Raw genomic sequence first — 288,358 nt, 5'->3', positions numbered from 1 at the left:
ATGAATTACCCAACAATGTTCGGGAATCACACACAGTCGATCAATTTAGAGTCTAAACTAAAGACATTTCTCTTCAACAAAGCTTTCACATAATAAGTCTAGTAAAATATAAATATGCTTATGCCGCAATAGTTCGCTTGTCCGGAACCGAGCACACTTTCATCCATTATACTGTATGACACTTGCATTAAATGCCAGCAACCCCTACGCTATTAGGATTTGTTTCTCTCTCCCTGTATCGTCCTTGAACTCAAGGACAATGAGACTAACAGAGCCAGTTCCTGTTGCCATGAAGTTCATCACACCACTGATCAACTGACCGTCCTTCAACGTGATGCCCAGATGATGTCTGACCTACGATCACAGACGCTTCCCGTTAATTTCTAAATTTTTACATTTTTATTAAATGATATAGTATTTTTTATATATAGTAATTTTGCATAAGTCTGCCCAGCATAACAAACCACTTCCTTTTAATTAATTTTTTTAAATTCCCATAAAATTTTATAATATGGTATTTAATATGTCTATAGGATCAGCTATGTCTGTCTCTCCCTCAAAGTTTTTTTCCTAGGAGTTTTTTCAACCCTTAGGCAGTCATCTGACTTAACTTAGAACTCTCTTCTATACGTTGCAATATTACTATACTTACCTGTACTTTGCTACTTTTGTTGTCCTCTGATTTTTGTCTGTTTTCACTTGTTTTTATTAATGTAAAACTTTTTTGGCACTTTTATCAGAAGGAAAGCATAATAGAAGTGTATAAAATAATAATAAAGACTCTAATCTCAGGCATTTAAAAGCTTTTATTTCAATTTAATTTCTAAAATATGGTTAGATTTGTAATGTAAAGCATTTGTACGCAGTCTTTTCCAACTATTTAACACAGAAATAGCTAAAATCTGTATAAATAAATGAAAAAAAAATTAAGAACTTTACTGGCTCATTTTTTATTAGAGCGTTTGATAAAGAAATGACTGCCAAAATGTATTCGCACCATACTGAATAAATAATTTTGTGTGCTTGAATGTACCCTGTACTTGGCCCCTGAATGTAACATGTGGCCCCTTAATGGTAGCCTGGCTCCGCCCTCCTACGTGCTTCCGCTTAATTTTCATTTAGCTTCAGCAGTACGTCTGGGACTTCTCTGTAGAGTTTCGTTTTCTCCTGCAAAAATCTGCAGGACCAATCAGCGAACAGATGGGGGTAGCTAAGAACGATGACGTTGAGGTCGTGCGTCAGTTTGAGTTGTAGTTCAGTAATGGCAGCGGAGAAAGACGTGAAAAAGCTATTTGGTCCGTTGTTGCAAAACTGCCGAATATACAGAAGTTGAAGCCGGAGCAAAAACCAGGTTTGCTAAGTTTTGTTTGTCTGATTATTCTGACTTGTTGTTTCCATCCGGTTTCGGTGCATGATATACGTCACGACCACACGTTAGCGATTGGCTTTGGCAGATCCTGAGTGACTCTGGGAAGATCCAACAGTTTTAAACTTCAACAATGGACCCTCCTTAACGGAAGTAACGCTTTGCAATGGAGCGTGGCCAGACTCTCGGTACAAATGAAATGAATGTACGAGAGCCTGGTTGGACCAGGCTACCTTAATTGCCCCTGTCACAAAAAAATCCTAGAACCGCCACTGTATAAAAATAAAATTGAATTGAATTAAAATGAATGTATAAAATGTTAGCTACAGATTCTTGAATTCTTGCCCGGCTGCTAAACATCTCCGCACAGCAGTGATCCATGCTCGCCGTCTCTCCTCATCTAAAGGAAACCCAAATATTTTTATTTTCGACAAGGTATTTGTACCGGAGGTCAGTTTAGACAGAGTGGTAAACAAACACAGACCGGATGTTAATTTTGGGCCAGGTGCGGTGCGTATCTGTGGCAAAGAGCTTGTTTCTGATGAAAACGTCTATAAGAGAACATGCAGGGCTGCCAGACCTGCCAAACAAAACCACCCCAACGGTCAATAAAAACTAGCCCAATGATCATACCACAAATACCAAAATGTTGCTTCCATAAATCAAATCATCTTACCCTTAGATTGCTTATGAACAGCGGACTATTCCACCTTCAAGGTATCAACATATATATTACAGTATATAATACTACAGGCAGTGCATTGTAACTAGCATATGAATATCAAAACAAAACTGAACCAACCCAAGTTAAATAACATAACACACAGTATAAAAACAAAAGTCATTTTATCTGCTTTAACAAATCAATAAACTTAACACTGCTAGATTAAAGGGATAGTTCACCCAAAGATGAAAATAATGTCTTTAATGACTCACCCTCATGTCGTTTCAAACTCGTAAGACCTCCGTTCATCTTTGGAAACACAGTTTAAGATATTTTAAATTTAGTCCGAGAGCTTGTTGACCCTTCATTGAAAATCTATGTACGGTATACTGTCCATGTCCAGAAAGGTAATAAAAACATCATCAAATTAGTCCATGTGGCATCAGTGGGTCAGTTACAATGTGTTGAAGCATCGAAAATACATTTTGGTCCAAAAATTACGACTCTATTCAGCATTGTCTTCTCTTCCGCATCTGTTGTGAAGCGCATATGCAAGACTAAAGTCAACTAACTGCAGTGAAGCGAATGACGTACGACACGGCTGACGTGTTATCTGGTGCGCCCCAACAGTTTTTTTGTTCATTTACAGTCTGACGGAGACGCATGCTGTAAGTTTGAAAAAAAAAACACTTTTTACAACATGTCTGAGGATAACACGTCATCTGCATCACTGCAGTCACGCTTAGAAAATGTAGACAGGACTGCATTTAGTTACGATTGGGCTATTTATAAATTTACTAGCAGTGCAGCTAGTAATTTCCAAACTGAATGCTGTGCACAGAAGAAGAAATGCAGCATTTTTGATGCAGGCACTAACAGCAAGACGACATCAAGCCACATATATAGGAAAGACAACCCCAGCGAAAACAGATTGGGGGTTTAATGTTCGCTAGATCAGAATTTATTCTGCAAATATATTTCCATCGCCCATTATTCACATTATCTTGCATAAATCTAAAACCACCCCAAGCAAGTGTATAAACTTTTTTGCAAATCAAGGGATTTCCATCACTCATTTCTTATGCGATACTTCAAAATCCACATTTAATCAGTGTAATGGAAACCCAGCTATTAATGGTAACAGATGGTATTGCCATGGCACTTTACTTTGGAATTGTAATAGGGCTGGGTATACCTAAAATTTGATGATACTAGATATTATGTTTCTCAATATTTTTTGCTCTAGAAGATACAATTTTTTATCTTCTTCTACCCCAATTAAATAAAGACAGAAAAAAACATATTCTGTAATTTCATCTCAATGATACGTACTGCACATTTATCCCAATAATATGTACTATGTAACATTCAATATAATGCCCACCCTAGGCACGAAATACTAAATAATTGCCAGATTTAGTACTCGAGTAACCTCAAAGACAGGTAGCACAGGTACAAAAAGTACATTTTGTTTATACACTTAAAAAAAAGGTACAAAGGTTGTCACTGAGACTGTACCTTTAAAAAGGTCCTAGTATGTACCATTTTGATATGGATATGTACCTTTGAGGAACCAGTAAGGTACAAATGTGTACTTCAATGCCTTGTTTACCCTTTTTTTCTGAAAGTGTACTGACAGAATTAGAGGTGGATTCTTCTTCAAGGCACTGTGCACATTAAGTGGATAACACTTGGCCAAACACTAAGAGTTAATTTTATAGTCGACATTTCCATAAATGCTTAATCACATTTGCATATTCCCACGACTGAAATCCAGAGAAAGCCCTGATAAGTCTCTCTGAAGCCAGGCATCCACTTCTCTTAATATGAGCACAGGTCTGCTTAACTATTGATGAGAGTGTAAGTGGACCACTTAAAAATCTCCTTTCCTCTTCCTCTTTCATCTCATTCCACGAAACCGTTCTCTTATACATAATTAACAAACAGAAAACAAGCATACGTACAGTATATACTGTACCTCAAGAGAGCTGCTCTCTTTAGTACAGGAATGAACCAGAAGTCCGTAAACACGTAAGACGACGCGAAACAAAACTAAGACTATTTGCTCTATTGTCAAATGTTAAAGAAAGCATTACACATGAAACTCTAAAACAAACTGCAAAACATACTCGAGATGAGATCAGTATGGTAACTTCATAACATTTAAGGAAAGCATGTATAGTCTTAAAGGCATAGTGCAGTAAAATGACAACTGGTAGTCACCTTTACGGGATTTGAAACCCCAATATCTTTCTTTGTCCTTCACAACCCAAAAACAGTTTTTGGGGGGGTTTCTGGTTATTATGGGAGTTGAATGGTGACTGAGATGGATGTTCTCATGTTGTTACAAATCTGTATAAATTTCTTTGTTCTCTGATGAAAACAAAGGAAGATATTTTGAGTAATGTTTGTAACCAAACCGATCCCGAGCCCCTTAGACTTCCACAGTATTCTTTTTCATACTATTGAAGTCAATTGGGCCTCGGATTGGTTTGGTTACACACATTCCTCAAAATATCTTCTTTCGTGTTTATAAGAACAAAAAAAGTTAAGGGATAGTTTGGAAATTAGGAGATATTTTGATAGAAGATGGTGAGCACACAGCTGATTGTAACTTTTGACTTCCATAGTAGGAAAAACAAATACGATGACGATTCAATGGGTGTCATCAACTGTGTATTTTTTTTTTTAAATATCTTCTTCATCATTTATCACAATACTTCCATAATATTTGTTTTCCTACAATGGAAGTCGATGGTTACAATCAGCTGTGTGCTATTTCATTTATCAAAATATCTTCTTTTGTGTTCATCAGAAAAAAGAAATTCATACAGGTTTAAAACAACATGAGGATGAGTAAATGATGAAAGAATTTTCATTTTTGGGTGAACTATCCCTTTAAGGATAGGCATAGGTCACGACTTTTATCAAATAATGGATTATACTTTAGTCGTTTTTTACCAAACCCTTTTGTATGCCTTCCGGACAGTTATAATATATATGGCACGATACTATTATTAATTTTAGTAATTTAAGGCTTTCATGTCCTTTTGATACTTGAAGAGGCGGTCATCATCTACTCCTATAGTAACATGAAAACCCCAAACCTTTTTTGTTTTTTGGGCCAAAAACAAAGAAAGACATTTGAGAATCCAATGACATTTAAGAGCACCTATGACCCGATTCACGATTTTACATTCCCTTTGGTGTGTAAGTGTGTATTAGTACATGTTAAAGATATACAAAAGGTACAAACCCGAAAGTAAATGATAACGTAAACGATAAACATTTTATACATCTTTTGTTTCTATTAGTTCCTTGTGTTTGACCTGTCTCTTGTTTTATGCATAGAGTCTCTGTAGCATCAATGTCTGTATCTCACAGTCAGCATCTGCCGTTTCAGCAACATCTTTTTGACTGGCCAGTAAAGCTTGTGTAAACCATGCAGTTGAGAAATAAAACAGCCTGACTTGACTTTTATTAGTCTGATCTTTGTTACGAAAAAAAAAAAATGATTGTGAGAAGTTCTCAGTAACAATAGCACCTTTTTTAACTAAATGGATCAAAACTAATTTAAGCCTTTATTAAACCTTAAATCTTGTCTCTTTCACAATCCATTCTTCTGAACCAAAGCCACAATATATGGCCACTTCAGTGTACAATGCTTTTATCTGATGCTTTGCAAGCGTTTCTGGATTGTCCATGGACCAATGGATAAACTTGCTGCAGTGGTTGTGAGTCACTGTAGTGATGCAGTAATACGTCGCCTACCTTGCATGGTTACGCTGGAGGGTTCAGGGAAGAGGGGGATGAGCAGCAGGTACAGGAGGTAGATGAAGGACAGACCGTTGTATCTGAACAGACATGCTGCAGAGAGAAGACAACGCAAAAACATATTATCATACATACATTATCATTAAACATACAGCAAATAAATAAAGTTTTTGAACAATTTGCATAACAATACAAACAATGAAAATTGCACCTATAGCTGGCACTTGGGTAATACCCTTTAAAAAGTACACTATGCATCTAAAGCAGCAGAGGTGCCCAAACTAGGGCCCACAGGCCAAATGGCCTTTAATTTGGCCAATCATGCTATGTGAGATAAGGAAAATATAAACGTAATTGACCCAGATGTTCATATTTCCAATTAAACATTTTCTAAAATGTATCATTTTTTGTTTACAATTACAAGGAAATTTAAAAATGATTGGCAAAATGATTTATTTTTTACATTTACCTTTGAAAATAAAACAGCATTTGTTATGCATAAACAGAGTAATGTTTGCTTATTTGTTGTTTAAATATTTAAAAAAATGATCAATTATGAGAATCATGAATACTTTTGGCCCACGGCCCTCAGTCAAGTTGGCCCTTGGTAGGAAAAACTTTGGCCAGCCCTGATCTAAAGAGTTTATATTAGTACCACAGAGGTGCATCCCAGCTAAGAGAAAAGTGCATAGAAAAGTTCTAAGAACGTTCCCTGAATCTTTCCAACGTTCCCAAAAACGTTCTGCCAACATTAAAAGTGTCCAGTTTCTTTTATGTTTTAAGAACGTTTCTTGGTTGTCTGAACTTTAGAGAAATGTTACATTCTGTCATTTTCAAATGTTATGACAATGTCATGTTTTTATGTTCACACAATGTTTAAAACAACTGTTTTCTATATTTACGTTTTTTGCTTGTTATGTAAATGATAGAGAAACATAGCATTTTATTATTTTAAAACTGTTATAAAACAATATTTTTGAATGTTCTGTAAAAATATTGCGCTAGAAAACACTTTTCACTTATTTTGTTTAGATGTTGATGATAACAACCATTGTACCAGCTTATTTTTGCCTATAAGCTATAAGTCAGAAGTCCAACTAAAACAAACACTGATCACCATAACTGAACTATTTGTTTCATTTAAAGTCACAATTATGGTGATCCGTGTTTGTTTTAGCTGGACTCCTGACTTATAGCTTATAAGCAAAAATAAGCTGGTAATTTAGTATGATGGTTGTGGTTAGTATCTGATGGTTACATCTAGGGATTTGAGTTATTAATTCATTGCTTACTCACTGATCAAAAGTTTTTTTCTATTAATAATGTGATACTGCACTACAATATTTAGTATCAAATTTTTGTAGTAATTGTTTGATAGCCTGTTGCGTTTCAGAGGAGGATTTGAAAAAGCATGAATCAATGCACGTGATCTCTGACTTTAGAGACACATTAAAACGCTTTGGTGCATCACACAGAACTTGTGTGTCATTTTAAGTATTTGCACACAGCTGTTAAGATCACGCTTTGCTGTGTAGCGCTGTGATAACGGCTGCAGGGAGACTGATATAGTAAGACTAAATGTTATTCTTACACTCCATTTGCTGCAAACCCAGTGAGGCTTTGTGTCAGGTTGGGATCTGTGTTTTTATGCATACTGTAACTTAGGAGTTTCGACATGCTTACGGTTTTTATTATTTTTACATTCATATTATTTATTAGTATGCTGTCATTTAAACATACTCTATAGTTTAGACCATATTTAAACCATAGTCAAACCATTCTGGGTGTCTCATCTTTTCAGAAATGATTTAAGCACCAAATGAGAGCAAAACTATAACTACCATTTATAAATGTAAAACAGCCATCAGAAAGTACCTTGCTGTACAGTTTAAGATTATTGCCTGGCTATCCTGTAAAACACAACAATGGCCAACATTATTTAGACATCCCCTTTCTAAATAATGAGTTTAGCTATTGTAGTAAATGTTTGTGCAACAATCTGGGACCATTTGCATAAACAAAGCCACTATCTTAAGTTGAGTGTGGCCAACTAGCAATTAGTTAGGGCTAATTGGTCTTTCTTGTCGGATTCAAATTAGACCAATCTACCTTTTCATGTAACTAAATTTGAAAAAAAAAGTTATGACCAGACCAGAAGAAAAACCTTTATGTGATTAACTAGTCTAAACAGTTGATACAAACAGCAAATTGTGTGCTCCTGTCTAGCTCAGTGGTAGAGCATTGTGATAACAGTACAAAAGTCATGGGGTCAAACCCAGAAAGCACATTATAAAAAATGTACATTATTGCTTGTACGTTGTAAGTTGCTCTGGATAAAAGTGTCTGCAAAATGCATAAAAGCAATGTAAAAGTAGGACATGATGCTGTCAGAACACAAATAGAGTCACCAAAACATCAGCACCTGACCTTTAATGTGCTTTAGTCTAAATATCTCTAAAATGCTGCCTCCACTTTAAAAAAATAAAGTGAACAACCTTCTCAAAAGAGTAGAAGCTGTTACAGAAACAAAAGCAGCATTAGAGCTTTAACTAATGTTCCAAATAAAATAAACAAGAGTTTCTTCTCTGTATAATAAAAACAAGATCTCTTTTCATGATTATGAAGAATTCAACTCAGTTAACTCTTTCACCGCCAGCGTTTTTAAAAAAAGTTGCCAGCCAGCGCCAGCGTTTTTCATGATTTTCGCCAAAGTTTAATGGCTTCCAGAAAATGTTCTTCTTTAAATATATAAACATACAATATATCAAATGAAAGAACAGACCCTCTGCTTTCAAGCGTTTTCTCTTAATTGACGAGATATGTTCCCAGTACTAACATCTCAAAAAATGTATGAGATGTAAGTACTGGGAACTTATTTAATTGGAATCCACTAAAAAACAATATTTCTTAATATAAAACTAAACGGAAAACACTTCATGCATAATGGTGATATAATCACTTTCACACAAATCTTATACAGGTCACCATGAGCAAACTACACAGTTACTGCTTTTAAATAAAGCAATAGGCAGCATAACAAGAAAGATTTACTGTCTCATTGACTTTAACAGAGGCTGTACTCTTCAACACAATGGTAACCCACAAAAGACAAATCATATACAATAACAAAATATTAAACATTAACAGATCTCTCATTTTATCATCAAACCTGATCAATTATTAAGGTCACATAACGTTGTAACACACAGTATCTGTGCGAAATTAACTTTTTTCTGTAAGTAAATTTGACTTATTATTTGTTAATCTTTTAACTGTAATCTATCGGTAGCTGTGGTTGCCAGCATAATGCTGTTTTTCTACAGTATCCTACCGTAATTCATTTACAGCTTATTGCTGTGAAAATACATCTTACTTTGTGAAAGTTAAACTGTATTTCTCTATTTTTACTTTGAAAACATGTTGGAAAGGCCTATTGCTCAGTTTGCTTACACAAACAAACACACAGCACAGCACAGGAAGATGCACATACTGAAACAGATAAAATAATTTAGAGAGAGCTGTTAAAATTGAAATGAGAGAGACACAGAGAGAGAGAGAGAGAGAGAGAGAGAGAGAGAGAGAGAGAGAGAGAGAGAGAGAGAGAGAGAGAGAGAGAGAGAGAGAGAGAGAAGCCATTAAACCAAGCCTCACAGATTTCAGCACAGACATTTATCCTGTTAATAAAAGCAGCAGGCAGAGGAAAAAGCTGAATTAAAAAGGACTTTAAAAAAATATCTGACATCAAAGCGCTCAAACCCTTTCACAGGTTTAAGGTAAAAAGTGCCAGTAATATTCTTTAAAATACCTCATGTAGCTCAGTTGATAGAGAATTGTGTTAGCAGTTCAAAGGTTGTGGGAAGGGCTGCCATGATTATGAAATTTGGCTGACGGTTAATTTTCTAATAAATTGTGACTGTTATGACGATTAATTTCTTGTTTTAGGACTTTGATTGCATTTTTTTGGTTTATTCAAGAAATAATTTTCACACAAATATATCTTTCAAAAAATGAAAATTCTTCATAAGAAATAGACACAGTAAAGTCTTTGCATTTTTATTTTTAAATATTTTTATTTAGGAAAAAATTGTTGCGCTCTCAATTAACTATATATTTCTTCAGGTGCGTAGAACCAAAAAGGGTATGTAGAATGAGGTAGAAAAATGGCTGACCGCACACTGAATCCAGAAAGACTCAAAAGGTCTAGAAAGTACAAAATTTATTTATTAAAGTGCATAGTGCAAAAATGTGACTTAAAAGCAGCAAAACCTGAGCAAACGTTTCAGCAGCTTGCTATCCTCAGTGCACTTAATGTCATGTAAACACATAATCTGCTTTTTCAGATAATTAAAAAAATGTTTTTAACCATTGCATAAACTGTTTAAGCAGCTCTCACAATACATTTCTGAACATCTTCTAGTCTCCAGGTAAAGAGTTAAAGTTTCTTATTCTGCACCTCAACTATGGTGGGGAGTAAAATCGAAATACAGTCAGTACTTTTCAAGAAGATAATACTAACTTTATCCTTTTTTATTGGTAAATGAAATGTTTATAAATGTATTTTTATTGTGATTACGTTTTATTCTAAGTTCTTAGATATTTTCAATTGAGGTAAACTGTATTACAGCACATGTAATGTTATTAATAAAAAAGTAAAGGGTGGTTGGAATGTGTTTTTAATGTGGTGTATTTGACATCTGTAAAAAAAAAAATTAATATTAAATAAAAAACAATATTAACCAATTTATAAAGTAAAATGAACCCAATATTTAAATAACAATGAAACCATCCTTTGGGTTAAAAAGCAGCCCATTTGCTGGGTTAAAATTAACAACCCAACTTGATGGCTAAATTTAGCCCAGCGCATGTTCTGTCCTATATTTAGCCAGCCGTTACCCAATATTTTTCAGTGTGTACATGTAGATATTATCTATCAGATATCATCTTTCCTTCTGACATGGACAATTAACTTGACACGATAATAAAATGTGGCCATATCAAAATCCAGCTTAATTCCTTCACAGAGCTTCAGCTGTCTTCCCTTCAGAGACAGTAGCTGAAACCACACCGACCACACTAAAACCACCACCCATCTCACGAATAATTAATGTTTCTAAAGAGTCCATTAAATCAAAACTGTCACTTTTAGCCCATGTCTATTACCGTTTGAGGTCATCTAAATGCAAGTGTACTTTGAAAAGTTGACAAAATGATCAAAATGAACACACCTGATCTCACAGGAATTCATACGTATTTTATGAGTTGGCTAATTTGTATGAACTAGTTTCAACCCGTCGCAATTACCATTTTCACGTTTAGAGTACAATATTTGTAAATTATTTGTTAAGATTACACTGATCTTGTAGGCTTTCCATTTACAATAAAGCCTGCTATTTTTTTTACTTCCATGACTGAAAGAAAACGACTTTTAAAGGTTTTAATACATAAAAAAATCAATACAAATGAAAACAACGCAATTTTTTAACATTCATCTTACATTCATCATTGTTTAGTTTACAAATTCTGTCATCTAAATAGGAAATTGGCATGGCAGGAGCACAACTGGATTTTAAAGGGGAACAGAGCTAAGACTCTCATTGGTTTACTGCAAGTTGCGCACAAAACACACCCATTACTCATTATGAGAATAGGAACAACCCTTTTAGACTGTGTGCTTGGCGCATAAACCATTTTCCTGTCATTAAATTAGCAAAAGTGGATTTGGACAAGCCCATTTAGACAATGCGCTTAAATCGTTAAAATAGGGTCCTTTGTCTTTACAGAATAAACTCTAAAATAACAGCCTCATGCAAAGCATGCTGGGACCCAAAAATTCTCATCAACCTTTTTCTATTTTTTCCTTCAGATTTTGGTTCCCAGAATGTTTTGCATGAGGCTGTTATTTTAGTTTAATTCTGTAAAGATAAGACTTTTTAATGTTTAAAGGGACTGTAAGTAGGATTTTAAGTGTTTTATTAATCAAAATGAATGTCTTTATTCATAAATATGTCCTCATTGGTGTCAAATGACCTCTGGCAATGATCTGACTTTTCTTTGTAAGCTTAGAATTTCTTCTCTTTACTTACATTGAACGGGGAAGTCCAAGGAGGCTTCCTATGTCGTTTCGCCGTATTGAGAAACTATAATAGCAGAGAGGGACAAAAAGCACTTGCCTACCAACGCTTTTCCACAACGCGTTTTCATTCAGAACATGTGAACCAGCTGAAACGGACAAAGGAGATCAGTGATTACATAACGGCTACTGTAAGGCGAGTCGCTAGAGAGCACTGTTTGTTTGAATGCAAAATACAATTTCACCACTAGATGGGGGTAAATCCTACTTACAGTCCCTTTAATGTCTATTTACCTTTAAACAAATTGTTGCCAGTAAATAAAATACATTTTAATCTAAAGTAAGTTACTGCCAAATAGCTGCCAGTAATACTGTAATTTTTAACAGTAAACATCACAGGGGCGAAAGTAAATTGTACAAAAATGTACAAATTTGATCAGACAAATTCGGATTCGCAGCCTTGCAAAATACGTAAAAAAACCTGCATTGAAATTAACAGATGCAGACGTTTGTGTTCTGCATTTTGCAGAAACTTTGATCCAAAGCGACTTGCAGTCCATTACAAGGTACTACAGCATTTTTTATCAGTAAATGGTTCGAACCCACGACCTTTTGCGCTGCCAATGCAATGTTCTACCACTGAACTATACAGGAGGACGGATGCATTTTCCCAGGAAAACAGATGAAAAATTAATTTGCAAATCAGTATTTTGTCCAATGAAGGAGTTCCTGTAGCTCAGTGTGTTAGCATGCAGCATAAAAATGAACACACATTCTGATAAAACGTACACCTTGTAATGCACTTGAATTTATGTGTCTGCCAAATGCATAAATGTAAATGGCTCTCTGTAGCCCCCCTTTATACGCCCTACTTGAGCGCCAATAGCAAAGACATTTGAATTTACTGTCGTGAAGTAAACTGAAACCAAATGACGAATTACCCGATAAGAAATGATAAAGCGAAAACAGCATTCATAAAATAATATCATGGGGTCTTTAACTGTTTATATTACAAGAGTTAGTTTTCCTGTCATTTCTCTATTATTTTTTTGCTGTATGACCTTTGCTCAGTACTACTTCAACCGAAAAAATAAAATCATCAAATATTAAAGACATGTTTACGATAATGGGCAGCCAATTCTTCCCCCTCTGATGCCACATTATTAATTCATGCGGTTAAAACGACTTTCCACCGATTAATGGAGATGCTCCGCAGCTTGGCAGTTGTGTTTGGATGAAAAGAAAGAACTTAGGCTGTCAAGAGACACATTACCATCTTATAGAGTGGATCTTATCTACCTATAGGAAGCACCCCGCTTGCTAAGAGAGAGAGAGAGAGAGTCCGCAATGTATGCACCATTATATTTGTATCCACATACAAAAACTGGGGAATTGTAAATAAGCGTTAATTATGGGCACAGATCCTATTAAACAGACTGTGAACCGTCATGGAGATTATTTTTGAGATGGGAAAAGTAAGGTAAAGTAATAGTATTTATTCAATTCATCACAAAGACCTCAATTATCGTTGAATGGAGTTAAAATGGATGGATCAATTACAAGTGTTTCTGAGTGAATGTAGGTGACCTACGCTAATGTTCACGTTTAAAAATGTTGTTCCTTTTAAAAAAAACAACACACTTTACCATTTAATCATGCCGTTTATGGCTGAATGGTTTTTTATTAGTTTCCATTATGTTATTGTCTGTAGTGTTCAACTTTATCATTAATTGAAGTTATTGTTGTGTTACCTATTAAAAGCTAAATGCTTTCTCATTTCTAAGTCACTTGGATGAAAGCGTCTGCTTAATGAATAAGCGTGAATGTATTAAATAGAGGGTACTGGTACTAGATTGATAGACAGACAGACAGACAGATAAGTCACGTTAGGATATGTATGATAAGACACAATTTTAAAAGATTGGGGACATTAAAAATCTTCTAAAAATAATCTAAAAATCAGGGTTATTCCCTCAAAAAGTATATACCCCAAATACAGCAATGTTTAAATGTACATCCCGCACAGGGCTACAGATAAACTAAACGTTATTAATTAGACAACCCAGAAATTTTGATTTTATGTAATAGTCAATGGTGTTAAATGTCTTTTAAAGACTCTGAGGAGGTTTGGCGCATCCTTTCATCAATAATCTGTGACATCAAATCTTCCCCAATGACCAAAGACTCATCAAGTACACCCTACAGTACAATAAAACCGTCAACACGAGGACTGATATGCTGCTGCGAAGTAAAACATATAATGACATCAGTTAATAAACCTTTCGGTCTGACAAGGTTTATATTACCCAAGCATTGTGCAAGCATCTAGTAAAAACTGTGAGCTCTCTTGAAACCAAATTTATGCAAGATACCAATATCAGACAAGATAGGAAACCAGATATGCCTTATAGAAAATTATAGTACAGTAATACTGTATATTTACGGTATAGTATAGTATTATATTAGTAGGCAATAAGGGTCTATCATTATAATATTTGACATGATTATTGTCGGTCAAGGCTTAATGTTTGTCATAAAATGGAACAATGCAAAAAAAAAAAAAAATGTTGTCAAAAGAGTTACATCTCATTGACAATAAGCGTTACAGCTGTCATGTTACTGTAGTTCAAAACACCATCATCCCCTTTATCAAAACTGTTACAATTTAATATTTTGTAATTTTTCCACTCGTTTACCTCACCAAACTTAAACATTGAAATATATTTTAAATATTTTTTAATAGATGTTGGGCAAACAAGTTATGCATCCAAGCTTTACCGTATAAAGTGTGTTTTAGTATTTCTCAACAATAAATGTAATTACAATTTCTGTTAGCCAAAACAATGATTTGATATCTTTGCTACATTTTGATCATTTTCCCACTTATGATGTATAACAAACAGTTTTACTGTATGCTTTAATTTTGTTTTACAGTTAAACATTTGCCTGAAAAGCAATTGAATAGACATAGATATGTTTAGGAAAATAGTTTTTTTTCTATTATTCAATCAATAAACATCAGGTTCCTACTAGAACAACTTAGTGTGACAACATGCCCCATTATGCGGTCAATTTGTCTTAAACTATACAACAATTCTGCTACACTTCTCTGACAGGACAGTAAATGTGGAAATTATCAAAAGACTTCTGTAAAGTTTGCATCTATATGGAGATATCTTTCAAATAAAACTTGAAAAAAATATGCCAACATAGAGAGTTATATATTGACAGTGTGACAACAAGCCCCGGTCTCACCTACTGGTAGCACACCTTTGTATAAAACACTTAAGCAAGAAAGTAGCATCACATTTTAAGGATTATGAAGGCTTTACTATGTTATAATAAACCACATTTGGGAAGATTGGTTCACTTTTTGACATTGAGATAACATTGAAATATTTATATAAAAACATTGACATTGAACTCACTCAACCTTGTACTAACCAAATGTTAAAATGTGACTAAAATCAGATTTTTCCTTCCATGTCAAACTTATTGTGAGTTTATAAATGGGACAATAAGATAAAAACTAAAACACAGGCCTGTCATTGGGAGATGCTGCACTGCCATTCCCGCGTCTTTACTGTAGTCCTACTTTAGCCTATAAATAAACCTTTTATTCACGAATTAGCCTATAACGTCCGCCCTTTTCATGAACTTTTGTCCTCTTGGGCAGCGTTTTCCCCAGTCGCTATCTTGGAATAAACTCTATTATATCCAGTGAGAACTGTTCGTGGTCGCCTACACCTGCTGCGCAAAAGCAAACATTGCGGATATCCGTACGTTTAACTTAAAGCCTAAAATCTTCAGTAACACACTAAACGAGATCAAATAATAAAGCACGTGTGTGGGGTCCGAGACTTACCTGCCGCCAGACACACAGGCAACAGCAGTCTGAAGATCAATCCACACACAACCTCAGAAGCCATCGCTCCGTCACATCCAGACGAGGTTTAAAGAACAAACTGCAGTTTCCTGCATCCAGATGTCAAATCACGCTCTCTTCTCGACCCATCATTCAATGGTCCTAAAAATTCACCGCACACCCGTCCCGTTAAACGGGTAACTGCGTGCGTCCTGCATGAGTCCAAAGAGTGCCAATGAGATCTAAAACTCCCAATCAGTGTTCCCCGGTCCGCATCAGTGCGTGAAATGGCTTTAAGTCTATCTCGAGTGAGGTGACGGTGAATCATCTAACTCATAGTGGCATTTAGCTCGCCGTTTTGTAGTTTTCTCCTGCGCTTTTTGGACACGGCGGCGGCGGCGAGTTCCCGGTGTGCGCCAAAGCGCACAGGATGCGTCCGAAACGGCGCGTTTATCCAGGAAAACTTGGTGTCCCGCGGAAGAACAAAGTAGTAAATGTATTGCTGTTTCTCAAGAGAAACTAAACGGTCCCTGTCTCACTTTTACGCGTTGGCTAGATGACTTTCCGACACTAAAGTGTGTATGCACTCAACGCTGTTCAGAAAGGCGCACAGATTCCGGTCAATGACAAACACAGCCTTCCATAAGTGATGCAGCGCGTATCCAATGAGAGCCGACGGGAGGAGGGCCATTTGGCCCCTAAGGGACGCTCCATTTTTCTGCTGTTTTACTAGGAACTCATCATGATAACGAGGCTTCTAGAAAAGATTTTATCACAATATGTGTTGCACTCGTTTATAGCTGCCTATCAATTTATTCGGTTAACGCACTTGCATTGTAAAATATTTTTTTTAAGGAGATAAATGTTATTTAAACAAGGAATAAAGCAAGTGGAAACCTGAAATGCTGATAGGAATGTAAATAAATAACTAAAAGGAACTAAAACTTAAATCAAACATTAAAAGACTCTATGCCACAAACCAACGGTGTTGACTACATCAAAAATAAAGTTTTTAAAAATATTAGTGTGTACCTGACAGATATTAAATAAATAATCAACCTGGAAAATCACACCTGAGGAATAACCTGTGGCAAATCATACAATACATAAGTCAGGGCCCATTTCTGCCTGTCAATCATTGTGTGCATTGCTGACATAAGATTTGTTGACATGTTTTTAAAGGAGGGGCGGTTTAGAGAGAGCTTGTTGAACTGATCAGAACCCCAGAGGTAGTTGTTTCAAATATATGTAGGAATTTGCATTGTGCAAAAATGTAAGCTACCCTGTACTGTAAGAAAAACAAGTAAAGCATAAGAAATTTTAGGGAAACACTAACATTTAAAAGATCTTAATAGTCATAACAACATGGCTTCATTAAATATTTTTGTAGCATTTCTAATCTGGCCCTAAAATCAGTATTAAGTCAGTAAAATCACTTTGGGGTCCTATGCAGACCACATTCATCATGACACGTGCACTTTTTTCAATCATAAAGCAGCTGACAATGCTTAAAGGACCTGTAAAGTATTACTTATTTATCAGTGCGCTGGATAAAGTGGTTTTGTAACCCTAAGAACTCCCACCCATAGTATCCTTTAAAATGACTTTCATTTTCAAGTGCCGTCACACTTCCATACTGGAATATTTATTATTTTAAACAGTTTAATATAGATGCTACCACATGAAGTAAATTTTCATTAGGTTACATTAGGTTGAAATACATTTTGTACAGTAGCCTATGTTCAAGCAGATCACATTTCAAGTTTAATCAATAGAGTATCTGCTTATAAACATTGAGTTGGTCCAACATTGCATTCAGAAGGTTAAATTCAGGGATCCAATTGTCATTTAAAATTAAAACGTATTCACCCATGAGGAGTTCTAAACGCCACTTCAGTCAAAATGAGATTCCTATTTGAACACACAGTGAACCCATTGATCAAAACGTGTGTTTGTGTTCATAAATACAGTGGCGTTCACTGAAAATCTGAAATTCAAATACCTGTAAATAAAGTTTTGGTCAGATTTTCTTTAATTGAAGCATGCGTCAAAACCGCCGCCATCTTGAAACAGGGTTTGCCATAGGAAGTAGCTATAATGCTGCTATCTCCGCCTGTACTTTGAATTCATGGACAATGCCGGACTTTTGTGCTGCGTCGGGATGTTAGACATATTATGACTATTCATTGTAGTTAGAAAAAGTAGATTTTCATAATATCAAAACTTAAATTTTTTCTCTACTCAATGCTAAATAAATGTCTGACTGTTGGAACGAAAAGAAAAAAAAAACTAGAAAATCGCAGTAATGATGATTTATTAGGGATCGACCGATATGGATTTTTCAGTGCCGATACCGATTTTTACATCAGCCTTAGCCGATGACCGTTACAGGCTGCCGATTTTCTTGAGCCGATATTTGGAGCCGATACTGCTTTTGCTCACTCAATTTACATCATATTACAAATGTTATGCAATCGCTTGCGGCTTTCAGCACTCTGTCTGTAAATAATGCCGGAAAAAAATCGGCAAACACAGCAGCCACATATCGGCCAATGCCGATACACATAAAATATTTGCGAGTTTTATGTGTATCGGCATTGGCCGATATGTGGCTGCCGTGTTTGCCGATATATCGGTCTATCACTACGATTTATGGTGATTTTATATCCGTTACACCATTGCCTACAATGACGCTAACGCAGGGCTCCCCTGGGTCATCAGATACTGTGGAGTCTGTGGAAGCATCTCAATAAGCACCCTTGTTCAGAAGTCAGGGTACTGATCAAAGAGTCGGCCATTTTAAGGGCTTTCTCAATTGTAAAATTCTTCCAGTGTACTGGAACGTTCATTCCCTAAAATTTCTTACAATGCAAAAACCAGTGAGCTTCGATGGTCCCCATGTTCCCTTACAAGAGATCACATGCCCTTTTCTAAAGCTATTCAGCCGAAATCAAGCGAGCCAACTTAATAAACTTCATATTATGCGACAGAACTTTTGAACAGACAGATGTTTGTTTTAGTTTGACTATAAACACGCATTGCTAAACAGGAAGGGACCACAACAGATATGTAAGAGAATAATGAAAGTTTTTTTTTCATAATATACTTTAACACGTGTTTAAAAATTAAGTCAGAGATGTTGGTTTTGTCGATTGATGATGAATAACAGCTGTGAATTATAACAACTAATTTAAAGGGGTCATATTATGAGATATTTTTAAGATGTGAAATAAGTCTTTGGTGTCTCCAGAGTGCGTATGTGAACCCTGCTGAAAAAAAACAATAAAACCATTCGAGAAAATTCTAATGGTTTCCATTAAAATACCAATAGGACCATTAGCTTTTACCATTAAAACCACTAGTGTGTTTTAGGCCATATTCCATTAGAACCAATAAAATTCCCAATAAAACCAATAGAATTTCTGTGATGGTGTCTATTGTTTTTTAGCAGGGAAGTTTTAGCTCAAAATACCCCAGAGATAATTTATTATAGCATGTTAAAATTGCCACTTTGTAGGTGCGAGCAAAAAAGTGCCGTTTTTGGGTGTGTCCTTTAAAATGCAAATGAGCTGATGAAATGCAAACACTGATCGCCATAATGGTGGTTTGTTGAAATTGAAAACTCAATTGTGTTTTCAATTATTTCCTCTCTCTTTCTCTCTGGACTAAATGGCAGTGCCATGGTTGGACAGTTCAGATTAAGGGGTGGTGTTATTGTAAAAAGACTTACTGCCTACTTCACAAAACAGGCGATATCTGAATGCTTGTAGAGAATAGTTTACCAAAACAAAGTTACTGGGTTGATCTTTTTCACATTTTTTAGGTTGATAGAAGCACTGGGGACCCAATTATAGCACTGAAACATGGAAAAAAGTCAGATTTTTATGATATGACCCCTTTAAGCAGCCACATCACAGGAAAATAAGTGAACAGTGTCCCAATGTGAAGTGAGCTAGGGTCCTTAGTGCCTGAACTTATGTACACAATTTACTGATTCACGACCTCGGGAGCTGATTGAGACACAGCCACATATGCGGTTCAAACATCAATGAGTGCAAAGGTTTGATGTCAACCGGGGTGCTGTAAAGGGGGGGGGGGGGGGTAAACAATGACGATTCTCTGGGCCCACGAGTAAGAGGGGGCCCAGAGAAGCCCCCAAAATTGTGGTGCTAAAAAAATAATAATAGTAAAAATTATTAACTTTAAATTATTCTACTTGCTGTTTCCTGGTATCAAAAATATTTTATTTGTTTAGGAAACATAAATGTCCGTGGGCCCCTTTCCCCCCTCTCAATTATCATAAAATGGTTCAGTCCGCCCAAATTGTATAATCCAGGCAACACAGCTTGACTTCACTTATAGCGCCGGCAGAATATCAACTTGGCAAAACTCAATTTAAACAGCGCAAAATGACTGCCTGTGGATGTTATATATAGAAATGATTATATTTCTGTTTTTATTCACACAATAAATATTTAAACTAGTTTTAATGAAAATGCATGTAGTTTTAGGAAAAGTCATGGAGCAGCAAGGCTTTATGATTTATTTAGACAAAGTTATTGACTATGCAAATTTCAAAACGGTCAAAATGACGCCCTGTTTGTTCTAGTGTTAAAGATAATTACCACACTGCAAAAAATTATTTTCAGGAAAAAAATTCTTAGTAGTTTTTTCTTGTTTTCAGTAAAAATATCTAACTTTTCTTAAATAAAGATGCTTTTTCATGATGAGCAAAACGACCCAAGAAAATTGATCTAGTTTTTAGACCAAAAATATCAAATTTAAGTGATTTTGTGTATAAAACAAGCAAAAAAATCTGCCAATCGGGTAAGCAAAAAAATCTTGAACATTTTTCTTAAACACTAAATTCAAGAAAAATTCAAGAAAAATTTGCTTACCCCATTAGCAGATTTTTTGCTTGTTTTATGCACAAAATCTCTTAAAGGGCCCATGTCACAGGACTTTTTTAAGATGTCAAATACATCTTTGGTGTCCCCAGAGCACATGTGTGAAGTTTTAGCTCAAAATACCATATAAATAAATTATTATAGCATGTTAAAATTGCCACTTTGTAGGTTTGTGCAAAAATGTGCCGTTTTGGGTGTGTCCTCTAAAATGCACAATGTGCAGATCAAGTGCAAACACTGATCACAATGATGGTGGTTTGTTGAAATTGAAACTCAATTGTTCTGTGAATTATTTTCTCTCTGCACTAAATGGCAGTGCTGTGGTTGGATTAAGGGGTTGGATTATTATAATAAGAGCTCCTTATGACATCATAAGGAGAGCCAAATTTCAACGACCTATTCTTTCATGTGCTTGTAGAGAATGGTTTACCAAAACTAAGTTACTGGGTTGATCTTTTTCAAATTTTCTAGGTTGATAGCATCATTAGGGACCCAATCATAGCACTTAAACATGGAAAAAGTCAGATTTTCATGTCATTGCCCCTTTAAATGTAATATTTTTGGTCTAAAAACTAGACTTATTTTCTTGGGTCGTTTTGCTCATCAAGAAAAACCATCTTAATTTAAGAATTTTTAGATATTTCTAAATTTTTTTCTTGAAAATAATTTTTTGCAATGCATAAGTTTAAATACGGTTAAAATGACTGCTGGTGGCCGTTCTAGTGTAAAACTGCATGATAAGGGAACTCAATTTTCTCCCCATGTTAGGTCAAGAAAACGCTGGAAAAAATAACAATACACAGTTTTAGTTAAACGTTCAATTGTTTTAAGACAAATGAATATACAATTTAAGTGAAATTGTCCTAAAAACAAACAAAATGATCTGCCAATGGGTTGAAAAAAAATTGTGAAATAAGATTTCTTTTTTCTTAAACACTCAATTCAAGTAAAATTTTCTCACCCCATTGGTATTCAAAATACAATAAAAGCGCATGATTTTATCTAAATTAATATGAAAAAAGTCTCAGCTGTGTTGGGGGCCCTGTCAAGATTCTTTTCATGGGGCCCAAAATCCTTAGCAGCGCCCCTGGATGTCAAAGTTACACAGGTTAGTAAATCTAAATACTAGAAGTCAGTTCTTAAACGGTGTTGATTATAGAAGGACTGTGAGCATGGATCCACAGCTCTTTCAACTCATAGCCTGATGATGACATCAAAATTTTAACACAAAGCACTTACACCAGATTAAACTTCCATGACTCTCATAATAACTACCTAAGAATAGAATAATGTCTATAATCCATATACTTTGCGGTCTGTGTCCACATTTAATACCCATACCCACATAAACGTTCACTTTTGGATTTAATATATAATGCATAAATATTTAAACAATCTTAATAAGCTGTACAGCCACACCGTATGATAGACCACACACACCATGCAGGTTATGCATGGCACAGTCGGGTTTAAAAAAAAAATGTTTTCTTTATGGAAACTTCACATTGACACCGTGTCCAGACTGGATTATGTGTTACTATGTGCTTCTTGATCGAGTTTGGCACTGCGAATGTCTTTACTGCGGAATGAAAGATGGAATTAATCTTTATGTAGTCCAGAGCAAACTATAACCTTGTTTACTGGCTAATTTAGAAGTGCTTTCTTGTACAAGGTCTTCCATATAGCTCCATGTGATTTGTCAGCCAATTTTGTAATTGTAAACCTATAAAACGACTCATAAAACACCGTAACAAGGCAAACAATATGCCCGCAGCACAAACAATGTAGGACAAGTTTACTGCCTACGTTTGCCCCATAGGTAATCAGCATAGGTTTTTTTTAATGGCTACTGTTGATACAAACTGCACTATAATACAATATAAATACAGTAATACAGTTTTATAACTGTTTTAACCCTATATGTAACTATTTTCTAATGAGAAAGTTTTCCTAAAACTACATCACAAACATTGCTTAACAAAGTTATTAAATCACCACCCATTGTAAAGTTTGTGCTACAGTCACTAAACTAAATTATTGGTGATTACCAAAATCATTTCTTTATGTTTCTTTAATGGTTAATCCAACACTATTTGTAAGCTTTTTAATCACTGTAGTATTTATCATGCTAAAATATTATTGGTTTTATCCATACATTTCCTAATTTACTGTTTGCCAAGAACAAAAATAGTTAAGCACATTTTATTCAATTACTGTAGTTATATTATACTTATGTACTTGCAGTCCTTAATAGAAAAATAGGTTTCAATGGTTGAATCTTATGTTTAGTGCAGATTAAGGGGTGGTATTATTATAATAAGTTACCTTTCTGACATCACAAGGGGAGCCAAAATTTAATGACCTAATTTTTCACATGCTTGCACAGAATGGTTTACCAAGACTAAGTTACTGGGTTGATCTTTTACACATTTTCTAGGTTAATAGAAGCACTGAGATCCAATTATTGCACTTTAAGTCAGATTTATTTCATGATATTTCCCCTTTTAAACAATTTTGTACCAGTCAAATTTTAAAACTGTACCTTTTAAGGTACACAATAGATCCTTAAGGTACAGTAATGTACCAGAAAAGGTACAATATTGAATTATGTTTTGAATATCTGTAAAGTAAAACAGAACTTTAGGGTACCACCTCAGCAACAGAAAAGTTATAATTTTAAGTCTTTTTTTTTATATTGCACTGACACAGCTGTTCACTTCTGTTCATCAGCCAGTTGGAAATCGTCTAAAAATTAAAAAAAATAGCCACCACTGTAAAATAATGAAGTGTTGGATTTACTAAAAAAGCATGTGGCATTTTCATTTCATTATTTACACAAATATTAGAGTTTACTCAACTTTATTTTACTTAAAAAATATGCAATGCCAGTTCACTTAACCTATAATTCTCATCTGAACTGTATTCAAATTGTTAAATTAATTTAACTTGGTGATAGGGTACTAATGCATATTATAAGAAAGAGTACATCGTGACTGCTTATTGAATGGGCATCACCACAGAAATACACAGCAAAGTGCATTTTAAATGTGTGTCTTTATTATTGTGGAGAGAAATATAACTGTTGAATGGGTTCATGTTTACTTAAGCAAACACTAATCACCTGTATACAGTGACAAATAAAACAAAAATTTACTGTTACAACATCAGTAAAACTAAACAGAGCTTCTGCCTCTTATTAACAACTGTTTTAATCAAAATATTCAGGCGCAAGGGATTATGGGTATTCCTCACAACATTTATATTCATAATTGTAAGTTCATTGCACTTTAAATATGTTTTCTTTACTGTAATTATAGCTGAAACAACTATTTTAATTCAAGCATCCTAATTAATACATCCTCTCAAGTTTATCTTGTAATAAAAGAAATTGTGTTGCATAAACAATGCATCTTCAGCAATGCTAAAAAAGTTATAAATAAAAATGTGTTTTTAAAGAGATAGTTCACCCAAAAATGAAAATCCTGTAATCATTTTCTCATCCTCATGTTGTTACAAATCTACATAAATTTCTATTTTCTGATGAACACATACGAAGTTTATGCTTCTTTATCTTATTATTAAAGGGACACAAGGCAGCATTTTTATGTTAATAAATCATCTTCGTAAGTCGGTATATGGTTAAATGACTCATTACATGACGAATGAAGACTCTCTCGCCCGCCCCTACCGTCTGTAGGAAGAATACCCCACTTGCAAGTTCGCTGTATCCGACCCGGTGTCCTTCAGTCTCGTATAGTCTTAGATATAGAACGCATTTACTCCCAGACACTAGGGGGAGCTAGTAGAGAAATAATACTCAGACTTGCCTTGTGTGCCTTTAAGATAAAGCATTACTTTAATTTAGTAGTTTTTTTCTGTATTATTTAAAATGTTATGTTTATCTTGTTCGATTGTGAATTGTTTTAGGTAGTTACTGGGGGTAGATCTTGATAAGCCTATGGCTTCTATCTATCCCTTTTCGAACAGGGTGTTCATTATGCAAAATTTGTTTGATTTAATTGTATGTATATTTCATACGCATTGCTGTCTTTTTAATTGTTCGAAATAAAGATTTCATTCATTCATTCAGATATTTTGATAAATGATGGGAAGCACACAGCTGATTGTAACCATTGACTTCCATAGCAGGAAAAATAAATACGATGGAATTCAATGGGTACTGTCAACTGTGTGCTTACCGTCATTTATCAAAATATCTTCTTCTTCATTTATCACAATACTTCAATTATATTTGTTTCCTAATATGGAAGTTAATGGTTACAGCAGCTGTGTGCTTACCATTATTTATTAAAATATATTTTTTGTGTTCATCAGATAAATAAAATTCATACAGATTTAGAACATCACGAGGATGAGAAAATGATGACAGTATTTATTTTTGGGTGAAACGAGATGCGGGCAGAAACCGTGGGATCATCGGGGTGAAACGACAAGTGGAGTTGAGGGTCGTCTGCATAGCAGTGGTAGGAAAAGCCATGTTTTCAAATGACAGAGCCCAGGGATGTCATGTATATCGAAAAGAGCAGCGGTCTAAGCACAGAACCTTGAGGCACCCCAGTATCGAGACGTTGGGGTTCGGAGACATCACCTCTCCAGGATAACCGAATTGACCTGCCTGAGAGGTACGACTTGGACCATAGAAGCGCTGTGTCAGAGACACCCATAGACATGAGGTCAGGGTCGACAGGAGGATGCGGTGATTGATCGTTTCAAAAGCGGCAGATAGATCCAGTAAAATCAGCACAGATGATTTGGAGGCTGCCCTTGCCTACCTTAGGGCTTCAATGACTGAGAGCAGCGCAGTCTCAGTGGAGTGACCGCTGATTGCTATCCAGGAGGTTATTTTGTGTAAAGAAAGAGGAGAGCTGGTTGAACACCACGCGTTCAAGAGTCTTGGCAATGAAGGGAAGAAGAGAAATGGGTCTGTAGTTCTCAAGCATAGCAGGATTAAGTGTGGGTTTCTTCAGCAGCGGGGTTATCTGAGCCTCTTTAAATGCTTTCATTTGATATATTTGTATGCTAATATATTTTTAGAAGATAATTTTCCTGGAAGGCATTTTGTGAAACTTTTGTGAAAATCACAAGACTGGCAGACAACTTTTCAAAAAATGGCTGGTGGGGAATGAGTTAAGTAAAATATAGCCTATCATAATACGCTATGGTTGTTGAGACAACAAATCACTTTTACTGTGAAATACTGTAAAACAAATCGTTTAGACAACAGTAATGATGCAAACACCACAAATCAAGTTAGCTAATGAGAAAGTTCTTATAAAGCGTTATAAGAGGTTTCATATAGGAATCTCAAGATTGCATTCAGGTCAGCATTTCTTTGCTCTCTCTCGAGAGTTATAAAGAGATCGCCTTTCATTGTTTTAACACACAGATTTGACAAAAGCGCCCGTCCTCCTTCATAGTCAACCAAACAAAGTGCTATCTTGCCTAAGTGGCTTCCAACTGATCAATACAAAGCAAAAAGGAAGCCGTTGATCAATATCTACAGGTTTTACGATTGTTCTTTAAGGGCTGAGACTCTATGACAAACAAATGTCAGGAAACATTCACCCTTTTATCCATAATTCATCAGAGAGGAGGAAAATTCCCGTCTGATTTGCATCCAGCCCTATACATCATAGATAAAGATCATCTTGACTGTCATTTCAATTAGACATAAATACGATTGATCACACAGACCTCAATTATCGCTCTGCAAATATTGTTCTGACTGTCATGTTTCCATTGCCTGCATCTATGTAAAATGCATCCTGATTGATGGTCAGACCATAAAACGACGCCAGGGGAGGTTGCTTTCTTTTGCTCAGTATCGACCGTAACCAAAATTTTTATGGAATATATAAAATTTAAATAAGTAAAACAAAGTATTTGTCACCTGGCATGGCTCCACATGCTATGTCTTGCCCCCAATGCATTTGGCAGATGTGTTTGTTCAAAGCGACTTTCAATAACTACATACAAATATGTATAGTAACATTGTATAGCACTTCTCATATTATTGTCTAGGATGAATCGCTTTGTGGTTTTCTTCACTTTTGTAAATTACTTTGGATAAAAGCGTCTGCTAAATGCCTAAATGTAAATGCTAGCACCATGCATTACTTGTAGCTGTAAGAACAATGTCTAAGAATTTATTCGATCTGTATTAGACAACGGTATTTACATTCCAGCATTTAGCCAAAGCTTTTATCCAAAGTGACTTACAAAACATCAAAGTACATCGTACATCATAACCAAAGCAATTCGTCCTAATATTACTTGAACAAACTAGTATCTAGTATCATGAACAAACTAAACCTATGGGAACTGAACTATAAGTTTACTCATAGTACAGTAGTTCAAGGCATTATATTGCTCATACAGTACTAAGAAGACCCATAATCCTTAATCATTTAATTTGGCATGAGAGTAAAGATTCAGAGCTGGGCTTTATCTACACAACAAAATCCCCAGAATTAAATGAACACTGCCGGGTGTATATATTGTCCCAATTTTACAGAGTGTTAAAAAGTAACACTGAAGCTGCAATCTGTAACTTTATCCTCTCTATCACCATCTCTGTTTGAAACGTAAAATTGCATTTAAGTTGTAGGGAGTTATTTTCTTAACTTAGATTTAGATATTTAATTTAAAGTCGTCATTATGGTGAACAGTGTTTGTTTAAGTTGGACTTGACTCTTAGCTTGCTAGTTTTTTTCTAACTGCTATAACTTTGTGTGTTTAAAAGATGACCAAAAACTATTTACGTTTCCATGACATTTTCCTTATACTTAATAAACGTCTGACAGTAACGCCTCATAATAATCGGAATATCAATAATGGATTCCTATACACAAAAGTAATATCATTGTATGATTAAACAATCACTGCATCTGTTGTGCAACATCTTACATTTTAATCTCAAGTGCTCTTGTTTGTCTGCAAAGCTTTACCTGGGTGTGGTGTTCCAGGTATTACTTGCTTCATAGCATCCTCATCCTCATTATAGCCCTAAAACATTGATGATAACCTCTTAACCGCGAATGACCATTCTACCCTTAAAGCTTTGCATTATTAAACGCTCTTCGGCCATCTATACAATTAGAATTTGCATTGGAGAGCTGGCTAAAGCTTTTAAGCCTCAACTTTTAAAGTTTGTCTGTCACATACTCAACAGAGATAGCAGTCAAATGTTCTTTAAGCTACTATTACTGGGAAAAAATAAACATCATACACTGTAAAAATATCTATATCTTAAAAAAAATTGGTAACAATATTACACACAATATTTTAAAGTACTTTTTAAGGATTTTTTTTTTAATGGAATCTCTCTGATTTAACCATGTAACATTAACTTAACTGTTAAATTAGTTCAATCTACACCGTAAGAAAGATTACCCTATAGCTACTAAATAAAATTATGGGAACAGATCACAAGCTGTACAAAAATAAGGACAAAATAAGAAAGCAGAATACAGCCGCTAAGATTAAACCGTACTAGCGAGCGTAATAATGTAATGTATAGAAGAGGGTGCAAAGTTAAGCCAATGTCAGCCGACTCCCTAGGGGTTGAAAAAAACTCCTAGGAGAAAAACCCAATGGGATAAATCATGTCCCTAGCTTAATTTTTCATGTCGTTTTTTTCTATTTTTAAATAATTTTTGCTTGGGTTTGGGGTTAGATTTGGGGTTTAGGGGGTTTATCATACACCCGACACAATGCAGCGCAATGCAGTGCAATGCATTACGCAAGTGTCTTTTGCTAGTTTCAACCTGGCGCAATGATCATTTTCACGTATAGCGCCACGTTGTTTAAATATCAAATGCATTTGCTATTTTGAGGCAACTAAAATAGACTACGCCATTGACAAACAAAAACCTGATCTAAAGTCTAAAGTCAATGGCGCAATATTGTTTTTGTTATTTAATGAGCGTGTTAGAAATATGCGCCTATAAACAGGACGTGGGTTTGCTTATCACACACATGGATGCGCAGCAGCACAAAAAAGCTTTTAAATATGAAAAAGTAAAGCATTCAAATGTTAAAGATTATTATTGAGTCTCATAAATGAGGACTGATTATGAGACGTTAGAAGGCGTAAAAAGCTGCTTTACCTGTTGCATGGTAAGTAAATAAATGCTTTGCTTTAAACAAATGCATCGGTTTTTAAATGTTTTTTTTTTTTTAAATGCTACCCTGCAGATTTATTGTATATGATGAATTTGTACCTGTGGATATGGTGAGATGAGAAACATTTTAAGTAATGCTTTTTAAAAATCCCATGCCGCTGTCCAAGTGCTGAAACGCTTCGGCTCTCCGCACGTTTGTAAATTCTTTATCTCTTGTTTGTTACAAATAAAGTATTTTAGAGTACAAACCTTTTCTTGCATATTTGCTAATTATTTTATGAGATTACAATGATTATATGGGATTTCAATACACTTTCAGCAATTAAAAGCCTGCTATTTGTACCTCTATGACTGAAAAAAAGGCTTTAAAAGGTTTTAATACAAAAAATTTAAGTTCCAATAAAAATGAAAACAACACAATTATTTAACATTAATCTTAAACTGGGGGTCTTCTCCCTCCGCTTAGTTTTTCAGTTTACAAAGTCCGTCATCTAAATAGGGATTAGACATAGCGCCAGCGCAACTGACTTTTAAAGGGGATGAGAGCTAAGACTCTCATTGGTTTATTGCACGTTACGCCCAAAACACACCCATCACTCATTAGGAGAGTAGGAACAACCCTTTTCGACCTTGCACTCGGCACACAAACCATTTTTCACATCGTTAAATTAGCAAAAGCGGGCACCAGACACGCCCATTTAGACCGTGTGCTTTAGACAATGCGCTTAGATCGTTAAAATAGGGCGTTTGATGTCTTTTTATGTATTGGTTTCTACATGTTTTTCTTGTGATTTTTAAACTTTTTCACTTGGGGTTGGGATAAGAGTTGAGGTGAGGATGTCTGAAATGCAGCTAACAAAAAGTTGTTCTGTATAAACCCAACCCCAAGCGAAAATGGTAAAAAAAAGAGAAAACAATACATAAATTGACAAAACAATTGAGTGACACAAAAAAGACATTTGTACTCAATCAAATAGTTTGTGACTATACCACGACTTGCCTTGAAATTGGGTTGGTCCAAAATAGCCTCCTATTCCCTCATTCACTATTCCCTACATAAGTCCACTAATATAGTTCACTCAAATAAGTGAATGAAAACAAATAAGTGAATTTGGACACTTGAGCTCACCGGAAGCTCAGGAGTGTGGGCAGAAGACACGAGAATTCATTAGGCGCGAGCGTCTGTGGACGAGTAATGCATGGCTAGTTTCGAGTACATCAGTTGTACTCTCATTATTGCGGTGCATTGCTGAATGAGTGCACTTAATAATATCCACTATGATTTCGGACACCAAAAATGGATGTTCCCTTGAATAGTGCACTATTTAAGGGTATAGGGGGCTATTTCGGATATAGCCTACGTCTATCAAAATCACAGTTTCTACACAAACTTTTTCCATTTTCATGTGGTTAAACCTTTCCTGAAAAGATACAGTTTTCACAGTATGTTGTAGTTGTTGTTTCAGTTATAAGTTATAAGGTATGTTATGGACCAACAAATGAAAAGGAAACCAGGTTTAACTCTGAAATAAATGTGTTGCTTTTACTCCTAATGGTCACCGTTATCTATCTTGAAAAATGTTGTGGAAAAACAAAACAAATAAATTTATTATTTCTGAATATGTATTTTTATATTTTAATACACAGCCAGCAAAATATCATTTCAGTACTTTTTATGTTGTGGAAAATTAACAGTTACATTTGTGTTACTGGGCAAAAAACAATGAAAATAAAAGTTCCAATTTAACATCTACAGTCACCCAGTGCTCGATTGAATCAAGTCTTATGGGGGGTCCCCACCATGCAACATGACATAACAGCAAACTCAAAATGGCAACACATTACTACCTATAAACACAAATGTATGATTTATGTAATACTTCCCAAAATATTTTTGTATAAAAGCTAGAAACTAATTTATTAATCATTTCAAAATATAAAGTTTGATTAGATAGGACCAAAATGTGTTGGCCTATAAGTGGTGTTTAAGTTGAGTGCAGGATAGCCTACATTAGGTGGGGCAAGTTTCTTTCTTTATTAGTCACTTAGATACATTTAACCATTTTACTCAAAACATCATTCATCAAAAAAGCTGTTCAAATTATTTGAGCTGAAATCAATTTCATGCACAAAATGTACTTCTAACGGGTTTGTCAGCATTATCTTTACTAAAATAAAAAATCTGATTCCCTATTCCTCCTCTTACCCCATTAGCAGATTTTTGTTGCTTGTTTTAAGCATAAATTCGCTTAAATTTGATATTTTTGGTCTAAAAACTAGACTTATTTTCTTTACTTATCAATCAAATGCATCTTGATTTTGCAAATGTTAGATATTTGTACAAAAAAAGCTAAGTAAGAAAGTCATTTTTTTGTAGTGTAACCTACAGTTCCAACTGAACTATACTGTATAACCACATACTGATGAGGAATACATCAGTATGTGTTTATACATTGAATGCACTATACAGTAAGTTGCTGTGGATAAAAGCATCTCCCATATAAAGGCTTATTGTGTTGGTTGTTCACTTAATAATTTTCTGACTACAGAGCTTATGGTTAGGTATATTTAGTCTACTTCAACAGTTTACTCAAATTGGTGGTGCATGTAAAATAAATATATTATTTGATTTTACAATTAAGATAATTAATTACTATAGCACAATAAATATAAAACATTTCACCTTGTTTAATCCCTAAGATGATGGAGTGCAAGAGCAGTCATTTTGGTAATGAATTAATGTATACACTGAAAAAAATGATTCATTGAATTTAATCAATTTTTTTAAGGTAAGTGGTTGCAATCAATTTATTTAAGCTACATTTAAACAAAAAAGATTAGTAACGTAAAGTAAAATATAAAACTTTTGTTTAAATGTAGCTTAAATAAATTGATTGCAACCACTTACCTTAAAAAAATTTATTAAATTCAATGAATCATTTTTTTCAGTGTACCTTCAATTTCTGTTCTCCCAGCCCTTGCAAAATCTATTATCAAAATCTGTGAATCAATTTAACAAAGTGCCTGTTGTGTCACGAAACTACCTCATAATTTACTTTCAAAAAGTACATAACAAAGTGGAAAAACTCTCATCTCTTTGACTGAGTTAGGAGATACGGTAGATGCACTAAATACTTAATTGAACAGGGAGGATATTATGAACTGCTTTTAAAAGCAACACAACTCTGTCAAATTGAATCACATGGCAATCTCAATGTATGCACTCTGCTGACTGGACAAACACAAGTCATTAAATAACTTCCGACTGTTAAGAGTACTTACAATAATTTCATTACATAAAAGTTTGATCAAGAAATTACACGCATAGGCTTCCTGGCCTATCACTAAGCTCTTATGTACAAAGTTGAACAACAAAAAACAGCATTGACTTCTGTTCTTAAATTAAACTTTTTATAATTATTGTATAGACTAATCCATAGACACTAGACAATTATAAAACATTTTTTAGATTAAAAAAAGATTTCCTATATTATATGACATTATTTGTACTACAAAGGACCATCTTTTCCAATCGATTTTAATATTGTTTTTTATTTATTTATGTATTTTACCAGTTTTACAGAACTTCATTCCTTAGCTACCAGTAAGTTAGATACTTAAAATAAATACAAAGCGTTTTAATGCCACCTTGTGGTAAAAATGAATTATTACAGATCACTTTATCAGACCTTCAAATATCTAAATCATGTATTTTACAAAACAAAACAAACTGTTATTGCTTGGAGGAATTACTGTGTAGAAAAGGCTTAATTGTCCTCAAATTTCTCAAATGTATGATTCATTTGTTATTATATACTGTTTATCAGTATTAAAGAATAATTAAGTTAAACATTTAAATTCATTTTAATCTTTCCAGTTTTACATTTTTGGTCATACTTGTGACATATTGCCTAAACAGACCGGTATTCAATAGTCAAAAACAAAATTATTGTAAATTAAAAGACACTATTAATTATATGAATGTCATAAGCTGGACAAATCGTTCTGAAAGTGATCCAAAGAAATTATATCATTCATGTAGTATTTTTTATAATAATATAATAAAAACATGTATTGCTCTTTTCCATATTTATGTGGTGTAGACGCCGATATTATCTTAAATCATAACGATTTTAAAAAGTTAAAATTGTGGCGTGTACGTATTTTTTTAAATCACTAAATTGCTTGAGAACGCCAGAGCCTACAATTTGGATTTTTCTACTATTAATATAAAAATTAACATTGGTCTTTTCATTGCCTTAGTGGTTTTATTCTGTATTATCCGTTTTATTTCTTTCCAGTGCTGTAGAGGGCGATAAATGCATGTTTTTAAGGGATGCGATCGAAGTAACGCAAAAGCTGTGCTCTCGCGGTGCTTTGACGTCATAAGTCGATCTGTCTGCGCAGCGCCAGATGATGTCGAGCGCAACTAAATATTTCCGCATTGTTTACACGCCAAAGTAAAGACTGAACATGGCAAGCGGTTTGTTTTGGTTGTCAATAATGTTTAGTTTAGCTGTAAATATATCTGCAGGGGGAAATAATGATGATCAGGAGATATCAAACGCATGTTTTAAACCTATCGAGGACAGCAGACCATCATTTATAAGGTATGGATATTTTTGTGTGTTAAATTGTGTAACTTACTTTGCATTAACTTATTAACGTAAACATATATAGCACAAATTGGAGTTGTTTAATAGACTACCCTTACAAAAAGTTTTGGTGCTATAATTGATATTATTAGATATATGGTATACTTTTATATTTACCATAGTACTACCATAGTGCATACAAAACCATGGCAGTACCAGTGTGTTTTTTGTGTATTTTAAAGTACTCTGAAGTCTCAGGTAAATGCCATGATACATAAATTTGGTAATAATTTATATCAACATACAGTACCATTGTATTACCCTTTAATAACATTAATGCACCATGGTATTTTACCGGTACAAGGAAGTACTTTAAAGGAAGTGTTTTCATTAAGTTTGTTAGATAGATACAGTTAAGAAATATAAGCACAAAGGTATATGAATGTGTCTTAGGTAGCCAAAACTGTAATGGTTCAAAAGTGGCAGGCCAGAAAAAATAACCTGGCCTAGATGTGGATGAACAGAAACATAACATTCTATACTTTTCGTTATGTTTAAATGTTCACACGATGTTTAAAATGACTGTTTTCTATATTTACTTATTAGCTTGTTATGTAAATGATAGTGACACATTGTTTTTTTTTTAAAACTGTTATAAAACATTATTTCTGAATGTTCAGTCAAATATTGCTTAAGAGAACACAAATAATTTATGAGGCATCTTAGATGTTGATGTTTTGTTTCATTTAAAGTCACAATTGTTATGATCAGTGTTTGTTTTAGTTGGACTCTTGACCCTTGACTTATAGCTTACACATTTTTCCTTGGCTGGTATAATTTTGTGTGATAAAATCATGTTTATGGCGGCATAAAGAAACTTGTAATTTAGTATTACTGTTGTTGTGGTTAGTATCTGATAGTAGTGCTCAACATCTAGTGATTAAAGTTAGTGATGGGGAAAATGAAGCCTCGACTGATACGTCCCTTGACTGTTGATTCAAACAATGATTCAAAGCTTCGAGGGTGTCGAAAACCGCGCCATCTTTTGGTTAATAAAACATATAGCAGTCACTTCTGGAAGAAGCTCCATCAATGAAACAACAAGCTGATCAAATTCAGATGAATTTTGAAGTTAGACAACATGTATGTGAATGGTCAATATAATAAATGTATTTACTCATTCAAGTGGCAATAAATTCCAGTATGAGTTAACATTCATATGATTCGATACTGTATTTTACTGAATAATGTTCACATGCACAGGTATATGTACATACTATACTTTCTATACAGTATTATGAGGGATATAAAAAAACATCTGGGTTTCGAATGTTTTCACACGCAAAGCAAGGCGCGCACCCCTGACTGAGGAAAAAGTGAAGCTTCGTTTGTCATTGTCATGCGATTTCTACGTTAACAACACAATCTTGGAATCAAGGCTTCATCTGGCACGCCCATTTTTGCTCGACACAAGCTCAGAAGCCTCTGTTCAAATGTAACATCACTAATTTGAATAAATTAATTTATTGCTTACTAACTCGTCGAAAGTATTTTTCAACCCAAAACTGTTATTTCTGAATGTTTGGTTAAAATATTTGCTGTAGATAAAACAATTAATTTATTAGGCTTAGATGTTGATGTTTTGTTTTATTTAAAGTTGACATTATAGTGATTAGTGTTCGCTTTAGTTTTACTCTTGTCCTTTGACTTATGGGTTACTAATTTTTCCCTGGCTGCTATAACTTGAATCAAAGCTTCATCTGGCATGCCCATTTTTCCTCGACACAAGCTCTGAAGCCTCGGTTCAAATGTAACATCAGTAATTTGAATAAATTAATTTATTGCTTACTAACTCGTCGAAAGTGTTTTTCAACACAAAACTGTTATTTCTGAATGTTTGGTTAAAATATTTGCTGTAGATAAAACAATTAATTTATTAGGCTTAGATGTTGATGTTTTGTTTTATTTAAAGTTGACATTATGGTGATTAGTGTTTGCTTTAGTTTGACTCTTGTCCCTTGACTTATGGGTTACTAATTTTTCCCTGGCTGCTATAACTTGAATCAAAGCTTCATCTGGCATGCCCATTTTTCCTCGACACAAGCTCTGAAGCCTCGGTTCAAATGTAACATCACTAATTTGAATAAATTAATTTATTGCTTACTAACTCGTCGAAAGTATTTTTCAACCCAAAACTGTTATTTCTGAATGTTTGGTTAAAATATTTGCTGTAGATAAAACAATTAATTTATTAGGCTTAGATGTTGATGTTTTGTTTTATTTAAAGTTGACATTATGGTGATTAGTGTTCGCTTTAGTTTTACTCTTGTCCTTTGACTTATGGGTTACTAATTTTTCCCTGGCTGCTATAACTTGAATCAAAGCTTCATCTGGCATGCCCATTTTTCCTCGACACAAGCTCTGAAGCCTCGTTTCAAATGTAACATCAGTAATTTGAGTTATTAATGAATTGCTTACTCTTCTAAAGTATTTTTTCCATCAATAATGTGATACCAAATATTATTTTATGGGTTATGTTTGATTTTGTAATTTACTTGATTGATATAGCACAAATTGTGTAATAATATTTAACACATGTGTTTTTAGGACATATCCCAGACCTCATGAACATATATATGCTTCTGATCTCCCGGCATCCTGGGATTGGCGCAACATTGATGGCAAAAACTATGTGAGCATCACACGCAACCAGCACATTCCTCAGTACTGTGGCTCGTGCTGGGCCATGGGCGCCACCAGCGCGCTCGCAGGTAATAGTGAGGAACAAGTGCAGTGCACTAAAGAGAAATATACTGTAACCATAAGTATGTACTGTAGTTTGAACACAGAAGACATGTTCACGAGTCCCACCCTGGGGTGAAGACCAAGTCTACAAAGTCAACCCAAATAAAATCCCAAGACCTTTTTTAACAATTTTGTACAAAGCCATTTGTTTTGCAGAGTTTTATTTATTCATTCATTATACATAAAAAAATAAAGGTTGATCTATAAACCATCACCTTAGTGTTTGCTTTGGATGAAAGTCTACTACTAGTATGTTAACTCTGTCAGTAAAGTCAGTAACTCTAATCTTATGTTTTTCTCCCTCCTTTAAAGATCGCATTAACATCAAGAGAAAAGGGGCTTGGCCGTCTGCTTACCTGCCTGTACAGAATGTGATTGACTGTGGAGATGCGGGGTCATGCTATGGCGGAAATGATCTGGGTGTATATGCATATGCACATCAGCAGGGCATTCCTGATGAGACCTGCAATAATTACCAAGCCCGCAATCAAAGTAAGACAATAACTTTAAAACTGCACAAACCTTTAGTATTAAACTTTGGCATGTAACTGGTTCTCCATTGTTGGTCCTACAGAGATGAATAATGAGGTGTGCTTTTTCAAGCAGTCAGAATTAAGATTATAGATTAGCAACCTCCTTTAATATTCTAGCATTATGGAATGAGACATTTGGCATAACTGACAAAACATCAAGTGTAAATAACATCACTGTATTAAAGTCTTGATCTGTATTTGCAGAATGTAATTTATTTAACCAATGTGGCACGTGTTCGTTCTTTGGTTCCTGCTCCGTTATTAAAAACTACACATTGTGGAAGGTTGGAGACTATGGGACTGTCTATGGACGGGAAAAAATGAAAGCTGAGATTTACAAAAATGGACCAATCAGGCAAGTTTTAAACCCCAACATATAATATAAAGTAACAATAGGGTCATTGTAGCTATTAGACATGTTTAAACTAGAAAAGCTTTTTTGTTACTTTATAAAAATCTATGTTTTTGTTGTATGCTGTTTGTATGCTATGTGATTGATCCAATAGTTCATTTTGAGTTTTCAGACGCAGCATAGGTTGTAGAAGCACTGGGGACCCAATTGTAGCACTTAAACATGGATAAAGTCAGACTTTATGATACGTCCCCTTTAAATGAGGCTGCTATGGCCCATAAATGTGACCTCTTGAGGTTGCAACCTCTGAAATGAGCCACAGATTATATTATAAAAATCGTCACATGCGCGTTTGTAATTTGCAAACAACAAAAACATTTCAAACATAAAAATTTGCAAATAAACTTCCTATGGTTGTCTGGCAACCCATGTAAGCATTGAGTCTAACTGTACGTTCACACCAGACGCGAATGAAGCAGAAAAATCTCTGTCTCAAATTGAGTAAAGACTGTTTTTTTACAACTATCCAAATTGTCCAACCCCCTTCCTTTCTTCTGAGGAGGGGGCAGGGAATAAACGATCTCCAATATTTTGAATATAATCTGTGGTATAAAGTTCAACCAGTAGATTTCAATAATACACACAGCATCTTTTAATTAAAGAGAAGGTCAACTTTTACAGAATAAAACTTCAGAAGTAGAAGGCGATATATTTCAATCCGTGTTACCCCCTATACTGTAAATACATTTCTCATGCATAATGTCAGTGTGTAAGCCCCAGATCATGTTTTGCACATAGACTTGTGCACAAATCTCAAAGCCCTGGCACATTGTATAGTTATTATATCCTTTGTATTTTATTTCTGTGTCGCAGCTGTGCAATAAAAGCCACTAAAGGCCTGGATGCATATAATGGAGGGATTTTTGCTGAATTTCACATAATGCCTATTTCAAACCACATCATCTCAGTGGCAGGCTGGGGCGTATCAGAGGATGGAACTGAGTATTGGATCGTCCGCAACTCCTGGGGCCAGTTTTGGGTTAGTAACGTAACAGGGTTTGGGTCTCAGATCTGTTTGATAAAATAAGTAGTACAATTTTGAGTCTTAAAGATTTGAAAATGTGAGATGAGATTTAAAAAACTTATTTTATAACAAAGTGTATAAATTATGGATTTTTGTGACATTGTCAAAGGGCCCATGAGACCACTTTTCCCCTGGTTAATGGCCCTGATAATTGCTATGCTTTTCTCAGAATGGATTTAAAGCTATTCGAAATCCATAGAAAAGATTCACAACATATTTTTACATCTTTGTAATCTTGTGTAAAATATCAGATTCTGCCATTTAAATAGTTTAGTTGTTCACATAATAAAAGAGGGTGTCTTTCTTGATCTCTTATAGGGTGAGTCAGGCTGGGCCAAAATTGTCACCAGTGCATATAAGGGTGGGAAAGGCAACTGGTACAACCTCGGCATCGAAAAGAGGTGTGCGTATGGAGACCCAATAGTGACGTAAAACAGGAGGGGAAAATCTGAGACAAATCTCATTTGACTCCATGTTCTTCATAGGGGAAGTGGAATCATCAACACCTTGCCAAGCACAAACAGATGGGAGAGGCTGTGAACCTGTTATTTATAATTGTGATGAAATGTGCTGTTTTTTATGGTTTTAAATCATTATTGAAATATTAAGATGGGAGATTTGTCATATTAGGCTCTTTCCTCAGATGTATTGAAGTGATTTCATCATGCACTATTATTTTATTGCAAGCCAATTTTTTTAGTGTTTTTAACTCTTAAATATGTAACATAATTAATTCTTTATTTTTTAGCCTGTTTTATTATTTATCATAAATTAAAACAATAAAAAAGTAGTAGTCCTTATAGTTTTCTTAATACAAAATATAATTTCTTATACACTCTAGAAAGCTGTGTTGTTTTAACCTCTGATTGGGGAAAATATGGACGAACCCAACCGTTGTTTTTGGTAAGGGATAATGTACACACAGCTGGTTGTTATCGCAGAAATCACACTGAAGGGGCTTATTTGGCAATAACCAATGGCTGCCGGTTATCCTGCATATTACACGACTATTTGCCTCAAAAGTAAAGTAGAGAACATTAAATATTTATTTTAAATACTTAATTTTCTCATTTTAGGTAAGACACGCCGTTCAAATTTCACAAACACACTATTTGGTTTAATCATTTGCAAATATGTTATATATGTAATTAAAACGTAATGACACATTTATATGATTTTTTTGTGTAATAAAACTGCACCTGTCAAATTGATTTGCAGCATGTGTATTTATTTGTGTAGTGCTTTTTGTTTCAAGAATTATGAAGAAAAAACCCAGAAAAACAGAGAAATAATTAATATAGTATATACATCATATCATAAACTAATCAGCATACTGTAAGTTAACTTAAACACAACAGTTGGGTTAATATATATTTAATATAGGCCTATAAAACCCACATTTCAAAAAATGCTGGGTTATTTTAAACCCAGCATTGGGTCAAAAAGGGATTAACCTAGCTGTTGGGTCAAAATAACCCTGAAATTGTTTTGATTTGACCCAATAATGGGTTAAAACAACCCAGCATAATGTATGTTAAATTATGACTTATTATTATGAACAAAAGTCCCTTTTTGACCAAACACTGAATAACCCTAACATTTTTTTGTAGTGCAGCATTGCTAGTATAGTTTAATATATTCAATAAAATAACTTGGTTTTAGAAATCACATTTATTTTAGAAAATATCACTTTCTGTGACAAAACATAAACTTACAATCCAGAACGCTACTAAAGGCACATATATGTTTGTGTGCCATGCATGAAAAACAATCTGCTGTTCTTGCTTTCTATCTCATCTGGGCTTAGCAACAGCGCCAGGAGACATTGTATTGGTCAGCATCCAGTGACGGAAGCTTCGCTGTTTGTTATACGACCTGTCAATCAAACAGAAAACGAACCGAGATATGCTTACAGACTACAGGAGAAAACAAGGGCACTGGTGTGGATAACTGCCCGCCCGTCAGGATGCGAAGGGGAGATGCAGCCCTTCCTTTTGGTGCGCCATGCCAAAAACACGGATCGGTCGTTTAATCGGCGTGCATTTGCTTTAATGAAATTTTAATATCATACATGTAGAATGAGGAAGCGTTGTGACACATCTCATCTGCTTTGCAGAATCAGATTAAACTGCTAAACGCAACAGATTAGAGATAGCCTATCATAATTGACTTGATTTTAATGCATCATTGCTGCATCGTGGACTTCAGTGCGAATCCTTTTCTTCACAAAAATCATCGGTTCAGGTAAGGTAATATGGTTTTGGTTATATGTCAAATTAATGTTTACAATAATAACAAATACGCATGCTTTATAACTATTTATGCATATTGTATGATGCGACGATGTTTTGCAGCCCTGCATCCCTGATACACGCGTTGCGCAGCAACCGATTCGTCAATGACATTTGATGTGTTGAAATGTTACAATGTATCGCATGCAGAACAAACCATGGCAACCCCATCAGTGGATTGCAACCAAACAATAGTTAACATTAACAAAGTAGCTTTAAAAAATAACAAATATTTTAGAGGGGTTTAGCCTACTTATGCTTTTTGTAGCATGCATCACATCATTTTATTGGACAAGCATTATATATTAACTTGCACAATTTAAATAAAAGCATGCTTTTGTGCATAATGGCCCGGCTTCAATGAGACTGTACGTACTGTTCTTGATGTGGGTTACTATAGCAGTGTACTGTATACAGCAGTCTGCCTACACACTCCATTTCTGCAATGCAGACCAAGTGATGACACACCAAAACACACTCCCACTCGGCAAATGTGGGGCAATGCATGCATGGAAGTGTTTGCTGTGTATTTCATGTAGGATTGGATTTATAAAGCAGTTTCCATTTCAAAACAGCTCTGTCATCATCATGCAATAGTAAAATGATAATAATAACACCATATGGTGTATTAAACCCTAACTCACACTATTAGAGATAAAACACGACACAGTTTATATATAAATGACTGATTGGAACTTTTATTGAAAGATGGAATATTTTAATGTTGTAAATCTTTTTTATGGATTTTGAAGGTTTTAGTGACCTCAATATATCAGAAATGTACAAAGTCAGTAACTTTGGTTTAACCGGATCACTTTATTTTTGTAATTAATTATTAGTAATAAGAGTTTTGATTATTGGGGTATATAAGGACAGAAGATATAGTTTCTGGGGGAAATGGGGGGGCAGGGGTAAACAAACTAGCAATTGCAAACCCCCAAAATGTATGCAATTGTTAATAAAAAAACATGCACAGATTTTTACTTCAACCCCTCCAATGTTCAAACCAAATTTATGCCCTTGCTAAGGACTGTTTTTAAAGTTGTTTTGGAACAATATTCTTTAAATAAACTTAATCGATCTATTAGGTCATTTACATCAGACAGACACACATTTAAATGTAAAGATTATCATCATTTTGTCCTTCTGTTTCTCTCTATACATGTGCATCTATCTAGTCTGGAACATTCTATGAGTTTCCTTGTGAATATGCGGTAAACCTCACCTGATCCAGGAGATTCATTTAGCTAGTTTGCACGATCGATGCCTCCTTCCCCATATCACTGTTGCACCTATTGGATGCTGAACTCTCATCAGTCTTTTTCTTGATGGTCTAGGATCATTCAACAAGCAACATTCAGGAAAACAAGCATCCACTTCATTTCAGACATTTTGCTGCCCACATCTCATTTGCTTTGATTATATTGTATTATGAGTGTATACAGTACACTCTAAAAATGCTGGGTTATTTTCAAACCAGCATTGGGTCAAGCTGTAGGGTTAAATTACCCCCCCCCCCAAAACATTTATGTATCTGACCCAGCAGAACAACCCAGCATTTTGGGGTTAAAAAAGTGTCTTTTTGACAAATGCTGGGTTGAAAATAACCCAGTATTTTTTAGAGCGTATCTGAATGACCCAAATCGTCCACCTTTCTAAATATCAGATTAGTAAAATATCGGTGGGTTTCTAATCACAGGTCCTAGCCTAAAGATTTCTTTTGGCTGCCTTATTTGTGAAAAAGATACTATCAACCTCATTGCATATGACTCCGAGTCAGCGCGGGCATTGATTTTTTTTTACGTAGGTGCTGAAGTCGACACATTTTACAGCTGCAGTGGCTGCCAACAGGGCAAGAGTAGCTTTTTAGCAAAAACAGCAATTTCTTGAGGATGCCGGAAAGTCTACAAATGCAGAAAGTTGTTGGTACGGCAGTCCCCCCCCCAAAAAAAAATGTAAGACACTTTTTAACATGGTAACATATTGTCTAAACATGAACCCAAGGCAGGATTAATGTGCAGATAAAAGTCTTATATCACAACATGTAACATATACAATGACCATGAACATATAGAACTACAATACAGATCGTTTCAAAATAAAAGACTACAAAACACAAGACAGCTACAAGAAAGTACAACACTTAAGTCATGGTTTTATTAAATGAAAGGGTAAACAACATTCAAAACAATTTCATGTTGTTCTCACAAGTTAATGTAACGTGATTTAATATTTTTAAATTCATTGTTTAATTTATTTAATATATGAGTTAATAAGTGTCTAACACTTTTAAAAGAAAGGTCCTTAAAAGGTTCTTCACAGCGATGCTTTGTTTTTAAGAGTGAAATATTTTTGTTGCACTACAGCATATTGCAGATTATTAATATTTATAATCACAATTTATAGTATTAGCATTTCACAATTTAAAAAGAAAACAATTCGACTGAATGACTGAAATCTATCAACGCAAGACAACGAGACGAGACGAGATGTTTGGCAGCAGCTCTACATTTGATTATTAATAATACATAACTGCTAAAAACCTTCCTTTGCTCAGTCTGAATAATGTATAGCACCTGAGAGATGAATCTGGGTAAAACAGAGCACGATAAAAGGTGAAAGGAGAAACGAACAAAGACAGTATAGACATATAATGAGAGAGTGGGAGTAAATATTGTGTTTTTGTTTACTGGTGTCTCATCAAAAGTGTCTGTTCATAATGTTAAACTCAAACAAGAAAGAGTTGCATTACAAAATAAACCACAAGGCACATTTTAAATTATATCTATGATTTTAGTAACAATATTAAAGATATCAAGGTTATATTTTCACAGAATGATCTTTATTTCTGTTCATTTGTAAGGCAGGTATTACTACTGTATATACTCATGTGATATAATGGATATTCTCCATTAGGACAAAAAGGAAAGCCCGCTGGAGGAGCCCGGGGTATTTTTAGATCTCTGTCTAGGTCACAATGTGAATCACTGCATCTTCTCTGCTTGCTAGGATATCAGTGTCAGGACTCAAAGTAACATGAAGCACATTCTGTTACAGTTATAATATCACTTGAGTACTCTATGAGTGTTGCATTGAAGGATTTCTCCCAAACATATGACAATAAAACCAACCATAAGGGTTTTTTTCTTATCATCTGAAAGTTGAATAAATAAGTGCATGGATTAGGTTGAGGACAACTATTTGACAATATGGAATATGGGGGTACAAAAAATGTAGATAACTGATTAAACATATTATTTTTATTTAAATGTCTTTAAAAGCGAAAGGGTTTTGTGCATGTAAATAGTACAGGCTATCTGGATCTTTCTCTCTCTCTGCTATGTTTTTTATGGTATCTTTGCTAATGCGCTGACAGCAGCTGTCATACGCCACTCACAGTAACAGCAATGCAGCACTTCTATTGTGCAAAACAGCAAAGCTGAACTTCACACAAAGACTGCAGGGGGTTTGGCAATACCCATCATAATGAAATAACACATCATTACCCAGCTGGGTCTGCAGTGATGTTAGCTAGATTTAAACTCAATGCATATGGTAATAATTCACTTAGATGATCACGGATTCATTTCTTTATCTAGGACCAAGTGATGAACTTTTATTCTAGCATCTACTTTGGTAAAGGATTAACCTCTGATTTTAAAGAGGTTCATTTCTGGGGTGAGTTAAGGCCTAGTTAAGAGTACAACTGTTGCAGGATGCCACCTAGGCCCTGTTTACACCTGGTATTAAAATGCGTTTTGGTCGAAGATCGGATCACAAGTAGGCGAGAGAGAAACATTCACATTCACACCTGGGATGCGTCCAAAATCTCTAAAATGATACCTTCGGAGGCAGCATTTGAAGGCATGTCCGAATCGATTGTTGGTTTACTTCCTGTTTTCTGAGATACCTTCATTGTCTTGTCCCACAATTCTATGCATGGGCGTGCGCGGGGAATGTGATTCCTGGTCAAGTTCGGAAAAATAAAATGGCGACCAAGAAAGCACAAATTTAGTGTAAATGAAGTTTTATTTTCACTTTTTACACCTTCTGATTGCATTTCTAGCGAGAAATTAGTATTGTAGGTTTGGGATTAGTTATCACAAAGGCACTCTGTTCAAACAGAATTCCGTTACGCTGCATATAAAGGCTGTCTGAATGCATTTCCCACTGCTGCCTTCATGCCGCCGAAGTCATTGCTTCATAAGGCAGCGAAGCAAAAAGTCAGCCGGTCGGAGTACGGTTCGTTTGGGTGTGAACACAACAGCCGCACTCTGGTGCGCATTAAACGCCCGCTCCGAGATCGCTCTAAACAGGTGGTCTCGGAGCGGCTGAACTCTGGTGTGACCCATCCCTGGTGTGAACGCTGCTCGACCTCGGGCCGAACCAAAAACAGGAAGTTCTCCACATGTTTGATCCACTGGGCTTCTGTCGTGACGTGAGCCGGGTGTTATATTGTGGGTTAACAACAAACAAGGCAATCTTGGTCCGTTGCAGAGAAACACTGTCATCTGGATGTTTGAGCTGATGTTTTTATAAATGCAAAGCGCTCCTCCACACATAAAAATTAGTGCTGTCTCCGTGAGAAGGGCTTTTAATAGAACAGTTGCGCAATTTCGCGTTAAAGCAAAGAAACTTCGCAAAGACGTGCATCGTTTATCTCCATATCTTGCTAGCCTCGCTTTTCCTGTCAGGCTGGTTGTCGTGGAAACATGAGGGGTGGTCATGAGATGGTAAGAGCTGTCAGAGACCAATGACAGCGCTGACCGTTGTCACATGGTGTACAGTGCAGCATTTCGAGTACGGTAAAAACAACATATGTGAACAAAAATGATACAATGTATTTTGGTGTGGTCCGAGGCCGCACCACTGTGCGCACCAACATATGTGAAAACACCCTTAGATGTAACCAACTGAGCAGACTTTAACTATGTTTTCAGGTAAACCAGAAAGATGTTGACCAGCATTACAGAGAGCATCTTCTGTTGTCTGATGGGAAAGACCGGCGTTGTACTGCCGGTCGAGTCGTCTGACGGTAAGCCGGCCGACGCATTCGAGTTTGTGGAGGTCAAGCCGGGTCGAGTGCTGCGTGTGCGTCACATCCTCCCAGAACGACCCGCTACGACAGATGAGCAGCCAGACACTGACATCAGCGTCCACTGCAAACGCAAAATAACTGTGTACCGCAACGGGCAACTAGTGATCGAGAACCTGGGTGATGTTCTCCACTCCGAGATCCTGCAGTGCCAGAATGGAGACGTGGAACAATGTACAACCGTTGAGGTGGAGCTGTCCGACTACACCACTGCACCCTCGTCCCCGGATCCCAAACCCGTTCCACCTCTTCCCACCTCTGACCAACAGAAACCCGCCCCTCCACCCAGGCGTCGTCGACGGAAACCCAAGCGTACCGTGCTGATTGATACGGAGCGTTGCATCAGCAGCTGTAAGGGGACGCACTCGGATGTGGCGCTGTTCTTCATTCACGGTGTTGGCGGTTCGTTGGATATCTGGGGCAGTCAGTTGGATTTCTTCTCACGGCTGGGTTACGAGGTCATCGCTCCTGATCTGGCAGGTCATGGTGCCAGTACCGCCCCACAGATTGCAGCGGCATACACCTTCTACGCCCTGGCAGAGGATCTGCGTGCCATATTTAAGAGATATGCAAGAAAACGGAACATCCTCATTGGTCACTCCTATGGGTAAGCAATTCAATGCAATGTATTCTAAAAATGTCAAAAATACTACAAATGAAAATATGATAACTTCACAGTGAGCCAAAAAAAAAACTTTTTTTACCCACTTTAATTCATCGGTTTCATATTGGCATATTGGCAGCCAAATATGCCCACATTTTTATGGATATTTTACAGAAAAACTTTCTTATTTATAATGATACATTGTTTTAATGTTAAGAATTCTTCTGTTTGTCTGAAGGGTTTCGTTCTGTACATTCCTGGCTCATGAGTACCCCGAACAGGTGCATAAGGTGGTTATGATTAATGGAGGAGGACCCACAGCACTTGAACCCAGCCTGTGCTCCATCTTTCAGCTGCCCTCCTGTGTCCTGCACTGTCTCTCTCCATGTCTGGCCTGGAGCTTTCTCAAGTAAGACATTACCTATTAAATGATACATTTCATCCCAGCTAACAGAGAAAAATTCTACGAATGTTCCTTGAACATTTTCAACTTTGTGCTTTGAGGTTTTATACACACAACGTTAATGATACCAGGGAAAAACTAGCAACAAAAAATCAAGGGTCAAGAGCCCAACTAAAACAAACACTGATCACCATAATGGTGGCTTTAAATGAAACAAAACATCAACATCTAAACATAATAAGTGAATTGTGTTTTATACAGCAATATTTTTACAGAAAATTCAGAAATAATGTTTTATAACAGTTTAAAAATTATAAAATGCCAATTGTTTTTTTTTCTATCATTTACATAACAAGCAAAAAAGTTAGAAAACAGACACATTAGAAAACAGCGTTCAAACCTACTCAAATATATATGTATTTAAAAGTTTGTAAAATGTCTCAAAATCTTGTTCTTAATCATCTTACATTTCATGTGTTTCTTCTCCTGATCTTTCACATAGAGCCGGCTTTGCCAGGCAGGGTGCGAAAGAGAAACAACTGCTGAAAGAGGGAAATGCGTTTAACGTTTCTCCATTTGTGCTCCGAGCGATGATGAGTGGTCAGTACTGGCCCGAAGGGGATGAAGTTTATCACGCAGAGCTGACCGTACCCATACTGCTGGTCCATGGCATGTACGACAAATTTGTGCCAATTGAGGAGGACCAGAGAATGGCAGAGGTCAGTTAGCACCCATCAAATCTAAACCCCAAATGCATTTTACTGCACTATGAATGATTCTTGTGTGAGCCCTGTTAACAATGTCAGCATAAGCATGCAGCCAAATGCATTATTATAAAATGTATTATTTCTTCAAGGTATGGTACACCATAAGTGGCTCTCAGTCACTATTCACTTTCATTGCATTGTCAAATCAACATTTATTTTTATGTTACTTTAACTTAACACATTAAGGGGCAGTTTGCCGGACAGGCAAACTGAAAACAACTTTCACTAAAATATCTTAAAATACATCAATGCCCTTTGTTTTGCCTCAAAATGCACACAAGTAATGTTTTTAGTAAGGCATGTTTGTTAAAACTTATATTTCCTAATTAAACTAAGGCCTAGTCCTGGCTTAAGCTTATCCCTGTCTGGGAAACCACCCCTAAGTTATTCAACTTGTTTGTATAAGTTAAGTCAATTTATCACAAGTCAAAACTTAAAAAGTAGGTTGAATTGACTTGCATAACCAAGTTGTTTTAACTTATGTTTTAGCTGCTTTTTTACAATATTTGAAGTGGATTAGAAAAGTTGATCCAAAGTTGTCCAAAGACAAGAATGGGTATTGGAAGTTGAACTTTTATAAGAGGTTTTGATCCACTTCAAATGTTGACTAGTATATTTGGATAAAAATAAGTAAATAAAAACCAAAATATAAATTTTTGGCTGAACTAGTTTTAGGTTCACAGACAAAGTCTGTGTTTGTACCTTTAACTTCGCATTTGTACTGTTTACAACTAAACAGGTCAAATTAGAACAGTTACAGGTGTCTTCCACAGCACAAGGAATTCTGGGTAATGTTACCCCAAAAAGCATGCACAGATCTAGTGATGCGCGTGTTAATCCAAAATGAATGGGTGCCTGCGGTCACCCGCAGTCACCCGCGGTTACGAGTCATCCAAAGCCAAAAATATTTTAAATGATATTCGGGTCGTGGGCTGTCGGGTCGTTTGAACTCCATGACCTGTTGGAACCCTGATACTATGAATAGTATGTGGACTGGGACGCAGCCTTTCATGTAAATCTGTCTGAACAAAGTGAGAGGAGAAACACTAGGATGTTGTCTCACCCAAAACTCCAAATCTCTCTTACGATTCATCTTTTGCACACAAGAGTGTCTCTGTACTGTAATGGGCTGTTCATGAGCAGAAAAGCATTACGCATGTCCACACGCAGATGTGCGCTGAATGAAAGACTGGTGTCTCATTGTACTGCTTTAACTCTTGTGAAGACCTCTTTTGGTTAGATCAGAGGGTCTCAATGTTTACCATACATAATTTCATCAATAACAAATTAATTTTTTAACGATTTAAAGTTACTAAAAGCAGTTTTAAGTTTTAATGCAAAAGGATTAAAGAAATACTAAAGAAGATTTGATAGCTTTGGCGCAATTTCTTACATTAAATAATTGTATTCTTTCATAGTACATAGACAAGAGACGTGGACCCTTTGAAAATCCTAATCTTCACTTTTGTTTAATGCATAATAACAAAAAAAAATTTTTATTGTGCTTTATCTTTTTTTTAGATCCTCTTGTTTGCGTTTCTGAAAGTGATCGAGGAAGGCAGTCACATGGTGATGATGGAATGCCCCGAGACAGTCAACACGCTCCTGCATGAGTTTTTCCTTTGGGAACCTGACATTTCCAAAAAAGATACGGTTGCCACGGTAACAGCTGATCAGACCGCGACTGACAACGCGACACCCGTCCAGATGCTTAACTTGGCCATCAGCAACGGGACTCTCAAGGTCAACAAGCCCCTTAACAAGTAACCACAGATTGACGTTTTTGGGGCAAACCAATCAGAAGGCTGTTGATGACAGGTGCTGCGTATGGCGAGACCGTCGACTTGGCTGAGAGCTGATTTTTGGTCAGAAAGTCCAAGCGGGTGCCATGAAGAGGGTAAGAAAGATTGGGACTCTTTCAGAGAGATCCAGCGAAGTGAAAAAAGCAGCTGATTTTTAGACCAATAATGGCGATTTATAACATCGTGATGCCTTTGTATCTCTCTGTGCTACCTTTGGACAATATATCTTTCCTTCTTGTGCTGTTTAAACACAAGGACTGGGTGTCCACTAGAGGACGAAATCAAGTGTGTCTAAGCATTTGTGTCCGGATTGGACGAGATAAGATGGCAGTCGGCAAGGTTGTTTTGGAAGGATGTTCGATTGTGATGGGGAGTGTTTAAAGTCAACATGAAACGGCATTCGTATTTAACTACGTAAATTGAATGGAGCTAAATGGGATGGTAAAGAATGAAGAATGAATGAAGCCAGGTGTTTGGAGGGGAGGAGTATAAGAAAAATTAAGGGGATTTGGTGATATCAACCAAAAATACAAGTCAAATGGGAGGCATGGCACGTTGTTATGTCACATATTATTGTTCACAAATATGTGCTCAAAAAAAAGGGTCGGTTTCACGTTGACTTTATAAGGAAGTTTGTACAGAACTTGTGTTCACATCACACACTGGTAAATGTTCTGAATAACTCGATCATACTGTACTAGTACTAATATTCAGATCAACACATTTTAATGTCTTCCCTCATGAAACAAATCCATCACTTAAGAGTTAAGATCTCATAAAATATTGAATCCTGTATCTAACTCCTTGAGCCATATGAGGTGGAACAAAGATAATGTACTGTAAACAACACACGCTAGCTTCGCATCATGATTTTACTTGAAACAAATTGTATGAATTGAACAGATGTTGCTTCACATGAAGGACAATAATATGACAAGCAAATACTATCAAATGGAAATCAACCATCGCGTTGGGAGATTTCATGCCAGCCAGGCGCACCATTTCGTCTCCTAGCAACCATGCAGTCAGACATTAGAGCGGATTCAGGGAGTGCGGAGAGCTATAATGATGCTGATGGTCACAATTTGATATGGTGCTGTGGGAAAAACAAGCTATAAGCTACAACAGTGCATTGCAGCAACTGCGGCACACGCACGGTATACATACTGTTACGTTATGTAAAGAATTGCAAATGTTCAGGTCTGGGTTGCAGATTTATTCAAATTATGTTATGAATATTTAACCATCAGGTTGATCCATTCACATGTAATGTGAGGAGAGCATACAGTAATTATGTTGTACTGTATGATTAAGCTTAAGTGGGACAGACCGGCTGTCTATGCAAGAATAAAATGTGGCTTCTGGAAAGCCTTACAACGGTTACCATGACAACAAAGTCAAATGCAAAATGGATTAAGAACCGGAGGTCTGGCCATTGGGAGATAATTACACACATGTTGAACAAAAGAGTGGAGATATCTGCTGTCTGACATATAAAGCATCGAGCAGAGTGTATAGTTGAAGAAAACTGTTTATATTTGACCAAATAAAAGCAACGAGATAAAACTCAAATTATTTATGATAACTGAACAAACATATGCAAACAGTGGCTTATATCAAAGTAAAAAATTTTGAAGTTTATTCTGCCTTTAGTTCATTTCGGAAACTAAATCTCTCAGCATTCTCTGAGGCAGCACAAGAAAGATAAAATACATGGATAAAACATTAAACACAAAGCTAATCTTTATCTTCATATTGTGTTTTTCTACATCACAATATTTCATCTTGTAAGCATGAACTTCCTGAGATGACCTAAAGGCAGAAATATTTGAGAAAACCAAAAATAAATGATGATTATTTTTGCAATGAATACACAGATTACTCCAATGAAATTACACTACACTGTAAAAAAAGATGTTGGTTCAACTTAAAGAAGTAAGTGTTTGTGCTGGGGGACATTTCACAAAACTTTAAGATGTCAAAAAAATCTTTGGTGTCCCCAGAGTACACATGTGAAGTTTTAGCTCAAAATATCATATAGATAATTTATTATAACATGTTAAAATTGCCACTTTGTAGGTGTGAGCAAAAATGTGCCGTTTTTGGGTGTGTCCTTTAACATGCAAATGAGCTGATCTCTGCACTAAATTGCAGTGACGTGGTTGGATAGTGCAGATAAAGGGGCTGTATTATCCCCTTCTGACATCACAAGGGGAGCCAAATTTCAGTGACCTATTTTTTAACGTGCTTGCAGAGAATGGTTTATCAAAACTACGTTTTTGGGTTGTTCTTTTTCACATTTTCTAAGTTGATAGAAGCACTTGGGACCCTATTATAGCACTTAAACATGGAAAAACGTCAGATTTTCATGAAATGTTCTTTTAAAGTTTTAAGTTAATACAATTGTTGACTCAACAATATTTTTCTCAAATTAACTAATATTTTAAAGTTGAATTACCTGACAAATTTTTTATTTTTATTTTATTTAAAATATAAGGCCCATTTTGCCTTTATTTGATAGACAGTAATCACGAGGTGACAGGAAAGTCAGGGTGGAGAGAGGGGTATGGGATCGGCAAAGGACCTCGAGCCGGGATTCGAACTCGGGTCGCCGGAAGTGCGTCTGCACCATATGTCGGAGCACTGTCCCCTACACCAGGGGTTTTCAAAATTTTTGTGTGTTTTCGCAGACCACCTCATAATACTCATAATAAAGTCCTGAATTTATCTGCACCTCTAAATAGGCTTACTAGCACTAAAACTATAACTGGTCATCACATCAGTACTACAGATTCTTAAAACATATTCTTAAAAAAATATATTTTTCTTAAAAAAATATATTATTTTATATTTTATTTTGCCTTTACATGGACCACCTGCAGTACCCTCATGGACCACTAGTGGTCCGCGGACCACAGTTTGGGAATGGCCGCCCTACACCATCGGCTCCGACTACCTGACAATTTTAAGGCAGCATGAACACTTACTTTTTAAATTGAACCAACAAATCTTTTTTACAGTGTAAAAATTCACAGATATTCTATAAAGGTCAACAGCTTTTTATTGGGCACAGATAAAAATATTTAGACTGCATTATCAGCTCTTTTTTGTGGACATTCTTCTGTGGACATTCTGATTAATATTTCATTTAGAGAGGAATTAGGAAATGGTGTTATAAAATACATGTAAATGGTAATTTTAACAGGATGCCAGTATTTATCAAAAGAGAATTTTCTAGCATCTCTTAAATAACAATGTTTTGCACACTTGCTATATAAGTAAACATAAGCAAATGTTCTGGGTTCAAAGTAAATTAAGCTCTATGAATTTTTTTGACTGATCATTTAGGGATCCCACAAGAAATCCCATATTTCATCCCACTAAGTTAATTTGAACTCTTTCCCTTTATTTTCTCAGTATTTTAATATTAATTGTCCTAAAACTCTTCATTGGCCGGGAAGTGTTTTCTCTTAATTGACAAGATAACTTGTCAATGGCATGGAAAGAGTTAATAAAGCTTTTACCAGTGCAATGTCTTGCCCATAGCCTTTCATTCTTAAATGCACTTCTCTTTAGTTTTTACAAACTGGGGGATGAGTCAAACTAATTTTCTATGGTAAAAGTGACCACAGTTGTTGTACATAGGACTTAAGTTATTAATGTAACCCAGAATATTCCTTAAAACTTGACTCAAGTTTACTGTGACTTCATGATAATTTGTTTATTGCGACCACTTCTGTGAATTGGAAAACAGCTCTTAAAAAACAAAAACTTGCATACACATTTGCTGTGACTATCGACCTCCTGCTAGCCTAGTGCCTACCCGGTGTGCTGTACTGTATGTCAGGCCATACTGTAAGAAATTAAAGCATCCAAAAGGGGTAAAACACTGCTCCGATGCTAGAGACACTTTTAAGAGATTAAAGTTGAAAGTGCTAACTACTGTGTAAAATACAGTAAGCTATACATTAAAAGATATTTAAATTCTTTACGTCACCTATCCCATAATGTACCTCAAACTGTGACGAATTTTGAGAGTTGTAAAAAAGTTGGACTTTTTGCCTGCCAGATGATAAAACCAATATATAAAACAAAACAGAGACTTAAGGGTGGATTATTTTCACTTGGGCCAATAAGTATCCATTGAAGTCCAAGCAACCACATACCAATACTATGAACAGTGTAGTAACTGTAGAGCAAAGACCTGGCAACCACCCAACACCCACCCAACCCTGGGCATCATGGCATTGGGTTTTACTCAGACGACACCACAAAGATTTCTTCAAACGAGTCTAATTCTGCTTACAAAAATATTTTTGAGCATTAGCAGAGTTTTAGATGGAATTTTTTAGTTGTGCAATATTGTAAGCTTTTCTGCAAACACTGTGGGGGAAAATGACATTTCAAATCCCATCTTTCTAATTCACAGATGGTAGCAATAAAATAAAGAAACATTCTTCCGACAGGGTAATCTGCAGTGATGCTAACATTGCTTTTGCTATGTGCGACTCTACTAACAGTAGTTGTGGATTTTCTTCGAGTGCCTGGGAATGAATGTTTTGAAGTAAAGAGAAAACATGGAAATCAAATAACAAACAATACTGGCCAATACTGTTAAATACTGCCAAATGTCTCATTCATGGGTTGAAAGTGACAAAAGAAATATTGTTTGACTGTGTGAGTGAACAAACTGCTGCAGAAGATGGAGTTTGCCAGTTTGCAGGAGATCACAGATCATTTGAAAAAGATTTCCTCTTCCTCCGGTCGTGTGCTGATGTCATTTTGTGAACATTGTGGATCAGTTGGTGTCAAATTTGTGTGTTACAAATATCTATGGGAATATTATGCACTGCCTGAAACTATGTGCATATGAAATATCACAAAACTATATGAAAAATTATGAAAATGAAAATAAAAAATACATATATATATATTTTTTTTGTCTGTTTCTATGGCTTTGACAGAGTTGTGTGTGAAAGTAAAATCTACTTTTGAATGGCCTCAGCAAATGAGGAACTGAGATGCAAAAGCTGCTAAACGGTACGATATTAACCGGATACTCTCTTCACGTGTTATATGTTTATCATTTTCTTTAAATCTGCTTAATCCCCACCTTAGGCCATTCAAAAATACTACTATGTTGGCAGAATCCGCAAAATGCCACATTGATTTTTTTCAGCATAAAAAAAGAAAGATGAATTGGATGACAAAAAAAACACGATTGTGGATCACGTTCAAACAAGGGATGCTTAACGATTAATCGCGATTAATCTATAGCAGAATAAGAATTTTTGTTTACATCATATATGTGTCTAAACTGTGTATAAAAACTATGTATATGTAAATATACACGCATCCATGTATAATTTTAAGACAAAAATATATATTTATATATTAAGCATTTATATTTATGTATAATATAAATTATACGTAAATATACAAATGTATATACACATGTAAACATTTCTTAAATATATACATGCATGTGTGTGCATTTATTTATACAAAGTTATTATACACAGTTCACACACACACATATATGATGTAAACAAAAACTTTTATTCTTTAATCGCGATTAATCGTTAAGCATCCCTAGTTCAAACTTGTGTCCCTTGTAAGTACTTAGACCTGCATACAACTCGAATGTGTCAGTGGAATTGATCACAGCGCCCCCTAATGTGTCAGTTTAGATACAGTTCAGTTTCTTATTTTTGATTTTCATCATCTGAAATGTTTCTAGTTGCATCTTTAGTTATTGTGCAACTGTTTACTGTCTTTTCCAAATAAGTGAATATAAAAAGGTTTTGCAGGAAAAGACAAACAAATTTGTTAAATACCAATGAAATGACTAAAGTGATGTTTGTGAAAATAAGACATTTCAATTACTGACTAATAACCTTTTCATTGCCAATAAAGTGAAATTACTGAACATACACGTAAGAGTCTTATAAAAATGCTCATTTACAAGGCTTTGAGGGTTTTGCATTTGAAATATTTTACATGATATACACAGAATCTGTTTAAAAAGTTTATCCAAAAGTTTCGATTTCTTCCTCATTTACTTGCCATCTTGTTGTTTAAAATACGCATGCTTTTCTTTCCCTGTAGTTTGAATATCTATAAACATGAATGATATTTGAGAACAAGGGGGATTTTAGTGAATTATGGTCTGATCCAGATTTTGAGTTTGAAACCTTTGGTCCTACCTGCCAAAATGTTATTTTGTGTGTCACAAAACACAATAGCATACTTTTTTAAGTCATGGGTAAATAAATCATAACAAAAGTTAATTTTTTTTGCTCAACTATTGCTTTATCTTATTATTTATATGTACAGTTTAACTTCAGGGAAAATATATGCCGTAAAATGTTGGGCAGTTGCGAACTCATCAGACATCCACTAGAGAGAGCCAATGATATTGTTCTTAAAGATATACTTGACAACGGAATATATTTAACATACATATAAACAGCATTATTAAGAATTAAATTATTATTTTATAATATACATGTTTGTCCCCAAAACCGGAAACTATTTCAAAACAGTTACAACCTCTTTCTTCTGAGTGTTTTAAATGCATATTCACTATTGCTTACTCCTAATCCAGCTTTATCTGGCTTGCTAAATGTTACAAGTTATAAACACACAAAGTTTCTCAGAAGTGATCGAAATGAACCTTAAATAAAAGGGCTAAATATTTATACAGCACTACCTTACAGCCTCCATCACCATGGTAACGAGTTCAGAATGCTTTCATAATATCATGTGACTCAAGGGTCACATGACAATCCCACCCTGGATGTATATTTTAACAAAACTTTTACTAAATAGTCAAACGTCTGTGTAGTCTGCCTGTCTGAGGCACAAATTATAATCCGGACGTATGGAAAAAGGATTGGTATTTCGGCAACATTTCAGTACGTTCAAAAGCAAAGACTCTATCTGGTGGTTTCAATGACATAAAATGAGATTTGGAAGTAAGCGCTGCTCTCTTAAAATACTTCAGAAACGTAAATACGACATGTTTTTCAAAACCAAAACGCTTGAAGAGGAATCTCCAAGCAGCCGTGGTTTGAATCACCGTAATTGGTTGCATGATTTGACAAGACATGTTTATAACATCTGGATATTTTGAACATACTCGAACGCCTAATTACAACTCTTGGGTTAGGAATTCATCTAGTGTGCATCATGCAAACCTCCAAAAAGTAGAAACGAAGAAAGGACAACAAACTGAAAACATGCATGTGTGTGTGTGTGATTTTTGACTTTGAATTCTTAAACAATCAGGTTAATGGAAAAGTTGCTATGGAACTAGTTTTGTTTTTTTAAACAGATCCGGTTTGCCACTGAAGTGAATATTGAGGCAAATGTTATGAATCACATGCACATGAAGTTGTACAGTAGTCATAACAGTGGGCTGCTAACAGAGAAAAGTACGTAACGTTGCTTGAACGTTTCCAACATTCCCAAACGCGCTCTGCCAATATGACAAGTGTCCAGTTTTAAGAACGTTTCTTGGTTGTGTGAACGTTAAAGAAATGTTACATTCTATCATTTTCAAACATTATGACGACTGTCATGTTTTAATGTTCATACAATGTTTAAAACAACTGTTTTCTATATTAACTTTTTGCTTGTTTTGTAAATGATAAATGCAATAAAACAAACACTGATCACCATAATTGTGACTTTAAATGAAACAAAAATCAACATCTAAACCTAATAAGTGAATTGTGTTTTCTACAGAAATATTTTAACTGAACATTTAGACAGTTTTAAAATAATAAAACATAACATTGTCATAACGTTTGAAAATAATAGAATGTAACATTTCTCTAACATTCAGACAACCAAGAAACATAAAAAAACAACAAACAAAAAATTGACACTTTTCATGTTTGCAGTATGTTTTTGGGAATGTTGTTAACGTTCAAGAAATGTTCTTAGTACTTTTTACAATCCACTACTATCTTCTTTTAACATTTTACATTTAAGCATTTGGCAGATGATTTTATCCAAAGTGACTTATGATGCATTTAAGCCATACATTTTATAAATACCCTGTACCCAAGACCTTTGCACTGCTAAGGTACACCTGCACTAGCTGACCTCTATGTTTAATCTGACATGTAGAAAAACTATTAAGCACTTTTCTGTTATCCTCCTATGTTCTGTCCATTAAAACTGCCACACTGTCAACCAAGCTATTTCATTATATAGTTATAGAACAGGGTTCCCACACCTTAGTTAACTTCAAATTCAAGGACCTTTCAAGGACTATCCAGGTACAATACCTTCAAATTCAAGGACTGAATGTGGGGACACATTTCAAGTGAGAGCAAGGTTACATCGTGTTGCCTTTTAAGATACATTGTTACATTTATCTTTCGAGGGAACTTGCGCTGAGTCACTGTGGTGAGTCGGTGACACTTTGGGTACGCCTCCAGGGGTAAATGCGTCTGAATGTGTATATCAAATTCAACCAATGGTGAGGCTTAACGACAAAGACAGGGTGACGTGGGCACCAGGAAGTATATCGCTATCTGAAATATTGCCAAAGACATTACAGGGACGCAGGCATTATGGCAAGGGAGACGCAGCGGCTCGTTCCCTTCTCAGGGAACAACAGTTACATACGTAACCCAAGACGTTTTCATGTGTCAAACACAACTATGCAAAAAAAGCATTTTGGTATGAATCAACTTTTGCATACAGAAGATATAAGCATTAAAGCGAACAGTTTTAGCACGTGTACTTAAAAAGTCTAGAATTGTTATGATATTATCCTACACTACAGGGAATTATATGGATTTTTTTTCTAAAACACTTCTTGCATAAAATAGATTCAATGACCTGCTGTATTTATATGTATCATTTCAAAAACTTACCTGGGCCTTGATTTTTTTCCCCCAGGTTCATAAACTTTCAAGGATTTCAAAGACCCGTGGGAACCCTGTATAAAAACATTCATTGTAAAGGCTGGATCAGTCTAACGTAAATCTGTTTTTGGATCTTTGTATTGTAACTTCACTCAATGTTAAGCTTAATAGTTGGGCACTTCCTAATTTGATAAAAGAGTCATTTACAGTATTTGTTTTGTAACATGTTTTTAACAAAACAAATAACTGTAAAGAAATGAAAGTAATAGCTGTAAACGGTTACTGTATTGTGCTATGGTTCTTGAACACCCGGTTTCCTTACGGCACACCCTGATTCTTGTTTCTTGCTATGAACACCCCTGGTCTCATAGACCTGCAGGTCAAGTTTAACGCCGGAGATAGACAACACAACAAATAAGCACATATGTCAAACATCTCCAAGCCAAAAGACTCACATTGCAACGGAAATGCCAAAGGCAGGATTTAGAGAGATTTCAAGAGTCTATACACTACAGGGCAAATAAACACAGCACAACATAATGCTGGTGTGGAAATCACATCTCTAATGTAAATACATGTTGTTCTAGCTTAGTGCTTCAACTTCTAATCAAGAAAGAAATGAAGAGTTTGGTTCCAAAACACAATAAACGCCATTTTTGAAAAAAATTAGTTACTGCCAAAATCAGTATTATATCAGGTCAGTATTTAAAAGTAAATTCTTAATTTTACGCAAAATCCAATATCCGCCGTGTTATTCCGTCATCTTTTCTCCCTTTTTTCCCAAAACGCAATAAATGCCACTCCTCCTTTTCTACAGAATGCAATAAATCCACTCCACAAATAACAGCGCACCATTCCATGCAATGTACACCACAAAACCTGTGGTGGTTTTCTGTGATGGGAAAGAAACGTAAGCCATCAACATCTAATAATTTACGTGAGAGGCACTCGGGAGACGATCGCTTGTTCTCCCGACAGTATCAAGCTTCTCTCGTGCTAAAACATTGACCCCAGGGGATCTTATGAAAAACTTTACATAATTTTACTCAAAGTCAACAAGAATAACAGCTGATCGCTGTGAAAAATGTTAAGCCACGACGTCAAGTATAACCGCGCAGCAATGACAGTGTTCCTTATATGACAAAGTAAGTATTTTGATTAATGCCATTAATGTTTTATTTTTTTAATCAGTGTGTACAACTGTCAACTAAATGAATATAAAATGGCAAAAATGAATGCACATTTATACATTGATTGAATAGATTTATAGAATTTTGAAAAAAACTAATTTTTTTGCATTTATTGCATTTTGTGGGAAAAAAATCATAAATCTTTGAAATCCAGTTATGGATTTGAATTTTTTATGTTTTTATAACCTAAAGATGCTATGTGAAAGTTTGAAACAGAAAATAGTGGTTTCATCTTTCTTGGTATATAAAACCCGTTTTTACCAAAATTTGTCAAAATGGATTAATTGCATTTTGGAACCAAACTCTTTAAATATATCCAAGCGCAACAACGTTCCCTCAAACTGTCAGCATACATACCATATACGCTAACATGAAACACTGTTCTGTTCCCATATGATTTCAATCATACTATAGAAGACATGAAGTATAAGACCATAGGGATTAAAAAAAAATCATTACAAATATAGCATGATGTCCTATGTAAATGGTGAGTCTGTCTGTGTATAGTGGTGTCAATACATTTCAGATTTATGCACTTGGCAGATGTTTTTATCCAAAGCGACTTATAGTACATGACAAGTTTTTCAGTATGTATATTCCCTGGGTATCGAATACATTATATCTTGTGCTGCTAACACAATGCTCAATCAACTGAGCTATACAGGAACAAAATGAGGCCTTCATATGATTTGTTTTTCTCCTATCCTTTTCTCCTATCGGCATACCAAATTTTGATTTTAGATTTATTAAAGAGCCCCTATTACATTGCTAAAAACAAGTTATTTTGTGTATTTGGAGTAATACATTTTTTCCATATAGCATACATTATTGTTGCTCCTCTATAGGCTTGTCTCCCTGAAATGCATTGATTTTGTACAAAGCTCATCGTTCTGAAAAGCGCAGTGTCCTTTGATTGGCCAGCTTACCAGTACATTGTAATCAGCCTGAATACCACTGTTGTCAGCCGAAAATGTGACGCTCCGTACTGAAGATCAGCTTCCAATGCAATCCTGACAGGAGTTAATATCGTCTTTGCTACCTTATCGATACCAGTCGAATCTGATCCAAAAAATGCAGATGACCAAGCCCACAAGCTGATCGATCAACTTTACCAAAGCGGCTCGAGCTGAACGTAACAGATTGGTAAGGTAAAGATAATAAAACATAAAACCATGTCTACATTTGTGATCGTAGAAACGACAAACAAGGGCTACTCTGCACCGCACAAAACTCGTGTTTGAGTCATGGTTTAAACAGTCAGTATTAAATTCATTAAATATGAAAACATAGACTACTTACAGGCTATATGTGAGAAGCGGGTGGAAATATGATAATGACTGTTGTGTCCACGCCAACAGGCCAATCAAGTAAATTGTTGCCTAAAATCCATGTGTTTGTTTTAGTCCAAGAAAAGAGATCTGGAGATGATAACTCGCGTCATTGTTTATTTTGAGATTTGTACCTTTGCATATCATTAACATGAACTAATACAGACTTACACACCAAAAGACGTGTAAAATCGTAAAATGCATGTCTCACATCATGTGCACAGGTCTTTGGGTTTGTATTAAGTGGCATCTGATTGTCTGATCACATTTGCATTACCTAATAAAGCTCTATCTGAATCTGATCTCTATCAAAAGCCCTTCACAAAAAATGGAATGATCTCAGTAATTAATGGATAAAACTTATTTTTTAAAGCAGAGGGTCTGTTCTTTCATTTGATATATTGTATGTTCATATATTTAAAGAAGAAAATTTTCTGGAAGGCATTAAACTTTTTTGAAAATTATGAAAAATGCTGCCGCTGGCTGGCACCTTCTTAAAGAAACACTGGCGGGCAAAGAGTTAATGTGCATTTATGTCTAACGCATACTCACATCATGTGTTGAATATCTGGAAATGCATCACGTATCGAAGAAAACTGGAATGTGTCATTTCCTGTTAACTCAGTCCAAATACTTCACTGAAGTTTGTGAATAAAGGAAAAATGATGCCATCGCTGGCATGAATACCATTTACTGAGGATTTCCCATGAACATAACATGTGAAAATCTCCATCTGTCATCTCAACATCTCGTGACACTTCATTTTTCAAAGTCAGTTCTCTTGTCTTGGTTCAGTAAATGTGTGATACACTGCAATGAAGGAAGTTCAGAAGAAGGCTATCTGCCAAGTGCGTGAAGGCTTAAATGAACACATTTGTTGCAGCAGGTAAGCAAGAGCAACTTCCAGAGAACTCTATAACAATGCATGGTTAGAGAGAGAGAGAGAGAGAGGGAGAGAGAGAGAGAGTGAGAGAGAGAGAGAGAGAGAGAGAGACATAAGGTTCCACTTTTTTATCAAGGTTGGCAAAATTTGGGTTCTAATTCAATGAAGCCCTTGATTACTACAAAAACAAATGTACACGAATCTACAAGAAATATGTTGCTCTATGGTTAGCTTTGCAAATGTATAAATTCATTTACATAAAATTATTGAAAGCTAATCCCACCTGATTTGAGGTTCGGTTTGTTATAGTGCTGAACTTTTTGATGCATGATACAGTAAGACAGTATTTCAACAATTCCATGCATGATATTTAAATAAACATGATTTATTTTAACACAAGTGTGCCATTCTTAACACACCTGACACTTGACAAGGTTATAAGAGAGCAATTAGTGTGCCATTCGACAATACAGTTAGACATTCAGTTCTTTTGAATGTCTCCCATCTGCTGTACATTAGCTGATTTTAACACACTATACTCAAGAGCTGCTGCGTTTTAGAGGGATCATGAATCTGAGTATTGATTTCCCGCAGAGCAATGCTGAGTCTCCTATGTGCTGGTCTCTCCCTGACAGACTACGTCTTTGCTTAAAAGTCATAAATTTTAAGATACAGTACTTGCATCATGTATAAAAAAAAATGTGATAGCCAGCTCTTTGCATCTGAGAAACATATGTAGAACTGCAAGCCAAGCAACATTTCAGCAAAATGTCTCCAAGTTATCCTCACCAGTGTGTCAAGTCCAAGCTTATGTAGGTTTCGGTACTATACACAGTGCACAGGAAATGATTTCCCAAGCCTGTCTTTTCAGAAATGGTAACTGTGAGAAAAAATGATGTGTTCTTGTTGCACCAATGGCACTGAATTGGCAGCACAAAGGTTGTGGGTTTAATTCCCAGGTAACACCTATACTTACAAAAATGTAGCCTTCACTCTGAATTAAAGCATCTAAAATAAATGCATGTGTAAATGTGAATGTATTTATTTCAATTGCACTGTGCATCATGTTGCCATTTTGGTCATTAACACACTGATGTACCAAATTCTAAGAATATGAAACTATTTTTTCATAATCAAACAGCATCATACAACTCATAACTTGCAATTACTACATACAAAAGCCTTTAAAGAGCACCAATGGTCAGGCTCACGATAACGATATGCAAAACCAAAGTAAACAATGACGGGAGTTATCATCTCAAATGTAAATCTCTTTTCTTGGACTACAAGAAACACACAGATTGTATGCAACAGTTTACTTCCTAGGATTGGTGAGGTAGTAAAGATCGACATTATCATAATTCCTCCCGTTTCGGACTCACAGCCTATAAGTTAAAGCAACACTATGTAGTTTCTAGTGATGCAACAATACACTTAGTTCACGGTTCAATACATATTTCGGTTCTTGTTCACGGTTTACGGTTCGGTCTCGGTTCTGATGCCTTGGCCTATTAAAGTGTTTTTAATTATTCTATGCTTAGGTAACAGGAACATTGAGATGTTAAGAAGAAAAAAATACTGGTTTTAATTGCAGTTCTCTTTATTTTATGTAAATGCAAAAATCATCTTACATATTTCTAGTGTACTGATACAATAATATAAGATATAATTAAATAAAGACATATAAAAATAATATCCTATTCAAACTGGGGAACATGTGAATTCATTACATTACATAAATTGGCCATTTTATTTACCTGTACTTAGTAAATTAAACTTTACATTGTAAATGAAGGCTATACCTTACTGCACTACTGTTAAATCCAACATCATGCTGTCTGTGTAGAAACCAAAAATGCGTTCCTCAATCAACATTACTGGTGGGATTTATTTTAGCATCAGGCGCATTCTCTTCTTGAGTTAAACTTTTTCAACTTGCGCAGAAGACGTGTTTGAGGCAAATAACGCGCGTTTGCATCAATAACAAGCCCAATTTGCGTCATTCGCATTGCCCGACGCGAATTTGCATCTTTACATTGATGTTGTATGTAATCTACACGCGCAAATAATTAATCCACACCTCAGATTTAAAAGACAGTCGTGCTGCTTCTTTTTGTTGTTGTACTTCTGTTGGGTGTGTGTGCACGCGAATGAAATCTGACACCAGCATTGCAAGCAGAGTTCAAGCAGAGTTTAACGCAGCTAGCGCACAGTGACTGGATATCAACTCGCTGTGGCGTTTATAAGCGTGCAGATCACGCGCATGCGCACATTAACAAAAGTGCAGGGAATATAAAACTGACAGATTTGGATGGATAAACCGAAAAACCGCAATTCACCTGCGCGTATTGGACCGTGGGGGTCGAACCGAACGGTTCAATAATGTATTGAGAATTGTGGCATCCCTAGTAGTTTCCATGTAAAAATGACTTACAGCTCCCCCATGTGGTTGAAAAGCACAACAGTGCCTGGTATCAGACACTCTTCTGCAGGCAGGGGGAGGGGCGGGGCTGTGTTTCCTACCCTCCACTCCACTGCCACTTTCAGAGTGTGCTTGTAGCAGCTAGGAGGCTGCTCAGGTTGCAGCAACAATACAATTTGTCCAGTTAAAAGTTTTTCTATCACTGAAATAATTTTAGAGACATTATTTAAAGGTAAAAAAACTACATAGTGTTGCTTTAACTCCTGTTAGCATTGCATTGTGCGCAAATCTTTCAAACATGGTAAGGAGCGTCACATTTCCTGACATCAGAGATATACAGACCAATCACAACGTACAGATTAGCTGGCCAATCAGGGACACAGAGCTTTTCAAATCTGTGTGTTTCAGTAGGAGAGTGAAATCTGGAGCTACAATAAAGTACGGTATGTGGCAAATAATGTGTTTTTTAACCATAAACCACGCAAACACATTGCAGTATACTAAATATACAAAATAACAATAGCAATGAAATAGGTGCCCTTTAATTATGGGTGTACCCAAACTATTTGCATATAAGACTGTTTGTACAATGATTCAAATTGTCCTTTGGGACCAATTATATGGGCAAGTATGTGAAAACAGCCCGAGTACATCACAATCGACTGCGGTGACATTTCCATTGCAGATTTGCGCAAAACTAGTGTTATTTTCTAATTGTCGACAAAAGAAGACTTGCGTAATAACAGCGTTTTCCATAGAATATACGTTTTTTCCACTCGGGAAAAGTCATTCTAAACATCACATGGACTGATGTTGGTAGGTTTACGAATATCACATCTCCTGCACTAGGCATTATTTTTAACCGAATGAGATGTAAGAGTATTATCTAAACATTAATGCCACAGAAAGGGCCTTATACTTAGGAGCGGCAATGTATAGGTGTTTCTCATTATTTTAAATTAAAAGAGAAACCCAGCTAACAATTTTTGGTTCCCAAAATGTTTCCGTAACATTAGTTTTTGGTTCTAAAAACGTTCCCCTAACGTTAGTTTTTGGTTCCCATAACGTTATTTTCTAAGGTTTGTCTTTGGTTAGCCAGGAAAGTTTTCTTTATAGAAATAGAATGTTATTTTTAGGTTAGTTTAACGTTCCCCTAACGTTAGATTAACGTTCTCATAACGTTAAAGAAATGTTCTCATAAAGTTAGAGAAACGTTGTTTTTAGGTTAGTTTAAAGTTCTCATAACGTTATGCCCTGCAAAAAATTGCTTTTTTAATTTTTTATTTTTGTCTTGTTTTCAGTAGAAATATCTAAAATTCTTATATCAAGATGTATTTTCTTGATCAGCAAAATGAAAATCTAAAAATTAAAACTGACAATTAAAACAAAAATATCTGCTGATGGGGTGAGAAAATGTAGCTTGAATTTTTTAAGAAAAAAAAAACTTATTTCAAGATTTTTTTTCTCACCAAATTAGCGGATATTTTTGCTTGTTTTAATTGTCAGTTAATTTTGTTTAGTTTTCAAACACAAATTCACTTAAATTGTATATTTTTTGTCTAAAAACTAGACTTATTTTCTAAGGTCATTTTGCTCATCAAGAAAATACATCTTGATTTAAGAATATTTAGATATTTCTACTGAAAACAAGACAAAAATATTAAGTAAGAAAGTCATTTTTTGCATGTGAGAACGTTATTCTAAACTAACCTAAAAATAACGTTCTATTTCAGTAAAGAAAACTTTCCTGGCTAACCGAATAAAAACATTGGAAAATAATATTCTCGCAACCAAAAACTAAAATATATTATATCTATCAAAAATAAGTAAAACACATTTCCATATAAGGAGGAATAAAACAATATATTTAATACAACATTTATAATAATTAAATTATTATATAACTGGAAAAATTCTCTATTAAAATATTATATAAATGTTTTATAACACAGATTATTTTAAATAAAATACTTCAACACATCACAAATTGTATTTAGATAACATTATATTTTATCAAATATATAAATAACTATTGACTTCAACAAAATAAAGAAGACTTATAACAGATATTTATTGAAAACGAATAAACATTTAATTTACTTTAGGTTAGCTGATCAGTTCAACCTTAGCCGCCTAGCTCTCAGTTTTTACAACAATCAAAAGCTTCTAACATCATATTCTCTTCATGGAAATCATTAAAATATATTTTCGTTTTCACATATTGAAGTTACTAATGACGAAAGAAAACAGAAATTGCTAAAAAATTGTTAGACTCTGAAGTTAAAACGAAATGACAAATAAATAAACATTTAATTTACTTGAGGTTAAAAAATCTTACCACAGTATATCGCCATCCGTTTTTACAACAATGAAAAGTTTTAAAGAACGTTCTGTATAAGTTATTTTTAGGTTATTTAACAATAACCACCCGGCAACGTTATGGAAACGTTATTTTATGATTGAAAAAAATAAAACCTAAAAAACATTCCCAGAACGTTATTATTTGGTTCCTAAAAAATAACCAAAAACTGTGTTTGCTGGGAAGGAGTGTTATCCAAATATTATTTGGATTATTCTTTGGGAGCAGACACGTATTGAGGTCTTTCTGGGAGGTTTAAGTACCGCGTCATCTTCAAATAATAATTATGTTACTTACTTGAATCAGGTGAACTGAAAATGTTTTCATTGCAGTTTTGGCAAAATACACCTTTTCTGAAAAACCACTTTATGAAATCATAAAAACTTTTTTGCAATATATATAAGAGATTTTGCAAAGTTGACGTGTTTCCACTGGCCGTATTTTTTATTTGCAATGTCAGTTTGCGCAATTTAAAGGGTAATGGAAACTCAGCTACCCAAGGCCACACAAACAGACCCACACAATATATTATGATTCAGTGTCTGCTCTGTACTGTGAGCAGTATGAATTGTCCCACACAGGTGTCACGTATTGGTTTTGAGCATCCTTATGTACTGTCCAATAAGAAAGGGGAAGATCCAAGACCTCGATGCAAGTGATTATAGCCAACAGTAATCTGAGCCAGCCAGCGATCAGCATGCTGGCAGAGGAGGAGTCTGAACCCAGGGAGGAAAGATTGACAGGGAGCAAGGGGAGTTCTTCAAACGCACACCCTAAAACATACACACGCACACTCCTGCTCTCAAACATCGCTATTAACACAGACAGGGATCTTACGTTTTCAAGACTACAGCTTTATGAGGAAAGCCTGGGTTTGGATAGACTGGAAGCTTTAAATGGCACATGGTAAGTGCATATGGAATAAGCTTAGTCTCTTTAAGTACCTTATCATTGTGATTTGAGTAAACTCAGTTTGGATTTTTTTAAGTCAGCACACAGCTACTGTCTGGTTTAAAGTTTAAACAGAAATAAATGAGCAAAAAAGTAAATTTTTTGCCAACTGTGAAAATTGGGTCACAACTTTGGTTTATTTCTGAACCTTACATCAGGAGATGAGGGATGAGGTCTGGAAAGAATTAAGTCCTTTAAAGGTTCATCGTAGTAACAGGACACTAAAAATCATTGGCTCCACTCAACCCTACTGAGTTTCCTCGCTGTGTGACATCTAAGTCAGCATCCGAACTGAGTTTAAACTCATTTAAAAAGCTTTACAAAGACAATACCACACATAATGAGACCTATTACTGGCTTAACTCACAAATGATTTTCATAGAGATGTGTTTCATAGTGTCCCTTACGAAAATTAATCATGGTTTTACTACAGCTAAAAAAACAAAAAAACATGGTTAATGTGGTAAAACCATGGTAACCACAATATAACTATGGTTTTGACAATCATGGTTTTCTAAAACCATAGTTAAACCATGGTTGGTGTAATACAACAACAATTATTTTGCTAATAGTAATCAATACAGCAAAAAACCTGGTTATTACATTTTTACCTTTTTTGCTAATCCAAGGCTATCTCATGGCAATTTGTACTTATTTTACGAGGTGGTTAATTTGTATGACTACATTTGTAAATTTGCTTCCTTTGACGTTGGGGTTGGGGTGAGGTTTCGTTATTGTTGGTTTTATGATAATCGTACATTTTTGCATGATTAACTTTATATGAATTCATATGAATTAACGTGAAATCAGGCTTGCTAATCTGACAACACAACACTCTAATAAGCATAAAATACGAGCAAACATAAATGTTGGTTAAACAGTCCATTGCTAATTTAATCATTAGATTTTGGAGCAAAACTCCACCTGCTGTCCGATTAACACAATGCTAAATTCTGTTTCAGATCTGAAATCCTAAAACCAGACTAGACCCAAGTCAGCCACCCTAAACTCATTTATGTTCAACTGGAAAACCACAATCTGATAGTCTTTGATTCACATAACCAACCATGTCCAAGGACGAGGACATTCCGAGTCCACCTCCGGAGTGGCCGGAAAACATTGAGATGTAAACATTTCAGGAAAGCCTACAGCACAAGTCATGATGAAACAGAGAATACTCCTATAGTACTTAACAGCCATACACATAAATCCAGCCCATCCCTTCAGAACACAGAAGGCTCTTTCACCCGATTACATGGATATAACGTGTGGAGAGACAGCACGGGCTATTACCTCCAATTCTTCCTCTCCGCTCACCATGAGGGATTTGCGCTCCCCTTCTGTTGTCTGAGGTCAACCGACGCAACGCCACCCTGATAAGTCTGGCTTAGCTGGCCACTTGGTAAGGACACAACATTTTTTGTTAGTGTAAGCTGCTACTTACAGTTACAGTACTTATAGTTGTATATAAGGCACCAATGTAAAGCAAACATCATTGCTCACTTTAAAAAAGGGCTGTAGTATACTTCAGGGGCGTAGGCAGAAATTGTATTTTGGGCGGGCCGGAGCAAAAGTGAGTGGGCCTATAGTTTATCAGAATAAAATTACTTAAATAATAATTAAACAGAGTGGAAAAAAAGAATAGACAAACTGCAAAAACAGTGACATCTTTATTTTCAATAGTGAATAATAAAACACTGTCTAAACATGTTCAACCAACAGAGCTCAATAAAGGCTGGACAAACCAGGCTTATTCAGGCTAGTCAGCAGTGCAAAAACAGTTCACCTGAAATAAAGTAGGCTAAAAATAAATGGAAATAACGAAAACTCTCAGCAGATCACGGTTTGAAATAAATAACAACACACTGCCTAAGTTATGTTAAATCAACCATATACAGTGCAATCAGCCTGTTGGAAATAAGCTTTTGTGCCAAAAATTGCAACTCATTTAAATTAAACAATGTAAGTTTAACCTATAAGGCTGGCATACATCTATACACAACACACCACTTAGTTAAATCACTTCACGAGCAAAAAATAAGGAAATTAGTGCCTACCTTTGTTGTTTTCATTCTACAAAACAAGACGCAAACGCCTGGGTTTAATGTTGAAAACAGAAATGATCTCATTATAGTCCAAAGAGTCACAGAGTTCTTTTTCAAAAAACAAAAGGTTGTTGAGGCGGGTAGTAACTCATGGATGCAAATTGGGTTGTGAAGGTGGTTCATCAATTGCAGTTAGATTGTTGCCTGTGTCAGACTGACCGGGAGAGAGCACTGGAACTGCCGCCAGGGAGCAAGCGGTAGCCGGCGCCACCAGCGCCTGACTAGCCTTCTTGTGGGTTAATGAGTCTGAAGAACTGGGCTCGGTAGATGGAGGCAGTGGCGTATCTTCTTCATCAACTCTTGCTTTTTTAAATAACACATTAAAGAAACTTTAGCCATTATTGTGGCAATGTTAATATTAGCTAAAAAAGCGGTTAGCAAAGTTAGCTGGCAGACTGACAGAGCCAGCCGGCCGCCGCCCCCCACAGAGTCTATCTGTCAGAACTCCTAGCAACCAAGCAACCAATTACGTTTCGGAGGCTTCCTACAACTTTCTTCAACAATTCCATTTTATTTAGAAAGCAACTTAAACACACACCAGTCAACAATAAATCCGGTTTATAGTAATATATTTTCTTAAATACAATTGAATAATAAAAATAAACTAAAAATGTATTTTGGTTAAACTTGGCTGGGCGGGCCAGGGAGTTATGTGGGCGGGCCAGTGCCGCCCTGGCCCATTACTGGCTACGCCCCTGGTATACTTTAGTATTTACTATAGTAAACTGTTAGGTACTATAGTGTTTTTATACTTTAATACAATTGTAAGTATATCTCTGTACTAAAGTTTTCAAATTACTACGTCATTCTGCAAAAAACACGGACAATGTTAGTAATTAGTAAAATATACTATAGGAAATAATAAAGTATACTACAGTAAACTGGTTGTTTTGCTAATTGAATCAAAATGTGGATGTTTCTGTATTTGTTTCTGTTTAAATTGCGGAAAGTCATCTTGTAAGACCTACGCTTTTTTCTTTTGGTGCGGGCTGACATCTCGATCAGATGTTATATTGCTTCATACTCAGTAGACAGGAACAGGAAATCCCTGTTTAGTGTATTTTACATTACACCACGACAAACCCCAGAATGAAGTCCATTAAGAAACCTTAATACCCGTCAATGCTCTCAAGACAACCAGGCCTTAAGGGTCCTCATACATCACTACAAGGTCCATTTAAGTTTAAGAAGCTTGACGGTGTCTTATTTTTTATACGCACTTTTTAGCAAGCAGATGCCTGTAGAGCTGATTATTGAGTTTTGAGCAGTTGATTGTACACCTTTGTATGTTGTGTATGTAGGGTTAAATCTTATTTACCAGTGTGATACTGAGTCTACTGCAAAATAGTAAAGTGAAACAATTACATAATCGCCAAAAGCCTCAATGACAGCTGTCCATTTGTCCTTATTTCTGTGCGTTTCAGCAATATGTTTGGGCACCAAATACAGTTCTGAATCATTTAGCAGTTTGTTTTGAATTTTTACTAACTCCCATAATTATTTGTCATTTACATTTGATTACTTAGTTTTGGATGTATAGAATTTACCATGCAGCTGCTTCACAAAAACATTTCAAAACTTCAATGTAGAAGCTATTAATCGGCAATAAAAAAGTGCAGTTACAACACTCATGGCGAATAATCGACAATTATGATGTCATAATCTGCAATTATGATGTCATAATCACACAGCCCTACCGACTAAGATTCATTATTTTTGATCTACTCTCTTTAATGTAGTTGGTGTATTGTAACTAAACAGTAATGATGACCTAATCACAGGTAATTTGGTGCAATTTGGAGGTATGGCAGGTTAAGCTTATATTCACTTGAGCCTTTCAACTCCGGTTACCTGGGATTCAATCAGGCTTAGTTCATAAGAAAGACAAAGGTCACAGTAAAATCGATGCTCTCACCCAAACTCACTTCTCTGACCTCAGGCCTTTAAATGCGGCCGCAGGTGCAGCGTCATCTACACAAAACACCACACATGCGCTTTGACACATTTTGTTTAAACAGATGAGCTTCAATGGTTGGCTTTGTTTTATTATCCGTCCTGCTACAACATGCTCTGAGAAAGTTGTGCTGAAATATGTCTGTCCCTAATAGTGCACTTGCTGGGTTGTTTCAACCCAGGGTTGGGTAAAATATAGCAAATCAATAGGTTTCATCTAACCTATGCTGGGTTGTTTCAACCCATGATTTGGTAAAATATGGTCAAATCCATCCAATGCAATGGTTTTGTCCATATTTTACCCAACCATTTACCCACATGCTCAGAGAAATGTGGACTCAACTATGCCAGTCCCTAATAGTGCACTTTGGGAAAAAATGGGTTGTTTTAACCCATGGTTGGGAAAAATATGGCCAAATCCATCCAGTGGGCTTTAACTAACCTATGATATGTTGTTTTAATCCAGAAAATGTTGAATTTGTTGTCAATTCAGACAGTTTTGCATGTCGGAGATGCTGGGTTGTTTCAACCCGTGGCTGGGTCAAATATGGACATTTTTGTGGTCAGGTTTGCCCATATTTTACCCAGCCATGGGTTAAAATAACCCAGCATCTCTGACATGCAAAACTGTCTGAATTGACAACAAACTCAATGTTTTTACAAATAAAAAAAAACTCTCTTTTATCTCCTTGGATTAGATCCGATTCCAGACTGTGAAATTACACAACGCCTCAGATTTATGGTTTACAAATGTATTAAATCAATTTATGATAACAAACAACATAACTGTTATCGAGCAAAACAACTTTGCAAGTTATAAATTATGTTTACATCGTTAAAACAGCGTTGAAGTACAGGATGATATAAATAAAGGTCATGTCCTTGTCGACTATCAATCATACGATGCACATGCGCATGTCTCTCCATCGTACATCTGGAGTTTTATGCCTGTCAGATGTTTAAGGCTTCCCCTACATACGACACATTTTTACTGCCAGCCACAGAAAAAAAGGGGTGAGCGACGACAGGAAATCCACTCCAGTGTTCACAGAGCGGGTGAGATGCTTGTTCTAACCTTGGAAAGGTAGTAACTCTATGATGATGATGCTATCAAATTCCTGCCTCAACGGTTCCACAAATCAAACTCTCCAACTAAACTGTCCACTTCATGGCTTGAAAGATACAGGGCAGGCCAGATTATGTAAAAATAGCAAAACCTTAGGAATGTGACACTGGTAAAAAATGCTTCGTCTGTATCTGTATGCACTTCCATAGTGTGTCACAGAATCAAAAACATAGTTCAGTTTTTCAGTGACGAAAGATAATCTGGCTTCATTAAACTGTATTCAAATGAGACTACTGTATGTTAGTTAGTGTTGGCGTTCAATTGTTAACCCTGATTTAAAAACCCAGCTAAACTCATTTTTAAGTGATTTCTGTTTTCTACACAAAATCATCCTACGTAATGTAAAGAACATTCATAAAATGGCTGGGTTCATTTTAAGCCATGTTGGGTAAATACTGGACAGAACACACCGCTGGGTTAAAAATTACCTAATGTTGGGCTGTTATTATGCATCCATGGGTTATAATAATAACCCAGCATTGGGTTAAAACAACCCAGCACTGGGTCAATTTAAACCCAGCGGTGTGTTCTGTCCAATATTTACCCAACATGGCTTAAAAATAACCCAGCCATTTTTAGAATAAACATAATAATGTTGTGCCAAAGACTGAAATTAATTTAAAATCAATTAGTGACAGCACACTTTGATGCCATGAGACATTGGTAAAATATAAATATAAAAAAAGGTTTAAGTCCCAAAAGGAGTAAACCAAGGCCCTAACCTCATCTTGAACATTGAGGAGTGGACCAAAACATTTAGGGCTGTAGAAATGTATATTAAAAAGACCAACGTTTCAGATTTTTTGGGGGGGGCATGCCTGGAAAACTTTCCATAGAAATTATATGGAAATATATGGAAATTGCAGCACACATATGAAGATAACTCAGATGTCAAAAAATCTAATGATTGTATTTGATACAGTTTGTATAAATTATCTCAAAAGTAGAAACAATTTCCTTAAATTCCTTAAGACTCCAACTTGGAATATTTCCAAAATTCCCAAGCTTTGCAAACCTGTCCTCAATATATATAGTAAACTAGAAGCTATCACAACTGTGACCTTCTCCAACACTTTGTCTAATTGTTGATGCATCACTTGTATACATTGAGATGTTTGAAACGTGTCTTACAGATGCTGGCAGCTACAGTGTTTATGTTTCATCTGCAAACAGACATTTACTGTATAGTTTAGTATAGCGGTGGGCAATAAACTAGTAGATATGATGAACTGGTAGAAATGTGTCAACCGGTAGAGATTTTGGATTGTCTCTATTGAGATTACATGCCCACGTCACGTTGCTGTGTGCGTGATCACAAAAACGTAACATTTTTACACACATATTTACGCCATTGAAACAAAAACAACCGTGCTTTATGCCCGCGCTGTTTCTGTATGAGAGGACGCCGCATCCACTGCTTATTGAGCTTGTGGCATTTTTGCCGCTGTATTAGCCTTGTATGAGAGTATTTGGATCGGGACTTTGGTCTTAAAGGGGAAGTTACATCATTTTGTCCTGTCTGTCACTCATGTTTATCAAACAGCATTGAGAGAAAATCTAATAAGATTATATATATAAGCAAGCAGTGGTGATAATGTCATAGCTATAGTCAGATTTACACACTTTCGCAGGTTCAGTATGTGACAGCTGTTACATTTCATGCATAGCGTCCACACATGCGTTGGCCAACCTCCAAACACACAAACTAAATGCCATTTACAGCTGTTGACTCATGCATCAGCATGTGATTTCTGAGTGCAGATGCTAACGGACTTAGTCAAATGTTTACAAGGCAATTTGAAAATGAGCCTGAATGTGTGTTTGATTTACAATTGATATTTAGGGTCTATGGATGATGGGACGTAATAATACTTAGTATGCTATCCAGTTATTTAACTCACAGTAAAACTATAAAACTATGTGTGACACTGCCTGTGAAGCCATTTCTTTGTGATTTACTGTTATACTATATATATATATAAATATATATATAAATATATATATAAATATATATATATATATATATATATATATATATATATATATATATATATATATATATATATATATATATATATATATATATATATATATTGACTGATTGAGGTAATCTCTAATGTTAAATTCAATGATTGAAATCAAACTTTTATGCAAATAAAAAATATTTAATCCACAAACATGAATTTCGCTGGCAGGGTCACATATGTTTTTGTGTTAAATATGGGGATAAGAAGAAAATGCTGTAGCTTTACTGTAATAGTAGTAAATGTTAAAGCTCAGAGGCTGCTCTTTCATAGCTCAGGAGCTGTCAATTGTCTTTCATTAAAGTGTCAACTTAGTCAAAGATGTTTCTCATAAAATTGCTTAGTAAAAAAAATAGAAACAAATGAGACAATTGTTAAAATGCATTAAGAGATGAGAGATACAGTATTTGCTAAGTATCATGACGATGTTTGCATTCATGTTAAAAATATGAACTTAATTGCAGACCTGGAAAATCTGAGCTAAGTCTGTGACATCGTTGAGATCTGATTTGAAACTTTAATAGAGACATTGGCGAGATCTATGGGTCTTTCTATAATAAATATTTGCGACACAGGAGAGACGTCCTGTAGTTTACATTTTCTCTAATCTTAGTGATGTTTAAAAGAAATAATCACTGTAAAAAGTGAAATTTGGATATACTTAAAAAAATTAAAGTGAGAAAATTTAGGTTAACAAAACTTAATTAAATGATTTAATTGATAAAGAGATTTCATCAGAGAACAAACTGATGATGGAGTTATTACAAGAATTGTGGTAAATTACTTCAGCAACTACAATCTAATAAGATTAAAATGTGTTAATTGTATGTGTAGCATAACCTGCATTATGTAACACAATGCGTTGGTTGCCACGGAAGCTGTTTACCCCTACAAACACACAAATCTAATGGTCGAAGGTGTGGCATCATTCATATAAATATCTGATCTTTACATTAGAGTAGAACATTCTGTATGCAGTCCAGTCATAAAGCCACAGGCAGTTTTTTTGTTCATTTGTTATATACAGATCAGCTATTAATACCAAACTTTAATTAGCACAGCTTACTATATATCCAGAAAGTACCACACCCAGGGATCAAAATGCACAACACTGCCTACTACACTGGAACTAAATGGCACAGTGACACACAAAATTAAGGGGGGGGGGGGGGTTAACGGTAGTTCATGCATTCTGACTTATTTACACAGTATGATAAACATAGGCAAAGTGTCAAAAAAGTTTGCATGTGTTTGTTCAAAACTGGATTTCGTTGAAAATTCCTAGCCGGGTCATCAGTTGCATGGGGGAAATCGGCGCGCAAGTGTATAAAATGTAAATGGTACGAACATGTAGTAAATCATAAGTTATCCAGTGTTGAATAAAGTGTTGCATGACTCGTGACTCACTCCTCCTGCAGCTTGTGAGTCGCCCTTCCGAATGTTTCCGTACGCTATCGGAAAGAATCCCTAGAGCTAATCTGTCTTTTATAAATCTGATAAAACTAAAGACTCTTCGGAGATATGAAGGATATAGTATTTATTCTGTACAGGATGCTTGTGTATAGATTCCAAGCATGGTTAAGAATGGTTGTGTATAGATACTATATCATGTATAGTTGTGTGCAAAATATACAGGGTTCTATATACAGTGTTCAAAATATACAGTTCTATATCAAACCTGGTTTTGTATCCAGCTTATTTTTTTGTAAGAGTTCCGGTGAGCCACTAAAACTAATGGTAGTTGTATTGCGAGAGACAGTAGTGTGTTGTTTTTACTGGCTTTTTAATGTTTATTATGAAATCCAAAAAGACTGCATCATTTGTGCAGTTAGGGGTTGCTATAATAGCTGGTACAAACAAAGTAAATCTCTACAAAACATTTGTTTTGACCATAACCCATGCACCAGAGCTGAATGTGGTGCACACGCACCCATGGGCATATCCATCCATCCATCCATCCATCCATCCAGTAAAACCTTTATAGAAACTACCACTAAACAATAAATACAATAATTGTTCAAATACAACTAATATGATGAAAATATGCAGATTTTTTTATTCTGCTATCATATATTATAACGAAACTTTATAACAGTCATTTAAAAAATGCTGTTTATAAAAACTCACTCCGGCAGAACAGTTGGGAGATTGAAACATATGCATGAAAAAGGTAAAAACCCAAAATTCTTGGTCTTTTTTCGTGTACAAACACCGACCGACTTCACCTCTCTATAGGTACAGGTATGACTCTGTACTTTCATAGTTGCGATTCAAAGACCCGTTAACTCAAAGCAACGACACAAAATAATTGAATGTATCTTTATATGATATGTCAGGCCATTTCTTCATTTCATTCTCCCACTGGGTTAAACATGACGGGTGTAGTAAATATTTACCATAATGGTTTTTCATCATGTTTTGTGCCTGCTCCTAGGACATTGTTCTACCGGCTGGCTATTGAAACGAAAGTCTCGACAACAAAAAGCAAATACGTCACATCACTTACTTCCACGTTCGAAAATAAGGTGGCTATATGGTAGATTCTACATTAAACATGGTTATGAATGGTATGTCCAAAGATTATATATCAGAAATGACTCAGCCCATAGATTCTGTTATATGTATAGTGGTGTGAGATAGATTGTATATAATAGCTTGGTGCTTATACTGCAGATCCTATATCATGCATAGCTCTGTGCATATACAGTACATTCTATATCAAACCTGCTTGTCTGCATATATGGTAGATTTCCTAAAACATGGTTATGTATAGATTCTGTATTTTGCATGGCTATGTGCATATAAATCTTATATAAGGAATGGCTCAGTCTATAGATTCTATTTTTATGTATAGTAGTGTGCGTATAGATTGTATACAGAATGATAGCTTGATGCCTAGTTTACAGATTTTATATAATGCATAGCTGTGCGCATATACAGTAGATTTTAAATTAAAAATAGCTGGCATATAGATTCTATATCATGCATATTTGTTTGCATATATGGAAGATTCTATATTAAGCATACTGTAGCTATAGATGTTACATTATGCGTAGTTGCACATGTATAGATTATAAATCAGGAATTAAGTCATAGATTCAGTCACAGATTCAGTGTATAGATTGCGTATAGCTTAGTGCATACATTACAGATTCCCTATGTAGTGGTATCTCGAAATCTCAAGTAGCCCTGCTACAATTAGTTCAAAATGCTGCAGCCAGATTTTTCCAAAAAGGCCGCAAATATGATCATGCCACCCCTCTCTTACGTGATCTCCATTGGCTACCGGTGCAATACCGGATACATTTCAAAATCATTCTGTTTGTATATAAATGTCTTCATAACCTGGCCCCAAGTTACCTATCGGAATTACTCAGTCCACATATATCACCCAGCGAATTACGATCTAGCACTGAAAACTTGCTTATTATTCCTGCCTCTAGATTAAAACGCAGAAGAGATAGAGCCTTTTCTATTATGGGCCCCAGATTGTGAAATAGCCTTCCAACCCACATAAGAGCGGCCGGCATTTTTAACTCTTTATTAAAAACCCATTTGTTTTCCTTGGCCTTTGCTAACTAGTTTTGAAAATATGTGTATTTCAGCTGTCACGAGTATTCATGTGCACTGTCAACCGACTCGAGTAGTTCTGCGCATTGTCAACGACATGTGTTGTTATGTTCATTGTATGACTGACAGGCGCTGTGATTTACCCACTGACATGAGTTTTGTACTGTGTTTTGTTATGAAGAAATGAGTAGTGATGCACACAGTCAACTGACTTGTGTTGCTTTGTGTTCTGTCAATTGACATGAACTAATGAGGCTAGGGTGGACCGCAAACTGACAAGTTGCTTTTATTGTATTTTAATATTAGTAGTTTTGTGTGTTATGTTTATTATTCTTTTTTTGTGTATTTTATAATGTATTTTATTATTGATGTCTTATGTTGATTTGCTTTTACTCTTGAAAGCACTTTGGGCAGTGTAAAATGTGCTATAGAAATAAACGAACTTGAACTATATAGTAGAAATATATGTTGCGTACAGTTGGGTCAGTGTCGATTTAATTAAACAAAGTTATTTCAAGTTAAATTCATCTTAATCTTAATTACATGCAATGCTGTGACTTTTTATTTGATATATTTGCATTCTGTGTATAGTTTTGTTTATGGGACTAGCGTATGTGCGTGAATCCACAGGATGAGGTGACAGCCGGATTAGCCGGGACGGCTGTTTTCACACTCCGCAAGCCAATCCCAGGTGTTAGCCCACGTGATGCTAGATAAAGCAAGCCGCATTAGTGCTAATCCCAGGTTGATCTTTTGAGTGTGTTCCCGACCTCATTCTGCCACCCAGAAAATGTCTAGAATCTACCTGCCCCGTATGATGAACACAACCAATGCAAGACTTAGACACAGATTGTTGAGTGACTAAGTTCTTACGTGCCTTTAATGACAAAGGTTTGTGTAAATACCATCTGGCAATACATAAATGAAATCAAATGCTTCACTAATGAAAGGTAATTCATTTCATTTAATTATCTTCTCTCTTTATAAAAGACAAAACACCATTATTCATAGTATGAACCTTGCAAGCCTAAACAGTAAAACTAATGTTATAAATCAGTTCATAATATATATGTGGGGCACTACATTGTGTTAATCCGGGCATGCACGTGCCATATTTTTTCCACAGGGTTTGAAGTTTGCTAATTATCCATGAATTCTCTTAAGAGAAACCAGGCATGTGCATTTTTTGTTTATGGCAAGATCATAAGGAGTGTGTGATACGCTGTTCTGTCATGTTGGTGAATGATCTTAGCTTCAGAGCGCATAATGAGGAGCTCCCTGATCTCTGCTTCAGTACAGTTTCCCTACATTTCTCATGAATGTTGATCTGTGTTTAAATCCCTGTGTCAAAGAGCTGAACCGTAAACTTCTTGTTGCAATGACACTCGCGTCCTCACTATGCCCCTTACGGCAGTGGTTCTCAAACTTTTTCCGCGTGCGGCCCCCCTTGTGTACGGTGCATTCCTTCGTGGAGCCCCAAAGAAAATTTATGAAAAAACCTGTTCTAAAATTTTACATTTTAAGTAAACAAAACATATTAATTTATACAAAGTAGTGCTGTTGGTTAGTAGCCTTATTTTTTTAGGTTTAATTACACAGAAAAAAATGTCATAAAACTGGGTCCCCCTGGCACCATCTCGCAGCCCCCCTGGGGGTCCCGGACCCCAGTTTGAGAACCACTGCCTTACGGCATTGTTTCTGTGTCTATGTTATGGCAATGTTATATGTCCTCTTTATGGGAGGAATCCCAGAACATTTAAGGGACATGTTTGTGTTCACACAGAAGCCTTTCTGCCAATTTTACGGAAATATTCTGGGAGCAAAGTGCTGTGTGAATGGGGTTTTATTTTAGGACACATCTCTCTTTGAATTCTCCCATTACTCCTAGACAATTAGGTAATGCAGTTTTTTCCGTTAATGACTACATAAATACATCATCAATAAATGACACAGCAAAGTACACGCTGTCATTTTACAGCACGTCATGCCACTAATTATATTTTTATTATGCACTGAATGCTAATATCTGTTGGAAAGCAGGACATTGGACTGGCAGAGCAAGCTAAAAGGCTGGCATCGATACCAGCTGTGATGCCAAACAACAACACAATGTCTGTTTATTCCCAAATATTCCATCGTGTCATATACCGCAGCATAAGCCTCTGGACTCCTTCATTCATCGGATTAAACGCACACTTCTCTAGAAAATCTGTCATCTGTCATGTAAACTGTGAACCGATAACATGGAATTTCTTGGTAAACAATCTGTCTGTAGATAACTGATAAAATGTGATTTGACCTACAATGTTGTTATGGTTCAAAGGATACAGAAGCACACACCCTTCCAGCGAAAACCTTTTTATTGAAGGTGCTGTGGGTGTTTTATACTGTTGTCTGAGGTCTACACGTGCCATTCGCATGGTTTATACATTCAAAAACATCTAAAGCATTAAGTAATATGCTATTTTGTTACCTGGTTTTAATGGGCGGGTCACATTAAAGAGTAAACACCCACTGCTATTATTGGATATGGTAAACTAGCTTTCAATCCATTGTCATTACACGTGGGAAATTGTTTTAAAAAACATCCGATGTGAAAATATGGAAGCCGGAGTGATCAAGCCGTTCAATCCGCAAGATATTCTATGCACAAGAGATGATACACATAAAGGGCAATGCATATGGGTGAAGTAGCAAATCTTTAAAAGCGACGGGCAAAGAATTTACTGTAAACAACACGGTAAGCGCACATGAGAATCTAAATTGCTTGACTGCATGCATTTTCTGGGCTTGGTGATATTTGATATTTCAGTAACAAGGACGTTTTAGGTTCTGAAACGTATAGGATGTTTGTACACGTACAATAACAAAAGCTCAAAATAAAATTGATTCCTTAATTCACTGCTCCTTTAAACATTTGCTATAGGACGTCTTTAAAATTAAACAAAATGAGTACTGAAAAAGAAAAAATGCAACTATAATACACAGTACAATATACTGCTTTCCCAGTGGATTTCAGATCTACATAATTGCAAATCTCACTATTTCTGTTGTTTATAAGCCTACAGTAAGATAAGATAAGAAAAGATACAGTAAGGCAGTGCTGACAGACTGATCCAATCGCCATGAAAAAAACGATTGTATATATAATTAGTGGTGGCCTGAAACGATATTCCATATCGATATTAGTCCGATATTGCCGAAAATGGCCGGGCCGAATATTGTAGAAGTCGGGGAGTACAATCCGATCCAATACCAACAATGAACTTGTCATTGCAACTTTGTGTAAAGCTCGACTTGCAGAGCAACATGTATTTGCACAAAGTTGCACTTTAAATTGTCCAAAGTTACAACTTAAATTTCATTTTGAATGTGCTGACTAAATAAAAATGTTGCTACAAGTGTGTTTGAAACATGTAAATAAAAATGAAGCAGCAGTATGCTGAACAATGTTTCATTAAGTCTTGAATTTGCACAGTAAAATTTTTTAGTTCTGTAGCTCTGTTTAAGCTTTATGTACAGCTAACAAATGTGTTTTTGCAGCTTAATTGATTAAAAGAGCAATAAAGATGCTATTGGATCGGTATCTGCATCGACAGATACTCAAGGTTGTGGTATCGACATCGGTATCAGACATGAAAAAATGGTATCGGGCCCAGCCCTATATATAATATATATTTATTATATACATTTAGAAATTGTTAATTTTATATTTTTTAGCTCAACACAAATCAAGATATTTTGAAGAAAGTTTGTAACCAAACAACATCTGGGGCACCATTGACTTCTGCAGTATAGTATTCCTTTATCCTGCTATGAAAGTCAGTGGTGCCCAAGATGTTTATGTCTGGTTACAAACATATCTTCATTTGTGTTGAGCAGAACAAAGGAATTTAAACAGGTTTGAAACAAAATGAGGGCGAGTAAATGATGACAGAATCGTTTTTTTTGGTGAACTATCCCTTTAAGAGGCAAGCAGTTACGCATAGATTCACATTTTCTATGCTGCAGACAGACTCTGGCTTTATTACACAGAGCAGTTTAAAAGTAACATATGAGGTAACACTTCATTTACACCAATAAATTATCGCTGACATCATAATATAACAACTATCAATCATTCATCATATAAATTGCAACTGTCAAACTCTATAGTGAGAGTTTAAAAGAGTTTAAAAGAGACCTGTCCGCTGTGTTCATAATCACCACGGATGGCAGCTATTCACCTCAACGGGGCAATTCATCAAACATCTGTCTCTGAAAACTCAAATGGCTGCTTGATTATTAGCTCAGTGATTAAAAATGACAGAAAGCCGAGAAATCATTAGTGGACAGGCCTTTACAAACACTGGCAGTCCAAGGAAAGCTTGATTTGATGTAAGAGTGTACATGTACTGCTATATCTCAATGCTTTGGCAGTCTAGATTTTCAGTGGAAACAGCTGAAAGCTTAACAAGATAAAAAAGAACTTGTTGTTATTAGACTCATGGTGGTTTTTGACTAAATCCAACACAGAGCATGGTAAATGTTTACAAACATGTGATGCACATTTATTTAGGAATAATACAAAGAGACATGAAACAACTTGTCTATAATCTCCTGAATGGCTTTTTAATGCAGTAATGCAGCTGTTATAGCTCAGTGGTATGGCATTGAATTAATAGCACAAAAGATTTGGACCGAGGGAACACACATACTGATAAAAAAATTGTCGGCTGTATCTTGTAATGCACTGCATAAGTCACTTTGAATAAAAGCGTCTGCCACATGCATAAGTGTAAATGTAAACATGTAAATGCTCAATAAATAATATTATAATCTCAATAAAAACAGTTTAGGCAACTAATAAAAAATCATTTTCCTAACTCTGGTGCATTATAAAGCATCATAGTTCTAGTGCTTATCTTAAACTTTTGATTTTTGATTTTTATGTACTGTTTTGAGCCTTTTGTTTTTAACGGCAATGTTGCATAGTGAAATGTTTTTACACTGATGCCATACAAATCATTAAAGATATCTTATCTTTTGGTTTTGTCCATCAAGAGTATTTAAATAGCTAGACAGTTGAAAATAAATTATTTTCCATTGTATTTCTAGCAAAAATACCTATACTGTGACATATACCTTATATAAAATTGCTAAAACTGGTCATACCACTCACATAGTGGGATACTTTGACTTGTCATATTTGTTTGCATGGATGAATAGAGGTAATACAGCTTCGAATACAGACAATAAATGAGATACAGACACCAAAACACAACGAAAATTACCACATACATTCAACAACATGATAAACTTATCTAGAAATTGAATTCTTTCAATTTTGAATTGAATAACTTCACACTAAAACTTACAAGAAAAAATGAAGATATTTATTTAAAAAAAAGTATTTTTTTTAAAAAAGCACATTTTTTTAGTTTTTTGGGTGTGTCCATTAAAATGCAAATGAGCAGATCTCTGCACTAAATGGCAGTGCCATGGTTGGATAGTGCAGATTAAGGGGTAGTATTATCCCCTTCTGACATCACAAGATGAGCCAAATTTCAATTTAATGCAGCTCAAACATGCATTTTAGTCTGAGACTAGGAAACCCAAATTAGTGTTTCACATTGTGCAATGTTTTTTTTACATTTAGGGAACATTTTTCCACTAAAATCTGATTATCTTTTAAGGTATATTTATGTGTATGCATTTAGGAGACGCTTTCATCCTAAATGACTAAAAGTACATTTTTTATCAGTATGTCTCCTGGGTTTAAACCCATGACATTTTGTTCTGCTTATGAGCTATACGGTTGCATACAGCACTATTTAAAAAAATAAACATTAAGATATTAATTATAGTTCTTATTACTGTAAGACAATGTTTTATTATTTTATTTATAATATATTTGAATGTTTATTAAAACATATTTATTTGTTTTTTCACCTGTATTATTTTTGTAATATAATTTCTTATTTTGGAGTGAAATACATGGACATTTAAATATTTATTTAACCAAGACTACATCTTTAATCACAGCCAGTGGTGGCCGGAGACTTCTCTTCCGAGGGGCGTGTTGCGTTTGTTGCGTCATGTGAACCTATGTGCATCATTTCAAAATAAGTGCCAGCTTCAGACGCGTCGACAGGGTTCATGTTCACATTCACAAAATACTTGCAAGACGCTATCTTAACACTAAACTCTAATTACACATGAGATTAAGTGATTATCTGGCAAACGCAAGCATCTCTATTATAAACCTTGTCACTTATTTTGACATGACACATGATGCACATAGTTTACATGACGTTTGCATATTTTGAAATGATGAGCCACAGACATGTCGGCTACCCAGCTAGAAGAAAAAAGTTCTAAGAATGTTCCCTGAAAGTTCCCAAGGTTCCCAAAAACATTCTGCCAACGTTAAAAGTGTCCAGTTTTTTTTTAAGTTCTAAGAACGTTTCTGGGTTGTCTGAAGTTCTGAACGTTAGAGGAATGTTACATTTGTCACCATGGTTGAGATTCATACTCTGATTCTTGATGTTTGTGCGTCCCAATTATACAGCGGATATTTTTTGTCCAAAGTTTCTAAAACTCCTTAATGACACAAAGTTAACACAACCAGGGAAAAACTAGCAAGCAAAAAGTCAAGTGTCAAGAGTCCAACTAAAACAAACACTAATCACAATAATGGTGACTTAAAATGAAACAAAACATCAACATCTAAACCTAATAAGGGAATTGTGTTTTCTACAGCAATATATTTACTGAACATTCAGAAATAATGTTTTATTAAATAATAAAATGCAATGTTTCTCTATCATTTACATAACAATTAAACAAGTCAATATAATAAACAGTTGTTGTTTTAAACATTGTGTGAACATTAAAACATAACATTGTCATAACGTTTAAAAATGGTACAATGTAACATTCCTCTAACGTTCAGACAACCCAGAAACGTTCTTAGAACTTAAAAAAACTGGACACTTTTAACGTTGGCAGAATGTTTTTGGGAACCTTGGGAACTTTCAGGGAACGTTCTTAGAACTTTTTTCTTCTGGGTGGGTAAATACATGTTGTGACAAGCTTCACATTATGCGTTCTCAAAAAGAAGTCACCGGCCCCCACTGATCACAGCAAATGAGGCATGTCTGACCTTCCCACATGACCTAGCAAGACCACCTTCATTCAGTCTGCCAAAACGTTTTGAGCACCCCGTCTGGTTTTGTCCTTAAAAAGTTACCCATCTGCTATTTCCTGACCCATGCAACAGTTATCCCCCACTTTAGAAAACAATATCATCACAAGAAAAAATTCCTTAGAAGTGAAAGAATTTGGCCTTTTGAGAAAGTGAAAGAAAAACAGGCGCACACGTGCATGCATGAACTAAATTAGGTTTCACAGACCTTTGTTTATCTTATCCAACCAAACACAACAAAACATCCAATTAGCAGTGCCACACAGAATCGGCATTGCCCAATCCGCAAAATTGTTCATTTAGTAAACATTTGCAACATTTCTCACTCTACACTGATGCCGTCCATCAAAAACATTATTGTTGTATAAACTTAATTTCACTTATTCGCCAGAACACCAAAAATTTTATCACTTTCGGTTGCAGAACATTTGATGCATTACTAATCTTTATAGTTGTGAACGGACATTAAATCATCATGGAAAAAATTCCAGAAATTTCTGTGGATTCCGTCTGGGCCTGCATATTAGTGAGTGATTAGCTTTATTTCTTTTGAGTTAACTCCACCCCTTTATGTCAACAGCGATGGAGGTCTGTTTACCATAACAAATCTGCTTCCATTGACTGGAACATCTCCGCACACAAAGCATTCCCCCCTAGGAAATATACGACTAATCGTTAGGACTTGCATGTCTACAATGATGTAAGGTCTCCACCCAGGCGGATGTTCCACACCTTCATAAAGATGAGGGATCAATTAGAAAGAGAAAACAATAAGTGAAAATGTTTGCATCCTGAGAGAGAGAACCTCTATCTATTCATGTCGCCCAAACACGTTGATCTTTAACTGGTGTGCACAGACAGTAATTCTTTAGATTGTATTGTAGTATACTTAACGGTATTAGGCCATATAGAGGTCAAAGCACTCTGCCAAATATGCCAGGTATGCTATTAACCGAGAGAATCATGCAAAAGGTTAAGCCCATAAGTGTGTATAATTTGCACGTTTCAATCAATAAAAAAATAGTTCGCCCAAAAATAAAAATTCTGTCATCATTTACTGAACCCTGTATTATTATAAACATTAGGCACAGTATCCAAGCTGCCCTGGGTAATACAGCAAATCTGGTTGGCGGTTTTACAGCCAAGATTTAATGAATACACCTTTGAAGCTGTCCATACGACTCATGGGCTTACTTCCAAGTCATTTATGTGTGAGGTACAAATCAAAATTTGAGCTCGCAAACCTTTTATTACACTTGGCTATTTAAATGAATACTTCACTTTCATAAAAATCCTGATAATTTATTTACCCCATGTCATCCAAAATGTTTATGTCTTTCTTTGTTCAGTCGAGACGAAATTACGTTTTTTGAGGATTTTATTGGACATCAGCAGTTTATAGTTTCAATGGTTTTCAAACTGGGGTCGGGGGGGCTTCCAGGAGGTTCAGATGATAAATAAAAAAGTGTTAATTCAATAATAACGTCAGAAACTGTGAGAAACTGTGAAAAACAAGCGGTAGTTTTGCACACGTCACTCATGACCTTTTGACGTGATTACGTAATACGTAAAGTCATGCTGGCACGTCACACGGCTAATGCAAGAAGAAAAGCTGTGTGAAAAGAAGTGTGTGGTTTAAAAAAAAGTACTTTTTTGGGCGAAAATGATTGTTTCACTAGATAAGACCCTTATGCCTCGGTTGGGATTGTTTAGAGCATGGATCTTCAACAGGGGGTCCGGGTCCCTTTGGGGGTCCCTGGTGGTATGACTGGGCGCCCTCCAAATATCTTTGAATGTATTTTTTTTTTTTTTTTTGAAAAATTAAATTAGGCATTAAACAAAAATGCATCAATATAATAGAAATTATAAAAAAGGTTCCCATATAAAATAATAAAAAACGAAATGAAATTAAGGTTTCCCCATTAAAATCTATTCAGTAAATTTAAAATGTTATGTAATATGTTGTATCTGCTTATACAAAATTTTGCAAATTGTAATATATTTGTTGCATAACCATCATAAAGTATGTAAATCCAGTCTCAATTATTTGATAATGTACAGAGGGTCCATGCTTCTCCTCTTTTTACAATAAGGGGTCCTTGGACTGAAAAAGGTTGAAGACATCTGGTTTAGAGCCCTTTGAAGCTGCATTAAAACTGTAAACTGTTGAGGTCCAATAAAGTTTATCAAATTAAGAAAAATCCTGGAATCTTTTCCTTATAAAAACTACATTTCTTCTGATCAAAGAAAGACAAACATCTTTGATGACATGGGGTGAGTAAATAATCTTTTTTTAAGTGAAAAATTCCTTTAAATGAATTACTTCTGTTGTTTAAAAAGCAGAAATTTAACACTAAAAACTTTGCGTTTCACAAAAGAAAATAATATAGGGTCAAAACCGTGTGCGGTTGAGCAAATGACGAATGAAGATATAATTTAAAAGTGAACATTTTCCATCACTTTCGGGAAGTCTTGTACAGTCCACACATTTCAGAGACATTTATCAGATATTTCAGATGAAAATCTCTGGAATAGCCAGAGATAAAATAAACCAAGACACGTTTGCTGCACTGCATAAGTAAATATTCATGCATACCTAAAACAGTGTATTTGCAGTTATTCAAGGTTTTCATAAACAATGTCAAGAAAACAATTTGCTCAATTTGCCAAGCTGCAAGTCTACGAGTGACAGATATGTGCCAAAAACTAAGTTTTGATTTCAATCAACAACAAAAATTGTGGGAGGCATTTTCTTCTCATTTTTCATAGCATACAGTATATTCAGCTTTCCTAAATATGCAGCATGCAACACTCCATCAATCAACTACCATTATGTTTGATGTCTTTCAGAGTTTCAATGCTCCATGCTGTTTTAAGATGAGGGTATGGAAAGAGGTCGCCCTCTTCTTTATCCTGTTCGGTGCCGCATTTTTCCTCCTGCTTCTGAGAACCGCGTTACCTGTCGGGCCTTCCCACCCAAAGGCCTTAGAGCTGTCATCATCAACTCTATTACCCTCACATGATTCACCTTCATCATCATCATCATCATCAACCATGGTGAGGAAATCAGCACCCCGGCGGCCGGTCAGAGCTACGGAGGACATGGCCTCTATTCTCTCTGAGTGTAAGAAAAACAAGTTATGTTTCCTTAGTGACAGCATTGACTGACAGGCAGGAATTACTCTGTCATTCTTCAGATACTAAAGTGTGTTTGTACTACATGTCCCAGCAGTCAATAACCGATCACAGAACTGCTCACATATCAATATCACAAACACCGTCTGTCAACTCACTTAGATTTAAACTCTTTAAACTACATTGTAGGTTTTGCCGATGTGCTGAAAGGTTTTGCTTATGTTATGATAAAGGGCAGAGACTGACACATTCTGCATGTTCTATCAAATATATATACACCCATAAGAGTTATTAGAGGAATGTTTCTATACAAGAGTACCAGCAGTTAAGGTAAAATACCAAAGCTAAGGTGGAGGGCACACTAGACCAGGGGTTTTCAAACTGGGGTCCGGGGGCCTCCAGGAGGTTCGGACGAAAAAGATATAAAAATGTTAAAATAATTTAATTAACATTACAAGAGATACCCGAGCCATATCTAGGAACGAGAAGATCATAAAGAGATAACCAACAACTTAGAAATTGCAAAAAAGTTATAACCTATTAGGGCAGACTATGATGAAGTCACGTGAATAACCACCTATATAAAAATTGAAATTATTACTTGCAAGCTACGATATGTGCCCATTTTTTAAAACCTGGTGTTAACTCTTTCCACGCCAATTATGAGATAACTCGTCAATTAATAGAAAACGCTTCCCTGCCAATGACGAGAATTTTCGGCATTCCGCAATACCGCTATTATTCCGCAACTTATACAACCCGGAGTAGCGCCTCACGTGAAAGAGAAAGAACTCTGTGTATGTTTTAAAGATCGCTCTGAATCTGATCTCTATTAAAAGTCCTTCACAAAAATGGAATTATCTCAGCTTTTTGCTCAAAATTGGGTGTTTTTGAAGAAACATAAAAACAGAGCAAATTTTTTTTTGTTCGAAAGCAGAGGGTCTGTTCTTTCATTTGATATATTGTTTGTTTATATATTTAAAGAAGAACATTTTCTGGAAGGCATTAAACTTCATCATTCTAAATCATGAAAATGCTGGCTGGCAACTTTTTTTTAAAAACGCTGGCGGGGAAAGAGTTAAAATGTGACCCGTCACGGAAACCAGGGACTCAAGTCGGCAGCACAAGTTTCGAGAAAATGAGAAACAAAGTTTTTTTTTCGAAATTTGTGATTTTCGTTTTATTGCAGAATCTGTTAGTTGAGATCACGAAGAAGCCTCTCCATGTTTGAGATAGCAGTTTATGTATATTTAAAAGCGTACATTTTGCGGTTAAAATAGGCTTGTTTTTCCGGAGATTCTAGCATGCAGCGGGGGGCGTCATTATCTGTGTGTATATTTACATACTGTATACGCTTGTGTTTTCGCCTCCGCCCCCAAAGGGAACAGCGTGACTACTAAATAAGGATAGTTCGCCCAAAAATGAAAATAATGTAAGTAATGACTCACCCTTATGTCGTTCTAAACTCGGAAGACCTCCGTTCATCTTCGGAACACAGTTTAAGATGTTTTATCGTTAGATTTAGTCCGAGAGCTTTCTATCCCCTTCATTGAAAATCTATGTATGGTTTCCATGTCCAGAAAGTTAATAAAAACATCATCAAAGTAGTCCATGTGACATCAGTGGGTCAGGAAGATTGTGTTGATGCATCGAAAATACAGTTTGGTCCAAAAATAGCAGAATTACGACTTTATTATGTTGGCTTGAGAAAGCCAACATACTGTTGTTGCACTTAAACTTATTATTATTATTCCCTCTTCTTTTCTTCTGAGACTAAAATTTCTAACTCTAACTCGTCCTAGAGCTTTCAAGCTACAGCCATCAAACTTTGGACAGACTTTCGGTCTGATCTGACGAGGTGTGCTATATCTTTTCTAACTGATGGGACCTTCCGAATTCCTAAACGGGGCGCTGAAACACCCCAAAATTTCCATTGACTTAACATTGAGACAAACTTTGACGGGTCAAAGCTGCGAGTGAGAAACTTGTAGAAACTTGTGGCTTACCACATTTAAGGAGGCTGACAGGCTGTGTAAGAACATACCTCACAATGGGGTGTAAGCTGTACCCCTGGGGTGTAAGAGGCCCCCAAATTTTCCCATTGACTTATAATGGGGCAGGAACATGCCCATAAAAGGGAAAAAAGCGTCCCAGATGGAATATCTTCACTTTAGAGTGTCTTAGAGACATGGGGGTGGGCTCATTTTACTCAAGCATCCAATCAGTCTCTTAGGATCACCCCAGAGATATTAAGCCACGCCCCTAGCAACAATTTTGGGTACCCTAGCAACATCTCCCATAGACTACCATTATAAAAAGCCCAGATGGATATCTTTGCACCAGAGTGTCATAGAGACATAGGGGTGGGCTCATTTTACTCAGGCATCCAATCAGTCTCTTAGGATTCTTATTGAGGTATTAAGCCACGCCCCTAGCAACAAAATATGAAGACCCTAGCAACATAATAAACAAAGCCTTATATCTCTGGATCTGAACATCGTAGAGACACAGGGGTTGGACCGTTTTTCTTGTGGCTTGAAGTGTAATCATTATGGGATGCCACTTTTTTCCCTAGCAACCAAACTTAGTACCCTAGCAACGGAATAAACAAAGCCTTATATCTCCGCTTCAGAACATCATAGAGACACGGGGGTTGGACCGTTTTACTTGTGGCTTGAAGTGTGATCATTATGGGATGCCAATTTTCTCCCTAGCAACCAAACTTAGTACCCTAGCAACGGAATAAACAAAGCCTTATATCTCCGCATCAGAACATTGTAGAGACACGGGGGTTGGACCGTTTAACTTGTGGCTTGAAGGGTGATCATTATGGGATGCCAATTTTCTCCCTAGCAACCAAACTTAGTACCCTAGCAACGCAATAAATGTTAGCTTCATGCTAGCTTCTTGCTAATCATGCTAGCTTCATGCTAGCTTCATGCTAATCATGCTAACATCATGCTAGCTTCATGCTAATCATGCTAACTTCATGCTAGCTTCATGCTAATCATGCTAACTTCATGCTAGCTTCATGCTTATCATGCTAACATCATGCTAGCTTCATGCTAATCATGCTAGCATCATGCTAGCTTCATGCTAATCATACTAGCATCATGCTAGCTTCATGCTAACTTCATGCTAATCATGCTAGCTTCATGCTAATCATGCTAGCATCATGCTAACTTCATGCTAATCATGCTAGCATCATGCTAGCTTCATGCTAATCATGCTAGCATCATGCTAGCTTCATGCTAATCATGCTAGCATCATGCTAGCTTCATGCTAATCATGCTAGCATCATGCTAGCTTCATGCAAATCATGCTAGCATCATGCTAGCTTCATGCTAATCATGCTAGCATCATGCTAGCTTCATGCTAATCATGCTAGCATCATGCTAGCTTCATGCTAATCATGCTAGCATCATGCTAGCTTCATGCTAATCATGCTAGCATCATGCTAGCTTCATGCTAATCATGCTAGCATCATGTTAGCATCATACTAGCTTCATGCTAATCATGCTAGCTTCATGCTAATCATGCTAGCATCATGCTAGCTTCATGCTAATCATGCTAGCATCATGCTAGCTTCATGCTTATCATGCTAGCTTCATGCTAATCATGCTAGCATCAAGCTAGCTTCATTCTAATCATGCTAGCATCATGCTAGCTTCATGCTAATCATGCTAACATCATGCTAGCTTCATGGTAAATCATGCTACCTTCATACTTAAACATACTAACAGACAGATAGCCTACTAAACTAAACTTATGTCAAACCGTTTTAAACGTTCAGGCTACGCTTTCTCAAGCCAACATAAAGTTTGTCTTCAAACTTTACTATCTAGTTCAGCATTGTCTTCTCTTCCGGCTCGAGCGTGAAGTCACGTGACTGTAGTGACGCGCTGCCCTGTTCCTCAGACATGTTTGCTAAGTTTTTTTTTTTTTTTTCAAACTTATAGCCTGCGTCTCCCCAGACTGTAAAGCTCGGGCGCACAAAACAAAAGAAAAATAAAAGAAGCTGGGGCGGAACAAATAACAGTCAGCCGCATCGTACGTCAGCCGCGTCACTGACTTTATGCGGCGCCGCAGTGGGATGACGTCAAAGTACCGCGAGAGCTCTTCAAGAAATCTTACGGAGTAGTTTAATTTCGACTCGCTCTCGCGGTACTTTGACGTCATCTCTATGTCAGTTCTTGCAGCGCAGCATGAGTCCAAACACACAGAAGTTACACAGATATAGTTGTATTCTTCATATAATTGGCTACATGTTTTGTCTATCAATATTTTCCATGAAGTCATTGGCTGATGGAGGAACGAGCGAGCCATTGGTAACATCACTAAAGGATGTCACGTTTTCGACGGCGCTGTTTGGATGATCTATTATACTACTTCCCTATTTTAAATACAAACTTTGAAGGCGGGTTCATGTGTTTAACGGAGGTGTAAGCTCATATACCCTTACATGTTACGATTTAAATAGTCTTCAGATTATATATTATATTGTATTACCAGACATTCATGCGAAATCTGATGTAAACAATCTATATTTCACGGATTATACGCATTTGTGGACAAATTCATTGGATAATCTGAAACAGACTGGATTCGACTTGTGATCCCCACAAAGGTAAAGAGTCATGTTTATTTTTGCGGGTTGTCATTTGGTCATAAAATACTACATATGATGCTAGAACATCTCACAAAGGGTTTTACAGGGGGCATGGCTTAGCTAAATGAGATGTAAATGAGCCCTATTGTCTCCCCCAGCTGAAAAGAAGAGTCCCTTTCTTCTCGATTTTCTCGGTTTGAGTATTTCTGAGTTCCTATATTCAAATGGCCACAACTTCTCCAAATCTTATCAGATTTCCATGTGTTACACATCGTTGGAAAGCTTAGAAACTGCACTTTCAGAATCTGTGAATAACTCAAAATGCCCAGATCCGACTTGTGTCCCTACTTTCCGTGACTGGTCACAAATGGATACATGAGTTAACATATACATAATCACACAAGCAATTTGACAAAAGCATAAGTAATAGCTAAGGTTTGTTGTACCGCAACGAAAAGCTGGCTCTCATCTAATATAAGGTCAGTGAAAAAAATGCCTAAAAACCATAATTAAGATGTAATTCTGGTTTACAACAACATTAACCTCCTAAAAACTGGTGGTGGTGGACATCAAATTTTTTGATGTTTGCACCATAATATTTAATTCTGTATAAGTGAAACCTGTTGTACACAAACGTGGACAATTACACTGCTTCATGTTCAAAGAAAAAATATTTGGTTATTATATTTATTGGTTCTTCTTAACCCCAAATAGCTGGAAGAAATCTAAAATGCATGCCAAACCAAAGCTCGGGTCTTAGGAGGATAATCATTAAACTGTCATTTTATGTGCTACATAAAAATTTAAAGAGCTTTTTAAAACAGAAGAACCGTTGTGCTGTGATTTATAAAGAAAAATGAAATTTAAGAAAATAAGATTTCTTTGATATGCAAACTGTTTCTTCTAGACTGCAATAGGATCAAATGGACAGTTTAAACTGTGATTTCTTGCTTATAATTTCCAACATCTCTCTTACAGTAAAATAACAAATGCTACGGCGACAAGACCTGTATATCGCAAATAATTATAACACAATATGCACAACGTGATAATTTGCAATAACTGAATAACTTTGATACTTTATCTTGCGTGAACAAAAGCAAAAACAATGTCGTAAGGGGCGTGCCGGAATTAGGAGGTGCGTGTCATCGCAACACAAAGATTTAAAGATTTAAAGCAACACTATGTAGTTTCCATGTAAAAATGATTTACAGCTCCCCAATGTTGTTAAAAAGCGCAACAGTGCCTGGTATCAGACACCCTTCTGCAGGCAGGGGAGGGGCGGGGCTGTGTGCTCTACCCTCCACCGCCACTTTCAGCGTGTGCTTGTAGCAGCTAGGAGGTTGCTTAGGTTGCAGCAACAGTACAATTTGTCCAGTAAAAAGTTGTTCTATAACTAGGGCTGTTCCGAATACCATTTTTTGAGCTTCGAAGCTCTAGTAGAAATAAAATCGAATATTCGAAGCTTCGGAAGGAGGGGCTGAACATATTTTTCTCTTTAATAAAGGCAGGAATCTGTGTGTGTGTGTGTGTGTGTGTGTGTGTGTGTGTGTGTGTTGCTGCGGACTCAAGGGAGTGTAGTGCCTTTTTTCGTGCAATATGGACATGTGACACGTTTAGAATAAACTTTAAGAAATAAACTTTAAAAATACTACAGAAAAGCGCAAGCTGGAAGCGGCGTGCCTGTCACGCGTCCTGCGAGAACAGCATTAGTGAAACAAAACACAAGAGCAATACTTTTAATAAGGTAGCCTAACATTTTTCTAACAAATAAACATTCCCGTATCAGAAATTAGCAGAACAGTAATTACTGACAACGTAGGGTAGGCTATTTAAATAAAACAACGAAAATAAATGAACGAAGTTCAACAAACTGTAATAAAACGGTAGCATACTTTCAAAATCAAGTTTATTTATAACACTTACACCATCAATATGTTTTTTTCATCAGCAGAACAATAAAGAAGATATTTTGCAGAAACCCCAGTGCTCCGTCATGCAAGTCAACCGATCCGCACACTTTAAGAGCTAAAGCATATATATCCAATACAAAAGTAATCCCCCATAACTCTGTGTGACATATTGACGTCTTGTGAAGCAAATCAATCAGTTTTTGCAAGAAACTGAACGTTATTTACAACACTATTAGCGTGAATGCCAAAGCAGGAAGCGTGCTTTCCGTTCGAGGCGATCTCTTCCACTGGTGCTGTTTGATGGCTGTTGACTATGGATGTTGGTCTCTCTGCGCCACCTACAGAGCGGGAGCGTGAAGCGCACTTCCTGCTTGGCAAAAGCTCTGCATTAACGCTGAAAAATATTTATATATATATATATTCGAATCTCAAAACTGAAAATCGAATGTCAACCCACGGAACGAATATTCGAATATTCGAATTTTCTGGTCCAGCCCTATCTATAACTGAAATAATTTTAGAGACATTATCTTTATCATTTAAAGGTAAAAAAACTACATAGTGTTGCTTTAAACGCAGATCAACATTCACAATTAGAGATGTCCTAGAGTGAAGCAGGGAGCTCCTTACTATCAGTGCTGAAGCTGAGATCATTCACCAACATGACAGAACATCGCATCACATGCTCCTTATAATCTTGCCATATACTAAAATGCACACACGTAGTTTCTCAAGGGAGAAATCACAGATAATTAGCAAACAGATGCTGTGGAAAAAAAAGAACAAGTACAGGGCCCGGTTGCATAAAGCGCCTTAAGTGTAATTTTCCCTTAAGTCAACCCTTATGTTTCCCTTAAACTTAAGGGTGTTGCAGAAAAACCCTTAAATTTTTTCTCTGTTGCGTCTCCATGGCAACAATAGTATTTTATAACAACAAACCTGGGTCGCTGTCGTGAAACACTTAACGATTACCCTTACCTAAGAAAACCGTTTAAGAGATTATTTGCAACACCCTTAAATTATTCTATTACAGTAGGTAAGGGGAAGGGAAAAACTTAAGGTGCTTTATGCAACCGGGCCCAGGACTTTAAATATGACATGTGTCTTTACGTGATCTTTACTGTATGTGTGTGAAGGCATGCAAAAAAACGATTTTTCCGTGTATTTTCCGTAATCTCTGTGTGAAAGGGAGGGTTATTTCGGGAAATTTCCCTTAATTTCAAATCCCAATGTTGACAGGTATGTATGTGGGAGATGGATAAAAATAAACCCATTAATGCCATGATTAAGTCATGCTCTTAATGAACTGTTTTATTTCCTTCTTCCATATTGTGAATAATAAATGTGTATAATTTTAACTTGCTTGTTACACAACATAATATAATAATTTTGAAAAAAGTTTTTTTTTTTACATAACCTACTTTTACACTCCTATATGTACTGCATATTTTTTATTTTTGCATGCTGAAGGTATTATTGTCATGTGCAGGGTGATGTTAACATTTAAAATAGCTGGTGAAAATGTGTTATATATTATGGCCTGCGTTATAAGCAAATGTTTCAATGGTTCACTGTTAGTTTTTCATGCCACACATATCATGGAATCTATTTACAGAACTCTTAAATTTATCTAAAAAATTTAACATTGCTGCAAAAATGCTCATACTATTATTCTTATTTAAGCAAAATCAGTGATCAAGTGTGTTCGACTTCATGTGGTGCTACATTAACTGTCAGGTGGAGGACATCAAAGTACCGCGAGAAAGATTCGAGAAATCATACGGAAGAATCTGATGTCAAATTTCTCTTGTATTACTTTAATGTCATCTGCTGTTGGTTCTTGGAGCGAGTGTGAAATCAAACATAGCTTTTGTTAGTAACTGTTGATGTCATGTCAGATCTATTTTAGAACCAGCAACTATAAAATAATCCGGCTGTGGGCGATTTGCCAGATAATATCGCTTGCGGGCCAGTTTTGGCCCACGGGATGCCTGTTGCCGACAACTGGCATGGAGAATGCCAAAACCGAGAGAGTGATGATTTCTTTTCTCTGTAATAATGTTAAACATTATTACATGTTTTTAATTATTAATTTTTAATTTTAATTTCATTTACAAACCTAAAGTATTATCGTATTGCATATCATATATTGCATCACTTAGGAAGTCACTCTATATTTTGCACTAGCATTCCAAATGTTCATGGTCCTTTTGGTAAAATTGTCAGTCAAATGCATAGTTTAATGTGACATAGTGTAATGTGATTCGTAAGTTCCACATTACAAAATTAAATCCAAATGTTTTTGGCCTAACCACTTTACTTAGTGTAACTTTGTTTTTCTCTCCTAGTCTCCTACATCCTTCAAAGCTTCACCGAGGGTGAACTACAGAAGGTGATCGCAACCCTGATAGACAGAAAGGAGAGAGAAATGGGCACCGAGGCTGGACGCAGGACCAAACGAGCGCGGAAAGGCCCGAAGCCATGTGCTCTACATGAGCTTGAGGTGACTGTAAGCGACTTAGGTCTCGGTTATGATAGCGACGAGACCGTTCGCTTCAGGTACTGCAGTGGCAAGTGCGCCCACGAACGACGCAACTACGACTTTGTAATGGAAAATTTGCAATTGAACAACGCATCCAGTGAGAAAGGCCGGCGAGGGCGGGAAAATGGAAAAAAAGACAAGGCACGCTACACACCTTGCTGTCGCCCTACAAAGTTCGAGAGGAAAATGTCATTCTTTGACAATAAACTGAGATTCTACACTATTCAGAATGTTTCTGCAAGGGCGTGCGGCTGCGTATGACATTTTGAGAAGTTCAGGAAGTTTGCTTGTTCATTACCATGGCATCAGTGGATATACTTCAGGGCATGCGGCTGTGCAGGATTCCACGGTAACTTTGGAAAGTGTTACCGCATGATGCGCAGGAGACCGTGGAGCGATCCTAGAACGCAGGGCAAATTGCAATTTAAAAAAAAAATGCTAAGGGGGTGTAGTATGCCACCACGGAAAAAATGAAAGAATGTCCATTAAAAGAAGAAAAAGCCTGGCATGAGGTCCAAAGCCATTGGTAACTGTGGAACGTCTACCACATGAAACAAAGAGGGCTGTTCGCTTTTGACCAGCACAGGGTATTGGACACTAAACTGAAAATATTACGAGGTCACTTTTTAAACCAAAGGTGGGTTGTTGGTTTAATTTGCTGAGACCGATGGCAGGAGACTGCTTTTGCCTTCCACTTGAAACTTTTGCAGATGAAATAATACTTAATCAAATACATAAATATATATGTTACAGGGCTACAGTGAGAGCTGCTCGCTTTTCTTATAAATCCAACCTGAATACTGCAGTATGAAGTGCAACACAGCTGTGAAAACTACCTCATTTCTTCCTTTATTTCTTTTTATTGTTTGTTTTCTTAGAAGAAATGTACATGCAATGAATCTAGCTCTACCGCACCCACTATCTGGATTACGCTATTCACAAAAAGAATCAGAGGTACACAGAAGGTGAAATACTTCTCTCTCAAGAGTGTCTTATATATAGCAACCATATCATGTTAAGCATAAATAACCATAAATCAAGTCCTCAAATGTGTTTTGCCAAAACATGTCAAAACAAACATTCCTCTCGAGGTACAGCTGTACTAAGTTTTATATGCTTACAACAGACAAATGGCCAGTTTCTGATACTGAGATTTCTAAAACGGCAGACCTCAACAACCTCAGTCCTACAGTCATGTTTCTACTAAAACACAAGACGTTTTCAATTATCCTTAAACATTTTAGCTATTCGTGTCTTTGCAACCTTTTTGTATAGGCATTACACTCTTAAATATATTTAATTGGCCATGTAGGTGTTCTTATGTTGCTATATTGTATATGTTTATGTAGTGTATTGGTTTCTGGGATTTTAAAGCAAGGGGGTTAACCTCACAAAACCTATCAAGCACTTTACCCCAAAATCAAAGGCAAAAGTTTATCTGATAATTTGCACACATTCCCTTCCCTCAAATTATGGTAAATAAAAAAGGGGAAAAAAACTCAGATTCTCCTTACTGTAATGCAAAACATATACGAAAAAATGTATTTCCTGTATATATAGCATGGCAATGTAATACATTCTGCCTTTAATTTGTGCATATTTAAATATAATTGCCCCATTTATGCTAAGTATAAATAATATATATATATATATATATATATATATATATATATATATATATATATATATAAATAAGTAATATATTACAGTAATGAGAATCATTTTTCTGTAGTGCTTGAAAAAAGTTCAGCATTTATTCCAGTTCTTGTTTTGAGGGGTGTATAATGTATTACTCATCAGAAAAAATAGTCTCTGAGCAATTGGACAAGTATAAATGCTAGAAAGGCCGACAGTACAGTCAAGTGTTAAAGTGATACGCCAAATACCTGTATCAAAATTACACCATGATGTACTCACCCTCAAGCAATCCAAGATACATATGTCCATCATCTTTCAGACGAACACATTTGGAGTTATTTTAACTTGCTTTCCAAGCCTATAATGGGAAAAATCAGGGATCAGAGAAAAACTTCTGACTCTAAACCCCAAAAAAGTGCTTTCATCCTTCACAGAGGTAATACAGAAAAGGGCTTAATAAAGGTCTTTTGCAGATAATGTATGCAACATTGTAAGAAAAATATCCAGATTTTAAAGGGGACATTTCAAAAGACCTTTTTAAGATGTCAAATAAATCTTTGGTGTCTCCAGAGTACGTATGTGAAGTTTTAGCTCAAAATATCATATAGATACTTTATTATAACATGTTAAAATTGCCACTTTGTAGGTGTGAGTAAATGTGCCATTTTTGGGTGTGTCCTTTAAAATGCAAATGAGCTGATCTCTGCACCGTGGTTGGCACTGACATTTAGGTTGGCGTGGTTGGTACTATCCCCTTCATTTTTATTTATTTTTCTATTTATTTATTTTTGCATTTTTTAAATTTCACATTGAACAAAACAACAACTAGTAGGGTGCTACAAAGTCATCCACTATTTTTTTATACATTTGAGTGAGTTACATAACAGGTCAATTTTCACCATCGTATTTTACATTTTTATGCTTTCAGTCTCAGGTCATGGGTCGTTTTTTCCATTGCAAAAATTTCCTCCATGATATTCCTCCATTGGTCCAGACTCAAAGGCTCACTTTTCAACCAATTCCTCATTATAACTTTCTTACTTGATATCACTTTGATTAGATAAATGTCTTCCTGGTATTATCCCAAATTTCAGTGACCAATTTTTTCACAAGTTTGCAGAGAATGGTTTACCAAAACTAAGTTACTGGGTTATTGTTCATTTTCACATTTTCTAGGTTGATAGAAGCACTGGGGACCCAATTATAGCACATAAACCTGGAAAAAGGCAGATTTTCATGATATGTCCCATTTAAACTTTATAAACTTTATTAACTAGATCCTGGTAACAACGCCATCTTGCACTCACGTGAGTCACTGCGTACTTATGGCAACGAATGCTTACTATGCTAAAACTCTACCGCAAGCTATTAAAGTTTATAAAGTTTGAAATCTGAATTTTTTTAAAACCATTTCGGCCATGTGGATTAAGAAGGATGAATGCACTTATTTGGGGTTTAAAATCATCAGAAGTTGTTCCTGATCCCTGTTTTCTATCATTATAAAGCTAGTAAGAACAATGACATTTACTTAAATAACTCCAAATGTGTTTGTCTGAAAGATGATGCTCATTAGTATCTTGGATTGCTTGAGGGTGAGTAAATCGTGGGGTAATTTTGATATTTGGCTGAAGTATTCCTTTAAGTTTAACCCTTGGCGATTTGTAAACTAATGTAAAAATGTATCCCACCCTTTTCGTTCCGATAATTTCTGCGGAAATACTGCAAAAAGCTACCAGCTAATAAAACATGATGTCAATTATATGGTTCATTTCCATTTTAGTTCAGTAGTACTCTAGACATAAACATAAGCCAGGTGGAAAATTTAGTTTGTCAATACATCCGAATTTTACAATCAATCTTCTTAACGCAAATGAAAGTGACATAATTTTACCACGCTGTCAAATGTAAACGAATGAATCTTGGCATGTGCCAAATTCTCAGTGGACAGGACTTCAATCTGTTTTGGATCTGTTTTTAGAAATTTAGGGCATCTAGCCAACAAAACCCTAAGTGATTACACCGTGTCTAAGCTTGCTAATGGGATACAGAACGTGATCGCTTGCTTCAACCAGACAGAATCAGTATTGGTTATACAAATAAAATTGTGACAAGCTTTCATATTTTCTTTTGAAGAACAAAAAGCGCTCAAAATAAAGTAAAAAATAAAACAGTATGTTACAACCCATAGCTAAAAAACAAAGTTTTTTTTCACTTTTAAAAATATTCAAAAATACGACACAGGGTTCAGTGACTTTATATCTGTCTGGTAGACTTGACTGTGTATAGTTGTGTGTAAAGATAAGTTGAATGTTTTGCGGCAGTATTACATGAATGCGAGTGTGTGCGTGTGTATGTATGTGCGTGTTTGTTTCCCATGTCAGCTTTTCACGGTCTGTGACGTCCGGCTTTGGCAATGTTGGATTTTTTCACACCAACAGCAGAAATGTCGATGCAATGCATCTGTATTGTGGATAAACGGTATTTATTGCAATATGCTTTTCATTCATATTTAGATATATTTCAGTTCTGAGGGAGTCAAAAAACTTATTTATTATTTCACACTTGTGCCAAATGGAATTTCTAAAGTCTGAATAAACATACCCAGCTTAAAACGAAAAACTTGCTTATTTGTCTTTCCTGACTTTCTAAATTTTCTTTCCTGTTTACGTTCAAGCACCAGATGTGACGAGTGTAGATTTACAAAGCTGCAATCTCAAGACACAAACAGAAGAGTTCAGTTCTAATGGGACAAACTTGGGTGATCTAGTGTACAAAGTTTTGGAGTTTAAGCTTTTGGTATGATGCTAGTTTCTGGAGTGATTTGACAGTAAAAAAATCAATTAAGATGCACCTGTGCTCTGAAAACTATATTAGAATTAGGAAATGCCATACAACATGCAACTATAAAAATATCCTTGTTGCTTTACAGCACTAAAATTTAAAGGTCCATTGTGTATACACTGTAAAAAAATCCGTAAAAATTACAGTGTTATTGCAGCTAGGTTGCCGGTAATTTACCGTAGATTTACATTTATGTTATTAACTGGCAAGAGTTTGTTCAAAGTTAAATTAATTTTAAATATTAACAAGTCTTTATCTTTACAGAATAAAACTATACAATAATAGCTCATGCAAAGCATTATGGGAATCAGAAATCATCATCAACCTTTTTCTGTTTTTTGCTTCAGATTTTGTTTCCCAGAATGTTTTGCTTGATGCTGTTTTTTTAGTTTTACTCTGTAAAGACAAAGACTTGTAAATGTTTAATGTTCATTTAACTTTGAACAAAATATTGCCAGTAAAAAACATAAATTTAAATCTACGGTAAATGACCGGCAACCCAGCTGCAATTTCTACGGAATTTATCTTCAACTAGTGGTAAGAAAGGGAATTGCAGCCAATGGTTTAGTCCACACCTCACCCCTTATTTTTGAAATGCATAGTGAAGCTACGGTAGCTGCCAAAGGACAAACACGACATCATCCAAGACAACTTAGTGACAAAACTCGCTCTAAAAAATATTTTGTCACTAAGGAGATCCGCAGTGTATGTAGATAAAACCGGCTATTTCTAAAGTATTAAAAACATAACAGTTAATTTTGTAAGGGCTTTATATACCACTGATAATACAGTTATATACTTTATATTATCAAGAGACCTTCTAAAAGTTACACAATGCACCTTTAAGTCCTAATTTGGCTTTCCTGCATATTCAGAGGGGGTACTTACCGGCAAACAAGGGTAATGCAAAACTTTGAGATTAGCGAGGGAGAGCAGCTTCATGGTTTTTAAATATGGTTTAAATTAACAAAAACTATTTTAGCCTTGAGTTACTTAGTCTACCCACTACACTATTAAGATACGACAAATTAAATATGAATTATCATATTTATATTTCCTTAATAGCCTAGACAAATTATTGTCGGGGTGGCAGTGCTCCCCCTGCCCCCCCCAAACTCTGCATATGCTTTCCTGCCATCAGGAAAAGGTTTTATTCACCTCGTTTTATGGCACATCTAAAAAAAATGTTTAAGAAATCCCATTAACATTTAAATTTAGTGCATTCAAGGGGTTTCCATTGACTAGTACAATTTCCATCTACATCAATCTGGAAGGTCCAACTGTTGGTGTGTCAAGAAAAGTGAAAGACGTTTCATTATGAAGAAAAAACATCACTCCAATCAACTCTGCTAAAACATAATCCAAAGCAGAGGATGGATACAAGAAGATCTCCAAGTCAAATTGAATATCTTTTGAATCAGACATAAATCAGTTATTAAGAAATTGAAAGAGTATGGCGCAGCTGTAAATCTACCAAGAGCAGACTGTCCTCAAAAACTGAGTGACCATGCAAGACCACCAAGAAATCTTCTTGGTGGTCTCTTCTCTTGAATAAGATATGGGCTTCAGAGCAGGGGTGTTTAGAAATCATTTCAGTAGTAAGATTAAGTTTTTCTTACAAAGTAATTTAATTGAAAAGAGAATGAATTAAAAAATGTCTATTTCTGCTCACCTTTGAGTCCTCTTTATCACTCCTACATCTGGTCTCAACTCAATACCATCTTCCACTTACGTGTCCTGATGATACAGAAGGAAACACAACTGTGAACTTTATTTATTAATTCAATTATATTCTTCTCAATCCTATTTACAATACAAATGTGCATGATATATATAATAGTAAAATGTTTTTTATAACATCCCACTTCTGACTACTTTCACAGCAAGCTGTATCGTGTGTATAACTTTGTATATGACAAATTGAATTGAATTAATGGGGTCACCCACAACAAAAAGCACTCCGTTGTTATAATAGTGATAAATATTCCTATGATTGTAGTGTAAACACTTTAAAGTCATTAATATTCATGCTATTAAACATTAGTATTAACAGGCTTGACAGATTAGCATACACATTTGAGAAACAATTTTTTTCTCGTTAACAGCTGAGCAAAGCATTTTAGTGCAAGGAATGGATCTCAAAAGCACGCTACTTATCTGAGCCTTTGGGACATATGGCAAAATGCTGTTTTGGTGTAAATGCTTCAGATAACAGTGTTTGGCAAATGCGTGAATTATGTAAACAACAGCATTTTAATGTGAATGTTTCCATGTGAAATAAATGAGGGTAAAATGTAAACACAGAAAAAAACTGAAGAAAAACCTGCAAACCACCTGTGACTGAATTTGTATTCCAGCAGGACAATAAGCAGCAGTATAAAGCAAATGCTATACAGGAATGTCTTAAACAATAATGTTAAAATCAGTGTCCAGATCCCATAGGGATTTTATAGGTGGTCTTGGCTGTTGGTCTCTTTGATATTTGCTATTCACTCACAAAATTCAATGCAATCTAATACAGAGTTTGAATGTGGCATATAAAGGTGGCCAGATGTTAAAAGCTGATACAGAGCTATGCACACAGACTCAAAGCATTATTCACTGCCAAATGTATCTATTAAATATCGGCTTGACTTATGCAAGTGGTTATTTTGTATTTAATAATGTTTTACTTTAGATAAAAGAACATTTTTCTGTTAAAAATCCAAATTAGAAACTCTATAGCTTAGTGTTGTAAAACAGTACAACATAAGGTAAATCGTTTTTTTTTTATTACCAACACATGTATGAATTTTACTGTTACAGAATTAATAGAAATGTTATGAGCAAACTTCAAGCTCAGCAATAATTCAGGTCAGTATTTCAGTCTTTTACTTTTCCTGCCAACATTTTATTTTAAGCAATGTTTTATATGCTTCATGAGAAAAGGTTACAATTTTAATATTAAGTAATCATTAGACAAACAATATACCAATAATAATTTAAATATTTATGTTTATTAAGGTGATATATATATATATATATATATATATATATATATATATATATATATATATATATATATATATATATATATATATATATATATATAGGGATAATGGGAATCAAAATAAATAACTTTAACAATAATAAAACCTACAAAAATATACGGTGTGTAGAAAATAATGTGTTTTTAACCATATACCACACGAAGACATTGTATTAATTACCAAATACACAAAATAACATGAAGGTGCACTTTAACAAAATATATTTTTAAAGGAAAACACCACCGTTTTTCAATATTTTACTATGTTCTTACCTCAACTTAGACAAATTAATACATACCTATCTTTCTTCAATGTGTGCACTTTTAATCTTTGTACAATGCCTTGTGAGTGTGTTAGCATTTAGCCTAGCCCCATTCATTCCTATGGCTCCAAATAGAGATGAATTTAGAAGCCACCAAACACTTCCATGTTTTTCATATTTAAAGACTGACATGAGAAGTTACACGAGTAAGCATGGTGGCACAAAATAAAACTTTTGTTTGAAGCCATAGGAATGAATGGGGCTAGGCTAAATGCTAACACATTCAAGAAGCGCTGTACAAAGATTAAAAGTGCACGCATTAAAAAAAAGATACGGTTAGGGTAAGAAAATAGTAAAAATAGTTTTTCTTTAAGTAGTTGAACAAATCTATTTCTAAACTCGTAAACATTGAAAAATGGTCTGTAATGATGAAACATATTACCAATGTCATGCATTTAAAACATTTACCTGTTATTGTTATTATGGATACGTCAACAAAATCAGTAAGTTGCCTCTGTAAACTGCACTTTATGCTAGCACTTTTGATAAAAGTGAATTTAGATATTAATGAGTATTTAGATATTAAAAGTATTTATTTTCTCTCTCTAATATATTAACAATATCTTTGTAAAATGACTACGTTTAAAGTTAAAGAATTTAAAGTTTGTCAAGTGTCACACAGCTTTTTCTCTCACTAGATAAGATGAAAAAAAATCAATTTTTTCTCAGAAACCAAACTTCAAGTGCCTCATGGTCTTGGTTATTCACAAGCCCAACAAACTGTCTAAATGATTTGTTTGCCTAAACTGGATCAAAAGACTTCCAGTTTTAATGACCTCTACACTGGCTCAGTATGATGGATGGACTGAGTGTCCATGCCAGTAGTCGACAAGTAAAACTGTCAATGGATGTGATCAGATTGATTTCAGTGTCCGGATGGTCCACAAATGATGATAAATGAGGTTCTTAAAGGGTTCCTTACAGATAGCAAACTATTTTTGGTTCCCCAAAGACCCACTCAGTCAAAGGTTCTTACAAGAACCATTTAATTCTTAAATTTTTATAATCTAAAGAAACACTAAAGGTTCTTTATGGATTCAATTAGCCAAGGCTGGTTCTTCTATAATATCAGGAAGCATCTTTAGGACTGCTAGAATCAATTCAGTGTTAAAAACACAGAGCCATTAAATGATTGACATGGAACACAGTTTGAACCAGCATTAAAATGAAGCTCTGTCACTGATCGCTGAGGCTGTGCAATGTTAAGATGTTTCTCTTGAAGATTTCTATGATCTTGGTGAGGAATGCCTCAACAGATCTCTTGTCACGTTCCAAGCTGTCGCTCATGACGACATATGACTCTAGATCTCCATCAGACCACACAACGGAGGGGAACGCTGTGATCAGTTTGCCAGTGTGCAGATAAGATCTGATATTATTGGGCATCTGTGGAGATTTAAGCAAGATCTGCAGCACCACAGTCTCCTTATCAGACAACGAAAATTAAGCCAAAGCAAAATCTTACATGAACTTTTGTCGGGACACATTTGAACCTTTATCGGCCCCCCTTTAGTTGTTCAGCATGTAAAACAGGTGACCTGAATTTGTTTGTCTTCTTCAGACTTCAAACTTGCTATTTTAATATGTACCAAACTGATGCATGCCTGGGCTGTGACCAACAGCTTTAATAAAATCCTGTGCGCTTTGAAAAGCTTACTTTGGAATGCAACTCTAGGGCTAACGTTTCAAGTATGCATTGTGTGTGTTATATCTGCTGGACATATACTGACAAATCCAAACCCTGCTGTTATGGATTGCAGGCCATAATAGTATAAAATTGAATGACCTAAAAATAAAATAAACATTTTCTTCTGCCATTTTGATTTACAATTTTTCACACTGATGCATCTGTAACTAATAATTATGGTTGTTTAAACTAAACAAGGGCGACTATTTGCTGATCATATTTAAAATGGGCATAAATTAGCTTTGCACAGAAGGTTTGAGTTAATTGTATAAATATTGTTTGTGATTATAAATACAGAATGCAGCGCTGTTATGACAAAGTGGGCGTTTACTGTATATTTCACAGAAGTCTTTCTGGAAAATTATTATTGTTGACATAAGAAGTCCTTTGATATCCTTCTAAAGCCATGACATATGGTTGGTTGAAATGTTTTAGTGTTGGCATACACCTCATGTGTGGTGTATAAACAATGCATTTCCCTAAAATTCAATTTTAGAAATATACAAAATCAACTATTTCAAGGGGGGTTTGTTCATTCACTGATTTTCCATGGCAAATTTTCCGTGGCTGACATGCGCATGGAATTGGCCATTTACAAGCATTGCCATTGGTGGTAAACATTTACCCTATTGTGAGGCGACTGTCAGATTTGGGCCATTTCATTCTGGGGGCGTCATTCAGACCATGACTGTACCGGTGCATAGCTCTGTTGTGCACATGAATGGAATCTGTTGCCTCTACGTGAGAGTAAAGTAACCTCTTACATACTTTATGAAATCCGGTTTTGTTTAAAGCCGCCGAGACACAGTAAACAAATTAGAATAAACTATTTGTCTTAGGGCCCCAAGATTCAAATCTTCCTAAAAGTGTTACTAATTGGGAAGACTGATGTGAGTTTCCACATTCATCACAGGTAAAATCAGTTCAACTGCTTCCCCTGAGACGGCATTTGCACTCTTAAACTGTAAAATTGTTAAGTCAAAAAAACAGTATGGTAAACACAAACACCCAAAAAAAAACACGTTTAGTCTTAACTAAAGTGCAAGTTTAGTTTTCATGTCATTCATAAAACACCACTGGGTAAAACGAAACAAATAAGAAACTAATAATTATTTTCATAACAATATCATTAATTTTTTTTTTCTTTATTGTGAATGCCGGGTTATTTTCAAACCAGCATCGGGTCAAACAGGGATGAGCCCAGCTGTTTAAATTAACCCCCCAAAAATTTATTTGACCCAGCAATGGGCTAAAACAACCCAGCATTTTGGTTTAAAACAAACCAGCATAAGTTCAATTACAACTTGAATGCTGGGGTGAAAATAACCCAGCATTTTTGAAAGTTTGGGCTTTTAAAAGGCTTCTTGTCAAATATGTCAAATTGTGTTTACAGATACCCCAACTATGAAGACTTGAATGCTTTAATACTCTATTTGCCTTCAAGTAATAAAATCTAAAACATTAAATATTGTCACTACTTTAAAAAAATCCAACAAGTAATACTCATTTTAAAGGGGACATCTTACAAGACTTTTTTAAGATGTCAAATACATGTTTGGTGTTCCCAGAGTACATATGTGAAGTTTTAGCTCAAAATATTAAATTGATAATTTATTATAGCATGTCAAAATTGTCAATTTGTAGGTGTGAGCAAAAATGTGTTGTTTTGGGTGTGTCCTTTAACGTGCAAATGAGCTGATTTCTGTACTAAATGGCAGTGGCGTGGTAAAATAGGGCAGATTAAGGGGCGGTATAATCAAGTGGCGGCTGGTGACTTACATTTTTCGAGGGCACACGATGCGAAGTTCGTCACAACATGTATGTAGCCCGTCATGTATGTGGTTCGTAATTTCAAATTATGTGTTCGGCACGTTGAGTGAACCTATGTGCATCATGTGTCTTAAAATAAGTGCCTGCTGCAGACGCATCTACAAGGTTTATGATAAAAGAGACGCTCCCATAATCTCATGCGTAATCAGAGTTCACTGTTAAGGGAGTGTCTTGCGTGTATTTTGCGAACGTGAGCGTCTCTTTTATCATAAATGGTTTTGACGCGTGTGCAGCAGGCACTTATTTTGACAAAACATGTGATGCACACTGTTCACATGACGCAACAAACACATATTTTGAAAACAAGAGCAAAACACATATAATACTCCGAACACATATTTGGAAAATGCGCCCCGCTTAAGAGCAGTCACGAGCCGCAACTGGTATTATCCCCTTCTGACATCACCAGGGGAGACAAATTTCAATGACCTATTTTTTTCACAAGCTTGCAGAGAATGGTTTACCAAAACTAAGTTACTGGGTTGATCCATTTCACAAGAAATTTTTAAGATGTCAAATAAATCTTTGGTGCCCCAGAAGTTCTAGCTCAAAATACCATATAGATAGTTTATATTTACATGTTAAAAATTGTCATTTTGTAGGTGTGAGCAAAAATTTGCCATTTGGGTGTGTCCTGTTACATGCAAATAAGCTGATCTCTAAACGGCAGTGCCGTGGTTGGATAGTGCAGAATAAGGGGTGATATTATTATAATAAGATCCCCTTCTGACATCAAAAGGGGGAGCCAAATTTCAATGAAATTGTTTCAATACATTTTTTTTTACATGCTGGCAGAGAATGGTTTACATTACTGGATTGATCTTTTTCACATATTTTAGGTTGACAGAAGCACTGGGGACCCAATTACAGCACTTAAACATGGAAAAAGTCAGATTTTCATGATTATGTACCCTGTAAAAACGTTCATTAAGTTTACCTCGCTGTAGCGTTAATAGAACGGGTTTTATTGGAACCATTTGACGTCATATATAGTGATGAAAAACAGCCTTTGATTATAAACATTTTTTTTTTCAAATTTATTAAAACCATGACATTTGTACTGCCTTTATTTTCACATGCATATTGCCAATCCCAGTGTTAATATATTAAATGTACCTTTTAAATATAACTTTTCATTTAATTTTTTTTGTTTTGGAAAACATAGCTTGCCCTGCATTCCAGTTTGCATACTATTCACTCAAAATAGTATTTAAAATTGCAATTAGTATGTCTTAATCGTAGTGTGCTAAAATAAAGTAGCCGGATGGATTATTCAGAGTGAAAATTCATGCAGATCCATAAACCAAATTCACTGTGGTGAATTATAGCTACACAAAATTAATAAATTAAATAAGCTTCACTGTTCATAATGTTATGCCAGTATAAGAAATATGATTCATTATAAGAAAATAAATTATGAATAAAAAATGCCAAATGTACGAGCTGAGTTTTGATGTGTGTGTGATTGATCATAATGTGTTGTCTAGGCAACAACGGTTACTTCCGTTACGCGTTCGCGTTGTCCCAGTGCTTGCAAACGTTTTTGCCTCACAGGTTCCCAAAAACTTAGTTTATAAACTTAAAATAGTTTATGCTTTTACAAAACAAAATGTTAATATAAACTAGTCCACACATTTTCTTTTTACCTGTATTGAAACGTCGTTGTTCTGCGTTGAAAACAGGCGTGACAATTATCTGTGTTAAAAACAACAAGTAAGAGCACTTTACCTCGCATGAAGATTCCTCAGGCGATGACTGACAGATGTGAGAGCCAATCAGACAGAGACTTGAGTTTCAAGAGGCGGAAGGACCCGCAGGTGTTCCGAGACAAACACACGAGACCCTCAGCTTTCCACTTGAGATCACCGCAACTAGGTACCTCATCTTAAATCTCTTTTAAAAAATATATACAAGTAATTGTTTAAATATATTATTTATATATTTACCAAGCTAAATGTTATATAATATTATATATAGATTTCTTCATTTATTGTCTTTCGGAATTTTTTGTAAAATTTAATAACAGTAGTTGTTCCGTTTTTATTTTTTTATTTATATTTATTTTTAAAAAGTGTTAATGAAGGCTTGTTATCAAATATAACATTTAAATAACTTTTATCACATAAAATAAAGATCACATAACGTTAGCGTCTGTTTTATTTTATTGCGGCGTATGTTTACAGTTTCCACGGCTACACTTTTTTTCCATACTGTTTCTAAGGCAACATTACTGGATACATAAAACACTTCCTTGTTTGCTGGTATCATGACGACCATAGACGTTTTGGCGACCACCTCACTCCTAATGCCTAAAAGAGTTTTAAGACAAAAATATATTTGCTTATATATTTAATTTATATCATCTACAGCCATTCATTTGCCGATAGCTGAATTGGGATCCACAGAGCCTCATCTAAGGTGATAATGGGTACAGATGCGTTGCAGGAGCTGAGACAGCAGTGTCTTAGTAGGGGTGCATCAGGAATCAAGGGACTTGGAAGGTACTGCATGAGCAAAATATTTTGGTCTGTACATCTGGGATTAACTATACATTCTGTGATGAGAACAAACTGAAGTAGTGTGCTGTAGTGGTTAAGATTCAAACTTGTAAAGTTGCTGGTTTGATCCTGACATTGTGAATCTGATCTGAACAGGTACAGATCACTCTTTACTCGATAAAAAAATCAAATTAAAACACAATCTTCTGCAACTTAAAGTGCCCTCAACATGTATATTTTTATCATGTGTTTCCCTGGGATCTATTCCATGGACCTTTCTTACCAAAGGTTACCCATATTATATATTGTTAGTGGATGCATCTAATAATGTGCTTACCATAAGATTTGCTGAAACCAGTGCAGTGGCCCTGGTTATAATGGTTATAAACAGAGATGATTTTCTTAATCAATATCGTTCCATTTCATTCTGCCACCAGAAAAATATGATTGAAGCTTAAGAGTGAAATTTGTGAACATAAACTCAAATCCTCTCTCTATATTCTTTCCAGAACGTTTAGAATTATGGATGATGATGGAAGTAAATCTCTGGACTTCCAGGAGTTTCAGAAAGGACTGGAAAACTATGGCGTGTCTGTTGGGAAGGAAAAAGCCCAACAGATATTTGCCATGATGGACAAGGATGGTAGCGGTTCCATCAACTTTGATGAATTTCTTGAAAAATTAAGGGTAAAAGCATGCATCACTGTTTGGAGAATGCAAAAGTTCATCTAAGTTTGCTAAAAAGTAACAGATGAAATTATGATCATGTTAATTACCTTTTTGTTTTATAACAGTATTGCAACATTTTTTGTGCTTATACCTCAGGAGCAATAATGATGCACCTTTCCATGAGAAAAAAAATGTTATTTAATAATATTTTTGTTCTAAAAAAAAAAATAGGGCTGTCAATTGGTTCATATATTCTCTAGATTAATCGCATGATTAATTGTCATGAATCATGAGTTAACTTGTGATTAATACCAACTTAGTCTGACATTTTTTTTATTTATTTAACACTTTTTAATATTCTTATCAATATGGGCATGTACAAATATATATGCTTTATGCAAATGTACATTTATTATTTGTGAAAGTCAGCAAAAATAATTAGGAAAAAAATCCATTTTGTTTTTAAACCTTAAAAAAAAAATTAATATCACTGGTAAAACAAATAGATTTGGCAGACACAAAGTTAAAAATAATATCAATATATGTGTATTGATTCATTGACATTGAGACAGAGACACTTTTAAAGAGCTACTTTAATGCAAGTATTTAATATAATGTTACACATCAGATATTGTTCCCCAAACATTTACTTAAGACATAACAGATTATATCTGGGTGAATTCTTGTCAAAACAGATATTTTTAAAACTGTTATTTTGTCTATGTGTGCATATATCGGGGCCGTGTGCCTGTTGCATGCTTCAGATTTGTTAGTCAGCGTAAGGAAGATAGTTTTCAAACACTTTAAACATCAATCTGGTCGTGAAATTTATTTCTCTTAATCAAAATATTTATATTTATCAAGTAAGTCTTTTTAATTTCAAAATCTCAGATGCACTAGTGGATAAACACGCATCATTTTACACGTTTGATGACTACTTACTATTTAAAGGGATAGTTCACCCAAAAATGAAAATCGCGTTGTGCATTGCGTTAATCGTACGTTAATAAAATTTGTGTTGTTAAAATGAATTTATGTTAACGTGTTATCAACGCCAGCGTTTTAAAAAAGTTGCCAGCCAGCGCCAGCATTTTCTCTGATTTTCACAAAAGTTGAATGCCTTCCAGAAAATGTTCTTCTTTAAATATATAACATACAATATATCAAATGAAAGAACAGACACTGTGCTTTCAAACCAAACCAAAAAATAAATAAAACAATAACGTTTCATCCTATCTTCATTTGTTCTGTTTTATAACCTCTCAAATATGAGTAGATTTCTTCAAAAACACTACAATTTAAGCAAAAGATAAATGCATTTTTGTAAAAGACTTTAGTTAGAGATCAGATTCAGAGCGTTGATCAAAACATACACAGTTTTTACTGTTATTGAATAAGTGGATGCTTCGGTGTTTTGTAATATAGGTAAGAGCGCCACCTGGTGGATAATAGCGAAGATATAGATTGCCGTAAAAACTCGTTATTGGCAGGGAAGCGTTTTCTCTTAATTAACGAGATAACTCGTCAATGGCGAGGAAAGAGTTAAAGTGTCATATTTGACAGCACTAAAAAAACACATTGAATGTCCAGATGCTGAGCTTGTAAATCTCCAGATCCAGAACCCTATCAATGCACATTTACTGTTACAAAATCATCTATGTGCTCCAGCACCAATGGTCAAGACAAACTTTAATAGCCACTGAAGTGAAAATCTACAGTTAAGGGTTAAATTAAGAAATGTATTATGTCCCCAACCAATTAAAGTTAAAGCACTAAGATCCGCCTACTCCGAAGGACATTTTTATGCTAATTGCCCTCCTACTTTTCTGATTCAATGCTGTAGCCACCCATGTCGAACGCTCGGAAGCAGGTGATCAACCAGGCTTTTCAGAAGTTGGACAAGACGGGAGATGGACTTGTGACCGTTGAAGATCTACAGGGTGTTTACAACAGCAAACATCACCCTAAATACAAGAGCGGCGAATGGACCGAGGAACAAGTTTTCCGCTCTTTCCTAGACAGCTTTGATTCACCATATGAGAAGGATGGCAAGGTATCTTCCAGTTTTAATGCATTTCCACTCAAATTAAATCAATGTTTTCTGCTGTTATAATTTTAAGACTTCAACAGTATTTGTAAATGACCTGCATGACATTGCAACTCATCAGTTTCTGTTGAAATAATGAACAAGGACCTTTTTAAATATAAATTTCAGTCTTGTTTCTTACGTTGGGATTGATATGCAATTTTTTTATATTTAGGTATATCCTTAAGCATCTATATGAGTCAGATGTGCTAACACCTCGTTTCTTTATGTGCCAGGTCACGCTTGAGGAGTTTATTAACTACTACAGTGGAGTCAGCGCCTCTATTGACAGTGATGAGTATTTCATCACCATGATGAAAAATGCATGGAAACTCTAGTCACGCCTCAGGAGGCCTTCCATTCAGATCTGTCCTGAAACGTTGACATCAGTGTTTCTCAATCTGGCTCCTCGGGATATTTTAAGCAGCTCACTGATCTGACACAGGCAGATTAGTGATGCATTTAATCAGGTATGTATACTAATGTGCAGTGCTTGGGAGCCACATTGGAAAAACACTGAAAATAATCAAATAGTTCATGTTTGCACGTCATCTTAAAATCAAAGTCAGTTAAATACAGTGCATTAGATTCGCCATTTAAGATACCAAATAGTGAAATGGGGCTTATGCTAAAATAATCACTTGTACAAATGATTGTGCCTGTTATCAATAAACCTTTGATTTCTACATCTTGCTTTAATGGGTCGCACATTGTTTGTTTGTTTCGTGAAGACGATCGATGCTGAAATGCATGCAAAGCCCTCAGAGCTCTCACAAAAACATCTGAATTTGATCAACCGTGGCGTTTATACCACGGTAAAACAATTTCCTCCGAGTCAATTCAATTGTAAATTACAAGTACGACACGCAAGTGACTGGATGACAGTCGTCAAAATCTGGGTTGGAAAGATGTCAGCATCAAAAGATGTTTATTGATTTCTCTGACAAACAGCATTCAAACAGTTGGTAAATCACAACAGCTGTGCAGAGGAGGAAAACATTTTAATTTTGTGCATTGATTAAATCAATGCAATTTTATCTCCTATGGGAAGACTCATTTAAACACTGTTTGTGTAGTGCCATCTGGTGAACACTCATAAAACTACACCACTATTGCAAAGTGATTGATAGTTACCGAAAATGTGATGCTGATATATACACTCACTGGCCACTTTATTAGGTACACCTTACTAGTACCGGGTTGGACCCCTTTTTTCCTTCAGAACTATGCCTTAATCATTCCAGCGCGAAAACAGCCGGATGCTTCTTCTTCTTCGTTGGATAACTCCTCTCCCGGGGCATCATGGGATAGTGAAGTGTCCATCGTATGCACACTGCAAAATCTAACCAGAAGTAGTAGGTCATCCGGGTACTTTTCGCATACTGTTTTTCGAAAACTATGTATTCGGACATACTACTCCCCTCGCCTACTGCTTTTCGCTTACTATATAGTATGAAGTTTGCGGTTTTGGACGCAGCACCGGTGTTACTTAGTTAAATGGTGAATGTACGTAAATTATTATAAGGATGTTTTAGCTATGCTATGATGTAAAACACCAGCTACTGCGTACATCACCATGTGACACCCACTGAGTGCAACTTTAACTATTAGGGAAGAGTAACAGTTGCCTTCTTATTTATCAGTCTTTTCTTTAGTAGAAAACAACAGATATAATCTTAGATCAAAAAGCAGTATTCTTTTTAATATACCTGTTGTTAAAACTGAATTTGGCAAAAATGCTTTCCGTTATAATGCTCCCTCAACCTGGAATGCTTTGCAGAAACAAATGAAACTAGGCACTATTATATCACTTAAGGATTTTAAATCATATATCTGTGAAACCTTCAGCTATATTTGTGAATGTATATAGATTGTTGTTTTTGTCTGTCTTGATTATTATGTTATTTTAAACTTTGTTGTATTGATTTTTGTTTTGTTAGATGTTGTGTTATGTTCTACTGGGATGTTATTAGATTTTAAGTGCTGCCTTTCTTGGCCAGGGATCATTTGAAAAAGAGACTATAAGTCTCAATATGATTTCTCCTGGTTAAATAAAGTTTGCAAAAAAAAAAAAAAAAAAACAGTAAATTTAACAAATAAGGTTTACAGATATGTTGACAGAGATTCACTCAATAATCAACAATCATGGGTCAATGACATGACATGCAGATTTTTTTGTTCTGGGGCATTATTTACTGTAAAAATTATTAATGAAATGCAGTATTTATTCTATAAAACCTATATAGTTTCAATACATTTTCAGTATTTTTAAATAATAAATATTCAGTTGGAGGGGCAATGTCTGTACAAATTAACAGACAACTATTAAAAATGGTGTCTTTGGGTTTTATGTTCAAAACATAAATCACATTTCACAAATAGAAGCAGCTGTTGGAATGTTGGGATAATTAAAAAACGTCTTTCCAACTATTTGGATGTTTTCAAATGTCAGGGTGGTACAACCGCTATCATGGGCCTTTTATTAAAAGTTAACAAATGTTAACAGTAAACATGGTATCACATCATCCGGAGGACCCCTAAAGTTATCCTTATGGCTGAATGAAAAGATTTTAGATTTCTCTGAAGTACTGGAAAATAGCTACTTTAATGTAATGGGTGGTACATTTTTGGTGTCAGGTGGTACAACCAATGTAAAACTAGGAAAATTATATTTTATTAAAAAACTTAATTGTAAATAAAAAATGTTTAATAACTTTGTATCAGAGGCAAATATTTATACCAGCATCCAAGCAGAAACCTTTTCAATGTAATTTACTTGCAAAAGTCAGGTGGAGAAACCAGGAAGTTAAAAGGTGCAAGTGCAATTAATGTCCCTAAATAAACTTTCAGATAATTTAGCGTATCATTTTAATACATAATACAGCTAATAGCTGATCTATTCTTGTTATTATTATCTATCAAGTAAACAAACAATCATGACGATACACAGAGCGCATTAAAACTTGACAATTATTGGTTATACCACCTGACATTTTTAAGGTAGGGCAATCAAAAATACATTGAAATAAAAACTTTAAAACACATGATTCCTGACTCAAATATACCCATTTTAATTTTTAAAAAATATGTTTTTAACCCGTTTAATCTCATATTTTTAGGACATTTTAAGGAAGTAAACTGATCTGGTTAAGTGACCTTTCACACTAGTCACATGACAATGATACATTTTAATCAAGACAATCTATGCCCAGCGCCAACATCAACACTTTTAGAGCATTCAGAATAAGAAAGAGACACGGTCACATTGTGACCAGTGGGATTAAACGGGTTAACTCTCTGGTATCTGAGGGGTTTTGTGGCACTAGAGAAGTTTTGACATGTTCTTACATTTGGTCTTTTTTATTTACTTATAACATATTAATGGCTAATATCACACCAAACTGTATTTAGCATAAACTGTGCTACAATAATGTGTGAAAAACATTTATGTACATGTTTCTATTTTTAAGTAAATGGTGTTTATGCATGGTTACTAAAAAATATTAATTATAATTATTATGAATCAATACAAAATATATAGCTTGTTTTGTCAATTGCTCCTATCTTTTCACAGTCACTTTTTAAGAAATTGAACTACAGTAGAAGCCCACGTTTCGACATAAGACAAAAATTTATTTCAAATGTTTCTTTTTTTTTACTTTGATATTACTATTTATTTTGTAAAGGAGGTTGGAGACACCGTGTGCTAGTAAGTGATAATATACGCATAGAAATTTACAGAACATTCAAGGGTACATGTTTTTTGTCCTTTTCCTGACTAAATTAACTCAAAACTTCCAACACACGAAGAATAATCTTCATTTCGAACATATCGTCTCCAATGACATGGAAATAGATAAAAAGTTAATATAGTAAACCAATATTTAAAAAAGGCCAACACAATACAAACCCTCAGGATATGGAAAATAAAAACAAAGATCGAGATGCTGTTAAATTCTCATCAAACCAACTAAAAACGAATAAACATTATCTGCCCCTAAATTACGCTACACAAACGATTTTGATGTTTCAAGAGACACTGGGGTAAGGATAGTTTTCTCTTACACAAGGGGCGAGAGTTCTAGAAACAGATTCACTACAGCACGAGTCCTTGTGCTGGTTTAGTCCTTTATTCGTTAAACAGATGAGAAATCTAACTAACAGACTAGTAAGTATATCAGCTTGTAACCTAAGAACCAGTGAGCATATCCAGCAGATGTATGGTGAGACTGCCAGAAGTTAACTGAATTTTGGGAATATGTTACGACTACACTAAACACAGGGGTACATCGGAGGTCGGGCGACTGTGGTGCTACCGGCCAGCTGATTGGCCAGTTAGCGTGATGATGCAAGAGCCTGCAAGTCTTGATGTGTTCTGAAGCCAAGAGCCGCCGAAGAGAGAAAGAGAGAGAGACATAGAGAATGCGTACAAAACGGTCCCACGGTAGAAACAGCAGTCTTGATGAGCCATGTTTAAATGGAGAAACGCCCCACGCTCATCAATATGATGAGCAACCAAGTCCAAAGCCATACATGGAGAAGTCTCTGTGTTTTTTTCCTTTTTTGTTGTCTTTAATTTGTTTATTTGCAGTCCAAAAGGAAAAACAAGAACTAAAAACAAACCAAATGATAAAAAAAATCAATTCCAGATTTACAATAAATGTAGAAGGGAAAATTAACTACAGAAGTTTGGGTAAGAGAGACTCCGCCCCTGGGGTCCACAGCACCGGTCTGAGGGGCAGTGCAGGTCTGGGCTGTCCACAAAGATGCCTGCACTAAAATCCTGGTGGGCAGTTGTCGGTCAAGCGGTGGATCAGGGTGCTATGTGCTCTCAGATGTTGCCGTCTCGCTGTTCTCACAGTTGCCTAAAAGTGAAATGAACTTGACGTTAACTCTGTATATCACTGTGTGATCAGATGACACTGACAAAACTTAGAGATTGATTCGTTTATCATTTTGCACATCTTTTTGACCTTGTGAATATTTAAATGGTCAATTTAATAGTGAGTACGCAGTTTTAACTATTCAAAGAATGAACTCCTTTACCATCTTTTAAAGCAATACTCCACTTTCATAAAATAAAAATCATGATATTAACTCACCCCTACGTCATCAAAGGGTCTTATCTAGCGAAACAATCGTCATTTTCACAAAGAAAAATAAAAAAGCCTTGTGATGCGCCAGCATGACTAAGTATTGCGAAGGCACGTCAAAAGGTCACGTGACACCCTTGCAGACAATTTTAAACAATAAACTGACACAAATACATTCATTAGTATCATTACATATACGACAATGACGGAACGGTCCTCTTTCACCGGACTTGTAATCATTAGGGCGGTTGTTTCGCATACATCATGCACGACATTTCAACGTGATTACGTAATACGTAAGGTCACGCTGGCGCATCACACGGCTGGTGCAAGACAAGCAGTTTTGGTTTAAAAGTGCATTTTGTTGTGAACACAATGATTGTTTCACTAGATACAACCCTTATGCCTTTGCTGAAAACATATAGGGTCGGTTTCCCAAACAGGGATTAGCTTAAACCAGGACTAGGCCTTAGTTTAATTAGAAAATATAACTAGTTTTAACAAAATGTCTTACTAAAAACAACTTTTGTGCATTTTGAGGCAAACCAAAGGGCACTGATGTATTTTAAGATATGTCAGTGCAAGTTGTTTTCAGTTTGGACAGCTCTTACATTTGTTTAGGTCTAGGACTAGGACTAGTCTAATCCCTGTCCGGGAAAACGCCCTTTAGAGCCCTTTTAATCTGACATTGAAACTGTTGAGATCCAATAAAGTCTATTAAATTGAGAAACATCCTGAAATATTTTTCTAAAAAAAAACAAAACATATATGTACATAAGAATGACATTATTGAGCACTTAGTTGCATTTAGGGATGTCCGGCATCGAGACTTTTTCATTTCCGATCCGATACCAGAATTCGAATATCAGCCGATACCGATATCTATTGTAATTAATTGTGTATAGTGCTTTCTGCTACATCTAGTATAATTTTAAATGTTAAAATCAATTAATTTAAAATCATTAACACGTTTCAGGAAACATAGATATTAATCATGGCAGTGTTAAGGAGAACATATAATAGGTACGTTTGATAAATTAAGTATGCTAAATATTTTTTCCTTAATTGCGTAAAACTGTCATAGTAAAAAAGCTTTAGTGTGCAGTAGAGGATGGATACCCGAACCGAGTCCGACGGGACCCGACGGGCCAGGCCGGGTTCGAGTAGATTTTTAGAAATGATGTTCGGGTTCGGGTCGGGCTCGGCGTAATAAGGCATTGAACATTTGAAATTTAAAACAGCTTATTATAATATGTAGGTAGCCAATGGCCCTCTTTTAAGCGTTTGTTCATCTTAAAATGAAACACGCACGTTCACATCACCTTCTTATTCATGTAATGTTTAACAGCAGGTTGCGAAACAACTTCATAGGTGCATACTGCCACCTACTGTATCGGGTGCAAAGCATGAGAGCGTATACGGGGCTCCTGTTTTTCTGTGGATAGTGTTGTATTAGAGGTAAAAAATTATATAAATACTGTTCGATGTGTCGTCACGAGCCCGGGTACCGTCGGGTCCCGTCGGACTCGGTTTGGGTATCCATCCTCTAGTGTGCAGATGGTTATTTTTGGAATTAAGTGCTTGACCGGAGTTTATGCACATTCCGGTGCAGAATTGATGCGCCTAAATCATCCTGTACACGCTTATGGGCTTCCTGGGCGCAGAATTGATGGCCTTGAATCATCCCCTCATGGGAATCCTCGCACCGCAATGGAAAGTTTATAAACGTTAAAACACAAAGCGAATAGATGCATCGTGTGCTCAGCACAAAGTGAATTGCATCCATCCAACTGCTTACTAAGACTTTATAAAAACAGATCTTTAAAATAGCGTGAAGTTATCTTGTGTGTGCGTGTGTGAATGACACGTTTCATCCGTCCGTTTCACCAGTGGATTAACCCAGTTTCTGAGTAAGTTAGTGTTTCTGTGATCTTAAATATCTTTTAATGTGCGTTTGTTCCTTCAAATAAACCTATAAGTGCATAAAACGTTTATGGTGCTTTTATAATATGTGGTCCTTTTAATAGCTTGTCAGTAACAACCACGCTAACGCACATATCGGAATTGGTTCGGTCATGTTGTCCGTCCTCGATCCAATGTCCGATCCAGCATCGGATCATGACATCCCTAGTTGCATTAAAGGGACACTCCTCTTTTTTTTGAAACTATGCTAATTTTCCAGCTCCCCTAGAGTTAAACATTTGATTTTTACCGTTTTGAAATCCGTTCAGCTGATCTCTGGGTCTGGTTCTGAGACATTAGCATTGCACTAAATAACCAAAGATTTTTGAGTGTGTCCCTTTAAAATACAGTATATGACAGTTCAGAGACTAGTAGCAAAAGTGCAAACACTAGTCTTTGAGTGCAAATGTGACAGTGACGTCACAAATATGCTAATTAGTAAGTCGAGGATTTATTTTGAATTGAATCGGATCCCTAAAAATCGATTCTGATTTGAATCGTGAGGGTCCAAACGATTCCCACCCCTAAAGTATACCGCACCCTGGTACAGTACAGATCGATCACACTAGCCCAAAAAAAAAGTACTTTGGGGTCAAACGTACTCTGGTACGGTTCAAATAATGCAAGTACATCATTAGTCGCTACAAATTATTGTGTCTGCCCAATAGGGCTGGGACAACGCGTCGACGTAATCGACGATGTCGACGCAAAATATGCGCGTCGATTCGTCAGACCCAAAAAGACGGCGCCGTTGAGTAGTAGCAACGCGAGTGGCTCCAGTCCACGCCGGCTTCACAGCAAGTGTGAGCAGTGCGTAAGCGGCGCATGTTTTTTCAGCGCCCATGTTAACAAGCATCCACCCTGCCGCATGAGGAGCGCGAATCGAAGTCGAATCGGACTGATAATATATCGTTAGATTATTCGATGCATCGAAAAAAGAATCGCTAGATTAATCGTTTAAAAAATAATCGTTTATCCCAGCCCTACTGCCCAATACATAACTGTGAAACTGTACGTATCCACTTTACAAAAAGTTGTTTTAGTTATTCAGGTTCAAATCAAACCATTATAGGGACTACTGATGTAAATTAGCCCTGTGGTTGTAATCCGGCATGTTTACGTCTGTTGTTATTACTTTAATGCAGATGTTCCTCGATGTGCATTGTCCCTATCAAATAAATAAATTAAAATGAAATTAAAAATATATGCACACAAAGTATAAAGATTCGTACCGCTGACGCTGGAGTTTGCAGCACCGGTGTTGTTATTGGTGCTGTTATTGTTAGCGGGTTCATCATCATCGCTTGACTGGGGTATCTCGGGTTCAGCTGGGGCGGGCACGCTCTCGGGCTCTTGTTCCAGGCGGCTCCGCAGTCCCAGGATTCGGTGATGCAGAGCTGCGGCCAGCTGACCGGCATCTTTAGAGCTCGCCTGAGAAACACCAGTAAAACATGAGAATGAGCCATAACCAACCAACAGTTTACGCATAGTTTAAGGGCAATGATGTAATGCAACTAATTGTAAACTCAAAACAATTCAAGGATTCATGAATGAAGGATTTAAGTCATGGTACAGTAGACAATTTGTGTGAGTGAAAGTATTAAAAGAGAGTTTTACCGATATTAGGAAGACTTTCACACCCTGGTCCTCCGTATCCATTGCTGTGATACGAACGCTTTTCTCACTGGCTTTGTCCACCTGCATCTGAGGCCAAAGCTTTGTGTTCAGAATCAATCGGAGACTGCCCTGTGTTCGCATGACTACGATAAAGAGAAAGACGGATTGGTTGATGATGATGTATTCATAGTCATGTGAAATGTTGGGACGGGCTTGTCGCTACTCTTACCTAATCTAGACTGTAACGTGCCGTCGTCGGTGGACGCCATGTCGTTAAGTCTGAGCAGTCCGCGGCCTCGCTCGACCCACGACTGAACCGGTTTGTCAAACACAAACAACTTACACTGCATCTGTGGACAAAAGATGCGTTCACATCAGATCTGCATGTAATCTGTTCCTCGTGTACATTTTGGCTAGCCTGATGACGCTTTTAGTGACCAGTAAGAGTGATGGTATTTTTCGGTCACGCATAAAAGGATGAGACCAGCCGGTAATCTTTTTAACATCTTTCACCTGTAAAACATTGCTCTCTGATTCCTCCCCGGTACGGACTTCCACCTTCTCGAGAATGCACTTCTTGGCAGTGGCTTTGGTGTAGGCGGCTGCAGACTCTTCAAGAGACTCGGTCACACTGTGATCTGGCATTCACACATGGGAGAATTTTTTTTTATGTGCACATATGTACAAACCAACAGGACTGTACTGTAAGCAGCCCAACTGTATGGTACATACTGCCAACAATGGTACATACATTGAACTTGTGATGGTACTCAGTGAAAATAAGCACATACTCTTTTCAGGCGTGGCCTCTTGTGATGAGGGCTCAGAGACCGGGGCTGAAGTTTCTTTACTGCTCTCTGTTGGGGGCTCGCCTCCTTTAGGTGGGCTCTGAAATAAAGCACACAAAAATACATACGTCATACATCCGAAACATAACCTCTGCTGTGTCTTTAAAATTATTTACAGTAAAAGATTAGTCAGGGTTCCCACACCGTACTAAACTTCAAATTCAAGGACCTTTCAAGGACTTTCCAGGTGCAATACCCTCAAATTTAAGGACGTAATATGGGGACACATTTCGAGTGAGAGCAAGGTTACATCGTGTTACCTTTTAAGATACATTGTTACAGTTCCCTTTCGAGGGAACTCGCGCTGCGTCACTGCGGTGACACTTTGGAGACGCCTCGATGGGTAAGTGCGTCTGAATGTTTATATCAAATTCAACCAATGGTGAGGCTTTAACGACAAAGACAGGGTGAAGCGGGAGTCAGGAAGTATATCGCTATCTGAAATATTGCCAAAGACGGAGTTACAGGGACGCAGGAAGTATGGCAAGGGAGTAGCAGCGTCTCGTTCCCTTCTCAGGGAACAACAGTTCCATACGTAACCCGAGACGTTTTCATGTGTCAAACACAACTATGCAAAAAGGCATTTTGGTATAAATCAACATTCCCATGTGTGCTTAAAAAGTTTAGAACTTTTATGATATTATCCTACACTACACAGGGAATAATATGGATTTTTTTATCCAGAAAACTTCTTGCATAAAATACATTCAAGCACTTTCAATGACCTGTATCTATCTATGTATGTATATTTTCAAAAACTTCCCAGGGCCTTGACCCGTGGGAACCCTGAATTGTTCATCATTTATCCGTCCATCATGCTTTTTGAGACCTGGAACAAGATGCACGGGAAAACATTTATGATATTGTTTTTGTCTCCATTCACATCAGACCCCCCCCAAAAAATGTATGCCACACAGAACCAAGTAAGTCATGTGGGTGTGGAACAACACGAGCGTGAGAATGATGACAGTTTTCATTTTCGTGTAAACCATCCCTTTAAGTGTCACATCTGTCTGAAGTAAAAACACCCGATTATTTACTCACCAGGACTCTCTCAGACATGTTCTGGCCAAAGACAAACTTGGAGCCTTTATCTGAGCTGTTGGCAGCTTTAGTGCTGAAAACCAAACAGAGAAAGGTTTACAGAACTGGGCATAAATACTTAACCCAGAGAAAGAGAACATGCGGGAAAGATATAAGAAGGTTGAAAGTCGGTTACCTAGGGGTGCCCATGTACTGTAGGAAATAATTTGTGCTCGCAGAATCTTGTGTGCCGTCCTTTGAGTTGCTGACTGTGTTGTTTTCATCCAACTATAAAAAAGATTTATATGTACGGGTCAATGACGTGACACCTAAATTTCCTGTCTGATGGCATTATTTTGCATAAACAAGATACCAAATATGTAGTAATTCCCCCATGCATGTACTCACTTTAAAGGATTAGTCAATTTTCTTAAAAAAAAATCCAGATAATTTACTCACCACCATGTTATCCAAAATGTTGATGTCTTTCTTTGTTCAGTTGAAAAGAAATTAAGTTTTATGAGGAAAACATTCCAGGACTTTTTTTTTCACTTTAATGAACTTTAATGGACCCCAACACTTAAAAGTTTTAATGCAGTTTAAAATTGCAGTTTCAAATGACTCTAAACGATCCCAAACAAGGCATACGGGTCTTATCTAGCGAAAAATCTAAAATATGCACTTTTAAACTTCTAGTCTTCCCCCAACTGAGTGACGAACCAGCGCAACCTCACGTAATACGTCATCACATCAAGAGGTCACGGATGACGTATCGAAACTACGCCCCAGTGTTTACAAGTGTGGAGAAAGAGGACCGTTATGACGTTGTTGTATGTCGAATGATACTTATTAATGTGTCAGATTATTGTTTAAATGGTACGCAAATGTGCATTTCATATATGTAACACGTGACCTTTCGATGTCATTACGCAATTACGTGAGGTCGCGCTGGCTTGTCACACAGCCGGAGGAAGAAGAGAAGTTGTGGTTTAAAGGTTCATATTTTTTATTTTTCTTGCCAAAAATGACAATTGTTTCGCTAGATAAGACCCTTATGCCTCTTTGGGATCGTTTAGAGTCCTTTGAAACTGCAATTTTAAACTGCATTAAAACTGTTAAGTGTTGGGGTCCATTAAAGTCCATTAAAATGAGAAAAATCCTGGAATGTTTTCCGCAATTAACATAATTTCTTCTCGACTGAACAAAGAAAGACATCAACATTTTGAATGACATGGTGGTGGTTAATTATCTGGATTTTTTTAAAGAAAATTGACTAATCCTTTAAGTCATTAGTCATTTGTAATTTTTCTGTCATTTAAAGTGTCATCAAATCATTTAGTGCGAGCCTTTGGCCATAACTGCTGAAATGTCTATAATGTCTAAATTTCCTAAAAAAGTGTTTTGTAGTGCTGTACAAAATAAAATAAAAACATTTATTTATATTTCCATAATAATATACAAACTACATTTTTTTAATGTAATATCATGTAGTTTCGTTATCAAGAAACTACCGTTTTGTTACTTATGTTGGAATCCATTATTAGACAAGAGGTTGCATCAAAGACATTTAATATTAACAAGATGCATCGCTGGTATTGATATGGATGGGGGAGATCGCAGAGGTATGGTATGTGGTTACCACATTTGGATATCATTTGATATGCTCTATAAACCATATAATAGAGTCATCACAAGAAGATTTTCATCTCATTTTTCCCATACCATCACTAACTTGATGCCTGGTATAGGGGGATTTATGAAACCTAAGAGGGACATTAAAACGTAAAAAAAATGATCTATGCGTCTTCAGAAGGAGCAAGTAGTACTGTACTCAATTCAACGAATTTATAGTGTTGTTGCAACAGGCCAGCAGTTGTGGATACAAACACATCGGCCCAGCAGCACGCTATTCATATTTTAAATGCAAGGGATAGTTTTGCCTTCGCTCACTTGAAATGCATAAAACTTGCATACAAATGTAAACTTAAGTTACTACTAAGCGATCTGACTTCAGACAGATGCGAAAGCACAGCTCACTGCACGTGCAAGTGAAAGCGTGCCGCGGTGCAGCTAATTATGATATGCTAGATTCGTAACACAAAACGAAAATGACAGAAACGAAAAGTAATCGCTTTACATTTGAATCGAAAATCAAAAACAATTAAACTCCACAGCCCTACCCAGAAACAAAATCACTGACCTTTGCTCGCTCTTTGATATTCTGGCCAAAGACAAATGTCGAGTCCACTCCACCGTCCTTCTGACTGCTGTCTTCTTTCCTTTCACCTCCATTTTCTTCACCGTCCTTTTCTCGCTTCTGCAAAGAAACAAAATTCATGTTAATTTATTGTTATGTTTCATTCAAGTCATTCAAAGTCTCTGTCTTCATCAGGATGGGCACGAATACTTTTCAGCGTCAGGTCTTTTATCCGTAAACAACAAAACTCCTTAAAGCAAAACCCAGCAAGAAGCATCAAAAATCAAAGTCAATAAAAATATGTTTAATATAAGCGCTACAACAACTAATCAATAAATTGATTATAATCGATTATGATTTTAGTTGTCAACGAATTTCATTATCGATTAGTTGGTCACGTGCTCCTGCACCACTGTCGAACAGTGCAGACACTTATAATTAAAGTCAGGCACTTTTTCTTCATACAACCTTTCGTCGTCTCACAGCACGGACATGTGCGCTTATAATTATAGTCAGGTGCTGTTTCTTCACACAGTGAAAGCTGTGTGCTCAAAGTCAAGCATACAACGCAAGCTGCACGCTCAAAGTCAGGCACCTTTTCTTCATACAACACAAGCTACATGTTTATCCGGCGCTGTTGCTTCTCACGCGTATTTCTGAATTAGACTACTTTTAAACTGTTTATGTGGGAGGATTTGGTTCATTAGTTGTTGGTATTTGGGCTGTGAATAGTCATTGGGATGCTTTAAGACTAATGGCCATTGGGCTGGTTGTGTTAAGCGGATCTGGCAACCCTGACAGGACAAAGCGGAAGCAAAAGCGCAAAAGAATACTGGTTAATAAAGTTTTAATTTCGTTTTGTATGTGTTTAATTGTTTTGGGGTTTTTATAAAAATAGTAATGAATCAGAAACTAAGCATCTGTTTTAAAGTAAGGGGGAAATCTATTATTTATTACTGTAACAAGGAAACAATGTAGGCTATCACACTTGCATATCATTTGGCTTATTTATTTTGTTAATACTTATCAAGGGCTAAAGTTAAAGATTACAATAAGTTTATTAATCCGTGACTAAATGTATTCATCAGCAAATCCCTGTAGACTCAATACATTTGGTTATCATAATTTCAACATTTAAAGATGTCTTACTACTGTTCTGTTTAAACTTTTTTATTTAAGGCTTAAAATATATAGAAAAAGATTATATTAGTAAAACTCTGTACTAGTGTGTGGCTTTTGTACTTTTAAAAGTACACTTCTACATGTGAAAGTCCTAATTAAGTGACTTTTTTAGCTATAATACGTGAAAACATCTAATTGAGTAAATATATTTTGGTTTTATCCAATTGGTCGATTAATCAAAATAATCGCCCGATTAATCGATCATGAAAATAATCATTAGTTGCAGCCCTATTTAATATTTAGTTAAAACACTAGTTGTAAAAAAAATAAAAAAAATAAATAAATAATAATCATAATAATAATAATAATAATAATAATTATATATATATATATATATATATATATATATATATATATATATATATATATATATATATATTTGTTTATTTATTTATTTTTTGCGGACATTTTTATCAAAAGCAATATGCAGTACATTTAAAAAAAAACATATTTTTTTTGAGAAAGTTCGGGATTGGGCTAAGAATTAAACCCATAACGCTTGTGTTGCCAGTGCCATGCTCTAGCTGTTGAACTAAAATAAGAGTTTCCATCCATTTACAAACTCAAGACATCAACCTGGTATCTCACCGGGGACTTGTCCGAGCTGTCTGTGTTGTTCTGGAAAACGGAACGACTTTCTGACGCTGCATCATCAAACTTCCCCACTCCGTTTGTTCCACAGCTGGAGTCTGTGAGAAGACAATTTTCATTTGGAATAACATGAATCATAAACAAGACGACCAGGAATCAGTCAATTTAGAGTCAATTTTCACACACAATAATCTAATTACATAAAAGACTCAGTTTCCTTGAGAAAAAGCATATAAAAGGATTAATTTACATAGCAGATTTTATACAAGACGGTTATTCAAAGCGCTTCACATGTGCATAAAAGAATTATTAAAAAATTATTAAAACGAATACAAATTTAAAAAAAAAGAAAAGCTATGCATTAAAAAAACAAGTGTTTAGTGGAAGGACATACTGGTCTTGATGGAATCTGTGAGGGTCTTTGCTGGTGGTGCCTGCAGAACCGCTGGTCTCAGTACACTACGTTGATGTTCCTTAGGCTTTTGACTTGGAACGCCTGAAAAACAACCTACTGACGGATTGAATCAGAAACCAAACACAGCAGGATAAACACGCACACCAACACTTAAACTACAAACATCCTGGCACTTCAGCTGATGATTCCTGTTGACTAACACTAGGTACATTTACATGCAAGCAATCGGATTGAAAAGCTGTCATGTAAACACCTTAATCAATACTACTGAGGTCGATTGAATGCAAATCTCGATCGTATGCAAAGGGGTGGTGTAGTCCGATCTATGATCTGAGCATCAGGAGAAGAGAGGGTCCCTTTAAGTTCACGTCTTATATTTACCGCTTATGAAAGCATAACATATTTTTGGTCACAGGAAAAATGCAAAAGCGACGCAATGCACACACAAGCAACACACATTATTAAGGTGATGGGATCCCGCACTGTTCAGCGTTGATGTATTTCATAACATTAGGCTACATAAAGTGTGTTTTCATTGCCTATATCATTATATAGTGAACATGTAAACAAACATTTTAGATCAGATAAGGGTACTAAGATGAACTGTAATAACCTGCAACCGGATTAAATTCAGTCGGACTGACAACATTTTGTGCATCTAATAATAGCTACTGATGCAACTATGCATGTTGGAAATGATTTGGTTTTTGGATGCAAGTTTTAAAATATTTTATTTAAACAATTTAGATTTAACAATTTAAAGTTATCTCAAAATCTATTTAAAAATCTTTCAGCAGAGTAAGACTTTTTAAAAATGGGCTTGAAAAGAGGAACAAGAAGTTAATTCCTTTTCTTAATGCTTTCCGGGTGTATTTTACAATACAAACAATTTCCCAGATCTCCTTTTGAACATAAGTTCATGTGTATTTGCATGTGTGCCGATACAGTAAAATATGAAGAGCAGGAATGAGTTGATCTTACCTGCGCTTGGGGCCTGGCCATGAATGAGGGTTGGAGGTTTCAACCTAAACCCGACAGGCTTCTCTTCTGGGAAAGACAAACAGATTAATCGTTAAAAACACTAAAGCAAACATCTCTTATGAAACACCAGATAAAATCACACGGATAAACAAACACACGTTCATTCATACTTAAGACACAACATTGCATCACAGACAGCAGTGTGTGCCTTGCACAATAAAGACACCTTGAGATTGTTTAAAATGGCATACTAACATTTCTAGTAGGGATGCACTGATAGGATTTTTTTGGGCCGATACCAATTTAAACAGACAACTTATGGCCGATACCGATGACGATATTAAACACTTTTATACAATACTATACAGTTGGTCTATAAGCTAGTTTATTTCTGCATCAAATTATTTTTACTGAACATGGATTGGATCTAATTAACATTCAACTGACCAACATAATAAGAGAGGCACAAATGAAGCTAAAGCAAATATAATAAGACAGCATGACAACCTTTAAAGGTGTTTTTGCTATTCAGCATTTATTTTATTAACAACATTAACTCATTTTTTACATATAATGGATTTCTTTATGCATTTAATTAATAAACAATCGGTATAGGCCTTTCTCGTGCTATTGCCGATGGTTTCAAATTCAGCAAAAATCGGCCAATAAATATCGGCGGCCGATACATCGGTGCATCACTAATTTCTAGTACATTAGGGCTGCACAATATATGGTTTCAGCATCGACACCGCAATGCGTGCATCTGCATTAGTCACATCACAGAACATACAGAGCTTGATTTTCAAAAGAAACACTATTTTGGATCCCTTTGCTAGCGGTATACTATATAATAAAGACGACAGACGCAAATCTTAGCTGTTTGTGAAAAATTAGTGAGCTATACAAAAAAATGCAAGGAAGTTAACTCCTCTTAATCTGAGCTTTATTAAGTCATCTAGCAGTTCTCATATCGCAATATACATCGCAGGAAACATAACACTGCAATGCAAGTTTCTCCCCACTATCATGCAGGCTTAATGTGGTGAGGTCAATGTAACATAGTACCACTTAAAACATTTTTGTTGCATACCGAATGTTTGTTTACCTACTATTTTGAACAGATAGTAAATGATACTGTGCAGTAAGCACTAGTATTCTTAACACAGCCGCAGTCACCATCTTTCTAAAGTTCTCATTTTGTGGCTCATTTCCATCAGAGAAAATTGCTCTGACCACTTCCTGTTAGATCTTGGTGTCACGTAGGCCTCTGAAGGTGCCCAGCTTAAAAACATTTGGTTTGTGGTTGGTTAGGTTTGTGCTTAAACTACTAGCACTTGATATAACTCGTTTCCTTTTCTTTATGCAAGACTTTCGTTTCAATAACCAGCCTGTAGAAAACAATGTCCTAAGAGCACGTACAAAACAGGATTAAAACAGTTATGGTAAATATTTACTACACCCGTCATGTATAACCCAGTGGGAGGATGAAATGAAGAAGCGGCCTGATATATCATATGAATCTATATTTAATCATTTTGTGTTGTTGCGCAACTATAAAAGCACAGAGTCATACCAGTACCTGTACAGTGGGAAAGCCAGTCGAGTGTTTATACATGAAAAAGACCAAGAATTCGTGTTAAAATGTCAATTATGATTTTGAGGTGGACTGACAAATAAATTAATGTAGGGATGCACCGATACCGATACTGGTATCGGCCTCGATACCACATTTTCTAAAGTACTCGTTAAAAGTCCCCCGATACCTGGAATCGATACCACGGTTTGAGAAATGTCCATGTTTCAGCGGCGTGTAAGGGGTTAATGCCTCTTGTGTTTTCCAAAGAGGCAGAGTTTACAACAAACTGGAAAACTAGTCCTTTGTTTTTTTGTTAAATTATATGACTAAATCTGTTACCTGTAAATTTAAATCATGTTTTTTATTAAGTACTCGGTATCGGTATCGGCAAGTACTGAAATGCAAGTACTCGTACTCGTATTCCAAAAAAGTGGTATCAGTGCATCCCTAAATTAATGTATGGGAAACACTGCATTCCAAGTTCCAACAATGCTTGCTCCAACTTTTTGTATAACGTCACAGCAGTAGGCAGTGCAAATATAATGGCTCGCATATAATCCCTCCTACTCTGAAGTGGTAATAAAATCAATGGAAAAGCTAACCGATCCAAAGTGAAGTGATCTGACCCATGGGGTACTGTGCAATGGAAAAGTGCCATAACACACACAAACTATTAGGGTTTGTATTAGTGGACAGTACAGACTCTGGGTCTGTGATTGGATCACGATGTACAAGAGTCACCTGTCAATCAACTAGTTTTAAAATAATTGTGCAAATAAAAAATACACATGCACGCACAAGCTATAACAAAACAACTACTGTATGTTTGATCTCAGCATTGATGACGCATTTCATATTCACCAGAGTTCGCATTAACACATAATCAGATATGATGATAAAGCTTATTTGGCATGTTGTCTGAGGGGAGGGCTCTCACCCCTCCTTAAATGGGATAGTCACGAGACAGAAGTGAGGGATTGCTTTATATAGAGACCTTGTTGCATTTATTAGTTACATGACCATGTTCCTCCCGAACTGTTTGGATAAATAAACTTCATTATGTGACATGGAACAGAAGCACATTTGATACTAAGGTACCATAGTAAAATAACAAACCAGTGCCACTTTTGTGAATGCCACAAAAGGAGAAAACTGGCAAGAAAGATAATAAATAAATGGTGATTTCTTACCTGGTTCAGAGTCTGAATTGCCAGTTGGAGACTGGCATAAACTTGAGGGCATAAAGATGTTATTCTTGGGAACTGTGACAGGTGAAAAAGCGAGAAAAACAAAGATGAAAAGATGTGGTATTACATTGTTCGTTTGATGAAACAAAAAACAACAACAAATCAGCCAAACCCATTAGAGTGAACAACCGTGTGTAGGAATTACTGGTAGCATGATCACCTGAATGTGACGGGGGGAACTGGGTCAGAGATGAGGTCCTCTCTCTCTTAACAGGGGGACAGTACTCGCCATCATCTCGATCCGAATCTGAGGGCCAAGCAAATCAGAAACTAAAGCTTCGTCTGACACATCATGAGCGTCTGACTATGACAGTGAGCTTAATCCATCTGTAACTTCTTGCTCTAAACTCACCATCTCCATCCTCCGCGCTCGACCCATCTGCGGATCTCTAGAACAGATGGGGAAAAACATTTTAATTGGTTGGCTAAATAAACAAAGTCTACTGGAAGACAACATCTTAAGATTCACATTTCAAACGATTTCATGGTCGGGTCAAAAACAACCATTTCAAACATCGCACTGTTTGATTTGCTTTGCTTAATTGGCTTCTGGGAATTCATATTTTGGAGATGATTTGTATCTATGTCAGAAGGCAGATGAAACTAGAACACAGAGTTGGTGGATGATCCTGGCAATGATGAAAGTTGGCATGAATTATATGCCATGCCTGAGCCTTTATAAAAAATGCATAATTTTATTGCGATAAAATACAAAACAGTGTACTTAATGGATTATGAATCTTTTCCCAGGATATTTCTGGTGGTGGTTGTGGTGTTATGGTGTGGGGGATGTTTTCTTGGCACACTTTAGGCCCTTTAGTGCCAATTGGGCATCATTTAAATGCCACAGCCTACCTGGGCATTGTTTCTGACCATGTCCATTCCTTTATGACCACCATGTACCCATCCTCTGATGGCTACTTCCAGCAGGATAATGCATAATGTCACAAAGCTCGAATCATTTCAAATCAGTTTCTTGAACATGAAAATGAGTTCACTGTACTAAAATGGCCCTCACAGTCACCAGATCTCAACCCAATAGAGCATCTTTGGGATGTGGTGGAACAGGCATCGTGCCCTGGATGTGCATCCCACAAATCTCCATCAACTGCAAGATGCTATCCTATCAATATGGGCCAACATTTCTAAAGAATGCTTTCAGCACCTTGTTGAATCAATGCCACGTAGAATTAATACAGTTTGAAGGCGAAAGGGGGTCAAACACAGTATTAGTATAGTGTTCCTAATAAACCTTTAGATGAGTGTATATATATATAAATACACACACATACATGTATAATTTTGCAAATGTTTCTTAACTCTTTCACCGCCAGCGTTTTTAAAAAAAGTTGCCAGCCAGCGCCAGCATTTTTCATGATTTTCACCAAAGTTTAATGCCTTCCAGAAAATGTTCTTCTTTAAATATATAAACATACAATATACCAAATGAAAGAACAGACCCTCTGCTTTCAAACAAAAAAAACCGTTTCATCCTACCTTTAGTGGTTCTTTTGCAACCAGCTTTTGAATATGGGTAGGTTTTTGCAAAAACACCATATTTTGAGCAAAAAGCAGAGATAATTCCATTTTTATGACGGACTTTTCATAGAGATCATATTCAGAGCGATCTTTAAAACAGACACGGACATGCAGCAGTATGGCATAGGGCAATACTTCCGGGTTTAAAAAGTTGCGGAAGGGCGCCACCTGGTGGATAATAGCGGTATTGCGGAAAGACGGAATATCTCGTCATTGGCGGGGAAGCGTTTTCTCTTAATTGACGAGATATCTTGTCAATGGCGGGGAAAGAGTTAATTATATACATGCGTGTGTGTATTTATTAATAATTATAATACACAGTAAACCCACATTAGATTGCACTCAAACACATGGTAGACATTAAACACAGATAAAGATTTTACGTTTATTTTCATTAATATTTTCTTTATACAGACGAAAGCAGACGAACCTTTTGGGCTTTGTCCTTCTGAAACACAAAGACTGGAGGAGCTATGGCTGGCTTCTCTGTGAGACAAAAAACAAACAAACACAGAAAATGATACAATCTGTTAGGCCATCATGCTAGCTTTTTCAATAAAAGTTATATGGTAAATGGACTGCATTTATATAGCGCTTTTAACAGACCTATGGCCATCCAAAGCGCTTTACAAGTTTTGCCTCACATTCACCCATTCACGCACACATTCATACACCGACGGTGGTGTCAGCCATGCAAGGCGCCATCCAGCTCGTCGGGAGCAGCTGGGGTTAGGTGTCAATACTACTCTCTATAATTTGGTGAAAAAAGATGTGAGACGATAGAGACAAGAAAGACCAAATAAAATGCCCAAAAATAGGAGGAAAAACAATGAAAAAGTATCGTTAACAATATTGTTTGTTTAGAAGCTTATAAGTAAGGTGATACCGGTTCTCTATATTCATTCATTCAAGCTCATGCTAGAGGTCTCAAAAACCTGAGGTCCGACCCAAGTGGGTTCGGGTCTGAAAGTTTCACGTGTGCTTTGGACACGGGTCGGGTAAACTATTAGTGGTCTCTAGGAGTGTAACGATTAACCGTGCAGATGCGCGTTTTCTCAATGAATGAATTTGAATGAATTACTGTGAAATCCCGGCACATCCGAACGCCAGGGGCGCTCTCATGCAGAAAATCCCTTTGTGCTTCACAAGAAGTATCATTGCAAACACTATTCCAGGAAATGTCTACACAGGAATATTTATACGCTGTTCTTCAAATTGTTTCAGGTATTTTCATGATAATAAAGAATATTTTGAATGATTTTGCTTAACGAGTGTTGCTTTTTTAAATGCACGTTATAAACGACTCCGACTCATAATGATTTTAGATTGATAAAGACTTCCTACTGACCAAATGCCGTAGTACACGCACAAGCTGTGCATAAAACAAAGAATCGCAGCCTTGCGATTCAGAATCGATTTCATTTTTAATGGGGACCGCGACTGAATCGTGATTGAATTGTTACATCCCTAGTGGTGTCTGATAAAATAAAATGAATGTGTTTTTGCCAAACAGATACGAGACAACCCAAACGATCTCACGCATGAGTATCAAGTTCTTTTCCGACATCACGTAGCTGGAAGTAAGGTTAATTTTCGTAGAGACAGTCCTGTCAATCAATTTTGAATCCACATTTTAGAGTTTACCTTGGTGTCGTTGTCAAATAACACAGTAAAAAATGGAGCAGTAGGCCAAATTGGATGTGAGGCCAATGGGGTTTCTTTCTGGTTTTCTTTATGGTTCGGGTCAGAGTAGGGATGCTAAACAATTAATCGCGATTAATTGTTAGCAGAATAAAAGTTTTTGTTTACATCATATATGTGTGTGAACTGTGTATGATACATTTGTATAAATAAATGTACACACATAAATGTATATGTTTTAGAAATGTTTACATGTGTATATACATTTGTATATTTATTAGGGGTGTGCAAAAAAATCGATTCACATTTGAATCGCGATTCAAGCTTTGCCGATTCTGAATCGATTCATAGAATTCCAAAAATCGATTCATAAATTTTTTTGTAATGCCGTTTTACTATTGTCCTGAAATGAGTTTATCTCAGTATTCCCATAGATGACGCTGCGTCGTATTCACTATGACGCCTGCACACTCTTGTCACAGTGTTTCCCACACATTGACTTTACTTGGGCGCGCTGCACAGTTATATTAACAAGTGCGCAAGTATTTCTGGCGTCAAATTTTGTCTTTTTTGTTTTTCTGTGATGATGACACTCTTTAATAATGACATTTTGTGTGCGACATGATGAGCTCGGTGTCCGTTCACGTGCTCTCTGTTTCGCAATGAATTGGGATGCGAACAAGCTCGTGTCACATTGTATCCTTCATGTTTCTGAACATGAGCAGAGTTTTACCATTAGAGGACTTCACGGAGCACCCGCGGACCGTATGGTTCCGGGTTTGTATTTGAAATGGTCAGTCAGGTCCGGGTCAGTCAAAGTTTAATTACTTCGGGTCCCGAGTCTGATTAGTGAGTAAAACCCGAGTCGATCGGAGAATGACCGTGAGCGCTACCGTGCTAAAGCTCGCGTGCAGTTTCAGCGTGCTGACGGTTTTTATGGCGATAAAAACTGGCTCTTTTCTAACATTATTAATAAACCATATCTTTTCAAAAATCTATTGCACTGAACGAGCAAAGCTCAAGCTGACTCAAGATTTACAAAATGCAAAGCTATAATGTAAAGTCCCCTGTCACTTGGACAGCAAGCAGACTTTTGAATCTGAAATAATGAGTGGATTTAGCTTTTTTTACTGGCAAGAGAGAAATAGAGAGGCACTTTCCTTGCTTCTGCTCTATCTAATAGACATAATAACTATTATAACACCAGTCACATATATAATCTATAGACCTGCACTGTCTATCATTCATATACTATATTATTGTATTTAATAGAGTTTGATAAAAGGGGTCATCTAATTGCTTCATAACAGTTTTTATTTTTGCATAAAGACAAAGTAATATCAAACTACATTTAATTTGTTGTGTTTCTTTTCTTTAAAATTGTATATCTCCTACAATCAGTCACATAGGAAGAATTAAACTACATTTACATACTGTGAATCTTTTTTTTTAAATCAAGAATCGTTTTTGAATCGAAAATCGATTTTGAATCGAATCTTGAGGCTAAAAATCGGAATCGGATCGAATCGTGAAATTTTCTGAATCGTGCACCCCTAATATTTATGTATAATTTATATTATATATATAAATATAAATACTTAATATATACATTTTTTTTCTTAAAATTATACATGAATGTGTTCATATTTATATATATACATATTTATTATACACAGTTTACACACATATATGATGTAAACAAAAACTTTTATTCTGCCAACGATTAATCGCGATTAATTGTTTAGCATCCCTAGGTCAGACTGGGATCTAATTTTTATCCGGTTTGTCTCAGAGGTCTTTCTTTCTTTCAAAAAAATATGCACATTGGGCTCAAGTAAAAAGTGATTCAGGTTGGGTACATTTTGTTTAGAAGACCTCTAGCTCACCCGCCTTCAACTCTGAATTGAAGACCTTTGAATTCGAATGGCTTTTGATTGACTGTCAGTGTTTGTCATTCATCAGCATGAAAAACACGGCTCTTCAAGTTATCACAATGATGTTATTCTTACGTATCATTGTATTTGTGGGATGGGCTCTGCTATTCTCCTAAATTTAGAATGATATTTAAAACTTTATCTCTAAGAGTAGACATATAACAGTATAGTTGCCAAGCAAAACAGAACCATGTAGTCACACATGTGTGTTTATCAACAATGTACAACACTTAAGAGGAACTCAACTGAGCAACAGCTATAAATAACTTTAACTTAAGTTTGTAAATATTAAACTTGTGTAAACTGTAAACTACTGCAAACCATGTTCATTCCCTAAAATCTGTAGTCTAAATTAATTTAGAAATAACCAGACGAACTAGTTGCTACTAGAGGCTACTGGCACAATCAAAATGGTTTAAAAAACCCTGCTTCATAAATAAACAAAGACACATGATCTGGCCGATTAGCCAATAATATTTTTAGATGCAGTACCATGACAGCAACAAAACTGCAGGGTAGTAAAACAATAATTTTACAGACAAGCAAAGAAAGAACGCATGCAATATCGAAGTGAGCTGTAATCCAAACTATACAGATACAAGTCAAATTTCCTTAATAACCAGTGCATTTACACACCAAGAAGCTGTGCCAACAGACCCATTCAAATCTGTAAATAGCTACTATACCTAAACAAATAACTATCTAACTCTCCTCCATCTGCCCGACTCCAAATCTACACACATCATTGTAATTGGGTCAAGCGGTGAGGCATCCAATGCACACACACAGACAGATCCTCATGATGGGTGACCTCATCACCCAGGGCTGCTGTACTGCAGGGCACCAGAATCCTAAAGGGGGGTAAATCATGTGTGCATGGGGTTACATTTCACCCCAGGGCAAGAGGTGGACACGCGGGCCTTTAGCACAGGAAACCCTGGATGAGGAGGCAGCTGGAACGGGGGAGATCTGGTTTAAGAGATCTTTACAGGTCCACCCAGATTCAAAAACCCAAGGTCTGACCCGAGACAGTTCAGGTGTAAAAGTTTCACGTGTGCCTCAGACACGAATCGGGTATAAAATTAGCAGATTTGAGTCTGGGGTAATTTAAAATAAATGTATTTTTGCCACATGGACCAACCACGCATTTTCAACGCTTTTACAACGTATCCTCTTTTTGCATTTGCGACATCGTGTGGCTGGCCGTAGGTTAATTTTCATTGAGCCAGACATGTGAATTCATTTTGAATGCAGATTTTAGTGGTTACCTTGATGTTGTCATCAGATACCAAATAAAAATATAAAAAATTGCCACTGGGTCAGGTCAAAATTGTGTCTAATTTTCTCTGGTTTGTCTCGTCGGGTCTTCCTTTTAAAAATATTTTTTATGCATGTCAGATAAAATGCGATTCGGGTCAGTTACGGTACATTCACACTAGGGGTGGGCACGAGTACAACGTGGCATCTATGATCGATCACGAAAACGATGATTATGTGGGTTTATTTATTTATTTATTATGGATATGGCGGCGTTTGGATGTCTGGTAAGTGTTACAAGCGCATGTTGTAGTAAAGACTGGATCTGGAGATGCATGTTTGACGTCATGTCGAGCTACGCAGACCGGCGTATGACATCAGTAACATTACCATGCAGACCGGCGTATGACATCAGTAACATTACCATGCAGACCGGCGTATGACATCAGTAACATTACCATGCATGATTTAAAAACAAACAGATAATTCCACGCCGCAGCATCCCACCGATCCCGTGAAGCCGGCCACACCTCACATTCCTGAGGCACTATGGTTTAAAAGGATGCTGTGATTTTCGGAAATAGAGTCAGTCAGGTGCAAAAAGTACAGTGCCGTCAAAAGTTCAATGGGTTATCATTTCATATTTAAACATCAAATGTCAAGAGATACCAGAGAGCCATACGAGCATTAACATTACATCTTGCCTGAGAACAGGTAAGGGGATGCACGACACAGCTAATCGCTAAAATGATAGCAAAAGACTTAAAGCTGCTTAATGTTATAACGCTTGTGCTTTGACTGGACGTGTTTAAAAGTGCGCTGTTTATGATGCACATCCACAAGGGAAGTTAAACTTTCTGTACATAACTTAAATTAATACTAAGTTGAAGTCTTGCATTTTATGCAGATAGATGCACGTTGTACATTTATGTTGTATAAAGGCTTAATATTATGTAGAGTGCATCATATAGAAAGCGCATCAGTTTGTGTTTATTAACTCTTTAGTTTCTCTTCATCACGCAGCTTTTCCTGTTAGAGGTTTCTGCTACCCCGGATTTCCACCGACTGCGGAGCAGCTGCAGATCAGCTCCGCTGCGTTACGTCTCCGCACTCTGCTGTCCGCCAATACCCACCAGTTCCGTTTTTGTGGCAGAGCGGCTGCGTGCTGAAGTGACGAGGTCTCGCAAATTCACGTGATGATCGCGCGATACCTAGTTCTGTCTCTGCCCATTATGCCGTTGAATTATGACGTTTTTACAAACCAGCCCAGATCACAACACGAGATCTCGCATAGACAGAGCAGTACATCAAATACATCCAAAATTCAAAAAATAAGAAGGCTGCTAAAACATTTATATATGCTTTATCTTTAATGTATTTATTTGAAACTCCCCTGGCTCTGTTCCTGTCTATTATTTGTTGTTTCTGTATTAATGACTTTATTTGTGTTTGTTTGTAATGTTTGTATTGCAAAGATTTAATAAAAAAACACGAGTTCTCGTGAATTCAGGTATGATCACGCGATAAAGTCATGGCTCCGCCCTGCGGAGCTGTCCGGCATCCGTCAAAAATAGAAGCTCTGCGTATTTGTGCCGGAGGGCTGCGGATGGCCGGAGCTGTGACGGATTCGGAGCGCAGTCAGTGGAAATACACACATTGACTTGAATGGAAACCGATTGACTCCGCCGCCGTTCCGCAACGGATCCGCAGCCGTTCCGCAGTCGGTGGAAATCCGGGGTGAGAAACATTTAATTAATTAATAATCTAGTATGTGTTCATTGTTCTGTCATAGTTTCTTCAAAACTAAGTTTTATTTGAGTGTTTTTAATAATAAAAAAATTATTTTCACCATGACGCCGACCCCTTTGATTGCCCCACCCCCAGTTAATCGAGTACTCATTCTTCAGACCTATGGATTAATCGAAATGAAAAAAAAAAAATGACATAAATGCACATACCTAATTCACACGGGGCACGTAAGCGTTAACGCTTCTCATTTACTTTTAATGGGTGACATCATGTGTTGCCGAACTGAATTGTGGATCCGTCAACGTCACAGTTGAACATTTCTCAACTTTTCAAGCGCCAACGTGTGCATCAACCAATCAGATCACCTTATGCGAATAACCTAGTGCAGACCCAGCAAATTATGTTTATGCAAGCCTGGAGAAAAGAGGCACGTGTGTTGCGGCCACTTTGATTGGCCAACCTTCAGAAACACCTTCCGTAAAGCATTAACGCTGGCACCCTGTGTGAATGTAATGTTATATTTCTTTGGACCTGAGAAGACATTTGATATGTGCATGAATCGATGCACCCTTTAGATCTACATCCATACCCAATTCTGATCGGATGGAAACAAAACAAGTTTGCCAAAACATGAGTGGTGCAAGTCATAACCCCACCCACGAGAGTTTTGGTTTCATTTCTGTGCATTGGAGAGAATTAATATCAAAGAAAAGAAAACAGTTATGTTTAACAAAATGCAAATATCAAAGATTTTTCTGGCACATGAATGTATTGTTTACTATGGAATTCAATAACACACAGAAAGTAAATGCATCGAAATAGGTTACACTTAAAAGGATACAACAAAAACGACAATAATGTCCAGAATAAATGCATCTATGCCACCAACTTTGGTTAGTTAAATACACAAACGTCATCTGTAGAATTATAAACATATTGGCTATTCAGATCACTTCTCAATTAAATGTGTCAATTTTAGTATGGATTGGAGCAAAGCAGTTTTACAGAAAACACATTTTAGCACAAAATGCCAACCCTTAACATCCGTGTATAAAAAGTATATCAAGTGTTAAGTCGTGTTTGATAGGATCTATTTATTCATCACACTTAGCTGAGGAGATCGCTAACGGCAAAAATGCCTAAACACGTACGTACACCAGTAACAATCTAAAAGAAACATCGGTAGGCCAATGCTAAAACCTTAAATGCATTATCTTAATCTTTCGTGCATTTAATACTTCCATGAAATGCTCGACAAGCATCGAATTAACGTTCTGGAGATGTTACAGTGTGCACGCGTGTGTCGCGCGCGAGAGTATTCGGGCAAGCGCGTGCGTTTCCACCCGCCTAAAAATCAAAAAGAGAAACACGCAAAGAGGCCGGGGTTAGCCTGTTAGCTGTATCGCACACATACACACAGAGTCTGTCAGTCAGTAGCCCGCTAAGCTAAGCCACTCGTCGGCTAATTTGCGCTAAACATCCGCACACGCTCCACCATGGAGGCGTTTATAAACACGGACGGTGTCAAAATCGTGCATGGCACTTTAACTAACATAAATGTGACATGGACGGATCACGGTGGCTGTTCATTTCTTTTGTTTTACGCGTTTCTCGAATTCACACGGTTGCCTACCTTCGTTCGCCAAGTCCGCCATTTTACTTCTCCGCGCACACCCACAATGCACCGCGGCACAAGTGGACTTGTTCAGACAGGAGCACTTCTGTTAAATAGTTGTAATTATAATGTAATTATAAATGTAGTTTAGAATATATAATGTAGAAGTTAGAATATATAATGTAAATATTTTGATTTTATTTGAATATAAAAATAAATAAATGACAATTTCCTTTTAAATTAGCTTCTTCTCTGACTTTGTATCCGTCTAAACGCGCGTACATTACTATGCACAAACGTAAACAAACTACAAAACAAACGTAAACTACAATGTTTGCCTTCTCTTGATTGCGAAATGTTGAGGATGGAAAAGCGCCTGCAAGCAGTAATCATATCTGACCACACGATGGCGTAGATTGCTAAGGTTAAAGCTTTGTGGTATTACATATTTTAGATATTTAATAATTATTTACTTTTATATATTTTTCAAATATCCATATATTTTATATTATAATATAATGCAGGTTCTGTCTTTAGCAATCAAGAAAAGTTCAGTTATTCACAATTGTGCTTATTTAACAGTGCAGAACATATATCTTTGTTTTAACCCTTTAACTGTCACCCCCCCTTTGGAATGGTGAATATTAAACTAAAAAATAACTTAAGTCATATCATAAAATAGTAAAAATAGTTTTAGCATTTTAAGTCATTTTAAACTATAAAAAAGAATCAATAATGCAATAAAAACGGAATCTTATGAATATATAATAATTCATATGTATTCCAATGGGGAATGAGTGACATTTAACAAAATGACTGTCACTACATAATATCTATCATCAAACAGCCTTGAAATATGAAAACTACATTCTTAAAGCTTTCCAGTGATATATAGGTTGTCAAGATTTTTTAAGATTTATAATAGGACATTATGAATATATAATAATTACGGGGTGACTGACATTTAACAAACTGACTGTCAATACTAAATGTCTATCATCAAACCGCCTTGATATATGAAAACTACATTCTTAGAGCTTTCCAACAATATTTGTCAAGATTATTTCAGGTTTATGGGATATCTAAAAAAAAAATATTTAAACAAACCTTGGGCTCACCTGTTGGCAAGTGACATTTTAGAAAATTACTCATACTATAACATTATTTTTGCAAAATGGTGAGGAAATATGAAAACCTCAATCTGAGAGCTTTCCAACTATGTATAGTTTGTCAAGATTAGTGTTGATAAAGACTAAAAAAAAATCATTGTTTTACCTGTGGAGCAGTGACAGTGAAAGTGTAAAAGGTACTAACCCTGCAAATAGTGTCACTTTTTATCAAACATTTGTTAAACAGCAGCTAATGTCTCATTTTGTTAACCTGCAAAATAATAAATGTAATGAGATGAGAATATTCTAGCAGTGAGGTGTTGTTTCACTCATTTGGTGCAAACCAGCCTTAGGCAAACCCATGTAACCACATGAATATAGACAGCAGATACCTCTGAAGAAATGATGAAGATAAATGTGGGTGATTATTCAGACGAAAAACGAAGCTATAATCGCTCGATTAAAAGATTAAGATATCTCTATGAAGGAGAAAACATATAAATTATAGGGGATCAAAGGTTCAGAAAGGTGCTTTTCATTATGCATTCCAAGCAGACAGAAAGTTAAAAGAAGGTTTGTTTTTAATGGTTATGTTGCTATTAGAACCCAATCTGTGTTTGCATACATGTGCAATGATTAAAAGCCTATGGCATGGTTATGATGGAAGGACTTTTAATTATAAAAACCAATATACACGATTCTTAATAAGTTATTCAAAGTGCATTTGTATTATGTTAGTCGCTTAAGGCATTCAACTCTATCTTGCACAGAGTATGCTGTCATCCTGTCAATTGTCTAAAGGGGGTGCTATGGCAAAAATGGCACATGATGGTATACAGAGAAGTAAAAGTTGGATCAAGTTGGTAATGCCTAAAATTGAATTTTTTTCAATCTAAATTTTTACTTTAAGTTGAAAATGTTTAAATATTTTAGGCATTACCAATTGAAGTAATTTTTTATGTTGATCCAACTTTTACTTTTTACAGTGTATTCTCAGAAAAATGGCACAAATGCTGTCACAGGGACAGTAGCTTTTAAAAAGGTCCTAATATGTTCCATGTAGGTAAAGATATGCACCTTTATATACACCTTTATATATACTAATTTAAGGTAGACTTTTGAAATAGTACCACCCCTATGAAATCATTTGTACCTACTGTACCAGGGTATCACCACACTGTAAGCCCAGCAGCAAACAGCAAAAGAACAGATCTAACAGTGGCAGTATACACTTACCTAAAGGATTATTAGGAACATCATACTAATACTGTGTTGGACCCCCTTTCCCCGTCAGAACTGCCTTAATTCTACGTGGCATTGGTTCAACAAGGTGCTGAAAGCATTCTTTAGAAATGTTGGTCCATATTGATAGGATAGCATCTTGCAGTTGATGGAAATTTGTCGGATGCACATCCAGGGCACGAAGCTCCCGTTCCACCACATCCCAAAGATGCTCTATTGGGTTGAGATCTGGTGACTGAGGGGGAAAATTTTAGCACAGTGAACTCAATGTCATGTTTAAGAAACCACTTTGAAATATTTGAAACATGGTGCATAATCCTTCAGGAAGTAGCCATCAGAAGATGGGTACAAGGTGGTCATAAAGGGATGGACATGGTCAGAAACAATGCTCAGGTAGGCCGTGGCATTTAAACGATGCCCAATTGGCACTAAGGGGCATAAAGTGTGTCAAGCAAACATCCCCCACACCATTACACAACCACCAGCCTGCACAGTGGTAACAAAGCATTATGGATCCATGTTCTCATTCTGTTTACGCCAAATTCTGTCTCTACCATCTGAATGTCTCAATAGAAATGGAGACTTATCAGACCAGGCAACATTTTTCCAGTCTTCAACTGTCCAATTTTGGTGAGCTCGTGCAAATTGTAGCCTCTTTTTCCTATTTGTAGTGGAGATGAGTGGTACCCGGTGGGGTCTTCTGCTGTTGTAGACCATCTGCCTCAAGGTTGTGCGTGTTGTGGCTTCACAAATGCTTTGCTGCATACCTTGGTTGTAACGAGTGGTTATTTAAGTCAAAGTTGCTCTTCTATCAGCTTGAATCAGTCGGCCCATTCTCATCTGACCTCTAGCATCAACAAGGCATTTTCACCCACAGGACTGCCGCATACTGGATGTTTTTCCCTTTTCACACCATTCTTTGTAAACCCTAGAAATGGTTGTGCGTGAAAATCCCAGTAACTGAGCAGATCATGAAATACTCAGACCGGCTCGTCTGGCACCAACAACCATGCCATGCTTAAAATTGCTTAAATCACCTTTCTTTCCTATTCTGACATTCAGTTTCGAGTTCAGGAGATTGTCTTGACCGGGACCACACCCCTAAATCCATTGAAGCAACTGCCATGTGATTGGTTGATTAGATAATTGCATTAATGAGAAATTGAACAGGTGTTCCTAATAATCCTTTAGGTGAGTGTAATTTATGCATGATGAAAACAGGTCAATCAACAGACCAGAATAAGATAAGATAGATTTATTCAATTTAAAGTTTCTAGATGAATGAGAAATTTGTGCAAATTGTGAACTAAACTCAAAACACTATAAGGCAATATTTCAGGATTTATGGAAAGCATACTTATTTGTTTAAGGTTAACAGTGCACATTATAGGCCTGATATCTACAAGTCCTAATTGTTATATCTTATAAGTGACCGATACATTCACTGTGTCTGCAAAAAGCTTAATAGACAAAAAAATTAACCATTTCAACAGCATATCAAAAGTTCAAAGATTATACACTTTATACACTGCTTATATGTTGAGAATGGCTTAATTCTTTGAGATAACAAATTAGGCAGTTTTAATCTTTCATGACTATACTGTAAAAAATGTTTGCTGCCTTAATTTTTTTGTTGAATCAACTCAGACTTACAAGTCATTTCAACTTACTATTATTTATCTTGACTAGAGATGAGTTGTCACAACTTATAAAATGAAGTCGACTTTTTTCAAAACACAGACTCAACATCATGATGGGTTCCAGTGTTAAGCGCTTTACTTCCTGTTTTCTTCCAAACAATCGCATCCTAATGACAAAAGCGTCCCCGGATACGTGCCTGGGGGTTGTAGGGAGGGTGGACAATCACGCTCGGGCATGGTTTGGTTTGGTTAGGTATGATAGGAGTGCACCCATAGATTAGTTGATTATTTATGACAGAAAGACTGTGGCTGATTTTGGCACTGTTTGAATAGTCTTTCTACTTGTGGCAAGTCTGATCTGATTGTGATTAATGACACCAATATCTTCCTCCTAAAAATATTTTAGAAAGTGACCTCAGAAGCACTACACATAAAGGATTCTTATAGTATGAAGAGGACAATATTTGTTTATTTAGGCAAAAAGGAAACAGCACTAGTGCGGCTGGCAGCAGACCATCATTTTCAAGTGATCTTTTGTTTAAAATACATCTGTGCTGTCATTAAACGACAGCGCCAATAACCCATCCTGATCTCTTACGGGAAAGAGGGCTGTAAATGCCAACATTTTTCCTTCTTCCACACCCTCTTCTGGGTTGTGCCAGTTAAATGCCACTGTTTGGACAAATGAGACTTTATGTGCCTTGAGCTTGAACTTTAAAAGGAAGAACAAAATTTAGGAGATAAATAAAAGTGTTATTATCTATAATAAAAGTCTATATAGATACATGCATGTATAAAATCTATCCTTACGACATTGATAAGGCTTATAATGATTCTGAGGAAGGAATAGAGTTTGCCAACATTGTACCATGGAAAATGTTACATTAATACTGTAAAATATATCTGTTAATTTGTTTAAAGAAACAAATCAACATTTTTAGATGATTTAAGAAAAATGAAATTAAAGAACTAGAAACACAACATAACCTTCCTAATATAAAACACATTAAAAATAATTTTACATTTGTTTGTTTTTCCTTTGATGGTCTTTAAAAAAATAACCTTTCGGCATTGTCTGGAACATCACACTCGTGAGAAACAAAAGCATAACTGTCTCAAAAAAGCCCATAAATAACAACTCAAGCTATCACATGGCCACTTTAAGTTCCCGCATTCCCATATTGGTGCTCTTGTGTCTCTAAAATCGAAACGAGGGGCCATGGAGGCAACATGTTTAAAACACATGATTTAATGTTGTGCTGACAGAAGAGTTCGAAATATGAACACTGTCAGAACATGATACAACCTGAGACGGCACACGATACTGGGAAGTTTGCTTGGGAAATAAACGCTTCAATTCATCCTTTAAGATCATATGCGGAGTCACTTATGCATCACATTAAACATTAAACAAGTTATTTTGGTCTGACACAAGTCAAATTTCTTTATCTCCATTATATCACTTTTAATTTCTAGAAACAACCCAATTTCAATATTTCACAGACTCAAAAAGTTATTTGGGGAGCAAAAAATGGTTCATCAATGGTATCACTGAAAGTACCCTTTCTAGCACCATCTTGTAAGGTGTGTAAGGAAAAGCTTAAAAATAAAAATCTATAATGCATAAATGTATCCCATATTAAGTCTAAGGTGTTAGGGCTTGGTTGTTACACTGTAAAAAAATCCGTAGAAATTACAATGGTATTGCAGCTGAGTTGCCGGTAATTTACCGTAGATTTACATTTATGTTATTTACTGGCAAGAGTTTGTTCAAAGTTAAATAAATTTTAAATATTAACAAGTCTTTATCTTTACAGAATAAAACTATACAATAACAACCTCATGCAAAGCATTCTGGGAACCAGAAATCATCATCAACCTTTTTCTGTTTTTTGCTTCAGATTTTGTTTCCCAGAATGTTTTGCTTGATGCTGTGTTTTTAGTTTTACTCTGTAAAGACAAAGACTTGTAAATGTTTAATTTTCATTTAACTTTGAACAAAATGTTGCAACTAAAAAACATAAATTTAAATCTACGGTAAGTTGATGCCGTTGCTCCCATACGAAAAAAGAGAATCAAAGAAAAAACGCCAGCTCCATGGTATGACCATCATAGTGCAGCCCTTAAAAAAGTAGCTAGAAAAATGGAAAGAAACTACCGAAACACAAAGTTAGAGGTATGGCGTTCAGCATGGAAAGAGAGTGTTCAACACTACAGACAGGCTATTAAAACCGCCAGATCTACCTATCTCAGTACGCTTATTAAAGAAAATCATAACAACCCTCGTTTCCTCTTTAGCACAGTTGCGAAACTGACTAGAAACAAAGAACAAACAGAAACCAATAGTAAATTCCAACACAATAGTAACGACTTCATGAACTTCTTTACTAACAAAATTATTTCTATTAGGGAAAACATAGAAACTACGCAAGCAGCCACCACTCTACCCAATAGTACATTGACCACTAGATTATCATACGAACATCTTGAGTCATTTAAACCTACTACAATAGAAGAGCTCTCTAAATTAGTAACGTCATCTAAATCATCGTCCTGTATATTAGACCCCATTCCCACAAAATTACTAAAAGAGGTATTTCATGTAGTGTCCGACACGGTACTAAATATCTTTAACTCATCGCTAGAATTAGGATACGTTCCAACAGCTTTCAAACTAGCAGTTATTAGACCGCTCATTAAAAAACCAAACCTTGACCAGGGAGATCTTAATAACTTTAGACCAATCTCAAATCTACCTTTTCTTTCTAAAATATTAGAAAAAGTAGTGGCAAGCCAGCTACGCACATTCATAGCGAATAATAATACATATGAAAAGTTCCAATCAGGATTCAGGCCCCACCATAGCACAGAGACAGCGCTGCTTAGAGTTACAAATGACCTCCTATTAACATCCGATCGTGGTGAAATCTCAATCCTTATATTACTAGACCTTAGTGCAGCCTTTGACACAATAGATCACAGAATCCTACTCAATAGACTAGAAAACTATGTTGGCATCAGTGGTCAGGCGTTAGCCTGGTTTAGATCGTATCTAACCAATCGATATCACTTTGTTTATGTAAATGAGGAAGAGTCACATCACTCCCCCGTTAAATACGGCGTACCTCAGGGATCAGTTCTAGGCCCTATCCTATTCTCGTTATATATGTTACCTCTAGGAGACATTATCAGGAAACATAACATAAGTTTTCACTGCTATGCGGATGATACTCAGCTTTACATCTCGTCACATCCTAGCGAAACACACCAGTTTGCTAAGCTAACAGACTGCATTAGTGATATTAGGGACTGGATGGCACATAACTTTCTTATGCTAAACTCCAATAAGACAGAGATACTTATTATTGAACCAAATCGCTCCAAACATAATATGTCAGATTACAAGTTGCCCATAGATGGCTGCACGGTGGTGCCATCTTCCACGGTTAAGAATTTAGGCGTAATGTTTGACAGCAATCTATCTTTCGATAGTCATATCTCCAACGTCTGCCGCACAGCATTTTTCCATCTTAGAAATATCTCAAAAATACGCCATATGCTGTCTGCATCAGATGCAGAAAAGCTTATCCATGCTTTTATGACCTCTAGAATAGACTATTGTAACTCGTTACTCGGGGGATGCCATGCAAATCAGGTAAACAAGCTACAGCTGGTTCAAAACGCCGCCGCAAGAGTGCTTACTCGATCTAAAAAGTATGACCACATTAGTCCAATTCTGGCATCTTTACACTGGCTACCAGTTAAATATCGCATACAATTTAAAATATTATTAATCACCTACAAAGCCTTAAATGGCCTAGCGCCCTCGTATATAAAAGAACTACTATCAGAATACAAACCACCACGTAAACTGCGATCACAAAATTCCGGTTACTTAATTATCCCTAGAATATCAAAAGTGTCTAAAGGTGGTAGATCCTTTTCCTACTTAGCCCCTAAGCTCTGGAATGATTTACCAAATAATGTTCGAGTATCAGACACAGTCGAACAATTTAAATCTAAACTTAAGACATTCTTCTTTAACAAAGCATTCACATAGAATGTCCAGTAAATGTACTTTTCCCGCAGTAGTTATTTTGTCTAGAACAAAGCACTCACATACCTCATACGGGTAATTTACTCTTGCCGCAATAGTTAGCCTGTCTGGAACCGAGCTGAATTAAACCACTATAATGTATGACACTTGCATTACATGTGAACGGCCCCTACGCTAATAGAATTCTGTTTTTGTCTCCCTGTCTCGTTCTCGACTCTGAGGACAATGAGACAAACAGACCCAGGTCCTGTTGCTGTGAAGGTCATCGCACCACTAATCAACTGGCTGTCCTTCAACGTGACGCCCAACCGATGCGCGACCAACGGCCACCGGCTGAACCAGTTTAATCCGCCTACACGCTTCCTATCCCTACCGTGTCTATATATTATAAATATAAATATTAATTTCTCCCTAGGGTTTTTTGTCCTTCTAGGATTTTTTCCCATTGGGTTTTCTCCTAGGGGGTTTTTTAGTCCCAGGGAGAGTCAGCCAACTTTGGCTTAACTTAGCACTTTACTGTATACGTTACATTATTAATATGCTCGCTTACACGGTTTTTTATCCTTAGCCGCTATATTCTACTTCTTATACTATGTATTGATTTTCAATGTTCTCCTCTACATCTACTCATGTAAAGCTGCTTTGCAACAATTAACAATTGTGAAAAGCGCTATATAAATAAAATTGAATTGAATTGAATTACCGGCAACCCAGCTGCAATTTCTACAGAATTTTTTTACAGTGTAGGGTGTTGCTATGGAGTTGTGGGTTGTTATTTGGGTGTTCTGGGTGGTTGCTATTGTGTTGTTAATAGGTGGTTAAAAGATCCCATCTTTGTATTTTTGGTAAATTCTGACACAATTGACCCCTCACTAAGTAACGCCCGAAAACCGCACAGGCCATTCGTGGTTTAGCAACCGTAACTATGCGCGGGGCCGGGGGTCTGACAAGCTTTCTGGCAAGGGAAACATGCTGAAGCTTTGTGAATATAGATTTTGTAAACCTGATACCCGGTATCCTAAGAGTTTGGACGGGGTGTTGGATTTTTTCCCTTCCCGAAACTTAAAACCCAAGTGGAGAAATGTCAGACGTGGAATTCACTACTAAATATCGACAGGATTAACAAAAACACATACGTTAGCTCCAATGTAAGAGCACGCTAATATAAGCTGGCTAGCTAACTCGGTACATCATTGCTTGCAAATAATGATGGTTCTTTAATGCATATATTTAAATGTAAAATAAGACAATTAAAGGCAAGACGGAGGCTGACTGACATACTTCTAGAAATATTTTAGCAATAAGTCTATGTTTATAGACGACCTACCCCTAAGTACCCCATTCCTGATCGCGGTTCTCTCGGGGTTAGTTCTATAAGTGGGAGAATGTTATCATCGCAAAGTATTCAGGCTGATGTCTTATGTGTGTATATTCCACTGTTTGATTTATAATTATTAGATTATTTTCACAAATTTCTCTTACCCTGCTGTGGATGAACTCAATTTGTGTGTTTTCCATTTGAATGTTCAGCATATAAGGCAGCTGCTGCTTGCGCCGAGACCTAACGTTATAGACTTTAGCTTCAATTTTGATATAAACTATTCTCTAATGGGTTGCATATGTCTTTTATATATTTCTCGACAGTGTTGTTGGGGGTAATGCATTACAAGTAACGTGCATTACGTAATAATATTACTTTTCTGAGGTAACGAGTAAAGTAACGCATAACTTTATAAATGCACACATTAATATTTGAGTTACTTTTTAAAAAAGCAATGCAAGTTATTTTTTTAGTTTAAATAATTAGATAAAAAAATAGGTACTGAATTAAACTGAATGTAGTCATGTAGAATTATGCACTCTATGCGTACACACCTGTGTGGGAACAGTTTGAGTCAAAAACTGAGATGGCAGGCCAGATCTCCTTGGGAACGTCTGACACCGGTGCATACATATTGTAATAGACTTGCCAGGTGAAAAAGCTTGACTGACGTAGCAACAGTAAGGAGGACAGGGCCTGGCGACGTGTCAAATTTCTGACCCTAGGCATAATACGTTGTTGGATAAATTGAGGCACAGCCTTAGACAGTAAATAGTCATCAAACATCTAAAATGATGTGTGTCCATCCACTTGCACATCTAAGATTTTGGTTTCCGTTTTAAAACAGAATTAGAAAATAAAAGAGATAAAGACCTGATTTATGGTTAAAGAGATATTAAGAGCGACAATACTCGAAAATGATCTTCCTTGTGCTGACTGACACATCTGAAACATGCACACAGGCGTGCGACTCCGATATAAACACATAGAAAGAATTACGGTTTTAAAAGTATCTGTTTTGACAAGAATTCACACAGATATAATCTGTTATGTCTTAAATAAATGTTTGATTAACTATTGGGGAAAAATATCTGATGTGTAACATTATATTAGATCCTTGCATTAAGCTGTCTCTATCTAAATGTCAATCAAACAATAAAAGACAAAAAAAAGTTTAACATATATTAATAATGTTTTTGACTTTGTGTGTGCCAAATCTATTAGTTTTACCAGTGATTTTATGGTATGAATGCGGTGATTTTGTTTTTGAACCTTAAAAAATCTTTAACAGAGTAGTAAAAATACTGCGATCCTGCGATTAATCTAGATTAAATATTTTAATTGATCAACAGCCGTAATATTTACCATTGCATTAGTCAGATGATGGCTTAGAACCGAATTTATACAATCACAAGCAAACGGATTTACCTTAAAGTGACTATAAATGTAAACATTTTATACAGAAAAGTTCCGTACTTTAATTCAGCATTAGTAAAATTAACATCTGCTATGCATTTCAGTGCATGAACTTCATTTAAAGATCTTCTTCTCAAGTTAATCCAACAAAACCAGATAAAAAGATTATGAATAAACTGACAATCTAAAAGTAAGTTATCACTGAATATTGTGTCACACTGAAATGCTCCTAAAGTGGGAAACGTGATATTTAAACATCTTAAGATGAAAGCACAAGTGTGTCTTCAGATGCTGAAATCTGATGCATTGCTCAGTGCTCATGTCACTGCATTCTGTGGAATTGCAAAATGCAAGTTGAAACAGACCGATTTGTTCGGATTAAGTTGCTTAAAAAACACGCTGCAAGGCCAGAATTTGCCTCACAGTGGCTTGTGTTTGACATCAACACCTGGCAAGAACTCAAAGATAAACACACAACTTGACCGAGAAATGGTACCTCGAGGTGCCATTATGTAAGACAAAAAAAAAATGGAGCCTAAAAGTTAAGATTGCTGGTCAGCTTCATATAAATAAAGTGATACAAAGTTTTTTAAGAAACCCTTGTATTAATCCTCTATCTTGTAAAAACGTATAAAAAATCAGATGCATGCAAACCATAGACTGTAAAAAGCTACCCAGTCCCACGAAATTACGTACCTATAGTCCCATCATTTTTTGATTCTTATTCGTGATACTGTCACAAATGTCAGTGTTTTTCCGTGATTGTATCACGAATTTCTATTTATGTGTCAATTCTCACGTATTGGTTACTCAACTGCTTATTTTCAAACCATTTTCGCTTCGGTTTAGGGTTAGATTTGGTGTTTGCATTAGGATGTCACTTAAGTATTGGTTTATACTGTTTTTCAGATTTATTTTTTATATTTTCAAAATTTTAAACCATTGTCGCCTGGCGTTAGGGTTAGAGTTAGGTTTGGGTAAGGATGTCATTTTATGTAAATCTAACCCTAAACCGATGCAAAAATTGTAAGAAATTAGGACAAAACAGTTGAGTAACCAATACGTGACAATGACACATAAACAGAAATTCGTGATACGATTACGAAAAAACACGGAAATTGGTGACAGTATCACGAAAAATAATCAAAAAATTATTTGACTATAGGTACGTAATTTCGTGTGACTGGGCTGGTAAAAAAATATGGACGTGGTGTCCATGACGTCACCCATAGGTTTGTTAAGAGCCTTTTTAAAGCTTAATATAGCGGATAACCAAAAATGGGTAAAGAAGCAAGGCATGGGTGAAGCTGAGGTGGCTAGTTGCTTAAACCACGCCCACCTCGATTCTAATGACAGCAGTGGCAGTTCACCCGTCAGTCAAGTGGCCACGCCCTTAATTATGCAGAACTTTAAGGCTTAATATTATTTTAACGGAAGAGTTACAAAAAAATCATCCATGCTCACATTAGTCATGAAGGGCAAAATTAGCTATACAGACCAAAAACACTCTTTGGACCTGTAAAGTTGGGCATTTTAACATTGAGGTCTATGGGAATTGATTCCCTTTTGGAGCCAGCCTCAGCGGCCTGTCCATGAATTGCAGATTAAATCACTTCCGTATTGTCTTCATCAGAAAGATTGGAAGGTTGCCCCTCGGTAAAAACCAATGTCAAACATTGTCCCAATCAACATTTACATTTATGCATTTCATTGACACTTTTATCCAAAGCCGGAAATGTGACGCTCCTTACCATGTTTGAAAGATTCGTTCACAATGCAATGCTAACAGGAGTTAACTTGCAAGCTGTGAGTCAAAGCGGGAGGAATTATGATAACGACGGACTTCTCTACGTCAACAGGCCCGGAGGTAAACTGTTGCCTACAATCCGTGTGTTTGTTGTAGTCCAAGAAAAGAGATTTACATTGGAGATGATAACTCGCGTCATCGTTTACTTTGGGGTTTTTACCTTTTGCATATAATTATCATGTACTAATACACACTTACACACCAAAGCAAGTTTAAAAACGCGAATCGGACAATAGGTGCTCTTCAAGTTGATTAAAGTAAAGTTGAATTTTTTAAGGTGTTACCAATTGAAATTGCTTTTTATGTTTATGTTAACTTTTCACTCTTTACAGTGTAAAATAAATTTCCTTCATGTTGTGTCACAATAATAAAGGAAACATTTTCAATACATTTCCAATAATGGTCTGCAAAATCATTTTAAGTATCATATAGAATCCAGCTAGATCGCAAAATTAAACAAATAATACAAAATATACATAAAAACTCCTTATTGCTTGTATTCATTCTTCTAGAGAAAGCTGACCTTATCAATTGCTTTCATTTTTTTACCTGTCAGAGGGGTGTGGCTTTACCTGTCTCAGGTATCAGGGTTGGGCTCATAATAAATATAATGCAACTTGGAAACGTGCACAGAATTCTGTTCTTGGGGAAAAGACCACTTTCATCTTTTCTTATAGGTGAGTAGACGAAAAAAGAAAAAACAATCAGTTTAACAGCAACTATTTAGTGTAAAATCTTTTAAAGTCTAATAGATCACCTTACCTAACTAATATAAAATTAAATAAACAGATTGATTTTTGTATTGTTTTAGCCTTATAAATAGGTAATCTGATAATATTTGACAGTGATTTTTGCGGATTGCTAAATAGCTGATTTGAACTGAGGTTAATTTTTTACAGCATCAGCGGTAAAGTTGTAAGCATTTTATTGTCACTCAATGAGATGAAAGAATCCAAGGGTCAAGGCTCACTAAGAAGAAAGAAAAGGCCTTTCATGATTATAATGCTTATAGTGGTTTGTAGTTTTTAGTATAGTGAACTTGATTTTCTGTCTCATTTTACAGTAGAGACACTGAGATATCATGCGGTTCAGCTTAATCGTCTTCATCGTCCTTCTGGGTTTCCTGTACCTCACAGAGGCACAAGGTAAGAAACAAAAATTATTATGTGCAATTGTTTTATATGCATTTATCCTCCATACAGAAATACATTTCTTTGGCCAAAAATATGTTTTAAATAGGGCTGGGAAAAGATTAATCGCGTACAAAATAAAAGTTATTTTTTGCATAATATATGTGTGTGTGCTGTGTGTAATTATTGTGTATATTTAACCACACACACACATACATATATTCATGTCAGATTTTATTATTTATATATCATTTTTTTATTTATATATAATATAGAATAAAAATATAAATAAATATATATACACATGTAAATGTTTCTTAAATACATACATGAATGTGTGTGTATTTATATGTACATAATAATTACACACAGCACACACTCATATATTATGCCAAAAATCACTTTTATTTTGTATGCGATTAATCGCGATTAATTTTTTCCGAGCCCTAGTTTTAAATATATGCTAAATACTTTTTGTAGAATTTTTGATACATTTTGATACAATGTACCAATTTTGATAGTTATACAATGTATCAATACAAGTTTGTATACAATGTATAAAGTATAAGTTAGTATAAAATATATAAAATGAAAGGTATAATTCTGCAAGTAAAAATAAGTTTAATTTTTATCCTTTCAAACATGTTAAGATTGCAAGTTTTTCCTCCAATGCGATGTGAATATAAATGCTTTAAAATATATTTATTTTTAAATGGCCAAAAAATATATTGGTAAAAATAAAATTTCTAAATATATTTCAGACATATATTTTATGGCAATTTTATATTTATATTTATTTAAAATTATAATTAAAAAAAATATTTTTTTGCAGTAGAGAAACAGATCATTTTGTCAAGTTTACTGTCAACACTACAACAATATAATGCTTCTGTATATACAGAAGTACACTGAACTGTTTACAAGCATATGCTTTGGTTTATGGTCCACGATGCATACATGTTCTAGATTTACAATAAAATCAAACTCAAAATTAATACTGATGAAAAATTTGTCATTTAATCCAAAGAGAAACTTTGAACCCATCCTATTGAGCCGCAAATGCAATGCTCTCCCAATAAACGATACAGGTGTATGGGAGGGTAATTGGCTTTTGCTGCATATTCAAAGGAAGACTATGATGAGGCAGAGCTATGTTCAACTAAATTATACTCCATTTAGTTGGTCATCAAATGTGTTGCACATGTGCAAATGCGCACTGATTATTTTTATTGTTATATAGGCACGTATGAGGACTGCTGTCTGAAGTACGTCAAGAGAGTCAAACATTCAATGAAGAGCAAAGTGATCAGCTACAGAAAACAGGAGATGGATGGAGGCTGCAACATTCCAGCTACTATGTGAGTAACTTTTCATTCGTTCATCTGTTCATCAGTCCATCCATTTATCTTATAAATATATTCATGTGTCTCGGCAGCTTCACATTGAAACATGGGCGTATGTTCTGCGCTGATCCCAGAGAAAAATGGGTGAAGGAACTGATGCGCAGGATAGACGGGCTGCCTGTTGACTCAAGAAGGAAGGTGCGTACAATAACTTAAAGACTGACAAGCTGTGAATAATAAATGTGTTTGGTGATAATATGAAAGCAATATAAAATAAATAAAATAAAATAGTATACAATATTGAAAACTCATGGCAACCTTCCAAATGTATTAATTAACCTTGTTTTTTCATTACCAGTATTCAAGAGGCTAAACAAAGCTAAGAGAGGACCTGGGGGAAAGCTGCCCAGGTGTTTCAGCCAATCATATTGCAATATTTGAGTGCCGTGGCTCCTTGTACTGTCTTCATAAAGCTTTGAGTGCTGTCACCCCAAGCACACATTTCAGCATGGACAGATTGAAGTTCAGCGCTTCTTGTCTTCCTGTTTCCGGACTCACATTGCTTTATAAGACGGATTGCCGGTTCAATGCTCCGAATGGGAATAATTGTCATTATTTACCCTCTCCACACACAGCTGCTGCTCTCATTTAAAGGCTCTGTTCCAGTTCCTACTGAGCTATTTGGCAGCATCCTAACTTTTTGAAACACTACACAGGCCTGTAGCTCACTAGGTTTTTGAACAGAGTTTATGTGTATAGCAATGTATTGAGGGATGTATGATTAAGTGTACCAGGAACTTTATCTTTACACACTCGATTTACTATCCTACCGTATCTATAATCAACAGGTGTGATAAAATTGTTGAGAAACTTTAGCAATGAAAGTGAGTGGGAAGGTTTTGAAAGTGTCGAGTCGTAACTGGTTTGTATTACACAACAATATTGTATAAATTATAATGCATTATTTTGCTCATGCAAAACGCTTAATGAGTGATTATTGTCTAGCTATTGATAAGATAAATATTCACAGATCTCTTTATATTCACAAATATTATAAATATATATATTGTTCATTTTGTTATTTTTGCATTTTATATTCCAATGACATTTTATTTCAAGTGATTTTTTTTTATAAAGGAACTGGTGCAAGTTTAATGTTTAAGGATTTACCTTATGCATTTTTATATGTGACCCTGGACCACAAAACCAGTCAAATATTGTCAATTTTGATAATCTGAATAAATAAGATGGTTTGTAAGGACAATATTTTGCCAAGATGCAAATCAAAATATTGTGAAAATCACTTTTAAAGCGGTCCAGATGAGTTCCTTAGCAACACATATTGCTAATAATAAATACATTTTTTAGATATTTACATAAGGAAATTCACAAAATACCTTCATGCTACATAATCTTAACTTAATATCATAATGATTTTTGGCATAATAATTTTGAGCCATACAATATATTATTGGCAATTGCTACAAACTAACCTATGCTCCTTATGACTTCTTATGGTTTTGTGGTCCAGGGTCACACATAAAAATCTTTAAACTGTAAAACTCACTTTGTTAATGATAACTGAATGTATTGATTAATTCACTGAGTGATACAAGAAACATAAAACTAACACATCTAAAAAAAGTGATGACCAATCTATTATTTAATAATAGTTAATAATTTTTCTAAGGCAACTTATAAGCATAAATCTTACATTTATGTCACTTACTACTTTAAATTTACTTTTAAAATAAGGTACAAAAGCTGTAACTGGGACTACATGCATTGAGATTAGCCATAAAGTGCGGCTTTAGGCTTTTAATTATGGTTTAAACTAATTAAAACTATTTTAGCCTTAAATTACACAGTCTACCCATTAAAATATTAAGATACGACATATAAAATATGTATTCTTGTACTTTTATTTCATTAATAGCTTAGACAATATCATAATTGGCTTTGGTATGGGGGGCAGTGCCCCCACTGCCCTCCCCAAATCAATGGAACTGGCATATTTTATGATCTGTCAGTGCATGTTATTTTCTGTTGAGACAGCTTGGTCTAGGATAACCTTAAGTGTTGTGAAACCGGGGAATTATAATCTGTTTCCGCAGTCACGGCCTATTTAACTGCATTCTACACCTATGCTGTTTACATGTAGGAGGGTTATCATAGTTGAAAGAAGTTACACACAGCAATACAAACTATAAAAGCCTTTAATCGTGTTGTGGCCTACTTTCACTTTCCCTTGAAACAAAAGACTTTTTGTGTGCACAGTAAAACAGGGTTAATAATCAGGAATATACGTCTCTCCGCTCTTGCTATAAAGATTGAAGTTGTTACATTTTATCTCTCAAGGTTGCCCTTTACATAAAAGTATTTTGCCGATACCATGGTACAGTGGACCATGATATTGATACCTTTGGTATCATCATGCATGTGTCTTTTCTCCTGCAGGTCTCAACACGCCATGCGAAATGTATGAAGTCTCATTTCTTCACCTTCATGGCGTGTTTCTCTTCTCTTCCATGCTAATGGTAATGGAGGAAGAGAGGCATGTCTGCTCAGATATCATCCTCAGATATTGGCTTCCTCTGTGCTGAACTGTTTCCAGTCGCCTCAGCCTCAGATTCAGCCTCTAAGGCCAAATATCCTCCAGCAAGCTTGGATTTCTATACATCAAAAGTGGAAATGAAATGTGAAGGCAGTAAAATAGGCAGTAATTCACCCCAGCAAAGATGTGTTTGATTGATGAGCTTTCAAACGTTGTCCAGATGATGTGCTCAACGATTGAGGCATCACAGGTTTAAACGTTTGCAATGATGTCATGCACTTCATTCACCCTCACGTCGTTGCAAACCTGCATGATTTTCTTTCTTCTTAAAGTAAATGTTCTTCAGAATGTGTAAGCTGTTATTCATGTACGACATGCATTCATTTGTCAAAACGACACAAAGCTTCAAACAAAATTCATTCAAAAAATGTGCTTAAAGGGGGCAACAGATGAATAATTTATTTCGTACCTGTTTATAATTCGAAGACACTATGGAGAAACAGAAAGGGCCCTATTTTAAAGATCTAAGCGCATTGTCTAAAGCGCACAGTGTAAATGGCCGTGTCCAAATCCACTTTTGCTAATTTAACGACGGGAAAAATCGTTTGTGCGCCGAGCGCACGGTCGAAAGGGGTTGTTCCTATTCTTTTGGCGAGTAATGGGAGTGTTTTGGGCGTAACGTGCAATAAACCAATGAGAGTCTCAGCTCTCATCTCCTTTAAAAGCCAGTTGTGCCGGCGCTATGTGTAATCCCTGTTTAGATGACGGACTTTGTAAACTGAAAAACTAAGCGGAGGGAGAAGACCACTAGTTAAAGAATAATGTTAAAAAATTGTGTTGTTTTCATTTTTATTGAAACTTAATTTTTTTTGTAATAAAACCTTTAAAAGCCGTTTTTTTTTCAGTCATAGAAGTACAAATAACAGGCTTTGAATTGCTGTAAATGTATTGATCCTACATAATCATTGTAATCTCATAAAATAATTTGCAAATATGCAAGAAAATGTTTGTTTTCTAAAAATACAAACAAGAGATAAAGAATTTACAAACGTGCGGAGAACCGAAGCGTTTCAGCACTCGGACAGTGCCAATTTTTAAAAAGCATTACTTAAAATGTTTCTTATCTCACCATACCCACAGGTACAGAGTCTTCATATACAATAAATCCATAGGGTAGCATTTAAAAAACATTTAAAAACAGATGCTTTTGTTTAAAGCAAACCATTTATTTACTTACCAGGCTGCAGGTGAAGCAGTTCTTTACGCCGACTAACGTCTCATAAATAGTCCTCATTTATGTCCAAGAGACTCAATAATAATCTTTTACATTCAATCCTTTAATCTTTCATATTTAAAATCATTTTTGTGCTGCTGCGCATTCATGTATGTGATAAGCAAACCCGCGTTGACGTCCCATTTATAGGCGCATATTACTAACGCGCTCATTAAATAACAAAAAACACTATTGCGCCATAGACTTTAGAGCAGGTTTTAGTTGGTCAATGGCGTAGTCTATTTTAGTTGCCTCAAAATAGCAACGCGCCAACAATGCGCCTGAACACACCTCATTTTCAGACCAGAACGCACATGGGTACAAAACTGGGCACAAGTGCATTTGCTATTTAAACAACGTGGCGCTAAATGTGAAAATGATCATTGCGCAGGGTTGAAACTAGCAAAAGACTCTTGCGTCGTGCATTGCGCTGGGAGTAAGAAAGAGTCCAAACATTTTTTGGGTCCCGAAAACGCAAACATTTGAAAACATGCTACAAAGTGCATGTTTTTGAAAATGGTGTCTTTATCCAAAAAATGCAAATCTGTGAAAACGCTGGTGTCAGGCACATATGTAGTCCGTGTTTGGTCTACAGGAGAATTCACGTACACAGACAACAATGGCGGACTACATGATTATGTTCATGTTGCTAAAATGTTGAAGATGAAGTAACAAACCAGCCTTATCATTCGTCCAAAACTGCCAGCTGCTTTCAGCATGTTGTTTGTTTGAAGGCATCTTTCTGCAGGCTACTCCTTTATCACTTCCCTTAAGGGTCTTTCGTAGTGTTATGTGACTCGCCACACCCACTGGCCTGGCATGCATAAATCAGCATTTTTGTAATTTTTATGTACACACACCTGGACAGAGTATGAATGACGACAGGACTTCTCTTCAGCAGGACCACAGGACATCTCTTGACAGATCCCACAAGGATAGAGATAACACCACGCAGCCACAACAACCACTGTTCATGGACACAATCTCAGCTGAATCCTGCCCACAGAGCTCACCACAGACACCATAAGACAGCTCCAGCTCATTCAGATTGCTTTTTTGTAGTGCTTCTCCATTTAAAACACATCACATGGCATTGAGGATGTATGCAAGCTGTTGTTAGGGTTTTAGGTCCCAAAAGATTAAAATAATCTATAAGTCTGATCTCTGATTAAGTATCAACACAAAGCACACAATTAATTAAAAAGGTTGAGTAAGAAGTGTAGATCAAATCCCAAACCCAAATAAGTAATAAATCACAAATCACTAATACAAATTTCTTTTTGCCCCACAAAACTTTTTTGTTATAGGCTATAGTCAATAAGGATTTTATATGACGTAATATTTGTGCAACTGCAGGCCCTCAGGACAACTTACAGTATAAGCTTATACCTCAAGGATTAATGTCAAAAGAAAGAATGCAAAAGTCTTCCTTTAAAAGCAAAGAGTGTCAACATTTATAAAAGCAAACAGATAATAAATATATCGGTCATGTCAAATACATAAGCTCCGAGTGAAAAATTTTGATTCGAGTATTATTTTGCCTTAGGAAGCACAATTGTGCCCTTTCAATAATATTTACCTCTTAGTTGTTTTATCAATCCATGACAACTGTTAACACTTGCTCTTGGAGGATTTGTGAAATTGCACTTACATTTCAGAGGGATTAGATTACTTTTCCAAAGATCTTTTTATTAAAAATATAACCCTTTTATTCACTAAGGTATAGCTGATGCACTTCTGAGCATGTTTGAGCTCAGCTTAGGCATGCAGGAATATTAACAAAAGCACTTTATCACGTGCCAATGTTTTGAAGCTGGAGCGCAACAATTTAACATTAATTGTAAAGATTAGGATTAATTCATATTAAACAATATTATACAAATAATATTATTGTTTTTTATGTTAACAAATGTTACACAGGACCACAAATCCAGTCATAAGTTGCCCAGGTATATTTGTCAACAATACATTGCCAACAATACATTGTTTGTAACGGTCACAATTGTTGATTTTTATAGGGCAAAAGGCATTAGAATATCTTAAGATCATGTTTCATTAATATATTTTGTAAATTTCCCAATGTGTATACACCGAAAAAAAATGATTAATTCAATTTACTCATTTGTTAAGGTAAGTGGTTGCAAATAATTTATTTAAGCTACATTTAACTCTTTCACCGCCATTGACGAGATATCTTGTCAATCAAGAGAAAACGCTTCCCTGGCAATGACGAGTATTTCCGTCTTTCCGCAATACCGCTATTATCCACCAGGTGGTGCCCTTCCGCAACTTTTTAAACCCGGAAGTATTGCCCTATGGCAAGCGGCTGCATGTCCGTGTCTGTTTTAAAGATCGCTCTGAATGGGATCTCTATGAAAAGTCTGTCACAAAAATGAAATTATCTCTGCTTTTTGCTCAAAATGTGGTGTTTTTGCAGAAACCTACTCTTATTCAAAAGCTGATTACAAAAGAACCACTGAAGGTAGGATGAAACTTTTTTTTTTTTTTTGAAAGCAGAGGGTCTGTTCTTTCATTTGGTATATTGAATGTTTATATATTTAAAGAAGAACATTTTCTGGAAGGCATTAAACTTTGGTAAAAATCATGAAAAACGCTGGCGCTGGCTGGCAACTTTTTCAAAAAACGCTGGCGGCGAAAGAATTAAACAACAACAAAAAAATAGAAAAGCAAAACAAAACAAAAAAAATTTGTTTAAATGTAGCTTAAATAAATTGATTGCAACCACTTACCTTAAAAAATTGAGTAAATTGAATGAATCATTTTTTTCAATGTATATTTATCAAAAATGTATTTATCATTTATAACATGTGTTGCTTATGACTTCATTTAGACAACTTTAAAGCCGATTTTCTCAGCATTTTGAGTTTTTTTGCACCCTCACATTCCAGATTTTCAAATAGTTCACTGAAAAAAAATTCATTCAATTTACTCTTTTTTTTTTTAAAGGTAAGTGGTCGCAATCAATTTATTTAAGCTACCTTTAAACAAAAAAAAAATTAGCAAAACAAAAAAAACTTTTGTTTAAATGTTGCTTAAATAAATTGATTGCACTGTAAAAAAAGTCCATAGAAATTGCAGCTGGGTTGCCGGTAATTTACCGTAAATTTTTATTTATGTTATTTACTGGTAACATTTTGTTCAAATTTAAATGAACAAGTCTTTGTCTTAACAGAGTAAAATAAAAAAAAAACAGCATCAAGCAAAACATTCTGGGAAACAAAATCCGAAGCAAAAAACTGAAAAAGGTTGATGATGATTTCTGGTTCCCAGAATGCTTTGCATGAGGCTGTTATTGTTTAGTTTTATTCTGTAAAGATAAAGACTTGTTAATATTTAAAATTTATTTAACTTTGAACAAACTCTTGCCAGTAAATAACATAAATTTAAATCTACGGTAAATTACCGGCAACCCAGCTGCACCAACATTGTAATTTCTACGGAATTTTTTTACAGTATACTTACCTTAAAAAATTGAGTAAATTGAATGAATCATTTTTTTCAGTGTTGTCTCTCAGCCAAATATTGTCCTATCCTAACAAATCATAAATCATTAAAGCTTATTTATTTAGATTTCAGATGTATGACCCTTATCACTGATTTTGTGGTCCAGGGGGCCACAAATATTATTTGTTATACACTGAAAAAAAAATTTCATTCAATTTACTCAATTTTTTAAGTTAAGTGGTCGCAATCAATTTATTTAAGCTACATTTAAACAAACAAACAAACAAAAAAAGAAAAACAAAAAACTTCTGTTTAAATGTAGCTTAAATTAATTTATTGCAACCACTTACCTTAAAAAATTGAGTAAATTGAAGGAATTGTGTCTGATAAGGTGGTTTGTGATGAGAAGCCTGCAGTGACCTGAGTCGACACCTGGAAACGAAATATCAAAGTGAAACAAAACTTGAAAATCTGCCTGGGCCTGTATTTAATAGGCCTAATAGAAATTAGAAACATTTTTTGCAAAAGGTTTTATTTTACACAGGTTTATGTGCCGATGTTGAACAAATAACTCAAATTTGTCAAAAAAAGATGGTATCTTGAATCTGTCCCTTTTTGAGCATGCATTTGCTATTTCACAATATCTGGGAAACTCCAAGAATAACATTGACAATGTTGCATGTCAATACAGGATTACATCAGTTGCTCCAGGGAAAGCATTTTAGGTTTAATACAAATCCTATTATCCTTATGATAATTATTTAAATCTTTTAATTTCACACTTGTTTATACTTAACCAGTACTAGTTAAAATACACAACTTTTAACACCTTCCCCAGAACGCAGAGTTTTTTTTAAGTAAATTGCACAATCCAAAATCGTATTGCTGCCATGGTCATAAAACTGAAACTATACTTGTGTAAAACTTAAAAGACCTTTCCAAACTTGCAAATGTGCCAATAACGTAGCTGAAAGAAATTACAAACAGCTTTTGACAGGAGATGGGTTTGAACACAGCTATGTGTCTGGACCTAATAGTTTCTTCAGACCTAATGCGCTAATAAATTGTCAGTGAAAGTAAATGTCAAAATGCCAATCTGATCTGGATGTGTTTTAGTTTAGATCCCTCCAGCGCTTGACAGATAACCCCACCAAAAAGGATGAGTGACTCATATATTTTCATGCTTGTCTGTGCCTCCTTTATTTCATCAAATAGCAGCAAATCAAAATGAAAGAATTTGGCACGGCCTGTGAATATTTTCGCTGTATTATGGTTAATCAATCATGGGTGTGAAATTTTGATACTTCATTGCTTCACCGCAGCGTTTTATTGTAAATGAACTCAAACTGAATCTGTATCGTCAATAAAGCAGCTATTAAAACCATACATTTGAACAAAAAATGATGCTATTATGACTTAAACTGTATATAGCGGGTGTTTTTCCCATGGCTGTATTGGCAAATACTCAAAATTCTGATGTAAATAAAATTTTGCGTGTTGTGTTCATAGTCAGTGTAATACTTGTCATTTTTAATTGACATATTAGTAAGAATCTAAAATAAAAAGTTATGTCCCCAGGTTATGCACCAACCCTCTTACATCATATATTTCCCCTTGTGAAGTAATTAACCATTCTGTTAATCAAAAACAATTTGTCATAATGATAACATCGTCCTTTTTGAAAGTGAGCTCATGAAGTCTCTGTTTGTCAGTGGATGATCTTATAATCCCCACCCTGTTACCAAAATTATCTAGCGAATAAAAAACAATGATGATTTTGAAGTGAACAATCTGTTTTACAATTTACATCGCCTATGAAAATGGATGTGCAAAGACAGGTCACACTTTTAACTAAAGGACTACGCAGTCAATGCAAATGCAACTTCTTATGACAAATCTTGTTTAATATATAAAAGCAGAAAATTTGTCTATACTGGAGGTATACTGCACATTTTACTAGGGCTACATGCATTGACTTTGATTACAATCTGGCGCCCTCTTCTGGCCATCAGTGTCTTCAGTCATAAAAGTCTTTAGTCCTAAAGTCTTAAAACGGTCAAGACTTTTTTAAGATGGTGTCGCCACAGTACGTATTTGAAGTTATAGCTCAAAATATCATAAAGATAATTTATTATAGCATGTTAAAATTAACACTTTGTACTAGGTGTGAGCAAAAATGTGTATCCTTTTAAATGCAAATGAGCTGATCTCTGCACTAAATGGCAGTGCCGTGGTTGGAGAGTGCAGATTATGGGGCGGTATTATCCCCTTCTGACATCACAAGGGGAGCGTAATTTCAATGACCTAATATTTTTTACATGCTCGCAGAGAATGGTTTACCAAAACCATTAAGAAAAAGTAACTGGGTTGATCTTTATCAAATTTTTAGGTTGATAAAAGCACTGGGAAGATTTTCACGCTGTGCACTGGAAAAAATGACTTTCTTACTAAGTATTTTTGTCTTGTTTTCAGTACAAATATCTAAAAACTCTTAAATCCAGATGAATTTTCTTGATGAGCAAAATGACCTTAGAAAATAGGTCTAGTTTTAAAACAAAAAATATCAAATTTAAGTGAATTTGTGGATAAAACAAGCAAAAAAAAAAAAAAAAACTGCCAATGGGGTAAGCAATTTTTTCTTGAATTTTTCTTGAATTAAGTGTTTAAGAAAAAAGTTCTAGATTTTTTTGCTTGTTTAATCGACAAATTCACTTAAATTTTATATTTATTGTTTTAAAACTAGACTTATTTTCTTATGTTATTTTTTGTTCATCAAGAAAATGCATCTTGACTTGAGAATTTGTAGATATTGTTGCTTAAAACAAGACAAAAATACTAACTAAGAAAGTCTTTTTTTTGCAGTGTGACTTTAAAATAAGAATCCAACAGGATTTTCAAAAGGGAAACATGGGTGTTGCCACACAATGCTCGGGTATTGATTGTTGGTGGTTGTCAAGCTGCTATAGACCTGTCCGTGTAAAGTCATTTCAGAGAATTGTTTCTTAAACACATTATAAATTTAAGAAATCTATTGCCGAAACATGTTAGAATGACTGTTAACTATGTAGTACTAAATTGTGGAGTTACACCGTTAAACAGTTTTTTTTCACATTTCTGTGATCAGGCAGTGGCGTAGCAAGTCAGTCCTGGGCCCATATGAAAAAAAAATTATCCTATATATATATATTTATAATATATATATTTTATTTATATTATTAAGCCAAAGCCCCCCCCCCAACCTTGCCCATTGGCACTGTTAACTGTGGCGCGCAGGGTCTGTTAACAACATATACTTTTAATAAGGTAGTCAAATATTTTTACTTTACTTTTTTACTTTAAAGGGTAGATTTAAATAAAGAAAAACAAAATGTTTTGGGTAGTTCTTGACTCGTGACTAAATTCTCCACCTCCTCTTTTCTCTTTAAGGCCCCACTTTTATGTTTATATTTCTCCATCCTTAATGTTCATGTAGATAGCCGCTATATTAACCTCTCACACTGTTTTTTTTTTTTTTTGGCGTGGCGATGCGTCATGTAAGAAAATGATGGCGTAGTAGTTTACGGCAGCCGCAGAGTGCAAAAAATAAAATAAACGCAAACAAGAAATGATGGAGAACTTAAGACATTATGGAGAAATAAGAAATCACTCACATGATATATACAAAATATATTTATTGCAGCCACAAATAAAAATTTAATTGAAAAAAAAAATATTAAAAGCTGGGGCGGGCCCAGGGCCGGGCCCCCTATTGGCCCGGGCCCATTTGCACGTGCATACCCTGCATGACCAGACGCTACGCCACTGTGTTCAGGATTATTTGGACGGGGCTAAAACAGTGGCTTGATGATGCACTGGAGTCACCGAGAATGGCCCCGCCCAAATCACTGTCTTTGAAGGCAGCTTTTCTTCTAGTGGGCGTGGTTTCAGCGCAGACATTGGTCACGCCCCCAGCGTTTGAGAGCAGAGAATGCTGCATATTTTTTCCAGATTTCGTTAACTTATTTTATTTACTTGGCGGGTTTTTTAGCATTCAAATTTGCTGGGTGATCAACAGCACGTTTTTCTATGATGTGACAAACAAAACATATTAAATATCACTTTTCACAGACTTTAAATTGTTCAGGGTTATTTAGCCCGGTGGCAGCATTCGAAGCATGTCCGAATACAATGTTTGGTTTACTTCCTGTCTCCGTAGATACCTTCATCGTCTTATCCCATAATCTCTGCATGGGGAATGTAATTGGTCGAGTTCGAAAAAAGAAAATGGCGGCCAAGAAAGCAGCTGGAACACAAATTTAGAGTAAATAAGGTTATATTTTACACCGTTTCTAGCAAGAAAATTAGTATTGCAGTTTTCAAATACGGTTTTAGTTACTACAAAGGCGCTCTCTGTTTATATTTCAAACTGAATACAATTACGCTGCCTATGAAGGCTGTCCGAATGCGTTTCCTGGAGCAGAGAGGCACCAAATCATCTGCCTTGGTTTTCGGATGCATCCCACATAAAACTTCACATTAATTGTTTCAAGTTCACGTCAATAACGTTGAACCTCATTGGTTCTCGCATGTTTCCTGTCTAGTTGTATATGCATATTTCATCATGTGACACGCAATGTCCAATGACATTCCACACGTTTTGAGTTTCACCTCTATAATCAAATTTAATTGTAAGAAAATACAAACAAAAACCATTCATAGAGTTTTTCTATACATGCGATTCAATGAAAGTTGCATGACCATGTCACATGTACTGCAAAACATTTGAAGGTATCAAGCTATCCCCAATTTTAATATTTGTCTTATTTTTCATCTTTAAAGAATGACACACACTGCAGACTCATCGTGTTTCTTATGGATGTTGATAGGATATGACCAGCACCGCTTGCTGGGTCGGGTGTTTGTGGGACAGAGCGCCGTGTATCCTGCTGCCTCTATGGATCTCTTCCTCTGAATGCGATGCAGAAGAATGCGGTAAACCCCGGTCAGGGGACTGCGACAGTCCAACACCGCATTGTTCCTCAGGTGAGTCTCAGTAATGCCCAGCATCTTCATTGCCATCTTTACCGACTGATCATCTGCAGTGAGCGTCCGAGAGGAATCGGCCAGGTGTGCAGGAGTTTGCGGGGCAGGTGGGTACGGCTGCGGATACTTTATACCACTCAGCCACGGGCTTGACATGATCTGTGCCAGGGATATGCGGTCAACGGGCACAAGCCTCAGTGCCCCCTTAATAATGTGCTGGCAGGGATCGGGGATGTAAGCTGGAATGGTGTAAGAACCCCTGAGAATACAAAACCTCAGCCTTTTAAGACTAGAGCCGTTAAAGGGGAACGTGGCTGTCGTCATGAAGTACAGCAGGACACCCAAAGCCCAGATGTCAACCAGCGGCCCAATGTAACTCCTATCTCTAAAGAGTTCAGGGGCGGCATACGGTGGAGAACCACAGAATGTGGTGAGATTATCACCGTGTGTGCATTCGGTACTGAAACCAAAGTCGCCCACTTTGATGCAGTAGGTAGTGGTGTAGAAGATATTTTCAGCTTTTAGGTCCCGGTGGACGATGTTGTTGTCGTGCTAAAGGTCATGAAGGAAAAAATTTATTAATATACAGAACTGTTTAAATGTTTAGAAACACTTGATTATTCTTTATGTTTTTACATATTTTTGATATTTTTTCCATAATAGGAAACTCAACAAACAAGTGGCGGCCGGTGACTTTTTTCGAGGTCATGCGTAGTATGAAGACCATCATGTGTGACTTAGTATTTGAAGGCTGTAGCTCTAAAATCTTTACGAAGTGAACTGAAATTTGACAGTCTAGCCTACAGAGGGAGCTGTGCACTTATTGTTCCCACACTATGCTTGTCAGTTGGACACAGACTTTTAAAAATAAATATGTAGGCAGATTTTTTTTATTTTATTTTAGAAAATATGACACATTGATGCAGATTAAACAACCCACACTGCAAAAAAATTATTTTCAAGAAATTGATTTTTTTGCTTACCCCATTGGCAGATTTTTTTGCTTGTTTTATGCACAAAACCACTTCAATTTAATATTTTTGGTGTAAAAACTAGACTTATTTTCTTGGGTTGTTTTGCTCATCAAGAAAAAGCATCTTAATTTAAGAATTTTTAGATATTTCTACTGAAAACAAGACAAAAATACTAAGAATTGTTTTTCTTGAAAATCATTTTTTGCAGTGTATTATTACTTTTTTATGCTGTTGATTATGTGGAGGCTTAAAATAAGCCTTTTGGCCTTTTTGGCTCTTCTTGCATTGCATTTTTTTAACATCTATATTCAGTTTATATTATGCAAAATAAAATAAAAAAAAAATTTGTCTTGTTTTCAGTAAAAATATCTAAAATTTCTTAAATTAAGATGCTTTTTCTTGATGAGCAAAACAACCCAAGAAAATAAGTCTAGTTTTTACACCAAAAATATTAAATTTAAGTGATTTTGTGCATAAAACAAGCAAAAAAATCTGCCAATGGGGTAAGCAAAAAATCTTGAACATTTTTGTTAAACGCTAAATTCAAGAAAAATTTTCCTACCCCGTTGGCAGATTTTTTTGCTTGTTTTATGCACAAAATCGCTTAATCGATATTTTTGGTCTAAAAGCTATACATTTATTAAATTGGGTCGTTTTGCTCATCAAGAAAAAGCATCTTAATTTAAGAATTTTAGATATTTTTACTGAAAACAAGACAAAAATACTAATAATTTTTTTTTCTTGAAAATAAATTTTTGCAGTGTGGTATGTTTGTTTTCAGTAGAAATATCTAAAAATTCTTAAATCAAGATGTGTTTGCTTGATGAGCAAAATGACCTAAGGAAAAAAAATTTTTTTTAGACCAAAAATATACAATTTAAGTAAATTTGTGCTTAAAACAAGCAAAAATATCTCCAAAGGGGTTAGAAAAAAAATCTTGAAATAAATACCTTTTTCTTAAATACTTAATAAAACAAATTATCACCCCATTGGTAAATAGTTTTGCTTGTTTTAAGCACAAATTGAATTAAATTGTATATTTTTGGTCTAAAATTAGACTTTTTTACTATAAAACAATTCAAGCTGGTTTAACGTACAAACGAAAATTTCTACAGCTACTTGAAACTTATGGCTTCATGTTTGCATTATTACTTTTGTGAAATATTTAGATTTTTATGATTTTATTTATAAAATGAATATATTATTGAATTATTTTTATTTCTTAAAATAAAAATTTTAAACTGCTACACTGTAAAAAAATTACTTTCTTAGTTAGTATTTTTGTTAGTATCTAAAAATTCTCACGTCAAGATGCATTTTCTTGAAGAGCAAAATAACCTAAGAAAATAAGCCTAGTTTTAAGACAAAAATATTAAATTTAAGTGAATTTGTGGATTAAACAAGCAAAAAAATCTGCTAATGGGGTAAGCAAAAAATCTTGAACTTTTTTCTTAAACACTTATTTAAGAAAAATTCAAGAAAAATTTGCTTACCATTGGCAGATTTTTTTGCTTGTTTAATCCACAAATTCACTTAAATTTGATACATTTTGTCTAAAAACTAAATGTATTTTCTTAGGTAATTTTGCTCATCAAGAAAAAACTAATTGATTTAAAAAAAAAAAAGATATTTCTACTGAAAACAAGACAAAAATACTAAGTTAGTAATTTTTTGCAGTGTATAAAAATATATATAAGGTTTTCACCCTAAAGTGTCTTCTTTAAAACAAGGCCAAGATTTGGCTTCTAAACCAAAAAATTGCCAAAGTTATAATAATTTGAAGGTGCACATCACATTTTTACACCCCCCCCCCCACTCAACAGGATTTGCACCACATAAGGGGTTAAAAAGAAATAGTAAATATATATAACTTAATGAGGCTTTCATGTTTTACAGTGTTCTTTTCTCAATTTGCTCATCAGGAAAATACAGTTTGATTTAAAGTTTTTCTACTGAAAACAAAACAAAAATACTAAATAAAAAAAGTGATTTTTTTACAGTGTATGAAAGGCATCACTCACCATGTGTTTAACAGCAGACAGGATCTGTGAGAAGACCAGTTTACTCTCAACATCAGACAGTCGACCCCTACTGGCAACTCTAGAGAACAACTCTCCTCCAGGTGCGTACTCCATCACTAAATAAAGACGTCGAAACGTCTCCACCACCTCATACAGCTGCACAATGTTTGGGTGAGACAGTCTTTCCATGCAATAGATCTCAGAGAGGAACAACTTCTGTGAACGCTTGTCTAAACGCACCTTGTCCAGGATTTTGACTGCAACTTTGTCTTGGTAACAATATAGAAAGAGAAATGATAGCGTTATAATGAAGTAGCAAATTGAAATGTCAACAATTATCAAATTTTGAAATGCACCGGAAAAAATGACTTTCTTTCTTACTTTGTCTTGATTTCAGTATAAAGATATCTAAAAATTCTTAAATCAACCTTGATGAGGAACATAACCTAAGAAAATAAGTTTAGTATTAAGAACAAATAAATATAAAATGTAGGCGAATTTGTTCTTAAAACAAGCAAAAACATCTACCAACGGGGTAAGAATGTTTTGAATTTTTTTTAGTGTTTTAGAAAAAAGTAAACTTGTTTCAAGATATTTTTCTTACCCTATTGGAATATATATTTTTATTTATTTACTTATTGCTCAAGCAGAAATACTTAAATAATTTGAATATTTGGTCTAAAAAGTAGACTTATTTTCTTAGGTCATTGTGCTCATCAAGAAAATGTATCTTGATTTAAGAATTTGTAGATATTTGTACTGAAAATAAGTCAAAATATTAAATAAGAAAGTCATTTTAGGTAAATTTTAAAGTTTTTTGTGTTTGTCCAAATTTGCAAACAAATTGTCCAAATTCAAAACAGCCCTGCATTTTTTGAGTGCATACGGTATTTATAGATACTCATCAACAACATACAGATATATAGAACTTGACACACAATCATCCAGGACTGTGATGTCATTTCCTGTTTTATGGTTTTCTTTTTACATGACATTTCTTTAATTTAGAAATGTTGTATCTTAGAGAGTTGTATGTATAATAATTCATATGTTTACCGTGTGATAAATGCACCGTATGGAATCTGAATGTATTTGGGGAAGGGGTCTCGTGACAGAGATTAACCATAATCTTGCAACACCTGGATTAACCTACATTTGATTACCCCCAGACATACTGAACCAGACGTGATGTTCTCTACATGCTGGGTTATCTTCAACCCAGCAGTGGGTCAAAACGGGACACTGGGTATAACCCATAAATCAAATATAAAAAGTGTATGCCAAATACTCTAATGTAAATGTACTACATAAATGTAATGGTGTTAAAAATCAAACATATAACAATATACAAATAAACTAAGACTATAAAAGTGAGTATAAATATAAAACTGTTAGTAGAAGTAACAGAATAAAATATGTGACTGTATAGTTTAATAACCTGACCAAGTGATAATATTGCAGATTAACTCTCTGAATAACTACAAAAATACATGTAATGGGTAATATACTGTGTTGTGGTTATCATCTATTGTGTTCATAGTTATTGATGCATTCCATGGCTCACCTTTGGTCAGGTCATGAATGGCGAGTTTGACCTGGGAGAAGTTTCCGCTGCCAATTTCCCCACGAAGTTCGTAGAAACCGATCCGTCTGCCGAAGGTGATGTCATCAACAACCTTTTGGTTGTGTGTGAGGTCATACGCAGCCTTTTCAAAGGGCGTCTGCTTCACGTTGACCTCTGGACTCATGACTGCAGGTTTTCTGTCCGGTGTACGAGCGTTTCTCTTTTTCTCTTCTGTTTTTTTAGTCCCTCCTTGCCAGGCCAGTTGAGGAACAAGATCTTTATGAGGAGAGGGCATCGTCTGCTGGACCACCTGCCCTGTACAAAGATCGATATGGTCAATAAAATCTGATCTTTTACATTTGGCTTTCTGCTATATCAATATGTGTTACCTGGGAATACACATAACGATAAGAAAGAGCAATTTTAGGACAAATCTAACTGGCAAACTCACAAAAAACTCGATCTCTTCCATCCGTGTTAGGTTTTAGAGCATTCATATTTCAAAACATCCGTTTTCTGCCAGTTTTCCAAATATGTGTCAGATACGTCCAGTAGAGTCTGACTGCGTCTTCAGGGGTCTTCAGGGCTCCTCAAATTTCCAGGGAGAGTCTTGAGTTTGTTGCTGCTCCATCTGTAAATGCGTTTAAACTAATAACTATTAGTTAAGTTCATCCTATTATACTGAAACTTTGCAACCGTCTAACACACACCTGTTCAGCCACACGTGAGCTGGCCGGTCGAATAACGGTCTGCTGGTCCATGTAATCCAGCACACAGATTACTGACTCACAGATTTACATACAGACAGGTGACTGACCTCTACTGCCACAGACGACACAGATGTGAGATTACTGCCACCTGTCTATTATTTCACTGTCTGCTACAAGAACAAGTGCACTGTAGAGATTTGTGCTGTGTGAATTTAGTGCTGACCCAGCAAGCAATTTTGCATTTAAAACACGTCAAAAAGACATCCAAACACAGATGTCTAGGTTAAAACAAGGCAATATTTGGGCTCTCATTGAAAATGTAAAGGATTAGTCCACTTTCATAAAACAACTCTGATAATTTACTCACGCTCATGTCATCCAAGATGTTTATGTCTTTCTTTCTTCAGTCGAAAAAAAATTATGTTTTTTAGGAAAACATTCCAGGATTCTTCTTCATATAGTGGACCTCAACAGTTTACAGTTTTAATAAGTTATTTCAACTTTATTTTATAAGTTACCCTATACAGCAAAAAATAAATCTCTCTGGCCAAAAATATGTATAAAATACATCTTGTAGAAAGTAAAGCTTAATTAAATGTATTTTTGAATTTGAAAATATATTTAGTTTTAACTTCAATTTATTAACATACATTTCAATATACATTTCTAATTTTACAATCCATACAGCAAAAAATATATATTTTTTTTCTAGTCAAAATATAAAACTTTGTATAAAATGTATAAGTATGTATAAAGTATATATTTTTGCAGTTGAAAATATATTTAATTTTAATATTTTCAAACCTGTTATATTTAAAGGTTTCTAACAAGTTTTTCTTCCGATGTGATGTGAATATAAATACTTTACAATATATTTCAAATAAACAAAAAAATTGCCCAAAAATATATTGGTGAAAATACTTTTTTGTAAACATTTTAAATATATTTCAAAACATATATTTTTTGGCCATTTTTATTTAATATTTTTTTTATATGTTTTTGCTGTGTAGGACAGCAAGTCATCACTAGTCAAGATTAAAAAATGTAAGTTGGAATGACTTAAAAATATACTTAAAATTGAATAAATACTTAAAAATTTAAGCGGACATTTTTTACAGTGATAACTGTCTGCCAAGATGACAATGACAAGAGACAAGTCCTTATTTAAAGATCCAGTATGGGTTTTTAGCGACATCTAGCTGTGAGATTGCGAATTGCAATCTTGAACAGCTCACCCCTCAATTTCGAAACGGAAAGAGAAGCTATGGTAGCTGCCACAGGACAAACATGTTGTTTGACAAAAACAGTTTGTCCGTTTAGAGCTACTGTAAAAACATGACGGCGACTTCCATGTTAGGGAACCATAAAGAAAAACAGCTCATTCTAAGGTATTAACTCTTTCCCCGTTATCGACGAGTTAACTCGTTAATTAAGAAAAAAACATTTTCCTGCCAACAATAACGCTTTCCTGACGAGTTTTTACAATAATCTATAATTCTACTATAATCCACTGGTGGTCTTGCACAATTTATAAAAAACTGAAGCATTAGCTAAATCAACAATATTACAAATTCCGTGTATGTTTTGATCATCATTCTGAATCTGATCTCTAACAAAAGCCATTTACAAAAATGCTATTATTTTGAGCTTTCTGCACAAAATCTGGTAGTTTTTATGAAACCTACTCATATTTGAGAAGTAATAAAAAGAGAACAAATAAAGATAGGATTAATCTTTTTTCCATTTTGTTTGTTTGTTTGAAAGTAGAGGGTCTTTCTAAATTGCATTTATTTTAAACGATTCTACTAAAAGTCTCACATTGCACCTTTAAAATAGGAATTTCTTTATAGGCTTTATAATGACTGGGTTTGAATTGGGGTTGAAAGTTTTTCTCTTTGTGCTTGAGATACTATTTACATTATTGTTAAAATTAACATTCCTTTATTCCAAATCTGTGGGCCATCTAAATGTCCTTTCATCCTTTCTTTTCTTTTTGTATTCTTTGAAACTTCAAATGCTTCAAAAGGTCCCCAAGCTATTATCATGGAAAAATGGCTTGCTTATACTTAGAAGCAGGAGAAAGCCAACACGACATCAAAAACCATCGAAAAGAAACTAATATTGTTTGTGCTGGAGGAAAACAGTGAAGAAATAATCATGATTGATGAGCTGAGATTATAAAGGTTTTGTTGACTGGATTAGTGGATTAAACCCTGATGGTATCACAATAATCTTTTGTGTTTGCGAGGTGTAACCTGTGTTTAGTGATTACAGTGAGTGAGGTGAAAATAGCTCTGAAAGAGGATAACAACAAAACACAGAAACTAATCTCAATGCATGTATCAAATACACCATAGATAGATAGATAGATAGATAGATAGATAGATAGATAGATAGATAGATAGATAGATAGATAGATAGATAGATAGATAGATAGATAGATAGATAGATAACTTCCATCTTCCATTTAAAGCAAGTCTTACACACCATTTGTCATGATGTTGAATAAACACAAAGGCACGACTGCTCTCTCCAGGGGTCAGTGGTCCCACGCCGGGCACGTTTACTTGCTTTCACTCCGTTTTGTTTTAAGTTGAGGTGCTAAACACCTTCCCCCTGAGATAAAAGATGATTAATACCTTTGAACGAGGGCCGCTTAGTGGCCCAAAGTCCCTTAAGTACTTAATTAGTGAAAGGATGGGCCTGACCAACACACAAATCCAATGTGTTCTCACAATGAAAGACAAGGGGGTTTGGTTAAGGTGAAGATCTTTGAGAGGTTCCCCTTTGATGTTCTCCCCACCTAACAGCAGGCATTAGAGTGATGGAAATTTGATCAGCTCTTCACTTCACTTAACACCGACCGCAAGCATTTAGCCAGTGGTCGAAGGGGAAGTCTGTATAAATATCAGCGAGACGCCGCAGATCTCTGAGTAGAAGGTTTGAGAGCTGTGCATCTGTGTGAGACTGGAAATATTACTATGGATTTACTGCCATTGCTTGTGTTTCTTCTGCTTTGCGCTGTCCACCCGACCTGTAAGTATTAATTGATTGTTTCAATGATATTTTTATTCATTATAATGTTTGTTTATTTGTTGCCCCAGGCTATAGTCTTATAATATTATATATAGATTTCAATCTTTGACCTGACCTTGCTCAGTAAATATTAAAGATATCAAGGTTATCATAAACACATGGTTAAAAAATGCAGCATGAAGTTAAAACAACTTGTATTTGCAAGTTAATTTTAACCTACTATTTTAAGTTTTTGCTTGTGAAAAGTTGACATAACTTACAAAATCAAGTTGAAATTGTTTAACTTAATTTTTTAAGATAGAGTAACATAAAAATATTTGCTGATTTGACGAAAAATGCTGCATATTTTTTCAGTGCATGACTTAAGCTGGGTTTTCAGAGGCATGATCACATTTTTGTTCATTTTGTATATTTATTAGATGTGTATAGTACGTTTTCTGTCTGTCGTGTTTGCTTATTGTCTATAATGGTTGTCTATTGTACTAAGTGCAGATCTGACAGAGCTTCCCTTATGAAACTTAACCATGCACTGTAAAATAATGCAGCATTTTTGTCAAATTAACATATTTTTATGTTACTTCAACTTAAAAAAATTAAGTTAAACAATTAGACAATTTATGTCAACTTATCACTGGTCAAAACTTCAAATAGTAGGTTAAATTGACTTGTGTGGTTTTACTACAGTAAAAAAAAACATGGCTACTGAGGCTACTAAATGTAAACCATGGTTTTATTTTTAATAACCATAATTAAACCATGGTTACTGTAGTAAAACCATGGTTTTGCTAATAATAATCAATACACACAAAAAACATGGTTACTACACTTTTACCACAAATAAACATGGTTAATTTTCCTAAGGGTTGTACTCATATCTAATAAGTTAAACCACACATATTTAACAAATTGTTGTAATGGTTTACAAAAACCACAGTTAAACCATGGTTAATGCAGTAAAACCATGGTGTTGCTGATATTAATCAATCCCTTATGAAAATTAACCATGGTTTTATTGTGGTAAAAGTGTAACTATTGTTTTTTGGTGTATTGGTTGTCAAAACCATGGTTATTTTGTGGTAACCAATGTTTTACTAGAGTAACCATGGATTTTTGGTTATAACTGTAGTAGAACAATCATTAAATTTCGTAAGGGTTAAAAAAATTAACCATGGTTTTACTACAGTTAAAAAACATGGTTACTGAAGTAAAACCACATGGTTTTGACAACCATGGGTTTCAAAAACCATAGTTACACCATGGTTACTGTAGTAAAACCATTGTTTTGCTAATAGTAAGCAATACACCAAAAGAACATGGTTAGGGCCTACTACACTTTTACCACAAAAAACATTGTTATTTATGTAAGGGTCGGACATGGCATAGTACTAGCATTATCTGGTTTCTTATTATTAAAATGACCCTACGATCTAATATAATTTTCGTATGTTTGTGTTATAGTTACAGCTGCCGTGGGTAGAAACACAGAATCCAAAAACCTGTTCACGGAACGCGCGTGCTGCAGACGACAGAGTCACGTGATTTACATCGGCAAAGGTGAGTGAGCTCGCCCTCTAGCGGACGTGACCGGAAGTGATCGCTTTAACAATTTCAATATTTTTTTCATTATTGTATTGTTAAATATATATTTGTGTTTCGAAAATAATGTATGTAGTAAGATAAATCTAAATGTATTTTATATTTTCCAGGAAGGCAATTAAGCAAACCTGACAGATATTTAAATTCCATATGACAATTTACATGCTGTAGACCCAATTGTAATGTTATTTTTCATATCTTTTGATGTAAATAAACAGATATTTCTGGAAGTCCTGTGAATGTCGATGTTGGCGTGTGCAGAACGCACTGTGGCCAATCAACGCGTTCAACATCATTTGAAGCTTGGGCCTCCAAATATTCCTCAATGCTGGATTTCCTGCGGAACAAAAAGGTAAAGCGATTCCACATCTGACCACACGGTAGAGACATATCTCACTTGTTAAAATTTAAAACATGTATTACTAGAGATTATGCCTATTTTTAAAATAATTTATTGTTTCATTATACTTTTTAAAACAATACATCATAGTCTGCTGTTTTTAAAAATATATTTTTTGTAATTTATTCATTAAAGACAAATGCAACCCTTAATTTCTTTGTTTTTAAAGTTACAATAATGCACGTCCAAAAAGGCAGACTAAATCCCAGACTAAAATGCATGTTTGGGCTGCTTTATTTTAAAAAGACCTTGTCCTGACTAATTTTAACATAAAAAACTGTATTTTTTTGTAAGGTATTTTTGGAAAAACTTTTTAAATGACCTAATAAGAAAAAGGTCTAGTCCTGGATTAACTTGTACCCTGTCCGGTAAACCGCCCCAACGTGTTTTTTTTCACTGTATTATAGTCTTCTTTTTAATCTTTTCCGTCCCTATTATAGATGAGAAGTTTGCAGCCATCACCATTCTCGGGGACCGCAGACCCGATCCGGGGTTCTCCATCCTGTGGCCTGAGCTCCACCTGTGAGCCTGCTGGGATCCGTGTGGACCGAGTGATGCTTTTTGAAGGTCTGCGAGAAGTTGAGATCATTCAGGACTGCCACTGTGAAGCCAAAATGACTCAGTGTGTGCGAGCACCGGCACTCAAAACCTACTACTCAGAGACCCCATATGAGACGGTTGTAGATGTTGGGAAATGTGTGGGAATTAAAGGTGCACCGGGTAAGAATGTGATACAAATATCATTTAATTTTCATGTGAATTATTCTTTTAAACTCACTAATCATAACACATAATGGCCGCAAAAGTAAGTGGAAATTGTTGAATGAAAAACAAAATGTTTAATAAAAAGTAGAAAATGTTGTAGTATAGCATGAGGTAGTATACCACACTTTTCAAACAAATAATTTAAATAAAATAAGCAAACCAGATTTAGAAAAAAAGTATGTGACATTTTGAAGTTCTCAGACAGTAATGTGTTAAATGTCCCTAAGGAATAGAAAAATAAAATATAAAGAAATATACAGAAAAGAAAATATATGTTAACATTGTACTGCATATTTTATCCTATAGCTACTAAACAATTACCAGAACAGGTATAAATGTTTAAATAACGAACATAATAACATCAGCTATCATTTTACAGAAGGATTTTCATGCGTTCCCACCAAGTTTGATTCCACCCTCCTTGAAACTCCAAACAAAGTGGAATTGATCCAGACTGTCGCTGAATGTAAACTGATGGAGGGCTGCTACCGGATCCCATATGTGGAGTATCATTATGAGATCACATACGACAACGACGGAGTCAAAGTTGAAACTCTCAGGGTGAGTAAACCATAAAACAAATGACAAATAAATGATCACTTTCATCCACACCGACTGAGTTTGGACTGCACATGATGTTTGATCCACAACTTTAAGCATGTATGCACAATTTAAATGTTTTATTTTATTTTAATGGTTTCAATTTTTATTATATTGTCACTTGGCTGTTCAAACATTTTTTTAAACAAACTTACATTGGTTTATGTCAGGAAATACACATAATGCACATCTGATACCAAACCATGGCAAAGAGTCGACAGAGAAACTAGATTACAAGTTTACTATAATGTGACATTTTTGTTTTTGTTAAATGTTATTTTTAGAGAGATTTTTTTTTAAAAGTGCATGGATCAGTAAATAGCACAAATGAAAGCCGGTCAAAGGACTAACCAAAATGCTTTCTGACATTAAAGGGAGAGAGAGACCCAAAAGTGAAAATTTTGTATTAATTAATTTTTTATGATGAACAAAAAGGAAGATATTTTGAGGAATATTTGCAACCAAACCGTTCGTAATACTTCCATATTAGGAAAACATGTGGAAGTAAATGGGGCTCATGAACGGTTTGGTTACAAACATTCCTCAAAATATCTTTCTTCGTGTTCATCAAAACGAAAAAAAGAAATTTATTGAGGTAATTTTTTGGGTGAACTATCCCCTTAAATTTTGTATTGGGGATTTCATTATTTTTATGGTGAATATGAGTCATCTAATGCTCTGGCAAAAAATCTCACCCCATTAAATGCTGCAAGTTACAGGAAATCACTCATTTCCATGTGATCCTTGCCTAATACATTTCCCCCATTAGCAGAACACAAAGAGGATCTTGAGGATTTCCCTTCTCTATAAACATCCAATCCACATTATTCTGACTGGCACTTAAAATTGGTTATGTTTCCCAGACAGGGTTTAGATTAATCTAGGACTAAGCCTTAGTTATATTAAGACATTAAAGTAGTTTCTATCTTACAAAAAAACATTACAGGTGTGCATCTTGAGACAAAACCACAGCACTGATATATGTTAACATATGTCTATGTTTTTAAATTAAGGCAGCATAAACATGCATTTTAGTCTGGGAGCCCTGTACGAGAAACCGCCTCATAGTGTACTGTAAAGTGATATTTTTATGCAATTTATTATATGCATTCGATTAAGTCTTACATTATGTCCAGACTTCAAATACATCGATAAAGATCAAACAGGACAACCCTTTGCTTATTGAAGACATCTGTGGCAAATACTCACAGTCTCTCGCCACACTTGCAAAAGGTGTGAGGAAGCCACAAATGGTCCCTACATGTGCCAAATCAAAGCACTTAGCATGTTAACAGGCCGTCCTGCCATTCACAGCCGGTGGTGAACTGATTGCCTCTCTCTTGTGTTGCTAATTCTCTTACAGGAAATAGATGTTGGCAGATGTTTGGGGAGCTGCACCACAGGGAGTTGCTGTCTTCTCAGGTACACGACAAAACAATGAACCCTGCACACAGCTAAGCAAACACACCATCACACATACCCTATATAGTGTGCACTTAAATGCCTTTAAACCAAAGCAAAATTAGAGACATTGCAGACTGTATTTCATTAGCTTCATATGTCCAGTATAAAAAGTTTTATAAAACTTTTTACACTGCCCAGAACAAATGTAAAAAAGGACCCTAGTGGTCACTTGGGCACTTGCACATTTGCATCTACAGATATCATATTAGCAGTGGCGGCCGGTGACTTCTTTTTCGAGGGCGCTCGATGCAAGTTCGTCACAACATGTATTTTGCTGCAGATGCGTCTAAAGTATAGGATGTATAAGATATATCATTTCTAGATTTCTGTTAGGTTAGTATTTACTATGTTTATTACTATTTAGTATGCTTTATGATAAAGGATCACAACGCATAAAAATAGTCGTTAATCAACCAGGTAATATCATATGGTAGTAATATTCAAGGGTATGTAAACTTTTGCAATGGGTAATTTTTTTAAATTCAGTTATTATTCTGTGTTATATGCTAATCTGCTATGTGGTATAGCTAGTTCAAGATAGTGCTAAATGCAATTTGTGTGATCTCTTAATTTTTTGGCTGAACAAAAACATTTTACAGATTTTGCAACGGGGTGTAAACTTATGTCATCTGTATTTGTGAAAACTAATGCTATTCCTTACTACAATGCAACTGTTTTCAGTATTTTGACAATACCAAATAAAACTTAAACAGATGAATAAGAAAAAAAGTTTCATTAATATAGCACAGAAAACTCTTTAGATCAATTAATCTTGATAAACACTATATCTAAATCACTTTTTTGTATTTTTATTAATTTTTGTGTGTTTTATTTTTTAACTATTTATGTTTTGGTTAAATTTTAAATTGTTTTTGTGTTCTTGGGCTTCATACTGACACCTATTGGTGTTGACGCAGCATCACATGAAAGCTTTCACTGCAAAAAATGACTTTCTTACTTAGTATTTTTGTCTTGTTTTCAGTAGAAATAACTAAAAATTCTTAAATTTAGATGCTTTTTCTTGATGAGCAAAATGACCTAAGAAAATACGTCTAGTTTTAAGACAAATAATATACAATTTAAGTGAAATTGTCCTTAAAACAAGCAAAATTATCTGCCAATGGGGTGAGAAAAAAAATAGTGAAATAAGATTTCTTTTTTCTTAAACACTTAATTCAAGTTAAATTTAAAACCCCATTGGCAGATTTTTTTTTTTTTTTGCTTGTTTTAAGCACAAATTCACTTAAATTGTATATTTTTTGTCTAAAAACTAGTATTATTTTCTTAGGTAATTTTGCTCATCAAGAAAATACATATTAATTTAAGAATTTTTAGATATTTCTACTGAAAACAAGACGAAAATACTAAGTAAGAAAGTCATTTTTTGCAGTGTTCAATTACAAGAGCCACTGTGCCCGGCCTACATGGCAAAAAAATGACTTTCTTACTTAGTATTTTTGTCTTGTTTTCAGTAAAAAATTATTAAATTAATATGTATTTTCTTAATGGGCAAAATGACCTAGGAAAATAAGTCTAGTTTTTAGACGTAATATAAACTTAGATAGAAATTAGAAAGTTAGTGTTTACAACAATCAAAATAATCTGCCAATGGAATAAGAGTTTTTTTTCTTGAATTAAGTGTTTATGATAAAAGTAAACTTATTCCATTGGCAGATTTTTTTGCTTGTTGTAAACACTAATTTACTTAAAGTTTATATTTTTTGTTTAAAAACTAGACTTAATTTCCTAGGTCATTGTCCTCATCAAGAAAATACAATTCTTACAATCTTAATTTAAGAATTTTTAGATATTTTTACTGAAAACAAGACAAAAAAAAAAAACAAGTAAGAAAGCAATTTTTTACAGTGTATTCACTACACTGCAAAAAAAGATTTTCAAGAAAAAAAAATTCTTAGTTTTGTCTTGTTTTCAGTAAAAATATCTAAAAATTCTTAAATTAAGATGTATTTTCTTGATGAGCAGAATGAGCTAGGAAAATAAGTCTAGTTTTTAGACCAAAAATATCAAATTTAAGTGATTTTGTGCATAAAACAAGCAAAAAAATCTTACTGTAATACAGTACTGTGCAAAAGTCTTAGGCCACCACAACCAGCTTTGTTGTTTTAGCAAAGTTTTAATGTCCATACATATTTCTTTAACTCTTTTTATTATAATACAAACATAAAATACAGGAAATATGTACAAAATATTTAAAACAAAACTCAATTAAGTGGGACCTCTCTTGACACTAAACATATCTTGAGCTTTTGTGAAGAAACTGAAGTCCTGAAGTCGTTCGATAAAATTTAGAGATTGCTCATGTGGAAGGAGGGTTTAACCTAAATACTTGACACTTCAGATTATACCTTTATACAGTTTTTAATACTACACACACATTTCCTGTATTTTCTGGTGGAATTATATATGATCACTTTGCAAAAACAACAAATCTAATGCTGGCCTAAGACTTTTGCACAGTATTGTATTCATCCCTCACAATAATTCTGCTATAAGTGACTGTTAATGGGGGTTTATGAGATACAGCGGTCATGATAGAAAAAAGATTCTACACCACTAATATAATTGTACTCTTCATTTACATTTTACTACTATTACTACAGTACTACTTTATACATACTGTATTGTTTTTATATAGTGAAGTGGTACTTTATTGACCTTTAAATGTTGAAGTTGATTTTGTGAATGCAGCCAAGTGTTACCAACACATTCTCTTCTCAACTCCTTTCTTTTTTTTTTTTTTGCAGAAGTGCATCACACAAAGGGGAATGTTTGCTTCGGGCTGAAGGTCGAGGAAACGCTTGTGTACCTCAAGACTACGAGAGCCACACTTTCCTCAGTCAACACGGCCAAATCCGCACCGTTCTTGCCATCACTTCCTGTCTGTGTCAGTCTTAAACACACCGCCCACTACTGGAAGACTCAATCAACTGCAGGGAATTCAGAAGAAATTTCCCTCAATGTTGCACGGCTCGCACGTCAAACACTTTTATAAAATCATGGAGCTTCACAATGCCATAGCAATGATCACCAACACTTCTGAAAATCTACCATCCTGCAGAGTTCACCTCAAACCCCAAACAAACACAACTGAACCTGCAAAACAAGCTTTTCATGGCTACCTAAAAAATTAAAGGCAGGTGTGTTGATGAAGGGTTAAAACCAAAGTCTCCAGAAATGGGGTTGTTGCCATAGAAGAATCATTTTGGCTAAATGTTTCCAATAAAGAACCTTTCATTCTGTTTTACAAAAGGTTCTTTGTTGTAAAAAAGGTTCTTCAGATTATAAAAAGTTAAGAACGAACCTTTGACTGAACGGTTCTTTGAGGAACCAAAAGTGTTTCTTCTTCAATCTTTCAATCTGAAAGTATGCGTTCACTGATGCCAAACATTTCTGTAATATATGTAAATTATGTAAAAAGTAATTTGTAAATAAAATCTATGTCATAACCAAAAAGCAGACTGCAGCCTAGTCTTTTGATTAAAGGACACACTAGGCATAAAAAACTAAGGAAAGTTATACATGCAAACCATGTCACAGTTTTAAATCACATTACAAATCAACCTATAATTAAGGCATTAGCAAGCAATGTAAATGACAAAAGAGGTTTCATATTCAAATTAGCCATACTGTAATCCCGAATAAGTCATTACACTGTAAAAAGTTGGATCCACTTAAAAAATTACTTTAGTTAAAAAAATTACGTTTATTCAACTAAAAATTTCCCTTTATGTGAAAAATTTAATTTGAATAAACTATTTTTGTAAAGATGCAAACAGAAAATACTGTAAATATGTAGACAAAATTAAAAACAAAACAAAAATTCAGAAACATCTCTCTTTTTTAATATCATAAAAATTTTACGTTTTTTAAAGTTAAACCAACTTTTAATTTCTCAATTTAAGTAAAAAAAAGGAATAAGGTGAATTGTTTTTTTTATTACTTAAATAATCTTAATTTAAACATTTTCAACTTAAACATTTTAACTCAAAGTGAGAACATTTTATTTGAAAAAAAGTTGTTTTTTTAAGTTGATCTAACTTTTACTTCACTTAAAAAATTTCTGTAAAAATTACAGTATTACTGGGTATTACTGGCAACTAGCTGCAAGTAATTTCCTGTAGATTTTACATTAATGTTATTACTGGCAACAGTTTGTTTAAAGTTAAATGAACATGAAACATTTTCAGTATTTATATTCTACAGTAAGTTACTGGCAACCAGCTGAATAATTACAGCTATTTTTGATTTTCAAGAAAAAAAATCTAAGTATTTTTGTCTTTTTTGAGTAAACATATCAAAAAATTCTTAAACTAAGATGCTTTTTCTTGATGAGCAAAATGACCCAAGAAAATAAGTCTAATTTTTAGAACAAAAATATCAAATTTAAGTGATTTTGTGCATAAAACAAGCAAAAAAAATCTGCCAATTGGGTAAGCAAATTTTTCTTGAATTTAGTGTTTAAGAAAAATGTTCAAGAACATTTTTTTTGCATGTATCTTATCAAAAAGCTTCACCCTTATATGCTTTTATAAGATACTTAAGGAGTTCACATCTTTTCTGGGCTATGACTGCATTTTCTTTAATATGATGTCTGTCTGTCTGTCTGTCTGTCTGTCTGTATGTCTGTACTATGAGTTAGATTTTGCAAATTATGGGAAAAGGGTGACTAATATAACAGAGTACTGATTTATTTGGGATGCATTTAGCCAACAACATATTTCCCACAGTTACATTTAAAGTAAGCTAATGTCATGGTTTTGATCAGTTTACTAATATTATATAATAGTTAAAAAGACAGACAGATATCGAACAGTATATATATCTACAATAAATAGATTATATAATTGTCTCCTGTCTGACTATCTATACACAGTACATAACAGCATGGTATGAACAAGTCTTTCCTTCATGTCATGTTTATTAATCTAGCACGTGATACGTCCAAATGTAACATTTTGCTTTGTTGCAGATGTGTGTGACTTGTGACATGTATGTGAACACATGGATGGTATTTGCACCAGCACGAGTCTTTTGAAGATGTAGACGGTATAAAATGTAACAATGTTTTTGTCAGCTTGTCAATGACACATATACAATGACTTGAAGTTTGGAGAATCAAATCAATCACATGGAAAATGAAATATTAACTATTTAATTATTTAAAGACTCTGGAGGAAAGCCCAGTGCAAACCATTAAGCTCATCCAATCAGTAAGTATTAGGATATCTTAAAAGTGCTAGACGGATCAAGAAATGAAAACGCATTGTAATGAGCCACTAATGAAAACAAACAATTAGCTACAGCACATCAGATTAAAATGAATCTTAACCAGCAGAATCCCTCACACTTTCATTAACATTATCTATTGATTTAAACTAAACGAGGAACGAGCCTGCTTATGCTAATATCCATTAATGCTTTCATTAACATATCAGATTCGAAATCCATTGGCTCTTCAAAATCAGCTGATTTTTATGCGCTTTGGCTAAAATCCTGTTTGAGCAGGTGTGTTTGCCATTAACATTAAAACACAGGGCACATGCTGGAACCTTTTCTCGGTGTTTGTCGAAATAATTGTTGTTCCTGTATCACATTATCCTCGTTTGTTTCGATTAATGGATCCACTTTGAATGAAGTTAACCACCTGCGGTGCGCAAACGTTCTTGCTGTGCGTAACAGATAACCCTTGGGTCTCCAAATGCGCTTTATGTGGCACAAAACACACTAAAATAGAATATAGTTTAACAAATGTATATATTTAACTTAAATATTCATGTTTTTTTTAGAGAGCAATACAAAGGCAAAGTTGAGAAACACTAATTTCCCCCAGGATCTCTCCAGAGGAGCACCGCTCCAGTTCGCACCCCGTTAACAGCTCCAATTAGATTTGCTTTACATTCATTGATTGTTGATTTACATTTGCGACTTAATAGCGGGTCTTTATGGCTGTTGACCGAGGACTTTAGACAAAGAGCTTGCCTACATCATATAAAACCTTGCAAACTGCTGCTGGTTCAGTCAGAACACTTCCAGCTCCAAAGAACATCTCTGAGGATTTGCGCACTAGCACCGGTGAAAATGTTGCCAATAGTGATCTGGATCTCACTGGTGGGATTTACCATCAGCAGACCGTCTCTCAATTACCTGGAAAACCACTCGGCGGTGGAAAACGAGTCTGGAGAAGTGCGTACAGAGGCGATCAAGAGGCTTTTGGAAGTGTTTGGGATGGATGATCCTCCCGCAGCTCTGTCTCGGGGACACAAACAGCCACCGCAGTATATGTTGGACCTGTACAACACCATAGCTGATGTGAATGGGGTCACCAAAGATCCATCTCTCCTGGAAGGAAACACAGTCCGCAGTTTCTTCGATAAACGTAAGACGCGCATTTTCGTTCTCATTTTGACGAGGGACTGCGTAAATAAAGGCACGTTTGAGTTTGAGGAATTAAAAACAAAGTTTAAATCTGAATAATAGCTTTATTTTACACATGTTGTACATGTATTGAAGATTTTAAAGCTGTGCGTAAAAACTTAACTCCGTGCGTAATTGCGCAAGTCAAGGCGCAATGGTTAGCGTATATTCAAAGACTGTGGCTAAATAGAACAACGCTTCCCAAAAGTGTGACTGTATACAGTTCCTGTTTACATTAAAGACTTTAAGCCCTAACTAAAAAATGTAACAATCTAACCTCTTGTGTCACAATCTTTGTCCATTTCTGTTTAGTGCACAGCGACCTTGTCGAGTTTCGCTTCAACCTGTCCACAGTTGCAAGGAGTGAGAAGGTCCTCACAGCTGAACTTCATCTGTTCAAGCTCAGACCTCAAGCATCGCTCACCTTTAACAGACATCACTTCTGTCAGGTAAGATTTTTAATCTGTGGCACATTAAGAGAGAGAAATCTTTCCTTTAGGTGTTCAGATGAATGATTTTAGTGATGGTTTCTCTTCTGCAGGTCAATGTTTACCAGGTTCTTGATAGCAGCAAGATGAACATCTCTCAAGGGAGAAAGCTGCTTTCTTCTAGACTGATTCCTGTTCACTCCAGTGGCTGGGAGGTTTTTACCATCACACAAGCTGTAAGTACTTAGTATTTAATTTATTCACAAAGCAGATGTTTTTATTCAAAGTGAAATACAAATGAAGAAGCAGATGTGAGGGTGAAATAATCTGGGACATTTTTGCCAACAAATGAGTCATCGTAGTTATGGTAATGTTAACATAGACTTGCTGTAGATATAAAACCAATGGACAAAAGTGCCTGCTAAATGTTTAAATGTAATGTAAACTTTTGTTATGTGCATATCCTTGTGTCTATTTGAGCAATGTTATGAATATGCAAATATTTTTTGTACAGGTGAGGTCCTGGATGTCCGATGAGGGCAGTAATCTTGGTCTCCTGGTCACGGTGAGAACTCTTGCAGGCCTTCAGATGGACCTGAAAACTGTACGTTTTGCATCAGGCCAGAATCACCACCACAGTAAGCAGCCCATGCTGGTTCTCTTTACTGATGATGGCAGACGGGCTGCATCTCTGGAGGGCGCTCCTAAAGGTACAGAAGTAATCAAAGCTTATAAAAATTCTTACAGAGCAGACGTTTTTTCTAGACTTGCTGTAGTTTTCCATTGTTTAAACTAAAATCCTCATTTTTTTCCAGGTTCAGAGATATCTACTGCCGGATCCAGTCTTCCATTCCCCAACCCTCATATTCCATCACCCGCCCGTCGCATCGCTCGCTCCACAGATTACGATGAGAACGGTGAGAAGATGTCTTGTCAACGGCTGCCTCTCTATGTGGACTTTGAGGAGATCGGCTGGTCTGGATGGATCGTTTCTCCACGTGGCTACAACGCGTACCATTGCAAAGGTTCCTGCCCGTTCCCGCTGGGACAAAATATGAGGCCCACAAACCACGCCACAGTGCAGTCTATCATCAACGCTCTAAAGTTAACCAAAGGCATCGAGACCCCGTGCTGTGTACCAGACAAACTGTACAGCATTAACCTGTTGTACTTTGACGATGATGAGAACGTTGTTTTAAAGCAGTATGATGATATGGTAGCGGGCAGCTGTGGGTGCCATTGAGCAACTTTACTGATCTCTGTACAATCTAAATGCAGATCCTTAATGTCAGAAGTGTTATGCCACGTTGGATTATAAAAAAAAACATGGACTGGATTATTCTGGCAAGAAATACAGTTGGATCTTGCTAAATTGTAAAATATGTAAATAGATAAATTTTAATATATGGAGAAGCTCAAGTTGGTGACTCTTAAAAGATGTAAATTTGTATATTGCATGTTGGGAACTATTATAAAGTCTAAATAAATTCTTACAAAAATTGACAGAGTTAGTCCTTAAATATTTTGCTTTACATTACCTTATATTTTTTATATAAATATATACTTTAAGCTGTCACTGGGACAGTACCCTTTAAAGGACCCTGATATGTTCCATTTTGGTACACATGTGTGTACATTTGGTAACGTTACTAATATTCCCTCTTTGGTCCCAATGATGTACAAACATGAACTCTTTAGGTGCAGAGGTGTACTTTTTGAAAGTGTACCGTCCCAGTGACAGCCAGGGACCAGTTTTTGACAATTTTGACAATCATTTTGGATTAAACCGTCTAACAACAAATGCATGAATATAAATTAATCAGTCGGATTATATAGGAAATGTGCCAGCAAAGGCAACAGGTGACATGTGGAGTGCTGTTGATATCGCTCCTATTGTGCTCAGAGGGAAAGTAAAAGTACAGGGAGAGAGAGCGAACGTGTTGTAAAGGGTAACCGGTAAACAGGTGCAGGGCTTCAACATGATCAACTGATACCATAAGCTCTGTGCCAACCAATTAAACTCACAATGGTGAGACAATGCATGATGCTTGCATATTTAATGCAAACTTGTGGTGCATTTGTTGATATGAACCCAATACTATATACACACAAAATTGAAATTAAAAACATGGTTGAAATATTCAAATGATATCATTGCAGATGCCAGCTTGTGAAATTTGATTCATTTCTTAATATGTAAAAAAAAATTATTAGAAAACTGCCAGCTGTAAAACATAATATAAAAGGCATATCAAAATATAACCTGTATAAAATGTATTTAAATATGTAAATAAAACATGCAAGTTATAATGTAAAGCAAAGTATATTTAAGTTCATTGCAAAAAAATATGTACCCCAGTGGTCTCCAACATGGTGCCCACTGGCACCAGGTTTCCGGCATGGAGTCTGTGAGTTGCCCGTCAATGCACAGTCTATTAATAGCCTTTATATTTATTTATTATCAATTTTTATATTAGCTTGGTTTCTTTTATGCATGTAAGCATTAATGATAAAACATATAAACAAGTAAAATAAAATAAAATCAACAAGTAAAACAAAGTTTTGAGTAGACTATATAAAAAGTTAGCCCTCCAAGTTGTTTTATCCATTGTGGTAGCCCTTGCTCACAAATAGGTTGGAGACCCCTGATGTACATAACCCATGCTGTCACTGGGACTGTACCCTTTTAATGCAGCTTCGCCTAAAGTTCATATCAGTACCTCAGAGGTATACACTGATACCAAAGAGGGCTTATTAGTACCTTAAAGGTACATATTGGTACGGAATCCATACTAGGACACATATTTAGGACCTTTAGGGTACTGACCCAGTCACTCATGAGAAAAAATGTTTTGCTAATGGACCTTGAGTCTGGAAAAAGGACAATTTGGGTAGGAAGTATCACAAAAATAATGTCACTGGTTAATGAAATTATCAGTTTTGGGGAAAGTTACTTTTAAAAGTAATGCATTACAATATTAAGTTACTTCTCAAAAAAGTAACTAATTGTGCTTCTTAGTTACTTTTCATGGAAAGTAATGCTTACGTCACTTTTTAGTTACTTTTGCGTTACTTTTCTTACTTGGCTGAGGCTTGATCTCTTTCAGGCTTTGCAGGTGGCTTTGACGACTGAGAAATTGAATATTTCCATCGCAAAAGCCTGCCATCTCAGTTTCTGACTTAAATTGTTCCCGCTCAGGCGATCATGCATAGAGTGTGTAAATATACGTTAATACGTTAAGTTTAATGCAGTACATTGTTTTTTTTACATCAAATTAATTAAACTGAAAAGTAACTTGGATTACTTTTTTAAAAAAGTAACTCAAATATTAATATGCACTGCAAAAAATGATTTTCTTACTTAGTATTTTTGTCTCGTTTTCAGTAGAAATATAAAAAAATTCTTAAATTAAGATGCTTTTACTTGATGAGCAAAATGACCTATGTAAATAAGTCTAGTTTTAAGACAAATAATATACAATTTAAGTGTAATTGTCCTTAAAACAAGCAAAATTATCTGCCAATGGGGTGAGAAAAAAAATTGTGAAATAAGATTTCTTTTTTCTTAAACACTTAATTCAAGTAAAATTTTCTCACCCCATTGGCAGATATTTTTGTTTGTTTTAAGCACAAATTCACTTAATTTGTATATTTTTTGTCTTAAAACTAGACTTATTTTCTTAGGTCATGTTGCTCATCAAGAAAATACATCTTGATTTAAGAATTTTTAGATATTTCTACTGAAAACAAGACAAAAATACTAAGTTACAAAGTAATTTTTTGCAGTGTGTACATTTATAAAGTAATGCATTACTTTACTCGTTACTTCAGAAAAGTAATCTTATTACGTAATGCACGTTACTTGTAATGCGTTACCCCAACACTGAAAAATAATTCAAAAATGTTAATGTTACTCAAAGATGCATGCACACATTCTGTAAATGAAACAAAATTGTGTTAATATTGAATATTAACTACCAATAAAGCGTTATAATACAATAAACAGCATATTTTCCCTCCTAGTATATGAAGACATCAGTAATCTGACTCTTGGATGAGATGTGACCCCCCAGTCTCCATTTGCACTCCCCCTGACCGACAGGCTGCATTCACATCCAAGAGAGACGGCCATTCATGCCAGTAAAATGATGAAATGCTGCCATTATAACGGAGAACTAAAGGCTCAGAGTGGCCGATACCTGATCTGCATGTCTCGCTGTTGCCTTTTGTGCCAGTATTTCATATTTGAGTTATCCACTGGCACACGGCTGGAGTAAGGCGTGAGTTTGCCATGGCACTGAGAAGATGGGCAACAAGCAGACCATCTTTACATCTCAGCAACTGGACGCATATCAGGTATGCTAGATTAGTTTTAATTGATCATTTAGCCACCGTGTACCAACATCTATGAACTGCATTGTATATGATTTTATGATCATAAACAATGCAGTATATGAATATAACAATGTTATAACAATGTTATAAATATAACAATGACTTATTGATTTGCACAACGTTTTGAGATATTTGCTTGGAAAACACTCATGCTTTTAGAGTTTTTGTAAGATTTAGAAGTTTAGATTAAATATGCTTAATATTCATACACTCTCAGAAAAAAGGTACAAAAGTTGTCACTGGGACTTTACCTTTCAAAAAGGTCCAAATATTTACCATTTTGGTACAGATATGTACCTTTGAGGTACCAATATGCACCATTTAGGTACAAAAGTGTAAAGGACCTGTCCACAGCTTTTGATCCTTCTTGTACTTTTCTTTCTGAGAGTGTAAATATACATGAATGTTTTGCAAATTACCATTAAGAAAATGCCATTATAAGGTATTTTTTAAATAAACTTTTGATTTTTGAAACATGGCATTTAAAATCTTTGCACTTTCTGATTTTTTTTTTTCTTTTGTAGGACTGCACTTATTTCACCAGAAAAGAAATTTTAAGGTAAGATAACTAGACTTTTTCATTATGAAGATATCATAAAATGTTATTTCTTCATATCTTGTTACTTTATAATGAGTCCTGGAGTAAAACTCACTTTATTCCACATTGCTGGGATCTAAAACATGGAAAGTCACAACACAAAAAAGTGCATGGAGGAAACCAGATCTTAATATCTCCAAAAAAGTGTAAAGATTCAGTTAATCTATATACAAATTATATAAAATTTTTCTATAGCTAAATTGGTAGAACATTGCATTAGCAGCGCAAAGGTAATGGGTTTAATTCCCAGGGAACACACATACAGATAAAATGTATGGATGTGAATGCAAAATCAGAAATGCAATGTAATGTCTATTTTCATTCAAATTTATATTTGAATGTTCAATGATCTATTATGTATATAAATACTATTTTGCAATTATAAAGTATCATTTAATAGTTCATTTTTGCTCCTGTACAGCTCATCGAGCAATGCATTAGCAGTGCAAAAGGTCATGGGTTCAAAACTAGAAAACATGCATACTGATAAACAAAAGTATTTGTGATGCACTGTAAGTCAATGTGGATAAAAGCAGCTCACAAATGCGTAAATGTAAATGTTTTTCTCAGACTGTTTCATCGGTATCGTGATTTAGCTCCACAACTCGTACCGATGGACTACACCGACCAGCCAGACGTACGGCTGCCGTATGAGCTGATTGGCAGCATGCCTGAGCTGAAGGTACAGCACATCTCACTGCCCTGCTGCCATCTCCATGTTCTCATCAATTTTTCATCTTCTACTAATTGATAGCGGTCTTGGTAAGGTTAGTGTTATAAGATCCCCCTTAACCGAGGAGAAGACAAAGCTTAGTGTAGTTTAATCAACTGTATTAGTGCCTTAAATTGTCAAAATTGACATATGTGTACTTAAGACCATTGGATAGATAAAACAAACTTGAATTCATATCTGTAAATATAATATGTTTATACGAGTATTGATTTATTGTTCAGGATAACCCATTTCGGAAGAGAATCGCTGAGGTCTTCTCAGAGGATGGAGAGGGCAACATGACATTAGATGATTTCCTGGATATGTTTTCTGTTTTAAGTGAAATGGCTCCACGGGACCTGAAGGCCTACTATGCTTTTAAAATTTACGGTGAGGTTTAATCAAATGTGAACCTAGCTAAAGTCATTTGATGTACAGTTTTACATAAAACCATTCTACATAAAGTTAAAGGCAGGGTCCATGATCTCTAAAAGGAAATGTTGACATTTGAAATCACCTAAACAAACACGCCTCTACCCCAATGGAATCTGGACCTTCTTTTTATAGACCCGCCCCACACATACGCAACCCAGGCAACGGTGTCGGTTAGTAGACACGCCCCTTACTGCTGATTGGCTACAAGTGTGTTTTGGTAGTCGGCCCGACTCCCTTTTCCAAAGTGTTTTTTCAGAAATCGGTCATATTATGAGATTTTTCAAAGACGTAAAATAGGTCTTTGGTGTCCCCAGAGTACATATGTGAAGTTTTATCTCAAAATTCCCCACAGATAATTTATTATAACATGTTAAATCTGCCACTTTGTAGGTGCAAGCAAAAATGTGTCCTTTGAAATGCAAATGAGCTGATGAAACAAACACTGATCACCATAATGATGGTTTGTTGAAATTGAAACTCAATGGTGATGTCATTTTTTTCTCTCTTTCTTTCTCTTTGCACTAAATGCCAGTGCCGTGGTTGGATAGTGCAGATTAAGGGGTGGTATTATTGTAATTGGACTTGCTACCTACGTCACAAAACAGACGGAATAAAATTTTTTGCATGCTTGCAGAAAATGGTTTACCAAAACTAAGTTACTCCGTTGATCTTTTTCATGTTTTCTAGGTTGAAGCACTGGGGACCCAATTATAGCACTTAAAAATGAAAATCTAACTTTAAAAACATTCTGTGAAAATATAACCATGATATATTTTATATTGACTGAGTAAAGGTCATGTCAAAGATTGAAATCAATGATTGAAATCAAACTAATTATTAGATTGTAAATCTTTAACCTGGATTTCACAGATGGGGTCACAAACATTTTAATGTTTTCAACATTTACTAACCTTAACAGTTTTCCAAATCCAAGAAATGTGAATAAATTAGGATTTTTGATATTCATTCATCTCATTTTGCACACCATAGCATTCCATAGTGACCATGTCTAGAAAAAAAGAAAACCCAATCAGAAAAATACTCCATATGATTAATGAATAGAAAATTAATTTTCCATTAAAAGTGGTCATATGACGTTGCTAAAAAGAACATTAATTTGATGTGATGCAATGTGTTTACCCGGTTTAAAGGGATAGTTCATTCAAAAATGATAATAAATCCATGATTTACTCACCCTCAAGCCATCCGAGATGCATATGTCCATCATTTTTCAGACGATCACATGTGTTAGCTCTTCCCATTTTTACAATGTATGAATATGGGGGTTCACCTCCTTCAAGCCCAAAGATTGTGCATCTATCCTTCACAAAAGTAATCCAAACCGGCTCCTGGGGGATAAACAAAGGCCTTTTGAGGGTAATCTATGCGTTTTTGTCATAGAAATATCCATATTTAAAACTTTACAAATGAAAATAACTAGCTTCTGGTAATGCCACCATCTTAGATGCCTCTGCATTCAGGAGAGAGTATCAAGGTAGTGTACGCACTTTTCTTAATGACATATGACAAATGTGGAGGGCGGAGGAACAGAGCAACAGCAAAAAACCTTCTGCAAAGTGCATACACTCTCATCTGAATGCAGATGGTGAGTAAATCATGGGTTTAATGTCATTTTTGGTCGAATTATCTCTTTAAGATAAAAAATTGATTATTTTCCACATACCATGCATTATTGTCGCTCCTCTATGCCCCGCTTTTCTGAAAAGCGCTGTGTTCTCTGATTAGGCAACTATCCGGTGCTTTGTGATTGGCCGAATACCACAAGCGTGTGACGAAAATATTACGCCCCTTACCATATTTCGGAATATTAGCTCCATAAGCACAACATCTCCACGACATGACAGCAGCAACAATACTACAGTGAGAATAAAAGTTAAGCCTGCGTATACATTTGGGTGGTGTTTTTCAAGTCTTTCCACGTTGTTTTAATGGGACATTTTAGGAACACATGTATCATTTTTAGAAAGAATATCTCTTTGGATTTTTTTACGCACGAACAGCTTTAAAAAAGAAAACATGAAATCGCATTATATGACCCCTTTAAAAGTCACATAACATTAGTTTGGACTGAATAATGGACGTCTTTTGTCCATTATTGGTCTCATGCATGCGTTGACAGTGTATGTGAACATACTGGAATAATGAACCTGACCCCAGTTTGCTGAAATGATGAGATGAATTCACAAACCATTCATTGACAAAATGCCCATTAATAATTCAGGCATACTTACAACAAGCACTGTTTATATCTGTGTGCCATTGTCTTATTAAAAGACGTCATGATCTGCACCTGTCATGAGGAAACACAGTGTTGTCATAAAGTATTAACACAGGGTAAATGATCATACTCTTGACATTATGCATCTTATTTAGACTGAACACATACTAAAGGATTTTACTTCCAAGAGGAATTTACTCTTTAAAGTGCTCGTCTGTCTTTCCTTAGACTTCAACAACGATGACTTCATCTGTAAATCAGATCTAGAGAAGACTTTAAATAAACTAACTCGCAATGAACTGACAGAAGACGAGGTGAGAATGGTGTGTGAGAAGGTCATTGATGAGGCTGATCTGGATAATGATGGCCGATTGTCACTGGAGGATTTCCAGAATATGATCGTCAGAGCGCCAGACTTCCTCAGGTAACACCAATGCATAGAAGAACCATTTTTGGTTCCCCGACGAACCTTTAAATGAACGGTTCTTAAAATAATAATTTCTTTCTTACCTTGTTATAGTCTGTTGAACTTTTATCCACTACAAAGACATTTCCCTGCTGGAAAAACCAGCATACCAGCAATATGTTGTGTTTTGGTGCTGGTATGCTGGTGGCCACCAACTAAACCAGCATAATTCCCATGCTGGTTTGATGCTGTTTTTTCACCAGGGTTTAGTGCAAAAGAAAGGCTTTGTAGATGGTCAAGGTTCTTTATAGAGCAATACCCCTTATTCAGTCCGCTGCCATGTTGATTCTAAAGCAGGAGTGATGAACCCTGGGTCCTGGAGGGCCACTATCCTGCAGAGTTTAGTTCCAACCCTTAATCAAACACACCTGCATTTAATTTCCAAGTAATCCTGAAGACTTTAATTTGATTTTTCAGACGTGTTTAATTAAGATTGGAACTAAACTCTGCAGGACAGTGGCCCTCCAGGACCAGGGTTCCCCACCCCTGTTCTAAACCGAGGCTATGAGGGCTGTACGTCCAGAGCGTGCACTTCAAACCTGTTGTTTTGTACCGAGATGCTGGTCATTCAGCCATCAAAACAGAAAATACATTGTTTTACAAATTTCCTCAGGACAAAGAAGCTCAGAAATCATGGATTGTTCAAATAAGAAGGGACATATGACTTAATTTTTAGATAATATGTGCAGCGCAGTGTGTTCATAAAACGTTATGTTTCGTTATAAGCCTGTTGGTCATTTCTGTTTAAAGCATGTTTACTTTTCTTTAAAACTCCAATATAGTCTTATAACTAAGAACATATTTCCAATTCATAGTTTACAAAAACAAAAGGCATTAATACGTTAAAAAGTTTTCTCGGGTAAGTTTTTTAAGCACATTGACCAGAATCAGAATCAACAGAAGCAGGAATATTTTTTAACTAAATAACATTTGTACACAACTTTGGGGGTATAACGGTTTTACCTTAAACAATACTTGCACAACAAACTATCACGTAAATAGCTTGTTATCAGGTCAATCACACATTATTAAGTCAATCTCATGTCTTGAAAACAACATAACAGAAAAAATACATGAGACATACTTTTGTGTTTTATAAAAACTGGATATATCTACAAATATTGTATTGTTGCACTATATTGGAGTTTTAAAGAAAATAAACATGCTTACAAAATGAAAATAGAAATAAGCGATTAGCCAACAGGCTAATATCCAAAACAGAATTTTTTCTTGAATTTAATGTTTAAGAAAAATAGCTTACCCCATTGGCAGTTTTTTTGCTTGTTTTATGAACAAAATCACTTACATTTGATATTTTTGGTCTAAAACTCGACTTATTTTCTTAGGTCGTTTTGCTCATCAAGAAAAAGCATCTTAATTTAAGAATTTTTAGATATTTTTACTAAAAAGACAAAAATATTAAGGATTTTTTTTGGAAAAGTACACTGCAAAAAATTTCTTAGTATTTTTTTCTTGTTTTAAGTACAAATATCTAAAAATTCTTGAATCAAGATGTATTTTCTTGATGAGCAAAATGACCCAAAAAAAATATCAAATTTAAGTGAATTTGTACCCAAAACAAGCAAAAATATCTGCCAAGGGGTGAGAATTTTTTTCTTGAATTAAGCATTTAAGAAAAACTTAAAATTATTTTTAGATTTTTTTTCTTACCCCATTGACAGATATTTTTTGCTTGTTTTAAGCACAAATTCACCTAAATGTAATATTTTTCAATCTAAAAGCTAGACTTTTCTTGGGTTATTTTGCTCATCAAGAAAATACATCTTGATGTAAGAATTTTTTGATTTGATATTTTAATGAAAACAAGATAAAAATACTCAGTAAGAAAGTATTTTTTTTGTAGTGCATGTCCACAATGCACTATTCTCATTTTAAATTAGGTCATATGTCCTTTCCCATTTTAACAATCCACGTTTTCTGAGGCTCTTTGTCCTGTGGAAATTCGGAAAACAATGTATTTTCTGTGTTTTGACCAGCATCATGATACAAAACAATAGGTTTAAAGTGCACGCTCTGGATGTCTATCCCTCACAGCCTTGGTTTGGAATTAACATAGCGGCGGACTGAAAAAGGCATATACAGATAAAACCTTTAGGCTATGTTTAACATTAAATGCAAATGCTTTCACTGTAAGCTTAATCAAATAAAGCCTTGAGTCAAATCTTCCTGTCTTTACAATTGCAAGAAAAAGTATGTGAACCCCTATGAAAGAGCTGGTTTTCTACAGTGATTTCCCATAAAATGTGATCTGATCCTAGGTCACAACAATAAACAAACACAATGTGCATAAGCTGACAACACACAAATAATTCTAGTGTCTTGTGTCTTTTTTGAAAACACCCATTAAACATTCACAGAGCTTGAAAAGTGAACCCTTGGATTTAATAGCTTGTTTGAACCGCCTCCGTCTCCATTTATAGACAATTTGGCTAATTGTTGATTGATGGATGTCTAAATATTTTGAGATTGTTTTGTATCCCTTTTCAGCCATAATTATGGAGTGCAACAACTCTTGATTGGATTTCTTTAGAGAGATATGGTAATGTTTGAGTGTTTAATCAAAGTAGCACTAAACCAAACCTTCAAACTCATTTTGTTAACTGGACTCGAGTTTGCCAGCTTCTGACACAAATTAGTTCATTTAAGTAATTAGTCTACGGGTTCACTTTTTCCCCCAGCACTGAATGTTTAATGGGAGTTTCCCAAAAAAGACACAGGACACTAGAACTATTTGTGTGTTGTCAGCTTATGCACATTGTGTTTGTTTATTGTTGTGACCTAGATGAGGATCAGATTACGTTTTATGGCAAATCACTGTAAAAAAACAGTTCATTCCTACGGGTTCACACACTTTTTCTTGCCACTGAATATGTAAATTACTGTAAATGCATTTTAATGTCTTGGAAGATGTTTAAAAATAAATTATTTTCATCTCTTACAGCACGTTTCATATCAGGATATGATGGGTCTTGTGTAAGGTATCCCAGGACTGAGCAACAAGAAAGTTTTACCCACATTTGCCAAATCATTTAAATAATTTAGCATCAATTCCATATCTAAAGATAAAGAATAATTCACCCATTAAAAATAATCACAAATGCATATTTTATAAGATTCTCATTTTAATAAATCAAAAGTACAGATATCTACAAAAAGTGTAGATCAGTTTTTCAATGTTTTTAGAAAGTACAGTACAATTTAAGTAGATCTCTCTTTTTAGAGTTATTTACAATTGTTTCTCTTTTTTATTACCAAAATGTAATTTTATCATCTCCCCAGTTACCTCACAATTAAACACATGGTAATATAAAAGACTCTGTAAATGATACGAATGACAGCGATCTGAATTCATGAAATATAAGAGATACAAACTAAACTGAAGACAATAAGCTCTGATAGCAGCACACAACACTGCTTAAAGAAACACTATACAACTGCAAAGCTGTTAACAGAAAGTGGTACCTGTTTGCTAATGTTTTCTTCCTTATCTGCAAATCAAATAAAAATGTTTCGCAAGCTCTCTGCTAAGTCTTTCAGATTAATTATTGCATTTGAGGCCCACCACTATGGCCAATGCATTGAACGAGAACCGGCATGAACAAATACGATGCCAACTGCAAATAAAGATGTTTCAATGGAACATCAATACACATGTAGCTGTCAAGAAAACACGTACACATAAAACATACAGGTAAAGGAGATCATCACCGATCTGAAATGAAAGCTCAAGTATCAGTCATTAAGACAAACGGCAGGTTGGGGACAGTATTAGATGAGAGATAAAGAGAGAAGCAGATGTTCATAGTGTACAAAGAATATGAAAAATAAAGGTGCGAACGAGGAGTCATCTCAAGCTGGTTAACATAAAAGGTTTTAAAAGAGTTTCGCAAACATAAACCATAAAGTGTGGCCATTTTTAGATTTGACCATATTGCAGAAAGAGGAAAACATCTCTATTACCCTGGTGAAATAGTGAAACGCTGTGCTTCTGTTTGAAACCTGTGAAAACATGACCAGGTCAATTTTTTGTCTATAAATCTTATATGTGACTATTATTACCACAATTCGTCTGTGATGTTACACAGTTTATATGACATATTTTGCACTACACACTCTGGAAAATTTGGGTTATTTTCAACCCAGCATTGGGTCAAAAAGTGATGAACCCACCCAGTTCAACCAACAGTGTAAAAAAAACTCCTTGTTGCACTTAAATTGATAAAAAAAATTGCACTTTGGGTTGAAAATGTACAATTGTTTCTCTTTTTTATTAACAAAATGTAATTTTATCATCTCCACAGCTACCTTACATTTGACAATTGAACACATGGTAATATTAAAGAGTCAATAAATGATACGAACGCATTGGGTCAAAAAGTGATGGACTCCGTTCAACCTACAGTGTAAAAAATCCTTGTTGCACTTAAATTGATTTAATATTTTTTGTTGCACTTAAAAAGTTGAATCAACTTGAAATTACAACTTTCTTGAATAGTGAGGATTTTCTATAAATTATAAAAATAAAGTAAAAAATAATAATAATTCAAATTTATTTTTATAATTTATAGCAACTCCTGTAAAGAGTGAAAAGGTGGTTCAACTTAAAGTTAATTAATTGGTAACACCTACAAAATGTTCAATTAAACGTTTATTCTGCTTAAATTTTTACCCAAGTAAAATTTTAAGTTACTTTTTTTATTTTTTAGGTGTAGTTGATACAACTTTTTACAGTATAGTCAAGAAAGACAAAATTAATTGTAAATTCAAGTTGATTAAACTTAAAAATGTAAGTTAATAAGGAATTACAGATTTACAATGTATATGCCATTGTTTTAACCAATTATTGGGTCAAATATAAACATTTTCTAGGTTCATTTTATTCCACCGGCTGACTTGGTCCTTTTTGACCCAATGCTGGGTTGTAAACAACATTTTCAGTGTAGTAGATATAGTAGAAATATATATTTTTTGCCCATTACAGAACTCAATTTGGAGGGATTTTTTTTATTTTTGGGTAAAATATGACCTGGCCATGATCTCAACGAGAGATTCTAGATTTCCAACAACGATAATTTGTTCTTAGACTCAAAAATAACAGGCATTGCTAGATTCCTGACCGATATTGCTAACTTACACAACTGCACCAAAAGGAATTCAGATCTAGGTCAGACAACAAAATTGCATTCGACTATTCGCTTGCATTGCATTGGCTACAGAACGTGACATCACAAATTATTCGCCTATTCAGATGGTCTGGAGTTGAGGAATGGTGGATTACTAGTCTAGTCATATGAAACAAATCCATGCAACACACATGGCTGTTCGCCAAACTGTGCCTTTTACTGCTTTTAGCTGAAACTGCCCATAGTACATACTGCAGAGCTATACTTAAAGTACTACCAATAAAATCAATACATAAGAAACACGTGTAACATTTTACATCAAGATCCCATCCGTTAACATCAGCTAACATAAACGTATATATTTTTATAGCATTTATTAATCTTGGTTAATGTTAGTTAAGAAAAATGTTAAATCCAGTTAGTTCATTAACTATTGTTAAAAACGCATTAGTAAACATTGGAATTGCGATAAATGCTGTTATCGTTGGCTGATTTTAACTAATGTTAATGAATGAAACCTCATAATGAAATGTTAAAGAAAAATGAATAAATCAACAAGAATGTAACTGAATTATTTATTCGAACTGCATAACAGGTGCCAAAGCATCGCCTTTGGCTTTACTATCAAAATAAAAGGCTGTATTGTAGAAGTGCCTCTTTAGTAGATAAAGCCTCTTTAGTAGATAAAGCCTCAACAATATTTGGGGGAATCAGGTAATTTTTTTTAAATCTTACATCTTCAAATCTTGAAAATGACGCAAAACTTTCACTAACCACAAACTACACACAACATGAAAGATACTGATAAAGTGCATGGAAAGTATAGCTCTGCCGTCCAGGTTACACACGTGCCCTCCATCTTTTGGTTATACTTATTAATACTACTAGTCAGGAATTTAACATCCTTAAAAGGGCCAAGTGTCAGTAATATTCAATTATTCAATTCAAGTGTTATTTATCAAGGTGGACGCATGGGAATGCTTTTTTAAACAGGTCCTGAGTTTTGGGGTTTATGAGTTCAGGAATAGCGATGCTAAAGCTAGTGCTACTGCATAAAAGAGCAAACTATTTGGAAATAGCTTTTTGTGCATGTTTTTAAAAAATTAAACATACAAAAAAAAAAATCATATATCGAGGCAGTAAAAAATGTCTTGATGAAAAAAGCGCATTCTTCAGTTGTTTATAATAACAGTTTGGTTTTAAAATGTCACACTGTCTATGGAAACTAGACTTTACCGTAAACACTTTTGGAATTGCTACAGCGTTATACGGTTTCCAAATTGGCGGATATAAAAAAAATCACTTCAACTTTTTAGACAAATTACTTGTTGATAGAAACTGGTTGTCATGCCTAGTTAGGACACACTATTAAAGTGATTAAAAAGACTGCTGATGTATGTAAAATTGGACACAGTAAGCAACATGAAAAAAGGAAACAGTCCATTATTATAAGAAGTGGGTTATATCTTACAATAAGGTCATGTGATTGTCAAAGAATGCATGAGGGTTGGAAATAAAATGGAATGATAAGAGAATGTTCCACGTAACTCTCTCTCAGATAGGCTCAAATATCAGATTTCTCTGTGGCCGCTCCCACGTCCAGGTCGCCGTGAAGAGGACAAATGGATTTTGGCAGTTGTGCGCTCGATACGGAGCATTAGCATGAGAGATGGAGACATGGGATCTTCTTTAAGACGCACATTTACTGATGACTTGGCTCATCAACTGGACTGGAGAACCGATGCCGTCCCATCCCGGTTGCAGAAGAAAAAGCATCGCTTACGTATCAATGGAAGATCAGAGGAGCCAGGTACATCCGGCTCCAACTGCCCGAGGGCTGGAAGTCGAGCGTGAGAGAGAAAGGAAAAGAAAAAAGAGGAAAGAGGAGGAGTGCATTGTGGGATAGCATTGTCCAGTCATGTCCAGCCTCTGGTTGGTGGACAGTAAGGCCTTTACAGTAGCACACAGCGAAAGAAGCTGCTCTTTTTCTGTTGTTCAGTGGTAATTTTTACTCCATGGTTGCTACCCTGAGGATTGTTACCCTCCTGTGTGGGTGAAAGAAAAGCAGTCTGTATATAGTATATGTATTAACAAAATCCATTTGACACAAACAGCATAAATCTTACCAATTTTGTGTCCATCTTTGCTTTTATATCTCTGGCGAGAGTTAAGAATGACTATTGGGAAAACAGACACACAATCATGATAAGAAAATAAAAAATGATAACAAGTCATAAAATGAAGGTATGCCACTTACATTTTCCACGTTTATATTAGCCTTTGCACTCGTCTCCATGAACTTGATGCCGTATTCTAACGCCAGCTAAACAGGGCAGAAGTACAACTGACTTGAATTCACGATACGGGGATTATAAGAAACAGATTCGTCTCTTACGAGGTGACGCATAGATATCATAAAATAAATAGTTTGGTTGGAAAGGGATTTGATAGTGAAAACAATTCTTCCACTCACTTTCTCTCCTCGGTCTTTAGAAACCTGCCTCTTCTCGTTGATGTCACATTTGTTGCCCAAAATCATTTTCTCCACATCTGCTGATGCATGCTGGAAAGAAGACATGATACAAAACATTATATAACTACAGTTCATATCAAAATCAACAACTCAGTAAGTGGTATGATCGACTAGTTGGTCTAAAAAAACAGCTAGATGGAGTGCATCAGAATAGAAACAGTTATAATGTCCAAATATGATGACTTGTATTTCTATAAAGAGCAGCAGAGATGATGTATTTTAGGCAGAATCCAGAAACAAGTTAGCATTTTAGCACTTCTGGTTCTCTCTAGGGCTTATCTGAACACCATTTTTTGGAGGGAGGGGCTGACCATATTCTCTCTATTCAGCCAGGAATCTCTGTATTTGTCAAGAACCATTCATCCTACTGACATCACGCGTGTGTTGCTGCAGACCCAAGGGAGTTAAGTGTGGTATTTTGATGCAATATGGACACGCGACAAATTCCAAATTAATAAACTTTAAATAAACTACCGAACAGCTCGAGCTGGAAGTGGCGCACCTCGCGCAAGCTCCAAAAACAGACACTGCACTAGTGATAAAAAACATACACGTCTGTTAAGGTAACGAAAAATAACCGAACGAAAAATAAATAAACAAAATGCGTGCGTAACGTGCAGACCTATCAAACACAACCTGCACATTAACTTAACGAAAGCCTTTACCGTTTGCACAAAAGGTCATTGTTTGCAGATTAACAGTTCTGTATTAAAACTAAATTAAATGAAAGGTTTTAAAAAGTTCTCTACTGTGTCTTTGTAAATATTTATGATGTACAATAATTATTGGTGCAGTTTTTCACTCTGCTATACATGAAAGCACACTGCAAGCGAATTCTGCCAATTAGACGCGACAATGTCTCCTCAAATTTAGAATTTCTATTTTTGCCATGGAAACAAGTCAAAGCGACGACGTCCCAAGGAGGACAACTGCAATGACAGTTTACTTAAAGGTGACATAGAATGATTGAACGGAGTATTTATCCTTGTTCTGTGATGTGACATGTAGACAAAAAAGTTTTTGTTTGGGTCTGTAATGCCTTAGAAGCTTCCTAAAAACCTCTCTCAGATAGCTCTATTGAGGTGGGGGATTTTAAACAAGTGGTTTTGTACCTATTTGGCTCCCCCTACTGGCTTAACTTGCAATCTCATTACTGATTGGCTGACTTTGCTGCCACTCAAAAAATGTAGCCAATTATTTTGAAGTGGAGGGGCAGTGAGATGCCTGTGATGTCATAAGCATCAGTTTTTCAGATTGGGCCGTTTTCTGGCTGACATTTCTAAAAGAGGAATTTCTATGAGACTGAGATGTTTAGCATGTCTAGCACTTTTTGTATGTTCGTGAATGTGGGTAGACTAACATTATTCAACAAAGACAAGGTAAAAATGGTTTTTCATTCTCTGTCCCCTTTAATATGACAAAGTGTTTTGATTAATGCCATTAATGTTTATTTTTTTAATCAGTGTATACCACTAGTCAACTAAATGAATATGACACATTTATATACCGATTCAATAGATTTATTGCATTTTGCAGAAAAAAAGAATCAGTTTTTATAATAAATCCTGATCTTTGAAAATCAAATTATGAGTTTTTAATGTTATTATAACCTAGAGATGCTATGTGAGAGTTTGTAACAGAAAATAGTGGTTTTCATCTTGTCACTTTCTTGGTATGGAAAACACATTTTTATCCAAATTGGTCAAAATGTATATATTGCGTTTTGGAACAAAACTCTACATATCTAGATGAACTGGTCAACAACACTATTGGTTGGGTTAGCTATGACTGTCAGATCAAGCATTTAAACGCTCACCTCCTCTATGTTTCGGATCCAGTTTTTGATGTTGTCAAAGGATTTCTCATTGGTTATATCATAAACCAGCATGATACCCTAAAATCAGAGCACAAGAAAACTTACAATTCTGTACAAAACTGCACTTCTAAAAACAGCAGTAGAGTTAAAGTTGAAAAAATTACTATATAAATTATTAATATAAAAAATTATTTATATTTTCTTAATAAATTTTAAAGTTAAATCGCATTAATGCACAGTCAAGAATAAGATAGACTTTAAATGTTATTGCCATACCATTGCACCTCTGTAATACGCAGTTGTGATTGTTCTGAATCTCTCCTGGCCTGCTGTATCCCTGCAATAAAATCAAACACAATAAAACGCTTGCCATTCCTATTTCAATGTAAACCGCAAAGGTGTACTGTATTATAATACATTTTATGCTGCTTAGATGTGGGCTCAATGCATTTACAAAGCAATTACAATTGCATAAACAAAATTAATAGTTTCATTTTAAAATGATGAATCTTAAAATACAAAAACATGCTCATGTCGATCTGACAAAGTAAAAGATGAACTTAGAAAGGTGACATTCTCCTACACAGGGCAATGTGTCAAAAGGAAACCATTAACGTAAAGAAGAAATTAACCTGGTCGTGGTTTCACAACGGTCATACAACGGTTCCTTCAGAACAATCTCATATGTACTTCCAGCTAGCTGCTAATGTTCAACTATTGCCACTACAAGTAAAGCCAACCAGACTCTCACCATATCTGTAACTTGATCTTCTTGCCATCTAGTTCTATTGTTCTGATCTTGAAATCGATACCTGTAGGAAAGAAAAGGGTAAAAATAGTGATAAAACAAACATAACAAAAAGGTATCTATTGCAAATAAAAGTCTGCCCACATCTTTTAATGTATATGTATGTGACCCTGGACCACAAAACCAGTCATACGTCACACGGATATATTTGTAGCAATATCCAACCATACATTGTTTTTATGCCAGAAACCATTCAGGTATTAAGTAAAGATCATGTTCCATGAATATATTTTGTAAATTTCCTAACGTAAGTATATAAAAAAATCTAGCATTATTAATATTTTTTTTGCTGAGGACTTCATTTGGACAACTTTAAAAGTGATTTTCAAAATTTTCAGCCAAATATTGTCCTATCCTAATCAATGTAAAAGCTTTTTTTAAGGTTGATGATGGTGTACAAATCTCATTTTTGATGTATGATGAAGCCAAAGATAATAAGACATTTCACGTGTTATACTACATGGATCCCCAACCTATCACAATAGATAAAACAATCTGGAGGGCTACTTTTTGGATCTACTCAAAACTTTTTTGTTTTACTTGTTGATTTTATTTTGTTTTTTTTGGTTGATATGTAGGGCTGGGTATTGATTTAGATGTTCTGGATCGATCCGATTTCGATTCATAAGCTATCGGATCGATTCGATCTCGATTCTCTGTTCGATTCTGATTCTCGGACCGATTTTTATACTCGATTCTTGATTCAACTCAATTAATAGAGATTTAATACAAATACTTTATATATAAAAAAAGTCAACATAAGTTTACAAGTGGGTAATTAATAAAAATAAATTAAAAGCCACCAACCTGTATATTACACTTTTTTATTTTAGGCACACCTGGGTGTATTAAAACAGAACCCATCTCTAATTTTCAAATGCATTCAGTTATGTTAAAGGAATAGTCTACCCTTTTGCCATATTAAACTATGTTATTACCTCAACCTAGACGAATTAATACATACCTATCTTTTTTCTATGCGTGCACTGTACTGCGTGTTATGAATGTGTTAGCATTTAGCCTAGCCCCATTTATTCCTATGGTACCAAAAAAAGTTTTATTTTGTGGCACCATACTTACTGGTATAACTCCTCATGTAACAGTCTTTGAATAGGGAAAACACGGAAGTGTTTGGTGGCTTCCCTGTTTTGGTACCATAGGAATGAATGGGGCTAGCCTAAATGCTAACACATTCACGACGCGCTGTACAGTGCACGCATTGAAAAAAGATAGATATTTATTAATTCGTCTCAGTTGAGGTAATAACATAGTTTAATATGGCAAAAGGGTAGACTCTTCCTTTAAATACAATACAATTTTGATGCAAAATGAAAAATGTATGCTGAAAATGTAAAAACAGTCACATTACTTGATCAAACAGGAAAAAAAAAATTATATATATAAAAAAAAACGATTTTCGACCTGAGAATCGATCTTTAATCGACCATGTTTTAAAAAACGATTAATCGAAAAATCCATATGTTTTATCATTGTTTAAGATGTTAAAATACATTAAAGAAGCCAAGCTTATATAAAATATGTAATAAATACATATTAACACTGCCTGTTAAAATCCAGAAAAAGTAATTTCTGATTTCTACACAAAATCATCCTACATAATGTAAAGAACATTCTGTGAAAATATAAACTTGATATATTGACTGAGTAATATCATGTAAAAGATTTAAAAAAAAATCATTATTAGATTATACGACTTTAGCCAGAATTTCACTGTAAGGGTCAAACATTATTGATGATATCTTATTGATTTTAGCAAAATATATTTTAAAAACATACATCTAATAAACAGTGGAGTACCACCCATGTTCTTTTTTGGGGGGGGGGGGGCATGACACCCCATTTTTTGTTATAATAGTGCATTGTTTGAAATAGTTTTGAATGCCTTGGTAACTGTTATATGAATATAGTAATAATCCACTGCTATGGAAGTGACGTTGTGATACCACGTTTCCCGTGTGATACCACAACCGTACCATGGTAACTTACATAAACAACTAACAATATGTCATGTTTTAATGTCAAGTGACGAAGATTACAATTATACTTGTAAGGTTAAACACTGAATAATACTTATCTGGTACGAACTAACTGTTAGTAAACATAAAGGCGCACAGGGGACATTCTTTTTAACTTATTTGACGATTATAGCTCTTATATTTAAATATAATTAACATAAAAAAAAGTTTAATATTTAACTTAATGTTTGAGTCCTGTCAGGGAAACCAAGTAACATAGTTGCACTACCGGCTGGCAAAACAGTTTTAAACTTCAAAAACACTAAAACACAGAAATCATGCAAATCACACATTCACAGAAAACAATTAACTAAATGACAAATCACTAACAAAATGACAAAAACTAAACATAATACATTAAAGATAGATGCTTTTAGTAGCTAGCGCGTTAGCTTAGCCGTTAGCACAGCCTGACGTTTTATAAACTACCGGAGCCATCAAACCATTTAAATCAGATAAATAAATACCTATCGTCGATATGAACGTCGAGTTAAAGGCATCCTCAGAGAACCTAAACAACACACAGGTCTTCCCCACGCCGGAATCCCCGATTAACAGCAGTTTAAACAAATAATCGTAAGTCTTCGCCATACTGTATGTATTGCGGAAATCCCGCCCGGTTCTTTAGCAGACACAGCGCAGAATCCGCAAACCAGCAACGAGTCGACCAATCATACTATGGCAACGACTTTGCGTTTTAAATAGTAATGAGGTCAAACCAACGTAGTTGCATATCCTTCCTGTAGCGTGCACGAACATGTGCTATTTAATATTCATGAGCTGTGCCTTAGTAATAGTAGGCTTCGTTAATACTAGCGGCCACGTGTGACTCTCAAGCCACAGGGCGAATGTAACGTCACTAGATGAAACTTGTACAGAAAGCCTTCACTTTAGTAGGATTCGTGAATATTCATCCTGAACCAAAAATGAAAGCGCAATTATTTGCAAAAAATGTGTCCTAAGGGGATAGTTCACCCAAAAATAAAAATGTTGTAATGACGACCTAAAAGATGAAAATGACTCATGTTCCTGTATTAGTTTCTTTATTCTGATGAACACAAAAGATGATATTTTGATGGAAAGCACAGTTGAGAGAGTGCCCATTGACTTCCATAGTATTTGTTTTTCCTACTATGGAAGTCAAGAGCCCATGGGCACCAGGTTTCCTGCACGAAGTCTGTAAATTGCACATTTTATTAATAGCCTCAATTTTAATATTTATTTATTACATATTTTTTATTTCAGATTGGCTTCTTTTATGTGTTAACATTTTAATCAACGATAAAACATATCAACAAGTAAAATAAAATAAAATTAACAAGTAAAACAAAAAGGATTTGAGTAGACTATATCAAAAAGTAGCCCTCAAGTAGGTTCAATAATGATGACAATTGAATTTCAATTCTGAAACTGACCAACGAATGATTAAAGCCCAGGACATGGGCCGTGTTTCTCATTAAACCAAAAGGAACTAAGGCAAAAATAAAGTTTATATTTATGTACGTTTGTATGCTGTATATTTTGCAAATAAATGTTAAGGTGAAGTGTTATGGTTTTGTGAGTTTCACCCTGCGTTGTACTGAAATAATGGCAACCAGTCCGTATATCAGATTTATAATCTCAGTGTATTTTGTGCACAGATTATTTTACGTTGAGCTTTTCCCATATGGTAATACTAAATGTTACATTTAATTTAATATTTGAAAATAAGTGGTGTAAAAATGTATAAAAACAAAAACACAAAGGGTACAAGGGACCAACTAAATGTGTTTCGGGTTATGTGTTAAAGGGGGTTGACTCTTAGAGCATACGTTCCAATACATTCCCTTATGATGTTTTATTAATTTCACAAATTTAATGTGATTAATTAACTCTATTGTATACTAATATTTTAAAGGTGCCAAAGAATGCATTGATCAATCTGTTACATTGTACTTTGATACCTACATAGAAGGTATTTAGCTTTTTTAGGTGCAAAAATGATCCAGAGACAGTTGAATGAAACGGTCTATTATTACCTTATTTGAAAGGGTCATGAATAATAATGTTGAGCTCTGCTCTGATTGGCTGTTTCTCAGAGCAGCTCATTTTAGAAGCTCTGTGTGTATTCAGAAAAGTTTGTGTTTTTTGAGTATGTACCTGCAAACCGTAACTTTAACATCAATAGTAGAACCTCCACCTAAACGCTAGCATACAGCATTAGCATATAGCGCACAGCAGTCACAACTTTGTTTTAAGCATTTTAACAACATTGTAATTAATTTAATGTGTAATTTAATGTTGGGGGCATACATCACGACTGTAATGTTTGTCCAGCGGCCTTTTGGATGCACAATGTTTCCATAAGGAGGAGGAAACAATTGTGTTTGAGGCTCACGATATGTCATTACCATGTAAAGAACTCTCATTATTCATCTTTGCCTAGGTAAATACAGTTTTACATTCTACGGCACCTTTAAGTGTAACTTACATCCCTCTTCAAATGTTCTTTCAAATGAAATAAATAAAACAATAGTAAACAGAAAGAGGTATAGAAAAGGGAAACAATATTACAAGTTGTAATGAGCAATAATTTTTAATCTAACTCTGAAAAATGTAGTGTGCACTGCACTGGAGCCATTAAACAGGTTTGGGTCAAGTACAATGTAAGGTCAATGCTAGACCTCTGTAACATGGACAAATGGCATCACAGGACATTTTAACCAATTAGAAAAGGTAGAAAATATTTCCAAAAAATGACATAACATATCAGGAAACAAAAACACATTACATAAAACACCATAGTGACGTGGAAATCTGGAATGTTCTTTGTGTGGATTTCTCCTCTCGCAAGTTTACAAGCTGTTGAGCTCTTGTAGTGTTTGATCCAAGACCTGATGCATCTCCAGGTTCTGTTGTTTAGCCTGACCTAGACCATCTGAAATAGACAAGCACCATGATTTACAAAAACATGAGAATGAATGTATTGTGTGTATTACTGTATTACAGACTATAAACCAGTGCACTTCCTACTGAAAAATCCAGCTAAGACCAGCATAAGCTGGTGAGCTGGTTTAAGCTGATCTCCAAGCTTGGTTTTAGCTGGTATTGCTGGTGTAGCAGGTTGGTCTAGCTGTGTTTTGGTCACTTTTTAAGCTGGTCTATGGACTTAGCTGGTCAGGCTGGAAGTCCAGCTGAGCCACCAACTTGACCAGCTTTGCCAGGCTGGGAGGACCTGCTTAGACCAGCTACTGCCACCTAAAACCAGCTACCAGCTTATCTTTGCTGTTTTTAAGTAGGGCTAGAGTTAATCTTAATAAATCTTGTACTCGTTCACTGGTAAATCTTCCTTATCTCTCAATTCACTTATTTGCAACTTTTTCTTTATTTTTCACACCATTTCAGCATCTATGGCTATATTCATGTCAAGAACCGGTTAATCCATACACAAATTGGGGAAAGGGTCAATTTGGTATCTCAAAACTTGCATGTTTTTGGCCTGTGGGAGGAAACCGGAGTACCAGGAGTAAACCCACACTGACACATGCAGAACATGAAAACACCTTACAGAAAGGACACCTGACCTAGCCAGGGCTACCCACTGAGCCACTGTGCTGCTGCCCTATTTGCAACTTTTTAATATTCTCGAATAACCAACTATAAGTTTATGATTTGATTATGCCATTCACAATGCCTCATTTCATGAAATAACTGGAAAAATACTTAAATCAGTCTTGTAGTGTGTGTGTTTACTACTCACTGGGATGGATTAAATGCAGGTCACAATTAGACTACGGAAATACAATCACATCAGTTTCTGTGTGATATTAAAGGGATAGTTCACCAAAAAAAATTTCATTTACTCACCCTCATGTTGTTATAAACCTGTATAAATTTATTTGTTCTGATGAACACAAGAGACGATATTTTGAGATATGTTTTCGATCCCGAGCCCCATTCACTTGCATAGTAGGTAAAATGGGGCGCATGATCAGTTTGGTTACAAACATTCCTCAAAATATCTTGCTTTGTGTTCATTAGATCAAATAAATGTATACAAGTTTGTAACAACATGAGAGTGAGTAAATGATGACCAAATTTTCATTTTTGGGTGAACTATCCCTTTAACAAAAAGTGTGCTTCCTTAAAGGCAGCATAGGTGATTTGATCCGGAAACATTTTTAGTCATGCTGGTTAAAAGTTCCTCACATCCTGATAGCAACCACTATGTTAAGTTATCTAAATGCATCCTCTGTGAAAGGCGTAGGACTATAAAATGTATAACCAATTATTGCCCTCGGACTGAATAAAATAATATGAACGCAATTTTTGCTTCTCTGTATACTTGTTTGGCATTTTACCACAGACATTACCTTGCGATTCCAGAGCTAGTAGACTAAATTTAGGATTTTTCAAAATCGCACACATAGGGGTGGTTTCCCAGACAGGGATTAGACAAATAAATGTAAGAGCTGTCCAAAGTGAAAACAGCTTGCACTGACAGATCTTAAAATACATCAGTGCCCTTTGTTTTGCCTCAAAATGCACACAAGTAATGTTTTTAATAAGGCATGTTTGTTAAAACTAGTTAGATTTCCTAATTAAACTAAGGCCTAGTCCTGGCTTAAGCTAATCTCTGTCCGGGAAACCACCCCACAGCCTTGAATTCTGTTTGTCCTCTTATGCAAAAACAGCTACAAAGTGACTAGAGAAACACAGAGTAGTCAGAGAGAAAGAAAGAGAGACAGAAATGTTTAAGAAATTAAACAAATGGATAGTTAAAAAAATTGCAGAAAAATCTTTATTAAAATTTAAGTAGCTAAATCTTAAATTCAACATAAAAACAGCTTTCACACTCTACTTAGTGAAGGTAAAGAGCAAAATATTTAATACAAAAAAAGTAACGTGACATGTTTTTAAAGGGGCGTTCCTATTAAAATGGAGTCAGACCTGAATATGAGTGGATTGTAGACTTGCTCCCCTCCTGAAACAAGAACCAACATCTACTGACGTGGTCCCCCAGATAACATTTAATTGTCAAACGTCAAGCCCATTTTACGTTTGTGATATAAGACTTGATAAAGTGATATCAGCCAATGAGGAACGTTGTATACTGTGTTGTTTACCTCATTTGTAAGTTGCTTTGGACAAACGCATCTGCTTAATAACTAAATGTAAATGTTTTAGAAGCAGAACAATAAATCTGTCTGTGTAAGATTTTAAAGTAATGTGTACAGATGAATCATATAAATTAAGTAAACTGGTGAGAGATCAAATAAGGCAGAAATGGTGAAAAGAAAGAAAGAAAGAAAGAAAGAATAATAAATCTGTTTCAGCAATAAAAATGCATCTGTGCTGGTTCTGGATAGAAAAGTCTAGATATTACAAAAAACATACAAGCTCTTAAAGTCTCCTAGCACTACCGAAAGCTTAAAACCATCTATAATGAGGTCATGTCATTCAGGGTACGGTCCAGCTCCTCACTGATGGCCTTGTATTTCAGTTTCTGAGTATAAAGCTCATCTGTAGGTCAAAGGTCAAGAGCACAGAAGAGAGTTGTTTTAGCCAAAGATGATGCATACAGGAAACAGGAAATAGCAGAAAATAAAGAGGAGACAGTGAGTTCAAGTTTAAGAGGATGAAACACAGGCTCTGTACTCATTTTTATGGACATAGCCACAATGAAGAGTATAAAGCATAAAGGACAGAAGCTAAAGCTTGCTTTTGCTCAAGTGTAAGGAGGGTTCACACTAAATACTTGACATTTGTACTTTGTGTTTTTAATACTACACACAAATTACATGTTTTTAGGTTGTATTCTAATAAAGCGACCGAGAAATTATTATATATGGTCACTCATAGATATGTATATAAAGGCTAGATGGCTCGTCCGCGCTGATGGCCAATTGAGTGGAACGTCCGCATTTTGGCGGCCATCTTAGGACAGGGCGCTCGCTCACTCGTAGCATTGAGTTTTAATGATGCAGGTACTTTTAAATGACCATAACTTGCTTAATTTTTTACCGATTTTCAAACGGATTGGTTTGTTATAAACGTCAAAGATGTACCTATGACACTGAATACGTATACTAAAAATAAATAAAAAATTCATGAAACATGTTAAAGCATCCAGAATTATAGCCACGTTAATAACGTTTGTAAAAAACCAAACCGTTTGTAAATCCGTCAAGAATTCAGCAAGTTACGAGCATTTTAGTTGGCGTATGTCACTCACCTTCCGTCCACAGCAGCAGGGAGCAGCACTATGGCAGCACTGACCTAAGATGGCCGCCAAGTGACGACACAGCTGACTCCGCCTTGAGCCATCTAGCCTTTATATACATATCTATGTGGTCACTAACCACTGCAAAAACAACACGTGACCCTGGACCACATAAGTCGTGCAATCATATTTGTAGCAATAGCCAACAAATACATTGTATGGGTCAAAGATATAGATTTTTTTAAATGCAAAAAATCATTTGAATATTTAGTGAAGTCGATATTATGTATTAATTTTTATGTATGATATTTATATATTAAATGTCCTTTTATTTTTGTGTGTGGATGCAGTTGCTAAGGACTTCATTTAAGCGATTTGCTTAATATTTAGATTTTTTGCACCCTCAGATTCCAGATTTTCAAATATTTCTGTCCTATCCTAAAAAACCATACATAAACAAAAAGCTTATTTCTTCACATATTATGGTGGCATTTTGGCCTAAAACTCTTTATGCAATAATCTGGGTAATGGTTCTTATTAATCTCATAGGACAGCACAGAAAATCCTACCCAGATCTAGGTGCCTAAACTATTTAAACGGGTTGAACAGGTCTAACAGCACACATGAACAAACAGAACAAAGGTTAAATTCCAGCTGTCTGTATTGGTGACATCATTAGCTGGAAATTTACAATAGTGAGGGAGTAACATTCAGTCAGAGCCAGATAACAGAGGGAGGGAACCGCTTACCCTCAAGGTCATCGATGGTTTTTTCCAGTTTGGCCACCGTCCTTTCTGCAAACTCGGCACGGGTTTCAACCTGCAGGGAAAGGGAGAGAAGTAAAAAAGGGATGGATGCAATGGTTCAAGGATGACCTGAAACCTACTATCCGCAACAGATAGACTGTGGGCCAGATTTACTGTGCAAACTACAGTATTATGTTGGCGTTAAATAACGACTGTCTGGATTTACTAAAGGTGCGCAGTGGATTATTAGCGATGAAAAGGTGTGGTCTAGTTATTTTTGCGACTGACCTTATTGCATATGCATTTCTAGGAGTTTCCCTTTCCAGATGCAAAATTTATGGGAGGAGATTATTTAAACGATTCACGCAACACAATTTACTAATGTGATATAACTAGTATTTGCGCCATTATTTAACACAGAAAAAAGCATATCTTTAATCACTTTGCACTTGAAATGGCTGCAATTGTAGCTGGTAGAAGGAGGCGTCAAATAAATCAGATAGCGTGTGGTACAAGGCAGAGGATTTTTTTAAATGTATGAGTTCAGGGTGCGATTTGTGAAAAAAACAGAGGGGGGGATGTTTTCAGAGGCGTCGATTTCGGCGACGGTGGGTACTCACCATATTTCGTCATGAGTTATTTTGAACCCACCACTAGTTTTTACTTTTTTGACTGTTTTCAGTGGTTATGAAGAGCAATATGAGAGAGAAATTTGGTAATCATTGTCCGACCTAACAAAAATCCATTATAATATATTTTTTTTATATATATTTCTAATTAAAATATTTCTAATATTCAGAAATGCGCTCTCCGCTCACGAGCTCTGATCGGAACAAACCCGAACCTCACTGTCTGCTGAACTTGCGCAGAAACATCAAAATAACCAGCTTTTTAAAATGGTTTTAAACTAAACATTTAGACTATTTTAGCGCAAATTATGAGCTTATTGACGATTTTTTATCATTCTTGACATAATGCGTCTGTTCACAGCACATTTCAAAACATTTTAATTCATAAAAATAAATCATGAGAACATTAACTTCATCACTGCATTTGCAGGAATTGTAAAAAAATTCTTAACTCATGAAGCAGCCTAACGCAATATTTTTACACTAATAGACAGTTTATCTTTCCCCACACATATGAACTGTGACCATGCACAACGAAAAAACACGCAAGAATTAAATCTTGAATGGCAAAACTGTATGGCACAACGTAGTGTCAACTTAAACATATATGAACAATGTATTGATTGCAAAGTTAAACCATAACAGTAGAAACAGCTTTACTGCTGCTTTTAAAGTAATAACATTAACTTTACACCGCAATGCTGAGCTACAGTGAAATGAAAGAAAAGACAGATGCATTATGTCAATTAGCCTCATTTGCGCAAACTGGACGCGCCCGCGCCTCGCTAAACGCCTCATCTGCATTTATCATGTGTCACTTCTGCCATTCTCAGTGGTGTGACTGGGACACTTACTCTGCTTGTCATCATAAACAGATTATCAGATTGTGATGTTTATTATCGCTTTATTAATATGCGGATGAATATGCTGCCTTCCATCGTTTCGACACACAGCTCCATAACCATCTCGCATGTGTTGATAGGCTTTTACTCGTGAGGTGTAACCGGGTCTGTAACCAATCAGGTAGCGCCGTGGGCGGGACATTGAGCAAGTCTTCAGAGTGGTGAATACAGAGAGGCTGCGCGGCAGCTCAGAGCCAGCCAAAGCAGCGCATTTTAAAACAAAATTGACTTTATTCAAACCACGGATCCGTGATAAGTTTTGTGATCCGTCTCGCCACTAGTGTAGTAGCACCGATCACTTTGAGGGGGGGATAAATTTATCCCCACCGGGGATAAAAATTATTAAGCAGAGGCAGGGATACATTGACCAGAAAGGGGGAAATCCCACGCATCCCCCCCAGCAAATCGCACCCTGTATCAGTTTATATGCAATACCAGAGGAACATATTATTAAAAAATATTGTTTGCCAAGCCGTGTTATTTTTTAATTTGCTGGAGGAAATAAAAGAGGAGTCACTAAGAGAATTCACACAATACCAGACGTTTCAAAACTTCTTGTAAACCTTTATATTTTGTCCTCCAATCCTGTGTACTATGGCTTCATTACCTGGGATTTCACCCCCCGAATTTTCAGCCATGATGGCTGTGGTGCTGAACTCAAGCGCATCAGGTGTTAGTAGATCACACGCACCTCATCAGCTCTGCTTATGTGCTACCCTAAATTAATCTGCACTGCTTTTAGTAGATTGCATTGGCCATTATGGAAATGTGCTGTTGCGCATACCATTATTTTGCTCATTTTTAGTAAATAACCCGCAAATATTACCACTCCCATCGGCACTAATTTGCAACATTTAGTAAATCTGGCCCTAAATGTGTTGTTGTTTTCCAAGAGGCTGTTTACACCTGGTATTAAGATGCTTTTGGTCAACTGGATCACAAGTGGATGATGCTAAATATAGGTTCAGCTCGTCCACTTTCAACCAAATCCAGAGGTAGTCGAAAACGCATTTGACCAGATTGCTTTTGTAGTGTAGATTCGCATGTGGTCGAATAACACAAAAGACTGCGTACTCTCTGGCTACTGATCTAATGTGATGTACCCAGAACAATGTTTTATCAGAGAAAACTCTTACATATACATGTACAAAACATTGGGCAGCATGTTACTCAAACACAAGTAGCGGACTCTGACACGATATTAGTGCGCCGCGTCAATTTATACCCATAATTTCTCCCGCTCGTCCACAGACCATCCAAATTAATAAAACACAGTTGTAAACGGAAATGTGTCTCTCTCAATCACTTGTGAACTGATAAAAACCGCATATTTATTTAAAGTAGAAACAACCTCCAAAATGTGTCATACTGCACTTCATAATGCAACGCAAACGCACATCACATAGAGTTTCTCATAGTTTTTTTGTTATGGTCAACCACGGTCTTATTGGAGCAACAGCCTAGTAAAAAAAAAGGCTGAGCATATTAGTTGACCTGTTTACATGTGTACCCGAGTAATAACACATCTGGCCTTCCAGCACAAACAATCGAAGGAATCGCTAGCATACGGGATGAAGTCAGTTTTATTATCGTTCCCGTGAGATCAAAGTATTGTCAACAACACAACAGTATAATAATGCATGTTAGGTAACATAACCACATGGTTGTAATGTGTTGCCAGAGCCTTCGCATCTGCGTTTGGGTACATGTTTTCCTTGGCCAAAATACTGAAACACAAAACACTTTCTTGGAAAAGTATTAAGATAAACAGCCACGTGTGTGTGTGTCTGTGTGTGTGTGTGTTTTAGGTAAAAGTCACCCACCTCTTTCAGTTTATCACCGAGAACTTTGATCTCTTCTTCAAATTTGTCCTCCTTATCCGAGTACTACAGATGTACAAATGGTAAACAAGCAAAAAATTATTTAAAAAGACAAACACTAACAGGTGCGCATGTGCAAGTACAAATGTGAATTATGGGTTATTGGAGATCAGCTGACTCACCTTGTCTGATTGGGCTTCTAAAGACTTGAGATTGTTGGTTACATTTTTTAACTCTTCTTCCAGCTCTGCACCTTTACTATACAACATATCAACAAAATACTCTTTACTTTCAATGTGCCACATAAACAGGTTTATGGTCAAGTAATATTGAATATGCTGGATATATGGCTAGTTTTTAAAAAATTTTTTTTTACTGTTAATCATCTGATAATCACTTAAAGGATTACTCATCTTTCATAAAAAAATCTGATAATTTACTCACCCCCATATCATCCAAGTTGTTTATGTCTTTTATTTGTTCAGTCAAGAAATTAAGTATTTTGAGGAAAACATATTTCTCTCCATATAATAGACTTTAGTGGACCTCAACAGTTTACAGCTTTAATGCTGCTTCAAAGGGCTCTAAACAATCCCAACGGAGTCATAAGGGTCTTATCTAGCAAAACGATGATCATCTTCATCAAAAAATACTTTTTAACCACAACTTCTTGTCTTGCACTAACCTTCGAAAGGTCACGCGTTACATATGTGAAACTACCGCTCCAGTGTTTACAAATGGGCAGAAAAAAGACCGTTCCAACGTTGTTGTATGTGAAATGATACTAATTGATGTATTTGTGTCAGTTTATTGTTTAACTCTTTCCCCGCCATTGAGAGAAAATGCTTCCCTGCCAATAACAAGTTTTTCCGGCTTTCCACAATACCGCTATTATCCACCAGGTGGCAACTTATAAGACCCAGAAGTACCCTAGGGCAAACAACTGTATGTTCATGTAAGTTTTGAGGATCGCTCTGCATCTGATCTCTATCAATAGTCCTTTACAAAATAAGAATTATCTCTATTTTGTGCTCAAAATTGGGTGTTTTTGAAGAAACCTTCCCATATTGGAGAGGTGATAAAAGAGAATTAGTGAAGGTAGGATGAAATGGTTATGTATGAAAGCAGATGGTCTATTCATTTAATATATTGTATGTTTGTATATTTTAAGAAGAATGTTTTCTGGAAGGCATAACACTTGTGTTAACATTTTGGGAAACGGTTAAAATAATCTGAGGTAAAAAGTGTGCGTTTCACATATGTAACGCGTGACCTTTTGATGTGATTATGTAATACGCAAGGTAGTGCAAGACAAGAAGCTGTGGTTTAAAAGTACTTTTTGACTATATTGGTTTCAGTTGGCATCGTTTAGAGCCCTTTACAGCTGCAATGAAACTGTAAACTGTTGAGCTCCACTATATGGAGAAAAATCCTGGAATGTGTCCCAAAAAAACTAATTTCTTTTCGACTGAACAAGGAAAGACATAAACATCTGGGATGACATGAGGGTGAGTAAATTATCAAGATTTTTTAAAATGAAAGTGTAGTATCCTTTATCATGTTGCTTAATTACACCAAGCTTTTGTTAAAACTTTTAAAAAACAAAATATAAAAACATAAATTTGATTGAAAAAATAACACAACAGTTTTAGCTTAATCTATTTACTAGCTATTAAGGTTAGCTAAAGCCACAGTATGAATGTACTAACAGTTCAGCAATCTCTGCTCTCTCTTCTGCCCTTTCTAATTCGCCCTCCAAAATGACCAGCTTTCGAGCGACCTGCAACACGCACGCACACACACCTCTTCAATACACAAATTACTCATACAGGAGGCAATACTTCAAAAGAGAAAGACACAAAATAAAAATAGATACTGCTGTGTCTAACCTCTTCATATTTCCGATCGGCTTCCTCTGCGATGTGTTTGGCTTCTTTGAGCTGCATTTCCTGAATCTCCATCTTTTCCTCATCTTTCATCGCACGATTCTCAATCACCTTTATACCTCTAAAAAATGACACCAAAACACACACTAGTAATTCTCATAATCCATAATTACATTGTTATTTAAAGGGCACCCATTTCATTGCTGGAAATGTGACGCTCTTTACCATGTTTGAAAGATTCGCTCACAATGCAATGCTAACAGGAGTTAACTTAACGGCTGGGAGTCCAAACTGGAGGAATTATAATAATGTTGGTCTTTACTACATCACCAATCCCAGGAAGTAAACTGTTGCCTACAATCTGTGTGTTTGTAGAAAAGAGATTAACGTTGGAGATAGGGCTGGGCAAAAAAATCGATTTTTCGATTAATCGTTTTTTAAAACGTGGTCGATTCAAAATCGATTCTCAAAGAGCCGAATTGATTTTTTTCTTTCATATTTTTCTGCAAAGATTGAACGTAAGATTAACGTTTATCTAATTACTAGTCTTCTTCACTGGATGTCACCCTCTTTTTAGCCTTGCGCGATGTTACCAAGGAGCGAAAGGTGAGCCTGTCATTCATTCATTCAGTGCTTAAAATGGCGGTTTTAGGTGCTGCTTCGATGTTGATGGCACCTTTACATAAAAAGTAAAAGGTATGGAAGCATTTTAGATTTTGCAAGCAAGACGACGACGATAGTGTTGTGGCTTTTAATTTTTTTTATTAATTACCAACTTATAAACTGCTGTTCACTTTTCTTTTTTTTAAATATAGTTTTTGTATTAAATCTATATTCATTAAGTTGAATCGAGAATCGAGTATAAACAGTGACCCGAGAAGAATCGAGAATCGAAATCGAATCGATTTGATAGCGTGTGAATCGAAATCGAATCGATCTAGAACATCTGAATCGATACCCAGCCCTAGTTGGAGATAACTCGCCTCATTGTTTACTTTGGGATTTGTATCTTTGCATATCGTTAACATGTACTAATACACACTTACACACCAAAGCAAATGTCAAAACGTAAATCGGACCATACGTGCTCTTCAATTGTTTTGAATAAGCTAAAGTTATAGAATGAGTAGGTTTGTCTAAACATTTTATGAGTATCAAAAATCAAATGGGTATTTATAGGTACAAAAGCTGTCACTGGGGTGATACCCTTCCAAAAAGTACACCTCAAAAGGTACATATTGGTATCTGTAAATAAATGGTAAATATTATGAGCTTTTTACAGTTGTCGTGACAGCTTTTGTATCTTTTTTCTAAGAGTTTTAATGAAAAAGGTGATCAGTAAGTGCTAGGGTTGGGCATGAGTACTCGATTGATCGAGTACTCGAACGTGGCATCGATGATCGATCACGAAAACGATCATCATTTGGGTTTATTTATTTTTGTGGTAATGGCGGCATTTGCATATCTGGTTAGCATTACAAGCGCCTGTGGTATTAAAGACTGGGTGCGTCACGTGTGTGACGTTGTGTTGAGCTACGCAGACCAGTGTATGACATCAGTAACGTAAACATGCATGATTCAAAAACAAACAGTTAAAGTCCGCGCACCCGCACTTCGGCAACCACCGATCCGCGCAATTCTGTGAAGCCGAAAACACCTCACATCACTAAGGCACTATGGTTTAAAAGGATGCCATGATTTTGGGATTCACTTCGGTAGGACGAAAATACAGTCAGTCACATGCAAAATGTACAGTGCCGTCACAAGTTCCCTCATATAATCTCATATTTAAACATTAAATGTCAAGCTATATCAGAGAGCGATACGAGCATTACATCTTGACTGAGAACAGGTAAGAGGACAACACGACACAGCTATTTGCTAAAATGATAGCAAAAAATTTAAAGCTGCTTAATGTTATGAAGCTTATGCTTTGACTGGATGTGTTTAAAAGCGCACAGTTATAGTGCACATCCACAACAAGAGTTAAACTTAAAGGAACAGTATGTAGGATTGTGCCCAAAACTGGTACTGCAATCACAAAACTTGTGTCTGAAACTGGTACTGCAATCACACAGCTGGTGGCCAATACACAAAATGACAACATAAACATCAGTTGAGGGCTGCAACTCCACTTTTTAAATGACAATATCCTGGCCAGACCACTGTTGTCAGTAATATAAGTATTTGAATGAAAATGATTTCCTAATGTCTAGTGACATATTAGGGCCATTTTATGATTAATTGATATAAATTTCTTACATACTGTTCCTTTAACTAGTACATAACTTAGTCTTGCATTTTGTGCAGACATATGTGCATTGTATAATACATTTATGCTGTATATAAAGCTGAATATTATGTAGAGTGCGTCATATAGAAAGCGCATCAGTTTGTGTTTATTAACCCTTTAGTTTCACTTCATCACACAGCTTTTCTTGTTAGAGGTTTCTGTTCAAAACATTTAATTCATTAATAATCTGGTATGTGTTCATTTTTCTGTTTTAGTTTCTTCAAAATTAAAGGAATATTCAATTTTCTTAAAAGAAAAATCCAGATAATTTACTCACCATCATGTCATCCAAAATGTTGATGTCTTTCTTTGTTCAGTCGAGAAGAAATTATGTTTTTTTTGAGGAAAACATTGCAGGATTTTTATTTTTCTCATTTTAATGGACTTTAATAGAGCCCAACATTTAACACTTAACTTAACAGTTTTTTTCATTGGAGTTTCAACGGACTATAAACGATCCCCAACGAGGCATATGGGTCTTATCTAACGAAACAATTGTCATTTTTGACAAGAAAAATTAAAAATATGCTCTTTTAAACCACAACTTTTCGTCTAAGTCCGGTCCAGCGCGACCTAACGTAAATGCGTAGTGATGTAGGGAGGTCACATGTTACATATATAAAACGCACATTTGCGGAGCATTGTAAACAATAAACTGACACAAAGACATTAATTAGTATCAGTTGACATACAACAACGTAGGAACAGTCCTCATTCTCAACACTTGTAAACACTGGGGCGGAGTTTCGCGTTCGTCCTCTGTGACCTCTTGACGTCATGACGTATTGCGTGGGGTCACGCTGACGCATCACGACCGGACCTAGACGAAAAGTTGTGGTTTAAAAGAGCATATTTGTTATTTTTCTTGTCAAAAATGACAATCGTTTCGCTAGATAAGACCCTTATGCCTCGTTTGGGATCGTTTATAGTCCGTTGAAAAAAACTGTTAAGTGTTGAGTTGAGTATTAAATGTTGGGCTCTATTAAAGTCCATTAAAATGAGAAAAATCCTGCAATGTTTTCCTCAAAAAACACAATTTCTTCTCGACTGAACAAAGAAAGACATCAACATTTTGGATGACATGGTGGTGAGTAAATTATCTGGATTTTTCTTTTAAGAAAATGGACTATTCCTTTAAGTTTTATTTGAGTGTTTTTAATAAAAATATATTAATTTTCACCATGAAGTATATGCCCCGCCCCTTTGATTGCCCTGCCCCCAGTTACTCGAGTACTCGTTTTTCAGACCTATGGATTAATCGAAATGAAAAAATGACATAAATGCAAATTCCTAATAAGTGCCGTGGTACTGTATACCAAAACCACTGATAATGTAAAACATTACCGTTTTGCAAGATGATCTGATTTATATAAATGATATATATATTGACCTTTCACTCTCATCAGCCACTTTCTCAGCCTCCTCTAGTTTCTGGAGAGCGGTGGCCAGTCTCTCCTGAGCCCGGTCCAGTTCATCCTCCACCAGCTGGATCCTGCGGTTCAGAGATGCCACCTCACCTTCTGCCTGTACAAAAAGAGAAACAAATGGCAGGTCGATGTTAAAGGATTAGTCCATTTTCTTAAAAGAAAAATCCAGATAATTTACTCACCACCATGTCATCCAAAATGTTGATGTCTTATTTTGTTTAGTCGAGAAGAAATTATGTTTTTTGAGGAAAACATTGCAGTATTTTTCTAATTTTAATGGACTTTAATAGAGCCCAACATTTAATACTTAACTCAACACTTAACCTTTTTTTTTTCAACGGAGTTTCAAAGGACTATAAACAATCCCAAACGAGGCATAAGGGTCTTATCTAGCAAAACGATTGTAATTTTTGACAATAAAAATAACAAATATACACTTTTAAACCACAAATTCTCGTCATGCAGATCCGGTTGTGATGCGCCAGCTGACCCCACGCAATACGTCATGACGTCAAGAGGTCACAGAGGACGAACGCGAAACTCCGCCCCAGTGTTTACAAGTGTCTTGAAAGAGGACCGTTCCAACGCTGTTGCATGTCAACTGATACTAATTAATGTCTTCGTGTCAGTTTATTGTTTACAATGGTCCGCAAATGTGCGTTTTATATATGTAACACGTGACCTCCCTACGTCACTACGCATTTACGTTAGGTCGCGCTGGATCGGACCTACACGAAAAGTTGTGGTTTAAAAGAGCATATTTGTTATTTTTCTTGTCAAAAATGACAATCGTATTGCTAGATAAGACCCTTATGCCTCGTTTTGGATCGTTTATAGTCCTTTGAAACTCCATTGAAAAAACTGTTAAGTGTTGAGTTAAGTATTAAATGTTGGGCTCTATTGAAGTCCATTAAAATGAGAAAAATCCTGCAATGTTTTCCTCAAAAAACATAATTTCTTCTGGACTGAACAAAGAAAGAAATCAACATTTTGGATGACATGGTGGTGAGTAAATTATCTGGATTTTTCTTTTAAGAAAATTGAATATTCCTTTAAGTAAAGTTGTTAAAGTTCATGGCTGAAACGTGAATGCTGCTGGTTCGATCCTAAGGAATAAAGCATGCACCAAAGCATTAACCAACGTTAATTTAATTTTTTATATAAATAAAATGATCATTTATATGAATTATTTTATTAGACACTATTAATGAATGAGAAAGCATTTACCATACATTTTAAATGAATTTTTAAAAGAAATGCAGTTTAAATCCAAATAAGAAATTTCCTCAAATTGAAATCGTAATATAATTAGATAGCTTCATAACTCCTTTGCATATTTGTTCATTAAATATTTTGGCTAGATTGCAAACACATTCCTTTCCATTTACCAGATTTGACCATATTTACATCCAATTCCACAGATTATCCGAAACAATCAGAGAGGCCATCAAAGACACACACTGTACTTCACATCTAATATTATTTCATCTAACTTAGCTGAACATGTGCCGTTCATTTATTCTGAAGCGCAAGATGTATGTGAATCACATTTGAGAGCATTTGCCGTCATGAGTATGACTTTCAAATGTGAGATTCAGTTTCATTGCAACAGACAAAACCCAATGACCATTTTAAGGTCATCAGCGGTTCCTGAATCATCAACTTCCTGAGATAAGAGCAAACATCTGCTGTCTGACTGTCTCTTTCCTTTTCTCTTTTACATACTTAAACATCTGCAGCGCCACTAACAAATGAATCATGGACAGGATCATTATAAAATAATCATAAACTGAGTACGGAGAGCAAAACAAGTAATATCAATAGAATCAGAGATGGTTTGAAGGTTCATTCTTTCAGTTTTACTCATTTGAAAGAGAGATGTTTGCTTTGGCAACGCCCCTTTCCTGTTACAATGAATTCATGCAGCCTGCATGCCTCACGCCATATAAGGTACTAAAGGATGCATGAGATTATCATATCATTATGACTTTTTAAAGACTACATCAAATCTGAATAAAAATAACAAAATTTATCCCATGAGATCAAATCTAATTCACACATAGTTTCAGTTTTGTTTGGCTTACCATATTACAAAGTTTAAAATGTCAACATACTGTACAGTTCCAAAAATAACATTTAACATTCATCTATTCATTTACAGGGAAATAAAGTTTGTCTAGATATAGAGCCAGAATAAACCCAGTTGCCGGTTCTGTCTAACAATGCCTGCCTCTGTCTACACTTCATACTGGACTGTGTGGTTAAATTCAACTTTGTCCTGTCTGTCTATCCTGTAATGACATACAGGGAGTGCTAGTCGACATGAAACAGCGTTCACAACGCACACTAAGTAAATAGGCTGTATTTATGTTGAGTTCAAAATATTTTCCAACAATCTTCCTGCCTCTCACACAACTGTATTTCCATTGCAGTTTGGCATGGTGAGTTGAGGGCATACTGTAAGCATAAAGAAGTGATGCCATTGAGAGAGGTATTATTAGTCTCGATTGCTCTTGATGCTAAAACCTCATGGAAATGATGGTGCTGTGAGGTTATAAGAAAGCCAGATGTTTGTCTTTACGATGTCCAATGGAATATAAATTATATCTCTTTGAAATCTCTCAAGTGTGACTTGAGCAACTGAGACTATGCTAAAGGTTTTCGAGCCATGTGAATAGGAGGAGCCCAGATGCAAAAAGCCGCAAGGTGTCACCTCCGTCAAAAATGAGATAATGATATTGACTGAATGCTCTCGGCATGTAAAGAATAGTAGAGATGCGCCGATATATCGATCAATAATCAGTACTGGACGATAAAGCGATTTTTAGCACTATCAACTATCGGACGATAGTTTAAAAACAGACGATAGTCATGGCCAATATTCTGTCAATCAAAAGAGAACAGGAAAACGCAATGACCTTGAGCTCTTCACATAGAAAATGTAAAGAAACATCACAAGTTTAATGTTCAATATTAATCATTATATGAAATAACAACATTCAGAAAATGTAATCTTCAGAATTTAGCTAATGCAAGTTATCAGTTATTCCAAACTATCGGTATTTATTGGCTGATATCATTTAGAATAATCGTCTATCGGTATCAGTGGAAAATCTTTATATTAGTGCATCTATAATTATATGTAAATCAAATGTGCTTAATCCCAGCCTCGCGCCATTTAGAAATACTGCTTTGTTATCAGAATCTGCTAAACTAAATGGCACGTTAAATTAGCATCAAAATCTGCAAAACGCAATGTTAACAGAATCCAATAAACGACACGTTGATTTATTATCAGAATCGGAGAAATGCCAAATTGATTTGTTGGCAGAATCCGCTAAATGCCACACGATTTGTTGTCAGAATACACTAAAGAATCCCCCAAACACTGTATTGATTTGTTGGCCGAATCCACTAAACACCACATCGATTTGTTGGCAGAATCTGCTAAATGCCACACAGATTTGTTGGCAGAATCTGCTAAATGCCACACCGATTTGTTGGCAGAATCCCCTAAACACAATATGCAAAATAGCAGAATCCGCTAAACACCACATCGATTTGTTGTCAGAATACGCTAAACAGCACATCGATTTGATGACAGAATCCACTAAACACCACATCGATTTGTTGGCAGAATCCGCTAAACGCCACATCAATATGTTGGCAGAATAAGCTAATTCCACACCGAATTGTTGGCAGAATCTGCTAAATGCCACACAGATTTGTTAGCAGAATCTGCTAAATGCCACACCGATTTGTTGGCAGAATCTGCTAAATCAGTGGTTCTTAACGTTATTCCTGGAGGCCCACTGCCCTGCATGTTTTCTATGTCTCTTTTATCTGGCAGACTCAGTTCAGTTCATTGAGATCTCTTCTAATGAGCTGATGATTTGAATCAGGTGTGTTAAATAAGGGAGACATACAAAATGTGCAGGGCAGTGGGCCTCGAGGAATAACGTTAAGAACCACTGTGCTAAATGACACACCGATTTGTTGTCAGAATCCGCCAAACAGCAGAATCTGCTAAACACTGCATTGATTTGTTGGCAGAATCCGTTAAATGCCACACAGATTTGTTGTCAGAATATGCTAAACAGCACATCGATTTGTTGACAGAATCCACTAAACACCACATCAATTTATTGGCAGAATCCGCTAAACGCCACATCAATATGTTGGCAGAATAAGCTAATTCCACACCGATTTGTTTGCAGAATCTGCTAAATGGCACACAGATTTGTTGGCAGAATCTGCTAAATGCCACACAGATTTGTTTGCAGAATCTGCTAAATGCCACACCGATTTGTTGCAGAATCCGCTAAACAGCAGAATCTGCTAAACACTGCATTGATTTGTTGGCAGAATCTGCAACATGCCACACCGACTTGTGGTCAGAATATGCTAAACAGCAGAATCCGCTAAACACCACAACGATTTGTTGTCAGAATACACTACACAGCACATAGATTTGTTAGCAGAATCCACTATACGGCACACTGATCTGTTGTCAGGATCCATTAAACGCCACTCCGATTTGTTAGCAGAATCGGCTAAATGGCACGCTGACTTTGTGCACTTGGCAAAACGATAGTGGAATTATACAAAAACTTCATGAATTTATTCGAATTAACCACCTCATAAAAACGTACGAATTGATGACATTGTGTATGGAATATCATAAATCTGATCACAGCAAAAGCTAAATCTTTTTTAGCTTAAACAATTTGTCCTTCATAACCGCTAGATGAAATGGTGCGAACTAACATTAAATGTTTCACTATAAATGAAAAATATTGCTTAAAAAAAAATCATCTAATAACTATAATAACGCAAGAAGATTTGCCATCTGGATTAAACGTTTAGGCCTAAAATATTATCACTTGACATGCACACTACATTCCATCACATTCTCCAAATTAACTTTTGATTTACCGTGGGAAACACACATTATATGCAGACAGAATAGCTTCAACAGAGAATTACTCATGAGACACAGAGACAGTGGGAGGGGTGGTAAGTGGATCGGCTCAAAGCAAATCTACTGGCAAACATTTCAGTAGACGTTTTGCTGTGTCTGTAACGTATAAGATCAAGGGGATAAGCCAGATCACAGGATTTTCTCCAGGCCCCCGGTGTGCAAATGCACAAACACTTTAGATCATCACATCTTGGTTGTAAGTCTGCTGGTGCAAAACCATATGGAGGACAAGACATTCAAGTTGAGTATTTCAAAGAGATCCAAGAGCTGTGTGAAAGCACAGTAATGAAAAGCACAGGAAGAGAAGAGGTAAAGTATGCAATAGGTGTCACATCCCCAGCTTCCTGTGGACAGCGGCTTCCAGGAAAGGCACTGCTGTGGTGGTGTATTAGCGGTCTGTTTCATCAGTTAAGAAACCAAACATGCTTAAATAAAGCTGCTTTGTACACGCTCCCTCGTGGCCAAATTCTGCACGTTCACCATTAGCTGTCAAATCATAACATGGCATTTGCTTGTTCACTAATCAAAAAACATTGCCATACAAAGAAACATGTCCACCATAAAACAGACCTGAACTAGCAGAAACTTTGATAAAGTCATGCGAAAAAAAAAAAATGAGGGCTGCACTAGGGCTGTATTGCAATCATAGACTGTTAAAAATATGGACGTAGTGTCCATGACATCACCCATAGGTTTGTAAAGAGCTTTTTTGAAGCCAATAATTGGCATTGCGTCACAGGGACGTGGGTGAAGCTGAAGTGCTGAAACCAAACCACGCCTCTAGCTTGATGATAGTGACAGCGGTTCACCTGTCACTCAAGTGGCCACGCCCTTGATTATGCAGAACTGTAAGGCTTAATATAATTTAAACAGATGAGTTTCAAAAAAATTTGCCACCCTCACAGTTGTCATGAAGGTCAAAATAAGCAATACAGACCAAAAACACTTTTTGTACCAGGCTGTAAACATATTATTTTCTGCTGTAAAGTTGGGCATTTTAACATGGGGCCTCTAGTGGCCTGTCGATAAATTGCAGTTTAAGTCACTTCTGTGTTCGGAAGGTTGCAATATTCACATTTGTGATATTTTGATAATTTGATATACTGTATCTTGCAGCCCTCGAAAAAAACATGGTTGGGAATTTTACACGTTCCAAATTTTTACAAGAAACCACTCTTTAAATCTTACAATAGAGGTTTCCAAACCCATCATATGGGATGCTGACAGACTATATTTTACATGATTTAATACCTGGTTGCCTGAAGCCTTTTTACACCAGAAAACTGTAAAGACCAGATCTAACCGTTACTCTACGTCAAGGGTTTTCAAATTTATGATGGCAGGGACCCCACATATAATGACCCTTTTGTGAGGGACCACTTTCCTAAAATATATATCTATTTTCCATATTTTGTATGAAGAATAATTTTAATTGTATTAGATAAAAAGTAACTGATTTAACAAAGACACCAAACTGGATACACAAGACTCTCACAATGTTTGCTTTGTTTTTTTTTTCTTGAAATGTTCTGGGGACCCCTTAGAACACCCTGGGGGACCCCTGTTCCCTTACAAAAAATAACCATGTTTTTTGTGATAAAAGTGTAGTGAGCATGTTTTTTTGTGGAATTGATTACTACTAGCAAAACCATGGTTTTACTACAGTAATCATGATTTGTTTTTTTAAACTGTGGTAAAACTATGGTTTATTTTCGTAAGGGTTTAAAAAAACAGGTAATATGACTTAGGGTGCATTTATTTTAAAAAGTTTATTTTTGTGTATGGCTGTCAAACGATTAATCTTGATTAATCTCATATAAAATAAAAGTTTTTATTTACATAATATATGTGTGTGTACTGTGTGTAATTATTATACACACACATTCATGTATGTATTTAAGAAACATATACATGTGAATAATTATCTATATTTGTATATATTTTATATTATATATAAATTTCAAATATTTATGAATAACACTTTTCTTACATTTATACATGTATGTGTGTGTGTATTTATATATACATAATAATTACACACACACAATTATTATGCAAACTTTTATTTTGTAATTCAATGAATCAAGATTAATCGCTAGACAGCCCTACTTTTGTGTAAGTAGTAGTACATATTTTAAAGTTTAGCTAGATAAAAATAATTGAACTATTTTTGTCCAGAAAATATACAGTTTATTTAATACATTGAGACATTAATATGAGGTAAGTTACTGCTTTATGTTGCCACTGATTTGAGGAAAAAAGCCTTTTGATATATACTATCCAAAGCACAAGCATGGACATACATACTAAACTACTGTTTAAGGCAACATATAAACATATAATGTCAATAATTAAGTGTAAAAAGAACATATACAAACATGATAAAATACATAAAAATCCCTGCAACAGCTAAAAAGTTTTAACATTTGCAGAACCCATGTGACAACAAGCCCCAGCCACTCATATTTTTAACTTCAATGAACTTTGAAATAAGCTAAAATTAGACAAATATGGATCTCTCACTTTCTCTCGCAGACCTCGTTCATTGTCCAGTTCTCTCTGTAGATCCTGAGCTCTGTCCTCGGCATCATCCGCCTGCTGTTGCAGGGACTGGATCTTCCTCTTTACCGACTCCAGTGAGTTTATAGACATCTCCAAAACTTTATACCGATCAGCTGCGCAATATACAAACTCGCAAAACTTACAAAGAGTTTTGTAGCCTGCAGATCGGGGTTAGATTTATCTTTGCGTTTGTAAAAACGTCGCAAACGTCGTTCCCATTTGCTCGTCGCTGACTTCTGAGTTGCAAATCCTGGGAAAGGACAGGAATGCGTAAGAAAGTCCAATCCCAGGAAGAAGATGCTGGTTTCAGATGACATCAGACGTGAATGAGGGGGTGGTCTTCCTGCTTGACTTTTGCAACAATTATGTGCTGACTGCTGGACATATTTGGTAGGCTATTTCTTATGAATGACCACTGGTGGGTGAGTAACATCCTAAAAACTCACTGTAAATCACCGCATGGGAAAATTTTTACTTTGGGTAGATCTAAGCAGTGCTTGACCATGGCGAAGTTTCAGAGAGATTGGCTTTTACGTAACTTAGATAATGTTAATGTTTTCGATGACGTAAAGTTTGGACATTAATTAGCTTTGCTTTTGTTTACGCTAATGAAAGGCTGCGTTAGCGTACAGCAAATATTAAAACGCCACACGGTTTATGCAGGTGGCCATCAAAGGTTAAATAGATGCATGACATGAGACCAATCACAACTCGGTATTCAAATTCATTCATCGGAAGAGACTAATCACAATCCAGTATGCAAATAAGTCCAGCAAAGAAGACCAATCGTGTACTGCTCTCCGAAAGCGCGAGTATCACAGTTCATAGAGTGCTGCAGGGATGACGTATTTTTTAACACAACTTTTATGAATTTTGAAGTCTAAATTTGTTTGTTTTTTATTTCTCGTAAAGGCATTAACAGTTCAAAATGTATAAAGTTGGGTTTATATGCGAAGATGACCTTTTTTGGACAAACCGTGTAAACTTTTGTTAAACAGAGCTTATTCATTGCAATAACACAAGTCTATGGGAGAAATGAATGGGCATTTTAACGAGGGAACCAGTATCCCGCTAACTTCCAGGGTTAGCCTATAAAAATACGTCATCTATCCCTAAAATCAGTTGAGAAATGTAAACGTTATTGTGCTTTTAATCGAGAAAAAAAACTGCAGCTCCCTCGGTCTTGCCCTCTCCAATATGGCGACTCTTTTGACTCACAGCAGCAATGTTACTTATAACAGTAAATTACAAAAAGTCAATAAGAGGTTTTGAAATATCAATTTATATAAAGTATACAAGTTTATACCACAGGGCTGTTGAATGCTTTATTCTAAATAGTTGAGAAATGTGTCAAGGATATGTATTATTTTTTGATAACGCACACCTGACCTGTCAAAACAACCACCGGAACAATGTCTGTACCATTGAAAGCGGAATAATTGACTCTGGTTCTTTAAATTATTTGAAAATAATACATTACCACATTGGGTGTGCATTATTTATAAATAATTCAACAGTCTGTCTTCAATTATTTCTTAAATAAAGATTATAACAGAATTAAATACACGTTTTACTATACCCATTAAAGTACGACAATACAAATGTCCCATTAATAGTAGGCCTATCTATAAAACACAATGGTGAAACCATTTTGGAGCACCATTGAGTCCCTTAGTAGGAAATAATACCATGGAAGTCAAAGGTGCGCCGAAACGGTTTGGTTAGAGACATTGCTCAAAATATCTTCCATTGTGGTTAGCAAACACATTTTTTTACAAATTTGAAACAATATGAGGATTATTAAATGATCACAGAAATGTTTTATTTTGGGGTGAACTATTTTAAGGCACCATTATAAGGGGGTTTAGGCACTCCACCAACCACCCTCTAACCATGGTAAAATCAGAGTAAAACACAATCCATGACAGCCCTGAATAAGTGTGATTTAATGAAAGTAGTGAAATATAGTTACTGCAATGCCTTTTTTTGTGGTTAGTAAATTCCAGCATATGTGGGAGTATTTCATAGGTTTAAATGAGCTGCAGATGGCAGGGGTATGTGAACGTCTGTGTTCTCCCCCCAGTGGAAGGGTCTCAAAAAGTTGGAGGCATTAAACTCATGAGTACAGAGTTCATTGTTTGCCTTAGTTGAATTCCTTACATTCCTGGGCTGCGTGTGTGTGTTCGTGTGTGTGTGTGTGTGTGTGTGTGTGTGTGTGTGCGTGTGTGTGTGTGTGTGTGTGTGTGTGTGTGTGTGTGTGTGTGTGTACTGTATGTATGTGTGCTAGCGAGCAGGCCCTTATTATTGCTTTCTATAGAGATACTAAAGTACACAGGTTTAAGAGATTACAGTGTACTACAATGTACAAGAACTAAATTTATCAGATTATCTGACAAGTCCAACATTTATATTGAGTTTTGATTCTTAAACATGTGTGTTAAATTAATGAAAGTACTTAAAAAACTTTTTTTTTAACTTTGCAATGCTCGAAGCAAAAAATGCATAGGTCAAAAATATATATATATGATGCTTTTTTTATTTAACATTTGTTTCTCACTGCTTTTGTTATAAAGAAAACATTTCCAGGAGTATTTTTTTGTGTGTGATCCTCATAATAAAGAATTCTGTTTGGAATGACATGAAAGTGAATAAATTTTATCATTAAAGGTAATCTGTTCCTTTATGAAGTTTAATCTCTCTCACCATTTAAAAGAATGCAAGCCCTGCAGCGAGAGAGACGTCACATCCAGACGGTTTTTAATGTTTTGCGTTTGTGCAGGTCTGGCTCGCATGCTTTGTGGTTTGCTTTGTCTCCCTGTGGGTTTCAGAGGTGGTTCTCACTTTAAATATCCATTTCCTCTGCACGAGAGCCAGGACTCTGAGGTTGTTACAGTGAAAAAACCCTGATACATTCAAGTGAGCCTTCGCTAGTAAATTTTAGACTGAGAACGTTGGACGTCTCTGGGCGTCCCGTAACAGAATGAGTGGGAAAGACATTTATTCGGGGCTGTCAGCAGTAGCCGGAGAGGAATGCGGGAAACTTTATCTTCCAAGTTTTTTTCACGTAGAGTTGCCGACATGCTCTCACTGTGATTAAGGCATCTTTGGTGCTGGAATGGGAACAATTTGTCTGAACCTTCCCATCGGAGCCAGGTGCAAAGATTTACTCTGGTGCCACATGCGTTTGAAAGCTGTGAGGATGCAATTACGGTGATTGCTGTTTTTGATGTTGGGCTTTAATTGAATAAGGACTCCAAGTGACAATTTGCTTAAAAACTACTTAAGAATTCACTAGGAAATTATTCCTCCATTACAGTCTATCATCATCCTTAGTTTTATATTTTATTGTAACAGCAGAATGTTTTTAACAACCAATTAATTGTTTTTTTCAACAATGGTCTTTCAAGAGAAATGATTTGTGACTGTGGACCACAAAACCAGTCATAAGTAGCACTGGTTTATTTGTAGCAATAGCCAAAAATACATTGTTTGGGTCAGAATTATAGTTTTTTTAATGCCAAAAATCATTAGGATATAATATCATGTTCCATGAAGATATTTTGTCAATTTCCTATTGTAAATATATTAAAAATGTATTAATCATTGGTAATATGTGTTGCTAAAGACTTTATTTGGACAACTTAAAGGGTTCACCCCAAAATGTAAATTTTATCATAAATCACTTACCCATGTGTCATTCTTAATGACAAAGTCCTTCGATTGTCTTCAGAACACTTTTTTTTGTTTTGATAAAAACCAGGGGGCTTTTGACTCTAGACTTGCAGATTAATTTTCATCAAGCCCAGAAAAGAATGAAAGACATCACCAAAAAGGTCCATGTGCCCATCAGTAGTTAAATAATAATATTATGAAGCAACAAGAACACTTTTATGTGCAAAGATAACAAAAATAACAATTTCATCCGGTTTATATATATTTCTCACATAGTTATTGAATATTATTGTTGTGCAATTTAAATGAAAAACCTTGGGCTATGCTGGGGCATGGGGGGCCAGGTTCTTGGACTTTGCTTAGGGCCCCCAAAATTGTAAACACGCCACTGGACGCTTCTTAATATTATTATTGGATTACTCATCAAGGACCTTTTTGGTGATGTATTTCATTTTCTGAGCTTGATTATGAAAATTAAAGGTATAGCGCAAGATTTTCTGCAATTAAAAAAAAAGATCTGCCCTCTACACAAAAAAAAATGCAATTTCCCAACACTCTACCTGCTCCCGAGAGGAAACGCCTATTAAATGTGTGCACGAGAAAGCAGGCACACTCTGTTTACAAGTTGCTGTCGTCATGGCTCATACATTGAGATGTTTACCGTGTCTGTGCGGTTCGTAACTTGTGCCAGGGCTAGCATCGCTAATCATAGCTTACATAAACTTTTACTAGCAGTGATTTTAAATGGATTTATCCAAAAAGCATGACAAACTTTACCTGTCGAGTAGAAACGACTGAGGCATCAGTGGGAAGCCCAACCTGTGCTTTTAGCGCACGCCAGTGTGTGAAATATTCTCCCAAAAACACTCTGGTCTTGTTTCTTTCTTCCGAGGCCTTTCTGTTCTTGTCATACAATTCGTAGACACTTTTCCTCTTGCGACCCTCAGACATTTTGAAAAAAAAAAAAACTGTGAGAACGCGAGCTTCAGTGAATGGCTGAAACCGTAGCTCACCACACATATATACACCTGAAAGTGCGCATGTCCAGAAAGCGAACCTAGGGAAGAACATGTACGATGGGCTTACGTAAACATATCACCAGAATGATTGACAACTAAGATGACCAATAGTCTTGATGATCCACCCGGAAAAAGAAAATCTTCCGCTATACCTTTAAACTGCAGTCAATGGGACAGTCACAAGCCTCTTGGTTTTCATCAAAAATAATTAAAAATGTGTTCTAAAGACAAATGAAGGACTTGGTGGTTTAGAACGAAACGAGGGTAAGTGATTTATGATAACATTTTAATTTTGGGGTGAACAAACCCTTTAAAAAGCAATTTTCTCAATATTTAGATTTTTTGCAGCCTCAGATTCCAGATTTTCAAATAGTTATATCTCAGTCAAATATTGTCCTATCCTAACAAACCATACATCATCCATTGATCATTCATACATCATCAGTTTCAAAAATATTAACCCTTATGACTGGTTTTGAGGGTCACATTTAATTTACAAATACCGTTTGGTGCTTAAATACTTACATCTGCTGCCTTTTTCTCAGATTGTTCCAGTTTCTCCTGCGCGTCTTTGAGAGTTTCAGAATATTTGTCCAGCTCATCTTCTGTTCCCTTTAGTTTCTTCTGTAAAGCAATCAACTCATCTTCCAGCTAATGGTGACAAAAACAGATTCACAGATGTTAATAAACTGTACCAGGTGGACTTAACAGTTGCTAAGGTGTTCCTTGGTGGTTGCTATGGTCTTTTAGGTCATTGCAAGGCAGCTGCTAGGATGTTAGATGGTTGCTATGATGATCTGAATGGTTGCTATTTCATTGTTAGGTTATTGTTGATTGTATTATTGCTTGTCTAATGATTGTATCATTTTGTGAAGTGACATTTGGTTCTTAAAAAAATAAACATTATTCTTAAAATGATTTCATTGTCTGAGCGCGCTCATTTTCCAGTATGTTGACATGTTAATAGCTGTGTAAATGCTAAAATGCCCATCTGCACAAACTACATAACTCCACCAGGCCTTAAATATCTACACACAGCTTAGCTTTATTAGGCTGTGATCAGTGAATCTGTCCGCAGAGACTCTGATATTTTTGTGTGCGCATCTGCTGATGGAGATGAAAGTTAAACAGTAGTGCCATCTGCCACTGTTTAATGTAATTATGAGACTGATGAAAGCGGATTTATGTACACATGTAAGGTGGATTTGTCTTTGTCCATATGAACTGGAATTCTGTTTGTCGAATATAATTTTAATGCCCTGGAAATATTTAAGAATCTTCACCTAGATCCCGCCAGTGTAACATGACAAAAATATATTGCTTGACAGCTGTTGCCGATGCTGCATCAGGTTGTTTAATGCCATGTTTCAAGGTCTGTCTCATATGCAGGACATTTGTAATATTTTCAGCACTTGCTCGAATTGTTGTATGATTCATTGACGTGAGTCGTTCTAAAGAAAAATGTTTGTCTGCATTAGGACTCCACGGTATTGAACAAAAAATGTGATATTCAAAACTAAATAAATTGTGCGGTATATATACTGTATAAATTAATGGATTTAAAAACAAAAAATATATATTCAATATACATGTTTCACATTCTTTCTGGGAAACGAAAGCACTCTCTCTCTCTCTGTCACGCCAGTCTTTTTGCTATGTGCATCGGCCTAAAGCTGCGTTCATACCAGCCGCGGTAGAGGCGTCAAGCACGAGTGATTTCAATTTAAAGTCAATGTGAAGACGTGTTGACGCCCGTCTGGAGGTCTAGGGGTGCGAATGAGGCGTTTAGCACGTTAACCAATCAGAAGCTTGCTCTAGTAGTGACATGATTACAGAAAGCAGAAGCCCCTCCCATGACAAAAATTTCCGTGTGAATGTCTCTGACTAGAATTTCACACGCGAATGAAGCAAGTAAACTCAAAATGTTCAAACGGCAAACTAGACGCGGTAGACGCGAATTTGACGCCTCAAACGCGGCTCCTGTGAACCCACAGTATAAAACTTTGACTATGTAATTTTTTTAAGTATTAAAGGTGAGGTGCATGATCTCTGAAAGCCAATGTTAATATCTGAAATCACCTTAACAAACACACCCCTACCCCAAAAGAATCTGGCACTTCTTTTGATAGACCCACCCCATACATATGCAACCCAGGCAACGATGTTGGTTAGTTGACACCCCCCTTACTGTCGATTGGCTGAAGTGTGTTTTGTTACTCGTCCCAACTCCCTTTTCCAAATTGTTTTTAAAGGGGACAGAGAATGAAAAACCATTTTTACCTCGTCTTTGTTGAATAATGGTAGTCTACCCGCATTCACGAACATACAAAAAGTGTTAGACATGCTAAACATCTCAGTCTCATAGAAATTCCTCTTTTAGAAATGTCAGCCAGAAAACGGTCCAATCTAAAAAACTGATGCTTATGGCATCACAGGCATCTCACTGCCCCTCCACTTTAAAATAATTGGCTACATTTTTTGAGTGGCAGCAAAGTCAGCCAATCAGTAATGAGCTGCAAGTTAAGCCAGTAGGGGGAGCCAAATAGGTGCAAAACCACTTGTTTAAAATCCCCCACCCTAATAGAGCTATCTGAGAGAGGTTTTTAGGAAGCTTCTAAGGCATTACAGACCCAAACAAAAACATTTTTGTCTACATGTCACATCACAGAATAAGAATAAATACCCCGTTCAATCATTCTATGTCACCTTTAAAAATCATGCACCCTGCCTTTAAAATGAATTAGTTATTGCAAACGATTGTGATATTGCACTAATTTCTGTATTTTTTTTTACCCTAGTCTGCATACTCTCGTACTTGCTCCGCCTCTTAAACAGCTTTCTTGTGCGATTGACATCACCCTGACCTTTCATTTTTCAACCAAGTCATATAGAGATCACCATTGGAACAGTTCTTAATAATTAAAATCAAGTCCCAGCTCATAATATCCTGTTTTACTTGGAAATGCATCACGTGAGTGTTTTATTAAATCATATTGTAGCTCATAATGTATCATTTAGAGTTTTAATTGAAAACAAATAAAGCTGACTGAAATTATCATAAGGAGCATAAAAATGTTTAGAATACAGGCATGTTCTAGTTTTTAGAATCATATGAGATTAGTATGGTTCTCCAGAGACCTGTAAACAGGCCCATTGGACAGCTGTAACGGTTCCGGATTATTTTTGGTTTTCTCCATTGCCCTCAATGATTCCCTGTTGGGTTTTGGTGATTGAAGGAATCTCTGGGAAATCTAAAATGAAGCCACAACCATCCCTCTCTACAAGTCAAAAATATTACTGTGCAGTTAAAAGTTTGCACATCGTACAGCTTTGCACATAAGGGGCATTCTGGGATGCTTTAAATAGTATTGATGGAGATCGCAAGTAACACTCATCTCCAAGCATGTGTCCCCTGATATATATCAATGTAGCGAAGTAATACCAACTGACACATCACTGTAGCACGACATGGCATGATGATACTGTACTTAAATATACTGTAAGAGTTCTTTCTCTCGTCATTGAAAGAACATTTTAGTCTTTTCAACTCAAGTCTTGGATCTGGGCCCGCATCAAGCACTCACCTGTTTACACTTTTCTTCTGCAGCTCTCTGATCAAATTCAGCCTGCTCCGCCCGGTCGATGGCATTCTCCTTATCCACCTTCAGCACCTGCATCTTCTTCTTAATGGCCTCCATTCTTCCCTTTGTACTTTGGGTGTCTGTACTTACAGGGAACTAAGGGGAAACCTGAGGCAGGGAGAGGAATAACAGTGCTTTTGCTTGTCAGATGAGGGGATGAAGTCCACCCGCAATGACGCCAGAGAGAGGAGGGGGTGTATGAAATGTAATGCTGTTGTGGATGGAGACGAGACCCTCAGACTACCCTGTCTGAACCCCTTCCTTAACACACACACTTTTACAAACACATTAAATGTGTGGTTTCTCCTCCCCAACTGCAACCTTTACCCAAGAAATGTCTCAAAGGCATCTGATTCCCATATTTGGTCTTCTACTAGAATCAAGACATATCTTCAAGCTAAACATAACTTGCTTGAAGTCAAAATAAAACTTGAATGTGCCTGGTTTTATTTAGCATGTATTATCAGTGCATGCTATTTTATCGAAGAAATGTTTTCAAAATCTCTTAAAATAGTTAATATATTGAATAGGTTGAACAGGGCACAAACTATCGTGGGGTTAATTGTAACCCAGATCTTTTACATATTAAACAGGGTCAAGCAAACTGTGCTATTGGTATTTTTCTCTTACTGACAGAAGCAAATTCGTGAAAAGTTTTTTGTGTTTTTAGTAGGATACTGGACAAATAGTGTTTTGGAGCCATGAAAGTACATTTCATGAAGTTAGCACGGAAGTGACTTAAACTGCAGTTCATCAACTGGCCGCTAGAGGCTGGCTCCAAAAAAAAGACTCAATCCCATAGACCCCCCTCCATGTTAAAATGCCCAACTTTACAGCAGAAATAAATATGTTTACAGCCTGGTACAAAAAGTGTTTTTGGTCTATATAGCAAATTCATCCGTATAAATTATTTAGCCTTGACTTGATGAGTTATCTCCTCAATTAGGAGAAAACTTTTGCATGAAATGTTTATTGTCTATTGACTTTAACAACTATTGGCTTCAAAAAAGCTCTTCACAAACCTATAGGTGACATCCATATTTTCTACAGTCTATACTTTACAACAATAATAAAATAAAACAATACACATTTCATTAATCAAAATGATATAATTACAATATCAGGGTAAATAATTCACAAATTAGATTTTTGTCCCAATTTGGGCACCCCTTTCAAAACCAACTACAACCCCAAATCAGAAAAAGTTGGGACACTGTAGAAATATTGAGTAAAAAAGGAATGAAATAATTTACAAACTTATATTTTATTCACAATAGAATATAGATAACATATTAAATGTAGATAACACTAGCCAAATATTGGCTCATTTTGGATTTCATGAGAGCTACACATTCCAAAAAAGTTGGGACAGGTAGCAATAAGAGGCTGGAAAAGCTAAATGTACATATAAGGAACAGCTGGAGGAGGACCAATGTTTAGGAATAGGAATGTTGTCCCATTCTTGTCTAATACAGACTTCTAGTTGCTCAACTGTCTTAGGTCTTCTTTGTTGCACCTTTCTCTTTATAATGCACCAAATGTTTTCTATGGGTGACAGATCTGGACTGCAGGCTGACCATTTCAGTACTCAGATCCTTCTTCTACGCAGTTTTGACATTGTAATTGATGCAGTATGTGGTCTGGCATTGTCATGTTGAAAAATGCAAGGTCTTCCCTAAAGAAGACGTCTGAATGGGAGCATATGTTCAAAAACTTGGATAAACCTTTCAGCATTGGTGGTGCATTTCCAGATGTGTAAGCTGCTCATGCCACACGCACTCATGCAACCCCAAACCATCAAAGATGCAGGTTTCTGAAATGAGCGCTAATAACAACTTGGGTTGTCCTTGTCCTCTTTAGTCCGGATGATATGGTGTCCCAGTTTTCCAAAAAGAACTTCACATTTTGATTAATCTGACCACAGAAGTTTTCCACTTTGCCAAAGTCCATTTTAAATTAGCCTTTGCCCAGAGAAAACGCCTGCGCTTCTGGGTCATGTTTAGATATGGCTTCTCTTTTGATCTATAGAGTTTTAGCGGGCAACGGCGAATGGCACGGTGGATTGTGTTCACCGACAATGTTTTCTGGAAGTATTCCTGAGCCCATGTTGTGATTTCCATTACAGTAGCATTCCTGTATGTGATGCATCCAAAATGAGCCAATATTTGGCATGACATTTCAAAATGTCTCACTTTCTACATTTGATATGTTATCTATATTCTATTGTGAATAAAATATAAGTTTATGAGATTTGTAAATTACTTCATTCCTTTTTGACTCACAAGTTCTACAGTGTCCCAACTTTTTCTGATTTGGGGTTTTATTTATAATCCATAATACAAGTATGGCTAGATTAAGGATTATGAATGGATGGATGGATGATGTGTGGATATCGATCTGTTAAAGACAGATGTACAAACAATATTTGTCTCTAGTAGAAGAATATTATTGAATAACTTGTGTTTAAATAGAACATTTTTGTCTCTTACAATGAACCCCACCTATGGGGTAAGTTGTAGCATTTGCATTTCTGTAACATTTGGTGTAATTTTATGGAAATTGTCATTTCTACAAACAAAGTGATCAGTTGTAGCAAAGATCCCCGGTTGACCCTGGACCACCCATGCAGTTTATTTTTGGCTATTGCTATAAATACACCCTTATGGCTGGTTTTGTGGTCCAGGGTCACATATATGATAAACATACAAAATGAAGATGAAGATAAGAGAGTCTCAGTATAGACAGCTGATGGGTCATGATGGTCTTTCCCTGCGTGTTTTGCAGTCATTCAAACAACTGTAGTAATCCTTCAACCACAACTCTCCCAGATGTGTAACAAGAGCTCACTGAAGTCTTTAAATTATATGACTGGGATAAATGATCAGTGAGAAATATGCATGGAGGCATCAACACAGAAAATAATGTTATTGCTGGAAGTTTGCTCTTTCATAGCTCAGGCAATGTAAAAGAAGTTCTCAGCGTTAAAAGACATACAATTATAAAGAGAAATAAACTTATTATACAGTCAATTCTTGATATAGAGTAATGAGCTACAACATTTAAGTGGAAAGAAATAGGTCAGATCATTTTGCTTTCCAAAAATTTAAAGAGGAAGAGAGCTGACAGGAAAAAAGCCCCTCCCACAGGAAGAACATTTCCTCTCCTCATCTCCTTTTATGGTAAAAAACAGCCATAAAAGCTTTGGGTACCTTGGGAATAGACTGATTTGACATCCCAAGTGAAGAGCATGAGGTCCTGAGAACGAAGCCATACACCACTGCTATTGGCTAATGACCCGAGAGAGAAAAAACATTCCTCTAGAGACACAACATTCAACAGATTTTGCACTATAGTACCAAAAAGCAATTCAGTGGCCAGCACACAGTTTACAATTCACAGGCCAGTATGTTGCATCTATACGTTTTTATTACCTTTTTATATCCATTATTACCTTTAATTTAAAATAATCATAAACTGTTATTGCAATGACGGTAAAATCTATTAAATCAATGTTAACTCAAATCTCAAGACTTTTGAGGATCATTACTGGGACTGGGATGTTTTACTTCTCCAGACATTGAGTCAGCACATTATAGTGCAAATTATGTAGGCTTAAAAATGGGGGCATAAATTAAGAGTATACCCATTTCTCCAGGCACCACTACACCACTGAATAATAAATCTATAATCTTTCCTGTATAACTCACTTGATAGAGCATTGCATTGGCAGTGCAAATAGGGTCGATAACCAAGAAACACATACAGTAAATGTCTGTGTGTTACTGTGCACAATAAATTATTATTCTAAAGAAAACATACGGTTGTATGATATAAAATCAACCTTGACCTCTCTATTCTGTCATGTTCATATTACAACCCTGTATCAAAATTCTGCCATTAAGATCACATTGACTAATTTGTCAAAGCCCTCTTGGTCTAAATGATTAAATACAGTTTAACATCCCTTATACTCAGTAGAAATATTGACATGAACTTTTTCTGATAATTGCTTTCACACCTATCACCTGGAGTACTCTTGTATTCCACCAGAGGGCACTCCCACATCCACCAGTCGTAACCATAGAGGTCATAAACAGGGTTTGGGTATCATAAAAATCTTCCTGTTATGGCCAACCCAGTCTCACCCCATGGCGTCAATATTTGACGACACTTGACCATGCGTCAATATGTTGACGCGGAGGGTATACCTTTCGCGTCATTTTTTGACGAACTGGGGACTTCAATACTATTAAGTCCGTTGCATTCTCTTTCCTATTTTCTTACCATTTTCGCGTCGGTTTAGGGTTAGATTACGCAAAATAAAAGTACACAATAAGGGACCACACACACAATAAAAGAAAATAAATTTATAACAATTAATAAAAGTAATTATACTAGTCCAAACCACAGGGAAATAGTAAGGCAGTACAGAAGATGTATACAATTAACAATGTTTTAGATCACAATTATGGACAAGTAAGGTTCTCGGGAACCAGCTATAATGAGCAGTCCAGAATGTCAACAACATTGCTCATAACCCAAAAACAGGTTTACAAACACAAATAATAATCCCCAAAAATAAGGAAAAACAAACAAAAAGACGTAAGTTGAGGCATTAAAAGCAGAGCCAATGGAAAGCGACTCGTTTCTCTCACACCGAGAGCGAACCACGGCTCTGAGATAGTAATGTCTCACGTGGAGCGTAAACGCTAGGCTCACAACAGAACCAGACAGTACACAGTCCAGTGTGCAATGGCACAGATAATGACGTCGGTGACAGCGGTGCAATCAAAAGACAGCGCAACGGGAGACGCAGCGTAGAACGAAAGGGAGGATCCTAAATTAAACAAATATAATACTAAAACCAACACAACATTACTTTTAAATGACAAACATAGATTAAAACTGCTAACCATAGCATGTTGGCAAGAACTCACCTGCCGCTAACGTTGCAAACCCTCAGGGGGAAAGTCGGACATGATGCATTCAGAGCAGCAGCCAATCACCGCTTAAAAGGGGACTGCCACTCTCTGATAGGCGATACCAGCTGTCAGTCACAGCTCACCTAATCCTGCTACACTTGTTTTATGAAGTCCCTCCTTCAGAAATATGTAAAGATTTCTAATTGTGTAGTTTGTTTAGTGTGTTGTTATTCGACAGCAGCTTAGCTTGTCGTTAGCTTAGCTGGCGACTGATGTATTCTTGTGGGCGGAGTTTAGTAAAAATAAACTGTTCTACTGAGGTCATTAAAGCAGGAAGTAAAGGACTGTAGTCCAAAACGGCCTTCGCTGTAGGTTTTGAAAGGAGAATTCTGTTAAAGAAAATATATCACAGTGAACTTTGAGCTTTATCATTTACAGGTATTATTTATGCTCTAACAGCAACATACACACTAACTAAAGTTTGAAAATGGGATCAGAAAGAACATGACCTTTTAAATGTCTGTCTCACCTCAGCAGTCAGGCCCACCCTGCTGACATCTTCACTTAAGTCTTTTGCCGTCCTTCCAGCAAATAATTAATTTGTCTTGACACAGGTGGCATCTGCCTCAAGTGCTTGTCGTTTTCTCTCTCTCAACTTCTCAGCCCCTCCTTTACGCTTGGAGATTTTATTCTTTAACTTATTGAATTTCATTGCAGATCATTACATCGCTGCAGTTGTAAAGCTAGAACTTGATTCTGATTGGCCAATGCTCAGTGAACACGTCATGGTGACACACAAATCAGAATCAAGTTTGTGTGCTCGTGTGTTCATCACAGGTTTAGAGCTGTCAGTTTCGCTGCTCCGTATTTCTTCCGCGGACGCGGGAAAAAAGTATACCCGGGCCTTTTAGACTGTAAAGCTCGGGCGCACAAAACAAAAGAAAAATAAAAGAAGCTGGGGCGGAACAAATAACAGTCAGCCGCATCGTACGTCAGCCGCGTCACTGACTTTATGCGGCGCCGCAGTCGGATGACGTCAAAGTACCGCGAGAGCACTTCAAGAAATCTTACGGAGTAGTTTAATTTCGACTCGTTCTCGCGGTACTTTGACGTCATCTGTATGTCAGTTCTTGCAGCGCAGCATGAGTCCAAACACACAGAAGTTACACAGATATCGTTGTATTCTTCATATAATTGGCTACATGTTTTGTCTATCAATATTTTCCATGAAGTCATTGGCTGATGGAGGAACGAGCGAGCCATTGGTAACCTCTCTAAAGGATGTCACGTTTTCGACGGCGCTGTTTGGATGATCTATTATACTACTTCCCTATTTTAAATACAAACTTTGAAGGCGGGTTCATGTGTTTAACGGGGTGTAAGCTCATATACCCTTACATGTTACGATTTAAATAGTCTTCAGATTATATATTATATTGTATTACCAGACATTCATGCGAAATCTGATGTAAACAATCTATATTTCACGGATTATATGCATTTGTGGACAAATAATGGTCATTGGATAATCTGAAACAGACTGGATTCGACTTGTGATCCCCACAAAGGTAAAAGAGTCATGTTTATTTTTGCGGGTTGTCATTTGGTCATAAAATACTACATATGATGCTAGAACATCTCAAAAAGGGTTTTACAGGGGGCATGGCTTAGCTAAATGAGATGTAAATGAGCCCTATTGTCTCCCCCAGCTGAAAAGAAGAGTCCCTTTCGTCTCGATTTTCTCGGTTTGAGTATTTCTGAGTTCCTATATTCAAATGGCCACAACTTCTCCAAATCTTATCAGATTTCCATGTGTTACACATAGTTGGAAAGCTTAGAAACTGCACTTTCAGAATCTGTGAATAACTCAAAATGCCCAGATCCGACTTGTGTCCCTACTTTCCGTGACTGGTCACATATGTATCTTTTGCAGTAACTGTTGAACTGTAGAATAGTGGGTTGAGCAAAGGACATTGTAAGTGTTGCACACTTCTTGCACACAGCAGGCTTTCAAAAAAGTCAGCAAAAAATGGGGGGCCTGTGCCCCAGTAGAGCTTTATATCTAGCAATGCCCATGAATATATGGATGTGCTATGTATGTATGTATGTATGTATGTATGTATGTATGTATATATGATTTAACAATTTTTACTTTCCAAATAAACAACTACAGCATATTCATGAATATGCATGGCATATAGCCTAAAGAAAATATTAAAGACAAAAATCTGCATTACACAAATAACAGTTTTATTGAAACAGCAGAGACCTTTCTTTCATTTTCTACGTTTGTCAGTACTCTACTCAGCACCGACTGCTTCAACCAGAATGCGTGCCAAAGGCGATGGAGCATAATGCTTGAGTAGGAAGCTGAGATTCAGGCGTGAGGAGAGGACAAGGACACATACCTGTGACTAGCAACAATGAGGCTGATAGGTCCTGACTCCTGACCTATAGTCCTAACTCATACTCCTAATCAGTAGGTGGCGGTAATGCACCTAAAAGTTGTTTGCTAACCACCAGTAAAACTTGAGAAGGAGACTGATCGTTGGCATGCTCTCAACCCAGGAAAAACTTCAAGCTTTACAAGGTACATAGTTTTCAGAGGTGGTGCTTTCCAGTTTTGATTGCATCTCTTCCAGGAGAGATTTTTGTGAACCAGAGGGGAAGGAGTGAGAAGGGAGAGAGTAATCGTTGTTGTTTTGTTCCACAGATGGTGTTTTAAACCAGTTTTCACGGCCGAAGCTGATGTTAGAAAATCCATCAACAGTAGAATATGCGAGCTAAGACACCAGGTGAAGTGCAAAAGCATGGGTATATAAGTAATTTAAACCAGTGAAGAGCCAAGATGGACTCCTAGCCAGGATAAAGGCCTGTTCTTTTGGTAATTTATGTCTTTGCTTTTTCACATTGCCAAAGCTCCTTGAAAGTTTGTTTATTATTTATTTATCTATTATTGTCTGTGCATTTTGTTTATATTGTATTTTTAACTGTATAACGGCAATGCTGAAAGTTTGAAATAAATAGACCTTTGTAATTTAAATTGCTTTCATTTATATTTTGTATATTTTCTGTTTTATGTCACTCTTTTAAAATGTAATTTATGTTAATGTAATGCAAGACATTTATGTAATGTAAAGCAAACCACATTGTCTGACCATGTGCAAAATCTCTTGTGGTTGTAATAGGTCTGTTTAGCTCTCTACCTCAAATTAGTTTTAGTATGTGTGCCTGATAAAAAGAAAATAAAGGTGGCTTTTGATAGATTATCCATTAGTCTGTGTTAATATGTGGTATAAATGTGTGTACATATTTTTATGTATATATTTCTATATAATTTTACATATTATTTAAAATATATTCTACAATATAGTAAACCTACATGTGACACTATATCTGTACATATATTGTTAATACATTTTTGCATATCAATCGGAATACAATATGGTGGATATTTGTAAATATAATATTGCATATTTTGAGATATATAAACACATATATTATATTCACGTGCAATATATTAAAAGCGACAATTATTTATATTTATCAATATACTGCAATAAATTACATATATATAGAATATATGTATCAACATATTACTCATGTATTTTACAATATACTGCAATATGTTGCATACATAAAGAATATATGCATCAACATATTACTCCATATATTGCCAATATATACTGCAATATATTACATAGATAAAGAATATATTTATCAACATATTACTCCATATATTGCCAATATATACTGCAATATATTACATAGATAAAGAATATATTTATCAACATATTACTCCATATATTGCCAATATATACTGCAATATATTACATAGATAAAGAGTATATTTATCAACATATTACTCCATATATTGCCAATATATACTGCAATATATTACATACATTAAGAGTATATTTATCAACATATTACTCCATATATTGCCAATATATACTGCAATATATTACATACATTAAGAGTATATTTATCAACATATTACTCCATATATTGCCAATATATACTGCAATATATTACATACATTAAGAGTATATTTATCAACATATTACTCCATATATTGCCAATATATACTGCAATATATTACATACATTAAGAGTATATTTATCAACATATTACTCCATATATTGCCAATATATACTGCAATATATTACATACATTAAGAGTATATTTATCAACATATTACTCCATATATTGCCAATATATACTGCAATATATTACATACATTAAGATTATATTTATCAACATATTACTCCATATATTGCCAATATATACTGCAATATATTACATACATTTAGAATATATTTATCAACATATTACTCCATATATTGCCAATATATACTTCAATATATTACATGCATTTAGAATATATGCATCAATATATTCTAAATGCATGTAATATGCGTCTGCTTAATGACTAAATGTAAATGTAAATGTAAATATATTACTTCATATATTTCCAATATATTATGGGATATATTAAATAGTATAATGAGATGTATTTAATCAATATATGAAAACGGCAATAATTGCAGTATTGTATAATATATTGCAATATATCACTTTCATGATCAAACTTTCACTATCATGATATATATTACTTTGTAAATTTCACAATATATGGAGACACATTAAATATATTGTCATGTAATATATTGAGAAATATATGTTTGTTGCATAAGGGGTGGTCGTCGGCTTTGTGAAATAAGGCTGGTCGCCACCATTTTGTTTTGTGTGAACAAATTATTTATAATATTTTGGTTTGTTGCAGGAGCTGGGGTCCCACGGGTGATGGAGCTTTTCCGGTGGTGGTGCTTCCTCCTCAGGGCGTGCTGTGTAACACTTGACGTGTGTGGTTGTGTAGTCTGAGTGCACGGTGGGGTGTGTGTGCGTGCCTTTTGTAAACACGAGTCGTGATAAAGTAATTTATCCTGTTGGGAACCCCAGCCCTGCTGGTTTGTATGTTTTGTTTTGCTTCTATTAATTTTCCATTTTTAAGATTTGACTGTGATGATTGTGCATTGAAGTGGAGTGATTTTGAATGTCTTGGGAGTGCTCATTTTAAGGGATTCTGTGTAAATAAACCTTATTTTTGTATGATACCCACGTCTCCTGCTCTATTCCTTTTAAGAGGAACGAACTTGTGTCCCTTACTGCCTTTTTGGGTGTAAGGAATATTCCCTGGGTGTAAGTCCTGGGGTGGCGTAGTCGGAATTTTATGCAAAATCTTTGCTTTCGTCACAAAGCTAAACTCTCATGCCCTCGTCATGCCACACAAGGAAGACAACAGCCCGTTTTTAGGACAGTGAAAACAAAGTAAATTGTGTGAAAAATACTGCATTGTTTACACATGAAACATGAACACATGTTATATTGCGCACTGCAAACACAATCAAAGCTTCAAAAACACAGAAAGAACGGGACCTTAAACTTTTTCCATGCCATTGATAAGTTATCTCATCAAAGAAAAAAACATTTTCATAAAAAACGTGTTTCTGAAGAATTGTTATGTTAATCTGCAAATCCCGCGATTATCCACGGAAGATGGCACCACTAGATTACCCAATTTATGAAAAAATTGAAAACAAAGTGTTATTTACTAATTTTAAAATCTATGTATGTTTTGATATTCATTCTGAATCTGATCTCTTACAAAATTCCTTCACAAAAATGCAGAGAAAAAAAAGCAGAGAAAAAGTGAATTGAGATTCATTTCGAATTCAGACCCATACATTTTAGTGGCTTGTATAACATTTTATTTATAGTGGTTTGTACACATAAAAGAATACACGCTGTAGATTAATAATATTAACTGTGAATAACTACTGTACAGCTACATCTGTTTGATAGGACTACAATTATTAAAATATAACATTACAATCAGTTATTTAAACATGCTAATTAGTAAATGACAGACTTAGGTAACACTTTATTTTACGACCCGCAAAGTACCGCGTAATTAAACCGAATTTACAGCGTACCTATTTGTAACAACAGGGTAGGTAACCTGTAGGTATAAGGGAATAATATTTTAAGTTTGGGGTAATAAGGGGGTAAGAATATGAAGAATTATAAATTATTTATACTCTAAGTATTTTATAACAACAGGGTACCTATTGTAATATTACGTGGTATGTATGACTTAGTCAAGTCTATGGGGAAATTATGTTTTATTTATTTTTTATTGTGAATTTTTCATATTGACTACTGAATGTTGTATACAGTCAATGTCTACGAGCCACATTGGCAAATAAATATAACAGCATATCACTTTTATTTTAGTAGCCTATATTACTTGCTTTTAATAACAAAAGTCAAGCTGATTTAATGTGGTTATCTTTTTTTTAAGGTAAGTACAATAAAAATAGCAACTTATTCCCTATTTACCTGGAAACTCCTACATTTGCGGACATATTTGAAGTGGTGCTTTGCAATTTATTTACTGTAAACACAAGTATTTTAGCCAAATATAATTTATGCAATGGCAAACCAGAATGAAACAACAGCAGATATCAGCTCCCGCTAAAGCAAAAGACGACTACATGCGTAGACTACTGCGCAGGTGTAGAGCGCGCGGTCGTCTGCAGGAGGTTTGCTGGAACGCGATCCTGAGGTGAAATTTCTTTAAGAGGTTTTAAAAACGTTCTACACTGTGGAGTACAGCTGCGAGTGATGTTAGCAGGTTCCGCATGCTGGATAAGGTGACTGGTTTTGTTAATACATGACTCACGCATTTCAAACAATGTTTTTCAAGAAAGTTGCTAGCTAACGGTAGCAGGTTAGCTAGCACATAAGTAAGCCTAAAATTTATAAACGTAACTGGCTTAGAAAACTCTGTTTCTGTCAAGGCACAGTGAAGAAACATTTACTGAAGGCTTTCATTTATGTTTTTTATATGTAATGCAGAACAGCATTTGTGAGACGACATCAACTCATCATCCGAGTGGACAAGAACACCAACAGAGGAAGCCAAGCCGCAAAAACAATGAAAAATTGTCATGACTTTTTATTTTAAATAAAAGTTATGTGATAATAAACATTAAGTGTTGGCTTAATTATAGTGTTTTAAAGATGTTTTGAAATAAGTTGTTTTAAAATAAAAATAACAATATTCTGTATGTTTATGGTATTTACCCTATAACATTTATTAACAAGAGGTGAACAAAGCACCACTTTAGTTTACAGCCCGCAAATATGAGAGTTACCTGGTACATACACAGAACAAGCGGGGAATAAGCCCCACTTCAACTTACAGCCCGCAAATATAAGAGTTACCTGGTACATACACAGAACAATCGGGGACTAAGCCCCACTTCAATTTACAGCCCGCAAATATAAGAGTTACCTGGTAACTCCTGTATACATATACAGATCAAAGAGGTACAAGTTGCTATTATCTTTATTGTGTGTTATATTTTATTTGCCGACGTGGCTTGTAGACATCAACTGTAGGCTATACAAAACACTTCATCAGGTAAGTAGCAAATATGAAAAAAAAAACTATTACACATAGACCATATTACCCATAGACGTAAGTCATACATACCACGTAATATTACAATAGGTACCCTGTAGTTATGAAATACTTAGAGAATAATTTTCCATATATTCTTACCCCCTTATTACCCCAAACTTAAAATATTATTCCCTTATAACTACAAGTACGTACTGTAGAGGTACTCTGTTGTTACAAATAGGTACGCTGTAAATTCGGTTTAATTATGCGGTACTTTGCGGGTCGTAAAATAAAGTGTTACCCAGACTTATTATTACTTTCAGACTTCCAATATGACAAAATTATTTGTAGACTCTCTGTATCATCTATATTTTTACATCACACAGTTTCACTGATCCACAAACACAAAACCCAGGATAGAGAGGTTTAGTGAATGTGGTGTTGACTCTGTGGATGAGGGTCATTGTGTCAGAGACGCTGTAGAAGGACAAAGATCCTGAACTGTGATCCACATAAACTCCTATTCTAGAAGATCTGAGCACTACAGGGAGTTCAGTCTCAATTTTATTGTGCCTGAATGAACAACTGGAGTCATAGCAGCACAAACTCCAGGACTGATCATTACATCCAAACCAACACTCATTATCCCATCCCTTCCTGCTGATGCTCTTATATGACACTGATATATACACCACATCACTCCACTCAACCTCCCAGTAACAGCGTCCACTCACACTCTCACTACACAACACCTGAGAACAAGTTCAAATCTGTCTGGATGATCAGGATATCGCTGACCTCTGTTAGTTTTAGTAATCACGCTGTTCCCCTCAGACAGACAGAAACGTTTATATGCTGTGTTTGGATCTGCAGTGAAGTGATGATAATCTGATGGAGACAAATCAAAAACATAATTTGTACGTAAAATTGTACATTGTAATAATTAATAAAAAGTCTTATATCTTATAGTTTTTTAGGACTGTCAATGTGTTAAGAAGTGAACAGAGATCATTTACAGTATAGACAGAATCTAATCTGATTGTTTTACTGTTATATTCATCATAATCCTGTGTGTGTGTAAAAGGTTTGTGAATGTGTGAACATTGTCCCTCTGTTCTGTAGTTGTACAGTTTTGTCAGGATCCTGTCAGAATCTTGTCTTGTATTATATCTAGTCTTTGTGGCAGGGTTCTGACAGTACAATGTTTTGTGTGGGAACACGTGGCCTTGGATGTTTCTATCCAGTCATGTGTTTTCCTTGTCTTGTCTCTTTTACCCCACTCCCTTGTGATCCTCACTTGTCTATTGTTGGTCCGCATTATTTCTCCCCTATTTAAGTCCTTGTCCCATTTTCTGTCTACGTTCGTTCTGATTTGTTCCTGTCGTGTTCCAGTCAAAATCTATCCAGTTAAATCTAGTTCATTGTGTTAGTCTAGTCTAGTCTAGTCTACTCTAGTCCAGTTTACTGTTTGTTGTTAAATATAGTATAGTCTAGTCTTGTCAGTGTTCTGTTTATCCTGTTCAGTGTTAGTTTAACCCCATCGTGGGTTTTTGTTTTTTTCTGTTTTGTTCTAAATAAAGTCTTTAGTGTTTTTTTACTTGTGTCTGTGCTTGGGTTCGTTCCATACTATTCCTCGCACAGTTTAAAATATATTTTATTATCATTTTGTTTTTAAATGAAGAGAATTTTTGTTTTTAGAAAAACATAATGTCTTATGAAATTTGAATATCAAATAAGAAATCTATTTGATCTCACAGTTATGTTTCATTGTGGGCGAGCACAGTTATTTATTTTCTGTTTATTCTGCACATTCAGTTTGATTCATGAGTATCTTTATAGAGGAGTTTAAAATGACCGAAATGCAGATTATCACTGTTCATGTCTTTATCAGCATCAGTGTGTTTATTTGTTGTTTGTTGAGACTCACATTTTAGGAACTGCTCCCTGGTCTCAGGTTCAGGAGTAACTATGTTAAAAAAAATTCATTCAGAATCAGTGAGTGATCTCTCAATTTCTACAAAATATAATATTATTTTGACATGATGTGTGCTTTATGTCTAAGAGAAATAAGTGCTTTACCTTTATCCAATATCTTATCTATCTCTTCTCTACAGAAATCCTTCAGTTTCTCTCTCAGATGACACACAGATTTTCCTACATCATCAAAAGAGATGAGAGAACTGACATTGATGTTGAGTGAGTCTGAAGATCCAGGAGGAACAGAGAGAGACTGGAAACTCTACACAAACACAAAGACAAACATCTCGGTTACATATGTAACCCTCGTTCCCTGAAGGAATTAGGAACGTGTCTCGCGGGGCCAATCTACTTTGAGAAACTTTTAAAACGCCAATGAACTTGGCATGCAGGTATTTGCATCTGCCGGCGCCGCCCCGCCAATCTACTACTTGGTCACTACTTGATCCGGTCACTACTTGTTCCTTAACCCATGATAGTGAACTGGGAAGTGACCTTGTCAGGCGGAACTGAGATGGCTGTGGAAGAGTTCCATCTAGGGGGTCTACCACTATGGTGATAACTTAAAGATTTAAGGTCATAAAGTGAGCTCTCTTAGTAATATCCCATACTAGAGAGGCATGGAGCGAGCTCCGCTAAGGGAAACGTGGTAAAATGAAAACATTTCACAGATATACTCACATAGAAACCCTCAAAGGGTCGCAATGCGGGCACTAGCCTCACCCAGGTTCTCAAGGATACATCTAGTGAGAGGCTGACAGCTGCAACATCGGCCACCAAGTGGTGGTGAAGTACAAAAAAAAAAGTTTTTGCACTAATGGCCTTCCATAGTGGTGCGGTCGTGCAGCACCAAAATGAAGGCTGCAAGCCGACACACAAGCCGATCCTTCTCACCGATCTGAGGAGATAACCCAAGAGCATACCGGCTCGATACGAACACTGTAAAATCTAGTGAACGTTTTAGGTGTCGCCCAGCCAGCAGCTCTACAAATGTCTGTTAGGGAGGAACCACGAGCCAATGCCCAAGATGATGCCACGCTTCTGGTAGAGTGGGCACTCAACCCAAAGGGGCAAGGAATGCCCTGTTTTTCATAGGCAAGGGCAATTGTGTCTACAGTCCAATGAGACATCCTCTGCTTGGTGACAGCTTTCCCTTTCTGCTGACCAACGTTTCAGACAAAGAGCTGTTCTGAGGTCGTAAAGCTTTGAATTCGATCTACATACACACATATTGCACGTACAGGACATAACAAAGCCATAACTGGGTCTGTCTCCTCCAAAGGCAGCGCTTGCAAGTTCACCACCTGATCTTTGAGTGGTGGGAACTTTGGGCACAAAGCCAGGCCGGGGTCTCAGTGTTACACTGGATTCAGCAGGCCCAAACTGAAGGCACGATTTGTTGAACGAAAATGCATGATGTCCCATATCCTCTTTACAGAGGCCAATGCAAAGAGCATTAAAGTTTTCATAGTAAGAAACTTAATACTCACAGTATGCAATGGCTCAAAGGGAGCATCCTGTAAGTCTTTCAGCACCACGGACAGGTCCCAAGGAGGAATAAAGGGAGGACGCGAAGGATTCAGCCTTTGTGCACCTCTTAAAAACCTTATAACAACATTGTGCTGACCCACTGATCTACCGTCTGTGTGTGTGGATATCCCCGTGATATCTACTTTAATAGTAGATGGTGACACCCTTTTCTCCCCAGGAGAGTGAGTTCTGGAAACCAACTCCTTGTGGTCCAGTATGGTGCAACTAATAGAATGCTCTCCTCGTCCTCCCTGACTTTGCCCAGTGTCTGTGCAAGAAGGCTCACTGGGGGGAATGCCTATTTACGCAGACCGCGCGGCCAGCTATGTGCCAGTGCATCCTCGGTTAGTGAATAAAACAGGCGACAATGGGTTGTCTCTGGAGATGCAAACAGATCTATCTGTGCACTGCCAAAACGTTTCCAAATCAGCTGAACCGACTGAGGGTGGAGTTGTCACCTGAAAGGGCGTCTGCCTCTGTGTCTGCCGCGGTGTTGAGCAACCCTTGGATGTGCATGGCACAGATTCTTCTGACTCCAAAGGAGGAGATAACAGGCGAGGTACGACAGTTGCAATGTTGTTGTCGGTGTAAACTAATACATCTTTGCATGAATACAACTCGTTGCTGAAACAGACGAGAGCAAAATATACAGCCCACAACTCTAGGCTATTTATATGCCAGTGCAGCTGCAAGCTCGCCGTACGTGGCCCCCCACCCATTGGTAGAGGCATCTGTGCACACAATGGCATGCCTGGAGACCTGTCTCAGTGGTACACCTGCGAGGTGGCATGTCGGTGTAATTGTTACCCAATGTAAACCCGGAGCCACTTCGTCGTGAAGCCAACGCTGAAGCGGTCTCATATGAAGGCAGAACCCGAGCGGTGTCACAGCTGCTGCCATATGCCCCAGGAGCCTTTCAAATGTATTCAAGCAAGTCAGAATCGACTGGACATGCACCTCTGTTAGACATGCTCTAAGATCGACCGAGTCCAATACCGAGAAAAGAGATCCTCTGCACGGAGCAAAGTTTGCTCTTCTCCCAGTTGACCTGAAGACAGAGAGAAGAGCAAACTTATAGAGACATGAAAGTACGCGTCCCTTCAGGTCGATGGCTGCAAACCAATCCTGTGGGTGGATGCATTGACATATGCTCCTCTGCGTCAACATTTTGAATGGCATTCTGTGAAGTGAGTAGTTGTAGCGGGCCACCATTCGTCAAACTTTTATGACCCCCTCCCCCACCCGTTGACAGGTCGTATTTTATGACCCCTTTGACAGGGGGGCTGGCCCATCAATCAAAATCTGGACAAGTTGTCAACTTTAGACAGAAAGTATTTAATGGGTTTATTGCCGGTCATTTAGAGTGATTGTTTTTCCTGAGTGTGTTTTATGTCACGCGTATGTTGTTGTTTAATGACAGGTTGTGTTTGTGACATTTGCTATCTATCACCCCTCCCTTTTCGACCCGTGCGAGTCTCACCACTGCGTGTCACACTGCGGTTGTGTTGTATAAATGGGCTGTTATAAGATAGGTTTGTTTAAAACAGGTTATAGGTTTTCAGTGACTGAAAACACTTTGACTCTGACTTAACCGTTGAACAATGGCTGGCGCGTTTAATACACCTCCGGCTTCTGGTATGGAAATGGATGAGGATCTAACTTTTGCCCCCCGGAGGGGTGTGGGGCATCGTGTGCGTATGACAGAATTTTTACACGATTCGGAAGACGCTGTTAAATATGAATTTCTAATGGCTGACAAGCGTTTGGGGTACTACGAGTTTGACAAGAAATTGCGCACTGTAAACCTTTACAGTGTGGAATCTGGTGAGAAACATGAATACGGCGATCCATTCCTTTTCCTCCCTGCTAAAGACTGGTCATTGTTCTACAAACGTATCTGGAAAGATGTGCAAGGATTTTGTGACGTGCCGTTGTACGTTGGAGAGTGGAACGGTGTGACACGGGGTATGCGCTATCGTGTAGTCGCCAATCAGTGTAAAAAGAAACTTGATGAGTGTGTCTACATTTTCACATGTAGAGACGCATCAAAGATTTCCGAGCGTACTTGGCCTATACCCGAGGATGAGCACAACAACCACTACGATCTGCAATTCATATTCCAATGGCGTGACGTTCGTGTGCTTGGAGATATTTTTGCTCACATTGACAAAATGTTTAGATGGTGCAAGATGCGAGACCAATACAACTCCGTAAGGGTTAAATTGTTTGACCCCCGCGGAAGCATGGCTGAGACCGACGAGATGCCGACTCCGCCCACTTACTACAAGCATTAAATGAGCCGTCACAGACCCCGCAAACACACTGATCCATAATGTCTCAAGACTCTGAAACACCCTGCCACACAGTCAAAGATACACCCGATACCATGGAGGCTCCCCCGCCAAGTGTTGAGGACACACCGCCTATTAACAGCTGGCTGGATGATTTCTGCAGAGAGCTGGGGTACCACAATCTGAACTTCCTCACAACGCGTAGCTGTAACATCGCTACAGCCGCGCACAGTGCATCAGAGGACGGCGTGGACGGTTGTATCGGAGCCGATGGCTTTAAGCTAATAAAGGCCATTGTTGCGTCCGTTCTGGAAAGCACCGTCGGTTCAAAGATGAAACGTGAATGCTACGGCTGCAAAATCAACCATCCTAGTCAAATACAACACGGATGCCTCTATGAACCCACGCCCTATTACTTTGACTTTAATTATGAAGAGTTCACCAGAACCTTGTTTAAACCGGAGTTTAAACACATCATCGTACAAGCTCTGAACCAGATCGGTCTGAAACTTCATCCCCTGCGGATCCAAGGAGCTGTGGACGCTATTCTGTGTGAACTAAGGTCTGAACCTTACGTTGTGGCTAAGCTGAAAGAAATTACAGATGAGCTAGTCGACGAGAAATGTGAGAAACTCGTCTACGATTGTGTGGACTCCTGGAGTAAAATCTGCTGAGTTTGAACTGACATCGATTTTCAGATGGGGAATCTGTGTTTTACCGGACTGATTAAAAATATGTTTAAAAACCATTATAAACGCGAACTGGTTAAACTCTTATGTAGTGTGATATCTCTTGAAACTGACTTTGATTTCAAACCTGATGCTTGTGAAAACACAGTCAAACGTGTGACCAGCCTCAAACAACAAATGTCTGATGTTCGAGATATTGCTAAGACATGGAATACCATGGTGCAGATGTGTGTTAATGCCGAAGATCATCCTTGTGTTTTTATTAAAAAAACTCTAGATTTGATGTATAAAAGTCACGATAATTTTTACATAGGCGATGTAATCACAATGTCTACATATGTAATTGATTTATGCATTGCTATGATTTTAAAGAATCCACAGTTTAATGTGTACGAAGTTGTCGCAACAGCTGCTGAATATATGATTGATAAAAAAATTGTTTCATGTATACACTTTTTATGGTATTTAGACACCATGTAATGACTTTCTGTATTATCGTTGCTGTGTGTGAAAATAAAAAAAGACTTTCTAACCAACTCTCAAGCATTACTTATTTGTGGTCTGATGAGAAGACATCATGTCGGCAGAGCTCATGAGCAAAGTATATTACACACCATCCAACCCCGGGTCTTTAGGTGGTAAAAATCGTTTAAAACAAGCTGTTTTAAAAGATTACGATGTGGTGTTAAATGACGACGAGGTTTCAGAATGGCTCTCCTCACAGGATGCCTACACATTACATAGACAGGCCCCTCTTAAATTCAAAAGAAACAAAGTGATTGTTTACGGGATAGACATGCAATTTCAAGCTGATTTGGTCGATATGTCTGCATATTCCAAGGAAAATGACGACACAAAATTTTTACTCACATGCATAGATGTGTTTAGTAAATATGCGTGGACTCGGGTCTTAAAGAACAAAAGCGGTGTTGAGGTCGCTAAGGCTTTTGAATCAATACTTGATGAAGGTCGGGTACCTCAAAAAATACAGACGGATCAGGGGAAAGAATTTTTTAACAAGCATTTTCAAGAAGTTGTTAAAAAATATAATATTCATCATTTTGCCGTCGCATCGGATTTAAAAGCTTCTGTGGTTGAAAGGTTTAATCGCAGTCTCAAAAACTTAATGTGGCGTTTTTTGTAACAGCCACAAACTCCAGGAGATATATTGACGTGTTACAAGATATCACGCGGGGATACAACACCACTTATCACAGGAGCATCAAGATGAGACCTGTGGATGTCAACAAAGATATTGAACACGTCGTGTTTGAAAATCTGTACGGACCTGCAGGAGTGCGGCGAGACAAACCAGTGTGTTTTAAATACAAGATCGGGGATGTTGTCAGAATCTCCAAAGTAAGGGGTCCGTTCGCGAAAGGTTATGAACAGAATTACACAGAAGAGTATTTTACAATCGCAGAGTGTATACCCCGGGATCCACCGGTCTACAAATTACAGGATTACGATAACGAAGTTATTGATGGTCGCTTTTACGAACAAGAATTACAAAAAATATCTGTGTGTGAAAACAAGGCATTTAAAGTAGAAAAAATCTTAGACAAGAAAAAACGTGGCAAAAAAATATTGGTTTTAGTGAAATGGCTCGGATGGCCTGATAAATTTAATAGCTGGGTCGCAGAAAAAGAGGTGGTCGATATACAGAATCCTTAAAAAGGAGAAACCCACGCAGAATAAAGTCAGTCCAATAAAAAGCAGACATGGGTGACGGCGGATTTTATGTTACATTACCATGCAACGCATCTTTGGATGTCTACACCAACAATACTATCTCAAATTATAGGACCATGTTAGGAAATCCTATAAACCTGAGAGGCAAATGGGAGGTGGGGATTGTTGAAATTGAATATCCTAGAACATGGTACACATTTAGTACCGAAGATGCATTTTTAGATATAATTACAGAAGTAGGAGAGTCCAATATTTACAACGATAGTAAACGACTGTTTATAAAAGCAGGATATTATGAAAATGTCACATCGGTGATTAGTGAAATAAACAAGGCTCTAAAACCTAACGGAGTCATGGGCTATGATAACATAAGAAACAGGGTCTTTTTAAAAGCACCAGCCGGTGTCTTGTTAATGTTTAGCGGAAAGTTGGCTGTTATTTTAGGGCTGAAACCGAATGTGCCTATAGGGATGGCCATGCGGTCACCCGACTCTGAGCCTGTCAAAGATGTTACGACAAGAGGTCCACATCAAGCAGACATACACGGAGGCTTCTATTCGCTCTATATCTACACGGACATTATCGAATATCAATCAGTAGGTGACGCATATGTTCCGCTCCTAGGATGCGTACATATAACTGGTGAAAACAACAACATCGTCAGTATTAGATACGACAAACCTCATTACGTACCTACAAACAAGTCCGTTATCACAGAAATTGCTATTGAAGTAAAGGACGATCAAAACAAAGACGTTGCGTTTTCTTACGGTAAAGTGTGTGTTAAACTACATTTTAGACCCGTGAAGCAGTCATCTTTTTAATATTCAGTAATGTCTTATTACAATTATAATTATAACGCAAACCCCGAGCGCTACGTGACATATTATACAAACCAGGCTGGAAATGGACTACCAGGATATGTGGGGGGAGGGGTCATGTACGGTAATGGGCTTGGGGGGCTTTTCAGAGGTCTGTTTAGATTCGCCATGCCCTTGTTGAAGCGTGGCTTTAACATAGCCAAACCGCATCTTAAATCTGCGGCGAAAAACATATTTAGTGACGTCGTTAGCAATACGATGGCAGGCTCTTTCAACAACCACGAACAGGACGGTTCGGGTTTGATGGTTATGTCTCGCAAACGTGTGTATAGGCCGCCGGGAACCAATAGGAGTGGCCAGAAACCAAAGAAAGCACGGCGTACAGTCAAGAAATCATCAGTTGCAAAGCGTAAGCGCAAGACATCAGTAAAAAAACCACCGGCAAAGAGAGTTAAAACTATTTTCTAGATCATGGCACTGCTACACAACATGTCAGAAGAGTGTATTAAATCCGAACTGGATTTATTCACGGTACCTCTGACTCAGACATCTATTGAAAAAAATACTTATGTAGAAATACCACCTTTATCAGCACTATCAGACACAGCCCCGTTGGAGTTTTTTATAGCAGGAACCGGAGAGGATTATATCGATTTAAATAACACATTGCTGTTTTTAAGGGTGAAAATTACTAATCCTAACGGTACGGACATAGCCGCCGGAGCGCCAGTGGGGTTAGTGAATTATCCTATTGGAAGTTTGTTTGCCCAAACGGACGTGTCGCTCGGGGATAGATTAATTTCGCAGAGTTCCAGCACGCATCCTTATCGCTGCGTCATAGAGTGTTTGTTAAACTATGGAACAGACGTTCTCGAAACAACGTTCTCCTCTGGACTTTATTATAAAGATTCGCCGGGTCATATGGACGCTACAGACCCAGCTGCTGGAAATAGAGGCCTGACAAAGAGAGCAGCCTTTACAGAGTCCAGTAATATCGTCGAGTTATTAGGACCCATTCATAGCGATATATTCTTTCAAGAAAAATTGATGCTTAACGGCGTGGATATTAAAATACGTATGACAAGGGCCAAAGATGAGTTTTGTTTGATGAGAAACGATAATATAAACTACAGAATAAACATTGTTTCAGCATCTCTGTTTGTTAAAAAAGTTTCAGTGTCACCAGCTGTGAGGCTGGGGCACGCTCAGGCTCTGTTATCAGCTACAGCCAAATACCCCATCGACAGAGTGTGTTTGAAAAACTTCTCCATACCTGCTGGTTCCCGTGTATGTAACCAAGAAAACTTATTTTTAGGAACCCTACCCAAATCCATCGTTCTGGCTATGGTTGATAATGACGCTTTTACAGGCGCTTATAATAAAAACCCCTTTGCATTTAAAAACTACGATCTGGAATTCTTGGTGATCTATTCTGACGGTGTTCAGACACCTTCAAAACCTCTCCAGCCTGACTTTGGAAGCGGTGCTGCTGTAAGGGAATTTTACCAGCTAGCATTGGCCTCGGGAAAACATTTGAAAAATCAAGCTCTGTCTATCGATAGAGAGGCCTTTCTGCACGGATATACGCTCTATGCGTTTAACCTCACACCAGATGAAGAATGTGGGCGTCACGTGTCGCTAGTCAAATCAGGCAATATCAGATTAGAACTTCGTTTTAGGCAGCCTCTCCAAAATACGATAACTCTGATCGTATATGCGATTTATGATTCAATTCTGGAAATATCTAATCGCCGACAGGTTATGATTGATTACTATTAATCATGAACACTCTGCAACTAACGAGCCTAATGGATAAAATCTCATGCAATACGCATTTCCTTGGAGTGGTGCCGTGTGACCATTTACCAGATGACCCCCTAAGAACATTGCCTGCCATGGTCATAATTAATACACACCCGTCCGGACTCCCCGGCGAACATTGGTTATCTATTTACATAAACAAATACGGAGTGGGTTGTTTTTTTGACAGTTTCGGCAACAGACCGGATCATTACCGTTTTCCCCATCAAATCAATAACTTTTTAAATCTCAATTCTGTAACGGTGCAATACTCTGCCAAGCAAGTCCAAGATTTCTCAACAGATACCTGCGGTCAGCATTGTGTTTTTTTCCTGTATAATATGTGCATGGATCGAGAATATGAAAATGTTTTAAAAAAGTATACAGATGATCTGCTTAAAAATGACAACATGGTATCGTGTTTTGTGAAAAAGATAAAACCGTCTGATTGTTATAAAAATGTGTTTAAATGTGTTCAGTGTGTGCAGACGGGATACATGTTTGTATAATGTTTTTATTCAATAAATACACTATTAACCAGAATAAGATTTTTCAGAAAGATTGTTTTTATTTATTAATACAGACATTCAACAACAACAACATCAATGGAAAAAAAAATTAGAAACGTAACCATTTGTTATAATCTAGATTGGGTGATTTAAACAGAGGTTCATCCGATAGAGCAACAGATGCTCGAGCCCGTGATCTTCGTTTTTTACTTTTTCCGTAAGGAGCCGGCACACCAGGTGATGTGACCGGTGATTTAAAAGACTGAACAGCCTGTCTGACTGCATGGTTTGGTAGTATAGAATAGGGCAAATTTAACAATGAGATCGCCTCTAAAAACTCTGACCACCCTACAGGTCTGTGTTCGTCTTTGATCTTATGCGCTGCTGTAACACTTTTCACTAAATCAAACAAATGGGACCCATGTATAGGTCTTCCCCTAAACACAAATTCCCCTGAACCTGTCCATGAAGATACATCTTTAGCTTTAGACATTTTATCTAAAATGTATCTGATGTTTTTTAAACTTTTTTGTGGAGCATTGTTTAACACATCATTCACAACATCCTCTGCATCATTAGCCTTTACAGCCAAAGTAGTTTGCTCCTTATCTGTGTGATCAGAGGGGGGAAGGCTTAATGTTAAAGTGTTGACTTCACGGTCTCTGTGTTTTGCGATTGTTAAAAATCTCTGTAAGGCGTTCGAGTACAACTTTGCTTTTTCATAAACATCCAAATCATTTCTGTGCAAAATATTTCGTATAGATTCATCCATATCGCTCTCGACATTCTGTTGAATAGATTCACGAGGGGATTCGGTCTTTAGTTTATCCAGTTGGTGCTGTGGGACTAGATACATTTTCTCCGCAAATTCCATTCTCTTGTCTTTATCTAGAGGCAATCAGGCTTGTAATAAAAGGGATAGCGACGCTTAGGAGGGGAAGAAGGAAGCCACCCTGCTGGTTTATCAAACGTCTCTTTCTCCCCACACTAATCTTCTTGTCCGCAACGATTTTTATCTCACGTTTCTTCTTTTTCAATTTTTGGTACTGCACATGTTTTAGAGGTATATGTCCGTGTAATAAATTAAGAGCTAGTTCGCACAATGCCACAACGAAATCATCCGTGGCAGATTGTAGAATAACACGTCTCTGTTTGGGTGATGATTTTAATAGAAGTTTTAAAAGAGGGAGGTTTCTACAAAGCCTATCAGACATTTTCAAACTCTTTGTTTTCTTTTCCGGACGTACACCACTGGGTGCGGTGAAAGCAAATCTGTTCTGAGACGATACATCTCCGGTGTTTTGGCTTTATAGTCAATCATAAGATACCCAAAAGGTTGACTGGTCGCGTCTTTGTAAGCCTCCATAAAATATTTTGTTTCCCCGGGGTACATCTGTCTGGCTAGAACCATGACCTGATTTGTGTCTCGGGGGTTTTTAAAAAGAATTAGATAATTTGTGTTCAAAGCTATAGTCCTGCTCGACTTTCCCTGGCAAAATAAATTCTGTACAATATAAATAACGCTCAAGTTTCTGTGGTGTACATACTGAGTGAATGCCTTTTCCACTTCGATGTTTCCAGAAGCATCACGCATGACATCGTCTAGAATTAGCAGAGATGTTTTATTAACAGGAAACAAATGATCATCATTCAGAGTCTGTGGAATCCCTTCAATGAATTTAATTTTGTACATTCTTGATATTTCTTCATACATTTTTTGCCAACATTCATATATAATTACAATATTCTCAATCTTTTCAGAAATCAAATTTACAGCATTTTCCAACAACATCTTAACAAAGATTGATTTCCCACTGTTGGATGGCCCCGCTACAATTAAAGAGAATGGATGCTGTAGCCTAAAGTCATGGTCTTTAGCATCCCTGGCACCTTTATGCCCAAAAACGTTATCAGAATCCATACGGTAACGTCGTCAGATTTTCTTTGTTTATTACTCGCTTGTTGTATACGAGTTTAAACTTCTTCACAACTGTCTTGTTGTGGAGCGTGAGGTGTCTTTTATTCCTCACAATGCTGTCAGCAGAAGCTAGCACGTGTCTGTCACGATCACCCTCATTAACATAATCACGGACAAGATCAACCAGTGTGTCTAATGTGATAATTTGGGAGTTTGTATAATTTTGCACGATGCCTTTGGCCTTTAGGACAGAACGCCCCTTTGCGGTACGGTAAGCGTATGTTTTTGGACCGCACGATACAAACTCGACCGCAAAATCATCATCTCCAATTTCATCAGTCAGATTACCTAGATACGGCCCCAACGGAGGATCCCACTCGCCGTCTTTAGACGTGAAAATCACGCTGTCGGTATCGCTGTAAAGCACACGCTCATTCAGCCTGTCCATAAGGTCATACAACTCTAGACGCGCGTGAGCTGTGGTAAAGGCGCCGAGAAATATGTTTATGTCACGCGTGCGCGCGCCTTTGCCGTTCGGATGGATCCATTGCACTAGAGCGACGTTGTCTGACACAAACGAAAAGTGCTTAATCTCGTACGCCATGCCAAAAATGTATCTCGTAAACTCTTCCGGATCTGAAAGCAACACTGTGGTGGGCATATTTTCGCGCATAGAAAAACGACCCCACAAACTGTTTAACAACAGCTTATTGATAGATCGTCTCGCGGGGTTAAGGCTTATCTTATCAGGATTCATTTGTATCCCCTCTTTCTCAAAGTAATCAGCAATGTAGGCATCTTTGTCCTGATCTGTCACTACGTGTGCGGGGTACCCACTGGCCTCTTGCTTGTATTGTAAAAATGTTTTGACATATTCACAAAACAAGGTTTCTGAGGATTGGGGAAAATGCCACACTTCGTCCACTTTTGTCACCATGTAACCCTTCTCGATAGCCTTTAACAGCTCGAGACTTACCCAACACCCTGAAAGCGTTCGCTGCTCATCTGTGTGATCGCAGGGGGTAGACTGATTCTGCTGCTCACAGCAGGTTGCGCAGAGAGGGAAATTCAGTTTATTATTGGCTCTGTATGGGAGCACGGGGTGCAGCAGGTTTCTTGGGGGTAACACTGATGCTTTGATAAGCCCGTAATAATTTTCAAGGGGTTCAAAATCTTTTAAAATTATCTGGGGATGTCCTATCGGGTAGCACTTCTTGGCCTGACAGAAGGGATACAGACTTGTAAAATCGACATATCTGATTTTCTCCCCTTCGGCGGCTTTATGGTAGAGTTTGTAAGCGTTAGTGCGGCCGCCAAATAGAGCGTCGCGGGGTTTCAGTCTCTCGGGGTGCGTGTAAGTGGACATAAACGCTATTACGTCAGGATCAGACTGCTTAGCAGCGTCCCATTCACACTCCCACATAACCTCAACATTCAACCCATACGCCTTCTCCAAAACCTCCATTTTGGCCTCATGCTGTCTTCTGTGTACAGCGTGCGTCAATTTTGTCACAGGATGAATATCATATTCATTATATTTGCAAGTATGACTGTGCCAGAGGCATCCTAAAAATTCCAAAATATAAGTTTGACCATCTTTCTGGAAAGCACCATCCACATGGTAGGATCCGAACGACATTTCACCACGATTTAGAGCGTGCTGGACATCGACGCCTCGCGAATGAGTGACATATTCAAGCCATTCGATGGATGCGTTTGAATAGGCTTTGTTCTTAGTCAGATAAGCACCGTTGTGTGTCAACGCTAAGGTGTCTCTCTCCAGATAATGGGTCTTGTACACGGCCATGCAGCACGATGCCAGAGTTGTGTATCTGAACGGGTCAAGGGCGGTGCACTGTATAAACTCATCACGATATTTCATGCATGCCTCTCTCAACAAAACAACATCGTTCTTGCCGTAAAGTGCCAGTTCTTTTTTAAAGTCAAACACTTCACACTCTACGGTCTTGTACCATTCATCAAACTGTTCCCTGGCCTTCTCTGACATTGTGTCATATCCGTACATTTTTTTGTCCGGATAGGGGCCTATGTAGTTTTCATTCTCCACCCGGTTAAAGTGATGTGGAAAATAGCCCTTCTCTGCACAGGTCAGATTCATGGCAGATGCAGTCTTGGCTAGACTCATTGGGAGAAATGAGAAGCTATCGATAAATCTTTGCTTGTAGCTTTCGTCAAACATAAATATCAGACGACATCCCTGCATCGTGATTTTAAGAGTGAGTCCCACCTTTGTGAAATATTCCAAAAGAATAAAATTGTCAAAGCCAGAAGCATTGTGGGCTATCCATGTGTAGTCGTTGTACCTAGGGTGTCTGAATCTCTGCACGAGTTGTGCGACGCAGTCGGTGCCCTCTGCTGTGAATTCTTCACCCGTAAAAGTGATGGCGCAAACAAAGTTTGCAACATGTTTTCCACCCTCGTGACGCGTCTCAAAATCATAGAAGATGTACTTCTCACTGGGTTTCTCGAGCCTTAGGGGCTGAATAAAACATTGATGAGGTGCATCGGGTGTCATCTCCATGCCACAATGCAGGCACTTCTCCGCTGTGCATTTGTGCGCTTTTGGTTTGTTACCGCTAATGTAATAGCGTCGATTACATGTTGGACAGTATTTGGTTACGTCGCACTGAGCAAACTGCTGATTCAGTGGAGGTTTTTTATGCATTTCATAACAATATTCTGATTTGCAATACCTCAAACAATCACCACAGTGTATCGTCTTTGCAGTGTGTTTGTAACAGTCGGGGGCATTGCATATGTCACATGCGTATCTGCATTTATGATCTCTTTTATTAGAAAAGCCATTGTAGCAATAGTCGCAGACGTACTTGCACCCGATAAATGCCCTCAAATTTTTTATCATGAAGTAATGACTATCTGACAGATAGAGAAACACCGTCTTGTAGTGGGGCTTGTTTTTTGTCATGTATTTTTCCAAACCACCAGTGCTTGATCTGTGAAAAACTACAATTTTGATGTTTAGCAATCTCTCAAACAAAGCGACGTCATTAAATCGTATCATATCTTGGATTGAAAATCCAGCCTTCTTTTGAATGTCAGCAGCTATGGGCATTAATTCTGGGTCTGTTTTTTGGGGGTTCAAAAAATGTGACAGACAAAGTGCGAAGCATAGCTTGTCGGACATATTTGTGGGGCAAAAAAGATTCATTCTATTTCTTTTTATAACCTCATTGTGTGCTAGATCGCTGAATTTTCTGCGACCACCACCGTTTTTGCTTCTGACAATAGACACGTTTAACATCAGATTGTCATCAACGCGCACGGACCTGTTGCTTTGCATGACTCTTTCAAGCTGGTCTGACAGCGCTGAGACGCTATAATCGTTAGCGGGCGTGAGCATCGCATTTATATCCGACATTAATGACTCTCCGCGTAATAAAACATTTATAATACCCCCATCACCACCTAATATTCTAGATAGAGAGACTATTTCATGCAGAACACCATCCAAAAATAGCACGTACGATGCCATATCTGTAGAAGCTATTGCCCTCAGATTTAAACTCCTAAGTATTTCCACACTGTTAAATCTTGTACGAGGAACAACGGTATAACCATTAAATTCACCCCCGTCTCTCACAAGCCTCTCAACGTCTTCGGACGTTAGACCCATATCAGCCATTTCAGAATTGTGGTGGGGGTCGGCCGCCCCCTCACCACCGTGTTGAACATGTAAATTCTCGGATGCCCCGTCGTTTAGATCAACGACTGGAGCCTCTGGTTCAATTTGATTATTGATAAATCCAGCTTCTGGAACCTCAAAAACTTGATGCATATTTAAAACATCAGGATCTAAGACCATAGTAGGCTCTGGAGGGGGCTGTGAAATGGGATCGAGCATACTTATCAATTCTCCGAATTCGGCTGAATTACGCTGATTTCCATTCATAGCTCTGACAGTTTCTATCAGTATTTGCATTCCCAATTCGTAATCAAATATACCAAGCGGGGATTCATTGCGCCTTATAATTTTATTCGCATGACTACAACCAGAGTCCGAATTACGTTTTTGGGCCATTTCTAACACAATATTCGGAAACACAGTGAAACCCCAAAATATTCAAATAATCAAACAATGTAAACACAATAAAACTAAACCAAAAAACAAACAATATAGTTAAATCAATGAAAAAACTCTAAACCAAAATGAGTATAAAAACGGATTACGATGAAAAATAAACCAATAGGTATTAAGGACACAAGTTTAAAACAACAGTAAAGCAATATATTTAAAACAATGAAAAACTCTAAACCAAAATGAGTATAAAAACGGATTATATAAACGATGAAAAATAAACCAAAAATATAACAAGAACACAAGTTAAAAATATCAGTAAAACAATATATTTAAAACAATGAAAAAACTCTAAACCAAAATGAGTATAAAGACTGATTATATAAACGATGAAAAATAAAACAAATGTATGTAGTCACTTACCCTTGTGATTTTAAAAAGCGACCAGCTCTGTGGACAAATCAAACACAGGTATCCAGTATCCGAAATGTTTTAAATCCAGTATGCAACAAAATGTTTAAAATGTCCCAGACAAATCCAAAAAGTCTCTGATTTTCTCTTTTTTAAAGATACGTCCAAAGTGTTGTGGTCTGTATCCTAGCCTGTAAACAGATAAAAACATGTTATTAGGATAAATATCTAAATAAAACAACTTTTTCTTATGCAACATAAACGTACCGTGGAGATCCGCTATATATTTCGCAATAGTACACACAACGTTCGCTTTGCCGCTGATATCCAAACCTTTAAAACAGATAACACATGTTATTAGAAAATATTTAAACAAACCAGGTTGTTTAAAGCTATTGTAACAGGATTAAATAAATACACACCGGACAACACGCTCCACTCTGCGTCTCTTTGCTCCAAGATTTCCTTGTTACGCTGCTGATGGTTCTAGTCACGGTCTGACTTTTTTGTTCATTCCACTCTTCTCCGCGATTTACCAGGAATAGTTAATACCAGTTTAGACAATTTCGCTGCAATACCAGAGATTGAATCTTTAGTTTTTAAATAAATCAGACAAAATACTGGAACGAACACAGCGAAACACATACATACCAATAGACTTGAGTATAACAGCTCTGCTCCATCCAAACTGATCACGGAGATCTCTTGTCGCTCCCCAATAAAGGTTCGGTCATAAACTTTCAAAGATTACATCACACGACCCCCACACAAACACACACTGTCATAATATCAGCATCAGAAAACTTTGTGTCTGAACAGAAAATAGACTAGTTCGATAGAAAATATCGGCTTTAAGTTTAAACAGTTACAGCTAAGCACATATATATATATATATATATATATATATATATATATATATGATTAGTGATTGCCTTTAAATAAACTTTTGATGTTGCAAAACTTTAGATTCAACAACACACAGCCGCAGTGTGACACGCAGTGGTGAGACTCGCACGGGTCGAAAAGGGAGGGGTGATAGATAGCAAATGTCACAAACACAACCTGTCATTAAACAACAACATACGCGTGACATAAAACACACTCAGGAAAAACAATCACTCTAAATGACCGGCAATAAACCCATTAAATACTTTCTGTCTAAAGTTGACAACTTGTCCAGATTTTGATTGATGGGCCAGCCCCCCTGTCAAAGGGGTCATAAAATACGACCTGTCAACGGGTGGGGGAGGGGGTCATAAAAGTTTGACGAATGGTGGCCCGCTACAACTACTGAAGTGCTCACATGCAGATTCAGTACACAGAGATCCAGAATATGTCGCAAGCCGCCGCTTTTCTTGGGTACAATGAAGTAAGGGCTGTAAAACCCTGACCTCATCTTGGCTGGAGGAACCGGGTCGATCGCGTACTTCGCCAGTAGGACAGCAATCTCCGGACGAAGTATGTGCGCATCGGCAGGCTTCACTGTGGACTGGGAAGCTGTTGCCAAGCCCCCAGATACCATGCGAGGGGAATTAATGGCACAATCGGAGTATTGTCCGCATGTCCACCAGGCACAGCCAGAGGTGGCACTCCTGGACAACCAAGGTGGACATAGCACGACTGACGGACTGTGCGGTAGTCTTGGTCAGACGAAGACCCAGATCTGTAGCCACACAAAGGTCTTTGAAGAGCATCGAATCATGACCTCCCTCGTGCAGGTCCTTCAGAGCTAAGGCCTGATGAATCTGCAACAAAGCCATGGCATGAAAGGCAGAGGCCACCTCCCCACAAGCCCTGTAAGTCAACTCCGTCAGAGCTGACGAATGCCTGCAGGCGTGTGAGGGAAGGGTCGGATGGTCCTTCCAGAAGGAAACGCCAGCAGGACACAGCTGCATCGCTACTGAACGCTCCACTGTCGGGATACCCTTTAGCGGCCCCGCCATCGAGGGAGGTGAGGGGAGATGGCTGATGCGGCCGGTTCCAGGAGGAAAATTCCACGACTGAGTCAGCTCATTGTCCACCTCGGGAAAAGAATGATACAGATACGATGTTCTAGCAGCCCCAAAGTACCAATCACCTAGGCGGGATGGCACAGGAGGAGGAGGAACTCTCCACTCCAACCCGACCGACTCCGCAGCCCGAGCGAGCATGGCCGTCATCTCAGATGTACATGCTTGCCAAGTTCATTGGCATTTTAGAAGTTTCTTGAAGTAGATTAGTCCCGCAAGACACATTCCCAATTCGTCGGTTACGACGTGACGTCGCAGTGACCGACTGAAGGGGAACAACACAAACCTAAACTCATGACACTGAAATATAATATAATATAATCTCAGGAAAATGCTCTTTACTTCCTAAAGATCACTGTTGTGTTTTTCAGATCTATGTTACCTGGAGGAAATGGATGTGATCATCTGTGTGTAAAAGCTGCTCCAGCTCAGCGTCTCTCCTCCTCAGATCATCAATCTCCTGCTCCAGTCGCTTCAAGAGTCCTTCAGCTTCACTCACTGCAGTCTTTTCCTGATCTCTGATCAGCTGTGTCACCTCAGATCGTCTTCTCTCAATGGATCGGATCAGTTGAGTAAAGATCCTCTCAGTGTCGTCCACTGTTGTCTGTGCAGAGCGCTGTTAGGACACACAGAGAGAGGAGCATTAGAATCAGCAGCATTCACTCAGCTCTTACTGGTACATCACACAGTCTGTTACCCACAGTGAACTTCAGTGAAAGTCATCCAGCACTGAACTCCTCACTGACTGATTGGATGAGAGTCCTAACTGAGTCTGAAACAGATCTGAAACAGCAGACAGCAGTTGTTCTTCTGATCAAAACTCACCTTATGAGTCTCCACAGCATCTCTCAGCTCCTGAAGCTTCTTCTGACTCTCCTGGATTCTCTGCTGGTATTTTCTCTGCGTCTCCTTCAGTTCTTTCTGTTGGATGTGGAAATAATAATTAAACAGATAAAATGTACATTAGAGTGATTTTTGCCAGTTTAACTCAGGTTTGATCACATTAAACATCACTAAGTGTTTTTATCTCTTACCTGTTTCTCAAACCTCTCAGCTGCAGCTGATACAGTCTTATGTTCATTGTGTTCATCCACCATACACAGGAGACATATACAGAGCTGATCAGTTTTACAGTAAATCTCTAAAAGTTTCTCATGTTGAGGGCAGATCATCTGCTGAAGTCGTCCAGTGGCGTCTATCAGGTTGTGTCTCTTGCCTTTGAAGAATATCTCATGTTGTTCAAGATGATTTTGACAGTAAGAGTTCAGACACACCAGACAGGACTTGACAGCTTTGTGTTTTCTCTCAGTACAGACGTCACACTTCACATCTCCAGCTTCAGCATAACTGGATGAAGGTTGATCAGTCTGAAGTCTTGTCTTCTTCAGCATCTTCACCATCTCAGTAATCACCACATTTTTATTTAAAACAGGTCTTGTATTGAAGGTCTGTCTGCACTGAGGGCAGCTGTAGTCTCTCTTCTCATCATCCTGATCCCAGTAGTCTGTAATACAGCTCATACAGTAACTGTGTCCACAGGGAATGGCCACTGGATCCTTCAGTAGATCCAGACAGATTGAACAGATGAACTGATCCTGAACCACAGAAATACTGGCTTCTGCCATTTCACTGTATTTACTTACAAACAATAAAACTAAACGCACAACAGACCGAAATCAGTTTCAGTTTCCCTGAACTCAAAGTATTTCCTGGTTGTGTTTTTTGAAACGTGTGCAAACAGGTGTGTCAGTCATATAAAGTGTTACCAAATATGGTAAGATCAGTCAGTGTAAGTTGTTTTCAGTTAAGACAGCACAAACATGCATTTTAGTCTGGAGTTTGCTGAAGTATTGTCTGTGAATCCAGGCAAAGTGTCATAATTGGGAGGTATGTAAGAGGGGAACATAACAACACAAATCATCATCATTTAGCCAGATGAACCTTTATCACCCTATCTTCATTGTATACCACAGTATTTACATGAAACTGCAAGGTAGCTCCTTTAAAAAATAATCACAGTATTACAAGGGAACATGTTTCAAAAACATTGTAACAATGGTAAAGTGTTTTGTGTTATTTATAGCATCATTTTATTATATTTTATAATAGAAATTAGAATTCAAAAGTTAAATAATTTCTAAAAGCTTACTTTAATTTTTATTAACCAGGAGATTCCCGGTGAGACGCTGTCTGGTTGGGCCGGTGCCTTAATGTTAAATATTGCGAAATTCTCTGAATATTATAATCATTTCATTAAGTAAATGGGTAAACTGTCTTGAATAAATATGTCAGAAAATATGACTGAAAACATGTCATAAGAAACGCCAATGCCAGTGATTTTAATATTTATGAATAGGGATAACTTACATACAAACTTACGCAGTCAGGCCCGGTGACGTGTTCACTGAGCATTGGTCAATCAGAATCACGTTCTAGCTTTACAACTGCAGCGATGTGATGATGTGCAAAGAAATTCAATAAGTTAAAGAATAAAATCTCTAAGCTGGAAGGACGGGAAAAGACTTAAGTTAAGATGTCAGCAGGCCTGACTGCTGAGGTCAGACAGACATTTAAAGGTCACGCTCTTTCTGATCCCATTTTTCAAACTTTAGTTAGTGTGTAATGTTGCTGTTAGAGCGTAAAATGATAAAGTTCTCTGCCAGGCAATATATTTTCTGTAACAAAATTCCCCTTTCAAAGCCTACAGCAAACGCCGGTTTGGACTACAGCTCTCTACTTCCTGCTTTAATGACGTCAGTAGAACAGTTTTTGACTAAACTCCGCCCACAGGAATACGTCAGTCGCCAGCCAAGCTAACGGCAAGCTAAGCTGCTGTCGAATAACCAGGGGCGGATCTAGAAAATTATTTATGGGGTGGCAAGAGGGTGGCATGAGAACTACGAGGGGTGGCAATGAAGTAAGCATCCTTGCATGGTTGTCGTGGATACAAGAAATTATATACTGTATATACTATATTCGGTGTACACTGGACCTCAAATTTTTATAACATAATAAACGCAACAACAAATGTTCCTATAAGTACCCAAGCACCTACCTTTAGCATCTCTACTGTAGCACCCTTTGTCTTAATAGTAAGTTAATACATACAATCAATCAATCAATCAATCAAATTCTTTTATTCAGCCATGATATTGTTACAAACACAAAATAATCTCATACACAACTAAATAATATCTTCTAATGCTGAATAGGAGCATGAGGAAGACATCGTCTTATAAATTCATGCCCCTTTTCCCAAATATCTAGTCTAGCACAGAATATATAGCTCGTATTGCTCCCATTCTCTATATCAAAGTGCAATTTTACTTCACATGTATATAATTAACAATTCCATATTTATTAAAAATTGATTTTTATATTTCACTTTCTTCATATTTTCGAAATACCTTTTTATATATATTTTTTTAAATTGAACAATCGTATAGCATGATCTTTCCTCATTATCCAAAGAGTTCCATAAATTGATCCCAATTACCATAAACCCTTTTTGTTTTTTTGAGGTACGTGAATATGGTACACAAAAGTTGCCTTTTCTTCTATTTTTACTATCTATAATTAACTTAAATTTATTTTGAATATGTATTGGCACCATATTATTTTTCACTCTCCACATAATTTGCAATATTTTAAATTTGACCAAATCATAAAATTTCAAGGTCTGCAATTTGATAAACAATTTATTAGTGTGGTCCCGAACACCTTTGTACGTCACAATTCTTATTGCTTTCTTCTGGAGTAAGCACAACCTTTCTGTATAACTGGTGCATGCATTACCCCACACCTCAGTACAATAAGTTAAATATGGGACAATTAAAGTTAAATATAAAAGCTTAAATGAGGCTTCATCCAGTATATATTTAACTCTATAAAGAATACCAATGTTTTTACTTATTTTACTTTTGATATGATCTATATGAGACTTCCAACTTAGTTTACTGTCTAAAATAACCCCTAAGAATTTGATTTCTGAAACACGGTCAATGTTTACATCTTGAATAACTAAATTTGTACATTCTTGTTTTCCCTTATTTCCAAAAACCATATAATTCGTCTTATCCCAATTCAAAAACAATTTATTATAATCAAACCATTTCTTTAATTTTGACATTTCTCTTTCAATAGTAACCATTAATTTATTTAAATCTGCCCCTGTTTTAAACACTGTTGTGTCATCTGCAAACAATAAAAAATTCATGTCTTTGGAGGCCTCAAATATATCATTAATAAACAATATAAAAAGCTTAGGACCAATTACCGAACCCTGAGGAATTCCACATACCACCGTTTTATGATTTGAATTATAGTTTTTAAATTGTACACTGTAAAAAAAATCCGTAGAAATTACAATGTTATTGCAGCTGGGTTGCCGGAAATTTACCGTAGATTTACGTTTATGTTATTTACTAGCAAGAGTTTGTTCAAAGTTAAATACATTTTAAATATTAACAAGTCTTTATCTTTACAGAATAAAACTATACAATAACAGCCTCATGCAAAGCATTCTGGGAACCAGAAATCATCATCAACCTTTTTCTGTTTTTGCTTCAGATTTTGTTTTCCAGAATGTTTTGCTTGATACTGTTTTTTTTAGTTTTACTCTGTAAAGACAAAGACTTGTAAATGTTTAATTCAGGCCCGGAGTGGGTAATCGGGAGAACCGGGAGGATTCCCGGTGGGCCGCTTCACTTTTGGGCCGGTCGAGGTTTTTTTATTTTTTACATTTGTCACGTTAGTGAGTCTATCTTCTATTAAATGACACTTCACACGTTTCGCATTGACACTGCAGCGCGCAGCCTCTGCATGGGTTGTACCATGTGAGGGAGTTTTCCCCTCCCCTCCCATAGAGTTGGTTCGGTCCATAGCACGTCTTTTCCAAAACTTTTCTCCGGTAGGCTGGGCCGGCCCTACCGTATACGCGTCTGAGAGGAGGAGGGCGTAAAAAACAGGTTGAAGAAAAAAGCCATTTGAGGAGGATGCTGTTGCTGCCAAATGTGCCAAACTTACAGATTTATTTTCAAGAGGACAAACAAAAGTGACAACAGTAACTTAAAGAGAAATAAGCCTAGTAATGGTTAGCATTAGCAACGTAATTATTCGGCTAATACCGTTTTCAAACTATTTACAAGCCAACATTTTTTTAGTTAAAATATTAGCCTTTTGTGTATACATGCGATTCATATACTTTGCAAATATTATGCAAGCAGCATCTGAGCAGTCCTCCGCTGAAAACGAGGAGGCAATGAGTAAACAATATGAATTAAAGTTATTTAACCCTCAGGTTGTGTTCAGAACCCTATAACACCTTTTGTGTTCCCAGTCAAAAATGACAAGCCTAAAAAAAGCTTATAAATCACTTTTTATGCTATATATTTACCCAATATTGGATTCAATATTTTTGTCAAATTGTTTTCTTTTTTAATTAGGACTGGGTTTTATATTTCTATTTGCACCTGATTAATCATAGGCATCATAGCATTAGCAATGCTAATAATTTATCAACCTTTTCTTGTGGAATAGACTCTAAAAGGGCTGGGCTATTTTTGATCCATAATGGGTAAATATTGGACAGAACACGCTGCTGGGTTAAAATTGACCCAATGCTGGGTTGTTTTAACCCAACTGTTGGGTTATTATAATCCATGGTTGCATAACAACAACCCAACATTGGGTTATTTTAACCCAGCATTTGTTCTGTCCAATATTTACCCATTATGGGTAAAAAATAACACAGCCTTTTTTAGAGTGTAGAGGAATATTTTTGTGAACTTCTCATCTTAAGTTAAATATTATTTAACTTTTACCTTATTTGTTGAACCATGATATTAATAAAAACTATAGTAAGAGCTGAACTGTTGCTTTATTTATCCAATTTGAAAAAAGTGCTAATTTGGAATAACACTATAGAAAAAGTGGGCCGGTCTTGGGCCTGAAACTCCCGGGCTGAAAAGTGGCCCCACTCCGGCCCTGTTAATGTTCTTTTAACTTTGAACAAACTCTTGCCAGTAAATAACATAAATGTAAATCTACGGTAAATTACCGTCAACCCAGCTGCAATTTCTACGGAATTTTTTTTACAGTGTAGATACTGACTTCTATTACTTAAATAACTTTCAAGCCATTTATATACCCGACCCCTTAATCCATATTGTTGTAATTTTGACAACAATAAATTATGGTTATGGACAGTATCAAACGCTTTCTTTAAGTCCAGGAATATACTTACAAGATACTGCTTTTTATCCATTGCAGCTAGAATTTCATCTGTTAAATGAATTAATGCAACAGCGGTAGATCTATTAGAACGAAATCCGTATTGATACTCAAACAGTAAATTATTTTTTTCCAAAAATAAATCCAATTTATAAATAAACCATTTTTCTAATTTTTTTGAAAACTGTGAAAGTATTGAAACAGGTCGATAATTATTAAACTCGTGTTTGTCACCCTTCTTAAAAATAGGTATTATCTTCGCAGTCTTCATCTTTTGAGGAAAAACACCTGAACTAAAGGAAAAATTAAAGATATAAGTTAAAGGTTGGAGTATACAATCTATTGTTTTTTTTACAATGGTCATATCTATTCCATCCCCATCACAAGAGGTTTTAGTTTTACACTTCCTCACAATGTCTAAGATTTCAGTTTCAGTTATTTCGTCAAGAAACATTGACTGTAAGATTCTACTACCTCCTGTCACACTATTACATACATGATTGGAATTTTCAATTCTTTTCGCAATATTTGGTCCGACATTGACAAAGAAGGAATTAAACTCATTTGCAATATCTATTCCATTTTTAATAACCTTACCCTTGTGCTCAAAATACTTCAGGCTTCATAACCTTATTTAAAATTTTCCAAGTTTCTTTAATATTAGTCTTGTGTTCATACAATTTATTTTTATAATAATCTTTTTTTGCCTGTCGCATTATAGTTGTTAACTTATTCTTGTATCTTTTATATTTAAATTCATGATCACGAGACTTATATTTAATAAAATCTCGGTATAGTTTGTTTTTCTTTTTACAGGCCTTCTGTAACCCGCTTGTTATCCATGGTTTTTTTTTCAAACTTATTTACTTTACCCATTTTTAAGGGACAATTTTTATTATAAAGGGTTACAAATATATTCAAAAATGCCTCATAAGCCTTATTAACATCCTCAACCAAAACTTTACTCCAATCATAATTAATCAAATCCTTCCTAAATGAGTCTATTTCCTTCTCCGTCCGACTACGAATATATTTAACTTTATCAACCTCTCTTGTTTTCTTACCAAGTTTTAGGTCACAGACCATGAAAACTGGTAAGTGGTCACTAATATCACATAAAAGCAGACCACTATAAAAGGTAATATCAATATTATTAAAAAAAATATTATCAATCAATGTTGAAGTTGTCCTTGTCACTCTACTGGGTTGTATTATCACTGGAAACATACCTTTACTATACATTTCGTTTAAAAAATCATTAGTTGCTGGTTGGCCTTTTGTCTTCATTAAATCCACATTAATATCACCACATAACCACATAGTCTTTTTTAACATTGAACAATCCACAAGTGCAGTGAGTTTATCCTTAAATACTTCTACATTTGAACCTTGTGCTCTATACACACAAGCGATAATTATTCTTTGCTTTGTTTCCAACTCTATCTCCACTGCTACACATTCTAGAAGTCCTTCTATAGCCACAGACATTCTTTCAACAATCGTACTTCTGTATGTTTCCTTAACAAACACTGCCACACCTCCTCCTCGTTTTCCCGGTCTGTCAACATGATACAGACTATATCCATCGATTCCCAAATCATAACCTTTGTCGGCATTTAACCATGTTTCTGAAAAAGCAATAACATCAAACTGGCTTTTTAATGTATTTAAATAATCTATAATTTTGTCAAGATGTGTATAAGGCTTCTGCAATTAAAATGGACAAGTGAAAAATTATTGTCTAATTTCACTTTTAAATTAAATCTACATCTAAATCATATATTTTGTATTCCCCATTTTCTCTCATCTCTAATGGGTTAATTTGTTCAACCATTAATCATTAATGAAATATTCAAACATAAATACACAAGACAAAACTTAATTCTCAGCATTTCCATTTTTCTTGTCAAATCAGCGCTTTTAAAATAAAACCTTAAAGTCAATACCTTGTGCACGCAGTCCCTTCTTAATGTCATTGTCCATAATTGCCCATTATCCCAATCTTGAAATGCTCCGAAACCCCATGTCTTTAACATGTAGCTCCTGTTAAATGCGTATTGTCCAACAGTGATTTAACAGCATCTACTAAGTCGCACACCGCCGTTTTCCTTCTGCGAGGGCCAACAGTTTGCCAACCTGCCGCACACAGCGTTGTCTCCAGATCTCGTTCCTCCTCAGTTAGGTTCATGGTGATACCAAACTCAGATAGGCCTCGTATAGCTGCCGCTGGGTTTTCAAAGATTTTGACATTACCGTCTTCACAAAAGATTTTCAATTTAGCAGGGAATAATATGCGATATTTAATCTTCCTCTCGCGCAACAGCTTCCGCACATCTTTATATTTCCCCCTTTCCTTGTAGACAGCTGGAGTAAAATCTTTGTCAAAGTAAATCCTATTACCATTCACTTGTATGATTTTCTTCATCCACGCTGCCTTCAGCACACTCTGTTTTGTGGCATATCTTTGAAATACCACCACAATAGACCGGGGACGCTCGAGTTGCCCAGGCCGCTTTGGCACGTATATCCTGTGCGCACGTTCAATGCGAAGCTCTGCGGTAACACCAAGTTGTTCCTGAATCAAATTCGACACAAAGTCAATCATATTAATTACCTCACTTTTCTCGGGCACTGAGTAAATCCTGATGTTATTCCTTCTTGAACGACTTTCCAAGTCTTCACATTTTTCTTTGAGTAAAACTTGTTGCTGTAACATGTGAATCATTACTCGCGTAATATTCCTCTCATTGTCCTCACTGTCAGACATCCTCTGTTCTGCAGTGTCCATTCTTTTTTTTAATATCTCCAAGTTCATTTCGTAAGTCGCTCACTTCTTTCCTCAGTGCCACAAAATTTCCCGACGTCTCAATGCGAAATGCTTTTATTTCATTAAGTATTTCCGCCATGCCAAACATAGCTGCGTTACTTTCCTCATTCCCATTGTCTGTATCAATTTGTTTGGTTTTACCTTTTGGCTTTGTCATTCTCAATTTTCCAGCACAATTCCCTTTATTGGGATGTTCTTCTTGGTAAAACACTTAGATTCTTATCCAAAATACACTTATAATCACAATAATCACTTCAATTCAAACAGAGTCGTTTACCAGCCATATACTCCGGCGGCCATCTTACAGTCCTAAAAACATCTTACCAATATCTAAAAACAATGACTGTAACCATGATGAGCAAGGTTAAACATAATGGTATAAAGACTGTTATATAAATAAAATAGGCTTGCCTAGTTTATATTAATGTAAAACATATTTGAAAGGCACACATCTCTTGCGACCTCTTCTTTAATCCTTTCACTCACTTTGTCACGGGTGAATTCTAGTGCGGAATCGAAAATATGAGGGAAAGTTCCGCCCGGACCGAATTTCGCAAACACCCGTCACTTCCTGGTTCCCCGTGGCAACTCAAATCAAACACAATCCGCAGCAGGTGTGTATAGTGACGTGGCAATCGTTGACTGGGCGGTTCGCATGCTGAAGGAGGATAAAAGGAGGAATTGAAGATGCAGGAAAAGAGGCTGATTTTTGGGCGAACTCACTTTCGCCTAAGACGAAGCAACGAACACAAGCCTCCTGAAGAGTCTGCAGGCCCCATTGATCCGGCAATCGCTTGGAAGCGACTGGAAAGAGTGCGGGGCCGGTAAGGATGAAAGGGAGGAGTTGTTGTTGTCTGAGGAAGAGATGCCACGAGTGAGTCAAAGTCGATGGCTGGAAGAAAACACTGTGGGTGAGGCTGTGTGTATGTTATTACAGAGACGAGGCAAACAGGCAGAGGCATCCAAGGGGGTTCGTTAATCGAAGGGAGCATTCGGAGATGAATCATCAAAACAGGTTTGAAGAAAACTACGTTTGAAGGGCTGAATATTTACCTGTGTGTGGGTATTGAAGGCGGAATAGAGAGAGACAATTTCTGGGCGGAAATACTACAGTATTGTTGGCTTTGGAGAGCCGTCGGAGGTGAAAAGGGTGATAAGGAGGAAGGAAGACAGATGCTACGGAAACTGTGAGTACAGAGATTTGTTTACTTTCATTGAGACACTAGAAAACGGAGGCTAATTCCTTGTGTTTGGAGAGTTGTTCATTGTTTAGTGGCCTCACCGTGGAGAACGAAGCGGGTGGGTGAGCCAGAGGATAAAAGGGCAACACATATCACCGTGTGGGTATTGAAACATCTCTACTACTGCCCGGGGTCGGCGAATTTAACTCCTCATGCAGGTGGCTCTTGACTTAGTACGGAGTATTGGCCTTACCAGTCAATAAAGTGTGTGTATTGCAGTGGGTGAGTGTGCTTTTTGACGTGTGTGCACCTGAAGGATTGCAGTGCTGTGCTGTGTCTCCTGTTGTCTATACTCGACCCTAGGTCAAGCGGATCCCTGTGGGCGTTACGTGAGCTGCCGTGGCAGTGAATACCATCCTGTATCTACCCACCTACACTCCAGCCTTTGTGTCCAAGTTGAGTGAGTACATTGCGTGAGGTATTGTGGGAAAGACCATACTGTAAAAGGGGAGCAGTGAAACTGTTATGAATGGGATTAACCATCTGTGTGTATGTCCTGTGCTGTGGAGAGAGTCCAGTTGCTTGCCCCTCTGTACTAGGCGCCTGATTGGCACGTGGAAGGAAGGAGAAGCAGGCGTGTCCGTCCGACCGCACAAACTCAGTATTGTGGTTACATCTACACCCCTCACTCGGGACGACATCGGCCGTGCTCGGTCCAACGAGTAGCAGGTGGAAGTGGGGGAAGAACGTCCTCCCTAGCCTTTGAACAAAGTTAAGGTGACGTATGGTTTTTCTTGTCTATGTGCACCAAACCTGGCTGTGAAACCTTAGCACGCCTCAGTGAAATACAGAGTGATACCTGAACCGAGCTAAAAGCTATACCTACCTTGAAAGCCCCTTATGCCAGAACAGCACGCCTCAGTGAAATACAGAGTGATACCTGAACTGAGCTAAAAGCTATACTTACCTTGAAAGCCCCGTATGCCAGAATGTCACGCCTCAGTGAAATACAGAGTGATACCTGAACCAAGCTAAAAGGTATACTTACCTTGAAAGCCCAGTATGCCAGAACGGCACGCCTCAGTGAAATACAGAGTGATACCTGAACCGAGCTAAAAGCTATACTTACCTTGAAAGCCCTGTAAGTCAGAATGGCACGCCCTAGTGAAGATAAAGAGTGTTACCTGCACTGAGCTAAAAGCCACATTTACCTTGCAAGTCCTGTAAGCCCAGAACAGCACGCCCTAGTAAGACACAGAGTGATACCAGAACTGAGCTATTTATTGTATGCTTTTTATTTCTGCCTCCAGGAGAAGAGGAGGGCGCCACGTGTCAACAAAATATAAGGAGGAGGACTAAGTAGAGCTGAAGATCTTTGCCCGAACCCGACGGGACCCGTCGGGACCCGACGGGCTCGGGCGGGTTCGGGCTTCATTTCTAACATTTTACACGGGCTCGGGGCGGGCTCGGGCTTCCGCTCCGGCTTTGTGAGGTAAATGAGCGGTCAAGTTCAAATCAGTAGCGCAGGATCGCGCTGAATTCATTTACAGTGGATTGGATTTAATGATTTTCCTCATCAAAAACATGTAGCCTAATCTTGGTGAGTAGGTTTTTCAATGTATAACTAAATATGAATCGAGTCTTACATAATTTAGACAGAGGATATAGACTAATGTTGGCAGTAATGGAGAGAAGTGCCGACGCAAATCCCGCGGAGCCTGCCTCTTAATTTCGTTATTGCCAAATACCCATCTTAATTCAGAATGTATTATCTTAATTTAATTCGTTAAGAAATAATAATTTTATTGGCATATTTATAGTGTATTGCATAAGCCTATTTAGAATGAGATGTTACAATGTTACAGATGACTTATTTTATTTCTTTGTTTCAACTTCCAAGTGGTGTGTAGATTATTAGTCATGAATAAATAATGTTAAAACCTGTGTAAATTTCTCATTCTTGACGAAAGCTGTGTGTGTGCGCACATTTAAATAATGTCGGGCTGTAAACGGGTTCGGGCTTTTAAAAAGCTGTCAATCTAAATGTACGTTCGGGTTCGGGCTGCATTCTGTCGGGCTCCGGACATTTCGGGCCTAACTTTTAAGGCCCGATTACAGCTCTAGGACTAAGGGTCCCTCAGGAGGAAATACACAAAAGCACAGTTATTTTGCTTTGAATGGCTTTCACCTCTCGGCTGGACACAGTGTACCGTAAGTACAGGTTTCTTTGCTCTCTCCTCAGGTTATTCACTCTCTCTGCTCTTCTCTCCACAGATATCGACTTGGACACAAAAGCACAGTTATTTTGCTTTGAATGGCTCTCACCTCTCGGCTGGACACAGCGTACCGTAAGTACAGGTCTCTTTGCTCTCTCCTCAGGTTATTCACTCTCTCTGCTCTTCTCTCCACAGGTATCGACTTGGACACAAAAGCACAGTTATTTTGCTTTGAATGGCTCTCACCTCTCGGCTGGACACAGCGTACCGTAAGTACAGGTTTCTTTGCTCTCTCCTCAGGTTATTCACTCTCTCTGCTCTTCTCTCCACAGGTATTGTAGCAAATTGGCGAAGCGTCCGCTGGGGTAAGTAGTCCCTACGTGGCGTCGGGGGCGAACCCTCTCGACTGCTGGGTGATGGCAGGGGGGTGGGATAGCACAACGTCTCACCGGGCCGAGCGCTGCCCTTTCCTCGCTGCCGTCAGGCGTTCGAACTCTGGACAGGGGCGCCCCTTTGTAGAGGCCACGGGACGATGGAATCGCTTCACCTCTCTCTCTGCAACACCAATACTCATGCAATTTAAAGTGTCAATGATAATAGCCCCAAATCGTACTCACACCGCTGCTGCTTCTCCAGCTCTTTGCTGCCACTCTTCACACCCGCCCGATGTCTAGGCGGGGAAAAGATCGTCCCGGGGCACCGTGCTACTTTCGGAGATCTGAAGCACGCTCACAACATATGCTGTATTGGACTAAGCTAGGGCCAGCAGCCTCTTTGTCTTCCCTTGACGAAGTGCGTGAAAGCGGGGGTCTGTCGGACAGGACACACAGCAATACACAGCAACCCACAGCAATATACAGCACCACGTCAAAATTAAAGGTTTTCACAGCACGAAGACTCACCCACCACGCTCAGTGTACAAAAAGGACAGCCGTCTTCCTTCACTTCGCTTTGTTCAGATCTGGCGATGAAATATGCGGCCCAGCTAGTGGTGTCGTCGTTGTGACTGCTTCGGTAAGTATCTGTTCGGCTCGCCCACCACGCTATAATAGGGGTAGGGCCGCCCTCCTTCTCCTGGAGGAATCTAACATACAGCCAGATCAATA

At 36.3% G+C, this 288,358-nt stretch overlaps 13 protein-coding genes, 2 long non-coding RNA genes and 1 pseudogene across 22 annotated transcripts in view; 9 read left to right on the top strand and 7 right to left on the bottom strand.

The window, feature by feature from the left end:
- The window catches only part of piezo2b (piezo-type mechanosensitive ion channel component 2b), a 115,259-nt gene extending 98,940 nt beyond the window's left edge, over positions 1-16,319 (bottom strand). The window contains exons 1-2 of the mRNA XM_065262379.1: positions 15,740-16,319; positions 5,802-5,897 (exon numbers count right to left, since the gene is read on the bottom strand). Coding sequence (XP_065118451.1) covers positions 5,802-5,897; positions 15,740-15,803 — 160 coding nt within the window. The 5' untranslated portion in view covers positions 15,804-16,319. The remainder of the gene's footprint in view (positions 1-5,801; positions 5,898-15,739) is intronic.
- A 16,898-nt stretch (positions 16,320-33,217) lies between these two features.
- On the top strand, positions 33,218-39,370 carry LOC135744247 (cathepsin Z). Of its 2 annotated transcripts, none has more exons than XM_065262250.2 (6): positions 33,218-33,400; positions 35,993-36,156; positions 36,503-36,682; positions 36,928-37,078; positions 37,949-38,131; positions 38,478-39,370. In XM_065262250.2, the coding sequence occupies exons 1-6, from the start codon at positions 33,264-33,266 to the stop codon at positions 38,581-38,583; spliced, it is 921 nt and encodes a 306-aa protein (XP_065118322.1). In that variant the 5' UTR covers positions 33,218-33,263; the 3' UTR covers positions 38,584-39,370. The 2 variants fall into 2 exon arrangements, with proteins under 2 accessions (XP_065118322.1, XP_065118324.1); XM_065262252.2 differs by having other exon boundaries at positions 33,220-33,400; positions 37,949-38,114.
- Positions 39,371-40,058: 688 nt separating this feature from the next.
- Positions 40,059-49,979, top strand: abhd8a (abhydrolase domain containing 8a). Its single transcript, XM_065262239.2, has 5 exons — positions 40,059-40,403; positions 45,391-46,152; positions 46,388-46,558; positions 47,055-47,271; positions 48,841-49,979. Exons 2-5 carry the CDS (start codon positions 45,404-45,406, stop codon positions 49,084-49,086), a joined length of 1,383 nt encoding a protein of 460 aa, XP_065118311.1. The 5' UTR covers positions 40,059-40,403; positions 45,391-45,403; the 3' UTR covers positions 49,087-49,979.
- Positions 49,980-66,958: 16,979 nt separating this feature from the next.
- On the top strand, positions 66,959-98,046 carry LOC135744226 (neurturin). 2 transcript variants are annotated; one of them, XM_065262221.1, is made up of 4 exons: positions 66,959-67,091; positions 68,099-68,538; positions 87,951-88,224; positions 97,106-98,046. In XM_065262221.1, the coding sequence occupies exons 3-4, from the start codon at positions 87,978-87,980 to the stop codon at positions 97,558-97,560; spliced, it is 702 nt and encodes a 233-aa protein (XP_065118293.1). In that variant the 5' UTR covers positions 66,959-67,091; positions 68,099-68,538; positions 87,951-87,977; the 3' UTR covers positions 97,561-98,046. The 2 variants fall into 2 exon arrangements, with proteins under 2 accessions (XP_065118293.1, XP_065118292.1); XM_065262220.1 differs by lacking the exons at positions 66,959-67,091; positions 68,099-68,538 and having other exon boundaries at positions 87,625-88,224.
- A 12,383-nt stretch (positions 98,047-110,429) lies between these two features.
- capsla (calcyphosine-like a) lies at positions 110,430-114,585 on the top strand. The gene is made up of 5 exons (XM_065262388.1): positions 110,430-110,521; positions 111,016-111,147; positions 111,654-111,831; positions 113,657-113,866; positions 114,136-114,585. The coding sequence occupies exons 2-5, from the start codon at positions 111,071-111,073 to the stop codon at positions 114,235-114,237; spliced, it is 567 nt and encodes a 188-aa protein (XP_065118460.1). The 5' UTR covers positions 110,430-110,521; positions 111,016-111,070; the 3' UTR covers positions 114,238-114,585.
- A 2,926-nt stretch (positions 114,586-117,511) lies between these two features.
- On the bottom strand, positions 117,512-142,438 carry ranbp3b (RAN binding protein 3b). 2 transcript variants are annotated; one of them, XM_065262384.1, is made up of 17 exons: positions 142,385-142,438; positions 134,601-134,656; positions 132,984-133,020; positions 132,792-132,878; positions 132,575-132,646; positions 129,809-129,874; positions 128,807-128,920; positions 128,410-128,510; positions 126,643-126,759; positions 124,639-124,730; positions 124,464-124,536; positions 123,363-123,459; positions 123,085-123,209; positions 122,801-122,921; positions 122,572-122,714; positions 122,187-122,385; positions 117,512-118,764 (listed from the first exon to the last, which is right to left on the bottom strand). In XM_065262384.1, the coding sequence occupies exons 1-17, from the start codon at positions 142,404-142,406 to the stop codon at positions 118,721-118,723; spliced, it is 1,566 nt and encodes a 521-aa protein (XP_065118456.1). In that variant the 5' UTR covers positions 142,407-142,438; the 3' UTR covers positions 117,512-118,720. The 2 variants fall into 2 exon arrangements, with proteins under 2 accessions (XP_065118456.1, XP_073671013.1); XM_073814912.1 differs by having other exon boundaries at positions 128,807-128,908.
- A 13,126-nt stretch (positions 142,439-155,564) lies between these two features.
- Positions 155,565-158,761, top strand: ccl25a (chemokine (C-C motif) ligand 25a). Of its 2 annotated transcripts, none has more exons than XM_065262211.2 (5): positions 155,565-155,635; positions 156,022-156,103; positions 157,329-157,446; positions 157,524-157,629; positions 157,790-158,761. In XM_065262211.2, exons 2-5 carry the CDS (start codon positions 156,040-156,042, stop codon positions 157,802-157,804), a joined length of 303 nt encoding a protein of 100 aa, XP_065118283.1. In that variant the 5' UTR covers positions 155,565-155,635; positions 156,022-156,039; the 3' UTR covers positions 157,805-158,761. The 2 variants fall into 2 exon arrangements, with proteins under 2 accessions (XP_065118283.1, XP_073671012.1); XM_073814911.1 differs by having other exon boundaries at positions 155,583-155,628; positions 156,015-156,103.
- A 10,705-nt stretch (positions 158,762-169,466) lies between these two features.
- LOC135744163 (serine/threonine-protein kinase NIM1) lies at positions 169,467-174,880 on the bottom strand. The gene is made up of 4 exons (XM_065262127.2): positions 174,756-174,880; positions 174,305-174,619; positions 172,741-173,009; positions 169,467-170,297 (listed from the first exon to the last, which is right to left on the bottom strand). Exons 1-4 carry the CDS (start codon positions 174,799-174,801, stop codon positions 169,536-169,538), a joined length of 1,392 nt encoding a protein of 463 aa, XP_065118199.1. The 5' UTR covers positions 174,802-174,880; the 3' UTR covers positions 169,467-169,535.
- A 2,058-nt stretch (positions 174,881-176,938) lies between these two features.
- pnhd (pinhead) lies at positions 176,939-186,158 on the top strand. Its single transcript, XM_065262283.2, has 7 exons — positions 176,939-178,050; positions 179,509-179,604; positions 179,865-179,998; positions 180,487-180,766; positions 181,191-181,372; positions 182,775-182,833; positions 185,641-186,158. Exons 1-7 carry the CDS (start codon positions 177,996-177,998, stop codon positions 185,789-185,791), a joined length of 957 nt encoding a protein of 318 aa, XP_065118355.1. The 5' UTR covers positions 176,939-177,995; the 3' UTR covers positions 185,792-186,158.
- A 2,816-nt stretch (positions 186,159-188,974) lies between these two features.
- admp (anti-dorsalizing morphogenic protein) lies at positions 188,975-190,981 on the top strand. Its single transcript, XM_065262396.2, has 5 exons — positions 188,975-189,272; positions 189,623-189,759; positions 189,852-189,974; positions 190,253-190,448; positions 190,554-190,981. Exons 1-5 carry the CDS (start codon positions 188,975-188,977, stop codon positions 190,979-190,981), a joined length of 1,182 nt encoding a protein of 393 aa, XP_065118468.1.
- A 3,047-nt stretch (positions 190,982-194,028) lies between these two features.
- Positions 194,029-201,569, top strand: LOC135744353 (calcium and integrin-binding family member 3). 2 transcript variants are annotated; one of them, XM_065262401.2, is made up of 6 exons: positions 194,029-194,094; positions 194,658-194,692; positions 195,302-195,413; positions 195,686-195,833; positions 198,346-198,541; positions 201,546-201,569. In XM_065262401.2, the coding sequence occupies exons 1-6, from the start codon at positions 194,044-194,046 to the stop codon at positions 201,565-201,567; spliced, it is 564 nt and encodes a 187-aa protein (XP_065118473.1). In that variant the 5' UTR covers positions 194,029-194,043; the 3' UTR covers positions 201,568-201,569. The 2 variants fall into 2 exon arrangements, with proteins under 2 accessions (XP_065118473.1, XP_065118474.1); XM_065262402.2 differs by lacking the exons at positions 194,658-194,692; positions 195,302-195,413 and having other exon boundaries at positions 194,044-194,094.
- A 1,284-nt stretch (positions 201,570-202,853) lies between these two features.
- On the bottom strand, positions 202,854-211,574 carry rab8a (RAB8A, member RAS oncogene family). Its single transcript, XM_065262400.2, has 8 exons — positions 211,388-211,574; positions 208,828-208,888; positions 208,353-208,413; positions 208,077-208,154; positions 206,201-206,290; positions 205,985-206,050; positions 205,854-205,904; positions 202,854-205,772 (listed from the first exon to the last, which is right to left on the bottom strand). The coding sequence occupies exons 1-8, from the start codon at positions 211,509-211,511 to the stop codon at positions 205,680-205,682; spliced, it is 624 nt and encodes a 207-aa protein (XP_065118472.1). The 5' UTR covers positions 211,512-211,574; the 3' UTR covers positions 202,854-205,679.
- Positions 211,575-213,469: 1,895 nt separating this feature from the next.
- LOC135744351 (tropomyosin alpha-4 chain-like) lies at positions 213,470-242,978 on the bottom strand. Of its 3 annotated transcripts, none has more exons than XM_065262397.2 (9): positions 242,644-242,960; positions 239,585-239,710; positions 226,789-226,922; positions 223,109-223,226; positions 222,929-222,999; positions 221,402-221,477; positions 221,223-221,285; positions 217,872-217,941; positions 213,470-213,837 (listed from the first exon to the last, which is right to left on the bottom strand). In XM_065262397.2, the coding sequence occupies exons 1-9, from the start codon at positions 242,755-242,757 to the stop codon at positions 213,755-213,757; spliced, it is 855 nt and encodes a 284-aa protein (XP_065118469.1). In that variant the 5' UTR covers positions 242,758-242,960; the 3' UTR covers positions 213,470-213,754. The 3 variants fall into 3 exon arrangements, with proteins under 3 accessions (XP_065118469.1, XP_065118471.1, XP_065118470.1); XM_065262398.2 differs by lacking the exon at positions 213,470-213,837 and adding an exon at positions 216,325-216,422 and having other exon boundaries at positions 242,644-242,978; XM_065262399.2 differs by lacking the exons at positions 239,585-239,710; positions 242,644-242,960 and adding an exon at positions 234,330-234,671.
- A 10,781-nt stretch (positions 242,979-253,759) lies between these two features.
- Positions 253,760-254,802, top strand: LOC141282292 (uncharacterized). The gene is made up of 2 exons (XR_012336810.1): positions 253,760-254,338; positions 254,544-254,802. It is a non-coding gene; the product is annotated as an uncharacterized lncRNA (long non-coding RNA).
- A 615-nt stretch (positions 254,803-255,417) lies between these two features.
- Positions 255,418-276,451, bottom strand: LOC135744230 (E3 ubiquitin/ISG15 ligase TRIM25-like; annotated as a pseudogene).
- On the bottom strand, positions 272,821-273,629 carry LOC135744231 (uncharacterized). The gene is made up of 4 exons (XR_010530688.2): positions 273,440-273,629; positions 273,211-273,357; positions 273,056-273,121; positions 272,821-272,979 (listed from the first exon to the last, which is right to left on the bottom strand). It is a non-coding gene; the product is annotated as an uncharacterized lncRNA (long non-coding RNA).
- Positions 276,452-288,358: the final 11,907 nt, after the last annotated feature.

Source organism: Paramisgurnus dabryanus, chromosome 6 (genome assembly GCF_030506205.2).
Source record: "Paramisgurnus dabryanus chromosome 6, PD_genome_1.1, whole genome shotgun sequence".
Taxonomy (NCBI): domain Eukaryota; kingdom Metazoa; phylum Chordata; class Actinopteri; order Cypriniformes; family Cobitidae; genus Paramisgurnus; species Paramisgurnus dabryanus.
The sequence above is the reverse complement of the archived record's forward strand: the minus strand, read 5'-3'. Positions and strand labels throughout refer to the sequence as shown.

Bases quoted from the DNA above. Each gene is read 5' to 3' on its own strand.
- LOC135744247 (XM_065262250.2), top strand. From the start codon at position 33,264: ATGGCAAGCGGTTTGTTTTGGTTGTCAATAATGTTTAGTTTAGCTGTA. The intron at 33,401-35,992 runs GTATGGATATTT...ATGTGTTTTTAG, and splicing joins AGCAGACCATCATTTATAAG to GACATATCCCAGACCTCATG. The intron at 36,157-36,502 runs GTAATAGTGAGG...CCTCCTTTAAAG, and splicing joins CGCCACCAGCGCGCTCGCAG to ATCGCATTAACATCAAGAGA.
- abhd8a (XM_065262239.2), top strand. From the start codon at position 45,404: ATGTTGACCAGCATTACAGAGAGCATCTTCTGTTGTCTGATGGGAAAG. The intron at 46,153-46,387 runs GTAAGCAATTCA...GTTTGTCTGAAG, and splicing joins CTCATTGGTCACTCCTATGG to GGTTTCGTTCTGTACATTCC. The intron at 46,559-47,054 runs GTAAGACATTAC...TCTTTCACATAG, and splicing joins CTGGCCTGGAGCTTTCTCAA to AGCCGGCTTTGCCAGGCAGG.
- LOC135744226 (XM_065262220.1), top strand. From the start codon at position 87,897: ATGCAGCATGCAACACTCCATCAATCAACTACCATTATGTTTGATGTC. The intron at 88,225-97,105 runs GTAAGAAAAACA...TTTCTCTCCTAG, and splicing joins GGCCTCTATTCTCTCTGAGT to TCTCCTACATCCTTCAAAGC.
- capsla (XM_065262388.1), top strand. From the start codon at position 111,071: ATGGGTACAGATGCGTTGCAGGAGCTGAGACAGCAGTGTCTTAGTAGG. The intron at 111,832-113,656 runs GTAAAAGCATGC...TCAATGCTGTAG, and splicing joins AATTTCTTGAAAAATTAAGG to CCACCCATGTCGAACGCTCG. The intron at 113,867-114,135 runs GTATCTTCCAGT...TTTATGTGCCAG, and splicing joins CATATGAGAAGGATGGCAAG to GTCACGCTTGAGGAGTTTAT.
- ranbp3b (XM_065262384.1), bottom strand. From the start codon at position 142,406: ATGGCGGACTTGGCGAACGAAG. The intron at 133,021-134,600 runs GTTCGTCTGCTT...CATCTGTTCTAG, and splicing joins AGAAGGACAAAGCCCAAAAG to AGATCCGCAGATGGGTCGAG. The intron at 128,921-129,808 runs GTAAGATCAACT...ATCCGTCAGTAG, and splicing joins TGGCCAGGCCCCAAGCGCAG to GTTGTTTTTCAGGCGTTCCA.
- ccl25a (XM_065262211.2), top strand. From the start codon at position 156,040: ATGCGGTTCAGCTTAATCGTCTTCATCGTCCTTCTGGGTTTCCTGTAC. The intron at 156,104-157,328 runs GTAAGAAACAAA...ATTGTTATATAG, and splicing joins GTACCTCACAGAGGCACAAG to GCACGTATGAGGACTGCTGT. The intron at 157,447-157,523 runs GTGAGTAACTTT...GTGTCTCGGCAG, and splicing joins TGCAACATTCCAGCTACTAT to CTTCACATTGAAACATGGGC.
- LOC135744163 (XM_065262127.2), bottom strand. From the start codon at position 174,801: ATGAATGCTCTAAAACCTAACACGGATGGAAGAGATCGAGTTTTTT. The intron at 173,010-174,304 runs GTGAGCCATGGA...ATTGTTACCAAG, and splicing joins CATTCATGACCTGACCAAAG to ACAAAGTTGCAGTCAAAATC. The intron at 170,298-172,740 runs GTGAGTGATGCC...CATGACCTTTAG, and splicing joins TGTCTGCTGTTAAACACATG to CACGACAACAACATCGTCCA.
- pnhd (XM_065262283.2), top strand. From the start codon at position 177,996: ATGGATTTACTGCCATTGCTTGTGTTTCTTCTGCTTTGCGCTGTCCAC. The intron at 179,999-180,486 runs GTAAAGCGATTC...TCCCTATTATAG, and splicing joins ATTTCCTGCGGAACAAAAAG to ATGAGAAGTTTGCAGCCATC. The intron at 180,767-181,190 runs GTAAGAATGTGA...ATCATTTTACAG, and splicing joins GGGAATTAAAGGTGCACCGG to AAGGATTTTCATGCGTTCCC.
- admp (XM_065262396.2), top strand. From the start codon at position 188,975: ATGTTGCCAATAGTGATCTGGATCTCACTGGTGGGATTTACCATCAGC. The intron at 189,273-189,622 runs GTAAGACGCGCA...ATTTCTGTTTAG, and splicing joins CCGCAGTTTCTTCGATAAAC to TGCACAGCGACCTTGTCGAG. The intron at 189,760-189,851 runs GTAAGATTTTTA...TCTCTTCTGCAG, and splicing joins ACAGACATCACTTCTGTCAG to GTCAATGTTTACCAGGTTCT.
- LOC135744353 (XM_065262401.2), top strand. From the start codon at position 194,044: ATGGGCAACAAGCAGACCATCTTTACATCTCAGCAACTGGACGCATAT. The intron at 195,414-195,685 runs GTACAGCACATC...TTTATTGTTCAG, and splicing joins GCAGCATGCCTGAGCTGAAG to GATAACCCATTTCGGAAGAG. The intron at 198,542-201,545 runs GTAACACCAATG...CATCTCTTACAG, and splicing joins AGAGCGCCAGACTTCCTCAG to CACGTTTCATATCAGGATAT.
- rab8a (XM_065262400.2), bottom strand. From the start codon at position 211,511: ATGGCGAAGACTTACGATTATTTGTTTAAACTGCTGTTAATCGGGGAT. The intron at 208,414-208,827 runs GTGAGAGTCTGG...ATTTTATTGCAG, and splicing joins AAGATCAAGTTACAGATATG to GGATACAGCAGGCCAGGAGA. The intron at 206,291-208,076 runs GTGAGCGTTTAA...TCTTCTTTCCAG, and splicing joins GGATCCGAAACATAGAGGAG to CATGCATCAGCAGATGTGGA.
- LOC135744351 (XM_065262398.2), bottom strand. From the start codon at position 242,757: ATGGAGGCCATTAAGAAGAAGATGCAGGTGCTGAAGGTGGATAAGGAG. The intron at 226,923-239,584 runs GTAAGTATTTAA...CTTTTTGTACAG, and splicing joins CTGAGAAAAAGGCAGCAGAT to GCAGAAGGTGAGGTGGCATC. The intron at 223,000-223,108 runs GTTAGACACAGC...TGCGTGTTGCAG, and splicing joins CCGATCGGAAATATGAAGAG to GTCGCTCGAAAGCTGGTCAT.